This window comes from Mus caroli, unplaced genomic scaffold (assembly GCF_978045245.1).
Source record: "Mus caroli unplaced genomic scaffold, Mus_caroli_1 scaffold_5, whole genome shotgun sequence".
Taxonomy (NCBI): domain Eukaryota; kingdom Metazoa; phylum Chordata; class Mammalia; order Rodentia; family Muridae; genus Mus; species Mus caroli.
The window spans coordinates 44988063-45276420 of NW_028227260.1; positions in this window are offsets into that span (position 1 = coordinate 44988063).

The window sequence follows — 288358 nt, forward strand, 5'->3', positions numbered from 1 at the left end:
AAAGATTTATTTATTTATTATATGTAAGTACACTGTAGCTGTCTTCAGACACTCCAGAAGAGGGCGCCAGATCTCGTTACGGATGGTTGTGAGCCACCATGTGGTTGCTGGGATTTGAACTCTGGACCTTTGGAAGAGCAGTCGGGTGCTCTTACCCACTGAGCCATCTCTCCAGCCCCCCCTTTTTTTAAGATTTATTTATTTATTATATGTAAGTACACTGCAGCTGTCTTCAGACACTCCAGACGAGGGCGCCAGATGGTTGTGAGCCACCATGTGGTTGCTGGGATTTGAACTCTGGACCATCTGAAGAGCAGTCGGGTGCTCTTACCCACTGAGCCATCTCACCAGCCCCCTTCTGGTTTTGTTAATTTCAGTACTGTCACTGTGTCCTCTAGTTAGTCTGACTAAGGGTTTATCTATTTTGTTGATTTTCTCTAAGAACCAGCTCCTGGTTTGGTTGATTCTTTCTATAGTTCTTTTTGTTTCCACTTGGTTGATTTCAGTGCTGAGTTAGATTATTGCCTGTTTACTCCTCTTGGGTGAATTTGCTTCTTTTCCTTCTAGAGTTTTCAGGAGTGCTGTGAAGCTCCTGCTCTATGCTCTCTCCAGTTCTTTTGGGGGGCACTCAGGGTTATGATTTTTATTCTCAGGACTACTTTCATTGGGTCCCATAAGTTTGGATATGTTGTGGCTTCATTTTCATTAAATTATAAAAAGCCTTTCTTTCTTTATTTCTTCCTTGACCAAGTTATCATTGTGTAGAGTGTTTTCAGCTTCCACATGTATGTGGGTTTTCTATTATTTTTGTTGTTATTTAAGATCGGCCTTCGTCCTTGGTGATCTGATAGGATGCATGGGATTATTTCAATCTTCTTGTATATGCTGAGGCCTGTTTTGTGACCAATTATATGGTCAATTTTGGAGAAGGTACTATGAGGCACTGAGAAGAAGGTATACCATTTTGTTTTAGGATAAGTGCTCTATAGGTATTTGTTAAATCCATTTGTTCCATAACTTCTGTTAGTTTCACTGTGTCTCTGTTTAGTTTCTGTTTCCATGATCTGTGCATTGATGAGAGTGGAGTGTTAAATTTCCACACTATTTTTGTGTGCTGTGCAATGTGTGCTTTGAGCTTTAGTAAGGTTTCTTTTATGATTGTGGATACACTTGCACTTGGAGCATAGATATTCATAATTGAGAGTTCATCTTGGAAGATTTTACCTTTGATGAGTATGAAGTGTCCCTCCTTGTCTTTTTTTTTTATTTAATAACTTTAGATTGAAAGTTGATTCTATTCTATATTAGAATCGCTATACCATATTCTCTCTTAGAACCATTTGCTTGGAAAATTATTTTCAAGTCTTTTACTCTGAGGTGGAGTCTGTCTTGGTCACTGAGGTTGATTTCCTGTATGCAGCAAAATTGTGGATCCTGTTTATGTAACCAGTGTGTTAGTAGTCTATGCCTGTTTATTGGGGAATTGAGTCCATTGATATTAAACGAAATTAAGGAAAATTAATTGTTGCTTCCTGCTTTTTTGTTGTTAGATTTGGGATTCTGTTTATGTGGCTATCTTTGTTTTGATTTGTATAAGGATTACTTTCTTGCTTTTTCTAGAGCATAGTTTCCCTCCTTTAATTAGAGTTTTCCCTTTAATTCCCTTTGAAGGGTTGAATATTGTGGAAAGATATTTTGTATATTTGTTTTGTCATGGAATATCTTGATTCCTCCATCTACGGTAATTGAGTTTTACCTGGTATAGTAGCCTGGGCTGGCATTTGTGTTCTATTAGGGTTTGTGAAACATCTGTCCAGGATCTTCTGGCTTTCATAGTCTCTGGTGAGGAGTCTGGTGTAATTCGAATAGGTCTGCCTTTATATGTCACTTGACATTTTTCCCTTAATGCTGTTAATATTCTTTGTTTTGTTCATTTGGTGTTTTGATTATTATGTGACAGGTGTTTATTTCCTTTCTGATCCAGTCTATTTGGAGTTCTGTAGGCTTCGTGTATGTTCATAGGCATCTCTTTCTATAGGTTAGGGAAGTTTTCTTCTATAATTTTGTTGAGTATATTTACTGGCCCTTTAATTTGGAAAATTTATTTCTTATCTATACCTATTACCTTTAGATTAATCTTCTCATTGTGTCCTGGATATCTTCTATGTTTTGGGTTAGGATTTTTTTTTTTTTTTGCATTTTCTTTCATTGTTTTGTCAATGTTTTTTTATGGAGTTTTCTGCACCTGAGATTCTCTCTTCTATCTCCTGTATTCCTGATGATGCTTACATCTATGTCTCCTGACCTCTTCCCTAGGTTTTCTATCTCCAGAGTTGTTTCCCTTTGTGATTTCTTTATTATTTTCACTTCCATTTTTAGATTCTCAATTTTTTTCAATTTCTTTACCTGTTTGGTTTTGTTTATCTGTAATTCTTTAATGGGATTTTGTGTTTTTCTTTATTTAAAGACTTCTACCTGTTTACCTGTTTTCTCCCGTAATTCTGTAAAGTATTTTTGTGTTTCCTCTTTAAGGGCTTCTACCTGTTTAGCTGACTTCTCCTGTATTTCTTTAAGGGAGTTATTTATGAATTTCTTAAAATCCTCTACCAGCATCATGAGATATTATTTTAAATCTGAATTTAGCTTTTCCGGTGTGTTGGGGTATCCAGGACTTGCTGTTGTTGGAGTACTGGGTTCTGATGATACCATGTACCCTTGTTTTCTGTTGGTAATTTTCTTGTGCTTGCCTCTCATCATCTGATTATCTCTGCTGTTAGTTGTTCTTGCTGTCTCTGGTTTCAGATTGCCCCTACTTTGGGCCTGTAAGCTTGGGTCAGCACTCCTAGGAGACCAGCTCTCCCCTGGCAAGACCAATGAACAGAGGGCTGTGGAACAGCCCCATATCCCAGGTGCAGATGTAGGCGTATAGTACCATGTCCCAGCTGCTCTGCTGCTTCTGTGGCCTCTGTGCTCCTGAGTGATCCCAACTTAGAGAGTCACCTGAGAGAAAATGGCAATTTCACCTGAATCAGAGCACTTCCTGGAGGCAAGCTCTCCCTTGGCAGGGAAGGTGCTCAGAGGGCTGCTGAACAGCCACACCATCTGGGTACAGATGTTGGCTCATAGGACCCTGTCCCAGCTGCTCTGACTTCTGTGGCCTGTGTGCTTCTGAGTGGACTACCTTAGAGTGTCACCGGAGAGAAAATCTTTATATTTCAAATGTTATACTCTTTCCCACTTCCACACCTCCCCCTCGAAAGCTCCATATTCCATCCCCCTCACCCTGCTTCTATGGGGGTGTTCCCCTACTCACTCATCCACTCTTACCTCCACACCGTCGAATTTCCTTATATGGGGGCATTGAGCCTTCACAGGACCAAGGGCCCCTCTTACATTGATGCCTAACAAGGGCATACTTTGCTGCATATGTAGCTGGAGCCATGGGTCCCTTTGTTTGTACTCTTTGGTTGGTGGTTTAGTCCCTAGGAACTCTAGGGTATCTGGTTGGTTGATATTATTTTTCTTCCTATGGGGTTGCAAATCTCTTCATCTCCTTCAGTCCTTTCTCTAACTTATCCATTGGGGACTGTGTGCTCAATCACTTCTGAATTCTTTCCAGATTCTTGCTGCAAACATCCTCATCTGTATTTGTCAGGGCTCTGGCAGAGCATCTCAGGAGACAGCTATATCAGGCTCCTGTCAGCAAGCACATCTTGGCATTTGCAATAGTGTCTGTGTTTGTTGACTGTATATGGGATGGATCCCCAGGTGGGGCGGTCTTTGTATAGCCTTTCTTTCAGTCTTTTCTCCACTCTTTGTCTCCATATATCCTCTCATGAATATTTTGTTACTCTTTCTAAGGAGGAGGCAATCATCCACACATTTGTCTTCCTTCTTCTTGAGCTTCCTGTGGTCTGTGAATTGTATCTTGGGTATTCCAAGCCTTGGGGCTAAAATCCACTTATCAGTGAGTGCATAAAATGTGTGTGTGTGTGTGTGTGTGTGTGTGTGTGTGTGTGTGCATGTGATTGGGTTACTTCACTCAGGAAAGTATTTTCTAGTTCCATCCATTTGTCTTAATTTCATGAATGTATTGTTTTCAATAGCTGATTAGTATTCCATTGTGTAAATGTACCACATTTTCTGCATCAATACCTCTACTGAAGAATATCTGGATTCTTTCCAGCTTCTGACTATTAAAGCTCCTTACTCAGGTGACTGTAATTTCTGTTATGTTGACATTAAAATAAACCTGTACATCTCAGAATTCCTTTGTACTATTAATCTCCAGGTTCCATGACTATGGCACTAACTGGAACTATGTATTTTAATATTTTATATAATTCCCATTGTATGTGTAATTTTTTCTCGATATAATTTTACAATAACCTCAGAAAACAAAGTAATTTAAATTTGATCTTTTAAAAGATGTTCTGGGAAACATCTATGCTAATTTACTTAAAGGTATTCTACCCAGTACAACATGATATGTTGTTGGATTTGAAAATTTTAAAATATCAAAATTGTCAAAGTGACAATATTACTCAGGGTTCAGTAGATTAACACAATTTATGGAAGGTCTCCATAAATTAAGGGAATTTGTTGGAATGACTTGCAATCTGTAGTCCAACTAGTCCCAAAATAAGCTGCTGTGAATGGGAAGTTTAACAATTTAGTAGTTCCTCAAGACCATGAGAATGGGAATTTCAGTTGGTAATTTGTATAAGCTATAACCATAAAGAAATTGACTCCAATGGATGAGCTCCCAAGTAAGTGAAAGTAGGTAAAGAAGAAAAAGGTGAAGGAGAAGGAAAGGGAGAAGAAGACTTCCTTTTTCCATTGTCCTTATGTAAGCCTCCAGAGCAGACGTTATGGCCAGATGAAAGATGTGTACCATCACATTTGGACTAAGTGTTCTTTATTTGGAACTTGCTCTATCCCAGGATGTCCTAGTCCTCAAAAATATGCTTGCCTCAGTCTCCAGGGATTAAAGGTTTGTGCCACCTTGCCTGTGCTTTTTCATGGCCACTATGCCTCAGATCTGAATCAAAAGTCTATGTCTTCCAGCCTCAACATCTGAATCACAAGTTTGTCTTCCATTTTTGGATTGTAGTTCATTCTATATATATAGTCAAGTTCACAACTGGGAATAGCCATCACAAAGACATAACTGAGGAGCAATAGGTATTGTCTATTGTTATTGTGGAGTTCTGATATATTCACCTACTCAGCAAATTAAATGATTGCATATAACATATTTCAATAGAAAGTGAAAACTGAATAAGTTATTTTTAACTGTAGAGAACTTAAAATTATTTGGAAAGATAAATGTGTGAACAACTTAATACAGTAAATTAACACTTGCAATTTGTATATTTGAACAACAGTAAATATTCTGATGCATGGGTTTCTGGGGATCATATAGAAAATTTCTGATAGCCCTCACATTTTTATTACAGAGATTTGTTGTTTTGTATTCTGTTGCTTTAAAAATGGGTCAAACTTTGATACATAATCCAGTTATAAGAAGAATGTTCTGTCCAAAGGGAACATTCTGATGAAAGGCAGAGAAACTAAGGCAAGATATATATTTGCAGTAAGATATGAGATTTATTATGATAAATACAGTTAAACTAACTAACTAAGCAATTAGTTAACTAATTAATTAACTAAGTAATTTATTTATTTACTAAGTAAGTAAATAAATAAATAGTGAACCCCTGTCTGACCAGAGGCATGGGTTTCTTCTGGTCTGAGCCTGCACCTAGAGCAGACCTGTGGTGATGGCTTGGCACTCACTGTTAAAACACCCAGAGGGAGTCCTACTGCCAGGTACTCTGAATGCCCAGGATCACAGGGCCACAGGATCACAGAATCACAGAGGAATCTTGATTTCCAGAATATCAGACACACACAGGAGCACTGGAGCTCTGACACACTGAAGAACATAGCTGAGGCCACACATATTGCCCAACACTCAGAATAACTGGAACCCAAGAGGAACCAGGGAAACAAAAACCCATGCCCAGCCAAAGGCACAGATTCCTTCCAGCTTGCATCTTTGCCCAGAGAAAACTCAGGGCTCTGGCTCGACACCCATCCCAGCAATACTCAGAGAAAGTTTGACTCCCAGGAGCTCTGACACAACAGGATCTCCAGAGACTGGCATACCAGGATTTCAGGATCCCAAAGATAGCTTGACTCCCCCAAAACTCTAACACACCCATGATCTTGGGATCACAGGACCCCAGAATTGCAGGATAACAGAGATAGCTGGACTCTGGGGAGATCTGACACAACCAGGACCACAGGAGGGACAAACTCCAGTCAGAGACAGCAAGAGCAGGTAGCACTAGAGATAACCATATGGCTAGAGGCAAGCACATGATCATAAGCACCAGAAATCAAAGCAACATGGCATCATCAGAACCCAGTTTTCCCACTACCCACTACTCTATATTCCCACTATGGCCAGAAAAACAAGATTTGGATTTAAAAATCACATCTCATGATAATGAGAGAGGGCTTTAAGAATGACATAAATAATTCCCTTAGAAAAATTACTGAAGAACACTGGTAAACAGGTAGAAGCCCTTAAAGAGGAAACACAAAAATCCCTTAAAGAATTACAGGAGAACACAACAAAACAGTGAAGGAATTGAACAAAACTATCCAGGATCTAAAAATGGAAATAGAAACAATAAAGAAGTCACAAAGGGACACAACCCTGGAGAAATAAATCAGGAGTCATAGATGCAAGCATCACCAACAGAATACAAGAGATAGAAGAAAGAATTTCAGGTGCAGAAAATACCATAGAAAACTTTGACACAACAGTCAAAGGAAATGCAAAATGCAAAACGCTCCTAAACCCATCTTCTCAGAAATCCAGGACACTATGAGAAGACCAAACCTATGGATAATAGGTATAGAAGACAGCAAAGATTCCCAACTTTCTTCAACAAAATTATAGAAGAAAACTTCCCTAACATAAAGATAGAGATTTCATGAACATATAAGTAGCCTATAGAACTCCAAGTAGAGTAGACCAGAAAAGAAAGTTCTCCTGTCACATAATAAACAAAACACCAAATGCACAAAACCAAGACAGAATATTAAATGTTGTCAGGGAAAAAGATCAACTAACATACAAAGGCAGACCTATCAGAATTACACCAGACTTCTTACCCAGAGACTGTAAAAGCCAGAAGATCCTGGGCAAATGTCATACAGACCCAAATAGAACAGAAATGCCCATCCAGGCTACTATACCAAGCAAAACTCTTAATTATCATAGATGGCCAAATGAAGATATTCCATGACAAAACAAATTTACATAGTATCTTTCCACAAATCCAGCCCTACAAAGAATAATAGATGGAAAGCACCAACACAAGAAGGGAAACTATGCCCTAGTAAATGCAAAAAAGTATTCTTCTTTCAACAAACTCAAAGAAAGATAGCCAAACAAACATAATTCTACCTCTAACAACAAAAATAATAGGAAACATCAATCACTTTTCCTTAATATCTCATAACAATTTCCCAACTAAAAGACTTAAACTAAAACTGGATATGTGAACAGGAACCAGCATTTTGCTGCATACAGAAAACACACTTTAGTGACAAATAGAGATACTACCTCACAGTAAAAAGGCTGGAAAAAATTTCCAAGCAAATGGTCCCCCCCAAAAAAAGCTGGAGTAGTCAGCCATTCTAATATCAAATAAAACCAACTTTTACCCAAAAGTTATCAAAAAAAAAAAAAAAAAGATAAGGAAGAACATTTCATACTATTCAAAGGGAAAATCTACCAAGATGAGCTCTCAACTTTTCTATGCTCCAAATCAAGGACACCCAAATTCATAAAAGAAACTTTACTAAAGCTCAAAGCACACATTGCACCTCACACAATAATAGTGTGAGACTTTAACATGCCACTCTCACCAATGGACAGATCAGGGAAACAGAAACTAAACAGAGACATAGTAAAACTAACAGAAATAATGAACCAAATTGATTTAAAAAAAAAAGTGGAGAAATCCTACACTAGCAACTTATCAGGATACCTGAAAGCCCTAGAACAAAAAGAACCTAACACGTCCAAGAGGAAGAGATGGCAGAAAATAGTCAAGCTCAGGGCCAAAATCAACCAAATAGAAAAAAAGAAAACAATACAAAGAATCAATGCATCCAAAAGATGGTTCATTGAGAAAATCAACGAGATGATAAACCCCTATCCATACTAAGTAAAGGGCACATAGATAGCATCCAATAACAAAATCAAAAATAAAAGGGAGACATAACAAAACAGAAACAGATGAAATTAAAAACAAAACAAAACATCAGATCCTACTACAAAAGCCTGTATTCTCCAAAACTGGAAATCCTAGATGTTATAGATGATTTTCTAGACAAGTAGACTATAAAAGATAAAAGTAATTAATAAAATGGATAAAACATAATAACAGGAATAGAAGAAATCTGGAAATCTCCAGATCAAAGGCCCTCAAAACATCTTCAATGAAGACATAGAAGAAATTTTCCCTAAACTAAAGATTCCCTTATAATCATCCAAGAAGCTTTCAAAACATCCAACAGTTTGGACCAGAAAACAAATGTATCCCACCACATAATATCAAAACACTAACTGTAAAGAACAGTGCAAGAATATTAAAATATGCAAGAGAAAAAGTCAAGTAATATATTCAGTTAAACTTATCATAATTACACCCCTCTTCTAAACAGAGACTCTAAACACTAGAAGGGTCCATGCAGATGTCTTACACACCCTAGCAGACCAGATATGTCAGCCAAAGTTACTAAACCCTGCTAAATTTACAATCTCTTTTACTGGAAAAAACTAAATATTCTATGACAAAAACAAATTTTAATAATATCTTTCAATAACCCAGTATCAATGACTTTAAGATGTACTTAGCACAATAGCAATAAAAACTACGTGTATTGGTATAGAAACAGACATGTGGATCACTGGAATTGAATTTGAAGACCTAGAACTAAACCCACATGTTCAGCAACACTGAATTTTTGATGAGGAAGCCAAAACCATACAGTGGAAAAGGGAGAATATCTTAAACAAATAGTGTTAGTCTAACTAGATGTCTTCATGTAGAAGAATAGAAATGGATCCATATTTATCACACTGCACAAAACTCAAGGCCAAGTGGATCACAGGTTTCAACATACAGCTTGATAGACTAATTTTAATAAAACAAAAATTAACCATTAATAAATGGGATCTCAGAAAACTGAAAAGGTTTTATAAGACAAATGACAGCATCAGTAGGATAAAATGACCATAGATTGGAAAAAGATCTCATCAATTTTATATCTGATGAAATTTTCATATCCAAAATATATAAAGAATGCAAGGAGGTAAGCATCAACAAACCAAATAACCCTATTAAAAATTGCGGTACAGAATTGTTATTAGAGTAATCTCAAATGGTAGTGGAGCACTAAAAAAAAAAAATTTAAACATCCTTGGTCTTAAGAAAATGGAAATCCTCCAGTAGTACTATGTCCAATTTTCTGAGGAATTGCCCGACTGATGTCCAGAGTGGTTGTACAAGCTTGCAATCCCACCAACAATGGAGGAGTGTTCCTCTTTCTCCACATCCTCGCCAGCATCCGCTGTCACCTGAATTTTTGATCTTAGCCATTCTGACTGGTGTGAGGTGAAATCTCAGGGTTGTTTTGCTTTGCATTTCCTGATGATTAAGGATGCTGAACATTTTTTCAGGTGCTTCTCAGCCATTCGGTATTCCTCAGGTGAGAATTCTGTGTTTAGCTCTGAGCCCCATTTTAATGGGGTTATTTGATTTTCTGGAGTCCACCTTCTTGAGTTCTTTATATATATTGGATATTAGTCCCCTATTTGATTTAGGATAGGTAAAGATCCTTTCCCAATCTGTTGGTGGTTTTTTGTCTTATTGAATGTGTCTTTTGCCTTAAAGAAGCTTTGCAATTTTTGCATACTCTAGAAAGATTTTGCTGAAAGGATCCTGATATAGCTGTCTCTTGTGAGGCTATTCTTGGGCCTAGCAAACACAGAAGTGGATGCTCACAGTCAGCTATTGGATGGAACACAGGGCCCCCAACGGAGGAGATAGAGAAAGTGCTCAAGGAGCTAAAGGGATCTGCAACCCTATAGGTAGAAAAACAATATGAACTACCCAGTACCCCCACCCACCCAAGCTCATGTCTCTAGCTGCATATGTATCAGAAGATGGCCTAATCGGCCATCAGTGGAAAGAGAGGCCAATTGGTCTTGCAAACTTTATATGCCTAAGTACAGGGGAACGCCAGGATCAAGAGTGGGGGGGCATGGGGGACTTTTGGGATAGCATTGGAAATGTAAATGAAGAAAATACCTAATTAAAAAGAAAGAAAGAAAGAAAGAAAGAAAGAAAGAAAGAAAGAAAGAAAGAAAGAAAGAAAATGGAAATCAAACTGACTCTGAAACTCTACTTTATACCCATAAGAATAGCTAAGATCAAAAACTCACTGGACAGCATATAGTGGCAAGAGCATGGAACAAGGAAAACATTTCTCCATTGCTTGTGGTAGTGCAAATTTATACAACCACTCTGGAAATCAATTTGGCACTTTTAAAGAAAATTGGAAATAGGTCTACATGAAGACTCAGCTATACTACTCCGGAGCATAAACCCAAACAATGCTCCATTACACCACAAGTAAATTTCCTCAGCTATGTTCATAGCAGACTTATTGATAATCCAGAAACTAGTAACCTAGATTTCCTTCAACTGAAGCATGAATAAGTAGAAATGTGATTCATTCACACAGGGGAATACTACTCAGGTATTAAAAACTGACATTATGATTTTTTCAAGCAAATGAGTGTAACTAGAAAATATCTTAAGTAAGGTAACACAGATCCCAAAAGAAAAGCATGGTGTGCACTCACAGATAAATGGATATTAGACATAAAGTTGAGGTAAACCACACTATAATCAACAGAAGCAAAGAAGTCAACTAACAAAGAAGGGATCTAGGGCTAGGCATGGTGGTGCACGCCTTTAGTCCCAGCACTCTGGAGGCAGAGGCAGGTGATTTCTGAATTCCAGGCCAGCCTCGTCTACAAAGTGAGTTCCAGGACATCCAGGGATATATAGATAAACCCTGTCTCGAAAAACAAACAAACAAACAAACAACAAACAAACAAACAAAAAAACAAAAAAAAAGGTAGAGGGGATGGGGAAGAGAGCAGGATTTGGTGGTGGGGCAAATCACATGTAGAGAGAATAGGGGAGAGAGAATGGAAATCCACCGTAGGTGATCAGCAAGCACCAAAACTTTCCAGAGACCTAGGATGGAGGAAGTCTCTTGGGAGCCTATGAAAGTGACTCTATCAGTGACTCCTAGCAGTGGGACATATGGATCTAGAAGTGGTCAATCCCTATATTCAGGAATGTATCCTAGTGGAGGGACAAGGACAGGAGCCAACCAATAAACCCTTAGACCCAAAATGTATCCTACCTACAAGATGTAAAGTAACAACGATAGAGCAGTGATACAGAGCATACCAAACTAATGATTGCTCAAATTGAGACCCAACACATGGGCAAAAACCAATCCATGAAACCATTAATGATACTCAGTTATATTTACAGACAAGAACCTAGGATAACCATTTTTTGAGAGGCTCCACCCAGCAGCCAGTGAAAAGAGATGCACAGATCCACAGCCAAACATTAGATAGACTTTGTGGAACCTGATGGAATTATTGAGGGAAGGATTTAGATACCCAAGGAGGACAAGGACTCCACAGGAATACACAGAGTCAACTAACCTGGACCCTTGAGAGCCACCATTTATGGAACTATCAATCAAAGAGGAAGCAAGGGCTGTCCCTAGGCCCTTTGCACATATGTAACAGATGTGCAGCTTGATCTTAATAGTGTTCCCCAAACAACTGGCATGGAGGCTATCCCTGAAGATGTCTGCTTGCCTGCCTGCCTGCCTGTGGATCCTGTTCCCTTAACTGGACCACCTTGTCTGGGTTCATTGGGAGAAGATTTGCCTAGTACTGCATTTACTTAATGTATCATGGAGAGGCATAAGTTGAGGTATAGTGTATGAGGGGTTGAAAAGGATGCAATTATGGGACATCTGTGTGATGGGGTACTGGGAGGAGAGGTGGGACTGATAGTGTTTTGTAAAGTAAATAAAGTAATGAATCAGAATAAATAAAGGAATATTTGAATTGGGTCTGGCTTACAGTTTCACAAGTTCAGTCCATTATCATCATAGTGAGAAGCAGGGCAATATTCAGACAGATATGGTGCTGGAGAAGGATCTGAGATTGCTAGATCTGGATCTTTAGGCAGCACAATTGTAGGTACCACATTGGTTGCAGCTTGAGCATAGGAGACTCAGTCTGCTTCCACAGTGAAGTACTTCTTCCACAAAGGCCACCCACACTCTATTAAGACCATACCTTGTAATAGTGACACTCCCTATGGGCAAAACATTCAGCATGTGAGTCTATGGGGGATACACTTACTCAATTTTCACCACCACAATTGTTATCTTTCCAATCTTACATACAAATGCTATAGCATCATTAGCTATATATTATGCATAATATAATTTGTAAAATTTTTGGTCTGAAATATTCTGAAATTTCTTCTTATAATTCTTACCAATCTCATGAAGTTATTACAAACCTACTGAACTTTGAAATCCATGTAGACATAAATAGTTAAAATAGAAATAATTCAAAAGAATATAATCTGTTAATGTTAAATTATGAAACATTCGGTAGAACTTAAGGAAAAATACATAATATAAGGAACTGATCCAGGTAAATAGTTAAATTCAGTCTCACAATCTGTGAGTGGTAAGCAAGGTATTGAATCCTTCAGAAACCATATGAAAACATTATTTTGAACATTATTCTTTTAGTGATATTGAAGGAGATTGAGACCTAGCTCACTATTACACATATGATACCATAAATCGCACTAGTGTGCTATATTCTATTCTACTTTACAGGCTGTTAATTAAATAATATGCTAGATATTGCTATAATTGAGCACTATTAAGATTGGTTATAACTGAATAGAATTCAATGGCAGGGCCATTTTTGGCTCCAGACAACCGGCCACCTTCCTGGTCAGAGCACAGGTGTCCGCCCAGCCTGAGAGGCTTCTGCCTCAGGTTCCGCAGGAGCCAGCTTGGTTCTGGGACTCCTCGGAGGGCAGTCTGCACAGGTGAGAGTGTGGAATACAGAGGCCAGCAGTTTCTGGGTCAGGCAAGAGCCACAGAGCCTCTGAGGCGGCACCATTTTCGGCTCCAGACAACCGGCCACCTTTCTGGTCAGAGCACAGGTGTCCTCCCGGCCCGAGAGGCTTCTGCCTCAGGTTCCCCAGAAGCCATCTTGGTTCTGGGACTCCACGGAAAGTTGTCTACACAGGAGAGAGTGTGGACTACTGAAACAAATGCTTCTGTGACAGACAAAAGCAACACAGCTTCTGGGAAAGATCCTATTTTGGGCCTTCATCTTCAGCCAGGAGGGGTCCAAACACCAGATAACTGTGCACCTTCCCTGAAAGAGGAGACCTTGCCTGCAGAGACTGCACTGACCACTGAAACTCAGAGGACAGAGCTAGTCTCCCAGGTCTGCTCATAGAGGGTAACAAAATCACCACAAAAACAATCTCTAAACAGAGACAACTATAACAACTAACTCCAGAGATTACCAGATGGTGAAAGGTAAACATAAGAATCTTACTAACAGAAACCAGGACCACTCACCATCATCAGAACCCAGCACTCCCACTTCACCCAGTCCACGCACCCCAACACACCTGAAAAACTAGACCTGGATTTAAAAGCATATCTCATGATGATAGTAGAGGACATCAAGAAGGACTTAAATAACTCACTTAAAGAAATACAGGAGAACACTGCTAAATAAGTAGAAGACATTAAAGAGGAAACACAAAAATCGTTAAAGAATTGCAGGAAAACATAACCAAACAGGTAGAAGACATTAAAGAGGAAACACAAAAATCCCTTAAAGAATTGCAGAAAACACAACCAAACAGGTGATGGAATTGAATAAAACCATCCAAGACCTAAAAAGGGAAGTAGACACAATAAAGAAAACCCAAAGTGAGGCAACGCTGGAGATAGAAACCCTAGGAAAGAAATCTGGAACCATAGATGCGAGCATCAGCAACAGAATACAAGAGATGGAAGAGAGAATCTCAGGTGCAGAAGATTCCATAGAGTACATCGACACAACAATCAAAGAAAATGGAAAATGCAAAAAGATCCTAACTCAAAACATCCAGAAAATCCAGGACACAATGAGAAGACCAAACCTATGGATAATAGGAGTGGACGAAAATGAAGATTTTCAACTCAAAGTACCAGCAAACATCTTCAACAAAATTATTGAAGAAAACTTCCCAAATCTAAAGAAAGAGATGCCCATGAACATACAAGAAGCCTACAGAACTCCAAATAGACTGGACCAGAAAAGAAATTCCTCCTGACACATAATAATCAGAACAACAAATGCACTAAATAAAGATAGAATACTAAAAGCAATAAGGGAAAAATGTCAAGTAACATATAAAGGCAAGCCTATCAGAATTACACCAGATTTTTCACCAGAGACTATGAAAGCCAGAAGAGCCTGGACAGATGTTATACAGACACTAAGAGAACACAAATTCCAGCCCAGGTTACTATACCCAGCTAAACCCTCAATTACCATAGATGGAGAAACCAAAGTATTCCACGACAAAACCAAATTCACACATTATCTCTCCACAAATCCAGCCCTTCAAAGGATAATAACAGGAAAAAAAAAAAAAAAAAAACAATACAAGGACCGGAACCATACCCTAGAAAAAACAAGAAGGTAATCCCTCAACAAACCTAAAAGAAGACAGCAACAAGAACAGAATGCCAAATTTAACAACAAAAATAACAGGAACCAACAATAACTTTTCTTTAATATCTCTTAATATCAATGGATTCAACTCCCCAATAAAAAGACATAGACTAACAAACTCCCTACACAAACAAAACCCAACATTGTGCTGCTTACAGGAAACTCATCTCAGGGAAAAATATAGACACTACTTCAGAATGAAAGGCAGGAAAAAATTTTCCAAGCAAATGGTATGAAGAAACAAGCTGGAGTATCCATTTTAATATCTAACAAATCGACTTCCAACCCAAAATAATCAAAAAAGACAAGGAGGGGCATTTCATATTCATCAAAGTTAAAATCCTCCAAGAGGAACTCTCAATTCTGAATATATATGCACCAAATTCAAGGACAGCCACATTCATTAAAGAAACATTAGTAAAGCTCAAAGCACACATTGCACCTCACACAATAATAGCGGGAGACTTCAACACACCACTTTCACCAATGCACATATCATGGAAACAGAAACTAAACAGGGACACAGTGAAACTAACAGAAGTGATGAAACAAATGGACTTAACAGATATCTACAGAACAATTTATCATAAAACAAAAGGATATACCTTCTTCTCAGCACCCCATGGTACCTTCTCCAAAACTGAACACATAATTGATCACAAAACAAGCCTCAACATATACAAAAATATTGAAATTGTCCCATGCATCCTATCAGAACACCATGGACTAAGGCTGATCTTCAATTACAAAAAACCAATAGAAAGCCAACATTCACGTGGAAACTTCACAACACTCTTCTCAATCATAACTTGCTCAAGGAAGGAATAAAGAAAGAAATTAAGTACTTTTTGCAGTTCAATGAAAATGAAGCCACAACATACCCAAACATATGGGACATAATGAAAGCATTCCTAAGAGGAAAACACATAGCTCTAATTGCATCCAAAAAGAAATTAGAGAGAGAGCACACATTAGCAGCTTGACAACACACCTAAAAGCTCTAGAACAAAAGGAAGAAAATTCACCCAAGAGGAATAGAAGGCAGGAAATAATCAAGCTCAGGGGTGAAATCAACCAAGTAGAAACAAGAAGAACTATTCAAAGAATCAACCAATCAAGGAGCTGGTTCTTTCAGAAAATCAACAAGATAGATAAACCCTTAGCCAGACTCAATAGAGGGCACAAGGAAAGCATCCTAATTAACAAAATCAGAAATGAAAAGGGAAACATAACAACAGATCCTGAAGAAATCCAAAACACCATCAGATTTTTCTTCAAAAGGCTATACTCAACAAAACTGGAAAACCTAGATGAAATGGACAAGTTTCTAGACAGATACAGGGTACCAAAGCTAAATCAAGATCAGGTTAATTATCTAAACAGTCCTATATCCCCTAAAGAAATAGAAGCAGTCATTAATAGTCTCCCAACCAAAAAAAGCCCAGGACCAGATGGGTTTAGTGTAGAGTTCTATCAGACCTTCAAAGAAGACCTAAATCCAGTTCTTTACAAATTATTCCAGAAAATAGAAACGGAAGGTACTCTACCCAACCCATTCTATGAAGCCACAATTACTCTGATACCTAAACCACAAAAAGACCCAACAAAGATAGAGAATTTCAGACCAATTTCCCTTATGAATATCAATGCAAAAATCCTCAATAAAGTTCTTACTAACCAAATCCAAGAACACATCAAAACAATCATCCATCCTGACCAAGTAGGTTTCATCCCAGGGATGCAAGGATGGTTCAATATACAGAAATCCATCAATGTAATCCAGTATATAAACAAACTCAAAGACAAAAACCACATGATCATCTCATTAGATGCTGAGAAAGCATTTGACAAAATCCAACACCCATTCATGATAAAAGTCTTGGAAAGATCAGGAATTCAAGGCCCAAACCTAAACAAGATAAAAGCAATCTACAGCAAACCAGTAGCCAACATCAAAGTAAATGGTGAGAAGCTGGAAGTAATTCCCCTAAAATCAGGGACTAGACAAGGCTGTCTACTCTCACCCTACCTATTCAACATTGTACTTGAAGTCCTAGCCAGAGCAATTAGACAACAAAGGGAGGTCAAGTGGATACAAATTGGAAAGGAAGAAGTCAAAATATCACTTTTTGCAGATGATATGATAGTATATATAAGTGACCCTAAAAATTCCACCAGAGAATTCCTACACCTGATAAACAGCTTCGGTGAAGTAGCTGGATATAAGATTAAGTCAAACAAATCAATGGCCTTTCTCTACACAAACAATAAACAGGCTGAGAAAGTAATTAGGGAAACAACACCCTTCTCAATAGTCACAAATAATATAACATACCTTGGCATGACTCTAACTAAGAAAGTGAAACATCTGTATGATAAGAACTTCAAGTCTCTGAAGAAAGAAATTAAAGAAGATCTCAGAAGATGGAAAGATCTCCCATGCTCATGGATTGGCAGGATCAACATTGTAAAAATGACTATCTTGCTAAAAGCAATCTACAGATTCAATGCAATCCCCATCAAAATTCCAACTCAATTCTTCAACGAATTAGAAAGGGCAGTCAGCAGATTCATCTGCAATAACAAAAAACCTAGGTAGCAAAAAATCTTCTCAAGGATAAAAGAACCTCTGCCTGAACTAAAGCTGTACTACAGAGCAATTGTGAGAAAAACTGCATGGTATTGGTATAGTGACAGACAAGTAGACCAATAGAACAAAATTGAAGACCCAGAGATGAACCCACACACCTATGGTCACTTGATCTTTGACAAGGGAGCTAAAACCATCCAGAGGAAAAAAGACAGCATTTTCAACAAATGGTGCTGGCACAACTGGCAGTTATCATGTAGAAAAATGTGAATTGATCCATTTCTATCTCCTTGTACTAAGGTCAAATCTAAGTGGATTAAGGAACTCCACAAAAAACCAGAAACACTGAAACTTATAGAGGAGAAAGTAGGGAAAAGCCTCGAAGATATGGGTACAGCGGAAAAATTCCTGAATAGAACAGCAATGGCTTTTGCTGTAAGATCGTGAATCGATAAATGGGACCTCATAAAATTGCAAAGCTTCTGCAAGGCAAAAGACACCGTCAATAAGACAAAAAGACCACCAACAGATTGGGAAAGGATCTTTACCTATCCCAAATTGAATAGGGGTCTAATATCCAATATATATAAAGAACTCAAGAAGGTGGACTACAGAATATCAAATAACCCCATTAAAAAATGGGGCTCAGAGCTGAACAAAGAATTCTCACCTGAGGAATACGGAATGGCTGAGAAGCACCTGAAAAAATGTTCAACATCCTTAATCATCTGAGAAATGCAAATCAAAACAACCATGAGATTCCACTTCACTCCAGTCAGAATGGCTAAGATCAAAAATTCAGGTGACAGCAGATGCTGGCGAGGATGTGGAGAAAGAGGAACACTCCTCCATTGTTGGTGGGATTGCAAGCTTGTACAACCACTCTGAAAATCAGTCTGGCGGTTCCTCAGAAAATTGGACATATTACAACAGGAGGATCCCACAATACCTCTCCTTGGCACATATCCAGAAGATTTCCCAACCAGTAAGAAGGACACATGCTCCACTATGTTCATAGCAGCCTTATTTATAATAGCCAGAAGCTGGAAAGAACCCAGATGCCCCTCAACAGAGGAATGAATACAGAAAATGTGGTACATTTACACAATGGAGTACTACTCAGCTATTAAAAAAACAATGAATTTATGAAATTCCTAGGCAAATGGATGGACCTGGAGGGCATCACCCTGAGTGAGGTAACCCAATCACAAAGGAACTCGCTCAAGATGTACTCACTGATAAGTGGATATTAGCCCAGAAACTTAGGATACCCAAGATATAAGATACAATTTGCTAAACGCATGAAATTCAAGAACAAAGACCAAAGTGTGGACACTTTGCCTCTTCTTAGAAATGGGAACAAAACACCCATGGATGGAGTTACAGAGACAAAATTTGGAGCTGTGACAAAAGGATGGACCATCTAGTGATTGCCATATGCAGGGATCCGTCCCATAATCATCTTCCAAACGATGACACCATTGCATACACTAGCAAAATTTTGCTGAAAGGACCCAGATATAGCTGTCCCTTGTGAGACTATACTGGGGCCTAGCAAAAACAGAAGTGGATGATCACAGTCAGCTATTGGATGGATCACATGGCCCCCAATGGAGGAGCTAGAGAAATTACCCAAGGAGCTAAAGGGAACTGCAACCCTATAGGTGGAACTACAATATGAACTAACCAGTACCCCGAAGCTCTTGTCTCTAGCTGCATATGTATCAAAAGATGGCCTAGTCGGCCATCACTGCAAAGAGAGGCCCAATGGACTTGCAAACTTTATATGCCCCATTACAGGGGAACCTCAGGGCCAAAAAGGGGGAGTGGGTGGTTAGGGGATTGGGGGGGTGGGTATGGGGGACTTTTGGGTTATCATTGAAAATGTAAACGAGGAAAATACCTAATAAAAATAAATTAAAAAAAAACGAAAAGAAAAAAAAAGAATTCAATGATAGTAGTAAAATCATATTAAGACAGGATAAGAATGTAAATCTAAAGTAACTTGGACAGGTGTTTTGGTTTTTTTTTGTTTGGTTGATTGGTTGGTTTTGTTTGTTTGTTTGTTTGTTTTTAGAGAAAAGTACATTGTTGTATTAGCAAAGACACATTTGGCTAAGACCAGAATAAGGAAGCTGGCAGCAGTGACATAAGATAGTGGTGACTGAAAATGAGTTTGTTCAGGCAATTTAAGGCCTGTGACACAAACTGAGCACACAGGCTGTAAGAGCAGGCCAGGGATGTGAGAACATGTGGGCCTTTTTCCTTTTACCAGACTGCTGGCAATATGTGTTAAGATCCCTGAAATATACATTTAAGGACATTACAGCACCCATTGGGGTGTTATCAAATTGTTCGTACCGGCATCCCAAGAGTAATTAAATAACCAAAAATTCCACCCAGGCTAGAGGCCCAAGTCATCACTAGGTCTTCCTAGAGGCTGCACAGTAAATTCCAGACTTACTAGAAAGCATCCTTACCCTAGGCCTAGGAATTTCTTAAATGGCTGCAAGAGCCCAGAGTGGAAGGAGTGTAAGAGCAGCTTTCAAGGGGTATGGTCACCCAATGTCCTATCTTGTATGTCAGCTGGAAGGTTTGGCATAAGGACTGTGGCTGTGAAATGCCAACTCCTTAGCCCTGTGTGTATGTGTGTGTGTGGGGGGGGATGCTTATCTGGCCTTATCTGGGAAGTTAGAGTCCTCCCTGCTAACTGGAGAAACTCCTTATCAGTCAATATGTCAGAGTGTGTTTGTGAGCTTCCACAGTCTGGTAGCAGGAACTGTGGAACTGAGTGGTTGGTTTGGGCCCATTTGACTGTGTCAAATCTAACTGAAGGTGGTGCCTCTGCCAGGATGCAAGGGGAGGGGACCCACTTTTCAGGCTGAGAACTGAGAGCAGAGCTAAGGAGCAGGGGGGAAGGGCAGCAAGTTAAAAGAAAAAGACAATTAGACAAACATTATAACAGGACTCTAGCCAGTTCTGAGGCTGAAGTGGCTTTAATTTTTCCAGCCAGCTTTTATACAATTGTAGGTACTAGCAGAGAATGGGGTCAGTTCTTAGGTCAAAGACAATGTGATTAAACAAGGCAATTGACAAAGAGGTAAACCAGGTAGTAAACAAAGCAATAAATTTCCCAAGTCACTCTGTTTGGCTGCTTATCAGGATTACTAATACAAAAGGGAAGTCTCAAATTCCTTGGCTGTGTTCACCTTGATCCTTGAAGTCAAATGTGAATATTCTTATTAGAGCCTACTTTCTTGAGCCCAGTGACAAGTACTTGTCAAATTTCTATAAGTGGTACCAAAAGTTCTCCACAAATGCAGGGGTTGAGAAAGGCAGCACGTAGGGTCTAAGGCAGGGTGCATAGCCAAACTTGCTTCTCAGACAATCTGGCTGAACCAGCAGGCTGCAAATGAGAGAGGGGGAAAGGGAAAAACTGACTCCAGGGAGAGACATATGGAACCTAAATCTAATGCTCAGAGCTCGGGCTGTTGAGCCAGAGAGCAGTTGTCCAGAATTCTCAGCTGTGAGAATAAAAAAAAAAAAAAAGTGTCCAAGGAGAGGGAAATCTCATCCAAAGGAAAGAGTCCTAAAATGAGGATCAGGGCAGGACAGGGTTAGCTCTGAGCTAAAGAAACCTTCACTGGGACCATGTAAATGGTCACTCTGACCAGTGGGAATGGGGGCTTACCAGATCTGGCCTAGCAAACATGGATCTCTTGTTGTGGCTGAGATGGGATGCAAACCTGCAGAGTTTCTAGATCTGAGTCACAGGGCACCAACATTGTGATTATAAAAGGAAAAAGAGGTATTAAAGTATGTTCTATAGGGGTGTGGTGAAGTATGGGGCAAGGAGTTTCCTTGATGGGCCCATGCCAAGGCATCCCTTTCCCTTGAGGGACCAGTCACATGACAGTATAGTATAGAACAGAGTTTATTTAGAGGACAGAGAGGGAATTTAAGAAAGTAAAAGAGAAAGGTAAAGAGAAGGAAAGAGTAGAGAAGTAGAGGCAAGCCATGGCCATGTGGAGAGAGGGAGGAAGGGAATGGGGAGAGTGAGGTAGCAAGAAAGCAAGAGACAAGAAAGAAAGGCAGAGTAAGGAAGAGAGGAGGAGGTAAGCAGCCCCTTTTATAGTGGGCCAGGCCTACCTGGCTGTTGACAGGTAATTGCTCGGGTGAAGTCCAGATGGAATGCCAACACAAACATGTGGGAGGACCAGCAGTCTCAATTAATCTGTACCCCTAAGATCTCTCAGACACTGGATCACCAGCCAGGTTGCATACATCAGCTGATATGAGGCCCCCAAAACATATACTGCAGAGGACTGCTGGGTCTGTGTTCAGTCAGAAACCTAACCCTCAAGAGACTGGAGGTCCCAGGGAGTTTAGAGGTCTGGTGGAGTGGGGTGGGGATATCCTCATGGAGACAGAGTGGTGGGAAGGAGGCATGGGATGTGGAACAATCTGAGGGTGGACCTAGAGGGTAATAAAATTTAGAGTGATAAATAAATAAATATTAAAAAAAAAAGAAGGTACAGCCCTGTTGGAATAGGTGTGTGTCTTAGTCAGGGTTTCTATTCCTGCACAAACATCATGACCAAGAAGCAAGTTGGGGAGGAAAGGGTTTATTTGGCTTACACTTCCATGCTGCTGTTTATCACCAAAGGAAGACAGGACTGGAACTCAAGCAGGTCAGAAAGCAGGAGCTGATGCAGAGGCCATGGACAGATGTTCTTTACTGGCTTGCCTCCCCTGGCTTGCTCAGCCTGCTCTCTTATAGAACCCAAGACTACCAGCCCAGAGATAGTTCCACCCACAAGGGGCCTTTTCCCCCTTGATCACTGAGAAAATGCCTTACAGTTGGATCTCATGGAGGTATTTCCTCAACTGAAGCTCCTTTCTCTGGGATAATTCCAGCTGTGTCAAGTTGACACAAAACTAACCAGTACAATTGACCCCTTGTCAACTTGACACACAAACACATCACTAGTAAGCCTCAATCCTTTTCATCCCCAAGATCTAAATAACTTTAAAAGTCCCACAGTCTTTACATTTTCTTAAAATTTCAATCTCTTTAAAATATCCATCTCTTTTAAAATTCAAAGTCTTTTTACAATTAAAAGTCTCATAACTGTGGACTCCACTAAAATAGTTTCTTCCTTCAAGAGGGAAAATATCAGGGCACAGTCACAATCAAAAGCAAAAATCGATCTCCAACCTTCCAATGTCTGGGATCCAACTCACGATCTTCTGGGCTCCTCCAAGGGCTTGGGTCACTTCTCCAGCCAGGACCTTTGTAGCACACACATCGTCCTCTAGGCTCCAGATGCCTGTACTCCACTGCTGCTGCTGCTCTTGGTGGTCATCTCATGGTACTGGCATCTCCAAAACACTGTGTGACCCCTTCAGTCCTGGGCCTTCATTTGCAGCTGAGGCTGAACCTTCACCAATGGCCTTCCATGGCCTTTTACAGTGCTGAGCCTCAGCTGCTCTGCATGACCGCTTTATGCCTTCAAAACCAGTACCACCTGGGTGACCCTTACATATTACCAAGTCCCGCTGCAGCAGGAGTACAACCTTGGCTATCTCTGGAACACAGCCTCTTTGTGCTTTCAGAAAACACTTCCCAGAAGATATCACCTAAATGATGCTGGTCTCTTCTTAATCACCGCTAATTTCTTAGCTCCAGCTAACCAGCATCAATAGTCCCAGTAATGCAAAGTTTTTGCTTTAGTAGTTCTGGTATCTTGTTAATCACAGCTGATTCTTCAGCCCCAGCCAACCAGAACTACAGAATCTTCACAATCAAAACAGCAATGCCCTGAAAAGTGTTTTTAATTTTCCCTCTGAAATCTCACAAACCAGGCCTCCATCATATGCACTGTTCTCAACATTATCTTCCAAGCTCCTACAAAACATCTGACAGAGCTCTTAACAATGAATGAATATTCAAGCCCAACGTTCCAAATTCCTTCCACAGTCCTCCCCAAAACATGGTCAGGTTGTCACAGGAATACCCCACTCTGCTGGTACCAATTTGTCTTAGTCAGGGTTTCTATTCCTGCACAAACATCATGACCAAGAAGCAAGTTGGGGAGGAAAGGGTTTATTTGGCTTACACTTCCATGCTGCTGTTCATCACCAAAGGAAGTCAGGACTGGAACTCAAGCAGGTCAGAAAGCAGGAGCTGATGCAGAGGCCATGGACGGATGTTCTTTACTGGCTTGCCTCACCTGGCTTGCTCAGCCTGCTCTCTTATAGAACCTAAGACTACCAGCCCAGAGATGGTCCCACCCATAAGGGGCCTTTTCCCCCTTGATCACTAATGGAGAAAATGCCTTACAGTTGGATCTCATGGAGGAATTTCCTTAACTGAAGGTCCTTTCTCTGTGATAACTCCAGCTGTGTTAAGTTGACACAAAACTAACCAGTACAGTGTGTCACTGTAAGTGTGGGTTATAAGACCCTCAGCCTAGTAGCCTGGAAGTCTTCAAATAGCAGACTTCAGATGAATATGTAGACTCTCAGCTTCTCCTGAACCATGCCTACCTGGATGCTGCCATGTCCCCACTTTGATGATACTGAACTGAACCTCTGAACACGTAGGCTGAAAATATTGTGTCTCAGTTGAAACCCCACTACATAGTCACATACTGAATCTTCATTATGTTATAAAAAATAAATATATAAAACCTAAAATCAGCAGAAGATGTTAGATGGCCAAAAGATTGATCTATAAATACATTTTCAGTTTTGAATGAGGAAGTTTATTAACTATATAGGAAACCTACAAAGGTAAATAAATAAATAAATAAATAATAAGAAAGAATAGCAAAACACCATTAAATTGGTTGCTTGGAATACCTGGCACATATCAAATTAAAAGCCCCTTTAAGATAGTTAACTGGAGTTCCTAATAGAGACTTAAACAGAGCAACTTACATAATAAAGGGGTTATTTGGGCTTATGGTAACAAGGAGATGTATTTGACTTCATAGGAAGACATGGCTAGACGTAGGTATGAACACTGGAGCAAAAGGTTTAAAATAACTTCCTCAAATCCAAGGAGGAAACAAAGAGAACAAACTTGAAATAGTTCAATGCTATGTACTCTCAAAGACAGCAAAATTCAGATGGATTTTCATTCTTGCAGCCTTGTATTAGAAAATATTTCTCATGTAATCCTATATAGAAACATACTAAAATACCCTTATTTAATCTGCATTAGTTTTAAAAAGTCACACACACACACACTGAAATTCACCAGCCATAAAGACTATTAAAAAATGAACTTTGATACATTAGAAATTAGAAGGAATAGTCATTACTCTAATGGCCTGGGAAGATGGCTCAGTGGGTAAGAGCCCTGGCTGAACTTCAAGAGGTCCTGAATTAAATTGTCAGAACTCATTTGGTAGCTTGCAACTATCCATAAAATGATTTGACATCTTCTTCTGGAATGAAGGTATATATACAGCAGAGAACTCATATACATAAAATAAATAACATAAAAGAGTAGTCATTAGAATTATAAGTTATGAAGCTTCACAGTGGAAACTAGAGTTTCACCATCAAATATATTTTATACACCGATGTACTTCTGTCTTAGTTAGGGTTTTACTGCTGTGAACAGACACCATGACCAAGGCAAGTCTTGTAAATCAACATTTAATTGGGGCTGGCTTATAGGTTCAGAGGTTAAGTCCATTATCATCAAGGTGGGAGCATGGCAGTATTCATTCAGGCCTGGTGCAGGCAGAGATGAGAGTCCTACATCTTCATCCAAAGGCTGCTGGTGGAAGACTGACTTCCAGGCAACTAGGGTGAGGATCTTAATCCCACGCCCACAGTGACACACCTATTCCAACAAGGCTACACCTCCAAATGGTGCCACTCCCTGGCCCAAGAATATACAAACCATCACATTCCACTTCCTGGCCCCCATAGACTTGTTCAAACACATGAGCCTACGGGGGACCATACTTAAACATAGCATAGTGCAGAATGTATTTAGTCCAACTTTTAAAGTCCTTATAGTCTATAGCAGTCTCAACAATGTTAAAAATCCAAAGTTCAAGATTTCTTCTGAGAGTCATCCAATCTCTTAACTGTAATCCCCAAAGCAAGACAGGAAACCAGCTGGGCAAACTCCAAACTTTGTATCTTCATGGCTGATGTCAAAGCAGTCTTCAGATCTCCACTCCTTTTTCATCTTTGTTGACTGCAACAAACTGCTTTCTTCTCGACTGGTTCCACTCCCTGTTAAGCAGCTTTCCTCAGCATGTATCCCATGGCTCTGCCATATTTAACATCTTTGAGTCTCCAAAGCAATTTCAATGGTAACAGCTTCTTGTTTCAGTGTCTGGGATTCCACTTGATCTCCAGCTCTGCGCTCTGTAGCACTCTAAGCTCAAGTTGATCTACTCCACTACGGCTGCTGTTCTTGGTGATCATTCCATGGTATTGACATCTCCAATACACTGGGGTGTTCCACTCCAACTAGGCTTCACCAATAACCTCTCATAGGCTCTCTTCACAGTGCCAAGCCTCAAATTCTTTGCATGACCCCCTTAGTCCTGGGCCATCAACTACAACTGAGGGTGCACCTTCACCAATGACTTTCCACAGCCTCTCACAGTGTCAAGCCTCAGCTGCTCTTCATAACCCCTTCATGCTTTCAAAACCAGTACCACCTGGGTGACTCTTTCCCATTACCAAGTACAGCTGCAGTGGGAGGTCCAACCTTGTCAGCTTTATGTGCTCACAGAAAACACTTCACAGATTTCATCTCAGTGAAGCTGGTCTCTTCTAATCACTCCTAATTTCTTAGCTCCAGCTAACCAGCATCAATTGTCCCAATAGTTCCTTCCATTCTTAACACTAGAGCCAGAGCCACACGGCTAAAGCTGCTCAGTTCTGCTGCTTGCAGGAACTAGAGCATGACGCCCTTTTACTATTACATTATCACTGGCTTTATGTTTTCAAAAATCCTTCATTGCCTAAGCTTGGCTATCCTGGTTCTTGCTCTGGATATTGACCTTGAACGCAGAGATCAGCATGCCTGTCTTTTGGGATTAAAGATGTGTACCACCATCTCTGGATCTAAATTTAGCTGGGTAGGATCTTGCCCCAAAGTCCCACTCCCTTTATCTGTTATCTCCTAGAACACAGGATTTTGCTCCATTTCACTTCCTGGTACCCCTTTAATACTTGAACCATATATTTTATTTCTGAGCTTGCTATGCTTGTTCAAACTTCTCTTCATAAGACTTAACCAGAGAACAAAGTCTCTGTTGGGCTTTTTTGAAACTTCCTTTGACAATGCAATTAATCTGAGTCTCTTCACCTTAACCTCAGGCAGACTTTTCAGACAAGGGCAAAAAGTAGCCACATTCGTCACCAAAATACCACAAAAACAATCTTTATGCCACATTCTGAAATTCTTCTCCTTTGAAATCCCCTGGGACAGGTCAGTACAGTTCAAATCACTCCCAGCAACCCATTAAGCCCCATTTAAAGCATTCCACTGCTTCCCAAATCAAAGTCCCAAAATCCACATTCTTTCAAATAAAAGCATGGTCAGGCCTATCACAGCAATACCCCACTCCCTGGTACTAATCTCTGTCTTAATTAGGGTTTTACTGCTGTGAACAGACACCATAGCCAAGACAAGTCTTATAAAAACAACATTTAATTGGGGCTGGCTTACAGGTTCAGAGGTTAAGTCCATTATCATCAACGTGGGAGCATGGCAGTATCCATTCAGGCATGGCTCGGGCAGAGATGAGAGTTCTACATCTTCATCCAAAGGCTGCTAGTGGAAGACTGACTTCCAGGCAACTAGGGTGAGGATCTTAATCCCACGCCCACAGTGATACACCTATTCCAACAAGGCCACACCTCCAAATGATGCCACTCCCTGGCCCAAGAATATACAAACCATCACAACAACTAAGATTATATTTTTTGTTGTTTGTTTATTTGGTTTAGTGTTTTTATTACAGGGTCTTACATGTCTCTGTGCTGGCCCACAAACTATCATTGCATCAAGTTTGACCCTGAATTTCTCATCCCCCTGTCTGACGCTACAGCATACTAGGACCGAAGGCATGTGTCACCATGCTAGACATATACAATGTTGGAAATTAATCCAGCATTGCATGAACTGTGGTACCTTCTCTCCTTCCCTTACCTGGTTTCCTTAGACTTATTTTTCTAACTGGATTATATATATGATGAAATTTCTTTAGGCGTTCTCTCTCTCTCTCTCTCTCTCTCTCTCTCTCTCTCTCTCTCTCTCTCTCTCTCACACACCCACACACACACACACACACACTCTCATAAAATGTTATCGAGAGGATTTTAGTTTATTGTAACTTCAAGGTCAATTGAAATAACAATGACAATTTCTTTGCTACTGTAAAGAAAGAATTCTCATGGGATCACAGAATAGTAAAGCAAGCAGCTAGGAGTTATAATTAACAAAAAAGCAAGAATATATACTTCATAGAAAGAGCAGGGGAGCAACAATGGCTATGATTCTAACATAAATGTGGTTTATTTTTCTTCCAGTATTACTCTCCTGTGTCTCTTCATAAGTTGGATTCTTCTAAGAGTGCATTCTTTCAGAAGCACACACTTTATGTGAATTTCCACTATATAGGAAAGCTATATAGGATACATGAATGTCTATATGTGTTGAAGTGCCCGTGAAGATTTAATGTTCACCAGATGGATAGTAACAGTACTCTGTGTAGGCTGTTTAGACAAGAAGCCATCAGGTGTTCATGTATGCCATCCCAAGCTGAAAAGAACACTACTACTAGTCTTTATGCTCTGATTTTTGAGGTTATGGGTATTTTTTATCCCTTGTAAAACTAAACTCAAACGCAAAAAGAATATTACAATGAAACAATGCTTTTAAGTTTAACCCCATTGCATTAAAATAACTTCCTTGGACTAAAATAAAATAAGTGTTTAAATAGTTCAATTGGCATAAGATTGAAAATAGTATGAAATAGAGAGGGAACATAAAGTTGAATGAGTAGGGCGTGGGAAGGGAGGAAGGAAGAGTCTGGGAGGAGCTGGAGGAGGGGAAATAATATGTCCAAGATTTAGTTTATGAAACATATAATCAATTTCACAATAATATAATATTTGAAAGGGAGGCTATTCCGCTACGTGTTCTTAAAATATTAGGCTTATGTTTGAAGAAGAGTAGGGAGGATTAATATCAGAGGGTTTGCAGTTAGTAAAGGGCAGAGAGAAATGTTGTGATTATATTATGAACTCAAAAAGTACTAAGGTTTTTTTAAGTACACATTACACTAACAAATTGAGTATAAATCAATAGGGGAGCTAAACTCAAATTTTCAATAGTGAAATTATACCATAAAATTCACTAAGTTGGGAAATGACTCCACGAAGTTTCACCATTCAGTAATAAATCATGTCATTCCTTCTTTTCAACATTGCTTTCATTTATTGGTAATTGCATTGAACTATGATTTCAATTCCAAACCTTTCTAAGAGAAGTGTTATTCCATGAAACAACCACAATTTTCTTTGTGTTGATTAAATGTCTGCCTCTGATATCTAGGCTTTTCAATTTTGAAAAGCCCATATTTGGTACAATTTGAGAAATATATATTCTAGTGTCTAAGGAACAAAATTTGATCAATAAAAATTGTCTTAATTTCTAAAAACTAAACACTTCATAAAGAAAGTGTTTTTCATGATTTGAATCCAAAGGATCCTAGTGTAGATTAGGAATTTCATTCACTCATTGAACTAGTAACAAATCAAATATTGTTGTCACACCACAGTTCAAATACAGAGACTAATAGCAGGGAAAAATAAAAACAGGTTACTTTTTTCTTGAAGTTTTTAGTTTTATAAGTGATAGTAAGAGATACTGAAGAATTTATTTCACAAGTGATAATTGTAATTTTTTTCCCTAAGGCACAGAATACTAAAATACACAGAGAAGAATATCTAATCTAGGTCACAGATAGTTGTCAGAAAATGTTTCTTTGCAAAAATTAACATCTAAATTAACATGTGAGAGGTGAATAGTGGTAGTATTTAACTAGTTTAAAAAAATGGTGAGTAAGTAGAATTGTTCGTAAAGGATCATATATTAACCTGCATTCAGATGAGATAAATATATAATAGAATTTATTCAAAGATTCTTCTCACATTAATCCAGGACTAAAAAACTACAAAGCAAGAAATGTATTATTTCACATGATTTTGTTGAAAAGATATTAAACAAATAAAAAAATTTCAATGTCAAAATTGAAATATATAAGTCATGAAGTAGTATAATTTTTTTAATTTTTTCATAAAATATTTTATTTTATTTATTTATTTATTTATTTATTTAATTAGGTAATTTCCTCAATTACATTTCCAATGCTATCCAAAAAGTCCCCAATACACTCCCCCCCCAGTCCCGCACCCACCCACCCCCACCCCTTGCCCCTGGCATTCCCCTGTACTGGGGCATATAAAGTTGGCAAGTCCAATGGGCCTCTCTTTCCAGTGATGGCCGACTAGGCCATCTTTTGATACAAATGCAGCTAGAGACAAGAGCTCTGGGGTACTGGTTAGTTCATAATAATGATCCACCTATGGGGTTGCAGTTCCCTTTAGCTCCTTGGGTACTTTCTCTAGCTCATCCATTGGGGGCCCTGTGATCCATCCAATAGCTGACTGTGAGCATCCACTTCTGTGTTTGCTAGGCCCCGGCATTGACTCACAAGAGACAGCTATATCTGGGTCCTTTCAGCAAAATCTTGCTAGTGTATGCAATGGTGTCAGCGTTTGGAAGCTGATTATGGGATGGATCCCTGGATATGGCAGTCTTTAGATGGTCCATCCTTTCTTCACAGCTCCAAACTTTATCTCTGTAACTCTTTCCATGGGTGTTTTGTTCCCAATTCCAAGAAGGGGCACAGTGTCCACACTTTGGTCTTCATTCTTCTTAAGTTTCATGCGTTTAACAAATTGGATCTTATATCTTGGGTATCCTAAGTTTTTGGGCTAATATCCACTTATCAGTGAGTACATATTGTGTGAGTTCCTTTGTGAATATTTACCTCACTCAGAATGATGCCCTCCAGATCCATCCATTTGCCTAGGAATTTCATTAATTCATTCCTTTTAATAGCTGAGTAGTACTCCATTGTTTAAATGCACCACATTTTCTGTATCCATTCTTCTGTTGAGGGGCATCTAGGTTCTTTCCAGCTTCTGGCTATTATAAATAAGGCTTCTATGAACATAGTGGAGCATGTGTCCTCCTTACCGGTTGGAACATCTTCTGGATATATGCCCAGGAGAGGTATTGCTGGATCCTCTGGTAGTATTATGTCCAATTTTCTGAGGAACCGCCAAACTGATTTCCAGAGTGGTTGTACCAGCTTGCAATCCCACCAACAATGAAGGAGTGTTCCTCTTTCTCCACATCCTCGCCAGCATCTGCTGTCACCTGAATTTTTTATCTTAGCCATTCTGACTGGTGTGAGGTGGAATCTCAGGGTTGTTTTGATTTGCATTTCCCTGATGATTAAGGATGTTGAACATTTTTTCAGGTGCTCTCTGCCATTCGGTATTCCTCAGGTGAGAATTCTTTGTTCAGTTCTGAGCCCCACTTTTTAACGGGGTTATTTGATTTTCTGGAGTCCACCTTCTTCAATTACTTATATATATTGGATATTAGTCCCCTATCTGATTTAGGATAGGTAAAGATCCTTTCCCAATCTGTTGGTGGTCTTTTTGTGTTATTGACGGTGTCTTTTGCCTTGCAGAAGCTTTGCAACTTTATGAGGTCCCATTTATCAATTATCGATCTTACAGCACAAGCCTTTGCTGTTCTATTCAGGAATTTTCCCCCTGTACCTATATCTTCGAGGCTTTTCCCTACTTTCTCCTCTATAAGTTTCAGTGTCTCTGGTTTTATGTGGAGTTTCTCAATCCATTTAGATTTGACCTTGGTACAAGGAGATAGGAATGGATCAAAAAGCATTCTTCTACATGATAACCGCCAGTTGTGCCAGCACCATTTGTTGAAAATGCTGTCTTTTTTCCACTGGAAGGTTTTTGCTCCCTTGTCAAGATCAAGTGACCATAGGTATGTGGGTTGATCTCATGGTCTTCAATTCGGTTCCATTGGTCTACTTGTCTGTCCTTATACCAGTACCATGCAGTTTTTAATCACAATTGCTGTGTAGTACAGCTTTAGGTCAGGCATGGTGATTCCTCCAGAGGTTCTTTTATCCTTGAGAAGAGTTTTGGGTATCCTAGGTTTTTTGTTGTTCCAGATGAATTTGCAGATTGCCCTTTCCAATTCGTTGAATAATTGAGTTGGAATTTTGATGGAGATTGCATTGAATCTGTAGATTGCTTTTGGCAAGATAGCCATTTTTACAATGTTGATCCTGCCAATCCATGAGCATGGGAGGTTTTTCCATCTTCTGAGATCTTCTATAATTTCTTTCTTCAGGGACTTGAAGTTCTTGTCATACAGATCTTTCATTTTCTTAGTTAGAGTCACGCCAAGGTATTTTATATTGTTTGTGACTATTGAGAATGGTGTTGTTTCCCTAATTTCCTTCTCTGCTTGTTTATCCTTTGTGTACAGAAAGGCCATTTACTTGCTTGAGTTAATTTTATATCCAGCTACTTCACCGAAGCTATTTATCAAGCTTAGGAGTTCTCTGGTGGAATTTTTAGGGTCACGTATGTATACTATCATATCATCTGCAAAATGCGATATTTTGACATCTTCTTTTCCGATGTGTATCCCCTTGATCTCCTTTTGTTGTCTAATTGCTCTGGCTAGGACTTCAAGTACAATGTTGAATAGGTAGGGAGAGAGTGGGCAGCCTTGTCTAGTCCCTGATTTTAGTGGGATTGCTTCCAGCTTCTCAACATTTACTTTGATGTTGGCCACTAGTTTGCTGTATATTGCTTTTATCATGGTTAGCTATGGGCCTTGAATTCCTGATCTTTCCAAGACTTTTATCATGAATGGGTGTTGGATTTTGTCAAATGCTTTTTCAGCATCTAATGAGATGATCATGTGGTTTTTGTCTTTGAGTTTGTTTATATAATGGATTGCATTGATGGATTTTCATATATTGAACCATCCTTGCATCCCTGGGATGAATCCTACTTGGTAAGGATGGATGATTGTTTTGATGTGTTCTTGTATTCGGTTAGCGAGAATTTTATTGAGGATTTTTGCATCAATATTCATAAGGGAAATTGGTCTGAAGTTCTCTAATTTGTTGGGTCTTTATGTGGTTTAGGTATCAGAGTAATTGTGGCTTCATAGAATGAGTTAGGTAGAGTACCTTCTGATTCTATTTTGTGGAATAGTTTGTGAAGAACTGGGATTAGTTCTTCCTTGAAGGTTTGATAGAACTCTGCACTAAACCCATCTGGTCCTGGGCTTTTCTTGGTTGGGAGACTATTAATGACTGCTTCTATTTCTTTAGGGGATATGGGACTGTTTAGATCATTAACCTGATCTTGATTTAACTTTGGTACCTGGTATCTGTCTAGAAACTTGTCCATTTCATCCAGGATCTCCAGTTTTGTTGAGTATAGCCTTTTGTAGAAGGATCTGATGGTGTTGTGGATTTCTTCAGGGTCTGTTGTTATTTCTCCCTTTTCATTTCTGATTTTGTTAATTAGAGTACTTTCCCTATGCCCTCTAGTGAGTCTGGCTAAGGGTTTATCTATCTTGTTGATTTTCTCAAAGAACCAGCTCCTTGATTGGTTGATTCTTTGAATTGTTCTTCTTGTTTCCACTTGGTTGATTTCACCCCTGAGTTTGATTATTTCTTGCCATCTACTCCTCTTGGGTGAATTTGCTTCCCTTTGTTCTAGAGCTTTTAGGTGTGTTGTCAAGCTGCTAATGTGTGCTCTCTCTAGTTTCTTCTTGGAGGCACTCAGAGCTATGAGTTTTCCTCTTAGAAATGCTTTCAGTGTGTCCCATAAGTTTGGGTATGTTGTGGCTTCATTTTCATTAAACTCCAGTAATCCTTAATTTCTTTCTTTATTCCTACCTTGACCAAGGTATCATTGAGAAGAGTGTTGTTTAGTTTCCACGTGTGTGTTGGCTTTCTATTATTTATTTTGTTATTGAAGATCAGCCTTAGTCCATGGTGATCTGATAGGGTGCATGGGATAATTTCAATTATTTTGTATATATTGAGGCTTGTTTTGTGACCAATTATGTGGTCAATTTTGAAGAAGGTACCGTGAGGTGCTGAGAAGAAGGTATATCCTTTCGTTTTAGGATAAAATGTTCTATAGATATCTGTCAGATCCATTTGTTTCATAACCTCTGTTAGTTTCACTGTGTCCCTGTTTAGTTTCTGTTTCCATGATCTGTCCACTGGTGAAAGTGGTGTGTTGAAGTCTCCCACTATTATTGTGTGAGGTGCAATGTGTGCTTTGAGCTTTACTAAAGTATCTTTAATGAATGAGGCTGCCCTTGTATTTGGCGCATAGATATTCAGAATTGATAGTTGCTGATGCTCGTATCTATGGTTCCAGATTTCTTTCCTAGTGTTTCTATCTCCAGTGTTGCCTCAATTTGGGTTTTCTTCATTGTTTCTACTTCCCTTTTTAGGTCTTGGATCGTTTTATTCAATTCCATCACCTGTTTGGTCTGGTTTTCCTGCAATTCTTTAATGGGATTTTGTGCTTCCTCTTTAATGTCTTCTACCTGTTTAGCAGTGTTCTCCTGCAATTCTTTAAGGGATTTTTGTGCTTCCTCTTTAATGTCTTCTACCTGTTTAGCAGTGTTCTCCAGCAATTCTTTAAGGGATTTTTGTACTTCCTCTTTAATGTCTTCCACCTGTTTAGCAGTGTTCTCCTGCAATTCTTTAAGGGATTTTTGTGCTTCCTCTTTAATGTCTTCTACCTGTTTACCAGTGTTCTTTTGTATTTCTTTAAGTGTGTTATTAAAGTCCTTCTTGATGTCCTCTACCATCATCGTGAGATATGCTTTTAGAACCGGGTCTAGCTTTTCCGGTGTGTTGGTGTGCCCTGGACTGGGCGAAGTGGGAGTGCTGGGATCTGATGATGGTGAGTGGTATTGGCTTCTGTTAGTAAGATTCTTACGTTTACCTTTCGCCATCTGGTAATCTCTGGGATTAGTTGTTATTGTTGTCACTGTTTAAACATTGGAGCAGACTCTGTGTTCCACTCACCAGAAGTCTCAAAATCCTGTGGCGGGTGTCATGGGTAGCTGGCAGGTGTTAGCAGACCCTGCTCTCTAGCTACCCCGGTGCTGTTCATACCAGAAGAGGCTTGTGGCCCTACTCAGGCCAGATTTCTGCCTCCCCAACCAAAGCAGTCTCAGGTCCCGTGCAATTGGACTGGAGCAGAAGCTGTGTTCCACTCACCAGAAGTCTCAAAATCCTGTGGTGGGTGTAGTGGGTAACTGGCAGGTGTCAGCCGACCCTGCTCTCTAGCTACCCAGGTGCTGGTCAGACCAGAAGAGCCTGTGGCCCTACTCAGGCCAGTTTTCTGTTTCCCTAACTAATGCAGTCTCAGGTCCCGCTTGCAATTGGATTGGAGCAGAAGCTGTGTTCCACTCACCAGAAGTCTCAAAATCCTGTGGTGGGTGTAGTGGGTAACTGGCAGGTGTCAGCCGACCCTGCGCCCTAGCTACCCCGATGCTGGTCTGACTGGAAGAGACAGTATAATTCTTAGTATTAGGAAAATTAAACTGAAAATGTGGTTTACTAAGTTGATAAAAAATACATCATTACATACTATTCAACACTTCTATATGAAAAAAATAGAATTGAATTTAGAATGTATAGCCCTTCTACTAACTTCTGGAAATAGATGACTCATTTAGCATTAGGCTCTAATAAGTTGTTTAGCAACAAAAGTTGGCAAGGTTTCATGTTGGAGAACACGTGAAGTGACTGGGTGTTGGGACCCAGAAGACTCTGGAATCTCAGTCTATTGTCCCTAGGCCATCTTCTAACACTCTTTTGCTTCTTCCACCATCTTGCTTCTGTTCCCTAATTGACTCAGGACATTTTTCAATGAGGGCATTTCTTTCTGTACTTTTTACAATGGGGTCATTCCTTTGCTGTTAATGTGTTGCCTAGCACCTGTTTGGCCTATGTGCCAGTAAACAAGGCTTGACCAGGAATTTTGCCTTGCATCTTTCATTCAAGTCTTCTAATCCCAAAATTTGTCATTGTAGCTCCCTTCCCTCGAGAACCCTGTTGTTTAAGTCCTGCATGTTGGGGCAGCTGGCGACCAAGGTGAGGCTCAAGAAGGGACCAGTGAAGATCACCTCAGTGTTTTTGGTCAGCTGACACATTTTGTATGGAAGAAGTCTTCTGCAGGAACCTGCTGCCTAGACTAGGGATCCAGTAAGTTTGCAGTGACCATTGGGACAGACTTGAATAGCCATGAATTATCTGTAGAAAGGTTGAAAATGCCTTTAAAGGCTCGAGGGATAAAGGTTAAAATACATTATTTGTTTGCATTTTTTGATTTTTGTAAGTAAGATTTGTTCATGGTCCCCTTTAGAAGGTATAATTGCTCTTAAAAGATAGGAATGCATGGGCAGCACTTTCCAAAATTATTACAGAGTTGGGCCAGTGTTTAAGAAACCTTGTAGAAGAGCAAGGTAATGGTAAAATGTGTTTTGTGTGTGTGTGTGTTTAGAGCTATGCTAAAATCTAGAGACCATGGCTAGAGATAATTTATACCTGAGACCAGAGAGAATGGGTTTGAGAAAAGCAGTCCTCTCCAGCTATCTGGGGGTGCTTTGGAAAAAAGAGAAAGAAAATGAATTAAGCTGTTCCAGAGCTCTCCTAGGGAGAGGAGGAGGTCAGGAGACATCATGCCTCCTCTCTGGCTCCTACTGGAGGAATGTTTGGTTCTTGGTCCCTTTGGAAAATCTAGTTTTCTTCCCTCTCTGTCTATTGTCTGTCTTTCATGTGCCAATCTGTCCATATCTGTCAAAACTGACTGTTTTATGTTAAGTCCCTATTTTCCTTTTTTATTCTGATTGTTTGCTATTCTGTTTTTCATGTACAAAAACAAAAAACAAAAAACAGTTAAAACTTTATCTGCTGGTTGTTCAGCCCTTTATTTAGTTTTTACTTATTTGAGAGAGAGAGAGAGAGAGAGAGAGAGAGAGAGAGAGAGAGAGAGAGAGAGAGAAACCCAGTCTCAATTGTCCTTTAGAGTCCTGCACCTGTAGTTAGGAGTCTAGTGCAGCTGGAAAAGCCCTTCCATGAGCTAATTATCTATTGAGTTCATCAGGTGACAAGGTGCTCCTTTCTTGAAATTACAGCTAGAAAAATTAAGAATTATTTTCTGGTTTAAATAGGTAAAAATATGCAGCTACTTCATTTTTGTTTCTGACTGGTTTTTAAAGTATAAATATGTGCTGCATATCTTGGTTATAAATTATTGGTTTATAAATTATTAGGTATGATTAAAAATTTGTAACATTGGTAACAGAAGGTTGGCTTAAAACTGATAACTCTGGGTTGGAGTAATTCAGAACTAAAACATGTAGCATGAGCCAACCAAAGAAAACATGTTTCTAAAGATATATCTAAATTGTTTAACATTCTATGTAATTCTTGTCCTAGAAACCAGACTTATAAAAGATAGGATTTAGGGTAGTATCTCTTTGAGGTATTGGAGGCTGCACCATCTTGCATTTTTGTGCAGGAATGGGCAACCAAACTTTGTATCATGGGGGTGATTCACTTGGTGTTTTTGGAGAGACTGGATTGTTAGACATTGAGTTTTGCTTTCGAAAGTTCTGGTGTGCTCTGGGCCACCATCTCAGAATGGACCAGGCTTGCTAACTGCAGTTCAAAAGTAGGGAAACACTTAAATTTGTAACATGAAAGTAATGCTTTTGGTGTGGATTTTAAAAAGAATAGATTGTTTAGTAAAGGAAAATGAAATTTTGTAACTTGTGATTCATATAAAAGAGTTGTCTATGAGCCCGCGGCCTGGGGCTGAGAACAAAGCAGAACAGGCAGGGCTGTTGTTAAGACATTCCTAAGAACAGCTTGACTGTAAAGATGAAAAAGAATTCAAGGACACAAGCAGGGTTATCTTGTCTGAGTCAACACCACTTGGCCGGAACCTCTCCTCTATCTACTGCCCCTTGATGCCAGGTAAAGTCATACATCAACTGGTTGCTATGTGAACAAAGATAAGCCCCCAGCCCACAGGAACAAAGTCCTGATGCCCTTTTGCTGACATGTAATCTTTCTGTTAATGTTTGAATAAGCCAATAGTGTGTCGCTATGCTGAATTCCATACCCCTAAGCCCCTTACCCCATAAAATCCCCTAGCTTCCAAGCCTCCTGATTGAATCCACTGTCTCCTGTTCGAACCGGAGAGTTGCCATTACACTACCTCGTGTTTTTACATCAAGGCTTGTGTTCTGTTCGTGATTCTTGGGTGCACACTGAATCGGTAGCTGAGTGGGGGTTTCCCTACTAGGTTCTTTCATTCATTGTTAAAATTGGGTTTTGCTTCCCAAAATTGTGGTTGTACTCTGATGTTACATCAGAAACTTAATAGTTATAGTTAAACTGCCAGTTTTCCATTGGCTGCATTTTGCAGTTCGATCACACGCTCGTATTTTTTAGACTGAAAAGGTCAGCTGAGGAACTTTGGGAAGGTCATGAAACACTTGCCCCTTTGGAAGGGAGAGGCTAAATAACATTCCTCAGACTACATGGCGGGAACCAACCTGCAGGTGGGAACATATTCCTGCAGGACAAACCATTGCCCACCTTCAGGCAAGGGAAGTCCTTGTCACCCCTAGGCAGCTAAAAGCAGCCAGAAGAATTTTGGTGACCCTCAAGCAGGAATTCCTTTTGTTACATAATTGTCTTAATGAGAATGCTAATATTCCATTAGGCCTTTTGGCCATACAAAGCAAAGACAGACTTATCTGGATACATTAGTCTTTTTGCAGAAATTGGACACTCATACAATCAGGATCTGGGTAGGGCTAGAGTATTACAGTACAGGCAATGCTTTCGCAGCACCAAGGTGAAAAGGAATGCTTTAAGTATGAGGGCATACATATTTTTAGGAAAGACAGTCCAAAAAATTAGAGGCATAGATAGTAGAATCACTCCCCTGGAATTTGTCCTCACTGCAAGAGGGATAGTCATCAGGCCAGGCCTCAAGAAATAGACTCAGATTAAGAAATATTTACATTTTAGTTAATGCAAAGTTCAGAGAAGCCTCAACAAGGTTTGTGTGGCACTGCTTTTGTTTTGCAAACCCAACTGAGGAAATTTCAGGCCTAAACAGCATTATTACAGATCTATCCAGGTGTTGTTCAAACTTAAGATTTAAAAAGGATTAATGAGGCTATGAAACTTGTACAGGCATTAAAATCTGGCCTGCCTACTCCATATAGAATTATTATGGATTTGGAAGATTGTTTCTAAGATTATTTTGGAAGATTTGTTACTTTGCATCCTGTTAATTGTAAAGGTTTTGCTTCTAGTGAGCTAATTTTAAAGAACCAGTGGAGTGATATCCTTGGAAAGTTTTGCCTCAAGGAATGGCTAATAGCCTTATATTGTGTAAAAAAAATATTTTTTTGTCACTGTTTCAATACAAGAAGGTAAGACTTTGAATTTTTCAGTGTATGCTATTCATGGAGTTTTATTACAGGCCTTTGCGCTTATACAACAGACTTTAAAATTTTGGAGTAGTGGTTACTCCAGGAAATATTCAAAGGCAATATCTTTTTTCAATATTTGGGACCTCAGTTATATGCCAGACAAATTGTGGCACAGAAAATTCAAGAAAGAATTTGCTTACTTCAAATTATTTTCAAAAGCTTCCAGGAGATGTTTTTTGACTAAGACTTCACCTTAAGCTCACCACAGGAGGACTTAATCCTTTGTTGGATGTTATCAACAGAGATGCAAATTAATTGGTGGGAGACAAAAACCTTTGCAGAAAGTAGAGGAAGCTTCTGTAATCAATTGTTTTTGATTATAATCAATTGTAATCAAATGTTAGTTATTGTTACTCAATGTGCCCACAGCAATTCTTTTGCAAAAGAGAGGATTAATGTGGATTCATCTTTCCTCATCTCCAAGTAAAGTTTCAACATCCTTTTATGAAGCTATTATGATGTTAATTAAAAAAAATTGTAGCATAGAATCATGAAAGTATTTTAGGAAAAAATTTCTTAAAAATCTGATGACACATCTATTCCTTGTTTCAAACAGTAAGTAAATTGGTTATTAAAGAATACTGATATTTGACATATTACATAGTAATCTTTTTAGGCAAGATTGATAATCATTATCCAAAGATAAGTTGTTAAACTTTGCTTTTATGCATGATTTTGTATTTCCTGTAAATTTATGCATGCAGTGATCAGGCCTGCTCAGTCAATCACTGGGTTCTCCAATGCAAGAGTGAGGATTCAAGAGAGGAGGGACATTTGGATAGCATTATAGCATGACTCCAGTCAATTCTGGGACTGAGAGTGGGTTTGATTTTCCCTGTCTGCCTTTTGTGCCATTTTGATTTGGATGCCAGTGTTGAGCAAAAGCAGTACAATAAGGAACTAGCAAGGCAGTAGGTAAGGTCCTGTAATTGCTCCCTTGACAGTTGTTTAAAAGGGCTTGTCATAATGACCAAGATGCTTGGGCCCACTTCCTTGTCTAGGCCCAGGATCTTGCCTGAAGTGTGCTTCTTTTGTTCCACCCTGGGATTGAAGTTCCTGCCTTGGCTTGCTTTCCTATTATATAGCCTAAGGATTGAAGCTTATTTCCATGTCCTTGGCCAAAGTCAGATTCCTGCCAAGATCCCATAGGGCTCTCCACAATGCATCCCATAAAGAAGACATCTACTGTATTTATAAACAGCTCTTTTACAGGAGAAGTATATGTGATTGGATAACATTTATTCTTTTGAGTTTCCTCCTGCTTCACCACAGATAATTGAACCATGTGTTATGGCCACTATTTTTGAAATGTTAATACAAAAATAAAGCTTTAATTTGTATATTGAGAGCCAATTTATATATATATATATATATATATATATATATATATATATATATATATATATGTGTGTGTGTGTGTGTGTGTGTGTGTGTGTGTGTGTGTGTGTGTGTGTGTATGGGCTTACAATTGCTTGAAATTGTTCCTTTTTAAGATACTACTAATTTTCAAATTTTGCAAATTGTTTATGCATATACAACTCAAGTTAAGAGAAAATACTGCTTCTTTAAAGGACTATCTTTGGACATTTAAAAACTCATCCTGGCCTACCCAGAGAAGACTCCTTAAGGCAGTTCTACAGCAGACTTGAACCTCAGGCAGATAATAGGCCTTACACAAGTTCAATTGGCCATATAATCTCATTCTTTAAATCATCAAAATAGTAATGGCTTGAGACAGTGATTTGGTATTTCTAGAAAATGTGCAAGTCAAATTGTAAAAACTTGTTCTCAGTGTCCTCAGTTTCTACCTGTACCACATAATGGTGTTAATCCTCGAAGATTTATATTTGATCAATTATTGCAAAAGGATACTCATATTTCTGATTTTAGAAAATTATATGCACATGTGACTATTGACACCTTTTCAGGCTTTCTAGTTGCAACTGCTTTAATAGAAGAAGCAAACGAAAATATAATTAGTCATTGTTTTTCTTTGCTGGTTGTTCAAAAATCAGATTAAAATAGATAATGGAACTGGCTATTATAGTCAAGCATTTGAGATATTTTGTCAACAATTTAACATTACCCATATTACTGGGATTCCTTATAATCCTCAAGGTCAAGCAAGGTATTAGGAAACAGGTATTGTAGAACTTTAAAGCAATATCTTATAAAATAAAAAAGGGGGAGTTATATTCCTGTATATCACAAATCTATTTATATCATGTTCTTTTTATTTAAACATTTTAAAATTTGGTTGCCAAGGAATTCTCTGAGTGTCTATGGCATGCTACATCCAGGCATATCCAGGCATACTTATGCCTAGGTGAAATGGAAGGATTCACATACTCGCATATGGCATGGTCCTGATCAGGTATTTAATATGGGGAAGAGGGCATATTTGCATTTTTCCCCAGGATGCTGAAGGAGGATGCTAGCTTCCAGAGTGATTGGTGAAACATGCTGATGCTGGGACAAAGAATGATGCTGACCATTGGCTTTCACAGTGCCTTGACAACGATGACTGGGAAGCTGTTTTGATATATGTTCCTGACCCACCTTTGCTTGCCTATATCCCAGATTGAACATAGTACCTTGCTTCAAGCTTTTAGACCTTGTGGGACAGAGGACATGGAGACTATAGAAACTGCCTTCAAAAACTTGATCAAAAAGAGAAGTTATGATGACTTTTCTCTTTCTTTTAATGTGATCAGTTATTTTGAATCAATCATGGACTGATCTAAAAATCAGTCCAATATTGGAAATAACAGTCTTCATTTGTAAGGCTGGTTCTGGGCATTTTTAGACACGTTTGAAAGTTAGATGTAGTTCTCTTTGATATGTTAGCAATAGATAAAATTGGGACAGGATCTAGATTTCAAAAATTGTTAGTGCATGTGTTAAGGCTCAAAATCCATTATTGATTGGTCATGCTAAAATCACTTTTTCTTCTTGTATTTAAGTTGTATTGATTGTATTCTTTACAATTGTGTTAGTGTATTGAAACCTGGCATGTCTATTAAGGTGGTCTATCAACCAGGTTTTGTTTTATTGCCTGTGAGTATTACAGGACCTTTGTATTCTGAAAGAAGCTTGCAGGTTGAAGAAGATGTCAGGAATACCATGTGGAGTGCCTGGAATGGAATTCTGCCCTACCTTTCCCCCTTCCTTGACCCAGTTCTTGGCTTCTTCTACTTATTCTACTATCGCTAGGACCTTTTCTTTTTAATGGAATATGGCCTTTATTAAGGGACAAATAGAAGCAATTATGGCCCAACACTTGCAGATTCATTACCACCAGCTGGCAATGTCAGATTTAGGAGATGGGTTTGATGACATTCTTACAAATGGCCCTTAAAATAACCCAGCTCATGCTTGGTCCTTCACCTTTCCAGTGTGATGGACTGGCTAGCCAGTGAGAGACAACTGAGAGGAGGAAATCTCCCTTAGTATGAATGGCAACCTAAGACAGGGAACCCTGCTAAGTTGCTGGGGTACCCCCCTAAGGCAGGTAAGTCCATTTTAGGCATGGCTGTCCTTGCAAACCTCTCTGACCTAAGACAGGTTACAGTCCCCTTGGAGTATCTAGGGTCAAGCCAATTTAGACAATGCCTTGTTTCTATATACAAAAAATAGGGGAACCTCTTGGGGGCTGGAAGCCCCTGGGATCTCGGCCTCTTGTAAATGGACCATCATCTAACACTCTTTTGCTTCTTCCACTATCTTGCTTCTGTTCTGTAATTGACTCTAGACAATGAGGGCACTCCTTTGCAGACTTTTTACAATGGGGACATTCCTTTGATGTTAATGTGTTACCTAGCACCGGTTTGGCCTATGTACCTGAGCAAATACCATCTGTTGTTTTCAGCTTTATAAACCCTCCATTTCCCAAGAGTAAATGAGGCTTAAACAGGAATTTTGCCTTGCCTCCTTCCTTTGAGTCTTCTGACCCCAAAATTTGTAGTTGTAACTCTCTTCCCTCCAGGACCCTGTTGTTTAAGTCCTTTGGTCGGGGTAACTGGGAATTTGGGACTTCCAAAGAATTCACAGAATATTTTTGCCCTGCCACTATCCTTTGTTTATGCATAATTTCCCTCTGATTATTTAGGGTAAACAGTAATTATATGCAGATTATTCCCGAATGCATGTGAGTTACATTGTTTGAAACAATAAGTGTGAAGAGTGAAGTTTTAAAACCACAAATAATTCATGAATTACATTATAATACATATAGCTTGTAGTTAAACTGAAAAAATTATTGGTGTTAAAAATGTTTTATTTGAATGTGTTTTACAGAAGTATTCATCAATAGCATTTTCCTAGAATTTTAAACAAAAATAACATGTTGCTGAAATAAAACTAATAAAAATATGTTCTTCCCATGTTCACAAATAAGAAAACACCCAATATTTTGATGTCCATATTATAAAAATTACAAATTCAATGTTACATCTACCAAAATTGGAATATGATATGAAAGAGAAAATTATCCCAAAATTCATATCGAATCCTTAGAGTGTGTGAACCTCAAAATGTTATTAGAAAAGACAGTAAATTCACACTATTTTATTTCAAAAGTTTCTATAAGACAAATATACCCAATGAATATAAGGATCATGAAACTGAAGGAAAATATCTATTACTTAAGAAACCATATACTTTGAACATAAGGCTTACACAATTTGATCTGGAATTGATCATAGAGTCTTTCTCCTAATGAATACAATTACAACACAACTCCTGCACTCATGGCTCAGGTACCATCACAGAAGAGGGAACAGGAAGATTTTAATAATCACTGGACCATAATGTAGACTGTGAAGTTGTGCATCCTTGCTGTCTTAGAGAAGCTAAACCCATAAAAATCTTACGAATATGTTTGCCTAAAGCTTAACAATTCAAACCGGAGTTTCTTCCCCATGTAGAGGCTAGTTATCTAACACAACCCTACTCAAAGGCTTGATATAATAAATTAACTGCTGAGAAAAAAAAATTAGTATCCCCAAGGATAAGTAGCATGAATGGTCATAGAAAACCATGTGCTCATTCTTAGAAATATATACATGCAGGTATGTTAAATGGATGCAGCTGGTTGTATTTATATCTTAATCATTTAAATTTATATATAACAACAATGGTTAGAGAAGAGGAAGCCATACATATAGAATGAGGGTTCAAAAATGGGAGTTGGCTGCAAGAAAGTTAGAGGAGGAATAATAAAATTATATTGTATTTAAGTTTTTACTTTTAAATAATGAAATAAATACTGACAATACCACCAGTAAAGATCCCACACCACAGACCTGTAATTTCAGTATTTGGTAGGCTAAGACAATGAAATTACCTGTCTATAAATAGCCTAGGTAAAATAGTGAGACGTCACATTAAAAAAAAAAAAATCAAGGAAGATTAGGCATGCCCATCTTCCCATAGTATAGGAACCTGACACAGAATTGTAGAAATTTCCAGGCCAAACTATACCACAGAGTTAGCCTCTGTCTCAATAATAAAAAATAAAATAAAAATATGAAAATAAGTAAATATTACACATATTTTAAAAATGTTTTTCAAAAAAGGAGTATTGGCCATGTAGTGGAGAACAGCATTTGTTGTTGTTTTTTATAACCTGTGTGAGAAAAAACAAAACAAAACAAAACAAGACATTGGAATATCCTTGAAAAATTATAAAGGGATTTTGCTTATGTCATATGTAAACCTTAGCTAAAACTGGACTAAGCCCTAAATCGAATACACAAAGAGACTTTATGTACTTTTCTCAAAAAATATGCATCTATAAACAATAAAACTCATTTAAAGATGAAAAAAGAGTTTGAATAAGTATTAATTATTTGTGCAACTTTCTTGTACAAGCATGCAAATTAAGAAGTATTGTATATCACTAATCATTGGGAAAATGTGGAGAAAAACCACAGTGTCTTATTAAATTTCAAAATCACTATAGAAGAGAGGTGAGAAAAAAAGAAAATGTTAGGGAGGAAGTCCAAAAATAAAAGTAATTCTACTTTGCTAGGGGGAGTACATGTAATGAAGCCATTATTGAAAGCAGTGTGGTAACTGATTAAGTTAAATACTATTATACAATCAACTAATTTGGGGGTATGTATCTAAGAATATTGGTACCATGGTCTTGAACAGGTATTTGTACACCTATGCTCATAAAAGAATTATTTAAATTAGAAAATAAATGTGGTATTAACTCATATTTCCATTGAGAAATAGAGTAATTTTGTAATTAGATGGACTGCAGACCCAGTAGACAAATCTACAAACAAGTTCATCATCTAAGGCTCTGCATTCTGCATGTTCTCTTAGTTTTTTTATGTTACCTATAATTTCTAAGTTATTCCACTCTGCATTCTCCTTCTAATTTTGTTCTCTCCTCCTGGTCTGATATGACAATAATGTTCTTATTCTCAATGCCTTTTCTCCCAATGTTGTCTTTACTTCTAAGTTCTATTTTTTTTTTTAGTTCAGTTCTGTCTAAAAAGGTCTCCTCAGCTTAGTTTTGACTCTTCTCTGTCCTCAGCGATTATACATCTTTCAGAATACATGATCACATGTTGAAAGGTTTACCACAAGTTCACACATAAAATTAAGTCATAAATTGAATAAGACATTTGCAACAGTGAATGTTTACATGCATATTTATTACAAGTATTTATCTGGCCAAATATTTATCATCTGTCACAGATCTACAGGTCCATCAAAAGTTAAAAAAACATAATTAAGTTATTAGTGAAGTGTTGTATAATAAACTCAGTCAATATTTATCTTCTGTCCTAGGACCTATCTTTAGTTTCATTTTTATGACCTTTGGTTAATGATTTTTGTGTTTAGTTTTTAATTTTTTCCCATTTTCCCTTTTATTGTATATTTTCTTTGTTTACATTTCAAATGTTATCCCCTTTCTAGTTTACCCCTCTGGAAACTCCCTATCCTATCTATCCCCCCTCTCCCTGACTCTATGAAGATGCTCTCCCCACTAACTCCTGCCTTCCTGACCTGGCATTCTTTGGTTGGTGGTCCAGTCCCCAGGATCTGGGGGCGAGGTCTGGTCTGTTGACACTGTTGTTCTCCCCATGGGGCTACAAACCCCCTCAGCTCCTTCAGTCCTTTCTCCAACTTCTCCATAGGGGAGCCCCACCTGGGGATCCATCCCATATACAGTCCCTAAACCCAGATGCTATTGCAGATGCTGGGAAGTGATTGCTGACAGGAGCCTGATAAATCTGTCTCCTGAGAGGCTCTGCCAGAGTCTGCCAAGTAAAGAGGCAGATGCTTACAGCCAATAATTGGACTGGGGGAGGGGTACTTAATCTTAACATTCCCATTAATGGTGGGACATTCCATATTCTAGTCAGAAAAAATTTTATTTCATTTTAAGCTTCATTATTTAACATTGAACAAAGAATCAAGTGCTTATTATTTGTTTTTATTAAATTTAATTGAATTAATATTGAGATCTTTGTGGTCATTTTTAATTTTACCAATAGGATTTCATTGCTTTATTTGATTAAAATAATTCCTCTGGAATATTCTCACTTTAAAGAAAATAGACACTGTCCATTTCGATATTGTAGGTCCACTACTCTGTATACAGATTTCTGCTAATTTATTATGATGTGGCTTGACCTTATAAAAATCTCCAAAGTAACATATCCTGTCAATATATAACTCACCCATATAATACAGTTCACCTAAGGGAAAGATATGGGAGATTTACAGTCTTCACATCTTGAGCTCTCTATCTTATTTCTGGGGTGGAATTTTACTGATTCAATTGCTGTCATTGGGAAACACAGAGAAGAAAAACTTTCAAAATAACACATCTAATCTAAAAAAAAGAAAGAAAAAGACAGTTCCCTTAGTTTTTTGTCAATAAAAGTAATCTTTCTAAATTGTAATAGATAGGTCACTAGAATAAGATTTGATAGACAATTCTAGCTGAAATTCCAGCTGGTTTTATGTGTAGTATCTATTGTAAGTGTTCCATGTTGCCTGTCACAAAGGCAAAAAGCAAGAATTTAGTCTATTAACTGTTCTATTCAGACAGACAGGAACCCGAGGAGATGGTGGATTACCATAGTAAATATCTCCCTTCCATCTCAACTTTATAGACAGAAGGGAGATAAAGGCAGTCAGTATTTTAAGTTTAATCTAGCCCTTCTGATCTTTGATATTTATAGTGTTGTCCTAGTATTTTTGTAGTATTTCTTTATTGTATTGAAAGACTCCAAAACTCCCAAAGGGAGGCACTTACTCAAGCCTCGGGTCAGCCGCGCACCCAAGAAGACACTGAGACCGAACTTAAGATGTATAGAGAGTAAGATTTAATATAGCAACGACAAGAAAGCAGACAGAAAGCACATATACCAGATATCTGGGGTCGGATCTCATGCAGCCTGCAAGGTGCAGAGGAGATTCGGCAATTAGCCCAAACTTTTCACAAGCTTTTATAGGAAATAGCCAGGTAAAAAGTACAAGTTTTACGTCACCAAGGTGTTCTGCCAAGGGGCTTTACATAACCAAGGGGTCGTGTCCTATATTTTGGCAATGTACTCGATCTATTGGAACATTCTGGGACAGTACCAGGAGGCCCCTATCTCAAAAATGTTCTTGGCATAGTCTTCAGTTGGGAGGGGTAGGACTAGGTTTTTTCCAGGAGACCCCTTATCTAAAAAATGTTCCTGGAGCAGTTTCCAATTGGGAGGGGGTACCTTGGGGTAAAAAGTTCAGGAGTGCTCCGGGAACTATCTCTGGATGGGAGGGGTAAGAGAACTCTGAGCTGAAGAGTTCATGGAGAGTTCAGGTGTCCAGTAATTAACTCTTTCATTCCCCCCTTCTTTTAGGGACAAGCTCTAATCTTAGAGCTGGGTACCGGCTTCCTGAAGGACCCGATATTGTTGCCTTAATACCATAACTTGCACTGTATTTATTCTTTCTCTGACAAAAGCCACTAACTTATTAAGAATGCAGGGGCCGAGAGTGAGCAAAAGCATAAGTATAATTAAGGGTCCTGCTATGGAGGAGAGGAGAGTGGTAAGCCAAGGGGACTTATTAAACCAGCTTTCGAACCATCCTTGTTGGCTTTCTCTCTCTCTTTTACGCATATCTAGGCGTTCTCTAAGTCTGGCCATAGAGTCTTTGATTACTCCTGAATGATCAACATAAAAACAACATTCTTCTTTTAGGGCAGCACAAAGTCCTCCTTCTTTAAGGAACAATAAGTCTAATCCCCTCCTATTTTGCAGCACTACTTCAGACAGGGAAGTTAAAGATTCTTCTAATTTAGTTATAGACTGTTCTATAGTTCTAATATCAATGTCCATAGCTGTACGTAATTCTTCATAGTATTGGGGGGTCTGAATTAAGGCAGCGGTCCCTGTACCTACTCCTGCTGCTACTCCCAATCCCAAAAGTACTGCCAGGGTTAAGGTAATGGGCTCTCTTCTCCAACGGACCCGATGATCAAACTTATCTAAAAAGGAGCTATCATCATGATACAGGAGTCTAGGAATAAGCTGAACTAAAATGCAGAAGTCTTTGGAACTATTAAAAACAGATAGAGATACACAAGGAGTGAGACCGGTATTGCAAGCCCATACTGTGTCTATGGGAGGCACCAGATACTGACCACTTTTGCCAGGCTGAATGTTCTGGGTCTGATTACAAAGGTGCCGTTTATCCTGAGGTGCCTGGCCTAAACAGAGTCCACTTCCTGAAACTGCTTCCAGAGTCAGCTTTCTGTTTTCTCGCCAAAGGCATTGAGAATGATCTGAAGTAGTATTATAAGTCCTGATCTGAGCAATTCCTTCATAATAAGGGGGCCTAGAGTCATAGCATAACCAACATGATTGAGTCATATTAGAATTAGTCCTATTCAACGCCAAAAAAGCTCCTTGAACTAGACTGACCAGACGGCTTTTTGTATCTAGGGGCGGTGGGGAAACTAAGGTCGATAGGGAAGGTCTCACTGTTCTGGGCTGTGGAGTTGGTGGAGCTGGTACAGCCGGGACTTGTGGGGGAGCTGGTACTATTGGGGGACCCTGTTCTGTCACAGTCAGCCTGATTGTAAAAATGAACCCAGGGTCTCTCGGTGGACTGGATACACGCCAACCCCACTTATTTCCTTTAAGCCAACTTAAACGATTTTGTTTTCCTTTTTCAGTGAATTTTATAAGTAGGGGGTTGCAGTATTTACCTTTGCATGGTCCTGGGGGGCTGTTTTCAGTAGCACACCCATAAGCTCCTATGGCGGCCTCATCTGGATGGAGGTCGCCATAGTTTGGATATTTATGGGGATCTCTTTCTCCTTGATATGGCTTATCATAACCACTACCTCGTTTTACCGTGATTAGATCCCAGTCAGAGGAAGGCTTCCAGTAGGCATCCCCTGTCGTTTCACATGTCCATTTGCCACAGAAGTAATCTGATGCCCCCCCACATTTTTGTTGAAGCTCTTTGTTTTGACCCTGACCAGGGCAAACATAAAACTGTGCAGCTCTAAGATTAGCCCGGTAGAACTGCCCTGAACACCCATACATGTTCCCTATTCCACCTGAAACACACCGCTGTTCAGGGGGTGGGTTACTAAGATCAGTATGGTCAGGGAGGTCCCAATTGGGAGATCCTGCTACTAACTTACAAATGTCAGGTGTGAGATCAGGCCACCAAGTCCAAGGGGGATGTGCTGCAGTGATTGCCCATACAATGTTTCCCTCCCCATTAAGCACTTCCCATGACTGTTGAATCGGGGCAAGAGGGTTGTCGTTCCCTAGGCTTAGGGTGGCCCCCACGACACAAGCGAAGTTTAAGAGGATTGTCAGTAGTTGCCACCGTCCAGTTGTCTTCATGGTTGCCTCTACCCTGGCTAGGAGCCTTCTTGACGTGGGAGGCGTGGAGTTGTTAACAGTATCAGATATGGTCCTTTCCACCGAGGCTCAAGAGTGCCGGTGCGATGTCATCTGACAAGGACCGAACTGCTGTAGTCTCAGGTGCATGAGCTTCTTTGATCTGGTCCCAGATCTGTGTTCTGACAACCTCCAAGGCCTTTAAATGGGTAAACAGAGCAGAGGGTGAGAAAGAGTCAACACAGGGATCCAATATCCTGCTAGACTCAGTCAAAGAAGTAAAACGTCCAGGTGTGTTTCGGACTCTGAGAAGCACAAAGGGAAGGAGGGTCACCCAGTCTTTACCGCCAGTCTCAATAACTAATTTAGTTAGGGTCTGGGCATGACGCAGGTGCACGTAGATCAGATCTCTGGCTGGAACTGGTGAGATGTCCTTGGGATATCCAGCTCGTTCACTGTAACCAGTTGTGACCAGACTTTTTTTTTCTGTACCACCTGCAAGCCCTTTTAACTTAGCATACAGAGCATTATTAACAACATAGGTTTAAACACATCATTTGAGACTATGATGGGCATAGGAGTTTCATAAAGGATCTTAAACAGAGTAAAACTGAATCAAGAGATAGGACATAGGGAAGGAACACCAAGTCCATGCCAGTCTCCACGATTAATTTTGTCAAGGTCCGTCTTAGAGTTTTAAACTAATTTTTATCTATCCTGAGCTCTGAGGTCTATACACACAATGTAATTTTTATTTGACCTCTAAATGCTTGGCCACACCCTGCCTTACCTGGGCAACTATTGCTTTTGGCACTCTGAACCTTGGAAAAAAAATTTTCTTTAATAGTCTTCTTGATGACTATGTGAGCAGTATCATTTATCCATATTGAGAACGTCTTTTTCTGCAGATGTCAACAGCTTTCTTTGTCTGCATATTGTTCCATACAGTGGCAAAAGCATACCCGCTGTCAGTGTCATTTATAAAGCTTGTATCAAAACCACAAGTTCAGCTTTTTGGGCTGAAGTCTCTTTAGGGAGGCTGCTGGCCTAGATCACCTGCTTTTTGTCCACTGCTGCACTGCTGTCCCCGCCTTCCGCTTACCTTTAACCATGAGGCTACTGCCATCCGTGTAGGGTAAAAGGCTTAGTCAGATCTGGCAAAGCCAGAGCGGGGGCTGCAAGCAAGGCTGCCTTTATGCTGTCAAAGGCTTTTTGGTGTTCCTCAGTCCAGGTGAATGGGACTTTTTCTTTAGTCCAGAATCTGCAAAAGCCCACCGTTCCCAGAAACTCACGTGGCGCGGGGTGGTGGGGGTTGGGATCAGCATCACAGCCTTTTCCTTGGCTTCGGTGAGCCACCGCTTTCCGTCGTCGGCACCTCGGTACGACATAGCTGAGCTTTCTTAGCCGATACCCGATATCCCAACTCACCCAGTTCATTCAGGAGCTTCTAGGAGGGCCAGAATTTTTTCTTTGTCTTTGATGTCTCTGCCTTCAGCCAACCGCAGGGCTTGGGTTAGCGCCAGGAGTTCAGCCTTCTGAGCCAAAGTTCCTTCGATGAGTAGGTGAAGACTCAGCAGGTTAGCAGGGGAAGCAAAAGTCACTTGTTCTGTCAAAAAAGCTCTAATAATGTGTCCATCAGCCAGGGAAACAATTGAATCATGTGTCCCTGACCAGAAGCCACTATATGCAGACAAGCAGGCCATCCCTCAGTCACCAGGTCTAATTTTTCAAGTGCCACTGGTCTTTTAGGGTCCCAATTTCTGAGTAAGAACCTCTTTGGCAATACTTTTGTTCTCAGTCACATTTAGGAGTCCCAAAGTTGGGGACAACATTAGGGCAGTCTCAATAGCATCCAAGGCCATCCAAGGTTGTTCTTTATTTCTTATACGAAGGGCTGTTCATCTTTTTAATTCAGCAAAACCTGGAATCCACAGTCTGCAAAGGCCTGCAGTGTCCAGGAACCTTTTAAACTTGCTTTGCATTGGTTAGTGGAGGAATATGAAAACACAGTCTCTTTTAAGGACTCAGCTTCTGTGTTAGCACCCCTTCTGCTATCTCTTTACTTTCAGCCACAAACAGGTGAAGGGTTTTGTCTTGAGGGGGGGCTCTTCTTCTTTTTGTTAGGACAGTAAACACTTTGATCTTTAGCCAAAGGCTTGCTTTTGTTGCCAGGTACTAAGTTTTCTAGTCTCCCTGACTTTTGTGACCAGCAGTTCATTTCTCTTATCTTTTTTGAAAATTTTCTGGCTCCCTATTTCTTTTGAGTCTGCTGAAGCTTTGCTCTCAATTCTTCTTTGCAGACCTCTATCTTTCTCTTAACTTTTGTAACTTTTCATAACCTAGGTCAGATTAATGGGACATTTTCTAGTCCCACAGACATGAGACCCTCAACAGAGCCTGGCAGTCAGGTGCTCCTTACCTTGTATGTCTCCCTCACCGGAGCTTAGAACAAACTCACACAGCTCAGGGCAGTGCCTGAGAAGAGAAAACACATGGGGCAGAGAAGGGAGTGCAGTTTTCACATCAGACCACTGATATTTCAAAATGAACACAATTTTTTCTGTTTACAAGAGACAGGATACAGGGGGCAGGAGAATGAGCCCTTCTCCCACCCAAGAGGCAGGCAAAGGCTGAAAACAAACCCTTTGATGCGGAGAGCCCAGAGCGGAGTCTCCGCTGCGCGCCGGAATGCGGTGTAAACTCCTGGGAGTGGCAAACAAACGCTGGCAGGCAGGCAGAGGCAGCAATTTAACTATTTAACTACCTGATAGACGCCCTGTGCTCTCTGCACTGTCTTTGGGGAGAGAGCACGCAGTCAGGCAGGCACAAGGGAGTGCGGGTAGACTCTGGGGGGGCCAAAGGAGGGACGGCGGCTGTAGTCGGCCCCTCCCCAGCTGGGGCAGGCTTCACGGCCACTCCGGGACCGGCAGGCGGCCGCACTCACCACCAGCATAACTGCGCCGCCAAAGCCGGCTCTGCATCTAGGTTCTCTTTTGAACAGCCTGGGGCTCCCCAGCCGAGTGCGGACCGTGTGCTGCCCCTGTCGGCCGGTGGCAGCTGGTCTTGCCCCACGATGGCCCCGCAGCCAGGCTGGCCGGCGCTGCCCGCCCGCTGCGAGCCGCTGGCACTGCCTCGCCGAGAGCGCGGTGGGCAAGACCGGCCTGATGGTTCTTTTTCTCTCTTTTTTTTTTTTTCCTTTTTTTAAAACCATTGCTGACAAATTTTGTCCTGACGTCAGTCCAAGTCTACAGTCGACAAAGGGTTAACACACACACACAGTCTTGTCATGTGGCCACAAACAAGCACACTCGTCCACGCCTGGACTTACACAACCAGCCAAACACTTTTTTCTGACGGGGTCGGATTCTACATTGACTCTTTTTCCTGACAGGGGTGGGATTCTACATCCACTCCCGTTCTGGCAGAGAGAACACTCTCTCTCTTTCACTCTGCCAGGCAACAGCCAGGTCTTTTTGACTGTTCTGTACCCTGGGCACTCCTTCCAGGGTCTCCCTTGGAACATCTCTTTTGGGGTGCCGACCGTGAGGCCATAGACAGTCGTCCTCTCACAGCCACTGCCAGAATAAACCCACAATCTCAGAATACACAAATGCAGCAGTTCCACACCTACACACCCAGCAGATTGTCCCATTTCTAGATTAATAGCAGACACAACAAGAGTGGACACGACAAAAGCAGACACGAGACTGAGACAAAAAGAAAAAACCAAAGCACGAGGTGGGACTCGAACCCACGATCTCGCACAGAGGGGTCCACTAAGCGTCCTTAGTCCTCCCCTATCTCACCTGGGACGTCTCCCAGGGGCAGATCGGACGGTGGGCACCTGGGCACGTCTGCTCCTTACCCACTTCGCATTCCCTCCCGGAGTGCGATCTCTGATGCTCCTACTGAGCACAGAGCGTCACGCAAAACCAGAACAGCGATCGCTCATACAGAATGGCCTTCCTGGCCTCTCAGAAATTAACAGAACACAGACACCAGACCAAAGCAGAACAGTAAATCTTACTTCTGAGCGGGTCCAGGACTTCTGGGTAAACGCGCTGATTCCCGGCCAATGCACCAAATGAAAGACTCCAAAACTCCCAAAGGGAGGCACTTACTCAAGCCTCGGGTCAGCCGCGCACCCAAGAAGACACTGAGACCGAACTTAAGATGTATAGAGAGTAAGATTTAATATAGCAACGACAAGAAAGCAGACAGAAAGCACATATACCAGATATCTGGGGTCGGATCTCATGCAGCCTGCAAGGTGCAGAGGAGATTCGGCAATTAGCCCAAACTTTTCACAAGCTTTTATAGGAAATAGCCAGGTAAAAAGTACAAGTTTTACGTCACCAAGGTGTTCTGCCAAGGGGCTTTACATAACCAAGGGGTCGTGTCCTATATTTTGGCAATGTACTCGATCTATTGGAACATTCTGGGACAGTACCAGGAGGCCCCTATCTCAAAAATGTTCTTGGCATAGTCTTCAGTTGGGAGGGGTAGGACTAGGTTTTTTCCAGGAGACCCCTTATCTAAAAAATGTTCCTGGAGCAGTTTCCAATTGGGAGGGGGTACCTTGGGGTAAAAAGTTCAGGAGTGCTCCGGGAACTATCTCTGGATGGGAGGGGTAAGAGAACTCTGAGCTGAAGAGTTCATGGAGAGTTCAGGTGTCCAGTAATTAACTCTTTCAGTATTATATATAATACACAATCATATATTTCTAGTATTTCTAGTATTATATTTCTAAATTTTATAGTATTTCTAGTAATTTTGTATATTTATAATATTTTTTTAGTTACCTCTTTCTCCTCCATAGCGGGTTGAAAGTCCACAAACATGTCTTTTACTGTTCCTGATCCAGTTGTTTATGACATCTATATTGAAGAGTAACTCAGAGTAAAACAAAATTTTAACAGTGGGTGCCTGTGGTGTCCTTGAGCCCTCCAGCTTCTACAATTTTAACTGACACTCTTTCACACAATTCCTTCAACTCTGCCTGATGTTTGGCTGTAGGTTTCTGCATCTGCCTCTATCAGGAGGTAGCCACTCAGGAGATAGTGCTGGACCCTAGGAGCCCAAGTATTGAGAACTCCACCCCAAGAAACACAACTTGAGGATAGATCACTGTAATGACAAGAGGTTTATTGTTCCAACACATGATGGGGTTGCTCAGCCTTGCAGGGAGAGTCAAACCTGATTTTCAAAAGCACAGCTTTTTTATATTCCTTTTGAAGGGGGGGGTTTACATAGCTATATTATTATTGGCTACCAAATCAGCAGTATATTTTTAATTTTAGTGGTCAGCTATTGATGTGACAGAAAACTCTGTCAGCAAGGTCATGGCAGTTTGTGGTTTATCTCAGAATTCAAACTGAGGTAAGGTTCCCAAGAACTGTTATTTTTGTTATGACTAATTTTTGAGAACAGCTAATCTTGTCCTGGAAACTGTGGTCATCATGACCCCTAGGTAGTCCCTTCAGATGGGGAAGGGGCTGGTGGTCTTGAGTTTGTTTACATTGGCAGGAAAAGGGAAATTTTTTCAAGCCGCATGAGGGAAGGGAGAAGCTCTGCAAACAGCTTTAATACACACTACTCAAGCTAAAAAGACTATATTTCTTCAGTAGTTGTTATAGGTTCCTGTCTACAAACATAACTGTATCATTAATAGTGTCTGGGCTTGGCTCTCTCACATTGAATGGGTCTCAAGTTAGGGTAGTCATTGGTTGACTGTTCCTTCTGTCTCTTCTCTGCCTTTATCCCTGCACATCTTGTGTCCAAGACAAATTTGAGGTTGGAGGTGTTATGAGTAGATTGATATCTCTCTACTTCCTCTGTAAGTCCTGCCTGGATACAGGAGGCAGCCACTTCCATCTCTATATCCCTCTGTGGTAAGAATTTCATATACAATCATCCCCATAGACTCTGTTTATCCTCTTACATCTGCCTCTAGCTAGTCCCAGAGATGGTCCTCAAGGACTTCCATTCTCACTCCAGCCCTCTCCTGTTTCACCTTCCCCAATGATGTTCACAATTCAAATACCCATTCTCACTCCCTCTCCAACCCAGTTCCCTCTCTCTATCCATCTCCAATGACTATTTAGTTTCCCTTTCTGAGTGAAATTCACATATCTTCCCTTAATGCCATCTTATTACCCAGTTTCTTTGGGCCTGTGGATTGGAGCTTGGACTTGATCTACACCCTCTACATATTTGTAGTGAATATCAAGCTTGATCTTCATGTGGGAGCTCTAGCAAGTGAAGCAAGTGTTGCTAGGTCTCTGTTCTCTGCAATTGGATCCCCTCCCTCTACCTAGACTATCTGGTTGGGGTTCAGAGGAAGAGAATATACACAGTACTGTTGGCACTAGATGTTCCAGGGTGGGGTGGTACCCAAGAAGGTGTTCCCTATTATCTGAGGAGAAGGGGTGGGGTGCAATGTGGGGAAGGATTTACAAGTGTGGAATTTGGAGGATAGAAAGGAGGGGGTCTGTGATCCGGAAGTAAAGTGAATAAAAATAAATAAATAAATGGGTGCCTGTAGATTCCTTCCTACAAAGGGAAGTAAAAATAAAGACTAAAATGTGCATCTGTCGCTGTGTACGCGTCTTGCATGAATAGATAAAATGGCCCAAATTCTCTAGGAAATGTTTTAACTGAATTGGCCTAAAGGAGAAACTTTTTTTTTTTAAATGTGGAGGGAGATTAATGAGGAAGAAATCCAACATTAACCTTGGGCCCCCTACTCATATATTTCACAGGCACATATAAAAACATGCACACAAGGATAAGAAAAGTAGTACAATGACAATTGAATCATCTGTAGGTGGCATTTTCTCTCTATATTGATGAGTAGCATAATTCTTTTATGCTCATTGAAAATCTTCAACTTTTATATGGGACGATATACAATCTTCTGGTGACAGATAGATTTTTTTCCATAATAGCTTTATTAATTAATTAATTAATTAATTTTAATTAGGTATTTATTTCACTTACATTTCCAATGCTATCCCAAAAGTCCTCCACATGCTCCCCCACCCACTCCCACTTCTTGGCCCTGGCGTTCCCCTGTACTGATTAATTCCCCTGTACTGTTAAATGTCTAACATCATATCCCACTAAAAAAAAGCTGAAATTTTAGAACAAGACAAAGTGAGATATTTTACAATCTTATAGATGCAGTTCTGAAAAGATTACCTTCTTTAAATCAATAAAACAAAAGGTAAGAGAATGTTTCTGAAAATTGTGTTAAACTCTGTCTTCAATAATTACTTCAAGCTACTGAAGTTTCCTGGTTTTAGAATGGTTAGGATTCATCACTCAAATGGATAAGGCCTGGATCCAGGTTTTTTTGTGAGATCTCCAGTATTGATGTCTCAAATTTCCTTTTGTGCCATAACAACAGGGATCAAATTTGGTATTGTTTCACTTGCAAACTGTAGAATTTTCCTCAGAAATCTTTATTCAAGCACAGCTCAGAATTTTTTTCCTAAATATCAAAGAAAATCTTTTGAGAATAAGTCAGTATGAAGCAATGTTTGAGTTTATTTAAAAAAAAAAAAGACAATACGTTCTTATAAGCACAATCTAGTGTAGCCAAGAGGAGATTCAAAACAAAGTTTCTATGCAGTAGCTATTTCCATGTGTCTTGGTGGCTTTTGAAGTTACAAAGTTAAAAGGATATAATCAGCATCTCAGTTTAAATATATAAGTATATGCATATAAAGATTTTTTTCTTGTGTATATGAGACACAATATAATGCCCCTGCATGATATAAGAAGTTTGTTTATGAGGTACACAACACAGGTGTCACATGTGAAAAGAAGAATGAAAATTATATTTACTGAAAAAAAAAAAAAAACAAAACCTGTCTGTAGTTGTGATATGGCTCCACCTCAGGTCATGCCTTAAATCCCTCTGGCTGGTATACAAACAAGCACTTAGTACACACTTTTAATCACAAGGAATGTAGGTAAAACAAATTGTAAAACTAAGCACCTATATTTGAAAGTGATGTCTAATTGAATGGCAAAGTGACAAAACAGAGAATGATTTGACAGAATAGGATATACCAAACTTTTATTAGAGGAGAGAGGGAAAGGAAGCTATTTCAGAGAGCACAGAGAGAGCAAAGAGAGAAAGAAGAAGGCAGTTTTACTGGAACAGTTGTACAAGAGATGGAGAGAGAGACACAGAGAGAGAGACAGAGACAGACAGAGAGAGACAGACAGAGAGACAGAGAGAAACAGAGACAGAGACACACAGAGAGACAGAGACACAGAGAGACAGTGAGAGACAGAGAATACAAGCTAGACACAAGTGAAGGCAGAACAAGCCAGAGGATGAGAAGGAGCCAGAAGATTAAAACATATTGCCAAAGTTTGGTTCTATTTCTGTGAACAGATACCATGACCAAGGCAACTCTTATAAGGACAACGTTTAATTGGGGATGGTTTACAGGTTCACTGGTCCACTCCGTAATCATCAAGGTGGGAAAGTGGCAGCATCCAGTAAGGTATGGTTCAGGAGGAGCTGAGAGTTCTACATATTCATCTGAATGCTGCTAGCACAATGCTGTCTTCCAGGCAGCTAGGATGAGGATCTTAAAGCCCACATCAACAGTGACACACCTACACCAATGGGGCCACATCTTCCAATAGTGGCACTCCAAGGACTAAACATATACAAACCATCACAGTTAATATGAACAATTCAGGAGAAACTAAGGGAAGCCAGTTTGAATTGATCAGCTTGGAGAGGAGTTTGAGCCAGAACAGCTGAACTGAATCAGTAAGGGGTGAGGTTATTCAGCAGTCTTAGAGGCTGAAAACATGCTAGGCCAAACCCTCCAAGGCAGTGACTTGAATTTGGTTGAAACTCAGCCAGTTGTTTAAAGAAGGCTTCAGTTATATTTTCTGTTGGAGAGAAGACTCTCTTCCAGGGCACTTTAGAAACCATTAGACTGTCTAGGAAAATCTGAGACCAATCAAATTTATTAGTGAGCTCATTGTTTGTCCATTACTGTATTCTGAGATTTTAGATGTTGGTTAATATAACAGTTCATTTTTTCATTTGCCAATTTAACAAGAAGTGCTAGGTACCACCAAACAAGATCATTAAGTTTCTTAATTTTTTCACAAATTGTCAAAAGATTTACATACAACCACCATTTGTCAACTCATAATTGGTGAATGAGGAAAATCAAATTTATTTGCCTCCTTAAGTTGGTAAAGTAGTTTATACCATGGGTTTTCAGTACTCTCTTAACTTCTAGGCAAGGTTTCCATAATTGGCAAGGTTTAGTCACTATAGATCTAGACAAATTAGAAAGTCTATTCTAGATAAAATGGCTGTCTATCAGTGGACAGTACAAGAATCTAGTTGCTGTTCCGTCCATAATGCTTGATATCTGAGCTGGTCTTTAGTAGATATACTGTAAACCCATTAAAGTACATTCTAATGCCAGCAGAGATATGGACTTGTTAGTGAGAGGAAACAGGTAAAGAGGGAAAGTTTACATCTTTTCTGTCCTTTATATAGTATACCAGCAGAAGCTGTGACCCAGAAGAGTAGATTTCCATCCTTCAAAATGTTCGGATTAAAGGTGTATCTCCTCACCTTGAAAGATCTGGATTAGAAGTGGCACTTCCTACTGAAATGATTTAATTTAAAAAAAATTAGGGTTGTACCCATCCATTTGGGTTTTAGATAATTTCAGATATAGTCAAGTTGATAATAAAAATTAGACACCAGGATGCAAAAAGAGGCTTTAGAAACTTCTTTTTTTATATAGTTTTAGAGAAAATTAACAGGGTATTCAGCTATCAGAAAAATGGAGAGAGATAAGGGAAAGAGAGAGAACAATTATCCAGAAAGTCAGATAGATTCAGTAATCCAAATAACCAAAAAGCTTTATGGAGAGAATAGAATATGTGTGATTGTCTAGAAAGTGAAGAAAATATTTCTTAGGAAGCTAACACTTTTAATGTAGAACTCAGAAAACTAGTGGCTTTAGCCACAAATATCTGTATTGAGCAGAATTAAGGGGATCATGGCTGGTATATATAATTACCTTTATGGGGGGCTGGATTCATCATTCACTGACCACTCAGACACTGATCTAAGATATGATTAAAAATAAATGCTTGATTCAAGCTTATCAATTAGGATCACAGAAAGGACTAGGGAGCCAAACTGTAGTACCAACTGTACTTAAAGGAGACATTTTTTTTTTTATAGGAAAAAACAAGTTTGGAAGTTCAAAAGGCAAGGAAGGGAGCAGTATAACATTTTGGCTTACGATACAATAGTATTATCAGCTAATTTTAAAGATAACTGGTCCTAATTTAGGAAAGAGAATTGAGCTAACAGCATAAAAAAATACAGCAGTTTTTTTTTTAAAAAAATCTATTAGTAGCATTTTTTGGTGGTTTACTGTGATAATACATAAAAAGTTGATGAACTTTGGTGGTTTACTGTGATAACTCCTAAAAAGTGGATTTCAACTTATGAGCAACATGGAGGATGAATGTGCTTGAATGGGAATTGACACTATTAAAAGTTGTGGCCTACTGGAGGTGTAGCCTTGTCAGAGGAGATATGTCATCATGGATGTTGGGTTTTAAGTTCTCATATATATGCTTAAGTCTGGCTAGTGTGATACACAGTCTTCTGACTGGATTTGGATGAAGATGTAGATTCTCAGCTCTTTCTGCAGCAATATGTCTGCCTGGACATTGCCATGCTTCTTACCTTGATGATAATGGACAGAATCTCTGATCCTGTGGGCCAGACCCAATTAAAAATGCCTTATAAGAATTGCCTTGGTCATGGTGTCTCTTCTTTTTTTTTTTTTTTTTTTTTTTTTTTTTTTTTAATGTCACCAAATTATTATTTTTTTTTATTTTTTTTTTTTTAAGTTTTAAAGGTTTTTTTTTTTAATAATATTTTTATTACATATTTTCCTCAATTACATTTCCAATACTATCCCAAAAGTCCCCCATAGCGCCCCCCACTTCCCTACCCACCCATTCCCATTCTTTTGGCCCTGGCATTCCCCTATATTGGGGCATATAAAGTTTGCAAGTCCAATGGGCCTCTCTTTCCATTGATGGCTGACTAGGCCATCTTTCGATACATATGCAGCTAGAGACAAGAGCTCCAGGGTTCTGGTTAGTACATCCTGTTGTTCCAACAATAGGGTTGCAGATCCCTTTAGCTCCTTGGGTACTTTCTCTAGCTTCTCCATTGGGAGCCCTGTGATACATCCAATAGCTGACTGTAAACATCCACTCCTGTGTTTGCTAGGCCCCGGCATCGTCTCACAAGAGACAGCTATATTTGGGTCCTTTCAGCAAGATCTTACTAGTGTATGCAATGGTGTCAGCGTTTAGAAGCTGATTATGGGACGGATCCCTGGATACAGCAGTCTCTAAATGGTCCATCCTTTCATCACAGCTACGAACTTTGTCTCTGTAACTCCTTCCCTGGGTGTTTTGTTCCCAATTCTAAGAAGGTGCACAATGTCCACACTTTGGTCTTCATTCTTCTTGAGTTTCATGCGTTTATCAAATTGTATCTTATATCTTGGGTATCCTAAGTTTTGGGCTAATATCCACTTATCAATGAATACATATTGTGTGAGATCTTTTGTGATTGTGTTACTTCACTCAAGATGATGCCCTCCAGGTCCATCCATTTGGCTAGGAATTTCATAAATTCATTCTTTTTAATAGCTGAGTAGTACTCCATTGTGTAAATGTACCATAATTTCTGTATCCATTCCTCTGTTGAGGGACATCTGGGTTCTTTCCAGCTTCTGGCTATTATAAATAGGGCTGCTATGAACATAGTGGAGCATGTGTCCTTTTTACCGGTTGGGACATCTTCTGGATATATGCCCAGGAGAGGTATTGCTGGATCCTCCGGTAGTACTATGTCCACTTTTCTGAGGAACCGCCAGACTGATTTCCAGAGTGGTTGTACAAGCTTGCAATCCCACCAACAATGGAGGAGTGTTCCTCTTTCTCCACATCCTCGCCAGCATCTGCTGTCACCTGAATTTTTGATCTTAGCCATTCTGACTGGTGTGAGGTGGAATCTCAGGGTTGTTTTGATTTGCATTTCCCTGATGATTAAGGATGTTGAACATTTTTTCAGGTGCTTCTCTGCCATTCGGTATTCCTCAGGTGAGAATTCTTTGTTCAGTTCTGAGCCCCATTTTTTAATGGGGTTATTTGACTTTCTGGAGTCCACCTTCTTGAGTTCTTTATATATATTGGATATTAGTCCCTTATCTGATTTAGGATAGGTGAAGATCCTTTCCCAATCTGTTGGTGGTTTTTTTGTCTTATTGATGGTGTCTTTAGCCTTGCAGAAGCTTTGTAGTTTCATGAGGTCCCACTTGTCAATTCTCGATCTTACAGCACAAGCCATTACTGTTCGATTCAGGAATTTTTCCCCTGTGCCCATATCTTCAAGGCTTTTCCCCACTTTCTCCTCTATAAGTTTCAGTGTCTCTGGTTTTATGTGAAGTTCCTTGATCCACTTAGACTTGACCTTAGTACAAGGAGATAGGAATGGATCGATTCGCATTCTTCTACATGTTAACAACCAGTTGTGCCAGCACCATTTGTTGAAAATGCTGTCTTTCTTCCACTGGATGTTTTTAGCTCCCTTGTCGAAGATCAAGTGACCATAGGTGTGTGGATTCATTTCTGGGTCTTCAATTCTATTCCATTGGTCTATTTGTCTGTCACTATACCAGTACCATGCAGTTTTTATCACAATTGCTCTGTAGTAGAGCTTTAGGTCCGGCATGGTGATTCCACCAGAGGTTCTTTTATCCTTGAGGAGGGTTTTTGCTATCCTAGGTTTTTTGTTATTCCAGATGAATTTGCAGATTGCACCTTCTAATTCGTTGAAGAATTGATTTGGAATTTTGATGGGGATTGCATTGAATCTGTAGATTGCTTTAGGCAAGATAGCCATTTTTACAATGTTGATCCTGCCAATCCATGAGCATGGGAGATCTTTCCATCTTCTGAGATCTTCTATAATTTCTTTCTTCAGAGACTTGAAGTTTTTATTATACAGATCTTTCACTTCCTTAGTTAGAGTCACGCCAAGATATTTTATATTATTTGTGACTATTGAGAAGGGTGTTGTTTCCCTAATTTCTTTCTCAGCCTGTTTATTCTTTGTGTAGAGAAAGGCCATTGATTTGTTTGAGTTAATTTTATATCCAGCTACTTCACCGAAGCTGTTTATCAGGCTTAGGAGTTCTCTGGTGGAATTTTTAGGGTCACTTATATATACTATCATATCATCTGCAAAAAGTGATATTTTGACTTCATCTTTTCCAATTTGTATCCCTTTGATCTCCTTTTGTTGTCGAATTGCTCTGGCTAGGACTTCAAGTACAATGTTGAATAGGTATGGAGAAAGTGGACAGCCTTGTCTAGTCCCTGATTTTAGAGGGATTGCTTCAAGCTTCTCACCATTTACTTTGATGTTGGCTACTGGTTTGCTGTAGATTGCTTTTATCATGTTTAGGTATGGGCCTTGAATTCCTGATCTTTCCAAGACTTTTATCATGAATGGGTGTTGGATCTTGTCAAATGCTTTTTCCGCATCTAACGAGATGACCATGTGGTTTTTGTCTTTGAGTTTGTTTATATACTGGATTACGTTGATGGATTTCCGTATATTGAACCATCCCTGCATCCCTGGGATGAAACCTACTTGGTCAGGATGGATGATTGTTTTGATGTGTTCTTGGATTCGGTTAGCAAGAACTTTATTGAGGATTTTTGCATCAATATTCATAAGGGATATTGGTCTGAAGTTTTCTATCTTTGTTGGGTCTTTTTGTGGTTTAGGTATCAGAGTAATTGTGGCTTCATAGAATGAGTTGGGTAGAGTACCTTCTGTTTCTATTTTGTGGAATAGTTTGTGAAGAACTGGGATTAGATCTTCTTTGAAGGTCTGATAGAACTCTGCACTAAACCCATCTGGTCCTGGGCTTTTTTTAGTTGGGAGACTATTAATGACTGCTTCTATTTCTTTGGGGGATATAGGGCTGTTTAGATCATTAACCTGATCTTGATTCAGCTTTGGTACCTGGTATCTGTCTAGGAACTTGTCCATTTCATCCAGGTTCTCCAGTTTTGTTGAGTATAGCCTTTGGTAGAAGGATCTGATGGTGTTTTGGATGTCTTCAGGATCTGTTGTTATGTCTCCTTTTTCATTTCTGATTTTGTTAATTAGGATGCTTTCCCTGTGCCCTCTAGTGAGTCTGGCTAAGGGTTTATCTATCTTGTTGATTTTCTCAAAGAACCAGCTCCTTGATTGGTTGATTCTTTGAATAGTTTTTCTTGTTTCCACTTGGTTGATTTCACCCCTGAGTTTGATTATTTCCTGCCGTCTACTCCTCTTGGGTGAATTTGCTTCCTTTTGTTCTAGTGCTTTTAGGTGTGTTGTCAAGCTGCTAATGTGTGCTCTCTCTAGTTTCCTTTTGGAGGCACTCAGAGCTATGAGTTTTCCTCTTAAAAATGCTTTCATTGCGTCCCATAAGTTTGGGTATGTTGTGGCTTCATTTTCATTGAACTCTAAAAAGTCCTTAATTTCTTTCTTTATTCCTTCCTTGACCAAGGTATCATTGAGAAGAGTGTTGTTCAGTTTCCACGTGAAGGTTGGCTTTCTATTATTTATTTTGTTATTGAAGATCAGCCTTAGTCCATGGTGATCTGATAGGATGCATGGGACAATTTCAATATTATTGTATCTGTTGAGGCCTGTTTTGTGACCAATTATGTGGTCAATTTTGGAGAAGGTACCATGAGGTGCTGAGAAGAAGGTATATCCTTTTGTTTTAGGATAGAATGTTCTGTAGATATCTGCCAGATCCATTTGATTCATAATTTCTGTTAGTTTCACTGTGTCCCTGTTTAGTTTCTGTTTCCATGATCTGTCCATTGTTGAAAGTGGTGTGTTGAAGTCTCCCACTATTATTGTATGAGGTGCAATGTGTGCTTTGAGCTTTACTAAAGTTTCTTTAATGAATGTGGCTGCCTTTGTATTTGGGGCATAGATATTCAGGATTGATAGTTCCTCTTGGAGGATTTTACCTTTGATGAGTATGAAGTGTCCCTCCCTGTCTTTTTTAATGACTTTGGGTTGGAAGTCAATCTTATCAGATATTAGAATGGCTACTCCAGCTTGTTTCTTCATGCCATTTGCTTGGAAAATTGTTTTCCAGCCTTTCATTCTGAGGTAGTGTCTATCCTTTTCTCTGAGATGAGTTTCCTGTAAGCAGCAAAATGTTGGGTCTTGTTTGTGTAGCCAGTTTGTTAGTCTATGTCTTTTTATCAGGGAGTTGAGTCCATTGATATTAAGAGATATTAAGGAAAAGTAATTGTTGTTTCCTGTTATTTTTGATGTTAAAGTTGGCATTTTGTTCTTGTGGCTGTCTTCTTTTAGGTTTGTTGAGGGATTACCTTCTTGTTGTTTCTAGGGCGTGGTTCCTGTCCTTGTATTGGTTTTTTTCTGTTATTATCCTTTGAAGGGCTGGATTCGTGGAGAGATAATGTGTGAATTTGGTTTTGTCGTGGAATACTTTGGTTTCTCCATCTATGTTAATTGAGAGTTTGGCTGGGTATAGTAGCCTGGGCTGGAATTTGTGTTCTTTTAGTGTCTGTATAACATCCGTCCAGGATCTTCTGGCTTTCATAGTCTCTGGTGAAAAGTCTGGTGTAATTCTGATAGGCTTGCCTTTATATGTTACTTGGCCTTTTTCTCTTACTGCTTTTAGTATTCTATCTTTATTTAGAGCATTTGTTGCTCTGATTATTATGTGTCGGGAGGTATTTCTTTTCTGGTCCAGTCTATTTGGAGTTCTGTAGGCTTCTTGTATGTTCATGGGCATCTCTTTCTTTAGATTTGGGAAGTTTTCTTCTATAATTTTGTTGAAGATGTTTACTGGTCCTTTGAGTTGAAAATCTTCATTCTCATCCACTCCTATTATCCGTAGGTTTGGTCTTCTCATTATGTCCTGTATTTCTTGGATGTTTTGAGTTAGGATCTTTTTGCATTTTACATTTTCCTTGATTGTTGTGCCGATGTTCTCTATGGAATCTTCTGCACCTGAGATTCTCTCTTCCATCTCTTGTATTCTGTTGCTGATGCTCGTATCTATGGTTCCAGATTTCTTTCCTAGGGTTTCTATCTCCAGTGTTGCCTCATTTTGGGTTTTCTTTATTGTGTCTACTTCCCTTTTTAGGTCTAGTATGGTTTTGTTCATTTCCATCATCTGTTTGGATGTGTTTTCCTGTTTTTCTGTAAGGACTTCTACCTGTTTGATTATGTTATCATGTTTTTCTTTAAGGATTTGTAACTCTTTAGCAGTGTTCTCCTGCAATTCTTTAAGGGATTTTTGTGCTTCCTCTTTATTGTCTTCTGCCTTTTTATCAGTGTTCTCCTGCATTTCTTTAAGTGTGTTATTAAAGTCCTTCTTGAAGTCCTCTATCATCATCAGGAGATATGCTTTTAAATCCGTGTCTAGCTTTTCCGGTGTGTTGGGGTGCCCTGGACTGGGCGAAGTGGGGGTGCTGGGTTCTGATGATGGTGAGTGGTCTTGGTTCCTGTTAGTAAGATTATTACGTTTACCTTTCGCCATCTGGTAATCTCTGGGGTTAGTTGTTATCGTTGTCACTATTTAAAGATTGGAGCAGAAGCTGTGTTCCACTCACCAGCAGTCTCTAAATCCTGCGGCCGGGGTCGTGGGTAGCTGACGGTACCCCGGTGCTGGTCCAGCCGGAAGAGGCCTGTGGTCCTACTCAGGCCGTTTTTCTGCTTCCCTAACTAATGCAGTCTCTGGTCCCGAGTGCAATTGGATTGGAGCAGAAGCTGTGTTCCACTCTCCAGAAGTCTTAAGATCCTGTGGTGGGTGTTGTGGGTAGCTGGTGAGTGTCAGCTGACCCTGCGCCCCAGCTGCACAGGTGCTTTTCTGACCGGAAGAGGGTTGTGGCCCTATGTAGGCCGGATTTCTCTCTCCCCAACCAGAGCAGTCTCAGGTCCCGCGTGATTGGATTGGAGCAGAAGCTGTGTTCCACTCACCAGCAGTCCCAAAATCCTGCGGCGGGGGTCGTGGGTAGCTGGCGGGTGTCAGGCAACCCTGTGCTCCCGCTACCCTGGCGCTGATCCGGCCGGGTGAGGCCTGTGGCCCTACTCAGGCCGGTTTCTGCTTCCCTAACTAATGCAGTCTCAGGTCCCGCGTGATTGGACTGGAGCAGAAGCTGTGTTCCACTCACCAGCAGTCCCAAAATCCTGCGGCGGGGGTCGTGGGTAGCTGGCGGGTGTCAGGCAACCCTGTGCTCCCGCTACCCTGGTGCTGATCCGGCCGGGTGAGGCCTGTGGCCCTACTCAGGCCGGTTTCTGCTTCCCTCATGGTGTCTCTTCTTAACAGCAATAAAAATCAAACTAAGACAGAAGTTGGTACTAGAGACTGGGGTATTGCTGTGAAAGTCTTGGCCATGCTTTTGTTTGGAGGATTGTGGATGTGGGGATTTTAGATTTGGAAAGCAGTGGGATATTTTCAGTCAGGATTAATGGCCCATCCTAATAAGAATATGGAAGATAGTACTACTGAGTGTGATTTGAACTGTGTGGGCCTGGGTCAAGTGGTTTCAGAGAATAATGGTATTATGTTACCTAGAGACTCTTTTTGTGATACTTTGGTGAAGAATGTGGCTACTATTTGCACTTGTCTGAAGAATTTGCTTAAAGCTAAAGCTAGAGAGTAGAGGATTAGATTAATTGTATTGATAAGGAAAGTCTCAGAAAAGGCCAGAATAGACTTTGTCCCCTGGTTTACTCTCATGAAAAACATTTTGGTCAAACATAGCAAGCACAGAAAGGAAAAATTCAAAATTTACGAATTTTTCAAGTGATAAAGGGGCACCAGGGAGCAAAATGAAGCTGAATCCTATGTTCAAGAAGATTTCAGAAAATGAATTTTATTGTTTGATTTTGAAGTTGAACAAAGAATAGTTGTGTTAGGTGTTACTACCTGGTTATTGTTTTCATTTCGATATTTAATCTGGAATGAGAGAGATACAATGTAGAAATGAAGAGCATACTTGTGAACCAGATATTGAGGCTGAAAGACAAAAGCTTTTGAACCAGATTTTGAAGAATAATCGCCATGAAAGGCTTAGGGCCAGAAATGGTGGTAAACACTTTTAATCCCAGTAGAATAAGGCAAACAGATCTCTGAGTTCAAGGACAGCTTGGGACACAGCAAGTTCTATCTCAAGAAAAGCTTAAGTCCAGGTATACTACATTAATTTCAACATTCAGGAGACTGATCCATGCAGATCTCTGATTTCAAGGTCAATCCAATGGGCAAGTTTCAGGAAGGAGTTAGAAAACACAAAGCTGGTAATAATGTAATAGAACAAGGTGGGGTAGGTTCTAGTTCCATCAAGCAACAGAACTCAGCATTGTGGTCATGTGGCTCTGGCTTTAGAGACAAGAATGGATGGGCCTACTGGAAAAATTGATGCTGGTTAGCTAGAGCTAAGTCATTAGCTGTTGTGATCATTAAAAAGAGAAAGTGGTATAAGAATATGTTCTGGCAGGGCATGGTGGAAGGGTGTGCTTTGGCAGGCCCATGCCAAGGCATTCCTTCACCTGGAGGGACCAGCCACGTGACAATATATTATAGAATAGAGTTTATTCAGGGCATGGGAAGGGGAGTTAAGAGAATAGTAGGGGCAGAGAAGGCAGAGAGGAGAGAAGTAGAAACCAGCCATGGCCACATGGAGATGGGGGGAAGAGAATGGGGAGAGAGGGGGAGCAAGGGGGCAAGAGGCAAAAGAGAGGCATGAGTGCAAGAAGAGAAGGAGGAGGAGGACGAGGAGTCAAGCAGCCCCTTTTATAGTGATCCCAAGAAAAGCAGAAAGGAGCCAATCCAATGTAATCACAGCGGGGCCCTTTTATTTGATCTAGCTCAGATTCTGCAGTGCATCATCATGATGGAGGATGGTTTTGTGGTGAGGAGCCCCAGATATCTATCAGGCAAGGCATTATAGAACGCTACAAGCAGAGGTGTACAAGGGGAGGGCTGTGTTTATACATCTAATTGGAGAGCTACCATGGCCTTTAACATAATTGGCTAGTGCTAGGAGTAGTATAAACTCAATTTTTTTCTTGCCTCTGCATTGATGATCATTAGACAGGGGGCTGGCTCGTAACCTGGGGCTATAGATATTTTGGGGTAATAACCTGAAGATGCTGCTCTTGTTGGGGAGTAACATAGAGATGCAGGTCTTGTTGGGGGGTGAGCCTAGAGAATGAAGCTAGGTTTTGGTTTTGTTGTTGTTGTTGCATGTGTGGGGGTGTAACTTGGAAACTAATGCTAAGTATCAGCCTGTTAGTTTACCTGAGTTCAAATTTAGGTCAGGTTCCTGAAATGGAGTCTGAATTTAAAGAATCTGGCCTCCCAGAAGGGAAGTGTGTTAGCCACATGGAGTTTCAAGATGGACTCATCTGCTGAGCTAACCAAGGCATATTAAAATACAAAGGCAGCACATGTGTTTTTTCTGTCTGAGGTCTAGAGCATCTGGGCTTCCAGTGTGAAGTGAAGTCTATAACCACTTGCTGGGAGCTCAAATGGAGAGCAGCTGAGGCTTGGTACTGTGAGAGTACAGGGAAGGACATTGCTAAAGGCACAACCTCTGTTGCAGTTGATGGCCCAGTACTGAAGGGGTCATGCAAAGAAGATGAGGCTTTGTATCATAAAGAGGGCCTATGAGAGAGTACTGGTGAACCTTAGCTGCAGCAGAAGACTTCAATGAATTGAACATGTCCATATCATGGAATAATCACCAAGAACAACAGCAGCAGCAGCAGTGGAGTGGATTCAACTAGAGCCTAGAGTGCTACAGATGGCAAAGCTGGAGTAGTGACTCAATCTTTTGGAGGAGCCCAGAAGATCACTTGTAAATTCCAGAAATGTTAACGAGAACCTACGTAGTTTCAGTTACCTTGGATACCCAAGATATTAGAGATGTCAGAGGCATGGGATACGTGATGAGGAAAGCTGCTACAAGGGAGTGGAATCAGACCAAATATATGGTGTTTGTTGCTGCTGAATGTCAGATCAGTTAACGGAAGTCAACAAGAATGAAAAGATTTAAATATATAAGGAGCACTTTGACATTGGACATGGAGATCTAGAGTTTGGAGTTTGTCTGGTTGTTTTCTGGTCTTCCATTGGTCCAGTATTTCCCTGCTCTGATATTTTGGGATGGTTATGTATATCCTGTTAAGTTGGAAGTATTTGATCTGCTTTTTTAATTTCATAGCGAATTAAAGTTAAGAGATTGCACAAATTTCAGAAGAGACTTTGAACTTTGGATTTTTAACATTACCGAGATTGTTATAGACTATGGGACTTCTGAAGTTTCATGCTATGGCTAGGAATGGTCCTCATAGACTCATGTAGCTGAAAAAGCTTGTGGAGACCCGGGAGTAGAATGTGGTAGATTATACTTGGCCCAAGGAGTGGCACTATTAGGAGATGTGGTCTTGTTGCACTAGGTATGGCCTTGTTAGAGGAAGTATGTCACTTTGTAGGTATGCTTAAAGACCCTTCAGCTATGTACTTGCAAGTGAGTCTTCTGAACCTGAATACATTTGGATCAAAATTTAGAACTCTCATCTCTTCCAGTATCATGTCTGCCTGGATTATGCCAAGTTCCCATCATGATGATCACTGTCTGAACATCTGAAACCATAAGAAGGCCCCAAATTAAATGTTGTCCTTTATAAAACTTGCCTTGGGCATGATTTCTCTTTACAGTAATAATACCCTAAGATACCATTTTTTTTTTGTCTTTGAGGTATATTTTTTGAAGGTAGCAAATATATGAACTCTAATCTTTAAATAAATATGCTAGTCTGTTTTTAAATAATTCACAATATCATAAAACTTTATATAGTTATTGTTGAAAAGTATTTATTTTTTCATCTATTTTATTTTGTCCTGCTGGATAGTTTGAAACCATTTGTCTTACTAATAATGTTCTGGCTTTTTTTTTTTAATTCCGAAGAATATTTTCTGGTGTCTTCTATAATTGGATTAGTGATCACAAAATTTTTCGCTTGTTTTTATGGATTTTTTTCCTCTCAATTCTTTCCTAGATATGGTAGTCAAAATTGACATTTTTTTCTTTTAGTACTTTAAATGTATCATGTCTGTCCTCTGAATTATAGTGGGGTTTTTGTTGTTGTTTTGTTTTTCTTGTGTGTTTTTTTATTTAGCTGTTATTCTCATGATGCTAACTTTATATGTGACTTGTTCCTCTTGTGAATTCCAATACTGTCATTGTTTTGTACTTGTAGTACTTTAGGTATACTATAACATAAAATTGTTCTTATCTGGTCCTGTTTTCTTATCTATATGCCTTTTTTTTTAATTTTAATGATCCTTTCATTTTCTAGATTTGGAAATGTTCAGTAATGGTTTTAGGTGCAAATATTTTCTTCATTCGTTAAGTTTATTTTTTGAATATTTCATACATGTATATAAAGAAGTTTTATTAATTTCATGCCCATTCATTTGTGTTGCCCATGCAAATGTCTAGTGAAGATTAGCACATCTGGGTATGAGATTATGGTTGGAATGGCTACATAGTTTCCAGAAGAAAGCATTTCAGACCAGTCTTCCTGATTCTATGGTTTTTACATTAATTTTTCACCCTCTTCTAAAATGGTCCCTGTGGCTTGAGGGTGGGAGTTAATAAAGATAACACATTCACAGCTAAGAATTTACAGTCCCCCATTTCCACTCTTTGACCAGTTATGGTTATGTGCATTGAAAACTGCATATTTCTGAAAGTGATTTATTTGACAACACTTATGAGAACCAAGGTTTATGGGTATAAATACAAATATACAGAAGGTAATTTGAGAATATGAACATTTAGCAAAACAATAATAGATTCCTTTTGAGGTTCAATGACCCTCACAAATATGTGCCTTTGAGCAGCTTTCAAGTAATATATATGTTGTGCATACTTCAAGTAATATATATGTTGTGCAAGTCCAATAAGAATATGACTTATTACCATTTACAATCATCATGAAATTATTTAAACATCACCTGGTAAAACCAATGATGGTTTTTCTTCAGAATCATCGGATATAGCATCTTTTGGTCCTATGAATGCTATTCATCAGCAATTTTTTTGTTTAGTTTGAGATTGATTTTTCTATATCCTGAATAAATTTTCAACAATAAAATTTCATCATCTATTTCTGGTTGGAAATTGTAATTGCAAATCCTGGTTGTGAACTTTTGTGGACCTGTAATCAATTAAAATTCAAACCACTGGATAATCCTATGGGCAGGGAATTTTCTTGATCAGATTATTTTAAACAGAAAGTACCTAGCCTAAATGTCAGTGACACTTTTGGGTGGCAACCCAGATAAAAGAGTCTTGGAAGAAAGAAAGTTTAGGTTTTTTTTTTCTCCTTGATTTCACCACTGCTGACAAGTTCATCTGTTATATGAGCATAAATCCTCTCTTCCAACATAATATATTGAAAGCAGTAGATCTGGGCAGACATCAATCATCTAAATTATTTTGTCTACTTCCCTATCAATAACTGATATTGCATTACATGTTCTGCCTGGGCAACTCTTTTCTCCAACTAGCCAGAACTCATGACCATATCTTCATGATTCATTTACCTCAAGGGGTCTTCTCCTCTCTTCATCTGTCTGTTCTCCTCATGGTCTGTGCTGCAGACCCCAAACTGGGCAACCAAAGCCCTGCCTACCCCTCTTCTGCCTAGATATAGGCTGTAGACATCTTAATTTAACCAATATTTTTAAATTAAGGAGCAAAATTGCATAGTGTCATTTGCTGTAGGTGAGGATTTCCTCATCTCTGAGGCAACCAGATCTTAGGTGCCAGTATTACACCTAGCATTACAATACATAGCAACAGACAAAAACTCAAAGTTCATCTATCCTATGGTTACTTGAATCCTTTGGTAATATCAGAATTAATATGCCCAAGCTTACAATGTAGATTAAAAACTACCAGGTCTACATGGATTTTTTAGGCCTTCAGCATAAGATTGTTATTTAAGAGGTATCTTGCCTTGTAAGATGAAAACCTGCCTCTACAGTTGCTTTATAGAACACACATATGTATACATAAAAAGATACATACATATATACATGCATACCTTACTAATACAGAAGTTGGCACAAGTAGAATTGAGATGTTTCTTTGTAAATTGAGCATGTAACTTTCTAGTGAAATAGGGAACAATTGAAATTTTGTGCTTGCAAAGCATTTGAATGTTTTAAGAACAATTAATGGACAAGTACAATGTGAACATGAAAGTCATCATTGCTGAGATTAAAGTAGAAAATAATGGAATGCCTCATGAACTTTCAACATGGAGTAAGAACTCTACTATAAACTGGGCTAGAGATCATTTTTGTCGTATGTTGGCAAGGAATGTAACTATATTCTGTTCAGGTTCTGAGAAATTACCTCAGGTCAAGTTTACAAAATACTACATTATTTTTTTGTATAAAAGAAATTACAAAACAGCATAACATTAAATTTGAGGAAAGATTATTCCTGATTATTTTTATGCAAATCTACAATGAAAAGAATCAACAACCAAGGCAAAAAGATATTATACATCTATTAGATAATTTTCTACTGCTGTGACTAAATACCATGACTAAGGCAATTTATAAAAGAACACATTCAATTGGGTATATGGTTTCAAAAGTTAACAGTCACTAAAGTTAACAGGACACTAGAAGTGGCATAAATCTTTTGGAATCTCTAGTGTCCTAGTGACATACCCCTTCAACAAGGCCACATCTCCTAATACTTCACAAAGAAATCCACCAAATAGAGATCAAATATCGAAATATATGAGCCTATGTGGTTTTTCTTATTCAAATGACTACACTCAATTCCCTTGCCACTATAGTCCTGTGGTCATATCATTATGAAAGATACATTCAGTCCAACTTTAAAAGTCCCATAATATTTCAATGTGAACCGCATTTAAAAGTCTAACACTTAAAAATCTCTTTGAGTATCAAGGCAATCTCTTAATTATAACCCTCTGTTAAATCATACAACAAATTACCACTTTGGGCCTAAAATGATGCAAAATACAAATTACAATTACAAAAGGGAAGAACTGGGGCATAGTGAGGAAATACTGGACCTGAGATAGAAATTTACCAGGAAAATTTCAAATCCCTTATTTCCATGCCTTATATCCAAGGGCTTAGATTCCTGTATACTTCCAGAATAGCTGCATACATGATACATCCCTCTCTTGGGCTGGTACTACTGCCTAGATGCAACTTTCCTTGATACCTCCTTCACATATCTGCTGGAAAGTAGATTATCTTGGTGTCTTCAATGTGATCCAAACTTCAGTTTCAAAGCTTTATAAAATTACCTCTCTGTCTCCCCCTTCAGAGTCAATGCCCTGCCACAAACCTAGCTTCATCAGCTATTCTTAACCACAGAGGAAAATTCTACAGCGCATTTATTCATACATCCTCCAAAGCTTAAAACACAGAACTACATGGGTAGTGCTGTTAAATTTGGTTGTCCACTCCTACCTGCTCCATTTGACTCAAATTTGCAGAAGTGTTTTGTGTTTTTTAGAATAAGAACATTCCTTGAGTCTTTTTCTTTCACACTTTGAAGTGTTAGCTCTGTGGAGATTCACCCTCAGGAGTGACCCAACCATTATCCCAGTTTAGATCTTGCTGCTCTTTAATCACTGTGTCTCTTTTAACACAATCCTTGGCCCTAAGACTTTTTTTTTATTATCTTTATTTTATTTTATTTATTTTATTTTAGTTTAGTTTAGTTTAGTTTATTACGTATTTTCCTCAATTACATTTCCAATACTAGCCCAAAAGTCCACCATGCCCTCCCCCCCACTCCCCTACCCACACATTCCCACTTTTTGGCCCTGACATTCCCCTGTACTGGGGCATATAAAGTTTGCAAGTCCAATGGGCCTCTCTTTCCAGTGATGGCCAACTAGGCCATCTTTTGATACATATGCAGCTAGAGTCAAGAGCTCCAGGGTACTGGTTAGTTCATAATGTTGTTCCACCTATAGGGTTGTGAGCTTTCATGTGGTTGTTGGGAATCGAGGTTTTGACTTCTGCTCAGCTCATTCTGCTCACTCTGGTAGGCACCTCTTACTCTGATCAGTCCTGGTTGCTCCGTCCCAAAGATTTATTTATTATTATAAATAAGTACACTGTCTTCAGATACACCAGAGGAGGGTGTCATATCTCAATACAGGTGGTTGTGAGCCTCCATGTAGTTGCCCTTACCTGCTCTTACCAGATGAGCATTATTGCCAGCCCTGTAAAGATTCTTTTATGAATGTGTAATACCTTGCATTTGGAGCATAGATGTTCAGAATTGAGACTTTCTCTTGGTAGATTTTTCCCTTTGGTGAATATGAAGTGTCTTTCCTCATCTCACTTAATAACTTTTGGTTGTAAATCTATTTTTGGGGATATTAGGATGGCAAATCCAGCTTCTTTCCTGGGACAATTTGCTTGATAGACCTTTTTCCAGACTTTTAATCTGAGGTAGTGACTGACTTTGTTATTGAGGTGTGTTTCTTGTATGCAGCAAAATGCTGGGTCCTGTTTTCATTTCCAGTCTGTTAGCTTATGTCTTTTTATAGGTGAGTTGAGTTCATTAATATTGAGAGATATTAAAGACAGATTACTGTTACTTTTGTGTGTGTGTGTGTGTTTTTTTGTTTGTTTGTTTGTTTTTTGTAGGTAGTTTCTTGTGCGTGTGGTTCTTCCCTTTTGGCTTTGTGGTGAGATTATTAATATCTTGTCTGTTCTTTGGTGTAGATATCCTCCTTGTGTTCCAGTTTTCTTTCTAGAATCCTCTGAAGGGATGGATTTGTAGATAGATACTGTTTGAAGTTTGTTTTGTCCTGGAATATTTTTGGTTTCTTCATCTACGTTGATGGAGTTTTACTAGGTATAGTAATCTGGGCTGACATTTGTGTTTTCTTTGAGTCCACAAGACTTCTGACCTGGCTTTTCTGGCTTTTAATGTCTCTGTTGAGAAGTCTTGTGAAATTCTGATAGGTTTATCTTTGTATGTTACTTGGTCCTTTTCCCTTGCAGCTTTTAATATTCTTTTATCGTTATTGTTGTTGTTGTTGTTTTGTTTTGTTTTTGTTACATGTGTTTAGTGTTTTGATTATTATGTAATGAAAGGATTTTCATTTCTGGTCCTATTTATATGATATTCTATATCCTTCATGTACATTTATGACCATCTTTTTCTTTAGGTTGGGGAAATTTTCTTCTATGATTTTTTGAAGATATTTTCAGATCTTTTGACCTAGGAATCTTTGTTCTTCTCTATTCCAGTTATTCTTAGATTTGGTCTTTTCAATGCAATGTGTCATTAATTTTCTGGAAGTTTTGGTTTAGGAGTTTTTTTATGTTTTGTATTTTCTTTGAAAGTTGTGTGAATCTCTTCTACAGTATCTTCCACACCTCTCTCTTCTATCTCTTGTGTTCTCTTGGTGATGCTTACATCTGTAATTCCTGACCACTTTCCTAGATTTTTCATTTCCAGGTTTACCTCCATTCATGTTTTCTTTATTGTTTCTACTTCTACTTTTAGGTATTGGACCAATTCATTCAATTCCTTCAACTGTTTGATTGTGTTTTCCTGTATTTCTTTAAGTGATTTATTTTTTTTCCTCTTTAAAGATTTATCTGCATTTTCCTATATTTCTTTTAGTGAGTTATTTATATCTGCCTTAAAGGACTCTATTATCTTCATGAGATAGAATTATATGTCAACTTTCTGATTTTCAGGTGTGTTGGTGTATTCAGGGCTAGCTGTGATGGGAGAACTGGCTTCTGTTGCTTATGTTCTTGTGCTTGCCTCTTACAATCTGGTTATCATTGGTCTTTGGTGGTCTGATTGACTCTGTTTGGAAACTACATGTGTTGTCCCTGAGTTGCTTCAGGTCTCCTTGTAGGCCTATGGCCCTTACTATAGCAGACTTCCTGTGGGGCCTTCCAACTGTGGGGTCTTCAGAGAGGGAGAGAAGCTGCTGATAGATCTTCTGGGATGCCTTCAGACTGTTTTTCTTTAAATGATTTATTTTTTTTTCCTCTTTAAAGATTTATCTGCATTTTCTTCAGAATTATTAGTCTTCAGAGGACTAATCATTCTGTTGTCTTGTGTAAAGCTGTTATGGGGGGGGGGTGTCTACAAACTGTGGTTTATTTCCCTGTGTGCAGCAGAACTCAAGGGAGGCTTTCAGTCTGTTGGGTCAGTTGCCCTGCATGTGGAGCACTTGGGAGGTCTTCAGACTGTGAAGTCAGTTTTCCAGTTTCTCTATGTGCAGTAAATCTCCTGGGATACCTTTAGGCTGTGTCAGGTACCCTGTATGCATTGGATCTCCTGGGATGTCTCAGACTGTGGTGTCAATTGCCCTGAGTGCAGTGGATCTTTTGGGATGCCTCAAGCTGTTGTGTCAGCTGCCTTGACTATAGCAGATCTCCCAGGACAGTTCAGGATGTGGTGTGTTAGACTAGCTAGAAGTCTGTCCCAGCCAAATGGACTGACCGGAAGGTCATGAATAATAATTGTTAATTAATATAATTATATTTACAGTTACATCTCAGCAATTTTGGGATAGGCAAAAATCATAGCATGTGGTAAACTAATAGACATGAAATGCCACCAATACCCAAGGAGCTATTAGAATTTAATTCCTGGTTTTCCATCTTTTATCAGCTTTCTTTATTAGTCTTATACCAGGTTCATTTACCATACTCCTAGGCAGGTGCCACACCAGAGATTAAGAAGACAACAAACACAACAACATATTCAGTGTGTTTAGGGCAAAAATGAAGAAAACTCCAAGTTATGTGAGTAAAGGACTAAAAGTAGAGTAGGTGAATCTGGGAGGAGTTTAGGGAAGGGGGAAAACATGGTCATACTACATTGTATGAAATATTCAAATAATTAATAGCAATACTATCAAAACATATCTACATTAAGTAATTTAATTAGTAAACATGTCAAGGATATACTTTATTTATCCATATTGAAATTGACTGCATTTATCTTTTTTTTCTATTTGTACCATTAAATTGTTGGTAAATTTAGCCTAAAGATTAGTGACACAGACAATGTCAACCAGTCAGGAACTGCTACTTGGAAGAAATGCTTACTTGGGACCAATAGGACTTGTTGGAATGTATAAAGGGCTCCCCACCAAGGATTAAAAATGAGCTTGCAGCAATGTTTGCATGAGCTTGATGCAACTCACCTGCTCCCTGAATCTGGGTTATTGATTCTGCACCACCTCATCCCCAACCTCCAAGGGCAAGTGAGTATGATCAGACATTGTGCAGTCCAGGGCACAAGCAGCAGGGCACAAAGATAAAGCATTTCAAATACTCAGGTGTAATTGATTATGATGTGTCATAATCAATTGTTATGTTTCATTTTTGCTTATATTTTTGTTTTAGAATTTATTCTTGTTTCTTTATTCATTGAGTCCCTTAGGCTTTAAAACTGAAGATATTTCTATTAGGATACACATATTTCAAATGATTGATTTTTTTATTTATTTAAAGCACTATTTTTAGTAGAAATTCATGCTAAACCTGTAAAGTGAATTAGAAATAAGGTAAAAAGAAATAAGAGCAATTGAACAAAACTTGCTGCTATCATCTGATAGATTTGAGTTCAGATACCCAGCTTATGAAGACAAAGCATACATACACGGGTAGTTTGTTTCCTGTTCTAGAGCAGTACACTTCATGGTCCTGTTTTATTTACATGAAAATGAAGTTGAAATGTATTAGTATGCCTATCCTTATGTTACGTGTTTTATTAATTTATCTACTTCAATTGGTGTTGAGATAGAAGTTAGCAGTTTAAGTTCTTTTGAGATAACCACATATTTTATTCAATTGGGCAAGGGTAATATAATTTAGTATAAATAGATTCTCAGCAAATATTCAGATTAATTACTGTACCAAAAATCCAGGAGCTAGTGAGATAACTGAGTGGGTGAAGTCTTTGATACTCAAGCATGAAAATCTGAATTCAGATCCCACTTCCCACATAAAAAAGTGGGCATGGGAAACCAGGAAAGGGGATAAGTCTTGAAATGTATATAAAGAAAATATCTAATAAATCTAAAAAAAAAAAAAAACATGGGCATGGGAATTAACATTAATAATCCTAGTGCTGGAAGGAGGTGTTTGAGACAGATTCCTGGTATCTCTAAATTACAGGTTCACCAAGAAGACCTTAATTCAGAAATAACTTATCAGCAGCAGAAAAAGATACCTAAGTCAGTGTCTGAACCCCACATGTAAAGATTTATAAACTAAATAAAGCTATATATATATATATGCATGTAAGGAAACACCCACTTAACTAAGAATAAAATATGGAAATTTGTATGCATTATTCTTTTCTGCCTTTCAATCCTGTAAATTTACTTTGACATCCTCTAAATTTGATGGCTATTCATGATCTCTAAAACCATTCTAGAAAATAATAGTTATTGCTGTAAATAACATACAAATCTTTAATGGTGCTTGCTGCTCCCTAAATTGTAACTTTAATAAATGACTCTATAGCTGGCTTTGCTATGCTATACATGATTTCTGTGCACCTCCAGAGAATACTGCTTACTCTGCAACACTTCTGTGAACATTACAGTATAAGATTCTGTGATGTTCACTGAGTTTTAAAATGGTATTCTTTTCAGCTTATATCACAAGTCCCAGATGTCTTGACTTAATTCAATTTCACAGCTACCTTTTTAAGAGAGTATATTAAAGCCAAAGAATCCTTCAATATAATCAGTGAGCAATGAAGTTCACAAATAGAACCATACCACTTTAGTTGCCAATTATATTTCCTCATGAATGAGTTTTTTCAGTTACAGCTAAATTTGAAATTAAAAAGATCTTGACCCACATGACTTTCATTAGAAGCCTCAGAGTTCCTTTTTTCATAAAGAGGAGATAACAGCTATCTATACATACATGTATTACACATCTTTATGTAATGTTCTAATAAGGGCATTAGTTAATATATAACATGAAGCCATTTTACAGACTTTTAACAGCTTTTATTTATTTCTGAAAGTTCATTGCATTTTTCTTATTGAAATAAATACTCTTTGAAACTCGGAGTTGAACCTTAATGCAGAATTGCTGTAGTATCATTTTTGCAGTGTTGCTGGTATTTCTGCTTCTGATTAAAATTCATACTTTCCTTAAATAGCATGAAATATACGTCTCTGGACCTCTTTGGCCTTGGTCAGGAATGAACCACTAAGAGATTTTCAGTCAGGAGACCGGGTAATTAGGCACAGCTTGAAGAGCCAATCAAACTCAGTGCACTATTGCTCCTGAGGAGAGCCTGGTGATTGTCATTGCACTGAAGGAATATCACATGTGGCTCTGTGGAGACTGCTCAGGTCTCATTAAAATCAAACAAAAAATAGTTAGTATGTAGAGCTCATGGATTTAATTTGCAAAATCCTGTGAGCAGGAACCATATTCTCCTCTAAATGATGAAGGTAGTATCCTGGTGATAAAATATAACAGCCTAGAATTCTAACACAATCAGTACAAGATGTCAGATTACTGGAGTTTTCTCTACTACTTAATAGTAGGTGTATTTTCCTTTTATTTCCTCTTCTGCTTTCTTCTTTCAAGATTCTTTTTATTCTTCAGAGTATCCACTTAACTTTATTACATGCATTTCAATTACCATCTTTTTACGTTTTCTTCAAATTCATTATTTTTTAAATGAAAAGGAATTCCATATTAAATTTTACTAAACCATTTATTTTCGTTACATGCATAATGCATATTAATATATTCTATATATACACTGCTATGAATGATTTTGTCACTGTAGATTATAAGCTTTATAAATAGCTGAAATTTTAAGATAATATCCATGTTGGTACAAGCAGTTAAAACATAAACATTAAAATATTAAAGTGTTGTTGAATTTTCTCTGAATAATTTCTAACAATTGCAATTCATAAGTTATCTAGTCATCTTTTCCTACTGATTGAAACCACCTTAATTTCATATTTATTTCTTGAATACATGGTTAGTGAGAGATAATCACAAAATATGAATAACTGTTGTATAAACTATAATCAATTCTACATTAAATATGTGGTATTAAAATTAATTAGAGGGATAATATACAGTTAGGCTAATAAAAATTTCAAATATTTTAATGTGCTTAAAATGAATTTTAAATGATAAAATGTTAATCACCATGTAGACCTAGAAAGTACAATTTAATATTAAGGAAATGTCTTAAGAGATTAAAGCACAATGAATGATCCATAATATCATTTAACATGTTTGGTAAGAAATGCATTGTTAAAAGCATATTATGCAACATTTTGTAATATTTGTTTACTACAGTTAGAAGTATAAACATATTGTAAGGGATGTGGCAAATATTATTCAGTTATGACAGACAAATATTTTCCAAGTACATTTTTTCAGGGAGAACTATTTCAAATTTTCTGAGGAACAGCCAGACTGATTTCCAGTGTGGTTGCAATCCCACCAAAAATGGAGGAGTGTTCCTCTTTCTCCACATCCTTGGTAACATCTGCTGTCACCTGCATTTTTGATTTTAGTTATTCTGATTGTTGTGAGTTGGAATCTCAGGGTCATTTTGATTTGCATTTCCTGGATGACTAAGGATGTTGAACATTTCTTTAAGTGCTTCTCAGCCATTTGATATCCCTCAGTTGAGAAGTCTTTGCTAAGTCTTTGCTGCATTCTTAATAGGATGATTTGGCTTTTTGGAGTCTAACTTCTTGAGTTCTTTGTATATATTGGATATTAGCTCTCTATAAGATGGGGGGGGCGGGGTTAAAGAGCTTTTCCCAATCTATGAATTGCCATTTTGTCCTATTTAAAGTGTTCTTTTCCTTTCAGAAACTTTTCAGTTTTAAGAGGTCACATTTATTGATTGCTGATCTTAGAGCATAAGCCATTGGTGTTCTGTTTATGAAAATTTCCTCTGTGCCTATGTATTTGAGGCTCTTCACCTCTTTCTTTTCAATTAGATTCAGCTTATCTGGTTTTATGTTGAGGACCCAGCTATACCATTACTGGGTGTATACCCAGAAGATGTTCCAACTTGTAATAAGGACACATGCTCTACCAAGTTTATAGCAGTGTTATTTTTAATATCCAGAAGCTAGAAACAACCCAGATATTCCTCAACAGAAGAATAGATAGATACAGGTAATGTGGTAGATTTACACAATGTAGTACTACTCATCTATTAAAATCATTGATTTCATGACATTCACAGGCAAATGGTTAGAACTAGAAACTATCATCCTGAGTGAGGTAACCCAGACACAAATGAACACATATGGTATGTATGTATTACTCACTTAACAGTGCATATTTACCCAAAAGGTCAGAATACCCATGGTACAAGCCACAAAACATACGGAGCTTTAAAAAAAGGAAGACCAAGATGTGGATACTTCAATCCTACATAGATGAAGCAACAAAATAATCACAAGAGGTAAAGGGAGGTAGGGAACTGAGAGGGTGAAGAGAGGAGGAAAAGGGAAAAGGGCACACAGGATCAGGTATTGCAAAGAACAGGAGAGAAGTGCTGAGGGTCAGAAAATCAAAGAGAAATATGTAGCAGTGGGGGGTAGAACTGGAGGTAGCTACTAGAAGGTCCAAATTCCAGGAAAGGGAGAGGCTCCCAGAACCCAAGAGGGATGACTATAGCCAAAGTGTGCAACAAAGGGGTGATAGAACCTGTAGAAGCTACCTCCTGTAGATAGCCATGGCATCCAGTTGAGGGGTTGGGTTACCCACCCGTATAAAAAAATTTAAACCAGAAATATTCTTGTCCAAAGAAAAGATAGGAACAATAAATAGAAGAAAGACTGAAGGATAGGGCATCCAGAGACCACCCCACCTAGCAATCCATCCCATCTACAGACACTATTGCTGATATCAGGAAGCACTTTCTGACAGGAGCCTGGTATAGCTGTTCCCTGAGAGGTTCTACCAGCACCTGACCAACACAAATACAGATACTCACAGCAAACCATCAGACTGAGCCCAGGGACCTCATCAGAAGAGCTAGCAAAGGACTGAAGTGGATGAAGGAGATTGCAACACCATAATAAGAATAATATAAACTAACTAGAACATGTGGCACTCCTAGAGACTAAACCAGCAACCAAAGAGTATACATGGAGGGATCTTTGGCTCCAGATATATGTATAGCAGAGGATGCCCTTATCTGACATAAATGGGAGGGGAGATCTTTGGTCCTGTGGAGGTTTGATGACCCAGAGTAGGGAGATGCTAGAGTGGTGAGGGGAGTGGGTGAGTGGATAAAGGACTACCGTCATAGAAGCAAAGGAGAGCAAGAAAGAGGTTGGGATGGGAGGGGGGTTGTGGAGGGATAACCAGAAGGGTGATATCATTTGAAATGTAAACAAATACAATTAATAAAAATCAAAGTGTACATTATGCCAACTAATTAATACGTAGAAGGTAAATTTGACTGAATTTACTTTTAAGTGTAGTTTCTGCTGTTAAAAAAAAATTTTTTTTTCAGTAACCCTGAAGATGATTAGGATGACATGTGAAAGACTGATTGTAATGGAACTGGAAGGAGGAACCTATGCTTGAAAAAAATCCTAAGGTGATAGAAAGTATAGATCTTAAAAGTTAGCTATAGAAAATGCAAAAGAATGGTTTTGAGGTTTTAAGTTAGACTTAATAGGAAAATAGTGGACCTGAAACAAAATCTGTTATAGTGGACTCTTTTGAGTGATATTTTAAGGGAGTAACTGAATAATTTCTGGTTTCAACAAGGAGTATACTTACATATATTTTATTTCTGCCATTAAAACTAAAGCTGAGAACAAGTAACCAGATGAAGAATATATTTAGCCAGGCCTGGTGACAGAGAAACAATAAAATTTCAATTCTTGGTTACGTTTTAAAGGAGTTTATGATCATCCTGTGAAAATTACCAAGATCATGTCTCTAAATAACTTAATAAAACCAAACAAAACCAAAACAAACTAGACAAACTGGGAATTTAGCTCAGTGATAACTTGCTTGTCTCACATGTGTGACAGCCTGGGTTTAAACCACTGAATGGAAAATGTAAAACAATAAAAAAGATTAACACACTAAAGGATGAGAAAAAAGTCCCATACACAATAGCATAGGTTACTGAAAATATGGTAGACTATAGCCTCATTTTTGCTGATAAAATGAATTGAATTATAGAAAACGTTCTCTATTAAAACTGAATGCTGAATTCCAGGAAAAACACTATTCTTTGACAAAGCTGATTTTAATGGCATGCCTGGATAGATTTATATTTAACTGTATGTAATGAAATTCTTAAGGATTCATTATCTGACAGAATGATGATTCACATTAGGAAGTCACATACAGTTAGAAGACAGAAAATGCAATCAGGACAATGCACTTAAAGGAGCAGCATATACAGACTACTCTTAGCTTTAACTTCTAGCATCCCCTTTATGATATGTGATGTTGTAAAGCTTTTATTCAACCTTCCTGAATCTCAGCTTATTCATTTGTACAATGAGAATAACATTCATAGCTACTTCATGTGAGATGTAACAAGTATAGTCAATTAAAAGAACATGTATACAAAGCAGTAAGATTATGAATACAAGTGCTATGCATATCACATTCTGTACAGATCTTAACTTCTGAAATTAGTCAACTAGATGAATCATTTTTCCACAGTTAAGCAATATACAGAAAATCTTAGTCAACACAATCCTCACTGAAACATCATGTACTACTGAATTCTCCAACCTGCGATAAAATTGTCCATGCCTCTATGTAAATGGACAGCAGTATCATTTACTGAACATAGAATACATGTCAACAACTATTTTAATAAATTTGTATTTTAAGTCAATGTCATAACAATCTTGCCAGTTAAAGTTGGTATAACAGATGAGTAAGCAGAAGCATGAGGTGATTAATATGTTTTACTAAAATTTGAGCTTGAAATTTAACTGAAGCACTTTGACTCAAGAGCAAATACTTTTAATTACCATGCTCACAAGCATCTTCAGAAAGGATATGTGAAAGCCATTCAGAAAACTAAAATAGGATATGTCTAACCATTTAAAAACAGCAATTGATTTAAGATATTCAGCAAAACCGGAGCTTGAAGCCAGATGGTATTTATTACATATGCCTTATCTATTCATCACACCAAGGTCTTTATAAATACTTACTTAAATCATACTAACTTGAAAGCACAGTGAAAATTCATGCATAAAATGACTGTTTATCTGAAACTCCAGTTTACTAAGCTGCTTTCCTTTGCAAGCCTAATAATTCAAAACTTCTTGAAATTTTAATTTAAATGCGAGATATATTTACCTTGAAGAAGACCTAAGAAGATCTTATTAAATTCCCCACACAAAGGATCTTTGTTTAGATAACTTGAAGGAATGAAGTTTTTGCAGTGTTGTACATGTTTTTGCAACAGCTTAGATTCAGTCTCAAGCGATTTCATTTTCTGTGCATGCACTATAATAATCAGATTTCTTTAAAAACCCAAAGAGGCCCAGACCAACAATTACTCAGAATTAGGGTTTTATTGAAATGTGAAATCTTTGAATCTGCATCAAAAATACCTGAGAATAGAATTAAGAAAATGAAAAAAAGGGTGAGCTCAGCTTGCTATTATCAAGGGAAATTTTTCTTGGCTTTTGTCATACATCTTGTAAGATTGTGTATGTAAGTTCATTTAGAACTAGAGATTATTATCAAATTTCTTTTTATCAAATATGCTCAAGAATTAAAAAATAATAATCTAGGCTACATACATAATACTACCTTCCCTTACTTGTGCTTCCAGCCTGACTTGGTTTGCAACTTCAAGGGAGAAAAACAAAGGCATTATAAGATAACTTGGTGACTTTTAATATTTATCATTTATTATCATTTGCGTAGTCTGTCAATAAGGTAGGGTAATTGAGTATACTAGATTGCTAAACCATGTCTTAAAAACAGTAATGTTTAGATGTGTAAATTGAGAAGAGATAGTTGTTATTAGTAAAACTGAACACTGGATGGCAGTCCTCTCTAACACTAAAAGGCTATTGATAAAATAATAAGGGATGTCTCCAAATAATACCCTAGGCAGCCTAAGTATCTTGCCAAGTTTAATAGCTAAAAAGTCAGCAAAGAACTTTGAACAAAGCTAGTGAGAGAATTAGAATGTTAAAATTAGTGAGCTTGCCTGGTATTACAATGAATATGTGAAATTTGCTTTTCAGTTGACATGACAATGTTGTACACTGGAATCAGTTTCAGAAATTTTATTCCTAATTGTTCAGATTTAAAGCCAAATTATATGTGCCTTATTTACTCCCATGTGAACGTCAGTCTTAGCTGAAGATTCATCTAACATAATTATAAACCAGTAGTTCTCAAACTCCCTAATGCTGCTGCCCTTTAATACAGCTCCTCACGTTGTGGTAACCCCCTAACTACAAAGTTATTTTTGAAATTACTCCATAATTATAATTTTGCTAGTGTCATGAATCATAATGTAAATGTATGTGTTTTCTGTTGGTCCTAAAAGACTCATGTGAAAGCATAATTCAATCCCTAAAAAGGGGTTGCAATCCTTAGGTTACAGATGAAGGTACATTTTCCTTAATGAGAAAACTATAATTCATACTACATAGGATTTTACATAAAATTTGTATATTTTATTTTCTGTCAGTTTTAAGACAAGATCTTATTAGGAAATCTAGGCTGGCTACTACAGATCCTCCTCTTCCTCAAAAGTAATGAGATTACAGATGTGGCAACCACACCTGGCCTTGTACAAATTTTATATGTAAAAGTAAAATAAAGTCTCTGTGATTCATTTGATACTTTGATATATATATGTATATTTTCTGTAGTACAGTCAGCTTTAATATAACTACCTCTTATACCATATATAAAAGTATTCAAGAGTCTTCTAGATGTTTTTTTTGCAATGTCAAGCTATGTTTTTTTTTTATTACATATTTTCCTCAATTACATTTCCAATGCTATCCCAAAAGTCCCCATACCCCCCCACTTCCCTACCCACCCATTCCCATTCTTTTGGCCCTGGCATTCCCCTATATTGGGGCATATAAAGTTTGCAAGTCCAATGGGCCTCTCTTTCCAGTGATGGCCGACTAGGCCATCTTTCCATACATATGCAGCTAGAGACAAGAGCTCCTGGGTACTGGTTAGTTCATCATGTTGTTCCAACTATAGGGTTGCAGATCCCTTTAGCTCCTTAGGTACTTTCTCTAGCTTCTCCATTGGGAGCCCTGTGATACATCCAATAGCTGACTGTGAGCATCCACTTCTGTGTTTGCTAGGCCCCGGCATAGTCTCACAAGAGACAGCTATATTTGGGTCCTTTCAGCAAAATCTTGCAGGTCTATGCAATGGTGTCAGCATTTGGAAGGTGATTATGGGATGGATCCCTGGATATGGCAGTCTCTAGATGGTCCATTCTTTCAACACAGCTCCAAACTTTGTCTATGTAACTCCTTCAATGGTTGTTTTGTTCCCAATTCTAAGAAGGGGCATAGTGTCCACACTTTGGTCTTCATTCTTCTTGAGTTTCATGCGTTTAGAAAATTGTATCTTATATCTTGGGTATCCTAAGTTGTGGGCTAATATCCACTTATCAGTGAATACATGTTGTGTGAGTTCCTTTGTGATTGTGTTACCTCACTAAAGATGATGCCCTCCAGGTCCATCCATTTGGCTAGGAATTTCATAAATTCATTCTTTTTAATAGCTGAGTAGTACTCCATTCTGTAAATGTACCATAATTTCTGTATCCATTCCTCAGTTAAGGGGCATCTGGGTTCTTTCCAGCTTCTGGCTATTATAAATAAGGCTGCTATGAACATAGTGGAGCATGTGTCCTTCTTACCGGTTGGGACATCTTCTGGATATATGCCCAGGAGAGGTATTGCTGGATCCTACAGTAGTACTATGTCCAATTTTCTGAGGAACCGCCAGACTGATTTCCAGAGTGGTTGTACAAGCTTGCAATCCCACCAACAATGGAGAAGTGTTCCTCTTTCTCCACATCCTCGACAGCATCTGCTGTCACCTGAATTTTTGATCTTAGCCATTCTGACTGGTGTGAGGTGGAATCTCAGGGTTGTTTTGATTTGCATTTCCCTGATGATTAAGGATGTTGAACATTTTTTCAGTTGCTTCTCTACCATTCCATATTCCTCAGGTGAGAATTCTTTGTTCAGTTCTGAGCCCCATTTTTTCATGGGGTTATTTGATTTTCTGGAGTCCACCTTCTTGAGTTCGTTATATATATTGGATATTAGTCCCTTATCTGATTTAGGATAGGTAAAGATTCTTTCCCAATCTGTTGGTGGTTTTTTTTGTCTTATTGATAGTGTCTTTTGCCTTGCAGAAACTTTGCAGTTTCATGAGGTCCCACTTGTCAATTCTCGATCTTACCACACAAGCCATTGCTGTTCTATTCAAGAATTTTTCCCCTGTGCCCATATCTTCAAGGCTTTTCCCCACTTTCTCCTCTATAAGTTTCAGTGTCTCTGGTTTTATGTGAAGTTCCTGGATCCACTTAGACTTGACCTTAGTACAAGGATATAGGAATGGATCGATTCGCATTCTTCTACATGATATAAACCAGTAGTGCCAGCACCATTTGTTGAAAATGCTGTCTTTCTTCCACTGGATGCTTTTAGCTCCCTTGTCGAAGATCAAGTGACCATAGGTGTGTGGGTTCATTTCTGGGTCTTCAATTCTCTTCCATTGGTCTACTTGTCTGTTACTATACCAGTATCATGCAGTTTTTATCACAATTGCTCTGTAGTAAAGCTTTAGGTCAGGCATGGTGATTCCACCAGAGGTTCTTTTATCCTTGAGAAGAGTTTTTGCTATCCTAGGTTTTTTGTTATTCCAGATGAATTTGCTGACTGCACTTTCTAATTCTTGAAGAATTGAGTTGGAATTTTGATGGGGATTGCATTGAATCTGTAGATTGCTTTTGGCAAGATAGCCATTTCTACAATGTTGATCCTGCCATTCCATGAGCATGGGAGATCTTTCCATCTTCTGAGATCTTCTATAATTTCTTTCTTCAGAGACTTGAAGTTTTTATTATACAGATCTTTCACTTCCTTAGTTAGAGTCATGCCAAGATATTTTATATTATTTGTGACTATTGAGAAGGGTGTTGTTTCCCTAATTTCTTTCTCAGCCTGTTTATTTTTTGTGTAGAGAAAGGCCATTGATTTGTTTGAGTTAATTTTATTTCCAGCTAATTCACCAAAGCTGTTTATCAGGTTTAGGAGTTTCTGGTGGAATTTTTAGGGTCACTTATATATACTATCATATCATCTGCAAAAAGTGATATTTTGACTTCATCTTTTCCAATTTGTATCCCTTTGATCTCCTTTTGTTGTCGAATTGCTCTGGCTAGGACTTCAAGTACAATGTTGAATAGGTATGGAGAAAGTGGACAGCCTTGTGTAGTCCCTGATTTTAGAGGGATTGCTTCAAGCTTCTCACCATTTACTTTGATTTTGGCTACTGGTTTGCTGTAGAATGTTTTTATCATGTTTAGGTATGGGCCTTGAATTCCTGATCTTTCCAAGACTTTTATCATCAATGGGTGTTGGATCTTGTCAAATGCTTTTTCCACATCTAACGAGATGATCATGTGGTTTTTGTCTTTGAGTTTGTTTATATACTGGATTACGTTGGTGGATTTTTGTATATTGAACCATCCCTGCATCCCTGGGATGAAACCTACTTGGTCAGGATGGATGATTGTTTTGATGTGTTCTTGGATTCGGTAGCAAGAACTTTATTTAGGATTTTTGCATCAATATTCATAAGGGATATTCGTCTGAAGTTTTCTATCTTTGTTGGGTCTTTTTGTGGTTTAGTTATCAAAGTAATTGTGGCTTCATAGAATGAGTTGGGTAGAGTACCTTCTGTTTCTATTTTGTGGAATAGTTTGTGAAGAACTGGGATTAGATCTTCTTTGAAGGTCTGATAGAACTCTGCACTAAACCCATCTGGTCCTGGGCTTTTTTTGGTTGGCAAACTATTAATGACTGCTTCTATTTCTTTGGGGGATATAGGGCTGTTTAGATCATTAACCTGATCTTGATTCAACTTTGGTACCTGGTATCTGTCTAGAAACTTCTCCATTTCATCCAGGTTCTCCAGTTTTGTTGAGTATAGCCGTTTGTAGAAGGATCTGATGGTGTTTTGGATGTGTTCAAGATCTTTTGTTGTCTCCTTTTTCATTTCTGATTTTGTTAATTAGGATGCTTTCCCTGTGCCCTCCATTGAGTCTGGCTAAGGGTTTATCTATCTTGTTGATTTTCTCAAAGAACCAGCTCCTTGATTGGTTGATTCTTTGAATAGTTCTTCTTGTTTCCACTTGGTTGATTTCACCCCTGAGTTTGATTATTTCCTGCTGTCTACTCCTCTAGGGTGAATTTGCTTCCTTTTGTTCTAGTGCTTTTAGGACTATTGTCAAACTGCTAATGTGTCCTCTCTCTAGTTTCTTTTTGAAGGCACTCAGAGCTATGAGTTTTCCTCTTAGAAATGCTTTCATTGCGTCCCATAAGTTTGGGGATGTTGTGGCTTCATTTTCATTGAACTCTAAAAAGTACTTAATTTCTTTCTTTATTCCTTCCTTGACCAAGGTATCATTGAGAAGTTGGTGTTCAGTTTCCACGTGAATGTTGGCTTTCTATTATTCATTTTGTTATTGAAGATCAGCCTTAGTCCATGGTGATCTGATAGGATGCATGGGACAATTTCAATATTTTTGTATCTGTTGAGGCCTGTTTTTTGACCAATTGTGTGGTCAATTTTGGAGAAGGTACCATGAGGTGCTGAGAAGAAGGTATATCCTTTTGTTGTAGGATAGAATGTTCTGTAGATATCTGCCAGATCCATTTGATTCATAACTTCTGTTAGTTTCACTGTGTCCCTGTTTAGTTTCTGTTTCCATGATCTGTCCATTGGTGAAAGTGGTGTGTTGAAGTCTCCCACTATTATTGTATGAGGTGCATTGTGTGCTTTGAGATTTACTAAAGTTTCTTTAATGAATGTGTCTGCCTTTGTATTTGGAGCATAGATATTCAGAATTGATAGTTCCTCTTTGAGGATTTTACCTTTGATGAGTATGAAGTTCCCCTCCCTGTCTTTTTTGATGACTTTGTGTTGGAAGTCAGTCTTATCAGATATTAGAATGGCTACTCCAGCTTGTTTCTTCATACCATTTGCTTGGAAAATTGTTTTCCAGCTTTTCATTCTGAGGTAGTGTCTATCTTTTTCTCTGAGATGAGTTTCCTGTAAGCAGCAAAATGTTGGGTCTTGTTTGTGTAGCCAGTTTGTTAGTCTATGTCTTTTTATTGGGGAGTTGATTCCATTGATATTAAGAGATATTAAGGAAAAGTAATTGTTGCTTCCTGTTATTTTTGTTGTTAAAGTTGGCATTCTGTTCTTGTGGCTGTCTTCTTTTAGGTTTGTTAAGGGATTACCTTCTTGTTTTTTCTAGGGCTTGGTTCCCATCCTTGTATTTGTTTTGTTTTGTTTTGTTTTGTTTTGTTTTGTTTTCTGTTATTATCCTTTGAAGGGCTGGATTCATGGAAAGATAATATGTGAATTTGGTTTTGTAGTGGAATACTTTGGTTTCTCCATCTATGTTAATTGAGATTTTGGCTGGGTATAGTAGCCTGGGCTGGAATTTGTGTTCTTTTAGTGTCTGTATAACATCTGTCCAGGATCTTCTGGCTTTCATAGTCTCTGGTGAAAAATCTGGTATAATTCTGATAGCTTGCCTTTATATGTTACTTGGCCTTTTTCTCTTACTGCTTTTAGTATTCTATCTTTATTTAGTGCATTTGTTGTTCTGATGTCGGGAGGTATTTCTTTTCTGGTCCAGTCTATTTGGAGTTCTGTAGGCTTCTTGTATGTTCATGGGCCTCTCTTTCTTTAGATTTGGGAAGTTTTCTTCTATAATTTTGTTGAAGATGTTTGCTGGTCCTTTGAGTTGAAAATCTTCATTCTCATTCACTCCTATTATCCGTAGGTTTGGTCTTCTCATTGTGTCCTGGATTTCCTGGATGTTTTGAGTTAGGATCTTTTTGCATTTTCCATTTTCTTTGATTGTTGTGCCATTGTTCTCTGTGGAATCTTCTGCACCTGAGATTCTCTCTTCCATCTCTTGTATTCTGTTGCTGATGCTCACACATATGGTTCCAGATTTCTTTCCTAGGGTTTCTATCTCCAGCGTTGCCTCACTTTGGGTTTTCTTTATTGTGTCTACTTCCCTTTTTAGGTCTTGGATGTTTTTATTCAATTCCATCACCTGTTTGGTTGTGTTTTCCTGCAATTCTTTAAGGGATTTTTGTGTTTCCTCTTTCATGTCTTCTACCTCTTTGGTTATATTTTCCTGCAATTATTTAAGGGATTTTTGTGCTTCCTCTTTAATGTCTTCTACTTGTTTTGCAGTGTTCTCCTGTATTTCTTTAAGTGAGTTATTAAAGTCCTTCTTGATGTCCTCTACCATCTTCATGAGATATGCTTTTAAATCCAGGTCTAGCTTTTCAGGTGTGTTGGGGTGCCCTGGATTGGGCGAAGTGGGAGTGCTGGTTTCTGATGATAGTGAGATTGGTGAGAACTCCACAGAAACCAAGAAATTCGTTGGTTTCTGTTAGTAAGATTCTTACGTTTACCTTTCGCCATCTGGTAATCTCTGGAGTTGTTATAGTTGTCTCTGTTTAGAGATTGTTCTTCTGGTGATTCTGATTACCGTCTATCAGTAGACCTGGGAGACAGGCTCTCTCCTCTGAGTTTCAGTGGTTAGAGCACTCTCTGCTCACAAGTTCTCCTCTTACAGGGAAGGTGCACAGATATCTGGTGTTTGGACCTCCTCTTGGCCGAAGAAGAAGGCCCAAAACAGGACCTTTCCCAGATGCTGTGTTGCTTTGTCAGGTCACAGAAGCTGTCAGCTTCTGTGGTGCACACTCTCACCTGTGCAGACTAAGTTCCTAAATTCGGCGGAGTCCCGGAACCAAGATGGTGCTCCCTTCTCCTGAGGCAGATGGCTCCCATGCAGGGCGGGACCACTGTCCTCTGCCTGGGAGGGTGTCAGATGTCTGCGGCCCCAAATGGGTGCTGCCTCAGTGGCTCTGTGGCTCCCACCTGTCCCAGAAGCTGTCTGCCTCTGTGGTGCACACTCTCACCAGTGCAGACTAAGTTCCCATGTTATTGTTTTAAGACATAGTGATTGATATTAAACTGCTATATTTTAGAAGTTCAGCAGAATGAAACTTAGTAGCTTTATGAATCCTAATTGACATAGAATTTTACACATGAACTACTTTGGTTAGTTGGTGTCACAAATGTTATGGAACTAGGCAACCTGCTTTTGATTAGATTTAAGATACATTGAATAACATGAAACCCATATCTGCCAGCCAAAACCTAAGACTAAGGTCATGATCTTAGGGGGAAACCGATCATAGTTATTCTGTTTTTTAAACTTATTGTTTTCTCATACATCATATTCTTAATGCATGTTCCCAACCCTCTTCTCTTCCCATTCCATCCCTGTTAACTACCCCTACCCCATATCCATACCTCTTTTTCTGTTTCCCAGCCAGCAATAAAATCGGAGTCTTCCCCAGATCCTTTGTTCACCAGGTCTCCATATGTAAACTCAGGAACAGTGAATTGTGACCAATCCCCTTTGTTGGATTCCTTTCCCCTACTCTTCCTAAATTCCCTGAGGCCTGAAGTAATGTTATTTGCATATGATATCATAATACACATAAATGACCCTAAAATTCTACCAGAGAAATAATAAAACCTTTTAACAATGTGGGTAGATATAAAATTTACTAATAACAAAAAACAAACAAACAAACAAACACAAAAATAAACAAAAATAGCAAAAAAAAAAAAAAAAACAGTAGCCCTCCTTTTTCTAAAGAATAAACTTCTTAAGAAAAAATGAGGGAAATAAAACCGTTTACAACAATCACATATAATATAAAATATTGTATAACTCTAACCAAAAATATATAAGATATGTACAACATGAACTTTAGGTCTCTGATTGAAAATAAGAAGTTATAAGAAGATGAAAAAAATATATCCTATGCTCATGGAAAAGTAGGATTAACATAGTGAAAACAGTCACCTTACCAATCAATGTACAAATTCAATGCAAGTCCCATTTAAATACCTATATAATTCTTTACAGACCTTGAAAGAGAAACTCTCATCTTCATATAGAAAAAACAAAATCCAGGATAGCTAAAGTAATTCTGTATGACAAAAGAATTTCTGGGTTATTTCCATCTCTGAACACAAGCTATACTACAGTGCAATAATAATAAAAACTATATAATATTGGTATAGAATCAGACAAAGTGATCAATGAAATTGAATCAAAGACCCCAAAATAAATTCCCTCTTTTATGGATAATTGATTTATGGCAAAGAATGCAAAACTATACACTGGAAAAAGAAAGCATCTTTTAACAATCTGTAGTTGTCTAACTGAATGTCTGCATGTAGAAGAATATAAATAGATCCATACATATTACCTTACATAAAATTCCATATCTATTGAATCAAAGACCTCAACATAAAACCAGATACACTAAATCTAATAGAAGAATAAGTGAGGAATAGCCTTGAATTCATTGGAGAAACATAATCATGTCCATTATCAGAAGAGAACTTCCTGAACAGAAGACTGATAATTGCTCATGCTCCAAGATTAACAATATATAAATGGGACCTCATAAAACTGAAATTCTTTTTAAAGGCTAATGACACCATGCAAAGGAACAAATGGAAGCCTACAGAAAGGGAAAGATTTTCACCAACCCTACATCTGATAGAGGGCTGATAGCCAAAATATATAAAGAACTGAAATTATTAGATACCACAAAAAGCCCAATTAAAAATGGAGCTAGAGTGGGTGGGTTGTTGAGCAAGGGGAGTGGGGAGGGAATAGGGGGTTTGCGTAGAGAAAACCAGGAAAGGGGATAACATTTGAAATGTAAATAAAGAAAATATAGGGAAAAATGGATTAGAGAGTTTAACTAAGAATTCCTGATAGGGGAATCTCTAATGGCTAAGAAGCACCTAATTAAACATTCAGCATCCATAATAATCAGGAAATTATAAATCAAAATCACTCTGAAATTTCATTTTACTCTTACTAGAAAGGCTAAGATCAAAAACTCAAGAGACAGCTTATGCTGGAAAGGATGTGGAGCACGGCGGTTACTCCTCCATTGCTGTAGGCAGTGCAAACTTGGACAACCACTTGGAAATTATTTTTGAGGTTTCTCAGAAACTTTGAATAGTTCTATCTCAAGACTCAGGTATTTCACTCCTTGGCACATACTCTAAAGGTACTCCAACATACCACAAGTATACTTGCTCAAATATGCCCATAGCAGTTTTACTCCTAATAACAGGAAACTTGAAATAAGCCAGGTGTCCCACAACTGAGGGAGGGATAAAGAAAATACCATGCATATGTACAAAGAAATACTATTCAGCTATTAAAAATACCATGATTTTTTTTTTTAGGAGAATGGATGGACTTGAGATTATCATCCTGAAAGAGGTAACCTAGAGGCAGAAAGACAGATAAGATAGAAAGCTAGCTTTACTTTCTCCTTAGAATCTTCATCCAGCATCAGATAGGGGTAGATGAAGAGATCCACAGCCAAAAATCAAACAGAGCTTGGGGAGTCTTGGGGAAGTATTTTGGACAAAATTGAGCATGCTGGAGAGTTCAAAGTTACAAGAAGTCCTAAAGAATCCAGTAACCTCTGCTTATGGGTGCTCACAGACACTGAGCCAAAAACAAGGGATCAATCAGGGTCTGAACCTATGTCCTTACACGTTGGTAGTAAATATGCAGCTTGGTCTTCATGTATGTCCCCTAAAAAGCTGAGTTAGATCTGTCTTAGTGTTGCTTCCTTGCCATTGGATTCCATTCTCCTATCTGGACTGCTGGATTGAACCTCAGTTGGAGACAATGTACCTAATTGTGTTTGGAGAATATGCCCAAGGGAGGGGTGGTGCCCATGCGGGGAAGCAGGGTGATGTAGGGGAAGAGATTTATAAGAGTGGGACTCAGAGGAGATAGTGGAAGCTGTAATTGTGATGTAAAGGGAATAAAACATGAATGAATTATTCAAAAAATCAGTAACACTCCTTTATATAAATGACAAATGGCCTGATAAAATAATTAGGGAAATCACACCCCTCATAATAGCCCCAAATATTCCAAAGTATGTTGGTATAACTCTAACCAAACAAAAACATGTATTACAAGAACATCAAGTCTTTGTAGAAAAAAAATTGAAAGTATCTTTTCATAACTTTGGGATATTCATCATTCTTATTATTGTGGGTTTTCTTGGTTATTTTATTTATTTACCTTCCAAATGTTGTCCTCCCTTCCCAGTTTCCCTTCTGTAAACCTTCTATCCCATCTGGCCTCCCCTGCCTCTATGAGGGTTCTCTCCCACTGACTCACCCACTCCTACTTCACTGCCCTAGCAAACCTTTAGGCAGTGGCATCAATCATCCACAGGACCAAGGGCTTCCCCTCCCATTGACAGCAGAGAAGGCCATCCTTTGCTATATATCCAGCTGGAGCCATGGGTCACTCGATGTATACTCTTTGTTTGGTGCTTTTAGAGCTCTGGGGGTTCTGAGAAATCCTGTTAGTTGATATTGTTATTTTTCTTATGGGGTTGCAAACTCCTTCAGCTCCTTCAGTCCTTCCCCAATTCTTCCACTGCTCCCCCAACCCTTGCTCAGTCTGATGTTAAGTCGTGAGCATCTGCATCTGTTTTGGTCAGGTTCTGGCAGAGCCTCTCAGGGGACAACTATGCCAGGCTCCTGTCAGCAAGTGCTTCTGGGCATCAGCAATAGTGTCTGGGTTTGGTGTCTGCTGATGGGATGCATCCCTAGGTGGGGCAGTCTCTTTATGGCTTCTCATTCAGTCTCCACTGCACTCTTTGTCCTTGTATTTCCTTTAGACAGGAACCATTCTGGGTTAAAATTTTTAAGATGGATGGGTAGTCCCATCCCTCAAATTGGAACATGCCTAACTTCTGGGTATAGTCTCTGTGAGCACTATTGTCCTTTTATTGGATATTGCAGCAAATGTCATCCCTGTCATGTCCTGGGAACCTCCTGCTTCCCTAGAATCTTGGATATTCAAGTGGCTACCCTCAACCAGCAATGAAGGAGTGTTTTTCTATTTCACTGTCACCTGAGTCTTTGATCCTAGTCATTCTGACTGGTGTGAGATGGAATCTCAGGAACGTTTTGATTTGCATTTCCCTGATGACTAAGGATGTTGAACATTTCTTTAGGTGCTTCTTGGTCATTCAAGATTCTTCAGTAGAGAACTCTTTGATTAGTCTGTACCCCATTTTTAATAAAGTTGCTTGGTGAACTACCATCCCCTACTGCTACAGACCTCCTTTCTATTTCCTGATTATCTCCTGTCTCCTTCCACACCTGATCTGGCCCCATTTTCCCTTCCCCTCCTCTCTCCCACCTTCTACCTCCCATGGTTATTTTGTTCCTCCTTCTAAGTAGGACTGAAGCATGCACATGTTGGTCTTCCTTCTGCTTGAGCTTCAAATGGTCTGTGAGTTGTACTGTGGGTATTCTGAACTGTTGGGCTAATATCCACTTATCAGTGAGTACATAGGATAAGTGTTCTTTTGTGACTGGGATACCTCACTCAGAATGATATTTTTTAGTTCCATCTATTTGTCTCTGAATTTCATGAAATCCTTGTTTTTAATAGATGAGTAGCACCCCACTATGTAAATGTACCACATTTTCTGAATTCATTTCTCCATTGAGGAACATCCGGATTTTTTCCAGCTTCTGGCTATTATAAATAAGGCTGTTATGAACATAGTGGAGCATGTGTCCTCATTATATGTTGTAGCATCTTTTGGATATATGCCCAAAAGTGGTATAGGTGGGTCCTCAGGGAGACTATTTTCAATTTTCTGAGGAACCAGAAGAATGATTTCCAGAGTGGCTGAACCAGCTTGCAATCCCACCAGCAATGGAGAAATGTTTCTCTATCTCAGCATCTGCTGTCACATGACTCTTTGATTTTAGTCATTCTGACTGGTGTGAGATGGAATCTCAGGAATGTATTGATTTGCATTTCCCTGATGACTAAGGATGTTGAACATTTCTTTAGGTGCTTCTTGGCCATTCAAGATTCCTCAGTTGAGAACTCTTTGATTAGTCTGTACTCCAATTTTAATAAAGTTGTTAGGTTCTCTAGAGTCTAACTTCTCTAGTTCGTTGTATACATTGGATATTAGCCCTCTGTCAGATGTAGAGTTGGTAAAGATGAATGAAAAATATGCTTCAGATGCTCTTGTACTTAAATTTTTTGGACTCCATTTTGAGATTATATAACCTTTTGCAGGTGGAGGTTTGCTGGAAAATTATGTCATTGGGTCAAGCTTGGAGAGTTCATAAACTCATCCTCCTTTCAGTTCAGTATCTCTCTTATACTTTTTTTTTATTAAATGTTTCCTTTATTTACATTTCAAATGTTATCCCCTTCCCTCATATCCCCTTTGAAACCCTTCCTATCCAACCCCCTTCACTCTACTCACTAACATATCCACTCCTGCTTCCCTGTCCTGGCATTCCCCTACACTGGGGCATTGAGCCTTCACAGGACCAAGAGGTTCTCCATTGATGTGCCACAAGGCCATCCTCTGCTACATATGCGACTGGAGCTATGATTCCCTCCATGTGTACTCATTGGTTGGTGGTTTAGTCACTGGGAGCTCTGAGGGGAACTGGTTGGTTCATACTTTTGTTCCTCCTAGGGTGCTTCAAACCCCTTCAGCTCCTTTGTCCTTTCTTTAGCTCCTCCATTGGGGAACCTGTGCTTAGTCCAATGGATGGCTGTGAGCATCCACTTCTGTAATTGTTAGGCACTGGCAAAGCCTCTCAAGAGACAGCTATATCAGGCTCCTGTCAGCAAGCACTTGTTTCCATCCACAATAGTGTCTGGGTTTGTAAACTGTATATGGGATAGATCCATAGGGGGTCAGTCATTGGATGCCCTTTCCTTCAGTTTCTGCTCCACACTTTGTCTTTGTATTTCCTCTCATGGGAATTTTGATCCCCTTTCTAAGAAGGACCAAAGGATCTACACTTTGGTCATCCTTCTTCATGAGCTTCATGTAGTCTGTGAGTTGTATCTTGGGTATTCTGAACATCTGGGCTAATATCCACTTATCAATGAGTGCATACCAGGTGTGTTCTTTTGTGATTGGGATATGATCTCTCAGTTTCATTCTCAGGCAGCCTGCTTCAATTATTCTTTTCTTATGGGTTTTGTCTCAGACTTTGTACATCACAATTAAAATATTCTTTTATAATTTGACTTGGTCATGGTGTTTTGTTATAGATCCTATAGTAACAAATACACATACATGTAATAGGGAAATATTCAACATTTAGAAAGGTTTGAAATAGTACTGGAACATTATCTATAGAGAGATTATCATTTGAATTTTTTATATTTTAAGTGGCTAATCAAACAGCATTTTTTTTTTACTGTGTGCTGTCATAAATGACAAATTAGAGAGGCTATTACAATCTGATTTTGTTACTTACAACACACTAAATTTTAGATGTTCTTCTATCTTCTATATTTTAGAATCAGATTTTGAATAGTTATATAAATTTCTCCTCATATCATTATTTAATATATCGCTAAAAGTGTGTGTTATCCAGTCTTCTGTGATTAAAATTTACATGAAAATTATACATATTTATTTTAATTTTTTTAAATGAATATATACAAGATAATCAATTCTCTCTGTCTCTCATGGAACTGTAGAAAGGGTTAAAACAAATGTAAAATTGTTAGAATTAAATAATAAAATGTTAGTATAAAATAACAAAATAGGAAGAAACATACAAACTATCAACAGAATAGATTTGGTTTTTCAAGATAAGATTGACAAAACTGGTATGAGACTAATAAAGAAAAGATTCATGTTAAATCAGAGTTGAAAAAGGTGTCTTTTCAAACACTGTAAATACAAATGATTATTAGAGGTATCTACGAATAAATATATGTTAAATGCTCTTCATAACCTAAAAATAACTGAGAAATTGCCAGATGTTCACACCTTACCAAAATGATTTCTAATGAATTAGAAATCCTGGAGTCCATGAGGTACTCAGAAGGTGAATACATGTGATTACTTGCCTTTGACCCATGGGACTCATACACTAGAAAGAGAAGATCAATTACCCCAAGCTGTCTTCTGACCTCCAGTTTTTCTCTATGCAGCATACACAGCACAAACCTGTGCATGAGCGTACACACAAAAGCACAATGAGAGAAAAAAATTAATACATAAAATGTTCAAAATAAGTCATCATATCTAAACAATAGTAAATACTTCCCTATTAATGAAAAACCTGAGCTCTGGAATTCTAAATATGTTAAATAATAACCCTAATTGTTATTGTTATTATGAAATATTAAAATGGACTCTTTTTTCTAAACATCATAAATCAAACCCCTTGATGAATATAAACATAAGGATCTTAATCAAAATTTAGCAAAGAAATCTGAGAGCATATTAACAAGATTAGTCATTGTGAGGAAACACCTAAGTAAATAGAGCTCTTGCATAATGTGTTAAGAGGCTGGTTCAGTTTTTATTGGGTGTATAGAAAAAGCAAAAACAAACAAATAACAAAATTCTAGCTCGAATTAATCCCAGAGACACAAGAATGAAACAATGAATACAAATGTACAAAATGCAATGTATCAGGTCGATAAGAACAATCACAAAAAATTTTTAAACATTCAAGGAGACATATGATAATAGTCTAAATTTGTTTTAGATAAAAATGTTGAGCAGTTTAGCAGGAATGGATTTCTATATAATTAAGATAGTATGTAGCAGTTCATTCTGAATTTGATGGTTAATCTTTATTATCAATGTGACATACCAGGGAAGATGGAATCTAGAATTTACCTCCTTCAGAATATTCTGTAGTTACATCTTTGGGAGGCATTTTTTTGCTTAATAATTGAATGTTCGAGGAATCAGCCCAAAGTGGTTGGTAGCAAACTTGGGAAGGTGACTCTGAGTTATATAAGTATACTGGCTGGTTTTGTTGTCAACTTGACACAGCTGGAGTTATCACAGAGAAAGGAGCTTCAGTTTAGGAAATGCCTCTATTGGATCCAACTGTAAGGCATTTTCTCAATTAGTGATCAAGGGGAAAAGGCCCCTTGTGGGTGGGACCATCTCTGGGCTGGTAGTCTTGGTTTTATAAGCGAGCAGGCTGAGCAAGCCAGGGGAAGCAAGCCAGTAAAGAATATCCCTCCATGGCCTCGACATCAGCTCCTGCTCCCTGACCTGCTTGAGTTCCAGTCCTGAACTTCCTTGGTGATGAACAGCAGTATGGAAGTGTAAGCTGAATAAACTCTTTCCTCCCCAACTTGCTTCTTGATCGTGATGTTTATGCAGGAATAGAAAGCCTGACTAAGACAATAAGAAAACAGAAAACATGCTTATTAAACTATGAGAGAAAGCCAGTAAGCAGTTCTACTCCAGGGTCTCTACTTCATATCTTGCCTCCAGGTCATGGGTGTGTGCATGTACCATAGCCAAACCTACAGTACATAACTCACATACATATATTATTCATACCATATGCAAAGAAAACAATTAATAGGAAAGCCTAAATTGTTCCCTCTTACTTTAACAATATAATACACACATATACTGTGACAGCCTTTGTGTCTTATACACACAATAACACATCAAATAAAAATTTTAATATAGTTATAGTGGCTTCTAAATATTGACTCTGGTAGAATTGCATGCTTCTTATGCATATATATATATATATATATGTGTGTGTTCATATATATGCATTTAGAAAGTTATAATAACCTAGTTAGAGCAGTCTCACTAATAATATAATTTTAGACAGGGCAGTTCTGGTTTAATTTTAGTTGATAATCAGGAATGTATATGAGTTTTTCTGCCACTCACAAACACATCAAAACTCTTTGTATGTTTCTCTCTCTCTCTCTCCTCACTCTTTTTTTCTCTCTGTCTTTCTGTGTTATATGTACATAATTTACAACCCACTTTTTTACTTCATTTCTACCACATTCAGGAGAAAAAGGAAAAGCAAGATGGGAGGTATCATGTATTCTTTAGAATTTTTTTTTTCAAATTGGAGGGCTCAGACCTTTTACAAAACAAAACAAAACAAAACAAAACAAAACAAAACAAAACAAAACAAAAAAACAGGTTATAGCAATTTCTTTACTACATAAGCAAAATGGAAAAGAAAAACTTAATTGATTTATTCAAGTTACTTTGAACTGAATGTTCAGATACAACATTCAAAATCTTGTATGATCATTTTGTAAAAGGAATAGTCTTAATGAAATACAATTGCACAGGATATGTGAAAATGCTTAACTTTAATAATAATCATATGATAGATTTCTAGTACTTTTCATTTGCCATGCTGTTAAGAATCTTCCTCTGTATTGCATTCTACTTAACTTTAGCTTCTGAAGTATAATTGGAATGTTGTTATATATATATTTTTATATTGAGATTTCCCCAGGTAACTCTATAATTAGTAGACCAACAAGGTCAGCTGTGAACATTGCTGAATACCAAGAAACCATTTATGATTGTTTATTCATAGTTACTTGAGTTTCCATTAAACTCTAATTGGAAACAAACATTTTGACTGAATAGAAGAGGAATAAAATTTTGTTAACTATTATAAGAAAATTCAAATCTAATTTCTCTTATCTTTTATTTCATATTGCTAATTTGTATATATACATAAATGTAGAAATAAATAGAAATATATATGCTACATATATTTCTATATGAAGGTTTTATAAAATAATTATAATCAAGAGAATACATGCATTACTTTCTCCTTAATTTTAAAGTAAGAGTATTTTAATTTTATAATTTTATCCACAATAGGCATTGTACCATTCAATGGATTTAAAAAATTACTTCCATCTAAGTGAAACTTAATCTTTTGAAAAAGACCTTTTTCACTCCCCACTTATCTTTGCTACCCAACATTTAATTCTGATTCTATGAGCTTAATCTTTAAAGGTATTTATAATTATTAGATAATTGCTCTGTATACTTACAGTTCAATGCACATTTATGTGAATTTCTTGTTGTTGTTTTACTGTTTAATCCTTTTTTATAGTCCAGATTTTATCTCCCTTCTGATTATTCCACATTCCACTCCTCCCTCCCCCACTCCTGTTCTTCCCCTCCCTGTTTCCAAGAGGATGTTCCCATCCCCCATCCACATCAGATCTCTCCACTCCCTTGGGCTCCAAGTCTCTGGACAGTAAGGTGCATCTTCTCTGGCTGAGTACAGACCCGGCAGTCCTCTGGCTACTGAAGTAGCAGTGGATCCTTGTGAACTTGGGAATATAAATATAATTAAAATACATTGCATACAAATTATCAAGGAATTAATAATATTATTAAGAAGAAAAATAGCATGCTTAAAACTAGCCAGGACCACAAATGATAAATTGCATATAGGTAATGTCTACATATGTTTGACTCTGAAGCCAGCATTTCGAACCACATTATACTTTCTTTCTTTCTTTTTTATTTATTGGGTGTTTTCTTTAGTTACATTTCAAATGTTATCCCTTTTCCCATGGTTTCCCCTCTGAAAAACACCCTCCCCCTATTCCCTCCCCCCACCCCGTGCTCACCAAAACACCCAATCCTGCTTCCTGGTCCTGGCATTCCCCCACACAGGGACATAGAGCCTTCATAGGAAAAAGGGCCTCTCCCTCCATTGGTGTTCGACTACACCATTCTCTGCTGCATATGAAACTGGAGACATGAGTCCCACCATGTGTGCTTTTAGTTGGTGATTTAGTCCCTGGGAGCTCTGGGGTACTGGCTAGTTCATATTGTTGTTCTTCTTATGGGGCTACAAACCCCTTCACTCCTTAGGTGCTTTCTCTAACTCATTCATTGAGGACCCTATGCTCAGTCCAGTGGACCACTGGGAGCATCCACTTCTGTATTTGTCAGGCACTGGCAGAGCCTCCCAGGAGAGAGCAATATCAGGCTCCTGTCAGCAAGCACTTGTTGGTATCCACAATAGTGTCTGGGTTTGGTGACTGTATATAGCATGGATCCCTAGGTGGGACAATGTCTTTATGGTCATTCTTTCAGTCTCTATTCCACACTTTGTCTCTGTAACTCCTTCCATGGGTGTTTTGTTCCTCCCCTTCTAAGATGGATCAAAATATCCACACTATGGACTTCCTTCTTCTTGAATTTTGTGTGGTTTGTGAATTGTATCTTGTGTATACTGAGCTCCTGGGCATCTGGGCTAATATCCACTTATCAGTGAGTGCATATTATGTGTGTTCTTTTGTGATTGGGTTACCTCACTCAGGATGATATCCTCCAGATCCACCCATTTCCCTACAGATTTTATAAATTCATTGTTTTAATAACTAAGTAGTAATCCATTGTGTGCTTGTAACACATTTCCTGTATCAATTCCACTGCTGAGGGACATCTGGGTTCTTTCCAGGTTCTGGCTATTGTAAATAAGGCTGCTATGAACATACTGGAGCATGTGTCCTGATTACATGTTAGAGCATCTTCTGGGTATATGGCCAGGAGTGGTATTGGTTGGTCCTCAGGCAGCACTATGTCCAATTTTCTGAGGAATGGACAAACTGGTTTCCAGAGTAATTGTACCAGCTTGCAATTCCACAGCATCTGCTGTCAACTGAATTTTTTATCTTAGTCATTCTGAGTGGTATGAGGTAGAATCTCAGGGTTGTTTTGATTTGTATTTCCCTGATGCCTAAGGATGTTGAACATTTTTTTTTTTTAGACATGTTTTCTCTGTGTAGCCTGGCTGTCCTGGAACTCACTTTGTAGACCAGGCTGGCCTCAAACTCAAAAATCCTCTGCCCCTGCCTCCCAAGTGCTGGGATTAAAGGGGTACACCACCATGCCGGGCTTGAACATTTCTTTAGGTGCTCTCAGCCATTCAGTGTTCCTCAGTTGAGAATTCTTCTTTTAGTTCTGTACCACATTTTTTAATAGGGTTATTTGATTTTCTGGAGTCCAGCTTATTGAGTTCTTTTTATATATTGGATATTAGTCCCTATCAGATTTAGGATTGGTAAAGATCCTTTTCCAATCTGTTGGTGGATTTTTCACTTATTGACAGTGTCTTTTGCCTTACAGAAGCTTTGCAATTTTATGAGGTCCCATTTGTAGATTCTGGATCTTACATCACAAACCATTGGTGCTCTGTTCAGGAATTTTTTCCCTGTGTCCATATATTTTAGACTCTTCCCCACTTTCTCTTCTGTAAGTTTCAGTGTATCTGGTTTTATGTGAAGGTCCTTGATCCACTTGGACTTGAGCTTTGTACAAAGAGATAAGAACAGATCGATTCGCCTTCTACATGCTAACTGCCAGTAGAGCCAGCATCATTTGTTGAAAATGCTGTCTTTTCATCACTGGATGTTTTTAGATCCTTTGTTAAAGATCAAGTAACCATAGGTGTGTGGTATCATTTCTGGGTCTTCTGTTCTATCCCATTGATCTACCTGCCTGTCACTGTACCAATACCATGCAGTTTTTAATTACAATTGCTCTGTAGTATAGCTTGAGGTATGGAATGGTGATTCCCCCAGAAGTTCTTTTATTGTTGAGAAAAGTTTTTGCTATCTTATGATTTTTTGTTATTCTAGATGAATTTGCAAATGGATCTTACTAACTCTGTGAAGAATTGAGTTGTAGTTTTGATGGGGAATGCACTGAATCTATAGATTGCTTTCAGCAAGATAACCATTTTAACTATATTAATCCTGCCAATCCATGAGCATGGGAGATTCTTTCATCTTCTGAGATCTCCTTTGATTTCTCTCTCCCAAGATTTCGTGTTCTAATCATACACATCATTCACTTCCTTAGTTAGAGTCACATCAAGGTATTTTATATTATTTGTGACTATTGAGAAGGGTGTTGTTTCCCTAATTTCTTTCTCAGCCTGTTTATCCTTTGTGTAGAGGAAGGCCTCTGATTTGTTTGAATTAACTTTATATACAGCCACTTTGCTGAAGTTATTTATTAGCTTTAGGAGTTCTTTGGTAGAATTTTTGGGATCACGAAGTATACTATCTGATCATCTGCAAATAGTGATATTTTGACTTCTTCCTTCCCAATTTGTATCCCTTTGATCTCTTTTTGTTGTCTAATTGCTCTGGCTACGACTTCAAGCACTATATTGAATAGTCTGTGTGCCTCAGAAACCATTGCACCATTCCCTCATCCTAACTTGCCAAAAATAACCAGCAGAAATATTGCAACTTGACACCGAAAGTCTTCTGATCATATCACATCTGTCTCTGTCTTTAGTTAATCCAGTGGGGGAAAGAGTGAACTACTGTGACAAATTCAGATTATATAGTGATATTCTGAGAGACTGAAAAGAAAAAATCAATAGGCAATCATGTAGAAAAAAAGTGATTTCTCTTAGTGATGATGAAGAAATATAATTTATATAAAAAGAAAACCTACACTGTGAATTTAAGAAGGAAAAGTATAAGAGAAATAAAGTAATCCCAGTAAATTCAGTGAAGAAATTTAGTGAAATTCTCTCCTGTTGAGGGCTACAGATGTATTGTTCTATTTACAAATGATAATGAAAGTAATCAGATTATTTCAGCCACAGGACACAAAGGAACTAAAGGAGTAGAAAATTAGAACTGGAGATGGAGATCTGAGGAGTTTACTGAGGAGAGGGCTGCTGATACAATAGACTCAACCATGCTTTCTCACTTTGTTAACTTACATTTTGTTAACACTTGTTCAAAGTGACTTTTAAAAAATCTTATGGATGTATTACACTATTTGGTATAATTTTATGATATTTGTTGCCAAAGAATATAGCAACTTTGTGAAACGTGGGGGACAAATTGTTTTGATGTTTATGATAATGCAGCAGGTATTGTATGTAAACATCTGAGTCCATGGATCTGCCTATCTAGGTGCTAAATTGAAACTTTGATTAAAATTTCCTTATTGCATGTTTACTATTAGAATGACATCAATCTAAAGATAGACAGCTTTCTCATATTTATTCTTAAAGTTTTTAAATAACTCTAATTGTACTTTATCATGAGTTTATTCAACTGTGCAGAAATTGTTGAAGTTTGAAGTTACTTAAACTATCAAAGAATAAACTCATGCCTTGACCTATAGAATTGACTCTTCTGTTGCTCAGCTGGATGCCCATATTGTTGGCACATGGACCTTTTAATCACCACCTCCACCATGTGAGAATGCAACTTGTGAAAAAAAGATGTTGCTTTCAACCAGTAATGAATATTGGAATTGTCACAGTGGGAGCTTTCTTTTGCTTAGTATTTTATTCACAGCCCTTGTCTTATTCTCTTCATTAATTAGCAACATTTAACATTCTACCAACATCTGTGGCAATACTAACTGTTCTTGAAATCACTTTATTTGGAATATAGGAAAACATTTGTAGTTTGAAATGAGTCTTACTAGCTCTTTCATGTAAGTGATGGTTTGTATATTCTTGGACCAGGGAGTGGCACCATTTGGAGGTGTGGCCTTGTTGGAATAGGTGTGTCACTGTGGGTGTGGGCATAAGATCCTCACCTAGTTGCCTGGAAGTCAGTCTTCCACTAGCAGCCTTTGGATAAAGATGTAAAATTCTCAGCTCTGCCTGCACCATGCCTGCCTGGATTCTGCCATACTCCCATCTTTATGATAATGGACTGAACCTCTGAACCTGTAAGCCAGCCCCAATTAAATGTTGTTTTTATAAGACTTGCCTTGGTCATGGTGTCTGTTCACAGCAATAAAACCCTAACTAAGACAATGTACTAGACAGAAGTGACAAACATGAGTCATTTGTATAAATAACTAATGAACAAAGCATTTACCAGTTTGAAACATTTAATAGTAGTATTCATTATTAGCGATAGCATTAATTATTCTTTCAATAACTCAGATAGCATCATTAAAGTTAATTTCTTAATTTTGAAGTGAAAATATGATAATGGTTGACATGTCTCAGGCAACTTGGAGTTTCCATGACATCATTTTCATAGCTAATTGAGAATTCCCATTTCTTATCCATTTACGTGATCATAACTTGAAATGAAAAACAGAATCCTAATGTCACCTTCTTCATTCTACATAATCATGATGTCATATTCTATCTCAACACACAGAAAAGAAAGTTTACCTGTATTTTATCTAAAGACTAGGCTTTTTACTATAGTTGTAGTTGTAAAAAAATCAATGCTTGATATGTGTATATGAATGTACAAAATGAAAGGAATGGTATAGTAATTAGAATGGTCTTTGAAAGACCATCAGGAGTTGATTGGTAGGCTACCAAAAGCAGACCAGCAACAGGTATAAAAATGATGGTACATACAGATTTTCTATGTATTGGGAAGTCAATTGACAATAAAAAGAAATACATTTATTACTACATTTTGTTTTTTTGTATTTTGTTTGATTATTTTTTTTTATGTATATAAAAAGTACATAGTACATAGTAGCTGTCTTCAGACACACAAGAAGTGGGCATTAGATTATATTACAGATGGTTTGAGTTACCATGTGGTTGCTGGGAATTGAACTCTAGTTTGCTTTTTCTTACACATTAACAACTACTGACAGTTACAGATTTCAAAACCCTCATATAAAAACTTGAAATCAACAACTTAAGGTAGGAAAAGCATATTTTGGCGCACGTGGTATTGTTTATACCAGTTCAATTGTTTTTGGAGATTGTTTAAAGAGAATGAAGTGGCATGAGGAAAAACACTGCTCATTTATTGATAACCAGGAAGTGAGAGAACTTTTATTTTCCACAGCATGTCTCAAAGACCCACTAGACCACACTACTCATTAATAGGATTATACTGTGAATTATAGAGGAAATAATCAAGTGATTATGTCAGAACCATTTGAATTTAATTATTTAATCAAACTTAGCAAATGAACCCCTAAAAATTGAGGCCTCTAAAACAAAATTCTAGATCAATTACATAGTCCATAGTGCCACTACAGAATTGAACATAAAGAGAGTATTTTCTGTTTAGTTTTGTTGTTATTGTTGTTGCTTAACATTATTAAAATAAAAATGTTTGCTTACTTCTGAACCTCCCAAGGAACAGCCATACCAGGTTCCTTTCAGCAAGCATCTCTTGGCAACAGCAACAGTTTCTCCAAAATAAATAAATAAATAAATAAATAAATAAATAAATAAATAAGAAGCAATCAGTTGAAGAAGCAGTCTAAAAGTGGGAAAACATCTTAGATAACTATATAAACATGAGGAGTAATATCTAGAATATGCAAAACCCAAATTTAAAATATAATCCCAAGATGTTTTCCTGATCAATAGCTGAGTAAATGAGCATAGTTCTTAAAAGAAGAAAATCTAATGACCAATAAACATTTGAAAAGTATCCTATGTCCTTAGCCATCAGGAAAGTGCCATGAAAAACTGCTTTGAAGTTATGTTTTAGGATCTTTTGAAAAGAAATGTTGAGTGTTGTCTAGGATATGTGTCAAAAGTACCCTTTAAGACTGTTGATACTTAAAAAAATCATTTTGGCATTCAGTATAGGATATTTTTTAAAAAGATAAAAAATGGAGCAACTCTACATGGAAATTTCTGTGTATACACACAAAGACACTTGTTCATTCATGTCTTTTGCTTCACTATTTACAATGGCTAATAAACCTAACAATAAGCCTGTCAACAAATGAAAAGATAAAACATTGGATATAAATGTACAATGTAATCTTATTAGTCTATAAAGTAAAGTAAAAATGTTACAAGCAGAGCCCTTTTTTTTGAGCAGGGAGGGGACCAGAAAAAGAGAAACAAAGGATGTTAGAAGGGATTCAATATGAAAGTTGATAAACAAAATAATATATATCCACATTTGCAGATAAGTATAATCTTATTTCCTTAGCAAGGATACATTGTTTTGCAGTAGCTCTAAACTGTTACAGGAAACGATAAGCAATCAAACTGCAGTTATGGCACCTAGTCTGAAATGATTCATTCACAACATAACTCCTGTACCTAAGGCTCAAGGCTCAAAGCAGAATGGGGGTTGAAAAATTGTAAGAGACAAAGAAACAGAGAATAAATTGAGAGACTGTGTCTCACAAGAATATTAGAAGCTACAACCATAAAATCTGCTAAGACGAAAGGATGGACTATCCAGAGAATACCCCACCCAGGGATCCATCCCATAATCAGCCACCAAACCCAGACACTATTGCATATGCCAGAAAGATTTTGCTGAAGGGACCCTGTTATAGCTGTCTCGTATGAGGCTATGCCAGTGCCTGGTAAATACAGAAGTGGATGCTCACAGTCATCTATAAGATAGAACACAGAGCCCCCAATTGAGAAGGTAGAGAAAGCACACAAGGAGCTGAAGGGGTCTGCAACCCTATAGGTGGAATAACAATATGAACTAACCAATACTCCAAGAGATCATATCTCTAGCTGCATATGTAGCAGAAGATGCCCTAGTCGCCCATCACTGGGAAGAGAGGCCCCTTGGTATTGAAAACTTTATATGCAGCAGTACAGGGGAATACCAGGGCAAAGAAGCGGGAGTGGGTGGGTAGGGGAACAGGGCAGAGGGAGGGAGGGAACTTTCAGGATAGCATTTGAAATGTATTTAAAGAAAATATCTGGCACCTGGGAGAGCCATCTTAGTTCCCGGATCCCACCAAGACTAGTCTGTGCAGGTGAGAGTGTGGACTACATGAAGCTAACAGCTTCTGGGACAGGCAGAAGTGCCACAGCTTCTGAGGCAGACCCCATTTTGGGCTCCACACATCCACTGACCTTCCCGCTAGACGAAAGGTGTCCTCTCCACCCAGGAGGGCTTTGCTGGAACACCTGGGGGAGCCATCTTGGTTCCTGGATCCCTCCAAGACTAATCTGCACAGGTAAGAGTGTGGACTGCAGAAGCTAACAGCTTCTGGGACATGCCTAAGCTATGGGGCTTCTGGAACAGGGCCTCTTTTGGGCCTTCATCTTCTGCCAGGAGGCAAGTCTGAATGCCAGATATCTGTCCACCTTCTCTGCAAGAGGAGAGCTTGCCTGCAGAGAGTACTTTGACCACTGAAACTCAGGAGAGAGCTAGTCTCCCAGGTCTGCAGATAGAGCTCTAGCCAGAGACAACTATAACAATGAACTCCAGAGATTACCAGGTGGCGAAAGGCAAACATAAGAATCTTACAAACAGAAACCAAGACCACTCTCCATCATCAGAAACCAGCACTCCCACCTCAGCCAGTCTTGGAAACCCCAACACACCCAAAAGCTAGACCCAGATTTAAAAGCATATCTCATGATGATGGTAGAGGAAATCAAGAAGGACTTTAATAACTCACTTAAAGAAATGCAGGAGAACACTGCTGAAAAGTTAAAAGTCCTTAAAGAAAAACAGGAAAACACAACCAAATAGGTGAAAAAATGAACAAAACCATACTAGACCTAAAAAGGGAAGGAGACACAATAATAAAAACCCAAAGTGAAGCAATGCTAGAGATAGAAACCTAGGAAAGAAATCTGGAATCATAGATGCGAGCATCAGCAACAGAATACAAGAGATGGGAGAGAGAATCTCAGGTGCAGAAGATTCCATAGAGAACATGGGCACAGCAATCAATGAAAATGCAAAATGTAAAAAGATCCTAACTCAAAACATCCAGGAAATCCGGGACAAAATGAGAAGACCAAACCTACAGATAATAGAAGTAGATGAAAATGAAGATTTTTCAACTTAAAGGGCCAGTAAATATCTTCAACAAAATTATGGAAGAAAACATCCCAAACCTAAAGTAAGAGATGCCCATGAACATACAAGAAGCCTACAGAACTCCAAATAGACTGGACCAGAAAAAAAATTCCTCCCGACACATAATAATCGGAACAACAAATGCACTAAATAAAGATGGAATATTGAAAGCAATAATTGAAAAAGGTCAAGTAACATATAAAGGCAGGCAGGCCTATCAGAATTATAACAGACTTTTCACCAGAGACTATGAAAGTCAGAAGATCCTGGACAGATGTTATACAGACACGAAGAGAACACAAATGTCAACCCAGGCTACTATACACAGCCAAACTTCCAATTACCATAGATGGAGAAACCAAAGTATTCCAAGACAAAACCAAATTCACACATTATCTTTCCACCAATCCAGCCCTTCAAAGTTTAATAACAGAAAAAAACAAAACAAAACAAAACAATACTAGGATGGAAACCACACCCTAGAAAAAGCTAGAAAGTAATCCTTCAACAAACCAAAAAGAAGACAGCCACAAGAAAAGAATGCCAACTCTAACAACAAAAATATTAGGAAGCAACAATTACTTTTCCTTAATATCTCTTAATATCAATGGACTCAATTCCCCCCAAAAAAGAGATAGACTAACAGACTGGCTACACAAGAGGACCTAACCTTTTGCTGCTTACAGAAAACTCATCTCAGGGAAAAAGACAGACACTACTTCAGCATGAAAGACTGGAAAACAATTTTCCAAGCAAATGGTCTGAAGAAACAAGCTGGAGTAACCATTCTAATATCGAATATAACCAACTTCCAACCCAAAGATATCAAAAAAGACAAGGAGAGTACTTCATACTCATCAAAGGTAAAATCTTACAAGAGGAATATCTATGCAACAAATGCAAGGGCAGCCACATTCATTAAAGAAACTTTCGTAAGGCTCAAAGCAAACATTGCACCTCACACAATAATAGTGGACGACTTCAACACACCACTTTCATAAATGGACAGATCATGGAAACAGAAACTAAGCAGGGACACAGTGAAACTAACAGTAGTTATGAAACAAATGGATTTAACAGATATCTACCGAACATTTTTTCCTAAAACAAAAGGATATAACTTCTTCTCAGCACCTCATGGTACCTTCTCCAAAACTGACCATACAATTGTTCACAAAACAGGCCTCAACAGATAGAAAAATATTGAAATTGTCCCATGCATACTATCAGATCACCAAGGACTAAGGATGATCTTCAATAACAACATAAATAATAGAAAGCCAGCATTCATGTGAAAACTGAACAACACTCTTCTCAATGATACCTTATTCAAGGAAGGAATAAAGAAAGAAATTAAAGACTTTTTAGAGTTTAATGAAAATGAAGCCACAATGTACCCAATCTTATGGAACACAATGAAAGAATTTCTGAGAAAAAAAACATAGTTCTGAGTGCCTCCAAAAAGAAAGTAGAGAGACCACACACTATCAGCTTGACAACACACCTAAAAGCTGTTGAGCAAAAGGAAGCAAATTCACCCAAGAAGAGTAGATTTCAGGAAATAATCAAATTCAGGGACAAAATCAACCAAGTGAAAATAAAATGACCTATTCAGAGAATCAACCAAAGGAGGAGCTGGTTTTTAAGAAAATCAACAAGATAGATAAACCCTTAGCCAGACTCACTAGAGGGCACAGGGAGAGCATCCTAATTAACAAAATCAGAAATGAAAACGGAGACATAACAACAGATCCTGAAGAAATCCAAAACACCATCAGATCCTTCAACAAAACTGGAAAACATGGATGAAATTGACAAATTTCTAGACAGATACCAGGTACCAAAGTAAAATCAAGAACAGATTCATGATCTAAACAGTCTTGTATCCCCTAGAAAAATAGAAGCAGTCATTAATAGTCACCCCCCCCCAAAAAAAAAGCCTGCGACCAAATGGGTTTAGTGCAGATTTCTATCAGACCTTCAAAGATCTAATTCCAGTTCTTAATAAACTATTCCACAAAGTAGAAGCAGAAGGTGCTCTACCCAATTCATTCTATGAAGCCACAATTATTCTGATACCTAAACCACAGAAAGACCCAACAAAGATAGAGAACTTCAGACCAAGTTCCCTTATGAATATCAATTCAAAAATACTCAATAAAATCCTTGCTAACCAAATCCAAAAACACATCAAAACAATCATCTATCCTGACAAAGTAGGTTTCCTTCCAAGGATGCAGGGAGGGTTTAATATACAGATATCCATCAACATAATCCATTATATAAACAAACTCAAAGACAAAAACCACATGATCATCTCATCAGATGCAGAGAAAGCATTTGACAAAATCCAACACCCATTTATGATAAAAGTCTTGGAAAATCAGGAATTTGAAGCCCATAACTAAACATGATAAAAGCAACCTAGAGAAAACCAGTAGCCAACATCAAAGTAAATGGTGAGAATCTGGAAGCAATCCCACTAAAATTAGGGACTAAACAAGGTTGCCCAGTTTTCCCATATCTATTCAACATAGTACATGAAGTCCTAACCAGAGCAATTCGACAACAAAAGGAGATCAAGGGGATACAAATTGGAAAGGAAGAAGTCAAAACACCACTTTTTGCAGATGATAGTACATATGTATATATATGTATGTATATATACTTATATATTTATACTTATATAAGTGACCCTTAAAATTGCACCAGAGAACTCCTAAACCTGATGAACAGCTTCGGTGAAATACTTGGATATAAAATAAACTCAAAAAACTCAATGGTCTTTCTCTACACAAAGAATAAACAAGCTGAGAAAGAAATTAGGAAAACAACACCCTTCACAATAGTCACAAATAATATAAAATACTTTGGCGTGACTCTATCTAAGAAAGTGAAAGACCTGTAAGATAGTAACTTCAAGTCTCTGAAGACAGGAATTAAAGAAGATCTCAAAGGATGGAAAGATCACCCATGCTCATGGATTGGCAGGATCAACATAGTAAAAATGACTATCTTGCCAAAAGCAATCTACAGACTCAGTGCAATCCCCATCAAAATACAAGCTCAATTCTTCAACGAATTAGAAAGGGCAATTTGCAATTCATCTGGAACAACAAAAAACCTAAAATAGCAAAAAACTCTTCTCAAGGATAAAAGAACCTCTGGTGGGATCACCATGCCTGACCTAAAGCTGCACTACAGAGCAATTGTGATAAAAACTGCATGGTACTGGTATAGTGACAGACAAGTAGACCAATAGAATAGAATTGAAGACCCAGAAATGAACCCACACACCTATGGTCATTTGATTTTTGACAAGGGAGCTAAAACCATCCAGTGGAAAAAAGACAGCATTTTCAAGAAATGGTGTTGGAACAAGTGGCGGTTATCATGTAGAAGAATGCAAATTGATCCATTCCTATCTCCTTGTACTAAGGTCAAATCTAAGTGGATCAAAAAACTCCAAATAAAACCAGAGACAGTGAAACTCATAGAGGAGGAAGTGGAGAAGAGCCTCAATGATATGGGCACAGGGGAAACGTTCCTGAATAGAACAGCAATGGCTTGAATCAACAAATGGGACTTCATAAAATTGTAAAGCTGTAAGGCAAAAGACACCGTCAATAAAACAAAAAGACCACCAACAGATTGGCAAAGGATCTTTACCTATCCTAAATCAGATAGGGGAAAAATATCCAATATATATAAAGTACTCAAGAAGCTGGACTCTAGAAAACCAAATAACCCCATTAAAATAATGGGGCTCAGAGCTGAACAAAGAATTCTCATCTGAGAAATACTGAATGTCTGAGAAGCACCTGAAAAAAATGTTCAGCATACTTAATCATCAGGTAATTTGCAAATCAAAACAACCCTCAGATTTCACCTCACACCAGTCAGAATGGCTAAGATCAAAAATTCAGGTGACAGCAGATGCTGACAAGGATGTGGAGAAAGAGGAACTCTCCTCCATTGTTGGTGGGATTGCAAGCTTGTACAACCACTCTGGAAATCAGTCTGGCAGTTCTTCAGAAAACTGGACATATTACTACTAGAGGATCCCACAATACCTCTCCTGGGCATATGTCCAAAAGATGTTCCAACTGGTAAGAAGGAAACATGCTCCACTATGTTCATAGCAGCCTTATTTTTAATAACAAGAATCTGGAAAGAACCCAGGTGTCCCTCAAGAGAGGAATGGATACAGAAAATGTGGTACATTTACACAATGGGGTACTACTCAGCTATTAAAAAGAATCAATTTATGAAATTCCTAGGTAAATGGATGGACCTGGAGGGCATCATCCTGAGTGAGGTAACCCATTCAAAAAACAACTCATTAGATATGTGCTCACTGATAAGTGGATATTAGCCCAGAAACTTAGAATACCCAAGATACACTATAAAATTTGCAAAACACATGAAACTCGAGAAGAATGAAGACCAAAGTGTGAACACTTTGCCCCTTCTTAGAATTGGGAACAAAACACCCGTGGAAGGAGTTACAGAGACAAAGTTTGGAGATGAGACGAAAGGATGGACCATCTAGAGACTGCCATACCTGGGGATCCATCCCATAATCAGCATCCAAATGCTGACACCATTGCATACACTAGCAAGATTTTGCTGAAAGGACCCTGATATAGCTGTGTCTTGTGAGGCTATGCCGGGGCCTAGCAAACACAGAAGTAGATGCTCACAGTCAGTTATTGGATGAATCACAGGGCCCCCAATGTAGGAGCTAGAGAAAGTACCCAAGGATCTAAAGGGGTCTGCAACCCTATAGGTGGAACAACAATATGAACTAACCAGTATCCCCTGGAGCTCATATCTCTAGCTGCATATGTATCAGAAGATGGCCTAGTTGGCCATCCCTGGAAAGAGAGGCCCATTGGTCATGCAAACTTTATATGCCTCAGTACAGGGGAACGCCAGGGCCAAGAATTGGGAGTGGGTGGGTAGGGGATTGGGGGGGGGGTTATGGGGGACTTTTGGGATAGCATTGGAAATGTAAATGAAGAAAATATCTAAGAAATAAAAAAAAGAAAATATCTAAGAAAAAAATTTCTCTCCAGCTTGACTGCCTAAACATGAGATGAAAAAGACCATGATTCTATCCATGTTAACATGATAGGGAAAAATTTAGTATACACATTTCTGCTCAGAAAACTGCACACAACAAAGGAACGCAAAGAAAGTTGGCATACTTTTTAAACTGTCTTTATTAAGATGATTACAAGTGAATAGCTTTAAAACAACTCCTAATAATTTACTGTGATAACCATAGTCTGAGAATCTCTCAATACTCCTCAGAAAAGATTATCCTTATAGTAATGTCAATTAACAGAGACCTTCAAACTTTCAGCCTGCATAGAATAAGAAACTATGTATGTAAAGCCTTCAATGTGACATACATATCACAACTTTCTCCTCAAAGCTCATTTTTTTCCACTGAAGAGAGGAAGAAAAGATTGTTAACAGCAGAGGTGGTATATAACATCAAGAAAACAGTATTTTTCAGTCACAGCCGGAAAGATACATGTATGTACTCAAACAATTGAGAGAGTATGCATAAGACCTGGCAGGTTTCTGAGAGGCAACAGGATTGTAGCAAAGAGGGGAGACAAAGAGCATGAAACCCCATCACTATCTGAGGAGCTATTAGCATTTGAAAGCTAAGGGAAGAAAGAGAATCAGTTTTCTTTAGTGATATGTTCCCTGATATATTGAACACACAGCAGGACAGACCCTCTCCCTGGTGTAGTTGTATATCATATATAGGACTCAATGTGCTTCAAAATAAAAATAGAGATGAGGTTGATTGGATAGGGAAGGCATGATAGAGAAATGTGATCTAGTGTGAGCAGTGTTAGGAAGAGTGAATATCTTCAAAGATTATTGTATAACATTCTCAAGAATTAATAAATAAAATGCCATAATAAAAAGATCATTATAAGGAAGGAAGTATAATTTGTCTTAATACTGACCTGGGGTGAGAATCCATATATGTTTTCCCAGACTGGATATGCATATACTCTTTCTCATATGAAAGAGCCTGTCCTTTGGATCTGAGTTTTCCATGGTATGATAAACACTTGGGTTTGTAATTACACATATATTTAAGTCTTGTCATCTGGTCATATGATGGCCTCAAATTTTTCGATAAAACCAATATAATGAATCCTTATTTATTTAATCATTTTTTGCTGATCCTTGTGTTTATATTAGTAAATCACTAGCAAAATATTTTAATTTAATAGACACATTCTGTTTAATAAACAAAAAATAAAAAGTATATGTGAATGTTTAGAAATAGAACAGTATGAGTAGGTGAAGTATATTTCTTTTCTTTTTTTCAAATATTTTATTATATATTTTCTTCATTTACATTTCAAATGCTATCCTGAAATTCCCCTATACCCTCCTGCCACATTACTCCCCAACCCACCCACTCCCGCTTTCCTGACACTAGCATTCCCCTATACTGGGGCATATAATCTTCCCATGATCAAGGGTCTCTCCTCCCATTAATGACCAACTAGGCCATCCTCTGCTACATATGCAACTAAGGACACAAGCTCTGGGGGGCACTGGTTAGATCATATTGTTGTTCCTCCTATAGGGTTGCAGACCGCTTTAGCAACTAGGGTAATTTCTCTCACTCTTTCATTGGGGGCTCTGTGTTCCATACAATAGAGATGACTGTGAGCATCCACTTCTGTATTTGTCAGGCACTGGCAGAGCCTCACAAGAGATAGCTATATCAGGGTCCTATAAGCAAAACCTTGCTGGCATATGCAATAGTGTCTGGTTTTGTTGGTTGTTTATAGGATGGATGACCAGTTAGGGCAGTCTCTGGATGGTCCTACCTTACCTCTCAGCACTGTACTTTGTCTCTGTAACTCCTTCCATGGGTATTTTGTTCTCCATTCTAAGAAGGAACGAAGTATCTACACTTTGTTTTTTCTCCTTCTTGAGTTTCTTGTGTTTTGCAAATTATATCTTGGATATTGTAAGTATCTGGGCTAATATCCACTTATTAGTCAGTATATATCATGTTTGTTCTTTTGTCATTGGGTTACCTCACTCAGGATGATATCCTCCAGATCCATCCATTTGCCTAAGAATTTCATGAATTCATTGTTTTTTTATAGCTGAGTAGTACTCTATTGTGTAAATGTACCACATTTTCTGTATCCATTCTTATGTTGAGGGACATCAGGGTTCTTTCCAGCTTCTCATTATTAAAAATAAGGCTGCTATGAACATAGTGGAACATATGTCCTTATTATAAGTTGGAATATCTTCTGGGTATATGACAGGAGAGGTATTGCTGGATCTTCAGGTAATACTATGTCCAATTCTCTGAGGAACTGCTAGACTGATATCTAAACTGGTTGTACCAGCTTGCAATCCCACCAACAGTGAAGAAGTGTTTCTCTTTCTCCACATCCTCGCCAGCATCTGCTGTCACCTGAATTTTTGAACTTAGTCATTCTGACTGGTGTGAGGTGGAATCTCAGGGTTGTTTTGAGTTGCATTTCCCTGATGATTAAGAATGTTGAACATTTTTTCAGGTGCTTCTCAGCCATTTGGTATTCCTCAGTTGAGAATTCTTTGTTTAGCTCTGTACCCCAATTTTTAATAGGGTTATTTGATTTTCTGGAGTCCAGCTTCTTGAGTTTTTTGTATATATTGTATATTAGTTTCCTATTAGATTAAGGATTGGTAAAGATCCTTTCCAAATCAGTTGGTGGTATTTTTGTCTTAGTGACAGTGTCTTTTGCCTAGAGAAGTATTGCAGTTTACTGAGGTCCCCTGATATAGCTGTCTTTTGTGAAACTACGCCGGAGCCTAATAAACACATAAGTGGAGGCTCACAGTCAGCTATTAGATGGATCACAGGGCCCCCAATGGAGGAGCTAGAGAAAGTACCCAAGGAGCTAAAGGGATCTGCAACCCTATAGGTGGAACAACATTATGAACTAACCAGTACCCCGGAGCTCTTGACCCTAGCTGCATATGTATCAAAAGATGGCCTAGTCGGCCATCACTGGAAAGAGAGGCCCATTGGACATGCAAACTTTATATGCCCCAGTACAGGGGAATGCCAGGGCCAAAAAAGTGGGAATGGGTGGGTAGGGAAGTGGGGGGGGTATGGGGGACTTTTGGGATAGCATTAGAAATGTACTTGAGGAAAAGATGTAATAAAAAATATATATTAAAAAAAAAAGATGGCCTTGTCAGCCATCACTAGAAAGAGAGGCCCACTGGACTTGCAAACTTTATATGCCCCAGTACAGGGTAACGCCAGGGCCAAAAAGTGGGAGTGGGTGGGTAGGGGAGTTGGGGGGAGGGTATGGGGGACTTTTGGGATAGCATTGGAAATGTAAATGAGGAAAACACCTAATAAAAAAATAAAAGTAAAATAAAATCGATTCTCAATCTTACAGCACAAGCCATTGCTATTGTGTTCCCCCTATGCCCATATCTTTAAGGCTTTACCAACTTTATCCTCTATAAGTTTCAGAGTCTTTAGTTTTATGTATAGGTCTTTGATTCACTTAGACTTAAACTTTGTACAAGGAGATAAGAATGGATCAATTTGCATTTTTGTACATAACTTCCAGTTGTGCCAGCATCATTTGTTGAAAATGCTGTATTATTTTCCAAGAATTGTTTAAGCTCCCTTGTCAATGATCAAGTAACCATAGGTGTGTGGGATCATTTCTGGGTCTTCAGTTATATTCTATTTGTCTACCTGTCTATCGCTGTACCAGTACCATGCACTTTTTATCACAATTGCTCTGTAGTACAGCTTGAGGTCAGGCATGGTGATTCCACCAGAGATTCTTTTATTGTTGAACTTAGTTTTAGCGATTCTTGGGTTTTTGTTATTCCAGATAAAATTTCAAATTGCTTTGTCTAACTCAATGAAGAATTGAGTTGGTATTTTGATGGGAATTGCATCGAATCTGTAGATTGCTTTCATCAAGATAGCCATTTTTACTATATTAATCATGCCAATCCATGAGCATGGGAGATCTTTCTATCTTCTGAGATCTTCGTTGATTTCTTTCTTCAGAGAATTGAAGTTCTTATCATACAGTTCTTTCACTTCCCTAGTTAGAGTCACACCTATGTATTTTATATTTTATTGTTATTATTGTGAAGGGTGTTGTTTTCCTAAGTTCTTTCTCAACCTGTTTATTCTTTGTAGAGAAAGGCCAGTGATTTTTATTTTCAGTTAATATTTTATACAGCTACTTCACTGAAGTGGTTTACCAGGTTTAGGAGTTCTCTGGTGGAATTTTTGGGGTCACTTATATATACTATCATATCATCTGCAAATAGTGATATTTTGATTTTTCCTTCCCAATTTTTATCCCTTTGACCTCCTTTTGTTGGCTAATTGCTCTTGATACGACTTCAAGCACCATATTGAATAGGTATGGCAAGAATGGGCAGCCTTTTATAGTTTCTGATTTTAGTGGGATTGCTGCATACTTCTCTCCATTGAGTGTGACGTTGGCTACTGGTATAGTATTTACTGTTTTCCTTATGTTTAGGTATGGGCCTTGAAATCCTGATCTTTCTAAAAATTTTATCATGAGTGGGTGTTGGATTTTGTCAAATGCTTTCTCAGCATCTAATGAGATGATCATATCATTTTTGTCTTTGAGTTTGTTTATATATTAGATTAGTTTGATGGATTTCCATATATTAAACCATCCCTGCATCCATGGGATAAATCCAACTTATCATGATGGATGATCATTTGATGTGTTCTTGGATTTGTTTACAAGAATATTATTGAGTATTTTTACCATGATAATCATAAGCGAATTGGTCTGAAGTTCTTTTTCTTTCTTTTTGTTTTAATGTTCATTTTTTAATTGGGTATTTATTTCATTTACATTTTCAATGCTATCCCAAAAGTCCCCACATGCTCACACACTGACTCCCCAACCCACCCACTCCCACTTCTTGGCCCTGTTGTTCCCCTGTACTGAGGCATATAAAGTTTGCATGACCAATGGGCCTCTCTTTCCATTGATGGCAGACTAGGCCATCTTCTGATTCATATGCAGCTAGAGACACAAGCTCCGGGGGGGGGGGGGTACTGGTTAGTCCATATTGTTGTTCCACCTATAGGGTTGCAGATCCCTTTAGCTCCTTGGGTACTTTCTCTAGCTCCTCCATTGGGGGCCATGTGATCCATCCAATAGCTGACTATGAGCATCCACTTCTGTGTTTGCTAGGCCCTGGTATAGCCTCACAAGACACAGCTATATCTGGGTCCTTTCAGCAAAATCTTGCTAGTGTATGCAGTGGTGTCAGCGTTTAGAAGCTGATTATGGGATGGATCCCCAGATATGGCAGTCTCTAGATGGTCCATCCTTTCGTCACAGCTCCAAACTGTGTCTCTGTAACTCCTTCCACGGGTGTTTTGTTCCCAATTCTAAGAAGGGGCAAAGTGTCCACACTTTGGTCTTCATTCTTCTTGAGTTTCATGCATTTAGCAAATTGTATCTTATATCTTGGGTATCCTAAGTTTCTGGGCTAATATCCACTTATCAATGAGTACATATTGTGTGAGTTCCTTTGTGATTGGGTTACCTCACTCAGGATGATGCCCTCCAGGTCCATCCATTAGCCTAGGAATTTCATAAATTCATTCTTTTTAATAGCTGAGTAGTACCCCCTTGTGTAAATTCTTTGAATAGTTCTTTTTGTTTTCACTTGGTTGATTTCAGCCCTGAGTTTTATTATTTCCTGCCATCTACTTCTCTTGGATGAATTTGCTTCCTTTAGTTCTAGAGCTTCTAGGTGTGCTGTCAGGCTGCTAGTGTATGCTCTCTCTAGTTTCTTTTTCAAGTCACTCAGGGCTATGAGTTTTCCTCTTAGGACTGACTTCATTGTGTCCCATAAGTTTGAGTATGTTGTGGCTTCCTTTTCATTAAACTCTAAAAAGTCTTTAATTTCTTTATTTCATCCTTGACCTAGGAATCATTGAGTAGAGTGTTGTTCAGTTTCCATGTGAATGTTGGCTTTCCATTATTTATGTTGTTGTTGAAGGTCAGCCTTTGTCCATGGTGATCAGATGGGATGCATGGGATAATTTCAATATTTTTATATCTGTTGAGTCCTGTTTTGTGACCAATTATATGGTAAGTTTTGGAGGAGGTACCATGTGTCGCTGAGAAGAAGGTATATCCTTTTGTTTTAGGATAAAATATTCTGTAGATATCAATTAAGTCCATTTGTTTTTTATAACTTCTGTTAGTATCCATGTGTCTCTGTTTAGTTTTTGTTTCCATAGGTGAGAGTGGGGTATTGAAGTACAATGTGTTTTGAGCTTTACTAAAGTTTCTTTAATAAATGTGGCTGCCCTTGTATTTGGAGCATAAATATTCAGAATTGACAGTTTATCTTGGTAGATTTTATCTTTGTTGAGTATGAAGTGCCCCTCCTTGTCTTTTTTGATAAATTTGGGTTGGAAGTCAATTTTATTCGGTATAAGAATGGCTACTCCAGCTTGTTTCTTCAGACCATTTGCTTGGAAAATTGTTTTCCAGCCTTTCACTCTGAGGTAGTGTCTGTCCTTTTCCCTGAGGTGGGTTTCTTTTAAGCAACAAAAGGTTGGGTCCTGTTTGTGTAGCCTATTGTATTAGTCTATGTCTTTTTATTGGGGAATTGAGCCCATTGATATTAAGAGAAATTAAAGAAAAGTAATTGTTGTTTCCTGTTATTTTTTTTTAATTTTATTTATTTATTTATTTTTGTTAAAATTGGGATTCTGTTCTTGTAGCTGTCTTCTTTTAGGTTTGTTGAAGGATTACTTTCTTGCTTTTTCTTGGGTGTAGTTTCCATCCTTGTCATGGTGGTTTCCTTTTATTATACTTTGAAGGGCTGGATTCATGGAAAGATTGTGTGAATTTGGTTTTATCATGAAATACTTTGGTTTCTCCATTACGGTAATTGAAAGTTTTGTTGCATATAGTAGCCTGGGCTGGCATTTGTGTTCTCTTAGGGTCTGCATAATATCTGTCCAGTATATTCTGGCTTTCATAGTCTCTGGTGAGAAGTTTGCTGTAATTTTAATAGGCCTGGCTGCCTTTATATGTTACTTGACCTTTTTCCCTTACTGCTTTTAATATTCTATTTTTATTTAGTGTATTTGTTGTTCTGATTATTATGTGTTGAGAGGAATTTTTTCTCTGGTCCAGTCTATTTGGAGTTCTGTAGGCTTCCTGTATGTTCATGGGCATCTCTTTCTTTAGGTTTGGGAAGTTATTTGCTGGCCCTTTAAGTTGAAAATCTTCATTCTCAACAACTCCTATTATCCGTAGGTTTGGTCTTCTCTTTGTGTCCTGGATATTCTGGATGTTTTGAGTTAGGATCTTTTTGCATTTTGCATTTTCTTTGATTTTTGTATCCATGTTCTCTATGGAATCTTCTGCACCTGAGATTCTCTCTTCCATCTCTTGTATTCTGTTGCTGATGCTTGCATCTATGATTCCAGATTTCTTTCCTAGGGTTTCTATCTCCAGAGTTGTCTCACTTTGAGTTTTCTTTATTGTGTCTACTTCCCTTTTAAGGTCTTGTATGTTTTGTTTTTTTTTTCAATTCCATCACCTGTTTGGTTGTGTTTTCCTGTATTTCTTTAAGGACTTCTACCTCTTTAGCACTGTTCTCCTGTATTTCTTTAAGTGAGTTATTAAAGTCCTTCTTGATGTCCTCTACCAGCATCAAGAGATATGATTTTAAATCTGAGTCTTGCATTTTGGGTGTGTTGGGGTATCCAGGACTGGTGAGGTGGGGGTGCTGGGTTCTGATGATGGTGACTGGTCTTGGTTTCTGTTAGGAAGATTCTTATGTTTGTCTTTCAACATCTGGTAATCTCTGGAGTTAGTTGCTATGGTTGTCTCTGGATGGAGCTTGTTCCTCCTGTGATTCTGTTAGCTTCTGTCAGCATACCTGGGAGTGAGTTTCAGTGATAAGAGTACTTTCTGCAGACAAGCTCTCCTCTTGCAGGGAAGGTGCACAGATATCTGGTGTTTGGACATGTCTCCTGGCTGAAAATGAAGGCCCAAAACAAGGCCTGACCCAGAAGCTGTGTAGCTGTGTAGCTTCTGTAGTCCACACTCTCTCCTACACTGACTAGTCTCTGAGGGATCCAGTACCCAAGATGGCTCCCCCCAGGTGCTCTGTCAGAGCTCTCCCTGGCAGAAACCTCTCCTCTGGCAGAGAATGTGCCTGGATGTCTGGAGCCCAAAACAGGGTCCGTCCCAGAAGCTGAATAACTTCTGGCTAAGATAAAAAATTCAGGTGACAGCAGATGCTGGTGAAGATGTGAAGAAAGAGGAACACTCCTCCACTGCTGATGGGACTGCAAGCTTGTAAAACCACTGCAGAAGTCAGTCTGGTTGTTCCCCAGAAAATTGGACATAATACTACTGGAAGATCCAGCAATACCTCTCCTGGGCATATGGCCAGAAGTTCCAACTGGTAATAACACATTCTCCACTATGTTCATAGCAGCGTTATTAATAATAGCCAGAAGCTGGAAGGAACAGAGTTGTCCGTATAACAGAAGAATGGATACAGAAAATGTGGTACATTTACACAATGGAGTACTACTCAACTATTTAAAACAATGGATTTATGAAATTCTTGGACAAATTTATGTAACTGGAGGATATCATCTTATCGAGGTAACCCTAACACAAAAGTAGTCATTAGATATGCACTCACTGATAAGTGGATATTAGCCCAGAAATTTAGAATACCCAAGATACAATTTGCAAAACACAAGAAAATAAAGAACAGGGAAGACCAACATGTGGATACTTCATTCCTCATTAGGATAGGGAACAAAATACCTATGAAAGGAGTTACAGAGACAATGTTTGGAGCTAAGATGAAATGATGGACTATCCAGAGACTACCCCACCTGGGGAGCCATCCCATAATCAGCCACCAAACCCAGACACTATTGCATATGCCAGAAAAGTTTTGCTGAAGAGACCCTGTTATATCTGCCTTGTATGAGGCTATGCCAGTGACTGGCAAATACAGAAGTAGAAGCTCACATTCATCTATAAGATGGAACACATGGTGCCCAATGGAGAAGCTAGAGAAAGCACCCAAGGAGCTGAAGGGGTCTGCAACCCTATAAGTGGAACAACAATATGAACTAACCAGTACCCCCAAAGCTCATATCTCTAGCTGCATATGTAGCAGAAGATGGTTTAGTCGGCCACCACTGGGAAGAGAAGCCCCTGGGTATTGAAAAGTTTATATGCCCCAGTAAAAGGGAATGCTAGGGTTACGAAACAGGAGTGGGTGGATAGGGGAGCAGGGTGGATGGAAGGCATGTGAAAATTTTGGATAGCATTTGAAATGTATATAAAGAAAATATCTAATAATTAATTGATTAATTAATTAATTAAAATATCTAATAAAAATCTTTAAAAAATAAGAAAATCAGAATATAATATTTATGACTGTAAATCAATGTGAGTCAAAGGAATATAGAAAACATAGAAAATATATAATCTTGCCTTTCACAAATAGTCTTCAAACAGTTTCCTTCTTTAAAATACTGTCCTTTAAACATGAAAATAAATGTTTAAGAGAAGTCATGTAAAGGATTAAATGAGAAAAAATAATGAACAGTGATGTATTTGGACAGGAATACACCATTGTCTCTCTTCTCTCATATACAAATTCTATGTTTAAAAAGATGAACCTACTTTTTACTCATGGCTTGAAAACAGTGAGGAACCAAGAAACGCAAAAAAGAAATATTACATGAAGGGATGGGATAAAAGAAGTAATGGAGAAAGAAAGAAAAAATATCATGTATTCTCTAACATGAAAACAATGTTTTACTTGTGTGTACATACATATGTAAATGAAACTAAATCTGAAGCTTCTTTGTTTAATTGAATAATATTACAAGTACTGAAACTCTATGTTCATAAGAAATTTTCAATGGCAAAAAGCTGTATTATCTGCTAGTTCAAAAGTTTTTATTGACTCCCATGTATATCTTAGCCAGTATATTTGTATCAAATTGTGTTCTTGAAGGTAATGTAAGAGTGCCTCTTGGAGAAAAAGATATTAAAATTAGTACTTCACCTTCATAATAATAAATTTTATTTTTATAAAGTAGCAGATAAAGCCTATCCTACATGTTTTTCTTCTGAATTGAATTGATACTTGTCTTTAAGATAAATGTCCTTTCACTTTTTCAGTATAACATCCATTTAGTTTTAGCATAAAGAAGAGACTCCAGAGACTATCCAGTTAACCACAAAGTAGTTTTATAGTGTGTTATTAAATTAGACTCTTATTCTTATAGACCTCTATTTTATTTACTTTAGTTATTTTATACTTTCTCTTTGGAAGGTAAATGATAAAAATAGTGACTTGCATACACATAGTGTTTGACTTTATTGAAATTCTTTCTTAACTTTGTCCTGTGGACTAATCCATGTTTCTTTTAATAAGACATTGCATGGCAAGTAAGCAGTTATAGTGTAACTACTTAAAGCATTTTTGCTATTACTTTGCATTTCACAATGTCATAATAGATAACACATAAATACATCTCTTTTTCTTGGAATATATGTAAATATTTATTGAAATATTAATGAACCAAAGACAGTCAACTCATTGCTAACAAGTTATGGAGAGGAACCACATCATTTTTTTTTATCACACAGTAAAGATCTTCTTGTATTTTCCTTTTAATATCTAGTTTTGGTATAAAGTCACAGATGGGTTAATATAATTCTGAGAGTACTGCTTCAATGTAATATATGTAATATTGTCACACAATTCATGTCTTAAAATTACTTTTTTCAGATTAGTTGAAAATTTAATGGAATAATGACAGTACACGAAGGAAGTCTGGAGGGACTGTAGCCAACTCCAGCATAGCAAATATGGCTCTGGCTGGCCTTGTCCTTCTTCCCCATTCCCTCTGCTCTGCTAAAAAACATTAAATTACAATCATAAAGCTAGTCTCCAAGGTTTTATTCTTTTATTTGGCTATTTATTCCTTCTGATGACTAAGAAGGTCCAGCTATTGAAATATTAAAATTCAGGAATAAAAAAGCCCATTTGGCTTACCTAATTTATGAGCCAAATTAAAATAAAACACCCTCTAATATGGGGTTTCCCCTTTTAACTTTATAAACCACCATTTGCCTATGGCATAAGACAGAAAAAGTCCTCTATTTCCCTAAGACATATGTACCTTCCCCCACTCTACCTTTTTCCCTCCCCTCTGCTTCAATCTTTATCTCCTATATTTATGTCTTATTTCCTGACCTTTATCCCTCATGAACAAGTCAATCTTTTTAGTGTTGAAAACGTGGTCTTGGGGGGTTTGAACCAATACTAGCCCCTGTCAAAGACACTATCGGCTCACAAAAAAATCATATCCAATAGAGGAACCTTGTTTCCTTAGTTTGGCTATCAAATTGTCTTCTTTGACTGTTTTATTATTTTTAATATTTTGTATTATGTATTTTCCTCAATTAAATTTCCAATGCTATCCCAAAAGTGCCCCATACCCTTTCCCCTCCACTCCCCTACTCACCCATTCCCACTTTTTGGCCCTGGCGTTCCCCTGTACTGGGGCATATGAAGTTTGCAAGTCCAATGTTTTAACGAAGCTTTGATAATCTTTGTAACTTCTGCTCTTTACATCTCCATCCATAGGAATTCAGTTTGAATTATTGCTGCTTCTGCTCACAATTTTGTTTATGTGTTTAATTTATCTTGTTGGAATCTTTGATCATCTGGGAGAGATAAATTTTGAAATCCTGTAATCATTTGGCTTTACTACAACTCTCTAAGTCATGTTATCTCATCCACATTGTAGAGATGTGTGCTTGAAAAGAGGAATGTAAAATAGCTGTAGGGCAAATGCCTATATACCTTCACTCTTTGGCAGGTAGGCATCTGTAAATTATTTTCTTTCATAGTATTTTAGTTGATAATATAAAATACCCTGTGCTGTGTTCCAAAAGGTGTGTTCACAGAAACCTGAATGGGCATAGCAAAGAATGAAGAAAGAACACATAGATATAGTTGTAGTCAGAAAACTTGTAGTCATATGGGTTGTGTAAGCTCTGATGGAGCCCCACCTATAGCACAACAATCTGGAAATACAGCACTTTTTTTTTTTTTTTTTTTTTTTTTTTTTTTTTTTTTTTTTTTTGTACAGCACAGTGGGAGGAGCTAGCTAGTTTTGGTAGGGCTCTCTAGTAAACAGTCTCCAGCAATAAACATCCTGGAGGCTGAAGCTGCTGATGGTAGTTTTTGCATATGCTGGTCATAAACATTCTTATAGTTACAAACAAGTGATCCATATTTGTATGACAAGCAGAGGTAGGCTTTTCTTATTCTGACTCTGACCAATATGGGAAAAGCTATATTATCTCCATTTGTCTGAGACACTGGGTTTTTGTTATAGCTGTGTCCATGTCAAAAAATACACATTCACTAAGAACTCCATCTACTCTATACATTCACTCAAACTTCCTTCACTCTCTTACACCTTAACAAAAGCAACTTGAATAATATGGTTTCTATTGGCACATAATTCAATTATACAGACCATCCTAAGAGGAAAATCTTGAGACAACTGATCATATCACTATTAGAGACCACTTTAGCTCCAGAGGCCATGTCTTGTATATATATAGTCTTGTACCAGGATGAATTTTAAGAATCAGCTGAATTCCTAGAAACAGCTTCTGGTCCCAGTTATCCCATATGGACTTAGACTATAATATCTTACCTTTGCTTTGTTGTTTAGTACATAGTCAGAACTGAAACCCAGCAGTTGCTAAGGATGCTCTGATTGGCTAGTCTTAATCTACAAAGAGTTATCTCAAAAGCCATCTGAAGTGTTTGACAGGTAGTAACTCACTTAAAGAAGACAGGTGTGAAATAGAGGTCTGGAGACTGCCATACCCGGGGATCCATCCCATAATCAGCCTCCAAATGCTGACACCATTGCACACACTAGCAAGATTTTGCTAAAAAGGACCCTGATATAGCTGTCTCTTGTGAGACTATGCTGGGGCCTAGCAAACACAGAAGTGGATGCTCACAGTCAGCTATTGGATGGATCACAGGGCCCCCAATGGAGGAGCTAGAGAAAGTACCCAAGGAGCTAAAGGGATCTGCAACCCTATAGGTGGAACAACAATATGAACTAACCAGTACCCCCCAGGAGCTCGTGTCTCTAGCTGTGTATGTATCCGAAGATGGCCTAGTCGGCCATCAGTGGAAAGAGAAGCCCATTGGTCTTGCAAACTTTATATGTCTCAGTACAGGGGAATACCAGGGCCAAGAAGTGGGAGTGGGTGGGTAGGGGAGTGGGGGTGGGGGATGGCATGGGGAACTTTTGGGATAGCATTGGAAATGTAAATGAAGAAAATACCTAATTAAAATTAAAAAAAGAAGAAGAAGAAGAAAGTGGTCTGACTGAAATTTCAGTTATCCAAGGAAGTAGGCAAGATTTCTCTGAAAAAATCACAGAAAATGGACCATTAATCAGAGTGGTCTGACATCTAGCTGAGAGAGATAGCCAGTTCAAGGACTGAGGCAGTTCCTGGGGTTTATGTAAGGCCTGACCTAAAATGGTAAGACTAATATAACAACAAATTATAAATGTAGTAATGTAACTGCAGCATGCCTAATGTAACTGCTGTTTACCTAGCCAATAATGGTAGAGATGATCTAGCCATTGCTAAAATTTCCCTAGTTGTGCTTAAAAGGAGCCTGTGAGCTAATCTGATTGTTGCCATTTTGTATGAATGGCTGACCCCTGCATGCTGGTTGTTTTGTAGAATGATGTTCTTTTGCTTTTGCATACTATTTGAGTCTGGGGTCTTCCTTCATTGATTCTCAGTTCTTTCCAAAAGATGGTTGGAAAAGTACAACATATTGTACTCAATTGGATACCCCTACTTTGGCCCTTTTCCCTCCAAATCTGTGGGTTTTTTTTCTTTGTTTGAACTTGTTGGTTTTTTTTTTACTTTGTTTTGCTTTTGTTTTGTTTTGTTTTGTTTTGGTTTGGTTTGGTTTGGTTTGGTTTTGCTTTAAAAGGGTTGCTTTATCTTGCCCCTTCATTGACACAGTTTAGATCCCAAACCCAGTCATATATCCCTGATATATAATATTTTTGAATAAAGAACATTGGTTTTCAAATTGGATTATTCCCAAACCCTCAGACCTGAATATTATAACACAGAGATAGTAGAAAAATTGTGTATTCAGCCCTAAACATTATGTAGCACTCCTCCATATCTTCTGGGTTTTTTTGTTTTTTTCTTGTCTCCAGATATCTATCTTGATTTCTTGTACTGATTTCCCTTCATGATTAATGTTGATCAGGAAATGCAAGCTTAAATAAACCTCATGTTGCTTTTTTGTCATTGCCTTTATCAAAGCAATAAAAAGCTAACTAAGACAGAATTTAGTTACTGGGTTAAATAGGTGCTGCATTATCAAAGCTGACACTTGCTTTTTTTGTTTGTTTTGTTTTGTTTTTCTGGGAGAATTATAAAAGATTTTGCAAGATTGGGCTGGAAGTGGCATTCAGTTTTTGTAGCAAATTCAAAAATAATGGAAAAAGCAGTGGAGATGATACAAGCATGGAGACTTTACTGAGTGTTATTTATATGAGATATTGAAGATGAACAAGGAATAAAATTTTATGGTTTAAAATGATGTGTGTGTGTGTTAAGTGAAAAGCAGTCAGTTGTGCTTGTGATATTTGTCAATTTGATACAATTGTGGAGATAACTATAAAAGGGGAATTAAGAAAATTTCTTTTTAGTAGTAGTCTGTAGGCAATTTTGTAGGACATTTTGAACTAAAATTTTATGTTGGAAATACCATCCCACTGGCAACGTTCCAGTTAGGAAAGTGTTTCTTGTGTGTATAGGAAAACCAATTGAGTAAGGTAAAGAGAAACAAGCCAGTACACAGCATTATCACATAGTCTCTGCTTTAGTTCCTGCCTCTAAGTTCCTGCATTGTATTCCTGCCCTGAATTTCCTTCAGGCTGGATTGTTATAAGAACAGTTGAGCTGAAATAAATCCTTTCCTCAATTTGTTTTTGGTTATGCTCTTTCTCACAACAATGGCGACCTTATTTGGACTCTAGGTACATCATCTGTATTCTAGGACAGGCTCTATTCTAAAGAATAATAAGGCAACACAAATTAGATTGCATACTTTTTTTTTCTTAAGAGAAAGAAATGATATAAAGTTGGAAAGATAGGGACTTTGGGGAAGAACTGGACTGGAGAAGTTGACCAGGGGAAAGAAGATTATTAAAATATACATGTGAAATTATTAAAAATAAATTAGGGCAAAATGAATATAAAAATAGAAAATAGGTATAAATCTTTAAAAAGTAACTTGAAAGTTATTTTTCAAAGTTACGTTAAACATTGAATAACAAAGATTGCTAATATTCCTTTTAATTTGGACTTAATATGCAACAGCATTACTTGATCCTTTCATACATACATTTTTGTGACATATGGGAATATTCTAGATTTATAATTATTCTGTATATATTCTTAGTATGTAAGATTCTCATTAAGTCATTCTCCTATGGTAATATAGAAATCATGACATTCCCTTTTGAGAACAGAGGACTAAAACTATTCATTTAATGATACTTTAATATCAGCAGAAATGCATATACTTTATTATATTTTATAAGTATATAAAGTTCCTTTCATGATTAGTTATTAAAACTCTCAGGGCATATTATAAATTTAAGGATGAATTGTGACTTCACCTTAGAGATGAAAAGTGATTAAACTAATATTGAGACCTATATTCTGATACAAATTTTACAAGAGCTTAGAATATATGGAATCATACTCAGTATTATGTTTTCTTTGCCTTAGAAGTTAATTAGCGTAAATTAGTGGTGGAAGATTTTCATACATGTGATAATATGTCCACAAGGAACAAATAAAGAAATGTTTAGGTTTTGTTTTCTTCATTTGTTGTTTAGTTTTGATTAAATCCATTTGGGGCCAGCAGTGATGCCAACCTTCATGGCAGGAACTACTTCATGGAGGGCATGAATAAAAGAGCAGTAGAAAGCAGAACCTAAGACAACAGGTAACCAAACAAAGCATGCTCTTGGCAGTCTTCTTCTAAAAAAGGTCTCAGTTACTAATGTTTGCATTATTCACACTATCAAATTATAAACACATCAAAAATCATATATTGATAATATCAGAATTCTTATGACTTCATCAGTATTTAAAACTTTCTTCTGTAAGCACAATAGAATTGAGGAACAAGTTTTAAACACATGAGCTTTTGTGAAAAAAAAAAGTCTCATCCAAATTGTGATAGTAATATATTACAGATTTGTACAATATTTATCAAAACCTGATCAATTTTATTTATACTTAACTACTTGAGAATACAACCTACTTGAACATGGTGGATGATGTGGATGATGTTTTTGATGTTTTTAAGATTTTGTTTGCAAGTTATTTATTGAGAAATTTTGCACCTATGTTCCTAATAGAATCTGTCCTGTTTTAGGTTTAGGTATCAGGGTAACTGTGATCTTATAAAAAGAATTGATCAATGCTCCTGTTTCTGTTTCGTGGAATAAATTGAGGAAAATTTGCATTAACTAGTCTCTGACAGTCTGGTGGAATTCTGGGCTAAAAGTCTCTGGCCTTTGGATTCTTTTGTTTAGGAGACTTAATTACTGCTTCTATTTCAGTGGGACATTTACATTGCTCATCTGATTTTATTTTCCTCTGGTAGGCAGTATATAGTGAGGAGATTACTGATGTATTTTAGATTCTCCCGTTTGGCAGGTTGCATGTTTTTAAAGTTTGTCCTTAAGATTTTCTCATTCAGTAGTGAGTTGATCAGTTTCCCTGAGTGTGTATGCTTCTACTGTTACTGTTTTAAATTTAATTTAATTTATCTTTTTTAATTATGCACATGCCATGCCACATACTTCCCCCTCTCCTGGTTATCAACTCACAAAATCCTCCTCCTATCCTTTCTCTTCTTCTCTTCTGAGCTTGTGGGCACTCCCCTACCCCAGGTATCACACCAGCTTGCATGCTAGTACTTCAATTCTTTGTTAGGCTAGATGCTTCCTTTCCCACTAGAGCCAGACAAAGCAGCGTGTATAGAAGAACATATTCCACTTACAGGCAACAATTTTTGGAATAGCCTCCTTTTTAGTTCTTTGGGACACACATGAAGACCAAGTTACACATCTGCTACATATGTGCAGGGGGGGGGGCTAGATCCAGCTCAGGTGTGTTTTTTCTTTGGTGGTTCAGACTCTAAGAACCCCAATGGTCCAGGTTTATTGACTCTGTTGTTCTCCCTGTGGAATTTATATCCCTTATGGGATCTGTAGTTTTCTCTCCTATTGTTCCATAAAAGTCCCCAAGCTCCATCCACTGTTTGTCTGTGGGTTTCTGTATCAGTCTAAGTCAGCTGCTGGGTGGAGCCTCTAAGAGGACAGCATGCTCTTGTCTGCAAGCATAACAGAGTATCATTAATAGTGTCAAGGATGGGTGCTTGGTCATGGTATGGGTCTCAAGTTGGACCAATTATTGCCTGGCCAATCCCTAAGTCTGCTTCATTCCTCATGTCTACATTTCTTATAGACAGGATAAATTTTGACTTCAAAGTTTTGTGGAAGGGTGGTATTTATATTGCTCCACTGGGGTTGCTTCTGGATCCAGGGGGTGGCCAATTCAAGTTCCATATCCTCAATGTTGTGAGTAACAGCTAAGGACACCTTCATTGAGTCTTGGGTGCCTCCCATATGCCTAGTCTCTATAGCAGCTTTATTCATAGTAGTAAAAAAAAAAAAAACTGGAAATAACCTAGATGTTCCTCAACTGAAGAATTGATAATGAACATGTGATAGATCTACAGAACAGAATACTAGTCAAATATTAAAAACAAAGAAATCAAGAATATTGTGGGCAAATAGATGGAACTTTAAAGTATCATCTTGAGTGAGGTAACCCACTCCCCAAAATCCATGCATGGTATGATTCTCACTAATAAGTGAATATTAGCCATAAAATACAAGATTCCCATACTATATTCCACAGACACAGAGAAACTAAACAAGAAGGCACAAGAGCCAATGCTTGAATCTCACTTAGAATGGGGGATAAAATAGTCATGAGGCAGATCAGGGGAGGGAACTTAGACGGAAGAGGATGGGGATGGGAATGGGAATGGAAGGTTCAGGATCATGTGTGGGGAAGGACAAGAGAGATGGCTAGATGGCTATGAAAATGAAGGAAAATCTGCAATGGATGGGGATGAGGAGGTAATGGGCAACTCTAGGAAGAGACAAAAGCCTGGGATAAGGGAGGAGCCCAGGAATCAATGGGGGTGACCATAGTTGTTTCTGCTGTTGATATTTAGGTTTAATTCATGATAGTCAGTTTGGCTGTTGTATGCTATTTCTTGTATCAGTGCACACTTATATTTTACTACAATATGTAATTAGTTTTGTACGAAGTTCCATGAGGCACTGAGGAAAAGGTATATTCTTTACTATTTGAATCCAGCATTTTATAAATTTCTGTTACATTTATTTTGTTTATGACAAAAGTTAGCTCCAGAATTTCTCTATTTAATTAATCTGGATGATCTGCCTATTAGTGAGTGGAATGTTGAAGTACCCATTATCACTCATTATCGTTTCAGGGTAAATATCTTATCTTAAGTTGTAGTAGTGTTCCTTTGATAAACTTGGGCTCTCTTGTGTCTGTTGTCTAAAAGTTAAAAATTGATATAGGATTTTTCTTTCAATAAGTATTTAGTGTTTGTCTAATATACCTCCTTCTATACATTAATAGGTCTTTGGTCTTTCTCTTTTTGATCTCTACATTTAGTGTTTTGATTTTGATGTACTGTGGGAAATTTCTTTTTCAGTCAAGAATATATAGTGTTTTGATTGTTTCTCAGACATTGATAGAAACCTCTTTCTTTAGATTAGAGAAATCTTATTCTATGATTTCACTAAAGACATTTTCTGTGTCTTTGTCCTAGGTTTTTTTCTCATTCCTTTATTGCTATTATTCTAAGATATGGTCATTTTATAGTGTTACATATTTTCTGGATGTTTTTGCCTGTTTTTTTTGTTTGTTTGTTTGGTTGGTTGGTTGGTTTAGTTTTTTTGTTGTTGTTGATATTTTTTTTTTGAGATTTAACATTTTCTTTGGCTGAGTTATCCATTTCTTCTATCTTATCTTAAATGCCTGAGATTCTTTTATCTTGTTACTCTCTGGTGAGACTTTCTTTAAACAGAATATATTGTATATTGTGTGGACCTGTCAATAAAGATTATGTCCTATAGATGATTCAGGAACTAGAAGGTTGAATATCCAGGAAAAGAAAGAATTCTGGGATAAAGTCAAGTACAGGATGATCTGTCTAAAAATATATGAGGAGACAGAAGCATGGTAGCTGAATAGAGGTAACTAGTCATATGGAGAATGTAGGTTAAAATAATTAGGTTATCTAACAATATCTAGTCAGAGAAAAGCCTAGCTATATGGCCAAAGTATTTATAAATATATTTTGAGTCTTGGAAGAAGAACCAGTACTGATGTTTACAGTTTATCTCTGAGGTTTTGTTTGGATTATTACATTTTTAATATCTGTTTCCCTTCAGTTTTGATTTTCTTTAATTATGGTATTTCCACTTCATGTCTTGACATTTTTTTCAATGATTCTGCTGTTTATGTTTACATAGATGTCAATAATGGATTTATTCATATCCTATTAAAGGTTTTTGAGTATATTCAAACTAGTTATTTTGAAGTCATTGTCTTATGTTTCAGCTGTGTTGCTTTTTCTCAGAGCCTTGTGTCTTAGGGTTGCTGGGATCTAGTGGAAACAATGTCCTGTCTGTAGTTGAAGTGGTGTTACACTGACGTCTAGGTATTTGCCTTGGAAATGATTGCAATTCTAGGTACTGATATCTAGTCTTATTTTTGTTAGTTTTTTTTACATTAGCTGGTCTCTCTTTCCTTCTCTGGTTCTTAGGAGAGGGTGATAGCTGTTACTTACTTAGTAGGGAATGCTTCTAAGCATTCAGGTGAGTTTACTAGATTTCTAGGTAGAATGAACTCCTAAGTATTGGGGATGACAGTTGGTAATCAGCATGGGCTAGAAGGGGATAGGGATCTCCAAAAGATGAGGTAAAAGTGGAGATGCCACTAGGTTCGGAATAGTCAAATGGGAATGTGGGGAGAAAGGGAGGGGTTGGCACAACAGTTTGTTTTCTACACAGCTGGGGATAGGACTGGAGACCTGAGGGAAGGGAGAATTTACATTGCCTACCTGCCTACCTGTTTGACATGTCAGCTGGTATGCACAGGGAATTATAGTACAACTTAAGTTCCAGTGATATAAAGTATCTTTTTATTTTCATAGGTACCTTTCTCTAATTTCTTAAAAAAATATATATTTTATGTATGTGAGTATAGTTGCTGTCTTCTGACACACCAGAAGAGGGCATAAGATTCAATTTCATATGGTTATGACCTGCCATGTGGTTGCTGGGAATTCCAGTACTGCTGAAAGAGCAGTCAGTGCTCTCTAGTCCTGCTCTAATTGTTATACATAAGTGTGTGTGTGTGTGTGTGTGTGTGTGTGTGTGTGTGTGTGTGTGTGTGTGAAAGCTGTTCAGCCTAATACTTTTATGTATATATCATTTCATGGCTAACTAATTGTCATTGGAAAATTTATCATTTTTTCAACTCTCAACATAGCATAGTTGCCTGTTATTCTTCATTTAGGGATATAATCTCATGAAAAAGTTTCCTTTCATATTATCATGTCTATTGCTGTTACACTATTTTAGTTCCTTTCTTAGACACCCTTATTATTGAGATAGTTTCTCTGACATTTCTAGAAGACACAATCTCACAGCAATCTTCCTGTTCCTCTTGCTTTTATGATCTCTCTGTTCCTAATTCTATGATGTTTAGAGCTGTATATGCTGAAATTATGTTTGAGATTTGTCTACTGGGTACATGTAACCTTTATCTGCATTTTGATTAATGGTTCTGTTTCATTACTTGTACCTTTGTGTTACAGAAGCATTTCTTTGAGGAAGAGTGAGTATTAGATATATTTTACAAGTATAAGGATAAATGTTTAGAATGTAGTTAGCAATTATTTTTGGTTAACTACATGGTTATGTTATGTTCTCTTCCAAGATCCTTGAACTCAGTAGCCATGGATAGTTGGCTATGTTTTCAGCACCAGGCATGATTTCTTATTGAGAAGGCCTTTAATCCTATTTGAAAGCACTTGTTTACCATGTAGATATGAGTTTCACTCTTTCATTCATAGGACAAATATGCCACACTGATCATTGTTCTAATTCATAGGTATTATATCTATATAGGGCTATTATTTGCTTTTCTTCTTTAGTAGGTGCTTAGAAACTTCTGGTACTATGAAAACTAGTCTGGAAGAAGGAGGATTTAAGCTCAGAAATGCATGTTGTCTCATATTCTGGGAGACAAAGAAAGACATCAGCCATGGTCTATATTGTTTTGATAGTCTTTTGGATTCTCCTTACTAACAAGTAAAAAGGAAGCTTCTCATAACTGAAACTGGGACTTTTGTTACATATTCTTTGGCTCCTGGGGGAAAGCAGTGTCTGTTCACATGACAAAACTTCATTTAAATTATAAGTGTATATATATTCATACACATATGCACGCACAACACACATGTGTGTTGTGTGCATATATATATATATATATATATATATATATGTATGTGTGTGTATGTGTGTATACATGTATATATCTATTTATGTAATTTTATCTAAATAGATTATTTATGGCTTTTTGAAGCATCCTTAGTGCTATTTCCCCCTCCTTCCTATTTATAGTGATATCCTTCACTTGAGGAGCTTCCCTTTTTCCCACTTTCCCCTTTATATAACTTGTATCCTACTGTTCACCTCTAGCAGTCCTCTATCTCTCATGCACCCATTTTATTTTCTGGTTTATCCAGTTACTACTGTTCACATATTCACATCTGGAGATTTAGAGCTAGAAATCACAAATGAGAGGATGGTATGTCTTTTCTATATCCTGAAATTTTGTCTTTCATATTATTTTCCTACATATACATATACATATACATATACATATACATATACATATACATATACATATACATATACATATACATATACATATACATATACATATACATATACATATATATACACATATATATTGTAAATAACTCCCTCATATTACATATATAAGCATATTTTTAAAATTACTTTTATGACTGAGTATATAGAAATAAACTTTAAATTTCCTATCTCTTATTTTATATATCTATGGAGGTTTGAATAGGAGTGGATACCATAGTCTCATATATTTGAGTGCTTACTCTGCATTTGGTGGACTTGCTTAGAAAGAATGAGGAGATGTTAACTTGTTGGAGAAGGTATATCACTGGGTTGGACTGAGAATTAAAAGTCTTTGCCATTGCAGTTTGCGCTCACTACCTTGTGCTTGTGAATAAGTGGTTATTAGCAAAAAAAAAAAAAAAAAATACAGAATACCCAAGATACAGTCCACAGAACTCTAAAAGGTCAACAAACTGAAGGGCCCAAGTGAGAGGATGCTTCAGTCTCACTTGGGAGGGAGAAGAAAGCAATCACAAGTTGGAAGGGAGGGAGGAGCCTGGGAGGAAATGTGGACAGTGGTGGTTGGATGGGGAACATTATCTGGTATTGGTTGAGGGAAAAGGACTGACACCCTGAAGGCCAGGAGAAAGAATGGAAACAGGCAACCTTAGAAGGTAGGAGGTTGGACGGACCCTCCAAAATGCACCAGAGACCATGGAGGTGAGAGACTTTCAGGACTCAAAGAGAGGGACCTTAGATGAAGTGACTGACAGTAGGGAGAGGAAACTTATAGAGCCCACTTCGAGCAGGGCATGAAATGAGGGAGAGGCTTGCCATCCCACAGTCACAACTATGACCCATACTTGTTCCTATCTGAAAGAATTACAGGGATGGAAATGGAGAGAATCCTGAGAAAAAGGTTCGCCAACAGGCCCAAAGTGGAACACAGATCAAGGGAAAGCCCCAAAACTTGACACAATTACTGAGGCTATGGAGTACTTAACAAATGGGACCTAGCATAACTCTACTCTGGAAGACCCAACAAGCAGCTAAAAGAGCCAGACTCAGATATTTGCACCCTACCAATGGACAGAAGCCGTTGACCCCTGTGGTTGAATTAGGGAAGGCTGAAAGAAACTGAGGAGAAGGGTAATATGTAGGAGGACAAGCAGTCTCTGAGATCTTTCAAACACTGGACCACCAAACAGGCAGCATACACCAGCTGATATGAGGCCCTCAAAACATATAGAGCAGAGGACTACTGAGTGTGTGTTCAATAAGAAATGATACACCTATCCTTCAAGAGACTGGAGACCCCAGTCAGTTTAGAGGTCAGATGGGGTGGGAATATCCTCATGAAGAAAGCTGGAGAGGGAGGAAACATGTGATATGGAACAGTCAGAGGGTAGACTGGGGGAGAGGAGGAATAAAATCTGGAGTGTAAATAAATAAATAAATAAATTCCAATTGGAAAAAAAAAAGACGTAAGATCTTGCTAGGCATGGTGGCAAACACCTTTAATCTCAGCATTCAAGGGGCAGAAGAAGGTTGATGTCTAAGTTTGAGGCAGCCTGACATTCAGAGCTATTTCCAGGATAGCCAAGACTACACAGAGAAAACCTGTGGGGAAAAAAAGAGTATGTTCTGAGCTATTACTCCAGCATCATGTTTACTTACCTGCTGTCATCCTGTCACTATGATAGCCATGGATTCTAACTAACCCTTAGAAATTTTTAATAAATTTGTCCATGATGGTTTTTCACAGTAATAAAATGTATCTAAGAGAACAAGCTTTATACAATCACAAAATTCCCAATTTGCCAACTCAATTAAAATATAGTGATAAATTGATAAGAACCCTACATTTTTAATGCAGTTTAAACAATATCATGGAAGACATGAATTTATACTTTTTTGTTGTCATATTTCTATTCACAGTGCCATTACATGTGAATATGTTAGACCAAATATGCACGTACATTCAATGAGCCACAAGATTAGAATTATTAGATTGGGATTAGTTCCCCCACAAAAGTAAGTATGCCAAAATCCAATAGATGTTCTTTATTTAAAATATTTTTAATTTTTGATAAATAGTGAATATCTTACAACATAACATATATAGTGGGCTAAAATGGAAATTTTTTTCTGTCTGCCATTTAACTCAAATGTCTGTTAGTTAAGCTGAGGTAATTTCATTTCTAATCTGTTACAAGCTTGTATTACATATGCTCTTGATTTAACCTTTACTACACAACATGGCTCCTGCCATTTCCTGTGACTTAACAATACTTTAAATATTATGATAATAATGGAGCCATTTAGGTTGGTAATATTGGTAATATGGCTAATTATATTATAGCACAGCGAATAAATTTTGCTGAATTCATAGCACAAATTCATTTGTGAATCATTTGGAAATGTAACTTCATAAATCATTGATTTAAGAATTCTATTCCTTCCAGATGAAGCCTATGCTTTGTAGGTAAATTTCTACTAGTAGATATAAAATTGCTCTGACTCATTGATTTTTAGTAACATAATATTATTTGAGAAATGAACAATTTTGTTTCATCTATATTACTTAAACTTATTCCAAAAGCTTAGTTTCTTTATATTTAACATTCCATGTAAGATGAGTCAATCAAGCATTTCATAAGCTTAAATTTATGTTACATATGGAACAGATAAATGAGGTATAAAACAAAAACTTTCTGTCACAAAAATACTTTGTTTCTTTATGGAATCAAACTAAAAGTATTATAGTAACTTTAATGTGATAGAACATATATATAAATATATATATGAAATTATATATATTAACACAATTATGAAAATAGCAACCTTAATATTAATAGTACCACTGAGGTTACAGTAAGAGCCTACAAATGTCACATTTATAAATATTAGAACATTCATACAGCTAAGCATGCTTATTTTTAAATGTATGTGTAAAACACACACACACACACACACACACATTTTTCTCTTCAAAGAAAAAACAACTGTGTTACAAAATCAGAAGTATGTAGGATTTTGTTGCAAGTGTTAAGTCCTCAAGAATGCTTTATTGGCAACTACTCTGATTAAAATGTCAAGTGTTAAATGGGTGTAATCAGTCTTGATTTTTTTTTCCTTTCTTATACTTGATTTGTATTTGGCTAAAGGCAATCAATGTGTATTTGTATGCTTTTGCCTCCACCATTCTTTTTTGGGGGGCTAGAAAAGAATGAGCTTTCAATTCCCAAACTATCCAAATGTCACCAAATGAACAAAGAAACTCGCAAATACAAAAGTTAAGTGTGTTTTTCCATGTTGCAGGCAATTATTCTTGGAATAAATCTTCTAATCAGTCATGCTTTACAGGTCTTCTGAATAGCATTTGTTTTAAATTCAAAATGCTAAGAACAACTCCTTGTCCTGATTCCTGATTCAGTTTATCTGAAGCAAGTTCTATGTGAATTCTTTTCTAAGATACTCAGTTGATTCTGATGCAAGTGAATTAGACTAGAGATTCCTTGTATGATTACATAATTATGGCCAGGGAAAAGACATAAAGTCAAGTTGGCCATCAGTTTAACAGTTATCTAGCCCCTTTGCTGGTTATTCATGACAGGTTGACAAGTAAAACAAGGTTTTCAGAAATCTGATATGCATCAAATTAAATAAGTTAACCTCTGTCAGTAATAATGGTTTATATTCTCTGAATGTTCTCTGAATATCCTGAACAATATAGTTTTTGTTTTTCAAGTTAAACCTATCAAGGTTTTGAAAAAAAAATTCCTTTATGTTAAAGCAATAGAACCCTTCTCTACTTGATATTATTGCTTTATAAATATATATATATATATAAGCTGGGTATGGTGGCGCACACCTTTAATCCCAGCACTCGGGAGGCAGAGGCAGGCGGATTTCTGAGTTTGAGGCCAGCCTGGTCTACAAAGTGAGCTCCAGGATAACCAGGGTTATACAGAGAAACCCTATCTCAAAACCAAAACAAAACAAAACTAATATATTTGTGACTATTTCAATTGTTTCTGAATGAGCACAAACCAAAAATTATATATGCTTTCATAAGTAGAGAAAAGGGATGTACATTTAAAATGATGCTGAGATAAATACATTAAAAAATCTAGTACACATATAGCTGCATAAACTGGATGAAACTTTGATCTTGTTTATTTTTATGTTTTAATCCTCTGTAAGCATACCATTCTTATTAAAATACCATAGATATGTGGTAAAACCATGAAAAAATTAAATGCATTCAGCTCTTCGTGGGCTGCATACTATGCAACATCCTTGGTACTGATAAGGTATAGAAAATAAAATATTTACTCCACATAAAACAGTCATATAAAATAGATTATAATTCATAGTATTTATATTTTTCTTATTGTGATTCAAACCACTTCATCTATATAAGACTGCTTCTATTCAGAAACTTATTTTTTGTTAAATAATATAAGTCCAACTCAACAAATGTTTAGTAAATGTCAGTATTTATTATAAGAAGTTATAGTAGATATGAGAAACAAGAACTTTTCCTCAGAATTTACAATAACACTTAAGTTACTAATGAAATGTATATGCCTGAATTGATAGTTGGACAATAGGACTAGATTAAATCAACCGAAAGAAACATGGGGTGCTATTTTTCATAAACATAAATGAAGATACATTAGTAAGAAGGAGGAAGGAAGGAATAAAGGAAAAAAGAAGAAGAAGAAGAAGAAGAAGAAGAAGAAGAAGAAGAAGAAGAAGAAGAAGAAAACTACAATGATCCATCCCACAGCTCAATTATAATTCATGATGCTTCTTTCTAAGTTAAATTCAGAAAATAAATTTTGTTACTGGTAGCATAATTTATTGAAGATTTTATATATGACAGGTTGGGTTGTAAATACTTCACATGTATTAATGAAGTCATTTTTAAATGACAACTGTATTAGCTAGGCAATACTTAGATTTGTATGGAGGGAACTAATCACTGTGGATATTCGAATTATCACTTTAACCTCAGCAATCTGGTGCTAATGATCATGCCCCTAATTACTGCACAGGCTTATGGCATAATATTTTTTTTATTCTTCAATTGATAATATTATGACTTACATATAGTATGCACTCAATGGATATCTGTTTAATTATGAAGAAAAAATGAGTAATAGATGCTCCAGGGACTAAAGACAGAAATTGTGAATCACTAAGAAAGAAACATCTACATATGAAAAATAGAAATATTTAAAAACTTTATCTATCTATCTATCTATCTATCTATCTATCCATTTATCTGTCTGTCTGTCTGTCTATCATTCATTTGACTTATATCAGTTACTTACTCAATACTTAAAATGTATACCATTGAGTTGAAAATATCATAAAGCAAAATGCAATTGATGCACATTATCTACAGAATGTCATATTGCTTAGCAACACAACAGGGTATATTATAATTGGTTGTTTCTCCTATTTCATTTAGGTAGATGATGAGAAACTGCAGCTAAATGCTTCAGAACAGCACCATATCACCCTCCTGTATGCATAATTTGGTATAAATAAATGTTGAAATGCTAACTAGTAATAAATCACATTGTTTATGTTTTATTTTATTAATTTTAATTTTATTTTTTATTAGAAATTTTCTTTATTTACATTTCAAATATTATCCCCTTTCCTGGTTTCCCTTCTGAAAATCCCTTTTACCCTCCACCCTACCCGTGAACAACAACCCACCCACTCCTGCTTCCTGGCCCTGCCATTCCCCTATACTGGGGCATAGAACCTTCACAGGACCAAGGACCTCTCCTCCCATTGATGACTGACTCGGCCATCCTCTTCTACATATGCAGCTAGAGCCATGAGTCCCATCATGTGTGTTCTTGGCTTGGTAGTTTAGTCCCAGGGAGCTCTGGGGTTACCGGTTAATTCATATTGTTGTTGCTCTTATGGGGCTGCAAATCCCTTCATCTCCTTGGGTCCTTTTTCTAGCTCCTTCATTGGGGACACTGTGCTCAGTCTAATGGATGGCTGTGAGCATCCACTTCTGTATTTGTCAGGCATTGGCAGAGACTCTCAGGAGACAGCTATATTAGGCTCCTGTCAGCAAGTTCTTGTTGGCATCCACAGTAGTGCCTGCTTTAGGTGGTTGTTTATGGGATGGATCCCCAGGTGGGGCAGTCTCTGTGTGGTCATTCCTACAGTCTCTGCACTGAACTTTGACTCTGTAACTCCTCCCATGGTTATGTTGTTCCCCATTCTAAGAAGGATCGAAGTATCTACATTGAGGTCTTCATTCATTGTGAGTTTCATGTGAACAAACCACATTGTGATTGGAGATCATCTTTGTAAATCTAAAGTGAGAAAGAAAACTATATATTTACAAACTTTATGCATTGTAACAAAAAGTTAATGAGAAAATACAAAACAAAATACAAATACTATTCTACCTCAAGTAAATCACACCAAAACTATTTGAATACCTCAAAGCAGTAATAAGTTATACTCACTAGTTTTACCTGAATTTCTTTCTGGAATACAGAACTAGGCAAAATTCTAAGATTGCAAATTTTATGAGACATATTACATTGAGTTATAATGTAATACATTAGTTAATATTTTACTTTTTCTAGTTCTTAAAAGTTAGTATTTTATACATTTCTATTAATTCTAATAATAACATTCACTCACTGCATATTTACCTTAAAACAATTATTTTAAATCTACTACTAAGAGGTTCTGTGTAGATTTGGCTAAATCATATAAATATCAAACCTACAAATTAGAAAAATATTTAACTTGCATATCTTCTGCCTATTTATATTAGAACCATGTTATCATAACACTTTGGATTTTTAAATTTGCTTTCATCCATACATCAGCTACTATATTTTTTCAAGCAAGTTTACTACTCTTTATTATGAAGCATTAAAAAGGGAAATATGATTCCTTTCCCTTTCTCACCTTTAGAGTAGACACATGCACACACACACAGACACATATACACAGACACACATACACACACATACATTTGGGACAATCTCTAGAAATAATATGTAGTTAATGCTATCTATCCTACCAATCTTATAGAGGACATATGTATCTCTACCCTTTCCCATTTTCTTAGCATAGTATGCTTTCTTTGTTCATTGATACTACAAGTAGTCATTCTGTGATGTTTATTAATTCATTCAGTTACTAATGCATATGTATTGAGTGTTTACCAATTTTCAACTATCTGTAATATAGTAGAGAACAAATTTGTGAGTCAAATGACTTCATGAATCTTAGATTTTCTTATAAAAAAAGCAAATGATGTGTATACAACATGTAAACTTGTGGTGAATGCTAAAGAGAGTGCTGGTTAAATGAGAAAGTAGAATCACTTTGAACATAACAGAGCACTTGCTCCTGTGGCATGGTGGGCCATCTTTTGGTAATATACACACTGGTGCTATAGTTGGGTCTTTCCAATTTTCTGAGGAAATTCCAGATTGCTTTCCAGAGTGGTTGTGCCAATTTGCAATACTATCACAAGCAGAGGAGTGTTCTTCCACTTGATCTCCTTTCATTGTGTTATTGCTTTAGCTGGAACTTCAACTTCTATATTGAATAGATGTGGAGAGAGTTGGAAACCTTGTTTTGTCCCTTAATTTAGTGGGATTCCTTCAAGTATCCCTCCATTTAATTTTATATTGGCTGTTAGTTTGACATATATTGTTTTTTAATGTTTAGGTATGGGCCTTGAATTTCTGAATCTCTCCAATATTTTTTAACATAAAGTGGTGTTGTATTTAGTCAAATGCCTTTTCAGCATCTAATAAGATAATGTGATTTTCTTTTCTTTGAGTTTGTTTATATAATGGATAATGTGAATAGGTTTCTATATATTAAAACAACCTTGTATTCCTGGGATGATGCCTACTTGATTGTGGGGAATGATGGTTTTAATGCATTTTTGGATTCCGTTTTCTATAATTTTGTTCAGTATATTTGCATCAATATTCATGAGTGAAATTGGTCTGAAGTTCTCTTTCTTTGTGGGGACTTTGTGTTGCTTAGGTATAAGAGTAATTGTGGCTTCATGGAATGAATTAGGTAGTGTTCCTTCTGTTTCTATCTTGTGGAATAGTTTGAGGAGTATTAATATTAGGTCTTCTTTGAAGATTTGATAGAACTCTGTACTAAACCCATCTGGTCGTGGGCTTTTTTTGATTGGGAGGTTTTTAATGTATTTTTCTATTTACTTAGAAGATATGGGCTTGTTTAGATAGTTTACCTGATCTTGATTTAACTTTATTATGTGGTATCTGTCTAGAAAATCATCAATTTCATATAGATTTCCAGTTTTACTGAGTTTAGGCATTCATTTTAGGATCTGATGATTTTTGGAATTTCCTCACTTTTTGTTATATCTCCCTTTTCATTTCTGAATTCGTTTGTGTTTCTGTGCCTTTTAGTTAGTTTGGGTAGGGCTTTATCTGCTGCAGACCCTTTTTTGGTCCCTGTCTGCATAGAATGGGTCTCTATTTGCAGGTGGGCAAGGAGTTGGCGAATGACAAACAAAAGAAACAGAAGAGAGTGTGTAGAATCTTAGTGTAATTTGTCAAATTGAGCATCAAACTTTTTATACAGAAGAAAATAGGGAAGTTAGGTGACACATTGGCAAGGTAAAAATGAGGTTACTGGATGCTTAATGACTCTTACACAAAACAGAGGAATGTAAACACAAAGTCTTTACAGGACTTTGGCAGGAGCTGGGCAATAAAACAACTGACACAAAGTCAGCCCTATCTAAGGTCAGCTATAGTCTTAGAAGCCAGGTGTGAGGTCTTTACACTCCTAGGGCAAGGGCTTTCACACCCAAGTCATGGTTCTAATTAGGGAGTTCCGCTCTAGCTAACCGTCTCATGAATAATGCAATACTCTAAAACCACAGCTGTATCTACTTCCTAAACCATTGTAAATTCCTGTATATGGGAGAGACTTGGCTTTTATTCTGAGTGGGCAGACTTTTCTACTAATAAGTAATGTTTTCTACCATACATAATTATAATAAGAATTCTAAACTTACTTTGCTAAGCTTGCTCTGAGATTTTTAACTCTATGTAGTATATAGTAAAGCCTGATTTCTTTCACTATCTCTCTTACAATACTAGAGGAAATTCTGAATGTCATTGAATAGGCAACATTCTTACTGAATTCCAAGCCCAGGGTTGGCTCAAGGACTACCTAGGGCATTGGTGAAGGCCAGGAAGCAAAGTTTGATTTTGCTTAGGTATTTAGCAAGTCATTGATTGGAGGCACCTATAACAAAACAATACTGAAAGGAAGCACACAGATCCATTCGAAAGGAAAAAATTGGAGCATATGTGCCATGGAACGCCACAGTTCCAAGAGACTAAGTTTCTGTGAAACTCTTCACCTCAGGACTGCATTCAGGCTTTTGGCCTTTCATTCATGTCACTACTGGAGTGGATGTAGCATTTTTCTACCTTGTTGATTTTCTCAAAGAACCAGCTTTTGGTTTTGTTGATTCTTTGTACCATTCTCCTTGTTTCAATTTGCTTGTTTCCAACCCTGAGTTTAAATATTTCCTGTAGTCTACTCTTCTTGCATGTGTTTATTCTTTTTGTTCTAGGACTTTCTGGTGTGTTATTAAGTTGCTAGTGTAGAATATATTTGATTGCCTTAGGAGGGTAATTAGTGCTATGAATTTTCTTCTTAGCACTGCTTTTATTGTGTGTCATAAGTTTGGGTATGCTGTATCATCCTTTTTTTATTATTTAGATTTCAAATGTTTCCCCTTTCCAGGTATCCTCTTCAGAACCCCCATATCTAATCTTCCCTCCCCTGCTTCTATGAGGGTGCTCCCCCACCCAGCCACTCCTATTCTACCGCTCTGGCATTCCACTACACTGAGACATCGAACATATTCAGGCCCAAGGGCCTCTCCTCCCACTGGTATCGAACAAGGCCATTCTCTGCCACAAATGTGGCCAATGTCATGTGTCACTCCATGTGTTTGCTTTGGTTGTTGGTCCATAACCCGGAAACTCTGGAGGGTCTGGCCTGTTAACACTGCTCCTCTCTCCACGAACCTGCAAATCCCCCTCAGCTCCTTCAGTCCATTCAACAACTCCTCCATCATCCCCGCTCCCCATGTCAGTCCAATGGAATGGATACAGAAAATCTGGTATATTTACACAATGGAATACCACTCAGGTATTAAAAACTACATCTTCATGAAATTCACAGGCAAATGGATGGAATTTGAGAATATCATCCTGAGTAAGTTGACTTAGTCACTAAGGAACAAACATGTTATATACTCACTGATAAGTGGATATTAGTCCAAAAGCTCAGAATACCCAAGATTCAATTCACAGACCATATGAAGCCCTAGAAGAAGAAAGGCTAAAATGTGAATGCTTCAGTGTTTTATAAAAGGGTGAACAAATTATTCACAGGAAGAAATATGGAGACACAGTGTGGAGCAGAGACTTAAGAAAAGGCCATCCAGAGACTGCCCCACTTGGGGATCCATCCCATATACAAACACCAAACCCAGACATTATTTTGGAGGCTGGGGAGTGCTTGCTGATGGAAGCCTTGTAAGACTGTCTTCAGAGGCTATGCCAGAGCTGTGTCATCATTTTCACTGAGTGCCAGGAAGTCTTTAATTTCTTCCCTGACAAAGTTATCATAGAGTAGAAAGTTGTTCATTTTCCATGGGTATATAGATTTTCTGTTGTTTTAGTTGTTATTAAAGTATAGCCTTAATTGTTGATGATCTGATAGTATGCATGAGATTATTTCAATCATTTTGTATCTGTTGAGGCTTGTTTTGTGACCAATTATATGGTCAATTGTAGATAAGGTACCATGTAGTTCACAGAATACAGTGTATTCTTTTATTGCCTTGTACTGTTTTATTATCTTGTACTGTAGTGTACTGTGCTGTATTGTATTGTGTTGTGTTGTCTTTCTTGTATGGAGCAAATTCCTGGATCCTGCTTGCATATCCAGTCTGTTAGCTTCTTTCTTTTTATTAGAGAATTGTGTCCATGGATAATGAGAGAGATTAAAGATAGATGATTGTTAATTTCTGTTATATTTGTTTTTGTAGTTGCCATTATTTATATGTGATGTTCTCCTTTTGGTTTTGTTTTGAAATGATTAATTTCTTGTTTTTGTCTTTGATGTAGATACCCTCTATATGTTGGAGATTTCCTTCTAGACTCCTCTCCAGGGCTGTATTTATAGGAAAATTTTGTTTAAATTGGGTTTTATCATGGCATATTTTGTTTTCTTGAACTATGGTTATTGAGAGGTTTGAAGGGTATAGTAACTGGATTGGAATTTGTTCTCCTAGGGTCTGTATGAACTCTCACCAGGTTCTTCTGGGTGTTAGGGTCTCTGTGGAGAAGTCTGGTGTAATTCTGATAGGTCTGCCTTTATACATGTCTTAGTTAGGATTTTACTACTGTGAACACACCGCATGACCAAGGTAACTCTTTTAAGGGTTCTACCTAATTGTGGCTGGCTTACAGGATCAGAGATTCAATCCCTTATCATAAAGGCAGAAACAGGGTGGCATCTAGGCAGACATGCTGCAGTAGAAGCAGAAAGTTCTATGTATTCATTTGAAGGTTGCTAGCAGAATACTGGCTTCCATGCAGTTAGGACTAGAATATTAAAGATATTAAAGTCCATGCCCACAGTGACACACCTTCTTCAACAAGGCTATACCTACTCCAAGAAGGACACATCTCCTAATAGTGCCACTCCCTGGGCTAAGCATATAAAAACCATCACAATAAGTTACATGACCTTTTTCTCTTAAAGCTTATAATACACTTTCTTTTTTTTTTTCTGTGCATTTAGTATTTTGATTATTATGTGAGGGGAGGATTTTATTTTCTGTTCCTATTTGGTGTTCTATAGGCTTCTTATACATTAATGGCAATCCTTTCTTTTTTTTTTTTTTGGTTGGGGAAGTTTGCTTTAGTGATTTGATTGAAGACATTCTTTGGTCCTTTAAGCTGGGAATCTTTGTTCTTTTCTTTTCCCATTATTTTTAGGTTTTGGTGTTTTAATTGTATCCTGGATTTCCTGGGTGTTCTAGGCTAGCATTTTTTTTTTTTTATGTTTTGAAATTTCTTTAACTTTTGTGCCAGTATCTTCTAGGGTATCTTCTATGACTGAGATTCTCTCTTCTAACTCTTGTATTGTGTTGTTGATGCTTGCATCTGTAGCTCCTGACCTCCTTCCTAGGCTTTCCATTTCTAGAATTGCCTCTATTTGTGTTTTCATTATTGTTTCTATTTTCATATTTAGGTATTGGACCACCTTGTTGAATTCCTTCACCTGGTTCCTTATGTTTTCCCATATTTTTAAGGAATTTCTTTGTTTCTTCTTCAAGGGCTTCTACCTCTTTAGCCTGTTTTTCTGTATTTATTTTACAGAGTTATTTATATCCTCCTTATATGACTATTAATTTCATAAGATAGGATTTTAGGTCATCATCCTGGTTTTCAGGTATGTTGGGGTATCCAGGGCTTCCTGTGGTGGGAGAACTGGGTTCTGATGGTGCCAAAGTATAGTGGCTTCTGTTGCTTATGTTCTTGTGATTTCTTATTGCCATCTGGTTACATCTGGTTTTAACTGCCCTGGGTGTCTCTATCTTGGGCATCCTGTGTCCTTGGTTTGCCTCTGGTCCACTTGGAGACCTGTGACTCTGGCTGTAGCAGATCACTTGGAAGGTTCATAGTATGGTTCATAGCCATCTGTAACACTTGTCCTGTAGTATAGAATAACTTTGTTGACCTCTTAGGGACAAAGAATACAAGTGGTTCACACAATCATCATACAGGTAAAACAAGGAAATCCAAGTTGTATAAGTAGAAGTGGTTGATTTTTTTAAAATAATATAAAGACTGAGACATAAAAAAAATATTAGTTTGAAGATAACCAAGGCTACCTAGCAAGACTTTGCCTTATCCAAGCAAGCAGGTAATCAAACAAACAAAACAGACAAACATTTAAACAGGAAATTCACACTTGGTCAAGATGTAGAGAATAAGTGACTGTAGTGTAACCAACTTAAATGAGAATTCTACAATACAATTTCTATATCTACAACTTAGGGAGTGTTGTAGAAGAGGAAGCACAGAAATTGTACAAGCCAGGGAACTATTATACCTCCTGATATCATGTGTGTCTTAGACATGACAGGCAAGTGGCATCACATGAAATCACAATATGATTGAGTCAACAAGACCAGAATGAGAACACCAATTGATTTGTCTACAAGAATGGAAAATTTCACATATCTCACCTTTAGATGAAGAGCTACAGGTTATCAATGGCTTCTCTGAGAGGAAAAACTAGTTTTCTTTAGGGAAAAACACTCTAATAGGTTATCAATTTCTCAAGTGTTCATCCATAAATATACACATAAGCAAGGATAAATAAGTTTTGAGAAAAAAATGTATGTAATGTGTGTGTGTATGTGTGTGTGTATGTGTGTGTGTGTGTGTGTGTATAACAATTATATGTTCATGACCTCATTTCACAGGAGGAGCATGGAAAAAGTTTAAAAAAGAGGAGAGAAAATAATGTAAATATAGAACTATATTTGATAACATGTAAAAATGTCTGAGATTAAAACAAACAACAACAACAACAAATAGTATTGTGTGGTAAAGCAGCTCAGACATAAGAAATTAGAATTTTTTCCTAGAAAAAAAGCATACAAAAAAGATAAAAAGAAAATGTATAATTTGTCCTGTCTTTTTATTGGGAGATTTTACCATTGATTATGACCCAAAACATTTGTTTAGTCTAGTTCCTTGCCATAAAGCACAAAGATTCTAAATCTCTTTTGAGTCAAAAGATTTAAAAATATTGACAAAACTTCGTACAAAATACCAGTCTACTTTTCTCTTTTGATATCCAGGTGATCTTCCATAGAATAATTTGGAATGATTATCGAAGTATGAAAAATGTATTATACATACTAGACTTTCTGTTATTGTAACCAACAAAATCATCATCATCAAGAATATGAAAAAGAGGAAGAAATAAAAGTTAGTATACATGCATAAATAATTACTTAAAAGCATATGGAAAGAGTTAGTTTAGGAACTTAAAGGAAAACTAATTCCTTAAAAGAACAAAGCCAGAAAACTTGAAAGATTTAGGGAGAAGCAATTGCTTGTTTTTCTTTTCTTTATACTTTTTTTCTAAAATTACTTCAGTTAAAACCATTACCAGAAGTATATTTTTCAGGATGAGTGCAGTCATATATTTGATGCATTAACAACTATCCTTAATTTCTTGAACATTTTGGATGTATTACCTTAACATGTCATAAGGATCTCCTATGCATCTTTGTGGCATATTTTTTGTAAAAATATAGATATGTGATTGTCGAACGTATCTACCATGAACATTCTAGAACTTAACTGGCTGACAGCTATGTGAACCTACCAACAAGAAACCTAAAGGAGACAGGAACAGAACAACATTTTTGTAGGAGGTAAAGCAGTGCTTGAAATGTCCCTGGGGGAATGTGTCAGGGGATTTGAGTAGCTCATTATTTGTGTAAGTTCACAGTCTTCTTTGAAAAAAAAAATGGCATATGGGCAAAAAATATTTATAACTGATTGTTTTCCTTTGACTACATTTAATAACTTCACAAATTTTGAAAAGATAGTAAATAATTCCCAGTAAAATTTTTCCCATGTTAGAGAACAAGGACCGAGATTATACTACATTTTGTTTTTGAAATAAAACAACACTTTTTCCATATGTGTCAATGAAATTGGTAAGCTTATATGTTTGTATCTAATTGTACATTTGCACACTTTTACTCAGGATATATGCTAAGCCTTAGGAGAAATATGTATGTACTTTCACAGGGAAGGTTTATTGTACTGAATCATTAACTACGTTTTTCATTTATAGCATTATCAACCCCAAGTGAATAGCTCTTATATATATTTTGCTGTGTTTTTTTCTTTATTATATACAAAGAAAAAATTATGCAGGTGAGTGATTCAATGTGTTCTATAAGGGATTTTTGTTGATTTACACATAAAGAGCAAATTTGAGAAACGTAGAGAAACTGCTTGAGAATAACTCCAGTATGGAAACCTTAGATTTGAGAAGGGTTGAAGCAGCAGGTATGGATGATGGCTCTCTTCCTTACTATACATTCATAGAGATTTGATATAGCTAATACAAACCACTAGTTCTACACAATAGAAAGTATATGTAATCCAATCAATATCAAACTGGGAAACGCAGAAATCTCAAATTTTGAATAGGATAATGTGGGACTGTGAAAGGCAGCCTGTTATGGTTGAGTGAGGGTTGCTCCGGAGACCCAGTAGAAAACTCTATAAGGGATAGAACAGTGAGCCACATTCCCAGAGACAGGTGTCTTACACCACAGACTCCCCAACTCCATAATTCTGTGACTATCAGTCATAGAGACCAAGCCCCAAGCTCCTGGAATTCTAGCTATACTCCACCCTCACAGTTACCTGCCATTAGCCAGGTATGTTCCTCTCCGCAGCTACCCTGCAATTTCAAGATATCCCATCACACTATAAAAGGGGCTGCTTAGCCCCTCCTCTCTCTCTTAAGCTCTTACCTTTTTACTCTTATCGCTAGCTCTCCTTAACCCCTCCCTTATCCCCTTCTCTCCATGTGGCCATGGCCAGCCCTTCTCTTTTCTTTTACCTTCTCTCTTTCTCTCTGCCTTTCTATAATAAAGCTCTAAAACCATAGACTGTCTCTTATGAACAAGGCCAGCCGTGCTTGAATGATAGAATAGGCTTCACCTAATGAGCAGCATCTAACCTCCCAGGAGAAGGCCTTCCTACACTCCAGCCACAGATCTGACCGAGGACTCTCGCTCCACCCAGTGTCCCTTTTCCCCCTGCCCTCTCCTTTTGGTCCCAGGCCTGACCAAGCCACCTCTGGGGTCCCCACTTTGTTCTCTGATCTTCTGCAGTGTCAAGAGGCATCTGTGATATCTGAGACTGAGAACCTGTTGTCTCTGGCCTCCATGAGGCCCAGAGACCTCAGACTGCCCCCTGTTCACACCCCACAGACTGGGTCCATAGCTTCACAAAGCCAGACACCTACCCGGGGCCACGTGGAGAGCACATAGCTGTCCTCCCCATCTGCCCGCCCAGAGAGCTGGAACTCTGTTGGGACACGGATTCTCTCCTATCCCCTTTATTCCCCCATGCATGTTGCCCCACATGATAAGAAATCATAAAGCCAGAAACACCTACTTGCTGTTAATAAGTTGCATATTTGGGTCAGAAATAAAATATGTTCAAATATTTAAAGTGCAATGATGAGTATTGAGAAGCTGCCATTATTTTGAAACATCTCACGAGTGAAAAACACACTGAAAGTGGGTTAGTTTGGTTTGGTTGGGTTTTGTCTAAATTTATCTTGCCAAGTCATCATCCTGAAATCATTCCTAAAAGGAAATCTCAGTGCTTTGCTCAGATCCAAGACATAAAGAGTTCAGCCTGGATCCCTGCTGAGGCTAGCAAATTATTTACTCTTCCCTGTGGGGAAAGGGCTATGCATAGACAGCCTGGTATCCAGTTGAGCTTAGGTCTTGAACCCCAGTGGGACACAGTGAGTGGTAATTTCTACCTACACAGGACAGAAGGCATTCGATTATGTCTCCTGCACCCCTGGCTCCCATAGAAGTTACTGCCCCCACAGCCCACACAGGAGGCATGTGGCTATCAGTTACTTAGGAGCAGCACTAAGCCTTCCCACATGCAAATAAGGTCTCCCCCAAACTCTCAGTCAAAGCCAAATGAGAGGTGACTGCTCTCTAACCCTGAATCATCCCCAGAATTGTATATAAACTCATCCAGGTAATTAAAGGTGTTCGAGAACTACTCCTTCATCTGAGTCTTCTATTCCAAGAGCTGTATGGAACACTTGGGAAGAGATCCTCTTTCCTGAAGAACCACCTGAGGTCACACCACACTCCTCACTGGATAGTGGGCTTCTTGTGGGCCCAGCCCGATCTGACTCAGTTCAGAGGTCTGGGAGTTACTGAGAGACCTGGAAAGCATGGCAGACACTTTGTCTCCCTGCCTGCACTGGCTTCCCTTTGCTGGAACCCTCACACCAGGCCCGGACAGAGATCTCCATGGAAAATCTCTGGTACCCAGGCCCATACTTCCTTGCACTACCTTTCAGTCTGATTCTATCATAAAACTGTATTACTAAACAGGTTCTAGGAATAGCAACAAAAGTAACAGGCCTCCTGTACTTTCTCTTTGCATCATTTAATAACATCACCTCCTCCTCATGAAATTTCTTCAGGAAACTATAAAAATCACACCAAGAAATAAATCTATGTCAGCCTGAAGACAGTGCTGTTGTTTCTTGAACATGTACTATTAAATGGGAATAGAGATTTTTTTTACATAATACATCTTTAAAATACTGTTTTCTCATTCTAATCTACAACTTTTAGTAAAATGAATTTGTATTTGAAAAGTAGTTTGCAATTGGTATAATGGGTATATAAGTACTACCCCTAGCCAGTTTATAAATAAGAAAATAAATATCACCTCTGAAAATACATTAGCTATGAAAATATATGACACTTCTTACCAATTTTAGTGGTTAGTGAAATGTTACACAATCTAATTAATGTATTATGCATTTTTGTATATCTTTAGGCTATAGAAGTTTTCAGTATTCTATTTTATTTTCACTAAAATATAGTACAAAATATATGCTAGTTGTGTTTAAAATGTGACTATCAGTAAAGACTTGCTCATAGATACAACAAATGTAATATAACTTTACTGAAATATTGACACCATTTATTTTCTTTCACTGCTTCATCTAGCAGTCTTGTGGGTAAATTACATTACCCATTATGCACTATTTAGCATTTTCACAGAGAAAAGAGAATTACCACTAATTAGAGTTTCAGGGTAGAATTGAATAATGTCCTCAATAATACCTTATTTTACATACTGCCAAAATCAATAAAAAGGGTTTTGGATAGAGACTTGAATACTTATAAGTACCATAGGTGGCTGAGATTTAAAAAATATCATATATATAATTAATTTTTAAAGGCTCAGTTTGAATCTTTATATTAAGAAATTTACTGTAAAAATGTGTTCATGATCCGAAGTCTATGCTCTTAAGTCATTGTGATGGTGCAGGCCTGTAACTCCACTACTTGGAAGGCTTTACAATTAAGGATGGTGATAAAGTCAGAATCAGACATATATTAAGAACTGACCTCAACTGAAGAATGCATTAAGAAAATGTGGTGCATATACACAATGGGATACTATTCAGCTATTAAAATCAAAGACATACATTTGCCTTCATTTGATCTTGAGAATATCATTCTGAGTTAGATAGCCCAGACTCAAAAGTACATGTATGGCATATGCTCACAGATGCTACACTCCACTGACACAAAGATGCTAAACAAGAAAAAAGACACAAGCAAGAAAGGTGCTTGAATCTCACCTAGAGGGGGGAATAAAATGTTCATAAGAGGTAGATCGAGGAAGGGAACTGGGCAGGAGAGGAGATAGGGAGTAGAATGGGATATTTCAGGATCAGGTTTTGGGAAGGACAGGAGAAATGGCCAGATGAACATGAGAATGAACAGAAATCTGCAACTGACAGGGGAGGGGAGGTATGTGACACCTCCAGAAAGAAACAGAGACCTGGGATGATGGAGGCACCCAAGAATCAATGGGGTATCCTTAGCTGTGACGTATAGCATTGAGTATATGGAAACTGAAGTGGCCACCTCCTATGACTGGCAATATCCTGAATGTAGCAACAAGGACACCAAACCACCCATAAAATTTTCTACCCATAATTTATCCTGTCTACAAAAAATATAAGGATAGAATGGAGGGAACTGAGGGAACTGGCAACCATAAACCAGCTCAAATTGTTTGTGCTTGGAGAGAGTCTAGCATAGCTGTACTCTGAGTGGCTCCAGCCAGCAGCTGATTCATTCAGATGTAGACATCCAAAGGCAAACAGTGTATGGAGCTTCGGGACACTTATGGAAGAATAGGAGGAAGGATTTGGGCCACTAAAGTGTTAGGAGCTCTACAGGAAAACAAAGAGATTCAACTAACCTGAATCCTCAGGGCTGTCAGTAACTGAACCACTAACCAAACAACATACAGTGGCTGGACATAGGCCTCTCCTCACATATGTAGCAAGTGTATAGCTTGGGTTTCATGTTGGTCCTGAACAATTAGAGTGGGGGTCTATCTTAAAAGCCATTGCCTATTCATAGGGTATATTCTTCTAGCAGGCCTGCCTTGTCTGGCCTTAGTGGGAGAGGATGCCTAACCGAGAGTTGATGTGCCAGGGTAGAGGAATATCCAGGAGTCCCCCACCCACTCAGAAGAGAAATAGAAGGAGATGGAAGAAGGATTGTCAGAAGGTGTGACTCAGAAGGTGAGTGGGATGTAACATAAACTAATAATAAATATATAAATATTAAAATAAAAAAGAAACGAATTCAAAATTAATAAATAAAATAAATCACAAAAAGAAAGAACAAAACTTCAATATATTAGTCTGCGCAGGAGAGTGCACGAGCTAGAGAAGCAACATAGCTTCTGGGACAGGATCCCTTTCCAGCCTTCATCTTCATCCAGGAGGCAAAGCTGAGCTCCAGACCTCTGCACACTTTCCCCTCCAGAGGAGAGCTGACCTCCAGGAAGGGCTCTGACCGCAGGACCAGGTGAGAATGCCATCTTGTATCCTGGGTCCCTCAGAGACCAGTCTGCGCAGGAGAGTGGGCAGCAGAAGGGTCCCTTTTGGGCCTTCATCTTCAGCCAGAAGGCAGAGCTGAGCTCCAGACCTCTGTGCACCATCCCTGCAAGAAGAGAGCTTGCCTTCAGAGAGTACTCTGACCACTGAAACTCAGGAGAGAGTTGGACTCCCAGGAGAGCTGACAGAGGTTAACAGAATCACAGGAGGAACAAGCTCTAGACAGAGACAGCTGTAGTAAATGACATTGTTTCTCTGATTTTTCCTCTGTGCATCTCATTTGTATATCATTGTATATAATTTATAATCTCCTATGTTGTTGAATATGATTATCAAATGCAAAAGTTTTCTTGTGGGATATTTACAGTCTTTTATATAAGCAATGTTATCATTTGCAAATAACAATACTTTGATTTCTTCCTTACCTATTTGTATCTCCTCTTCTTCATTTGTCATATTGCTCTAGCCAGAACTTCAAGTACCATATTGAACAAGAGAGTGGAGGTTAAACTTTCTTGACATGTCCATGATTTTAGTGGGTATCTTTTGAGTTTTTCTCTGTTCAGCAAATTGTTGGCTATGGGCTTGATATTTATTGTCATTATTAAGTAAAGAAATGCCCCCTAGATTCCTAGATTGGCTAGGGCTTTTACCATGATACGGTACTAGATTTTTGCCAAAGGCTCTTTTTTTTTTCTTTTTTTTTTCCCTGCATCTAATACGATAAGCGTGTGGTTTCTGTCTTTGAATCCATTTGAATGGTAGATTTATATTGGTTTACAAATGCTAAATCTCTCCATCTATTGGGATGAAGACAACTTAATCTTGGTGTATGGTCTGGTTTATGTGTCCTTCAATCTATATTGCAAGTATTTTATAAAGAAATGTTTGTGTCCATATTCCTTAGTGATACTGTCCCTTGCAAAAAGGGAGACATCCTAAGTTAACATTGTCTTTCAATCTGACTATGAGACAATTGAAAGAAAGGACATCAAACATGGAATTTGTGAAAAGTACAAGTTAGATGGGAAATTTATATCCTGGAAAGACATTTCACACCATTCTACCAATTTGTCAGTCCAACTTACAGGCTGAGACTGAAGCCCAGACAATAATGTGTTTAGGATAAGTGGGACCACACATTGATCTGAATGCTTAGATGTGCATTTCTTTGCCTTGCCATTTAAGCTTTTATTTCACTTCAGGAACTCTTTTTTAATGCAAACACATGAATAAATCTTGTTCTGGTTTACAAATTTTAATTTGGGTCTTTTAATTCCCTTATTGAGGATTGGAAGGTATATACAACTTAAGGTGACCATGAAGATTGTTAAAAATATTGGCATATAATTTTGTTTTGTTTTGTTTTAAATTTGTATTGAGTCATTTTTTGTAATAGTGCAATAGTGAATTGGTAAAACAAAATTTGCAAATGACCCTTTATTTCCATGTTTGTGAAATAATTTGAGTAGTTTTGGAACTTACTCTTCTTTGAACATCTGTTACAAATCTGTTGAATCCATCTGGCTCTGGAATTTTTCTAATTGGGATATTTTTAGTACTGATTTTATTACATTGGATGACATACATTGGCTTAATTGGGATTTCTATTGCTTCAAGAAAACACTATGACCATAAAACAAGTTGGGGGAAAAGTGTTTATTAAGCTTCCACTTCCATATTTCTGCTCATAATCAAAGGATGTCAAGATAGGATCTCTCACAGGGCACAAATCTGGAGGTGAGAGCTGATGCAGAGTTCTTGACAAGTGCTGCTTACTGGCCTGTTTTCCCTGGATTTCTCAGCCTGCTTCCCCTAGAACCCAGGTCCACCAGCCCAGTAGCAGGGTCTTCCTTAATCTGTGGCTAATTGAAAAAATATCTTACAACTGGATTTCATGGAGGCATTTTCTCAATTGAGGCTCCTTCCTTTATGAAGACTATAGCTTATCTCATATCGACAGGAAACAAGGTGGTAATGGTGATCTCTTGTCGACCTGACACACAATATATCAATATTAAGATCTTAGCCCCAATATCTCATATTAAAAACATAAACCCAGATGCCCCTAAACAGATGAATGGATACAAAAAAAATGTGGTACATTTACACAATGGAGTACTACTCAGCTATTAAAAAGAATGAATTTATGAAATTCCTAGACAAATGGTTGGAACTGGAGGGCATTATCCTGAGTGAGGTAACCCAATCACAAAAGAACTCAAATGATATGTACTCACTGATAAGTGAATAAAGCCCAGAAACTTAGAATACCCAAGATATAAGTTCCAATTTGCAAAACACATGAAACTCAAGAAGAACGAAGACAAGAGTGTGGATCTTTGCCCCTTCTTAGAATTGGGAACAAAACACCAATGGAAGGAGTTACAGAGACAAAGTTTGGAGCTGAGACAAAAGGATGGGCCATGTAGAGACTGCCATATCCAGGGATCCATCCCATAATCAGCCTCCAAACGCTGACACCATTGCATACACTAGCAAGATTGTGCTGATAGGACACTGATATAGCAGTCTCTAGTGAGACTATGCCAGGGCCTAACAAACACAGAAGTGGATGCTCACAGTCAGCTATTGGATGGATCACAGGTCCCCCAATGTAGGAGCTAGAGAATGTACCCAGGGAGCTAAAGGGATCTGCAACCCTATAGGTGAAACAACATTATGAACTATCATGTACCCCGGAGCTCTTGACTCTAGCTGCATATGTATAAAAAGATGGTCTAGTCGGCCATCACTGGAAAGAGAGGCCCATTGGACTTGCAAACTTTATATGCCCCAGTACAGGGGAACACCAGGGCCAAAAAGTGGGAATGGGTGGGTAGGGTAGTGGGGAGGGAGGGTATGGGGGACTTTTGGGATAGCATTGGAAATGTAAATGAGGAAAATACCTAATTAAAAAAAAAAGTAAAAAAAAAAAAAAGAAAAAACAAACAAACATAATAACTTAAAAAGTTCCACAGTCTTTACAAATATAAACCCAATACAATTTCAGTCATTTTAAAATAGTCAATATTTTTTTAAAATTTAGTCTCTCCACTGTGGGAGACAGAAAATTACTTTTTTTTTTTAATTCAAGAAGGACAATAAGGTCTCAGTCAAAAATCAAAGCAAAATCAAACTCGAATTATTCAATGTCTATAATTCACTCACAGTCTTTTGAACTTCTCCTAAGGGCTTGGTATAGTTCTCCAGTGCTTTCCTATGATAAACACACAAACACACACACACACACACACACACACACACACACACACACAAAAACAACTTGTGTCTTAGGCTCTGGTTGCCTCCACTTCACTGCTGCTGGTGTTCTTAGTAGTTATCTGTTAAAGTATGGCCCTGGTTTTTCTGCCCATCCTCATGTTTCAAAAATTAATACTCAAACTCAAAATAGAATTACAAATACCTTTTCCATATATCTAGACTCTTCTCTAACTAGATATAACTTAAAATATCCCTTTTATTATAACCTATATTTTGCCATGTGGCTGATTTCCTGTGCTCAGGTACCATGTGTCCAGTTTGTCACACCATGCTGGTGAATATCCCAACTTTCTTCTCTCCTACAATTCTTTCTTTTCCCTTGTCCCATCATTTTTTTCATGCCTAAATCATAGGCCATAAGTTTTTAATTTACAGGTGATATATTTATTCAATATATAAGATGTTCTTTCTACAGTTCCCTTTTTAGGCCAATAAAAATCTCTTTTCCTTCAAATATAGATTGAATACAAGTATAATAAAAGTGAAATAATTATAAAAACTATAAAGTATGGTATATATTTTAAAAGTCCTCTCTGTTCATAATTGCTGACTCAGGAGAAAATATTCTACTATCTATCCTTCCTGCTGAGTTCAGAGTTTTGAATCTAAATAAATTTTCATCCTAACTTGCATGTATAATTAAACTAAAAACATGTTAGACTTAGAACATTTTTTAAAACTTAAACAACTTAAGTTTAGTAGTAAGACTATGGTTATCTACTAGAGACCTGAAAAGTAATAACTATTATTTGAGTATGCAAGATATACACGAACACAGCTTCCAATAATTAAGGAAATTACAAAAACAGGTGATTTCCTGGAGAGTTCCCTGTATTCTTTATATCATTGGAGAATCTATCTTTAGCCTTCTAGCCCAGAATATCTGACAGCCCTTAAGTGAAGCAGGAATTATGAAAGACTAGCTTATGCTGCCTTGGCAGAACTTAGAAATAATGACTATCTTTCATCTGTTTGTCCTTTTTGGACAGCATTTTATCTGCAGATGAAGTTGAGGCATTTATTGCCCAGTGTCTATCTTGCTATAATTAAAAGCAATTCAATTCTATATGGAGATTATTGATGCTGTCAGCAGCAGATCTGTCTTATAGTCAAAAGGTCTATTAATAGTGAAATAATTTAAAATGCCATTTTCTATGAATCTCTGAGGACTCTGAAGACTATCTATAGCATGTCTTAATAATCAAACATTGTTTATTCTAGCTGCTTACTACATGTAAAAACCAGGATGTATATTTTGTGATAATCCAGACTAATATCTATCCTGACTATGAGTTTGATTAATTGACTATTTACTTGCATTATTTAATCATAGTAAATAGTTTGTAATATCAGCTATTAAAAGGACAGCGTCTAAACTTTGTATGTTTAAATGAGTGGCATAGTCATAATGTATATCTAAGAATTGAAACATTTTTACATTGTAACAAAATAAATTTTAAATTTTATATCAATATACAATAATTTATACCAATGAAAACCTTAATTCTATATCAATATACAAAAATTCTATATCAATATACAAAATTATTTACTAACACAAGGAAATATTACCTTAATTTTGAATCAATGTACAAAGATATTTACTAACGTAAGATTAAGTCTATAAAGTATATTTTGGTTTAAGAGTAGATTCAATAATCTATCCCTAAATCCTCCTTTACATTTTTAGCCCCTATCCTTTATCTAAGAAATAAAGAACAATAGAGAAGATGAAAGGAAAGATAGAAATTCCTGAGTAGGAGCTCCATATTTTTCTTCCATGTCCAAGATCTAAATTACTAGTAAATCATCCCCCTAAAATGACAACATATCTATTGTTCAAATATAACCAAACTAGGAACTAAGCAAGTCAATAATCTATAAGAACTTGTTGACTTTAGGATGGAAACCTGCAATAATTTTTAAATGGGGATGTGGTTATGTTTATGTATCTACAGGGAATGAAAAAATATGGTTACCATTAACATTTTTAAAAATTAGATCTGACCAGTGAAAACTTTTAGTTGAGACATGAATGTTTCCAAAAAGCAAATAGCTCAGGTGATTCAGTTTCACAGAATAAGTTACTGATTTCTCAAAAAAAATGTATACAAATCAACTTCAAAAAGGGATGGGAAAAATAGTCGATCATATGGATACTGGCCAGACAAGACAGACTAGTCAGACAACACTGAGACTGGATAGAAACAAAGACTGTTAGTGAAAGTAGAGACCACTTGCAAAAAATGATCCCAGCATTTGGCAGATAACTGTACCATGGACAAATGTAGTCTTATATATTTTTTGAAACCTTCTTTAATAAGGGTACTTAAATGTAAGTTGAATTTTTTCAAAGCCTCCTTTTAATTATGGTTCTTAAACACTTTAAGCTCCCTTCTATCCTACCACCTGGCAGAGGCAGTGAAAAAGAAAGTATATGGGGAAGTGGACCTGTTTAGAAATGGTTCTTTGGAGCAATTCCTATCTATATTGTCAGGAAATCAGCAGTTCAGTCCACAGGTTAGTAGTGGCAGCTTGATATGGATATACCAGTTCAGTATAGTTGGTATAGCACCAGTGGTGGCATAACCTAGCAGGAACAGTCAGGACTCAGCCAAATTTGCACAAGTCAGTAGGACAAATTCATACCATGAGGAATGCCAGAAGTTCTCAGCTTTGTCTCTCTCAATGAAGTGAAGAAACAAGACCAACAAGAATTTAGCTATGCAAGCAAGACAAGCTCCTCTCAGTCTGTTGAGTCTAATTTATACACCCTCCAAACATCATGTGTTCTCCAGGGGTCTTGTATCCCATGGGTCTGGTCTAATCAAGATGTTATAACATACCCCCAGAAGTTTTTTGTTGCTTTCCTTTCTATTGAGTCCTGACAAAAGGACCTAAACTATGCAATATAAAGCAGATTAATGCATGCCTGTTAGCAAAGAACCTTCCATCATACATCCTTTCACATGCTTGCTTTAACATAACATCCTTTCACATATAACTGCTTTAGAAAAATATTCCTTCATGAGTCTGCCTTAACCTTTCATCTGTTTCTGCTTGAATGAAATGTTCCTTCATGTGTTTGCCCAAACACCATCCAACACAATTGACTTTCCAAAGTATAATTAAGTTTCCACTTTACTTGCATGCTTTAACATTGCTTCTAGCCCACCACCCACCAGAGCTATGGAAAGGTCCATATACTGGCTTGTTTTTGTTGGCTTGTTCAGCAATTTTTCTCATAGAACTCAGACTACCATCCCAGCAATGGCACTATCCACAATAGTGAGGTCCTCCCACATTGATCACTAATTGAGAACGTGTTTTATAGCTGGATCTTATGAAAACATTTCATCAACCTAGGGTCCTTCTTTCTCTTACAACTCTAGCTTGTGTCAAATTAATTTTAAAAACATCAGCACACCTATCTACTAGTAAGTGTTAGATAATAAAATCATCATGTGTTAGAATCAATTTGTAATTTTAGATCTCACAGTGTTTCTTCCCTCAAGTTGGACCTACTTCAATTTGGTGCTTCTAAGTTTTGGATTTTAAAGCCCTAGGGGTTTATTTTAATGTATATGAAGTGTTCATCCCTATCTCTTGTTCTGTTTGTGTTGGAGTCCTACTTTGTCAGGTGTTAGAATGCTTGTTAGTTATATGATTTGTGCTACCTTTTTCCATACATTTATTCTCAAGTAGTGTCTACTGTTCTGTTGTAACTTCTTCAGAACAGCAAAGGGTGAATCCTACTTTCCAATCAAATCTGTTAGTATGTTCCTTTCATTGGGAAATTGAGACTGTTAGTATTCTAAGTCAGTATTGGAATATATATATATATATTCCACATATATATGTGTGTGTGTGTGTGTGTGTAAATACATATACATATGTGTACACATATATAGCAAGATACACATATATTCCTGTAATTTTACTCATTTTGTGGTGCTTTATGGATTTCTTTTGATTAATTGACCCAGCATTGTTTATTTGTTCTCAGTGATGTCTTATGATTATTTTTCTCTTCTGATTAAAGTATCCTTTCTAGTATCTTTTGTAAAGATGGATTTGTATACAAAAATTTCTTTAATCATATTTTCATACTTATATATAATATATAAATATAATATATATAACATGTATGCTACATATACATATTTATACTTATATAAATAATATATAATAATAATCTAAGTTGACAATTATCATTTTTTAGAATTAGAGATATAGCTTATTCCCCAGGCCCTTCTGATTTTAAAGGTTTCTATAAGGAAATACAGTGCTATCCTAAGCTTGCTTTTATAAATGACTTATCCTTTCTTCAAAACAACTCTTAATAGCCTTTTAAATTTGTGACTTAAATATTTATCTCTAGTAGACTGTAGATAGTTTCTTCTCTGGCATTGTCCGCTTGGTGATCTGAAATTCTCTTTTACCTTGATTGTCTTTTCTTTCTCTAGGTTAGGGGAGTTTTGATCTATAATTTTGTTGAAGATGTTCTCTAAGTCTTTACTATGATAACTTTATATTTTGTATATGATCATATACATAACTGGATGAGTATAAAATAATAACTAAAAGGTTAGTTGTTTATAATTGTGTCACAAAATTTTCCAATGTTCCATTTATTTTTTTCTAAAATATTTCATTGACTTTTATTGAGTAATCCATTTTCTCTGCATTTTTTGTTCATCCTCTACTAAATGTTTTGACATGTTTAATTTTGTACTAAAGCTTTTCATTGATATTTTTATTTGGCTTACTGAGATTTTTCATTTCAATCAGTGTTTCAGTTTAAGATTGATTTAAAAATTTAAATATTATTTTTATGTCTTTTTTTACTTCATTTCTTATCTCTTTATCTTCTTTAAGTTATTTGAACATAGGTTTTTTTCTTTTTTTTCCATTAATTCATTTATTATCCATTTTGGATCTTGATCGTAGTCCCCCCTCTCCCCCCAGCATACCCTTCAATGCACTACACCTTCCTTCATTCTCATTCCCTTTCTACTCTAAGAAGAGGGAGCACCCCCTCTCTGGGTAAAATTCCACCCTGGTACCTATAATTAGTGCATGAATAGCATATCCTCTTTTAGTGAAGACAGACAAAGCAGTCATATTTCATGGAATAGATTCCATAGGAAAGATGAAAATACAGGGACAGCCCTGTTCCAGTCATTGGGGTAACCTATATGAAGACAAATCATTCTGTTAAACATATCTGAGATTTTTTCCAGATTTTTTTCCAAGAGAAGTAAATTTCAATAGATGTCATTAGTATAACATTTGAATTTTTTCAATGGTACATGTTTATAAAAGTAACTTTTTGGGGGGGGGGTCAGGTGTGAATGAGATGGTCTGTGCTAGACAGCTTGTCACCACACTAATGAATAATAAATAAAAGGAGAGGCCTGGAAAATCCACTGTGAGGAGCTACTGAAAGCTCTTGAGTACCAAAGGTGGAAAATTGGGTCAAGTGGGGGTCATGATCAGTTGCAAACAACTGTATGATGACTAGAATGAATGGCAGAAAAAGAGAGACTTTTTCTTCCGACAATGTGTTAAGGCTAGAGGGTACTTGGTGGGTGTACTGGCTATTTTTGTGTCAACTTGACACAGCTGGAGTTATCACAGAGAAAGGAGCTTCAGTTGAGGAAATGCCTCCATGAGATCCAACTGTAAGGCATTTCCTCAATTAGTGATCAAGGGGGAAAGGCCTCTTTTGGGTGGGACCATCCCTGGGCTGGTAGTCTTGGGTTCTATAAGAGAGTAGGCTGAGCAAGCCAGGGGAGGCATGCCAGTAAAGAACATCCGTCCATGGCCTCTGCATCAGCTCCTGCTCCCTGACCTGTTTGAGTTCCAGTCCTGATTTCCTTTGGTGATGAACAGCAGCATGGAAATGTAAGCCTAATAAACCCTTTCCTCCCCAACTTGCTTCTTGGTCATGATGTTTGTGCAGGAATAGAAACCCTGACTAAGACAAATTGGTACCAGCAGAGTGGGGTATTCCTGTGACAACCTGACCATGTTTTGGGGAGGACTTTGGAAGGATTTTGGAACTTTGGGCTTGAAGATCCATTCGTTGTTAAGAGCTCTGTCAGATGTTGTGTAGGAGCTTGGAAGATAATGCTGAGAACAGTGCAGAAGATGGAAGCCTGGTTTGTGAAATTTCAGGGGGAAAATTAAAAACTCTCTTCAGGGCCATTGCTGTTTTTATTGTGAAGATTTTGTAGTTTTGGTTAGCTGGAGCTGAAGAATCAGCTGTGATTAACAAGATACCAGAACTACTAAAGCAAAAACTTTGCATTACTGGGACTATTGATGCTGGTTAGCTGGAGCTAAGAAATTAGCGGTGATTAAGAAGAGACCAGCATCGTTGAGGTGACATCTTCTGGGAGGTGTTTTCTGAAAGCACAAAGAGGCTGTGTTCCAGAGATAGGCAAGGTTGTACTCCTTCTGCAGTGGGACTTGGTAATGTGTAAGGGTCACCCAGGTGGTACTGGTTTTGAAGGCATGAAGGGGTCACACAGCAGCTCAGGCTCGGCACTGTGAGAGGCCATGGAAGGCCATTGGTGAAGGTGCAGCCCCAGTTGTACTTGAAGACCCAGGACTGAAGGGGTCATGCGGTGTTTTGGAGATGCCAGTACCACGTGATGACCACCAAGAGCAGCAGCAGCAGTGGAGTACAGGCATCTGGAGCCCAGAGGACGACGTGTGTGCTACAAGGGGCATGGCTGGAGAAGTGACCCAAGCCCTTGGAGGAGCCCAGAAGATCGTGAGTTGGATCCCAGACGTTGGACGGTTGGAGATTGATTTTTGCTTTGATTGTGACTGTGCCCTGATATTTTCCCTCTTGAAAGAAGAAACTGTTTTAGTGGAGCCCACAGTTAAGAGACTTTTAATTGTAAAAAGAATTTGGATTTTAAAAGAGATGGATATTTTAAAGAGATTGAAAATTTAAGAATATTAAAGACTGTGGGACTTTTAAAGTTATTTAGATCTTGGGGATGAATAAGAATGTAAGGGTTAAGGCTTACTAGTGATGTGTTTGTGTGTCAAGTTGACAAGGGGTCAATTTTACTGGCTATTTTTGTGTCAACTTGACACAGCTGGAGTTATCACAGAGAAAGGAGCTTCAGTTGAGGAAATGCCTCCATGAGATCCAACTGTAAGGCATTTCCTCAATTAGTGATCAAGGGGGAAAGGCCTCTTTTGGGTGGGACCATCCCTGGGCTGGTAGTCTTGGGTTCTATAAGAGAGTAGGCTGAGCAAGCCAGGGGAGGCATGCCAGTAAAGAACATCCCTCCATGGCCTCTGCATCAGCTCCTGCTCCCTGACCTGTTTGAGTTCCAGTCCTGATTTCCTTTGGTGATGAACAGCAGCATGGAAATGTAAGCCGAATAAACCCTTTCCTCCCCAACTTGCTTCTTGGTCATGATGTTTGTGCAGGAATAGAAACCCTGACTAAGACAGTGGGGAATGGTCTAAGATCTTATGAATCCCAAAGGGGGGGGGGGGCTAAAAATAGGTCATGATCCCTCTCAGGTAACCATTGGTCACTAAAACAGGAAATGCTCTGAAAGGAACACATAGCTTATCTGAGTCTCTCAAAGAGTCTGCTACATGTGGGAATCTTCCCACCCTCATGGATCATCAGACAATACAATCTTTTGGGAGCTAAGGGGAGTGTTGGGGAAAGAGGGGGGAGGGAGAGAGCCCACATCTGGCCAGAGTTCCTCCTATGGTCTGGGCAGGCTAATCCAGGGGTGGGGGAGGCTGCCAGATGCTTTCAACTAAGCCCCGGGTGGACATATAAACCACTGACACCACTTCACGGGGGTGGGCAAGGGGCAGCTCTCGAAACCAGGGGCCCCAGACAGACACCCTCGGCCCTGGGGTTATGGGACAGAGGGCTGAGGGAGAGAGGTTCCCATGCAGGTGAGAGTCCTTAGTCCAGGACTTGACTGGAGCACAGGAAGGCCTTCCATTGGGAGATTAGAAATGGCTCCTTTGGAGAAAGCCCATCCCATAGTTCAAGCACAGCGAGCCTTGATGTACAGAGGCAGTCTATGGTTTTAGACTTTATGGTAGAAAGCCCGGGAAAAAGAGAGAAGGTTGAAAAAGAGAAAGAAAGACAGGCCATGGCCAAAAGGAGGGAAGGGGTAAAGAGAGAGAAAGAGGAAAGGCTAGAGAGTGAGAGGGAAAGAGTAAGAGAGTGAGAGGAGAGGATGAGGAGAGAGGAGAGAGTAAGAGGAGAACTAGGAGAGGAGAGTAAGAGAATTAGGTGTGGCTAAGCATCCCCTCTTATGGTGGGCTGTTATCTTTACTGTTGCTAGGTAACTGGGAGGAATTTAGTCTGAAGGTCAGAAGCTTGGGACATTGTCTATGTGACTAAAAGCCATGCTTCTCCTGTGGGGGATGTGGGGGTGGTAACTTTGACAGGAGCCTTGAGTCCAGGAGACATGAGGGAATGCCTACCATGCGATGTAGGTGAATTATCACCACTCCAGGCTTCAGACCTCATCTCTACTGGAGACCAGACTGTCTGTGTATAGCCCAAAACCCCACAACAATCCACAAGGACAAAGAGAGCAGAGACATTGATTGGGGACAGGGGTGGTTCTGAAGCTCTGTGAGTAACACACCAGGACCAACTAGAAAGAGGCAGATCAACTTTACTTAAGGTGAATCAAGTCTTATAAAGTTTTATGGGACTGAGGATAGGAACATGTAAGAAGGGAGCTTAGGGTACCTGGAATTCCTCATTTGCATGGGGACACATTTCAGTAATCTCAGGTACTGGTGGAGTAGGTTATATCAAGAGAAAGAAATTTGACCCTGCAATCTAATTGGCAACATGACATTCCTCAGATAGAGAGCTTAGAATTCCCCAGACAATGCCAGAGAAAGAGATACCCTAGTAATAAAAGTTGTTTCCCATATTAAGCTGAACCCAGAGACTATCTGCTTATAGGTTATAGTGGACTTCGACCTTACTTAGTAGAGTTGTCTCACATATATATGTTTCTGATATTAATTTGCAAACTCAGTAATAAATATTTACTTCTATATGTTCTAATTTTAGCTTTCAAGTTTGTGATTCATTCTTATTTTTAATTTTAGCCATACCATTTGCTTTAATTCCTCAATTTTTGCATATGTTCTGTTGCCAAAACTGACATCTGAGGGTCTTACTGACAAATTTTATTTGAATCACAATTCTGAAGATGGAAGTCTAAGATTCATTTATCCACCTGGTGAGGACATTTACTGGATTAAAATAGTGTAAAAGAAAGAGATGGAAAGTAATAGAGACAAATCATAAATGAAAAAACTCATCACTGACTTTCACAATAGGTAACAATTGCTCTTAGGCACAAATAAAACATGAAATAAACTATCAACTTTCTCTCCACTTTATAGACATACCTGAAGACTCAGATATCCCACTCTTGGGCATATATCCCGAAGATACCCCACCATGCCACATGGCCATGTTTTCCTCTATGTTCACAGCAGCCTTATCAGGGATAGCCAGTAGTTGGAGACAACATAAATGCTCCACAACAGAATAATGGATACAGAAAATGTGGTTTATTTACACAATGGAATACTATACAGCTATTAAAAAACAGGGGTATCATATATTTTAGATATCAGCCCTCTGTTGCATGTGCAGTTGGTAAAACAACAACAACAACAACAACAAAAACATTTCCCTTTCTTGAGGCTACCATTTTGTGTATTTCATTGTGTTCCTTGTTTTACATAAGCTTTTCAGCTTCATGAGTTCCCATTTAATAATTTTTGATTTTGTGCCCGAGCTGTAGGTTTTCTGTTCAGGAAGTTTCCTGTGCAAAGGCAGTCAAGGATACCACTCTCTTTCTCTTTTACAGGGTTTAGAGTTTAGTGTATCTGGTTTTATGTTGAGTTCTTTGATTCACTTAAACTTGAGTTTTGTACAGGATGAAAGGCATGGATTTATTTGCATTCTTCTGCATGCAGACATCAAATTAGACTAGGACCATATATGAAAACCCAGTGAATCAACTAACCTTAGTCTGTAAGAAGCTCATAGAGACTTAAATGCAAACCTGAAAGCCTGAATTGGATGGACCTATGCCCTCTACAAATGTTATAATTGTGTACTTTGGTGTTTATGTGGGACACCTAAGAGTAGGAGAAAGGGCTATCTCTGAATCTGCTGCCTGTCTTTGGGGTCCTGACTCTTATTGCCTTATCTTGTCTAGCCTCAATAGGTGAGGATGCACCAACTCTTTGTACAATTTTATATAACTGTGCTGGTTGATTTGCATGGTAGGATTACCTTTTTCTGAAGAGAAAGAGAGGAAGAGTGCAGAGTAGGGGAAAAGAAGTGGCGGGGGGAAGAACTTGGAAGAAAGAAGAGAAACTGCAGTAATGATATAAAATAAAGGAATAAATAATTAATTAAAAGAAAGGTTTTCTTCCTTCTAAATATGACATGTTTACATGCAGAAGATTTCTTTGTTGTGATAATAGGCATCTTTGTTGCCCAAAGGCTGAGAAATGTTTATCATCATTTTACTTCCTCAATTTTTTACATTTATTTATTTATTTCAAATGAACTGATCAAACATATTTTTAATACAGAGTTAATATGTGTCTTTTGAAAAATGTGTACTTAAAAATTAGGAACTCAGGCTGGGTGGTGGTGGTCCATGCCTTTAATCCCAGCAATTGGGAGGAAGAGGAAGGTAGATTTCTAAATTTGAGGCCAGTCTGGTCTAAAGAGTGAGTTCCAGGACAGCCAGGGCTGTACAGAGAAACCCTGTCTCAACTCCCCCCCACAAAAAAAAAAATTTAGGAACTCAGTCTGTTGCTCCTAGGTACCATAAGAAATCAAGAAAACAAAATTTGAAATATGCTCCACTATGTTCAAATTTTATTTTCTTGATTTATTATGATACCTAGGAATAACAGACTGAGTTCCTAATTTTTTGGGAGGGATTTCGAGACAGGATTTCTCTTCCACTATGTTCATAGCAGGCTTATTTATAATAGCCAGAACCTGGAAAGAACCTAGATTTCCCTCAACAGGGGAATGGATACAGAAAATGTGGTACATTTACACAATGGAGTACTACGCAGCTATTAATAAGAATGAATTATGAAATTCCTAGGCAAATGGATGGACCTGGAGGGCATCATCCTGAGTGAGGTAATCCAATCACAAAAGAACTCACATGATATGTACTCACTGATAAGGGATATTAGCACAGAAACTTAGAATACCCAAGATACAATTTGCAAAACATATGAAACTCAGGAAGAACAAAGACGAAAGTGTGGACACTTTGACCCTTCTTAGAATTAGGAACAAAACACCCATGGAAGGAGTTACAGAGACAAAGTTTGGAGCTGAGATAAAAGGATGGACCATCTAGAGACTGCCATACCCAGGGATTCATCCCATAGTAAGCCTCCAAATGCTGATACTATTGCATACACTAGCAAGATTTTGCTGAAAGGACCCAGATATAGCTGTCTCTTGTGAAGTTATGCCAGGGCCTAGCAAAAACAGAAGTGGATGCTCACAGTCAACTATTGGATGGATCACAGGACCCCCCGTGGAGGAGCTAGAGAAAGTACCCAAGGAGCTAAAGGGGTCTGCAACCTTATAGGTGGAACAACAATTTGAACTAACCAGTACCCCTCAGATCTCATGTCTCTAGCTGCATATATATCAGAAGATGGCCTAATTGGCCATCATTGGAAAGAGAGGTCCATTGGTCTTGCAAGCTTTATATGCCTCAGTACAGGGGAACGCCAGGGCCAAGAAGTGGGAGTGGGTGGGTAGGGGAGTGGGGGGAAAGTGTGGGGGACTTTTGGGATAGCATTGGAAATGTAAATGAAGAAAATACTTAATAAAAGTTAATTAATTAATTAATTTTTAAAAGTGGGAAAAAAAAACAAACAAAATTTAAACCAAACATCAATATATCATTGTTTGTGATGAATCAAGAAGTGTCCTTAATTGCTGAGCCATTTATTCATCCCCAGTGTTCATGTAAAAATAATTTTCCTATGGAAATCCCAAATATTTTGAGATTTCATCTTATATGCACCAAAATGTCTAATATCAATAAACCAAGTGATAGCTCACATTGGCAAGAGTGTAGAGTAGCCCTTTCGGCCTGACCAGCACCGGGGTGGTAGCTAGGGTACAGAGTCAGCTAACACCCTCCAGCTACCCACGACACACGCCACGGGATCTTAGGACTTCTGGTGAGTGGAATACAGCATCTGCTCCATTCCATTCGTGCGGGACCTGAGACTGCATTAGTTAGGGAAGCAGAAAACCAGGCCTGAGTAGGGGCACAAGCCCCTTTCGGTCCGACCAGCACCGGAATAGCTAGGGCACAGAGTCAGCTGACACCCGCCAGCTACTCACAACACCAGCCACGGATCTTAAGTCTTCAGGTGATCCGGCCACCCTCCCAGCCAGAGGACAGGTCTCCGCCCGGCCCAGGAGCCTTTTGCCTCAGGATCAGCGAAAGCCATCTTGGTTCCGGGACTCCGCTGAACTTAGTCTGCACAGGTGAGAGTGTGCACCACAGAGTCTGACAGCTTCTGGGGTAGGCAGGAGCCACAGAGCCTCTGAGGCAGCGCCCTTTTTAGGCTCCAAACATCTGGCCACCCTCCCGGTCAGAGGACAGGTGTCTGCCCAGCCCAGGAGCACTTTGCCTCAGGAGCAGTGGAAGCCATCTTGGTTCCAGGACTCCACTGAACTTAGGAACTTAGTCTGCACAGCTGAGAGTGTGCACCACAAAAGCTGACAGCTTCTGGGACAGGCGGGAGTCACAGAGTCTCTGAGGCAGCACCCTTTTCAGGCTCAAGACATCCAGCCACCCTCCCAGAAGAGGACAGGTGTCTGCCCGGCCTGGGAGCCATTGGCCTCAGGATCTGTGGAAGCCATCTTGGTTCAGGGACTCTGCCGAACTTAGGAACTTAGTCTGCACAGGTGAGAGTGTGCACCACAGAATCTGAAAGCTTCTGGGACAGGTGGGAGCCATAGAGTCTCTGAGGCAGCACCCTTTTTGGGCCCCAGACATCCGGCCACCCTCCCAGCCAGAGGACAGGTATCTGCCTGGCCCGGGAACCCTTTGCCTTAGGATCTGCGGAAGCCATCTTGGTTCCGGAACTCCGCCGAACTTAGGAACTTATTCTGCACAGGTGAGTGTGCACCACAGAACCTGAGAGCTTGTGGGACAGGCAGAAGCCACAGAGTCTTTGAGGCAGCACCCTTTTCGGGCCCTAGACATCCGGCCACCCGCCAGGCCAGAGGACAGGTGTCCATCCCGCCCGGGAACCCTTTGCCTCAGGATCAGAGGGAGCCATCTTGGTAACGGGACTCTGCTGAACTTAGTCTGCACAGGTGAGAGTGTGCAACACAGAAGCTGACAACTTCTGGAACAGGCGAGAGCCACAGAGCTACTGAGGCAGCACCCTTTTCGGGCCCCAGACATCCGGCCACCTTCCTGACCAGAGGATAGGTGTCCACCCGGCCTGGGAGGCTTTTGCCTCTAGATTGGCGGTAGCCATCTTGGTTCCTGGACTCCACCGAACATAGTCTGCACAGGTGAGAGTGTGCAACACACAAGCTGACAGCTTCTGTGACCTGCCAAAGCAACACAGCATCTGGGAAAGGTCCTGTTTTGGTCCTTCTTCTTCAGCCAGGAGGAGGTCCAAACACCAGATATCTGTGCACCTTCCCTGTAAGAGGAGAGCTTGCAAGCAGAGAGTGCTCTAACCACTGAAACTCAGAGAAGAGAGCCTGTCTCCCAAGTCTGCTGATAGAGGCTAACAGAATCACCAGAAGAACAATCTCTAAACAGAGACAACTATAACAACTAACTCCAGAGATTACCAGATGGTGAAAGGTAAATGTAATAATCTTACTCACAGAAACCAAGACCACTCACCATCATCAGAACACAGCACTCCCACTTCGCCCAGTCCAGGGCATCCCAACACACCTGAAAAGCTAGAACTGGATCTAAAAGCATATCTCATGATGATGATAGAGGACATCAAGAAGGACTTTAATAACACACTTAAAGAAATACAGGAGAATACTGCTAAACAGGTAGAAGACATTAAAGAGAAAGCACAAAAATCCCTTAAAGAATTGCAGGAAAACCAGACCAAAAAGGTGATGGAATTGAATAAAACCATCCAAGACCTAAAAAGGGAAGTAGACACAATAAAGAAAACCCAAATTGAGGCAACACTGGAGATAGAAACCCTAGGAAAGAAATCTGGAACCATAGATGTGAGCATCGGCAACAGATTACAAGAGATGGAAGAGAGAATCTCAGGTGCAGAAGATTCCATAGAGAATATCAGCACTACAATCAAAGAAAATACAAAATGCAAAAAGATCCTAACTCAAAACATCCAGGAAGTCCAGTACACAATGAGAAGACCAAAACTGGGGATAATAGGATTAGATACGAATGAAGATTTTCAACTCAAAGGACCTGCAAATATCTTCAACAAATTTATAGAAGAAAACTTCCGAAACCTAAAGAAAGAGCGCCCATAAACATACAAGAAGCCTACAGAACTCTAAATAGACTGGACCAGAAAAGAAATTCCTCCCGACACATAATAATCAGAACAACAAATGCACTAAATAAAGATAGAATACTAAAAGCAGTAAGGGAAAAACGTTAACTAACATATAAAGGCAAGCCTATCAGAATTACACCAGATTTTTCACCAGAGACTATGAATGCCAGAAGGGCCTGCATAAATGTTATACAGAAATTAAGAGAACACAAATTCCAGCCCAGGTTACTATACCCAGGAAAACTCTCAATAACCAAAGTTGGAGAAACCAAAGTATGCCACGACAAAACGAAATTCACACATTATCTTTCCATAAATCCAGGCCTTCAAAGGATAATAACAGAAAAAAACAATACAAGGACAGAAACCATGTCCTAGAAAAAGCAATAAGGTAATCCCTCAACAAACCTAAAAGAAGACAGCCACAAGAACAGAATGCCAACTCTAACAACAAAAATAAAAGGAAGCAACAATTACTTTTCCTTAATATCTCTTAATATCAATGGACTCAACTTCCCAATAAAAAGACATAGATTAACAGACTGGCGAACCAAACAGGACCCAATATTTTGCTACTTACAGGAAACTCATCTCAGAGAAAACGATAGACACTATCTCAGAATGAAAGGCTGGAAAACAATTTTCCAAGCAAATGGTAGTAAGAAATAAGCTGGAGTAGCCATCCTAATATCTAATAAAATCGACTTCCAACCCAAAGTCATCAAAAAAGACAAGGAAGGGGACTTCATACTCATCAAAGATAAAATCCTCCTAGAGGAACTGTCAATTCTGAATATCTATGCTCCAAATACAAGGACAGCCACATTCATTAAAGATACTTTAGTAAAGCTCAAACACACATTGCACCTCAAACAAAAATAGTGGGAGACTTCAACAGACCACTTTCACCAATGGACAAATCATGGAAGCTGAAACTAAACAGGAACACAGTGAAACTAACATAGGTTATGAAACAAATGGATCTGACAGATATCTACAGAACATTTTATCCTAAAACAAAAGAATAAACCTTCTCTTCAGTACCTTCTCCAAAACTGACCACATAATTGGTCACAAAACAGGCCTCAACAGATACAAAAATATTGAAATTATCCCATGCATCCTATCAGATTACCATAGACTAAGGCTGATCTTCAATAACAAAAGAAATAATAGAAGGTCAACACACAAGTGGAAACTAAACATCACTCTTCTCAATGATACCTTGGTCAAGGAAGGAAAAAAAAAGAAATTAAGGACTCTTTGGAGTTTAATGAAAATGAAGTCACAAAATACCCAAACTTATGTGACACAATGAAAGCATTTCTAAGAGGAAAACTCATAGCTCTGAGTGCCTCCAAAATGAAACTAGAGAGAGCACACATTAGCAGCTTGACAACAAAACTAAGAGCTCTAGAAAAAAAAAAAAAAGCAAATTCACCCAAGAGGAGTAGAAGGCAGGAAATAATCAAACTCAGGGGTGAAATCAAGCAAGTGGAAACAAGAAGAACTATTCAAAGAATCAACCAATCAAGGAGCTGGTTCTTTGAGAAAATCAACAAGATCGATAAACCCTTAGCCAGACTCACTAGAGGACACAGAGAAAGTATTCTAACTAACAAAATCAGAAATGAAAAGGGAGACATAACAACAGATTCTGTAGAAATCCAAAACACCATCAGATCCTTCTACAAAAGGCTTTACTCAACAAAACTGGAGAACCTGGATGAAATGGACAAGTTTCTAGACAGATATCAGGTAACAAAGCTAAATCAAGATCAGGTTAATGATCTAAACAGTCCTATATCCCCTAAAGAAATAGAAGCAGTCATTATTAGACTGCCAACCAAAAATAGCCCAGGACCAAATGGGTTTAGTGCAGAGTTCTATCAGACCTTCAAAGAAGATGTAATCCCAGTTCTTCACAAACAATTCCAGAAAATAGAAAGAGAAGGTACTCTACACAACTCATTCTATGAAGCCACAATTACTCTGATAACTAAACCACAAAAAGACCCAACAAAGACAGAGAACTTCAGAACAATTTCCCTTATGAATATCGATGCAAAAATCCTCAATAAAGTTCTTGCTAACCGAATCCAAGAACACATCAAAACAATCATCCATCCTGACCAAGTAGGTTTCATCCCAGGGATGCAAGGATGGTTCAATATACAGAAATCCATCAATGTAATCCAGTATATAAACAAACTCAAAGACAAAAAACACGTGATCATCTTGTTAGATGGTGAAAAATCCTTTGACAACATCCACACCTATTCAGGATAAAAGTCTTGGAAAGATCAGGAATTCAAGGCCCATACATAACCATGATAAAAGAAATCTACAGCAAACCAGTAGCCAACATCAAAGTAAATGATGAGAAGAAGCTGGATGAAATCCGACTAAAATCAGGGACTAGACAAGGCTGTCCACTGGCTTCCTTCCTATTGACCATAGTATTTGAAGTCCTAGCCAGAGCAATTAGACAACAAATGGAGAGCAAGTGGATACAAATTCAAAAAGAAGAAGTCAAATATCACTCTTTGCAGATGATATGATAGTAAAAATAAGTGACCCTAAAAATTCCACCAGAGAACACCTAAGCGTGATAAACAGCTTCAATGAAGTAGCTGGATATAAAATTAACTCAAGCAAGTCAATGGCCTTTCTGTACACAAAGGATAAACAGGCTGAAAAAGAAATTAGTGAAACAACAACCTTCTCAATAGTCACAAACAATATAAAATACCTTGGCGTGACAATAACTAAGGAAGTGAAAGATCTGTATGACAAGATCTGCAAGTCTCTGAAGAAAGGAATTAAAGAAGATCTCAGAAGATGGAAAGATCTCCCATGCTCATGGATTGGCAGGATCAACATTGTAAAAATGGCTATCTTGCCAAAAGCAATCTACAGATTCAATGCAATCTCCATCAAAATTCCAACTCAATTCTTCAACGAATTAGAAAGGGCAATCTGCAAATTAATCTGGAACAATAAAAAACCTAGGATAGAAAAAACACTTCTCTAGGATAAAAGAACCTCTGGTGGAATCACCATCCCTGACCTAAAGCTGTACTACAGAGCAATTGTGATAAAAACTGCATGGTACTGGTATAACAACAGACAAGTAGACCAATGGAACAGAATTGAAGACCCTGAGATGAACCCACACCCCTATGGTCACTTGATCTTTGACAAAGGAGCAAAAAACATCCAGTGGAAAAAAGACAGCATTTTCAACAAATGGTGCTGGAACAACTGGAGGTTATCATGTAGAAGAATGTGAATTAATCCATTCCTATCCCCTTGTACTAAGGTAAAATCCAAGTGGATTAAGGAACTCCACATAAAACCAGAGACACTGAAACTTATAGAGGAGAAAGTAGGGAAAAACCTTGAAGATAAGGTACAGGGAAAAAATTCCTGAATAAAACAGCAATGGCTTGTACTGTAAGATTGAGAATCGATAAATGGGACCTCATAAATTTGCAAAGCCTCTGCAAGTCAAAAGACACCGTCAATAAGACAAAAAGACCACCAACAGATTGGGAAAGGATCTTTACCTATCCTAAATCAGATAGTAGATTAATATTCAATATATATAAAGAACTCAAGAAGGTGGACTCTAGAAAATCAAATAACCCCATTAAAAAAAGGGGCTCAGAACTGAACAAAGAATTCTCACCTGAGGAATACCGAATGGCAGAAAAGCACCAGAAAAAATGTTCAGCATCCTTAATCATCAGTGAAATGCAACTCAAAACAATCCTGAGATTCCACCTCACACCAGCCAGAATGGCTAAAATCAAAAACTCAGGTGACAGCAGATGCTGGCGTGGATATGGAGAAAGAGGAACACTCCTTCATTTTTGTTGGGATTGCAAGCTTGTACAACCACTCTGGAAATCAGTTTGGCGGTTTCTCAGAAAATTGGACATAATACTACCAGAGGATCCAGCAATACCTCTCCTGGGCATATATCCAGAAGATGTCCCAACTTGTAAGAAGGAAACATGCTCCACTATGTTCATAGCAGCCTTATTTATAATAGCCAGAAGCTGGAAAGAACCCAGATGCCCCTCAACAGAGGAATGGATACAGAAAATGTGGTACATTTACACGATGGAGTACTACTACTCAGCTAATAAAAGGAATGAATTTATGAAATTCCTAGGCAAATGGATGGACCTGGAGGGCATCATCCTGAGTGAGGTAACACAATCACAAAGGAACTCACACAATATGTACTCACTGATAAGTGGATATTAGCCCAAAAACTTAGGAAACCTAAGATATTAGATACAATTTGTTAAACGCATGAAACTCAAGAAGAATGAAGACCAAAGTGTGGACACTGTGCCCCTTCTTAGAATTGGGAACAAAACACCCATGGAAAGAGTTACAGAGATAAAATTTGGAGCTGTGATGAAAGGATGGACCATCTAAAGACTGCCATATCCAGGGATCCATCCCATAATCAGCTTCCAAATGCTGACATGATTGCATAAACTAGCAAGATTTTGCTGAAAGGACCCAGATATAGCTGTCTCTTGCGAGACAATGCAGGGGCCTAGCAAACACAGAAGTGGATGCTCACAGTCAGCTATTGGATGGATCACAGTGCCCCCATTCGAGGAGCTAGAGAAAGTACCCAGGGAGCTAAAGGGAACTGCAACCCCATAGGTGGAACAACATTATGAACTAACCAGTACCCCAGAGCTCTTGACTCTAGCTGCATATGTATCAAAGGATGGCCTTGTCGGCCATCACTGGAAAGAGAGGCCCATTGGACTTGCAAACTTTATATGCCCCAGCACAGGGGAACACCAGGGCCAAAAAGTGGTAGTGGGTGGTTAGGGGAGTGGGTGGGGAGTGTATTGGAGACTTTTTGGATAGCATTGGAAATGTAAATGTGGAAAATACCTAATTAAAAAAAACAAAAACAAAAACAAACCAAGAAACAAAAAAAAGAGTGTAGAGTAAGGGAAAGACTCATCCATTGTTGGTGGGCTATGACACCTGTATAGGTACTATGGTAATCAGTGTGGCACTTTCTTAAGAATATAGAAATGCATCTACCTAAAAATCCAGCTAAGCTACACTTGTTAATATATCCAAAAGTTGTTTCTTTCTATCATAGGCACATTTAGTCAACATGTTTGTTGCCGCTTCATGCATAATAGCAACAAACTGGAAATGACTTAGAAGTCCCTCAATGGAATACATAATGAAAATATATATCATTACATAATCACAGGTTACTCATCTCTTTAAACAATGGAATCATGAAATTCTCATGTAAATGATGAATCTGGGGAAAAAAATCCTGAGTGAAATATCCCAGGTGCATAAAAACTAATCTAATATACATTTACTTATACAAGGATATTAGCAGTTAATTCAATGATAACAAATTTAAAATGTATATAACAACAGAGGTTAAGTATGAAGGACTAGTGAGTACAAGTAAATATCATTAGAAAAGGAAAATATACTATGGATGTATAGGGGGCTGGTTGCAATGGGATGATATAATGGAAAGGGTGACTGGGACAGGGAAATGAATACAGGGAGAGACAGCAAAAGTTAAGGGTATTTCGGGATAGTAAAAAAACCTAATGGGCTAGCAGCTTCTTAAATTAAATACAGACATGGGTCTGATCTAAATGAAATTTCAAAAGAATAGAGGAGTCGAAGTCTCAACCAGCTATCTTTAGTCACCAAATGATGATAAACATTCAAATATGGAGATACAGTATAGAGCAGAGACTAAAGGAAAGGCCACCCAAAGACTGTACCACCTGGAGATTCATTCCATATACAGTTACTGAAAGTATACATTAAAAACAAAATTCTAGGCCTTTAGGACCAGTCTTGGGAATGTGACCTCTGTGACTTAATGCTCCAAGGTATGCTAATCATAATACATTCCTCTACCCACCTGCTTCCTGGGTTCAAAGAGTGTTCATTCAAAGAAAGTCACCCTGACCATTGCTGGAACCCACTATGCAAATGTGCCATTGTTAGGGGCTCTTAGAAACTGTCTTGAGAGATAACCAGAACAATTACCAGGTATTCCTTGTGACTCTTGTGACTTTGCACTTCCTTGGGTCTCTTAACTGGTACCTTTGGTATTTTCCAACAACGCCCTCCCTACTTCCTTGAGTTGTGGTTTCTTCCTTTAAATACCCCCTTACCCAGCTACTCGGGGTACCACAGTCCTCTACCCCTGCGTGGTGTATGACCGTGGGCCCGAGTGAGCTCTTGAATAAAAGTCCTCTTGCAGTTTACAGCAAGACTGTTTCTTGTGTGATATGGGGTGTCACCTATCCTGAGTCAGAACGTGGGGGAGTCCTCACATTATGGGTCTTTCATTACCAAACCCATGATATGGCTCTCTCCTGAAAGGCCCTGCCAGCCTTACAAATAGAGAGCCAGATATTAGCAGCAGGCCATTGAATTGAGCATGAGGTCCCTATTTGAGGAGTTAGAGAAGGGACTGAAGGAGTTGAAGGGGTTTGCAAGCCCATAGGAAGAAAAACAATATCAAACAACCAGATACCCCAAAACTTCCAGGGACTAAGCCATTAGCAAAGGAGTACACATGTCTCTAGCTTCATATGTAGCAGAGGATGGCATATCATGCATCAATGGAAGGATAGCTCCTTGGTCCTATGAAGTCTCGATAGATGCCCCAGTGTAGGGGAATCAAGGGCTGGGAGGTTGGAGTAGGTGGGTAGGTAGATGAACACCCTCATAGAAGCAGGGGAGAGAGGATGTGATAGGGTGTTTCCAGGAGGTAAGGAAACTGGGTAAGGGGATAACATTTGAAATGTAAATAAAGAAAATATCCAATAAAAATAAAAAGGCATTCAGTGCTGTACTTTGGTTACATGTATTTGAATTGATGGCCAAAGGAGACCTATGGTAATCTGAAAACAACCCATGCTGTTGTGAACTACAGAGATTGCTCTCCACAAACTGACAGGACAATTCTATTGATAGATGTTACCTCCTTCCAGCCTAGCTAGGCTGGCTGCGTCCATATGCCATTGAGGCAGAGCCTCCTGCTGTGCTGCTTCTCATCCCTCTCCTTTGATGTGTTATACTACCTGCTACCTGCCTGAGGCCAAACCAGTTCTCCAAGATCTTCTGGAGTTAACACCTAACTGTGATTTTCCTTACTGTAAACATTTATCTGCTTCCTGTTAATCCTTTTGAAGTCATTCCTTTGTTTCCTGTCAGGTAACTTCTAAGTATTTTGCCTGCTGTGACTTCCTACCTCTTTTATTTTCTGTATTCTTTGGCTCCAGGCCAGCTGGTTACAGGTGGATGCGGGGCAGGCCCCTTGGACATGTGGCTTTCCCTGGGCGTGGTGACCTGAGAAGCCGCCAAAAAGCGGGGAGCTTTGTATCGAACTCAGGGGAGGGCCTTGCTCTCCTTTGGCCCATATGCCTCCACCTGTCTCCGCTGGGGTAGCCGTCCCCCACCCCCGCCCCCGCTATGGCCCAGGGTGCTCCACCACCCTTGCTTGGGTTTCCTACCCTGAAAGTAAAGCCCAGGTGATGGTGGGAATGGTAGAAGCGACTGTAGCAGGGGGGCTGGCTTCACAGCCAGTGCCAGGGCCACTGAGCTGCTGCGGAGGCGCACTGTCAGCACACTGTCAATGAGGGCGGGTGGGTCAGGCACAGACAGGGCCCTGGTCCTGCTTAGCCCACAAACATCTTTCCTTGGGAGAGGTGACAGCTGCCGAAAGCAAGGCGTCACCAAAAATGGGGTGCACTGCCTCTGCTTCAGAGATGCGGGGCTCAGCAGCTGGTTAAAATCCAGAGTCCTTTTCAGAGTGGTTCCACATGCCATGGTGGCAAGCGGCCAAGATTTGGCTCAGGCCAGGCGAGGAGAACTTAAGGCAAACGGGCCCTCCAAGGTGCCCGGTGGTGCCCAAGACCACTGAGCCTCAACAAGCGGGGTGGATGGGGATGAGGTAGCACTCACCTCAAAGCACAGTTTCATCAACCTATTAAAATTACTGTGGTGCTAATAAAGAATTGTAAGATATATTTGTGTATTTGGGAAAACTTATAACAAAAATTGTGTCTTAGGAACCTGACAAAATGTCTGTTCCTTGTTCCAAACAGCACTTAATTGGTTATTACAGAATATTAATAATTGACCTATTGCATACAATCATTTTAAATAAAATTGACAATCAATATCCCAAAGATAAGTTAAAAATTATTTTATGCATGCTTCTGTATCTTCTATAAATTCATGCATGCATGCATTCCAATTATTGTGTTTAAAAACAACTCCTCTATGGGAAATAAGTAGATGTGAATTAGATCAGACGCTTATTTTTTTGAGCTTCCCCCTGTTTCAGCACAGATAATTAAGTTGCGTGCTGTGGATGGTGTTTTAAAATGCTGAACAATCAAACCTTAATTTGTATATTAATAGTCAATATTATATCTCAGGGCTCACAATTGTTTAAGATTGTTCATCCCTCGGATGCTATTAATTCTCAAATTTGCAATTGCTTATGCATATACAACTCATAAGAAAATTTGCTGTCCTTTTAAGAAGGCTGTTTTTAGACATTTAATAAAATGTTCTGGATTGCCTGGACATCTTAAAGCAATGCCATGCTTGTTTATACCTCAGGCAGTCTATAGGTCCTACATATAAGATAGATTGGATATATAATCTCATTCTTTATATATTCAAAACAGTTATGGTTTAAGGTAATATTTTAATATTCTCGGAAATTGTGCATGTCAATTTCTTTGCTATTAGCGTATTCAGTTACTACTTGTTTCCACATTATAGAGTTAATTCTTGAGGACATATACTTAATAAATTGCTGCAAATAAATGTTCCTATTTCTGTTAAATAAATAAATTATGCACATGTGACTATTAAAAACTTTTCAAGCTTTCTAGTTACAACCGCTTTTCAAGAGAAACAATAGAAAGTGCTAATAGTCACTGCCCATGTTACATGAATAGTGAGTATAACAGAAAAGTATTTGAGATGTTTTGTCAACATATTATTAATTCTCAATGTATTGTGGATCATTAAAACTCTAGATTCTTAAAGACAAAGAAGGGTGAAAATATATCCCCGTGCATATTATTTAGTGCATTCCCATGCACATTATTTAAATCATACTTTTATTATAATTTTGAAATTTAGATGTCAAAGAACTTAATAAATGTCTTATAGTATCTTAAAAGGATCTACTTATTGGCATATGGCTTGATCCTGAATAGCTACCTTTATTAGTGAAGGGAAAAACAGAACGCTGCAGAAGTATGATGGCTAATTCGTGTGACAAGCTGGCAGGTGAGTTGGCTCAGTGCCCTGACTGAAGCTAAATTGGGTACATGTTTTTGACCCATCCTTGCTTGCTGTTTTTCCAGTTTGGACTAGTGAAGCTGCCTTGCCTCAAGCTTTTAACTTTATGGCAAATAGAAGACCAGATTCTGTGTATTCTGACTTAGTAAGATTAGTCATATTATAGAGCCATAATGATTTTTCTCTTTTCTTCATTGTGACCAGGAAATAATCAAACTCAGGGGTGAAATCAACCAAGTGGAAACAAGAAGAACTGTTCAAAGAATTAACCAAATGTGGAGTTGGTTCTTTGAGAAAATCAACAATATAGATAAACACTTAGCTAGACTCACTAGAGGGCACAGGGACAACATCCTAATTAACAATATCAGAAATGAAAAGGGAGACATAACAACAGATCCTGAAGAAATCCAAAACACCATCAGATCCTTCTACAAAAGGCTATACTCAACAAAACTGGAAAACCTGGACGAAATGGACAAATTTCTAGACAGATACCAGGTACCAAAGTTAAATCAGTATCAAGTTAACGATCTAAACAGTCCCATATCCCCTAAAGAAATAGAAGCAGTCATTAATAGTCTCCCAGTCAAAAAAAGCCCAGGACCAGATGGGTTTAGTGCAGAGTTCTATCAGACCTTCAAAGAAGATCTAATTCCAGTTCTGTACAAACTATTCCACAAAATTAAAGTAGAAGGAACTCTACCCAACTCATTCTATGAAGCCACAATTACTCTGGTACCTAAACCACAGAAAGATCCAACAAAGATAGAGAACTTCAGAACAATTTCCCTTATGAATATTGATGCAAAAATACTCAATAAAATTCTCACTAACCGAATCCAAGAACACATTAAAGCAATCTTCCATCCTGACCAAGTAGGTTTTATTCCAGGGATGCAGGGATGGTTTAATATACGGAAATCCATCAACGTAATCCATTATATATACAAACTCAAAGACAAAAACCACATGATCATCTTGTTAGATGCCTAAAAGACATGAGACAAGATCCAACACTCATTCATGATAAAAGTCTTGGAAAGATCAGGAATCCAAGGCCCATACCTAACCATGATAAAAGCAATCTACAACAAACCAGTAGCCAACATCAAAGTAAATGGTGAGAAGCTTAAAGCAATCCCTCTAAAATCAGGGACTAGACAAGACTGTCCACTTTCTCCATACCTATTCAACATTGTAATTGAAGTGCTAGCCAGAGCAATTCGACAACAAAAGGAGATCAAGGGGATACAATTTGGAAAAGATGAAGTCAACATATCACTTTTTGCAGATGATATGATAGTATATTTAAGTGACCCTAAAAATTCCATCAGAGAACTCCTAAACCTGATAAACAGCTTCTGTGAAGTAGCTGGATATAAAATTAACTCAAACAAGTCAATGGCCTTTCTGTACACAAAGAATAAACAGGCTGAGAAAGAAATTAGGGAAACAACACCCTTCTCAATAGTCACAAATAATATAAAATATCTTCGCGTGAATCTAACTAAGGAAGTGAAAGATCTGTATGATAAAACTTCAAGTCTCTGAAGAAAGAAATTAAAGAAGATCTCAGAAGATGGAAAGATCTCCCATGCTCATGGAATGGCAGGATCAACATTGTAGAAATGGCTATCTTGCCAAAAGCAATCTACAGATTCAATGCAATCCCCATCAAAATTCCAAATCAATTCTTCAACGAATTAAAAAGAGCAATCTGCAAATTCATCTGGAATAACAAAAAACCTAGGATAGCAAAAACTCTTCTCAAGGATAAAAGAACCTCTGGTGAAATCACCATGCCTGACCTAAAGCTTTACTACAGAGCAATTGTGATAAAAACAGCATGGTATTGGTACAGTGATAGATAAGTAGACCAATGGAATAGAATTGAAGACCCAGAAATGAACCCACACAGCTACGGTCACTTGATCTTCGACAAGGGAGCTAAAACCATCCAGTGGAAGAAAGACAGCATTTTCAACAAATGATGCTGGCACAACTGGTTGTTATCATATAGAAGAATGTGAATCGATCCATTCCTATATCCTTGTACTAAGGTCAAATCTAAGTGGATCAAGGAACTTCACATAAAACCAGAGACACTGAAACTTATAGAATATAAAGTAGGGAAAAGCCTTGAAGATATGGGCACAGGGGAATAATTCCTGAACAGAACAGCAATGGCTTGCACGGTAAGATCAAGAATTGATAAATGGGACCTCATGAAACTGCAAAACTTCTGCAAGGCAAAAGACACTGTCAATAAGACAAAAAGACCACCAACAGATTGGGAATGGATCTTTACCTATCCTAAATCAGATAGTAGACTAATATCCAATATATATAAAGAACTCAAGAAGGTGGACTCCAGAAAATCAAATAACCCCATTAAAAATGGGGCTCAGAACTGAACAAATAATTCTCACCTGAGGAATACTGAATGGCTGAGAAGCACCTGAAAAAATGTTCAACATCCTTAATCATTAGGGAAATGCAAATCAAAACAACTCTGAGATTCCACCTCACACCAGTCAGAATGGCTAAGATCAAAAATTCAGGTGACAGCAGATGCTGGCGAGGATATAGAGAAAGAGGAGCACTCCTCCATTGTTGGTGGGATTGCAAGCTTGTACAACCAGTCTGGAAATCAGTCTGGCAGTTCCTTAGAAAATTGGACATAGTACTACTGGAGGATCCAGCAATACCTCTCCTGGGCATATATCGAGAAGATGTTCCAACCGGTAAGAAGGACACATGCTCCATTATGTTCATAGCAGCCTTATTTATAATAGCCAGAAGCTGGAAAGAACCCAGATGCCCCTCAACAGAGGAATGGATACAGAAAGTGTGGCACATTTACACAATGGAGTACTACTCAGCTATTAAAAAGAATGGATTTATGAAATTCCTAGGCAAATGGATGGACCTGGAGGGCATCATCCTGAGTGAGGTAACACAATCACAAAGGAACTCACACAATATGTACTCACTGATAAGTGGATATTAGCCCAAAACTTAGGATACCCAAGATATATAATACAATCTGCTAAACACATGAAACTCAAGAAGAATGAAGACCAAAGTGGGGTCACTGTATCCCTTCTTAGAATTGGGAACAAAACATCCATGGAAGGAGTTATAGAAACAAAGATTGGAGATGTGACTGACGAAAGGATGGACCATCTAGAGACTGCCATACCCAGTGATCCATCCCATAATGTTTCCAAACGCTGACACCATTGCATACACTAGCAAGATTTTGCTGAAAGGACCCTGATATAGCTGTCTCTTGTGAGAATATGCTGGGGCCTAGCAAACACAGAAGTGTTTGCTCACAGTCAGCTAGTGGATGGATCACAGGGCTCCCAATGGAGGAGCTGGAGAAAGTACCCAAGGAGCTAAAGTGACCTGCAACCCTATAGGTCGTACAACATTATGAACTAACCAGTACCCCGGAGCTCTTGACTCTAGCTGCATATGTATCAAAAGATGGCCTAGTCGGCCATCACTGGAAAGAGAGGCTCATTGGACTTGCAAACTTTATATGCCCCATTACAGGGGAATGACAGGGCCAAAAAAAAAAAAAAATGGGAATGGGTGGGTAGGGAAATGGGGGAGTGAGGGGAGGGTATGGGGGACTTTTGCGATAGCATTGGAAATGTAATTGAGGAAAATACATAATAAAATATATTAAGAAAAAAAGAATATTGTCTTGGTTCCATTTCTTTCTCTACCCGCCTAGATTCCCTCTTTTCTTTCAGTTCCAAGATGCATCCCAGGCTCAAACACAGATATGAGAGCCGTAGGTCAGCCCCAACAATAGAGACTATCTATCTAACTCAGTGAACATGGTGAAGTCAAGCTGTTGCCTATATACGGTCTTTATCCTTACATTCTAGTGTCTTTGGTACATGATTATGTATTCTGCAAGACAAGCAAGGTCAATGCTAGCACAAAGCTTATGGGAGTAACCAACTGCTTGGGTGACCAAAAACCTATAACTAGAAAAACACCAAAACTTAATAGTACTGTGTTGTTAAAATAATAAATATAACAATAAAATGATTCCTAATGGTATCCTACTATGTTCATAGATAGTGTCTTGCTCAGCCAACATCAGAGAAGCTTCCTGTTGCCGCATATAGGAACAAATACAAAAATGCGGAAGGTGAGTGAGACATTATGTAAAGAATGAGAGACCTTGGAACATCCATCCTTAAATATTATTTCTAAATGTGGGGCTCAGGTAGCCCTACAGAAAAGGGGGTAGAGGGAGAGCAAGAGTCATAAGGACACCAAGAAAACAATGCCCTCAAAATCAACATAACCAAATCTCATCTGAACAGATAGAAACTCAGTCAGAATGTACAGGACATGTATAGCCCTGCATCAGGTTCCCTGTGTATATATTATAACATTCAGTTTAGTGTTTTATTTAACTCCAGAGTGTGAGGGTGATTGAGTGTCTTTAATTCTGCTTTCTCTTAGGGCTCTTTTACTTCTGGTTCTGTGTCTTGTTGCACACCAATGTGATAATTTTGCCCTATTATATTTTATATTTTTATGGTTTTATTATTAAAACAATAATTGTTTTTCATCACCCCATGTTTGCATCACTTTATATTGAAATAATGAGAGCTTATATATAAGGGGTAAAGAAAATAACAGAAGTCCCAAAATTTGTTCTCTATAACTAGAAGAATTCTTAATATTACCATAATTTATCCATAAAAGTATTTCATTTTATTGTTGTAAAACCATAACATAAAATGTACCTCATTAACAAATACTTATATATGTAATGTAGTTTGTATGCAGGGTATGATACTGAAGATTTCTTTCATATTACATTACTTTTCATGTCCATGCCCATTGAGTATAAATTCCCCATTTCTCTATAGACCTTTTGCAACAATAACTGTCCTTCTGGAGCTGAAACTTTTCCATATTTTTTTCTCTAACTGGATAGTTTTTGTCTTTATTTTTATTGTAAGAGAAGTTAAACTGTTTGATGAATATGTTTTAAGCAAATACACTTCCCATTACCTTCCTTCCGATTCCTGTGCTATTTGTCTTTTCTTTCAAAACATCATGTGTTCTCAAACAACAGCAAAATCAACAACAATTACAAGAAGTATAACAAAAACAACAAATACTTGTTGACTTTTCCATCTGTTGTGAGCAGAAGTTTCCTTGATTAGGGTTCGTAGATTTCAGCACCAAAAGGTCCTATTCAAGTTTCCACTGGGGATGGTGTGGAAGGAAGCAATAGTCCCATACAACAGTAAAATTCAAGATCCATAATAGCAACCTGCATTGTATGATAACCCTAATAGTACAATATTTACAGTATCGCTTAACTAAACCAGCATAATTTCTAACTTATTTATAGGATTTTAAAAATAGTTCTTTTATTGAATATATTCTTTATTTACATCTCAAACACTATCCCCTTTTCCAGTTTTCCCCCTCCCAGAAATCCTGTATCCCATGCCCACCTCCCACTTCTATGAGGGTGTTCTTCCATGCACCCACCCACTCCTGGTTCCCCACACTCAATTCTCCTACAGTGAAGCATCTATCAGGTCTTCATAGAATTAAGAACCTCTCCTCCCATTGATGCCAGACAAGGCCATCCTCTGCTATATATGATGCTGGAACCATGTGAACTCCTTGGTTGATGGCTTAGTCCCTTGAAACTCTGAGAGGTCTGTTTGGTGTATATAGTTGTTCTTCCTATGAGTTGCAAACCCCATCAGCTCCTCCAGTCCTTTCTCTAACTTCTCCATTGGGGACCCCATGCTCAGTCCAATGGTTGGCTGCAAGCCTCTGCTTATATTTGTAAGGTTCTCTGGTAAGGCCTCTCAGGAGCCAGCTATATCAGGTTCCTTTCAATAAGCATGTCTTGGCATCCACAGAAGTGTTTGGGTTTGGTGACTCTATATGGGATGATCCTCAGGTGGGACATTCCCTGTGTGGACTTTCCTTCAGTTTCTGTTCTACACTATGTCTCCAATTTGCCCCCATGACTATTTTGTTCCCCTTTCGAAGATGGACCTAAGGACCAAAACTTTGGTGTTCCTTCTTCTTGAGCTTTATATGGTCTGTGAATTGTATCTTGGTTATTCAGAGTTTTGGGCTAATAACTACTTATCAGTGAGTAATTCATACCATGTGTGTTCTTTTGTGATTGGGTTATGTCACTCAGGATGATATTTTTTAGTTCCATCCATTTGCCTAAATATTTCATAAATTCATTTTTTAATTTTGTTTTGTTTTTTTGTTGTTGTTGTTTTTATTTATATTTCAAATGTTATTCCCCTTTTCTGGTTTCCCTCCCTCCTGGAAACACCCTATCACATTCTATCTTCTCCTGCTTCTATGAATTTGTTTCTCCACACACTCATCCACTCCCTCCTCCCTCAATTTCCCTACAATGGGGCATCTATCAAGCCTTCATAAGACCAAGGAGCTATCCTTCCACTGATGCATGACAAGGCCATCCTCCTCTACATATAACGGTGGAGCCATGTGAACTCCTTTGCTGATAGCTTAGTCCCTGGGAGTTCTGTGATGTCTGGTTAGTTGATATTGTTGTTCTTCCTATGGGGTGGCAAAACCCCCTTAAGTCCTTCAGTCCTGTTTCTACCTCCTCTATTAGGGACACTGTGCTCAGTACAATGGTTGGCTGCTAACATCCACCTCTTATTTGTAGTGCTCTGACTCAAAGGATAGTCAAAACAGGCTTCTTTCAGTATGAACTTTTGGCATCTATAACAATGTCTGGGTTTGGTAACTGTATATGGGATGAATATCCAGGTGGGACAGTCTCTGGGTGGCCTTTCCTTTAGTCTCTGCTCTACAATTTATCTCCATATTTTCTCCTGTGAGTGTTTTGTTATCCATAGAAGGACCGAAGTACCCACATTTTGGTCTTCCTTCTTATTGAGCTTCCTGTGGTCTGTAAATTGTATCCTGGTTATTTGGAGTTTTTGGACTAGTATCCACTTATTCCATGAGTGTATAATATGCGTTTTCTTTTGTGATTTTGTTACCTCACTCAGGATGATATTGTCTAGTTCTATCCATCTGCCTAAGAATTTCATGAATTCATAGTTTCTAATAGCTGAGTAGTATTCTATTGTATAAATGTACCACATTCTCTATATCCATTCATCTATTGAAGGACATCTGGGTTCTTTCCAATGTCTAGCTATTATAATAATATAATAAATAAATAAGGATACTATGAACATAGTGGTACATGTGTCCTTACTACATGTTGGAGCATCTTCTGAGTATATGCTCAGGAGTGTTATAGCTGTGTCTTCAGGTAATACAATGTCCGATTTTCTAATGAACTACCAAATTGATTTGCAGAAGAGTTGTAGCAGCTTGTATTCTCACCAGCAATGGAGGAGTGTTTCTTTTTCTCTACAACCTTGCCAGGATATGCTGTCACCTGAGTTTATGATTTAAGCCATTCTTAGTGGTGTGCAATGAAACCTCATTTCTTTTGATTTGCATTTCCCTGATGGCTAAGGATGCTGGACATTTCTTCTCATGTTTACCACCAGTTGAACAAACACCATTTGTTAAAAGTGCTGTCTTTTTTCCACTGCATGGTTTTAGTCCCTTTGTCAAAGATCAAGTGAAAATATATGGCTGGGTTCATTTCTGGGTCTTCAATTCTACTCAATTGAGCTAACTGCCTGTCTCTATACAAGTACCATGCAGTTTTTATCACTATTGTTCTGTAACACTGTTGAAGTCAGGTATGGTGATTCCCCCTAGAAGTTCTTTTATTGTTGAGAAAAGTTTTTTGCTATTCTGGGTTTTTTATTATTCCAAATGAATTTGCTAATTGCTTTTTCAAAGTCTATGATGAATTGAGTTGGAATTTTGATGGGGATTGCATTGAATCTTTAGATTATTTTTGGCAAGATGACCATTTATATTATATTTATTGTGCCAATCCATGAGCATGGGAGATCTTTTCATCTTCTCAGATCTTTAACTTCTTTCTTCAGAGACTTGAAGTTCTTGTCATATATATCTTTCACTTGCTTGGTTAGAGACACACCTAGGCATAGAATATTATTTGTGGCTATTGTGAAAAGTGCCATTTCCCTAATTACTTTCCCAGCCTGTTTATCCTTTGAGTATAGGAAGGCTACTGATTTCTTTGAGTTAATTTTATATATAGCCACTTTGCTGAAGTAGTTTATCATCTTTAGGAGTTCTCTGATAGAATTTTTGGGGTCACTTAAGTATACCATCTTATCATCTGCAAATAGTGACATTTGACTTCTTTCATTCCAATTTGTATCCGTTTGACCTCCTTTTGTTGTCTTCCTAGCTAGAAATTCAATTAATATATTGAATAGGGAGGGAGAGAGTAGGCAGCCTTGTCTAGTGCATGATTTTAGTGGAATTCCTTCCATTTTCTCTCCATTCATTTTAATGTTTGCTACTGGTTTGCTATACATTGATTTTTCTTTGCTTAGGTATGGTCCTTGAATTCCTGAACTTTCCAAGACTTTTAAAATGAAGGGATGCTGATTTTGTCAATTGCTTTCTCAACATCTATTGAAATAATCATGTTTATTTTTTTTCCCTTAGAGTTTGTTTATATAGTGGATCACATTGAGGATTTCTATATTCTTAACTATCCCTGCATTCCTGGAATGAAGCCTACTTAATCATGATGGGTGGTCTTTTTGATGTGTTCCTGGATTCAGTTTGTAAGAATTTTATTGAGTATTTTTGCATTGATGTTCATAAGGGAAATTGGTATCAAGATCTCTTTCTTTCTTGTGTTAAGGATAAAATGTTCTATAGATATCTGTTAAGTCCATTTGTTTCATAACTTCTGTCAGCTTCATTGTCTCTCTGTTTAGTTTCTGTTTCCAGGATCTGTCCATTGATGAGAGAGGGGTATTGAAGTCTCCCACTATTATTGTGTGCAGTGCAATGTGTGCTTTGAACATTACAATAGTTCCTTTTATGAAAGTGGATGCCCTTGAACTTGGAGCACTGATAGTCAAAATTGAGAGTTCATCTTGATAGATTTTACCTTTAATGGGTATGAAGTGCCCCTCCTTGTCTTTTTGATAAATTTAGGTTGAAAATCGATTTTATTTGATATTAGAATGGCTACTCCAGCTTGTTTCTTCAGACCATTGTCTTGGAAAGTTGTTTTCCAGTCTTTTACTATGATGTACTGTCTGTCTTTCCCTGAGGTGGGTTTTTTATGCAGCAAAATGTTGGTTCCTGTTTATGTAGCCAGTCTGTTAGGCTATGTCTTTTTATTGGGGAATTGAGTCCATTGATATTAAGAGATATTAAGGAAAAGTAATTGTTGCTTCAGCTATTTTTGTTGTTAAAGTTGTGATTCTATTCTTGAGGCTATCTTCCTTTAGGTTGATAGGTTGTCATATATATCAAATTTTTAGGGTGTCATTTCCCTCCGTGTATTGGGGTTCTCCCTTTATTATCCTTTGAAGGGCTGGATTCATGGAATGATATTGTGTGATTTTGGTTTTCTCGTGGAATACTTTGGATTCACCACCTATGGTAATTGAGAGTTTGGCTGGGTATAGTAGCCTGGGCTGGCATTTGTGTTCTCTTAGGGTCTGTATAATATCTGTCCAAGATCTTCTGTCTTTCATAGTCTCTGGTGAGAAGTCTGGTGTAATTCTAATAGGTCTGCCTTTATATGTTACTTGACTTTTTCCCTTACTTCTTTTAATATTCTATCTTTATTTAGTGCATTTGTTCTGATTATTATGTGTTAGGAGGAATTTCTTTTCGGGTCCTGTCTATTCAGAGTTTTGTAGGTTTCTTGTATGTTCGTAGGCATCAATTTCTTTAGGTTAGGGAAGTTTTCTTCTTTAATTTTCTTGAAGATATTTCCTGGTCCTTTATGTTGAAAATATTCATTCCCATCTATAGCTATTATCCTTCAGTTTGGTCTTTTCATTGTGTCCTGGATTTCCTGGATGTTTTGTGTTAGGATCTTTTTACATTTTGCATTTTTTAGACTGTTGTGTCTATGTTTTCTATGGAATCTTTTGCACCTGAGATTTTCTCTTCCATCTCTTGTATTCTGTTGGTTATTCTCAAGTCTATGGTTCCTGATTTCTTTCCTAAGAGTTCTATCTACAAAGTTGTCTCCCTTTGAGTTTTCTTTATTGTTTCTACTTCCAATTTTAGATCTTGGATGGTTTTGTTCAATTCCATCACCTGTTTGGTTGTGTTTTCCTCTAATTCATTCAGGGATTTTTGTGTTTCCTCTTTAAGGACTTCCACCTGTTTAGCAGTGTTTTTGTTTTTGTTTTATATTATTTTTTATTTTTTGTAATTCATTAATGGACTTTTTGTTTCCTCTTTAAGGACATTTGCCTGTTTAGAAGTATTCTCCTGTATTTCTTTAAGTGTGTTATCAATATCCTTCTTAAAATCTTCTACCTGCATCGTGAGATATGATTTTAAATCTGAATCTTGCTTTTCTGGTCTGTTGGGGTATCCAGGGCTCACTATGTTGGGAGTACTGGTTCTTATGTTTGTCTTTCACCATCTGGTAATCTTTTGTGTTAGATGTTCTAGCTATCTCTGGATGGAGCTTGTTCCTCCTGTGATTTTGTTACACTCTGTCAGCAATCCTGGGCATTTAACTCTCTCCTGAGTTCCAGGGATCAGAGCACTCGCTCTAATCAAACTCTCCTCTGTCTGGGAAGGTACAAAGTGGTCTGAGGGTCAGCTCTGCTTCCTGGCTGAGGATGAAGGCCTGATGGGACCATGACCAAGGAGCTCTGATGCTTATGAGTCCCATATGCTCTCCGGCAAAGACTGGTCTCTGAGTGACCTGGGATAGAATATTCTGATCTCACCTGAGTCTCAGTGTCATAGCCCTCCTTGGATACCAACTCTCCTCTGGCAGGGAAGGTGTACAGAGGTCTGAGGATCAGCTCTGCCACCTGGCTGAGGATGAAGACCTAAATGGACCCTGACCCGGAAACTCTGTTTCTTCCGAGGCCCACATGGTCTCGTGTATGGACTGGTCTCTCCTTTTGTGATTTCTTTTTTGTTCATCCTTCTAGCTTTAGATCCTGGATTTTTTTTCAATTCCTCCATGTTTTGGGCTGTGTTTTCCTATAATTCTTTAAGGGATTTTTGTTTTTCCTCTTATTCTACCTGTTCTTCTAACTATTTCCCTCTGTTTTTCTGTATTTCTTTAAGGGAATTATTTATGTCCTTCTTAAAGTCCTCTATCAGCATCATAGGATGTGATTTTAAATCCAAGTCTTGCTTTTCTGTTGTGTTGGGTTATCCAGGACTTGTTATTGTGGGGGAACTGGTTTCTTTTCTTTTTTCTTTCTTTTTTTTTCCTTTTTTCTTTTTTTTTTTCCTTTTTCCCTTTTTTTTTTCTTTTTGACAGGGTTTCTCTGTATAGTCTTGGCTGTCCTGGAACTTACTCTGTATTCCAGGCTGGCCTAGAACTCAGAAATCCAACTGTCTCTGTCTCCCAAGTGCTGGGATTAAAGGCATGCACCACCACTGTCCAGCTGAGAACTCTGGTTTCTTATGATGCCATGTAGCTTTAGTTTGTGTTGGTAAGGTTCTTGTGCTTGTCTTTTGCCATTTGGTTATCTCTGGTGTTAGTTATCTTGCTGAATCTTGCTTGAGCTTTTCCCCCCTGTCGGCCTGTAAGCCTGTTTCAACTCTCCTGGGAGATCAGCTCTCCCCAGCAGGATCAGTGCACAATTCCAGCCCTTGGTTGCAGATGGAGGCTGGAAGGACCTTTTCCCAGATGCTTCTGTGGCCTGTGTACACCTGGATGGTTCCACCTCAGACAGTCACCAGAGAGAAAATGGTGATCTCACAGTTGAGTCCAGGGGTCAGAGCACTCCCTGAAAACAAGCTCTCCTGCAGCAGGAACCATGCACAGAGGGTTGTGGAACATCCCAAGCTCCTGGGGGGGTAGATGGAGGCAGGAAGCAAGTCACTGTTTTGAATAGCTGAGTAGTACTCCATTTTGTAAATGTACCACATTTTCTTTATCGAATCCTCTGTTGAAGGACATCTGGGTTTTTTCTAGCTTCTGGCTATTATGAATAAGGCTGCTAATATCATAGTGGAGCATCTTTTAGGTACATGCCCAATAGTGGTATAGCTGGCTCCACAGGTAATACTATGTCCAATTTTCTGAGGAACCTCCAGACTGATCTCCACAGTGGTTGTACCAGCTTGCGATCCTACCAATGATGGAGTAGTTTTCCTCTTTCTCCACATGTACCCAGCATCTGCTATCACGTAAGATTTTGATCTTAGCCATTCTTACTTGTGTGAAGTGGAATCTCATTGACTTGAGCTTTGTACAAGGAGAATGGATCAATTTTTGAGAATTTTGTGCTCCCACATATCCCATGATCATAGTCATTGAGTGTATTTGATGAAGCATTAAGAAATCAATAACTTAATACTCAACTGGAATTATACCATAATAAATTAATATGCAACCTACATTGAAGATTATCTTTTATATGAGAAAAATTTCTATTTAAAAATAAATTACTGATTAACCAGATACATTAATCTTAACATAGGTTGCCAGAACAGGAAATACAAGAAAAAGAAAATAACCCATAGCCTCATCAATACCATAGCAACTGTTAATAGTCCTCAAAGTAAAGGACATTAATAAAAGTCTTGATAATTAAAAATATGTATTAACAAATAATAAAATTTAACCATGAGCTGCCACAAGATACAACCTTAAGTTCAATCTAAGATTTACAATCTAAGTTAATAAGAAGCATAGACTAAAATACCCACTAAAAAAAGAGACAAGATTTCCATTCCATAAAATAATATCAGTAACCTAAATTTAGATGCCTAGTTCTTTTTGGTAAAATACAACATGGGTTACTTGAATAATAAAGACAACAGGAGACTACCCCAAATCAATATTCCAATACTGATGGTCACAATTTAACCTAAATTAGATGATGTATATGACAATGGCTTTAAATAGCACTTATAAATTCAATTAAGGGGTCCATAGTTGATATGAATAAGCATTATAATGATGACCACAAACCAACATAGTTGATTGAAATAATGGGGATAATTTAAGTCATAAACATGGAATTTAATAAAGAGATAGAATGTTTGCAAAGAAGACAAAAAGAAATGAATATTAAAAAAAGTCCAGGAGGAAGCTTCAACAATAGCTTAAATCACATTGTAGACAGATTATATCAAAAAATTGACATCACTCTCCATGCTTTTCATAACTAGAAATTCTTTGCTTGGTCAAGAAAGACATTAGTGCACTGAATAGGGAGCATTAAGAACGAAAAAGATTTTTACAAAGTATATGCAAGTTGAAGCATTATTACATAAATTACAAAATAATCTTTTGTAATTCATTAAAATTAGCTAACTTTAAAATGAGCAAAGTGGGCATGATGACACATATGTGTTATAATGTACTTAGGGGGCAAAGCAACATAATAATTACTTCAAAATTATCCAGGACTATACAGAGAGACCCTGTCTCACAAAAGAAATAACAGACTATACAGAAAAGCAGTCCACTAATACCAATGTTCAGCTACTCTTTGATTCAACAAATCTTTATTTGCATGTCATATAAATATGACTCAAGTTGTTTTATGAGTGTCACTCTGAGACAAGCTAAGTAAATGGTAGATTAAAAACCATTAAGGAGTGTATGACATTATCTTGAAAAGACATAAGTGGTTGCTCACAGCCATCCATTGGATGGAGCACAGGGTCCCTAATGAAGGAACGAGAGAAAGTATTCAAGGAGCTGAAGTGGTTTGCATCCCCATAGGAGGAACAACAATATGAACTAACCAGTATCTCCAGAGCTCTCTGGGACTACACCATAACCAAAGAAAACATGGGTGGGACTCCTAGCTCTAGCTGCATATATAGCAGAAGATGGTGCTATTGGTCATCAATGGAAGGAGAGGTCCATTTATGCCTCAGTGAAGGTTATATGCCCCAGTATAGGGGACTGCCAAGGCCAGGAAGCAGGAGTGGATGGGTTGGTGAGCAGGGGCAGGGTAAAAGGGATAGGGTATTTTTGTTTGTTTGTTTGTTTTGTTTTGTTTTGTTTTGGAGTAGAAACAAGAAAATGTAATAAAAGAAAATATCTAATAAAAAAGAAAAGATAATTCAAATAAATTGTGAAAGATAATTGTTTTAACTGCTTTTTCTTTGCCACATGTGTTGTTTTCTGACTTTTGAATATCAAGTTTAAAATAAAACATATGATTTGCAAAATAACAAACTGTGTGAACTTAGGCTAGGATGGAATTATATTAATTTTATTAAGAAATAAATAAATCAATGAGATCTACAGAGAGGAATTCAATTATATAATAGAAGCATAGTTTTCTACTGATCCACACAGTGTTTATCCCTAGACTGGATAACCGTTTTAAACGATTGTTTTAATTTACTTGCTTAGTTGTTTTAATTTACTTAATATTTTTGTGGTAAAACATTCTGACCAAAAGTAACCTGAAGAGGAAAGAGATTATTTGATTTACATGCCTGGATTATAATTCATCTTTAAGGAAAGCTAACATAGGGACTCCAGACCAGCCAAGAACCTGAAGGCAGGCTCTGAAGCAGAAACCATGAAAGAATGCAGCTTACTGGCTTGCTCTCTAGGCTTTCTCAGACTTTTTCCCTTTTGTATTAAATTATATATTAGTTAATTTGTTTCCCTAGTTATATGTGTATTCATGTTTTATGTACATGTGTGTGGAGGATATCGTGGAGGTCAAAAGAAGAGCTAGCCCATTCTGGCAACTGGACCTGCGTCTTGCAGGACTAGTAAGTGCTATTAACTTTTAAGCATCTGTCCAATCACATGACTGATTTCTTATACAAGCAACAAATACTTGCTCAGGGATAACACTTTCAACAGTGTGCTGAGCCTTATCACACTAATCACTAATCAGGAAAGTGCCACATAGACTTGCCTACAGGTTAATATATTGGAAGCATTTTCCCAACTGTGGTTTCCTCTTCCCACATAAATTTAACTTGTGTCAAGTTGACAGACATCTAACCAAACCAGAATTCTAGGCTGTTTTTGAATAGACTGAAGTAATTAAGTCTAACATTCAATAAATAATATTTAACAATTGAATTAATGTTTTTGTCAGCTTAAGTAGTCAATAAGTAGAAATTTTTAAATAAATAACATTTGTATTATAAAATGAAAACACCGGTTGCTGTTTAATAAGGAATAACTCCATTCCTTGCTCTCTTTCTTCAACTTCTATCTGAGCTTATCATGTTCCCTTACCAATTTCATCCTTTCTTCTTCTTCTTGTTCTTGTTGTTGTTGTTGTTGTTGTTGTTGTTGTTGTTGTTGTTGTTGTTCTTCTTCTTCTTCTTCTTCTTCTTCTTCTTCTTCTTCTTCTTCTTCTTCTTCTTCTTCTTCTTCTTCTTCTTCTTCTTCTTCTTCTTTTTCTTTCTCCTCCTGATCCTCCTCCTCCTTCTCTTTAGATATCTATTTGCTTTCTAATTAGAAAGGTTGTGAATTTAGATACATAAAAGTGTGGAAAGGATCTGAGAATATTTGGGGATGGATAACCAAAATATATTGCTGTGAAAAATCTATTTTCTAGTAAAAATTAGAAAAAATATAAATAAACACAATTCAAGCAAATACTTTTTTCTCCTTACTAGCTGAAGTATAATAAACTACGCAGATGTTTGATTAAATAAAATGTATGTGCACCTCAATTTTATTCACAGAAACAACTTATAATAAGATAGATTAATATATTACCCTTATCATCTTGTACAATATTTCTTTAAATTAACATTGTCCATATAGGAATACTTGCTAATATCTATATACATTTTGCTTATGGTGATATGAGCTCTCTCTCTCTCTCTCTCTCTCTCTCTCTCTCTCTCTCTGTGTGTGTGTGTGTGTGTGTGTGTGTGTGTGTATGTGTGTGTGTGTGAAAAATCTGTTCATTTGTGGTAATGGTGACACATATGCATATCTGTATAGGCCAGGAGCAGTTTCAAGTATCCTGCTCTATCACAATTTACATTATACCTCAGACAGGACCTTTGACTGAACCTGGAGCTGTGTTCATGACCAGAATATGACACTGCTGTTCTTGCTTCTGCTTTCAGGTATCCATTGTTGTGGTGAGCATTTTATGTATGGTAAAAGGATTTAAATTTAAGTCTTCACATTTGCACAGTAAGTACTTTTAGCCCATTCCCAATGAGTTGTCTCTATAGCCTTATGAAAACTTTATGACTTTGAAAAGCAGCTTACTATGGTAGCTTATATCTATAATTAAAATGCTCAAGTAGTTACAGCATACAGATCTTGAATTTGAAGCTACTTTAAGCCAGGTATTTGAACAAGAAATATAGGAATGTGTGTGGAATATGTGTGGAAGAGAGGTGGTATAATTAATGGTACAGTGAATCTTTATTACATTTTAATTTAAACAAATTTGCAATGAATTTATTTGTTTGTAAGTAATTATTATCTTGTTTAATTTATGGAATTAAGAATTAGAACAAATTTAAGCTTGTGATAAATTGTATTTTCTCTAGATCTTAAAGTTTTAAGTCTTTCTACAATTACCTTATTCATCATGAATGAAAATATATAAAAATGGTTACTATTGATTTGTGTTATCAAGTTGCCAGTTGCAGAGACATCACATTGACCTATGGCAACAAGTCCTTTGGCTGCAATTTATGGACAGTTACACTTTGTTTTCCCTATTACTTCATTTATTTATTCACTTTATATCTGGATCACAACCACACTCTCTCATCCCATTTCCCCTTAAAGTAGCCCCTCCTCCATCTCCACCCTTTACCTCTGAGAAGTGAGAGGTCCCTTCTGTGTACCACCCTACCATGGCACCTCAAGTCACTGTAAGACTAGGCATATCCTCTCCCACTGAGGCCAGAAAAGGCAGCCCAGTTAGAAGAAAAGTGTCCACAGGCAGGCAGCAGAGGCAGGATAAGTCCCTGATCTAGTAGTCATTGTGGGACTCACATGAAGACAAAGCCAATATCCTCTACATATATGTGGGAGGCCTAAATCCAGTCCTTGTTTTGTCATTAGTTGGTGCATCAATCTCTAGAAGATCCCAAAAGTCCAGGTTAGTGGATTCTGTTGTTCTTCTTACAGAGCACCCTCTGTGTTGCTCAGTCTTTCACAAACTCTTCCACAAGACTTCCCAAGCTCATTCTAATGTTTGCCTATATGTCTCTGCATCTGTTTAGGTTGTCTTCTGGGTGAAGCCTCTCAGATGACAGTTATGCTAGGCTTCTGGCCATGAATCCATATAGACAGAAACAAACATAATCTGAGGCTTGAAGGTAGTTGAAGGATTTAGACTGGCCTGCAATGTTTTGATATTAATCCTCTGAGGATAGCTTGGCACATTTCTCACTAAATTTGCAGGAGTTGTGACTGCATTTATTTGTGTATATCTCACATGGCCTGTGTTTCCAGGCCAGCAGTGACAAATACATTTATCAACAGTTCTTTCAGATGTTGTACCATTGTGATAAGGCTTTTATCAACTAAGAGGCATCAAAGTCTCACAGGGTGTTATTTTGAATCTGCAACCCTTGCAGTTGCTATAATATTTGTTCTTCCATTCACACATAGATCACATGACTTACTGGTACATCATCAATGTTAAGTTCATAGTGGCCTCCAAGAAATCTAGGTACATAGTCGCAGATATAAGACCCCAAAGCATCCTGACATGTGGCACCATGTAAATGGGGCTGGGATCCAACTCACAGTTAACACCAGAATACCTTTGAGGACAAACACTGATGTATCTTCCTATCTCATTGAGGCATACAGCCTCATTCATTCAAGGATCAGAAACACATTCATCTACTTCCATGTCACAATGCCTACCTTGGTATCCAGGAATACAGAAGCAGGTGAAGCTGTGGATTCTATCTTGGCCCACAGACACATTGTGGTAGGGGTCTTGAAATACATTCATTATGATCTGTCTCACAGAACCTTTCAGCATATCCAGCAGGAAAGATAAAGACAGGGTGTTCAAGGTCTTTATGGCAAGTACCTCCACGTTGGTAGGCATTCCCTCCACAGGAATTAGTGACAGTTTCACAGGTCAACCCTCTGTAGGCAGGAGGACATTGGCATAGGAAGCCTCTTTCTCCTGAGGTATGAAAACAAGTGGAAATTCCTGAACGTGGACAGGATAATCAAGGGTCTTTTAGATCTTCATAGTCTTTGTAAACATTATTGGTTATGTCTAAGAAACAATTGTTATCTTCTGGGAAACCTTTGTCTGCAGATTTGTTTTAGCAAGAATTTAACAGACACCTCCTGTTGGTTTTATTGCAAAATGAATCCTTTAACAGCAAGTCACTGCAGGACTAGGTACTAAGGCCAGTTGAAATAGCCCTGTTTGGATGGCAACAGTCAGAGAAAACTTCAGTTGATAGAGGACCCTCATGAAGATGCAGATCTTCTACATATATGTTTGGGGCCCATGTATGCTCTTTGGATGGAGCCTCAGTCTCTGAGAACTCCGAGGGGGTCCAGGTTAGTTGACTCTGTTGGTCTTTCTGTGGAGTTCCTATTCCCATCCAGGACTCTTTATCCTTCCCCCAGTTCTTCCCAATCTGTCTAATTCACTTTGGGTCTCTTCATCTACTTCAGTCAGCTATGGGATGAAGCCACTCAGAGGACAGTTATGCTAGGCTCTTGTTTGTAAGCATAACAGAATATCATTAATTGTGTCAGGGATTGGTTCTTACCCTCAGGCTGAATCTCAAATTCACTGAGATCCGTGCTCAAACTGAAGCCACTGAACTCTCCTTTCAGAGACAACTACAGAATATGGACGTTTCAAACTTCTGGAGTTGTATGTCATAGTAATATTCTTAAATTATTGTGTATATAGAAAAGAGGGTCAGAATTTCTTTTCTATCAAAATGTGCACATATTAGGCCTGAATTTGTATCTTAACCTAATTAAAATTGATGAAATCAGGAACATCTCTTTTTCACTCTCTTTCACTGCCTTCTGTGTATTTTGGGACAGGGTCTCACATTATATCTTCTTTGACATGATACATTTTATATAGACTGGGTTGGCCTCAAATTTATAGATACCTTCTACCTTCCTCAGCCTCCCAAGTGCTGGAATTTAAAGACCTGTGCTACCAGGCCCAACTGAAAACTTTTTCTAAGATTCAATCACTGGTTTATACCTCCAGGGGACATACAAATTATAAGTTTCTCATCTCTCTTCCCACTCTCCCATGCTGCTTCTCTTAGTCATCCACACATTTATAAGAGAAATGTTCCTACTTTTAACACTTAATCATAGCTTCAAGTAGTGTTTCATTGTTAACACAAAAATATAAATTGCCTTAAGAATACATGAGTCTGCTAATTAAGTATCTACTTGTTAATAAATTCAAAGAAAGTGGTTGAAAAGTTGTCAAAAGTATAATCTACCTGAAATGTATCTGAAGCTCAAATGAAACTTTACTAACATTGTGATTATGACACTACCTTTTTAACATTTTCGTTAGACAGAATCAAAATACTTATCAATAAATTTACTTTGTAACAAAATTTAGAATTTGAAAGGGTATCAAGATAAGGATATATCCTGAGTCATCCATATGTGCTTTAAAAAATTTAAATACATTTTGTAATTCCATTTATATAAGAAGCAATATCCATTTTCCACCCTATGTTAACTCTAAGAAATATAAAAGCATTTTTCATCACTATCTTATTGTTTCAAAAACCTTTCCCCAGAGTTTTCCAAGAAAAGGAATGTTATCACAGCAATTGGATAGTCTGTGACAATGTTGTAATTTCTTTATTAATTATGATTTCTAATGTAATAAAAAAACAAAATCTCCATGTGTTGGAATTCAGTTGCTTTCCAAAGTTAATTACTCCTCAAGAGATGCCAACCTTGGGATGTGCTGGGAGTGTGAAAAAAACAACTGCTGACTTTAGTATCTTGTTTTCCAGTGAGTTAACATTTTTCATGTAATTAGCCCCAGTGTTCCTTTTAGATTAACAGATCAACAAATAATATGTTATGGTTTAAAAGCAAACAACAGGAAAGTGGGAATGTAACAAGAAGCACATTTAAAGGGCATGGACTCATTAGAACAAAAATAATTAAAAAATAATTTTAGCTTAACCTTTAAAAATGTATATTTACCTTTGAATTTATTTTACAAAATGCATACAGCAACAAGGGTAATATACTGTAGCTTGATATTTCTTTAAAGTAACTTAGTGACATATTAATAAATGAAAATTTTGGATAATTTTTAGGAATTGATTTTACACATAAGGCACTTTATGATAAAATTATTTTTTTAGATAATTGGTATACTGCTTGTACATCTTATAGTAAATATTATACTAAGATATACTCTAAAATATAGTACAGGGGATTTCCAAAACATTTATTCCTGTAACCTGAGCTATAGATATACAACCCTACTCATTATAAGAGGGGAAAAGTCATTATAATACATTTACACTTTGATTTGTGTTTAGAGCTTGTCAGTGAATCCCATATAAGTAGAAAAACTAGGCACATGTCTTCCCTAGTTAGGAGGTTTGACTGCCTTCCTGGGCACTTTTCAGTTTATCTTATGGTTGAAAAATTATAACAACTGACTACATGACTAAGCTTACAACTCTGACCTGGGGAAGGAAATCATGAACCCCAGGAGGTTGTGGAGTTAGGGTTGGGGACTAGAGGGTAGAAACTGCACAGATTGTACTTACCTTAACAAATTAAAAAAAAAATGAGCTATCAAAATTTGGGGCAGAGAAATGTAACTAGGAATATAAAACCACTGCATTCTACCAAGTTGGTGTGCCAGACAATTTTTATTTTCCCAGACTAAAGACAATCTTCTGTAAAGCTGAAAATAAATTTGGCTCACTTTCACTACTCAGAGATTCTGGTAATTTTATTATGAATTAAGAGAATATGAGAATACCAAACTTAATAATAATAAAAATAAGAAGATTCCCAGCACAACCCTTCCCTGAAAATATTTTCAACAAAATCATAGAAAAAAATCTCTAACAAATTAAAAGATATCTATAAACGTACAAGAAGTTTTATAGAACACCAAATTAGACAAGAAAAGAAAATCCTCTGACCACACAATAATTAAAACAATAAATGTTCAGAACAAAGAACACTAAAAATAGGATGGGAAAAATTCCAAGTAAGATAAAAGGACAGAAATAACAATATTACAACTTACTTTACAACAGAGACTCAGAAAACCAGAAGGGAATAGGGAGATTTCTTGAAGACCCTAAGAGACCACAGACATAAGCCCAGATGATTGTACCCAGAAAAATCTTTTTTTAAATTTTTAATGTTTTTATTACATATTTTTCTCAATTACATTTCCAATGCTATCCCAAAAGTCCCCCATAACCCCCCCACTTCCCTACCCACCAATTCCCATTCTTTTGGCCCTGGAATTCCCCTGTATTGGGGCATATAAAGTTTACAAGTCCAATGGGCCTCTCTTTCCAGTGATGGCCGACTAGGCTATCATTCAGTACATATGCAGCTAGAGACAAGAGCTCCGGGGTACTGGTTAGTTCATCATGTTGTTCCAACTATAGGGTTGCAGATCCCTTTAGCTCCTTGGGTACTTTCTCTAGCTTCTCCATTGGGGGCCCTGTGATCCATCCAATAGCTGACTGTGAGCATCCACTTTTGTGTTTGCTAGGCCCAGCATAGTCTCAATAGAGACAGCTATATCTGGGTCCTTTCAGCAAAATCTTGCTAGTGTATGCAATGGTGTCAGCGTTTAGAAGCTGATTATGGGATGGGTCCCTGGATATGGCAGTCTCTAGATGGTCCATCCTTTCATCATAGCTCCAAATTTTGTCTCTGTAACTCATTCCATGGGTATTTTGTTCCCAATTCTAAAAAGGAGCACAGTGTCCACACTTTGGTCTTCGTTCTTCTTGAGTTTCATGCGTTTAACAAATTGTATCTTATATCTTGGGTATCCTAAGTTTTTGGGCTAATATCCACTTATCAGTGAGTACATATTGTGTGAGTTCCTTTGTGAATATGTTACCTCACTCAGGATGATGCCCTCCAGATCCATCCATTTGCCTAGGAATTTCATAAATTCATTCTTTTTAATAGCTGAGTAGTCCTCCATTGTGTAAATGTACCATAATTTCTGTATCCATTCCTCTGTTGAGAGGCATCTGGGTTCTTTCCAACTTCTGGCTATTATAAATAAGGCTGCTATGAACATAGTGGAGCATGTGTCCTTCTTACAGGTTGGGACATCGTCTGGATATAAGCCCAGGAGAGGTATTGCTGGATCCTCCTGTAGTACTATGTCCAATTTTCTGAAACCGCGAGACTGATTTCCAGAGTGGTTGTACAAGCTTGCAATCCCACCAACAATGGAGGAGTGTTCCTCTTTCTCCACATTTTCGCCAGCATCTGCTGTCACCTGAATTTTTGATCTTAGCCATTCTGACTGGTGTGAGGTGGAATCTCAAGGTTGTTTTGATTTGAATTTCCCTGATGATTAAGGATGTTGAATATTTTTTCAGGTGCTTCTCTGCCATTCGGTATTCCTCAGGTGAGAATTCTTTGTTCAGTTCTGAGCCCGATTTTTTCATGGGGTTATTTGATTTTCTGGAATCCACCTTCTTGAGTTCTTTATATATATTGGATATTAGTCCCTTATCTGATTTAGGATAGGTAAAGATCCTTTCCCAATCTGTTGGTGGTCTTTTTGTCTTATTGATGGTGTCTTTTGCCTTGCAGAAGCTTTGCAGTTTCATGAGGTCCCACTTGTCAATTCTCGATCTTACAGCACAAGCCATTGCTATTCTATTCAAGAATTTTTCTCCTGTGCCCATATCTTCAAGGCTTTGCCCCACTTTCTCCTCTATAAGTTTCAGTGTCTCTGGTTTTATGTGAAGTTCCTTGATCCACTTAGACTTGACCTTAGTACAAGGAGATAGGAATGGATCGATTCGCATTCTTCTACATGTAAACAACCAGTTGTGCCAACACCATTTGTTGAAAATGCTGTCTTTCTTCCACTGGATGGTTTTAGCTCCCTTGTCGAAGATCAAGTGAACATAGGTGTGTGGGTTCATTTCTGGGTCTTCAATTCTATTCCATTGGTCTGCTTCTCTGTCACTATACCAGTACCACACAGTTTTTATCACAATTGTTCTGTAGTAAAGCTTTAGGTCTGGCATGGTGATTGCACCAGAGGTTCTTTTATCCTTGAGAAGAGTTTTTGCTATCCTAGGTTTTTTGTTATTCCAGATGAATTTGCAGATTGCACTTTTTAATTCGTTGAAGAATTGAGTTGGAATTTTGATGGGGATTGCATTGAATCTGTAAATTGCTTTTGGCAAGATAGCCACTTTTATAATGTTGATCCTGCCAATCCATGAGCATGGGAGATCTTTCTATCTTCTGAGATCTATAATTTCTTTCTTCAGAGACTTGAAGTTTTTATTATACAGATCTTTCACTTCCTTAGTTAGAGTCACACCAAGATATTTTATATTATTTGTGACTATTGAGAAGGGTGTTGTTTCCCTAATTTCTTTCTCAGCCTGTTTATTCTTTGTGTAGAGAAAGGCCATTGACTTGTTTGAGTTAATTTTATATCAGGCTACTTCATCGAAGCTGTTTATCAGGTTTAGTAGTTCTCTGGTAGAATTTTTAAGGTCATTAATATATACTATCATATCATCTGCAAAAAGTGATATTTTGACTTCATCTTTTCCAATTTGTATCCCTTTGATCTCCTTTTGTTGTCGAATTGTTCTGGCTAGGACTTCAAGTACAATGTTGAATAGGTATGGAGAAAGTGGACAGCCCTGTCTAGTCCCTGATTTTAGAGGGATTGCTTCAAGCTTCTCACCATTTACTTTGATGTTGGCTACTGGTTTGCTGTAGATTGTTTTAATCATGTTTAGGTATGGGCCTTGAATTCCTGATCTTTCCAAGACTTTTATCATGAATGGGTGTTGGATCTTGTCAAATGATTTTTCCACATGTAACGAGATGATCATGTGGTTTTTGTCTTTGAGTTTGTTTATATACTGGATTACGGTGATGGATTTACGTATATTGAACCATTCCTGCATCCCTGGGATGAAACCTACTTTGTCAGGATGGATGATTGTTTTGATGTTTTCTTGGATTCGGTTAGCAGGAACTTTATTGAGGATTTTTGCATCAATATTCATAAGGGATATTGGTCTGAAGTTTTCTATCTTTGTTGTGTCTTTTTGTGTTTTAGGTATCAGAGTAATTGTGGCTTCATAGAATGAGTTGGGTAGAGTACCTTCTGTTTCTATTTTGTGGAATTGTGAATAACTGGGATTAGATCTTCTTTGAAGGTCTGATAGAACTCTGCACTAAACCCATCTGGACCTGGGCTTTTTTTGGTTGGGAAACTATTAATGACTGCTTCTATTTCTTTGGGGGATATAGGGCTGTTTAGATCATTAACCTGATCTTGATTCAACTTTGGTACCTGGTATCTGTCTAGGAACTTCTCCATTTCACCCAGGTTCTCCAGTTTTGTTGAGTATAGCCTTTTGTAGAAGGATCTGATGGAGTTTTGGATGTCTTCAGGATCTGTCGTTATGTCTCCTTTTTCATTTCTGATTTTGTTAATTAGAATGCTTTCCCTGTGCCCTCTAGTGAGTCTGGCTAAGGGTTTATCTATCTTGTTGATTTTCTCAAAGAACCAGCTCCTTGATTGGTTGATTCTTTGAATAGTTCTTTTTGTTTCCACTTGGTTGATTTCGCCCCTGAGTTTGATTATTTCCTGCCGTCTACTCCTCTTGGGTGAATTTGCTTCCTTTTGTTCTAGTGCTTTTAGGTGTGTTGTCAAGCTGCTAATTTGTGCTCTCTCTAGTTTCTTTTGGGAGGCACTCAGATCTATGAGTTTTCCTCTTAGAAATGCTTTCATTGCATCCCATAAGTTTGGGTATGTTGTGGCTTCATTCTCATTGAACTCTAAAAAGTCCATAATTTCTTTCTTTATTCCTTCCTTGACCAAGATATCATTGAGTAGAGTGTTGTTCAGTTTCCACTTGAATGTTGGCTTTCTATTATTTATTTTGTTATTGAAGATCAGCCTTAGTCCATGGTGATCTGATAGGATGCATGGGACAATTTCAATATTTTTGTATCTGTTGAGGCCTGTTTTGTGACCAATTATGTGGTCAGTTTTGGAGAAGGAACCATGAGGTGCTGAGAAGAAGGTATATCCTTTTGTTTTAGGATAAAGTGTTCTGTAGATATCTGCCAGATCCATTTGATTCATAACTTCTGTTAGTTTCACTGTGTCCCTGTTTAGTTTCAGCTTCCATGATCTGTCCATTGGTGAAAGTGGTGTGTTGAAGTCTCCCACTATTATTGTATGAGGTGCAATGTGTTCTTTGAGCTTTACTAAAGTTTCTTTAATGAATGTGGCTGCCTTTGAATTTGGAGCATAGATATTCAGAATTGATAGTTCCTCTTGGAGGATTTTACCTTTGATGAGTATGAAGTGCCCCTCCCTGTCATTTTTGATGACTTTGGGTTGGAAGTCAATCTTATCAGATATTAGAATGGCTACTCCACCTTGTTTCTTCCTACCATTTGCTTGGAAAATTGTTTTCCAGCCTTCCATTCTGAGGTAGTGTCTATCTTTTTCTCTGAGGTGAGTTTCCTGTAAGCAGCAAAATGTTGGGTCTTGTTTGTGTAGCCAGTTTGTTAGTCTATGTCTTTTTATTGGGAGGTTGAGTCATTGATATTAAGAGATATTAAGGAAAAGTAATTGTTGCTTCCTGCTATTTTTGTTGTTAAAGTTGGCATTCTGTTTTTGTGGCTGTATTCTTTTAGGTTTGTTGAGGGATTACCTACTTGTTTTTTCTAGGGCTTGGTTCCCGTCCTTGTATTGGTTTTTTTCTGTTATTATCCTTTGAAGGGCTGGATTCGTGGAGAGATAATGTGTGAATTTGGTTGTATCGTGGAATACTTTGGTTTCTCCTTCTATGTTAATTGAGAATTTGGCTGGGTATAGTAGCCTGGGCTGGAATTTGTGTTCTTTTAGTGTCTGTATAACATCTGTCCAGGATCTTCTGGCTTTCATAGTCTCTGGGGAAAAATCTGGTGTAATTCTGATAGGCTTGCCTTTATATGTTCCTTGGCCTTTTTCTCTTACTGCTTTTAGTATTCTATCTTTATTTAGTGCATTTGTTGTTCTGATTATTATGTGTCAGGAGGTATTTCTTTTCTGGTCCAGTCTATTTGGAGTTCTGTAGGCTTCTTGTATGTTCATGGGCATCTCTTTCTTTAGATTTGGGAAGTTTTCTTCTATAATTTTGTTGAAGATGTTTGCTGGTCCTTTGAGTTGAAAATCTTCATTCTAATCCACTCCTATTATCCGTAGGTTTGGTCTTCTCATTGTGTCCTGGATTTCCTGGATGTTTTGAGTTAGGATCTTTTTGCATTTTCCATTTTCTTTGATTTTTGTGCTGATCTTCTCTATGGAATCTTCTGCACCTAAGATTCTCTCTTCCATCTCTTGTATACTGTTGCTGATGCTCGAATCTATGATTCCTGATTTCTTTCCTAGGGTTTCTATCTCCAGTGTTGCCTCACTTTGGGTTTTCTTTATTGTGTCTACTTCCCTTTTTAGGTCTTGGATGGTTTTATTCAATTCCATCACCTGTTTGGTTGTGTTTTCCTGCAATTCTTTAAGGGATTTTTGTGCTTCCTCTTTAATGTCTTCTACTTGTTTAGCAGTGTTCTCCTGTATTTCTTTAAGTGAGTTATTAAAGTCCTTCTTGATGTCCTCTACCATCATCATGAGATATGCTTTTAAATTCAGGTCTAGCTTTTCTGGTGTGTTGGGGTGCCCTGGACTGGGCGAAGTGGGAGTGCTGGGTTCTGATGATGGTGTGTGGTCTTGGTTTCTGTTAGTAAGATTCTTATGTTTACCTTTCGCCATCTGGTAATCTCTGGAGTTGTTATAGTTGTCTCTGTTTAGAGATTGTTCTTCTGGTGATTCTGATTACCGTCTATCAGCAGACCTGGGGACAGGCTCTCTGCTCTGAGTTTCAGTGGTTAGAGCACTCTCTGCTGACAAGTTCTCCTCTTACAGGGAAGGTGCACAGATATCTGGTGTTTGGACCTCCTCCTGGCTGAAGAAGAAGGCCCAAAACAGGACCTTTCCCAGATGCTGTGTTGCTTTGGCAGGTCCCAGAAGCTTTCAGCTTCTGTGTTGCACACTCTCACCTGTGCAGACTAAGTTCCTAAGTTCTGCAGAGTCCTGGATCCAAGATGGTGCTCCCTGCTTCTGAGGCAGAGGGCTCCAGTGCAGGGCAGACCACTGTCCTCCAGCTGGGAGGGTGCCGGATGTCTGTGGCACCAAAAGGGTGCTGCCTCAGTGGCTCTGTGGCTCCTGCCTGTCCCAGAAGCTGTCTGCCTCTGTGGTGCACACTCTCACCTGTGCAGACTAAGTTCCTAAGTTCGGCGGAGTCCAGAAAAATCTTAAAATAAATAATTTCACACCAGTAAAATCGAGAGAAGAGAAACACACAGATACACATACACACACACACACACACACACACACAAACACTGTACCAACACCACCATTAATATACCAGCAATTAAAAATTGGTGGTCATTAATACTTCTCAACATCGATGGAATTAGTTTCTCAGTAAAAAGCCACAAACAGAACAGATGCTTAAACAGAATCAATCATTCTGCAGCATACAAAAAATATACCTCAGCTACAAAGACATTACTTCAGAACAAAGAGCTAGAAAAAATTTCCAAGCAAGAGGTTCAAAGAAGTAAACTGGAATTATCCTTCTAATATCTAATATATCAGACTTTCAAGAAAATTAATAAAAAATTGATGTGAAAGATAATTCATACTCATCAAAGGAAAGTTTCACTAGGATGGCATATCAATTCTGAATATATATGCCTCATAAATGCAAGAGCAACCACATTCAAAAAAGAAACTTTACTGAAACACAAATCACAGATCAAATAGCACACATTAAGAGTGAAACACTTCAACACCTCACTTTTACCAATTGACAGGCCATAAAGAAAGAAACTAAACAGAGAAACAATTAATTCAGTGAAATTCAATGGAATTGAATATAGTTCAATTAAAATGAAGGTGCAAATACCCAAACTTATAGGATACTGTGAAAAAGTACTCAAGAGGAAAAATCATAGCAAAAGTGCCTTCATTAAGGAACTGGAGAGATTTCATACTATCAAGTGAACAACACAACTGAAAGCTCTACAACAAAAAGAAGCAAATGCATTCAAGAGGAGTAAAAAGAATGAAATAATCAAGCTCAGAGCTGAAATAAGTACATTTGAAATAAAGAGAAAAATTCAAAGAATTAATTAAATGAAGAGCTGGCTCTTTGGGAAAATCAATAACATACACAAACCATTAGCTGAATTAAATAAATGGCATAAAGAAAATGACCAAGTTAACAAAATCAGAAATGAAAGGGAAAATATAACAACAGACACTGAGGTAATCTAAGGAATCCTTATGCATTACTTCAAATGCCTGTTCTCAACAAAATTGGAAAAACCAAGTGAAATGTATGAATTTATTGATAGATTCCACTCACCAATGCTAAATCAAGTTCAGAGAGACAAAGAAAGAATCCTAAAACACCAAAGTAAATAGAAAGAGGCATTAAAATTCTCCCAACCCCAAAAAGCCAGGGCTCAGATGGTTTTAGCACAAAACTCTCCCAGATATTCAAAGAAAACCAAATACCAATACTTCTGAAATTATTCCACCAAATAGATACAGAAGGTTCATTTCCAAAATCAGTCTATGGGGCCATAGTAATCCTGATAACTAAACCACTCCAAGATTCAACAAATAAAGAGAATTTCAGAGCAATTTTTCTTATGAACATTGATGCAAAAATTATAAAATTAAATACTCACAAACAGAATCATAGAACACATCCAAAACATCATCTAACATGATAAAGTGGGCTTCATACCACTGATGCAGGGGTGGTTCAATATATAAAAACCCATCAATGTAATTTACCATATAAAAACTGAAAGAAAGATACCAGAGGATCATCACATTAGGTGCTGAAAATGCCTTTAACAAAATCCAACACAACTTCATTATAAAGTCTTGCAGAGATCAGGAATAAAAGTCACATACCTAAACACATTAAGCCAATACTCAGCAAGCCAATGACCTATATCAAATTAAATGGAGAAAATCTCAAAGCAATCCCAGTGTAATCATGAACAAAAAAGTCTGTCCACTTTCTCTTCAACTTTTTAAAATGGATGTTGCAGTTCTAGCCAAAACAATAAAACAACTACAGAAAATGTGGTTCATTTACACAATGGAATACTACTCAGCTATTAAGAACAAGGACATCCTGAATTGTGCAGGCAAATAGATGGAACTAGAAAGTATCATTCTGAGTGAGGTAACTCAGCCCCAAAATGTCATGCATGGTATGTACTCACTAATTAGTGGATATTAGACAAAAATTGTGCCAAATACCCAAGAACAGCCTACAGAACTCAAAATGGTCAACGAGTTGAAGTGCCCAAGTGAAGATGTCTCAGTCCCACTTGGGAGAGAGAAAAAGGTAATCACAAGTGGGGAAGAAGGGAGGGACCTGGGAGGGAAATTGGATGGGGTGGGTGGGAGTGGGGTGAGAGGGGACCCTGATCTGGCATTGGGTGAGGGAAAAGGACTGAAACTCTGAGGGACAGCAGAAAGAATGGAAACAGGCAACCTCAGAAAATAGGACATTGGAGAGATCCTCCAGAATGCACCAGAGACCTAGGAGATAAGAGACAGTCAGGAGTCAAAGGGAGGGACCTTAGATGAAATGACCAACAGTAGGGAGAGAGAGCTTATAGAGCCCACCTCCAGTAGGAAGACGGCATCAGATGAGGGATAGGGTTGCTATTTAACAGTCATACCTCTGACCCATAATTGTTCCTGCTTGATAGAATTACAGGGATAGAAATGGAGAAGAGCCTGAGGAAAAGAAGATATAGCTCAATGGGAGGTCCCAAGGCCTGACACTATTACTGAGGCTATGGAGCACTCACAGAAAGGGTCCCAGCATGACTGTCCTCTGAAAGACCCAGCAAGCAGCTGAAAGCGCCAGATGCAGATATTTGCACACAACCACTGGACAGCAGCAGATGACCCCTGTTGTTGAATTAGGGAAGGCTGAAGGAAGCTGAGGAGAAGGACAATCCTGTACAAGTACCAGCCACCTCAAGTAATCTGGACCACTGAGATCTCTCAAACCCTTCACCACCAGACATCATCTGATATGAGGCCCCCAACACACATACAGCTTAAAAGACTATTATCTTCATGAGATAGGTATTTAGGAAAGATTCCTGACTTTCAGTTGTAATGTTCAGGGCACTTCTTACCAACTGCTCTGAGTACAGTGGGTCCTCTAGGATGTTTGGGGATATACAGTCTTCACAGGAGCTGACCAACTAGGAGTCTGCCACAGCAACAAGGACCAGGCAGACAGTTCCTTAGAATGTGTTTTCCTGCATTTCTTTCAGTGAGTTATTTATATTTTCCTTAAAGGACTCTATTATCTTCATAAGATAGGATTTTACATTAGGTTCCTGGTTTTCAGGTGTGTTGGTGTATCCAGGGCTTGTTGTGGTGGAAGAACTGGGTTCTGATGGTGTTAGAGTATATTGGCTTCTGTTACTTATGGTTTTGCATTTGCCTGCAGACATATGATTAATTCTGGTGTTAACTGGTCTAGATGTTTCTGTCTGGAGCCTGCTTCCTTTGTCCTTGTGTTACTACAGTTCTCTTGGGAGACCTGTGTCCATGGCTATAACAGATCTCCTGGGAGGAATTCAGAGAGTAGGTTTTATAGCTTTGGGAAAAGCAGTTCTCATAGGAGGCCTTCAGACTGTGGGCTCTTCAGAGTGTCAGACACACTATTGATCTACCCTGTCTCTCTGGATTCACCAGATCTCCTGGGAGGCATTCACACTGTGTGTTCTGATGCGCTGGGTGGAGCAGATCTCATGTGAAGCCTTTAGATTGTGGGGCCTTCAGAGGGACAGACAAACTGATGATCTGTTCCACTGAGTGTAGCAGATCTCTTAGGAGGTCTTTTTACTGTGGGATCTTCAGAGGGACAGACAAGCTGCTTATCTGTTTGAAGGTGCAGGAGATAAAAGAGGTAGAGTTCAAGTGGAGGGGATGGTTCCTGATTCTGCTGTGCTCATGATGTTTCCCAGCTGCTGCAGTTATTTAGGAAGGACACTTACTTGTTGCTCTGAGTGTAGCAAACCTCCTATGAGGCCCTCAGACTGTTGTGTCTTCAGAGGAGCAGACAAGTCCCTGTTCTGCATAGAGTAATTTAGAGCAACATTGGCTACTAATACTACAAATAAATTCACATGATATAGAACTGACTATATCTACAGTTTTTGTTACAAATAAGCTAGGGTTGTTAGACGTGTGCTTACTGAAAAATTTAAAATGATGCTACCATTGGTGACAAGTTGATCCAGAAAAAGGATATTTAAATAAACATTAGGCTAATGATTCCTGTAAATTTTTCTTCATAGGTTTAGCTCCATCTGCTTTTTTCATAATAGGCAATAGCAGGGATTAATGGTATACAGTTAAAAGTATTTTTAGAGAATTGGGGGCAATTTGTGAGGCATTGAAGGCAATTCTTATGCATTATTAATTATATTATAATTAAAAAACCATTCATAAAATTTGCATAGTTCTTCACCAATGAAAAACATAAGCAATAAAGTCAGAGAATTGGATTGGTAACTGATGTTCTTTTATAAAGTTGGCATTTGAAGCATTTGTGTTTTGCCCCTCATTAATTATATACTGTTATAACCAGTGAAATATGAAGCTCAGAACTGTAGCAATTGTTTATCTTAGAGTTTTTATAATGAGACTACTGAAGGAATGTTTTGCAGTTAAATTATTTCTAATCATAACTCCTGGAATAATGTAGTGTTTAAGATAAATTATTATAAAATGAAAAAAATAAAATTCATAAAATACAGGAAGGTAAATAAAATGTGCCTTTACTGTGATCTTACTAGGCAGCAGAAAAATTAGCAACATCCTACCTTAGGACTTCTTTCTTCTTTTGATAGCAATGTTTTCCCTTCTTCCTTCAAAATTCTGACAATTAATACATCCACCACATACACACACACATACTTGAATAGATGTGTGCACAATATGTACAACAACATCTAAACTTCAAAAGGGTGAACTATTAGAGTATATGTGGCTGGCAAGTAGAATAACATAGTTCATTCACTGTATTCAATGCTATTAGTCAATGTTACTAAGTCATCAGAAAATAACATTTTCAGTTAGTCATGAAATCATGTGTCTTAATGTATATGACAGACTTGTTAGCATGCACAGCAGAAAAGAGAAAAAAAATCTCATTCAAGACTAACAAATCTTACTAATAATGGCCTTTGAAAATTTGCAAACCAAAATTGCTCTTATTTTCTTTAACTTAAAATTAGTTGATTATTTTATTTATTTATATTCCAAATGCTGTCCCCCTTCCCAGTATCCACTTCACAAACTTAAATCCCATTCCTCCTCCCTTTTGTCTCCCTGTGTGATCTCTGTCCTACCTACTCCTGCCTCACACCTCTAGCATCACCCTATGCTATGGTAACAAGCCTTCAAAGGACCAGATAAGACTATGAATTGTGGGACTGTGAAAGGCATCCTGTTTTCTGGTTGATCTAGGTTTAAACCCTCTAGACCCAGCAGATTAATCTGCAAGGGACTGAAGACCTGTTTGCCATGTTCCTAGACACTAGACTCCTGACACAAGGCCCCAGCTCCATAATTCTGTATCCAGCAGTCATGTAGGCTGTCTGGACTCAAGCCCCCACAGTTACCTGGCAATAGCCAGGATGACACAGTCCACTATAAAAGAAACTGCTTGCCCCTCCTTGCTCTCTTACTCTCTTGCTCCCTCTCTTACCCTTTTGCTCTTACTCTCGCCTCTCTCCATCCTTCTTCCTCTTTCTTACCCCATTTCTCCATGTGGCCATGGCCACCCTCTGCTACTTCCCTGATCTCTCCCTCTCTCTATCTTTCTACAATAAATACCTTAAAACTGTGAACCATCTCTGCTTATCAGGACCTGCTGTGTTGGAATGATGGAGCAGGTTTCACTCTAAAGAGCTGCACATCTAACCTCCCACTGGGAGGCCTCCCTGCACTCCAGCTATGGCCAACACCAACCAAATCCACCTACTGAGCAAGCTTATTGAGCTAGCCATACTCTCCTCCCTGTGGTAACCTGCCAGAGCTCTCCTTCTACCATTTTCCCTTTGGCTCCTGGGCCAGAGTCCACCTGAGGGTCCCCATTCTGTTCTCAGCAACATACAGCAGCATCTGGGATGTCCAAGGAAGCACGAACCTGTCGTCCCAGGCCTTCATGTAGCCCAGGGACCCAAGAACCTGATCTTCCTTGGTGTCCAGGGGTGTGTGGTGCCCGAGAGTCAGAGCCCGATTCTGACAGTTCCACAGGGACCACAGACTGAAACTTTTCCCACCCAGGAGCGGGATCTTGCAGTTTCCCACAGTCCAATGCCTACCCTGCAGTTCTGTGGGGTCCACAAGCACAGTCAGACTTCCTGCGTCCTGCCTTGCCCAATATCCCTAGCCCTAAGTGGACAAGGGGCTCCATTTTTTGTCCCTCAATATATATATGGAATAACACGAATGTTATCAGTCACCATATAATTATCACAGTTTCACTTAGCAAACTAAATAGTGGATTTTGATATATCATTTTCATATAATTTAACATTATTCTTTGTTAAAAATTCCACTAACAATATAGAAATGTCATAATGCAAGGATATTCTTTATCATTTTCATTTATTATGTTCTCTACTATACTTGCTGTATTCATAGCATGGAGAATGTGTGGAGAATATTTTAAAATATGTTTATTCACTATTGAATTAATGATTGAAAACACTTTATCCATTACTATATATACCACTTATACTTACATGCTTTCTATATTAAGCCAGGTAGGAAGGAATTAGTATCTACTTGTCCTATTCTTTATTTTAAGATGATATAGGTAAAGGAGGTCTAAAACTGACAGAACAGATACTTCTGGAATCAGTGTCCACAATTGACAAAACATCTGTTTTCTTACTATATTCTACAGAATGATTCTCCATCCGTATTAATTAAAGTCCATGCAGCTGAGTAAACTTGGTGACCATTTTTCTTAAATATTTTGATGTGCAAAGATCCAGTGTAAATCTGGATCTTTTGAGGTGTGAAGTTGCACATTTAATCCAAATATTTTAGATGTGAAGAGTGCCGTTTTCTATTTGTAGAAAAATGTAATTTCAGGAACATGACTGCCCTGTCAAGAGATTGCATCCAAAGACCTTCTAGATCTATGTGATCCAGCTTGAATTGAGAGACACCAATTAGTCTACACCTTTTATTTCAAACAATGAAAGTAAAGTTAGTTTGTAGAAGGAAGTAGCCATGTTTGAAACTGACATTTAACTTATGGGCAGACAAAGTGATGAATCAGAGAAAGATTTGATAGAATGAATCAGTGATAAGATATACCCAACACTCAAATAAACAGAATGGAAAGAGAGGTGACTTAAAAGAGCAGTGCAGAGAGAGAGAGAGAGAGAGAGAGAGAGAGAGAGAGAGAGAGAGAGAGAGAGAGAGAGAGAGAGAGAGGCAATTTTACCAAGAACGGTTTAGTTTTACAGAAACATGTTGCAGGTAAAGACAAAAAAAAAAGCCAGAGATTACGAAGTCAGAAGAAAAACCAGAGTAATTCAGTGAGAAACTGAGATAATGTGGATTGATTCAACCATCTTGAAGAGGAGTTTGAACAATAATAGCAGGGTTGTACCAGTCAGCTAGAATTCAGAAAGAGCTACAAAGGATGAGCTTGTTCTGCAGTAATACTCTAAGATAACAATTAACATCTTGAAAATAAAAGCTACTTTTACATCTGGCATCAAGTGTGATTGAAGTGTGAAAAAGCCCACCAACATTGCAGAAATTAGAGAACATAGAAGACATTGGACAGAAATGCTACTGAGGGTATGAGATATTTGACAGAAAGTTTCAGAGAAAACATTTACAGTGTATCATCTCCAGCAAAAGCTTAAGTTCTTCAAGTTTAGCTGGATTTCCATAGAGACTCAGGAGTCTGTGACCTGGCAGGATCTTCAAGTACAGAGCAACGAAAATTGCAGGAGCCTTTGAGACAATGAATCACAGTAAGTCACCTCAAAAGACTATTTTAATCATCTATACAAACTTTTCTTGCATTAAAATGAGAAACTCCATTTCAGATACCTTAAAAACAAGTGAAGAGGTGGAGGGGTTCCCTACTTTCACTTGTAATCTTTATATTTTTCCCACAAATGGGCCAAAAATAGCTGTACATCAAGACAAATTAGATTTAATAATACAAATGCTTGAGGATCAATGGGCAGAAGGGGTAAGAAAACAGTAAATGCTTAATTGTGAACCTGTGGTATCAAATGAAATTGAGGATCAAGATAGGCATACCATTTACAATGACAAGCCTGGCTTGCTCTCATGGGCCAGGCATGAAATGTGAGTACCTAAGTGTCCAGTTTATATTGGATAACTCAGGGAAGGTAGCAGAAATAGATGTAGAGATGCAGGAAGACAGCAATGTAGATGGTGCTTAAAACTGACCCCTGTATGGGAACATCTCAACAATCTGTTAAAAAAGGACAGATTGTTCATCAGACTGGAAGACTAAAAACACCTTGATACTGAAATGCACATTTACTGAAGGACAGATGATCAAGACTTGAATTATGAAGGATCAATGGATCTTCATAAAGACATCCAGACTGTTAACTTTATGGAATTGATCATTGTTTCTATTGTAATAGTTAAACTGTGTGCTATTTTAAGCTAATTCAGAAAAGGGAATGTTATAGAGGACTTTAATCCAGCAAAATGTATGCTCTGGAAATGGATCAAATCCAAAGGCCTTCTAAGCTTTTGTTATCTGGCTAGAATATAGACATGCCATAAAAACTTAATCACTCTGGCTGAAATACAAATATGCTCTTAGTACATACCTTTAGTCTCTAACTATGAAGGTAAAATTAGTTTGTAGAAGGAAGAAGGCATTTTTGAAGATGATCTCTAATTGAGGGGCAGACAAACTGATAAATAAGAGAAAGATTTAATAAAATGATTCAGAAGCAGGGTTCACCCAAAACTTACTAGAATAGCACAAAAAAAGAGAGATTACTAAAATAAACACCAAAGGAAAGAGATGAGTTAAGAGGCACACACACACACACACACACACACACACACACACACACACACACTGTGGATTTGGCTTAATGATTGCATTATGTTATTTGGGTTTCCAAAATTGCACGACAATCTTGCTGAGGGTCTCTGGCCCCAGCTGGTTCTGATTCATAAATAAAGTTGCCAGCAGTCAATGGCTGGGTAGGGAGATGACTTTAGGATTTGTGGGCAAGGGTACTGAGGAAGAAGCAGAATTGTTATGCCAGGGAAAGAATAAGATCTAGGCTTGAGAGCTGCAGAAAGGAAAGCATATAATTATGTAAGAGCCGGGGAAGAGTAGCCCCAGTGTGTCCCCCACTATTGGGTCTAGGGTAACAAAGATAGAATGTAGATTTTAATAAGTAATAATTCAGGAGTATTATAGGGGAGCAATTGAGAGTGGCACAGTCATTGAGCAGATTAAGGCATATTATATAGTTCTCTCTCTCTCTCTCTCTCTCTCTCTCTCTCTCTCTCTCTCTCTCTCTCTCTCTGAGTGTGTGTGTGTATGCTTCATTCAAGAATCCAGAGCATTGGAACAGTGAACAAGGAACTCACACCACAACTCCCTGAGGAGATTAGAGCAGATTATTCAACTACAGCAACAGATGGTGTCAAACCTGCAGGCTCAAACTCAGTATTAAAAAGTAATTGGAAATTCTCAAATGGAAAGCACACCATGAAGTGTGATTAGGAGGTGGGAAGAATTGGTTTCTTAGCAGAGCTGTGCGATTTACCTAAGACACGTGGTTCCTCCCCAAGCTATGTGGGTTTGGAACTAGGACAAAATGTGTACAGACTTGGCACACACAGTTCTGGGGTTTGTGGCTTGAGACTAGGACATTTCCAGGCCAATCCATGGAAGTAGGCACAGTGCCAAGGACTTAGCCACACCTGCTCTTGTGATCTGGCTGGGCTGCTATAGAGGGTTTGACCTCAGAGGTGCTGGAAGCCTCTAGTGTGCAAAGAGACAGGCTGCTTTTAAGGCAGGGAGACACATCATAGAGGCTACTTGCCTCCTAAAATCAGATAAATACAAAACAAAAATAAATGGGTAACAAGGACAAGATATAGCTACTAACTTCTTCCAAATTAGATGGAAAATTTGCCAAGATTTGCAACTGGAGGATTTAGATTTAATATGACTGGCAAGATTAGAATTCTCAATGTTGCCCACAGAGATTGAGTTACCATTGTTTCTGGACTAAGTTTGTGTGGTGTTTTCCTTCACAAGGTGATTCAACTGGGTTCCAGAGAGAAAGGTACTGCAGCAAAGCATGGGTTTCCCAGATGTGTACCACAAAGGCTGTGGGTGTTTTGAAGCAGAGGGCTGTCATTGTAGCAACCTGTCAGTGGGAACTTAGCAATCTGGGTGGAAAGATTTTGGAGCTCTGAGTCAGAGAGTCTCCACAAGAAAATAACAGGAAAGCCAGCCCACCAGGGCAGAGAGGAGCTGGGTGAAGTACAGGAAATTGGTGCTTAATTTTTAGTCCCTGACTTCAAGCTACATTACAGAGCAATAGTGATAAAAACTGTATGGTATTGATACAAAGAAAAGCAGGTAGATCAATGGAACAGAATTGAAGACCCCAAAATTAACCCACACACTTATGGTTACTTGATCTTTGACAAAGAAGCTAAAACTATCCAGTGGAAAAAAGAATGCATTTTCAGCAAATGGTGCTGGTTCAACTGGCAGGCAGCATGTAGAATAATGCACATCGATCCATTCTTATCTCCTTGTAGAAAGCTCAAGTCCAAGTGGATCAAGGACCTCCACATAAAAACAGATACAGCAAAACTAATAGAAGAGAAAGCAGGGAAGATCATTTAACATATGGGCACAGGGGAAATTTTCCTGAACAGAACATTGATGGCTTATGCTTTAAGATCAAGAATAGACTAATGGGATCTCGCAAAATTGCAAAGGTTCTGAAGGGAAAGGACACTGACAATAAGATAAAACTGGCAGACAATAGATTGGTAAAAGATCTTTAACATCACTAAATCTGAGAGAGGGCTAATATCCAATATATACAAAGAACTCAAGATGTTAGACTACAGAGAACCAAATAACCCTATTTAAAATAGGGCTCAGAGCTAAACAAAGAATTCTCATTTGTGGTATACCAAATGACTAAGTAACACCTACAGCAATGTCCAACATGTTTAGTCATCAGGTAAATGCAAATCAAAACAACCCTGAGATTCCACCTCACACCAGTCAGAATGGCCAACATCAAAAACTCAGGTGACAGCAGATGCTGACTAGGATGTGGAGAAAGAGGAACACTGCCGCAGTCCCTCTGGGCCCCTGTGTCTGCGTAAAACGAGTCTCTCAAGCAGATGGACAAAGAGTCGGATGGAGTGATAAACAGACATACACAGGAGAGGTTGTGCAGAATCTGAATGTAATTTTCTGTTCGAGCCTCAGACTTTTTATAATACAGAGAATTATCAGGAGCTACAAATCACAAATAAGACAAGGTACACTGAAATTTACCAGATACAACAGAAACGAATTTACAGGAACTAATTAAATGTTTACATTAGGGATAACAAGCCCTGCCTAAGATCAGCCTAATGCCAGGCAAAAATTTCACACTTTAGTGTTAATAGCACCAGGGGGGTTTAACTCTTGACAGGCCTCAAGAATAATGTGGTATCAGGGAGCTCTAAATTCTTAGGTCTTGTAAAACTTTATCTTGTTTGGAGAATTCCCCATTTATCAGGATAGTATATTAACTCGCTCTTGGCATGGAATGTGGTCTGTAATAAAAATCTTTATCTCAGTGAGAATTTTAGTCTCTTTCTGCAGACAACTGAGTAAATGGCTCTGATTTATTGTAGTGCTTAATTAGTTACTGAATAGGTTAAGCTCCTTGCTGCTATCTGGGATCTTGGAACACTGGGAGAGGCTTTAGCTAATTCAGAATACAATCTTAAAAGGCATTTACAATAAGGTAATACTAAATAGAGAGCACGTGGATCCATACACTAGACTAAAGCGGGAGTGGAAAATTAATTTTATGGGTTAGGGGAAACGCCAAACTCCATGAGGGAATTTCTGTGGAACTCTTTTCCTCGTGGGCAGCTTCTAAGCTTTCGCTTGTCAAGCTGACCCAACTGGAGAGCTGGCTTTTGTCAGACTCCAGGAGGAGAGCTTCCTTGAAACTCTTTTCCTCATGAGCAGCTTTTAGGCATTTCTGCCTGACAGGCTGACTCCACCGGAGTGCCGTGGCAGAACACTACCCCATTGTTGATGAAATTGAAAGCTGGTACAACCACTGTGGAAATCAGTCTAGTGGATCCTCTGATAGCTTTAGAGCGTAAAACCTGAGGACCCAGCCATGACACTCCTGGGCATATACCCTAAAAATTCTCCAACATATAACAAGGACACTTGCTCCATTATGTTCATAGCAGCCTTATTTATAATAGACAGAAGCTGGAAAGAACCCAGATGTCCTTCAAGAGAGGAATAGATATGGAAAATGTGGCTCATTTATGCAATGGAATACTACTCAGCTATTAAAAACAATGGCTTCATGAAATTCACAGGCAAATGGATGGAACTAGAAAATATTATCCTGAGTGAGGTGACCCATTCACAAAAGAACATACCCGGTAAGCACTCACTGACAAGTGGATATTAGCCCAGAAACTCAGAATACCCAAGACACAATTCACAGACCACATGAAGCTCAAGAAGAAGGAAGACCAATGTGTAAATGCTTCAGTCTTTCTTAGAAAGGGGAACAAAATACCCATGGTGGAGATACAGAGACAAAGTATGGAGCAGAGACTGAAGCAAGGGCCATCCAGAGACTGCCACACCTGGGGATCCATCCCACATACAGATACCAAACGCCTACACTATTGTGAATGTTAGATGTGCTTGCTGACAGTGATATAGCTGTCTCCTGAGAGGCTCTGCCAGATCCTGTCAAATACAGAAGCAGATGAGTGCATCCAACCATTGTGTTGAGCACAGGATTGCCAATGGAGGAGTTAGAGAAAGGACTGAAGGAGCTGAAGGGGTTTGAAGGCCCATAGAAGGACCAACAGTATCAACAAACCAGACTCCCCACAGTTCTAAGGGCTAAACCTCCAGCCAGAATATACATGGAGGGACCCATGGCTCCAGCTGCATATGCTGCAGAGGATATCCTTGTGGGACATCAATGGGAGGAAAGGCCCTTGGTCCTGTGAAAGCTTGATAGTGTAGTGGAATGCCAGGCTAGGGAAGTGAGAAAGGGTGGGTGGGTGGGGACCCCCCCATAGAAGCAGGGACAGAGGGAGAGGATAGAGCTTTTCAGGGGGAACCAGGAAAAGGGAGAACAATTGAAATGTAAATAAAGAAAATATCTAATAAAAATTCAAAAATAGATGAAGTGATAAAGAAAGCATAATATATATATATATATTTAAAGAAATGATTTAATTATTTTTAAGAATAGGAGGAAGATATAGTGGCAATTGACTCAGTGTTTTTAAGTATATATGGAATAAAGATATCAAAGCCTTTAATCTCAAATGTGGGACACAAAGGCACTGAGATATAGAAAAACCCTATCTCAACAAATAATAATGAGATATTTATCTCCATAAAAAAGAGAATAAATGAAAACTGATATAATCGTTTCAAGGATAGAAAGGAGAGAAATACTTGAAAGGAAAATTGAAAAGGTCTATGCCAGGTAAGGTAGCTGGATACTTTGAATGTGGGTTATATGGGAAATGTGGGATTGCTTAGCCTGGTATGACAAATTAATAGCCTAGAAATAGGCTTATACAATGAGTATAATGGAATTTAATTGAAGTTAAATACATAAGAAAGGATGTTAATTCAAATTATATAAAGAGAAAAGGAATTTATACACCCATAGAAAAATTATCTACATAGATGGGAGAATTTAATTATGCATGGATGAATAAATAAATTTAGGCCTTAATCTCACTATTAAAAATTAATTGTGTAAGAACAAGGCAGGAGATAGTGAAGGAGAACTGTCTCAATGGATTTTAATGAACTTTTTGGTTGATTTAATTGTTTTGAATTGTTTTAATTATCAAAATATATACGGTTATAAGTTTGGTGGTTATGATATTAAAAATTCTATGTCAGGGAGGTCAAACTAGAGCAGTCCTGAAGAAAAAGCACAATGCTAAATTACATTTGAATCAGTCTATACCTTTAATGATTTCGGGTTACTGGCCCAAGAACATGCTATTTTGGAAGAGAGGCTCTGTATTTGTGTTAATAGAAGTGAAAAAACATTGAATCCCTTCTGAGTGATATAGATAAGATATAACAGGAGAAGAACCCCTGATGTTCTTGGCTACAGAAAAGGAAAATTCAAGAATAACAAACAGGACTGGTAATTTGACTTGCTGATTCTTCTACAAGGCAACATCTCTGTAACTGGCTTAGACATAGACAATAAATATTGTTAGTTATAGAATCCGTAAGATTCATCATGCCAACCTTCACAAATTAACTCATAAAATGACAATTGTCTATCACATACTCAAACGAGGAAAAAAATCCATCCTTAACTGATCTGGGTACCTTGCATAATCCAGATGGATATCTTAATAATACTAAAATTTGGGTTGTAAGATTCATATATTGCAGAATATGCAGCTCTGACAAGATTCATCCACAGGGACTCTGAAATGACCTGCTGTTTTAGCTCCCTGCCTCCTGATGGTGTCCGGAGACTTGCTTCCAGAATTGTTTTCAGCAATAACTGCTGAGTTGTGATTGATTTGGTTCTTCCAGGCTTTCAGACAGATCCAGTCAAAACTTCAGTCAAGCCTTAAGGCTTCAAAATATACAGAGAATAGATAATGGATGATAAATCCAGCTTTCTTGAATGTAATCAGTTTTTCAAAATTTCATACCCCTTCCCACCCCTTAAAAAAAATTCATCACCCCAATTCAGTAGGAAGAAGCCATGGAGAATTGTCATCCTAATTCTTTGGATTTGGGTGTCTGGTTAAGGTTATTTATAAATTTATAAATTTAAGGGAGAAATTTTAAATGGTCATAATTTTGAACAGGAGGAAATATATATAATGGATTACTAAATTTATTTCTAGACAAAGCATTTTATAACCATAATCTTACATTGGTAAAAATCTTTATAATTAATGCAAAATTAAAGTTATTATTTCTTATATTAGTACAGAATTTGTTTTCATTTGTATAAGTTTTTTATGTTGATACAAAATTTGATATTAATATTGTTACTCTTAGATAGGCATTGTCTATGAAACTCATTTAGCAAAACAAGGCTTAGACCCAGTCTTTCTAATAGCTTCTATTACAAGCTGTATAGGATGATTAATTAATGCAAGTTAAGGGCCAGATATTAAAGTCATGGTTGTATTAGATTCTGAATTAATTATAATAAGCTGGAAGTGCTTTCAATATTATTTAAATAGAAATAGCTAAGGTTTAATGGTTCAGATATACTTTATATAGATAGTCATCAAAAGCATCGAAAATCCACAGAATATGACATTTAATTCATTTCATTATTAATAGAACATTTGACTAGGACACATGTCTGCTCCTAACAGTATCTTCTTCAAGGTTCAAAGAATATATGGAGCATCATAACATGGAGTGGTTTCAGTTGTGGCAAGGTAGCCACTAGGCCATGGTCCAAATTTGTCTAGAGACAAAAATACTCTCCAAAAGAGGCCACACAATGTGGGATATTTCACAGGTAAGCTCTGCTAAGACAGGATAAGTTAACCCTTCATATTTTCCTGCTTCACTTAAGGTCTGTCAGATGGTTCTGGGCTCCAAGGCTGAAGACCGATGTTGTAACATTTTGAGCAATAGAGACTCTCCCAGTAGTCTGCTGTCTTTGCAGTTTGTTTAAGTTTTGGAAGCTATGTTTTTTGTGCATCCTATATATACATGGGATATTTAGTTTATTCTCGGATCTGTGATGGGGTTAAAGAATAGTTATACTTTCATAATCAAACATAAGTTGTTTAGTATTGAGGAAGATGATGTAAATTCGAAAGGATGATTTTCAGATGGTGATGCAGGTTAAAATCAAAACGTAATTCGGGTACAAGTTGACCATCTAGATTAGACAAGTTATCCTAATGATTCTATACCTATATGATATGATAGCTACCTGTGGCTATTTAAAGCCACATGAAATATGGATCATCTTCCCTCCTTCCATCTGTGTCTCCTACATCTCCCTCTCTCAACTCTTAGCTCCATCTCCATTTTTCCTGTCCAATCACAGGCTTCTTGTTGATATAATACTTAAATTAATTGGACAGGGAAAATCCTTCTACACAGAATTGTAAACTCTTTAAGTCTGGAAAGATGTTAGAGTAGTGTACTTAAATTGACAAAATTGATGGACTAGATGTTATTAGCATATATTAGACATTATAGTTTATATAACTGTGATAACTGTGTTTATTGAATATTTGAGAGAAAAAGGCATTTTTAATGGACATAAAGAGGGAAATGTGAGTTTGGTTTAATGCTATCATTATGGTATTAGGGTTTCCAAAGCTGCATGAGAATCATGCATGTTCACTGATGGTCCATGTCCTCATTTTTTTTTTCTGACTGGTAAATAAACTTGACAGTGCCTCTCTAACAGCTGGTCAGGGAAACAGTGGTGAGAATCTAGGATTCATGGGCAAGGGTAATGAGGAAGAAGCAGAATTGCTATGTCAGGAAAGGAATATAATCCAGGCTTGACAGCTGCAGAAGTGAAAGCATACAACCATGTAAGAGCAGAGAAAGAGTGGCCTCAGCTCCCTCACCCCCTGATTGGGTCTAGGTTAGAAAAGACGGAATATAGATTTTAGTAAGTAATAATTCAGGAGTATCAGAGGGGAGGTGTTAATAAAGTGGGGATTTGGGAGTGACTCAACCATTGTAAAGATTTTAACAGATATCCAGAGTTGTTTGAAGCAAAGCAGAACAGTTCAATCAAAAACTGAGAGAAACTAGACTGAATCTGTCCTCTTAGAAGACTAGATTATACAGAGGCTAGAAGTTTCCAGGCCTTGCCCCAGGGATAGAACAGAGAAGGAAGTGCTCTGGGCTCAGCTCAAGCTATGTGTTTGCATGAACTGGGTATTTCTCCCATCTCATCCTTTCATTTGAAGAAATAAAAAAGAAATTTACTTCTGGAATTCACAATGGTTTCTTTAGTAATAGTTAAAGAGTGCACAAGTTTTAGCGTAAAAAGAAAGCAGGAAGATACAGAGGAATTTTAAACCAGTAATGTGGATTCTCTGACAAGGGATCACATCCAGAGTCCTTCTAGGTCTTTTATTCAGCTAGAGTGCAGACTCTCTGAATTACAGTATGACCTTACTAGAGACATGCCCTTTGTACACACGTTTAGTCCCATATATTAAGGTTAGTTTTTAGGAGGAAGCAGCCATGTTTGAAAGTGATATCTAATGGAGAAATAGACAAGTTGATGAATCAGAGAAAGATTTGAAAGATTGAGTCAGAGATAGAATATGACCAACTCTTAAGAGAACAGACAGGAAATAGAGTCAATTTAAGAAGGCAATGGAGACAGCACCACCGGGTCACCTTGGGTTTAGAATCAGCATACAACCCCACAGTCCCCAGAGGAGTCTCCATATTATCTTAGGATCACTGGTGAGTGGAACACATCAGTTACAATCCAATCGTGAGGGACCTGAGACAGCACTAGGGAAGCAGAAAACTGGCCTGACCGGGGGCACAATTCACTTCCAGTTGGCAACAGCATTGGGTCACCTTGGGTTCAGAAATGGCAGACACCCCACAGTCCCTAAAGGACTCTCCACACAATCTTAGGATCACTGGTGAGTGGAACACAACATCATTTCCAATCCAATTGTGACGGGCCTGTGACATTGGAGCCCTTCCTGACCAGAGGTTTGGGTTCCTTTTGTTTTTTTCCTCTCTTTTTTTAAAGTATTTATTTCATTTACATTTCCAATGCTATCCCAAAAGTCCCCCACCCGCTCCCCCACCCACTCCCCCACCCACCCACTCACACTTCTTGGCCCTGGCGTTCCCCTGTACTGAGGCAGATAAAGTTTGCACGACCAATGGGACTCTCTTTGCACTGATGGCCACCTAGGCCATCTTCTGATACATATGCAGCTAGAAACATGAGCTCTGGGGGGTACTGGGTAGTTCATATTGTTGTTCCACATATAGGGTTGCAGATCCCTTTAGCTCCTTGATTACTTCTTTTAGATCCTCCATTGGGGGTCCTGTGATCCATCCAATAGGTAAGTGTGAGCATCCACTTCTGTGTTTGCAAGGCCCCAGCATAGTCTCACAAGAGACAACTATATCTGGGTCCATTCAGCAAAATCGTGCTAGTGTATGCAATGAAGTCAGCATTTGGAAGCTGATTATAGGATGGATCCCCGGATATGGCAGTCTCTAGATGGTCCATCTTTTTGTCTCAGCTCCAAACTGTGTCTCTGTAACTCCTTCCATGGGTGTTTGTTCCCAATTCTAAGAGGGGCAAAGTGTCCACACTTTGGTCTTTGTTCTTCTTCAGTTTCATGTGTTTAGCAAATTTTATCTTATATCTTGGGTATTCTAAGGTTCTGGGCTAATATCAACTTATCAGTGAGTACACATGGTGTGAGATCTTTTGTGATTGGGTTGCCTCACTCAGGATGATGCCCTCCAGGTCCATCCATTTGGCTAGGAATTTCATAAATTCATTTTTCTTAATAGCTGAGTATTACTCCACTGTGTAAATATACCACATTTTTCTGTATCCATTCCTCTGTTGAGGGGCAACTGGGTTTTTTCCAGCTTCTAGCTAGTATAAATAAGGTTGCTATGAACATAGTGGAGCATGTGTCCTTCTTCCTTCTTACCGGTAGGGACATCTTCTGGATATATGCCCAGAAGTGGTATTGTGGGATCCATCAGTAGTACTATGCCCAATTTTCTGAGGAACTGCCAGACTGATTTCCAGAGTGGTTGTACAAGCTTGCAATCCCACTAAAAATGGAGAAGTGTTCCTCTTTCTCCACATCCTCGCCAGCATCTGCTGTCACCTGAATTTTTGATCTTAGCCATTCTGTCTGGTGTGAGGAGGAATCTCAGGGTTGTTTTAATTCGCATTTCCCTGATGATTAAGGATGTTGAACATTTTTTTCAGGTGTTTCTCAGCCATTCGGTATTCCTCAGGTGAAAATTCTTTGTTTAGCTCTGAGCCCCATTTTTAATGGGGTTATTTGATTTTCTGGAGTCCACCTTCTTGAGTTCTTTATATATATTGGATATTAGTCCCCTATCTGATTTAGGATAGGTAAAGATCTTTCCCAATCTGTTGGTGGCTTTTTTGTCTTATTGACGGTGTCTTTTGACTTGCAGAAGCTTTGCAATTTTATGAGGTCCCATTTGTCAATTCTTGATCTTACAACACAAGCCATTGCTGTTCTATACAGGAATTTTTCCCCTGTACCCATATCTTCAAGGCTTTCCCCTACTTTATCCTCTATAAGTTTCAGTGTCTCTGGTTTTTGTAGAGTTCCTTAATCCACTTGGATTTGACCTTAGTACAAGGAGATAGGTATGGATCAATTTGCATTCTTCTGCATGATAACCACCTGTTGTGCCAGCACCAGTTGTTGAAAATGCTGTCTTTTTTCCACCAGATGGTTTTAGCTCCCTTGTCAAACATCAAGTGATCATAGGTACATGGGTTCATTTCTGGATCGTCAATCAATTCCATTGTTCTACTTGTCTGTCACTATACTAGTACCATGCAGATTCATCACAATTGCTCTGTAGTACACCTTTAGGTAAGGCATGGTGTTTCCACCAGAGGTTCTTTTATCCTTGAGAAGAGTTTTTGATATCCTAGGTTTTTTGTTATTCCAGATGAATTTGCAGATTGCACTTTCTAATTCGTTGAAGAATTGAGTTGGTATTTTGATGGGTATTGCAATGAATCTGTAGATTGCTTATGGCAAGATGGCCATTTTTACTATATTGATCCTGCCAATACATGAGCTTGGGAGATCTTTCCATCTTCTGAGATCTTCTTTAATTTCTTTCTTCAGAGACTTGAAGTTCTTATCATACAGATCTTTCACTTCCTTAGTTAGAGTCATGCCAAGGTATATTATATTACTTGTGTCTATTGAGGAGGGTGTTGTTTCCCTAATTTCTTTATCAGCATGTTTATCCTTTGTGTACAGAAAGGCCATTGATTTAATTGAGTTAATTTTATATCCAGCTACTTCATTGAAGCTGTTTATCAGGCCTGGGAGTTTTCTGGTGGAATTTTTAGGGCCACTTATATATACAATCGTATCATCTGCAAAAGGTGATATTTTGACTTCTTCATTTCCAATTTGTATCCCCTTGATCTCCTTTTGTTGTTGAATTGCTCTGGCTAGGACTTCAATTACAATGTTGAATAGGTAGGGAGAAAGAGGGCAGCCTTGTCTAGTCCCTGATTTTAGTGGGATTGCTTCCAGCTTCTCACCATTTACTTTGATGTTGGCTACTGGTTTGCTGTAGATTACTTTGATCATGTTTAAGTATTGACCTTGAATTCCTGATTTTTCCAAGACTTTTTTAATGAATGGGGGTTGGATTTTGTCAAATGATTTCTCAGCATCAAACGAGATGATCATGTGGTTTTTGTCTTAGAGTTTGTTTATATACTGGATTACGTTGATGAATTTCCATATATTGAACCATCCCTGTATCCCTGGGATGAAACGTACTGGTCAGGTTGGATGCTTGTTTTGAAGTGTTCTTGTCTTCAGTTAGTGAGAATGTTATTGAGGTTTTATTTGCATTGATATCCATAAGGGAAATTTTTCTGAATTTATCTATCTTTGTTGAGTCTTTTTGTGGTTTAGGTATCAGTGTAATTGTGACTTCATAAAATGAGTTGGGTATAGTACCTTCTGCTTTTATTTTGTGGAATAGTTTGTGAAGAACTGGGATTAGATCTTCTTTGAAGGTCTGATAGATCTCTGCACTAAACCCATCTGGTTCTGGGCTTTTTATGGTTGGGAGATTATTAATGACTGCTTATATTTCTTTAGGGGATATAGGACTGTTTAGATCATTAACCTCATCTTTATTTAACTTTGGTACCTGGTTGGTATCTGTCTAGAAACTTGTATATTTAATCCAGGCTCTCCAGTTTTGTTGAGTATAGCATTCTGTAGATGGATCTGATGGTGTTTTGAATTTCTTCAGGATCTGTTGTTATGTCTCCCTTTTCATTTCTGATTCTGTTAATTGGGATGCTTTCCCTGTGCCCTCTAGTGAGTCTGGCTAAGGGTTTATCTATCTTGTTGATTTTCTCAAAGAACCAGCTCCTTGTTTGTTTGATTTTTGAATAGTTCTTCCTGTTTCCACCTGATTTCACCCCTGAGTTTGATTATTTCCTGCTGTCCACTCTTTTTGGGTTAAATTGCTTCCTTTTGTTCTAGAGCTTCTAGGTGTGTTGTCAAGCTGCTAGTGTCTGCTCTCTGTAGTTTCTTTTAGGAGGCACTCAGAGCTATGAGTTTTCCTCTTAGAAATGTTTTCATTGTGTCCCATAAGTTTGGGTATGTTGTGGCTTCATTTTCATTAAACTCCAAAAAGTCCTTAATTTCTTTCTATATTCCTTCCTTGACCAAGGTATCATTGAGAAGAGTGTTGTTCAGTTTTGACATGAATGTTGGCTTTCTATTATTGATTTTGTTATTGAAGATCAGCCTCAATCCATTGTGATCTGATAGGATGCATGAGACAATTTCAATATTTTTGTATCTGTTGAGGCCTGTTTTGTGCCCAATTATGTGTTCAATTTTGGAGAAGGTACCTTGAGGTGGTGAGAAGAAGGTATATCCTTTTGTTTTAGGATAAAATGTTCTGTAGATATCTGTTAGGTCCATTTGTTTCATAACTTCTGTTAGTTTCACTGTGTCCCTGTTTATTTTCTGTTTCCATGATAAGTCCTTTGGTGAAAGTGGTGTGTTGAAGTATCCCACTATTATTGTGTGAGGTGCAATGTGTGCTTTTAACTTTAATAAAGTTTCTTTAATTAATGTGGCTCACTTTGTATTTGGAGCATAGATATTCAGAATTGAGAGTTCCTCTTGGAAGATTTTACCTTTAATGAGTATGAAGTGCACCTCCTTGTCTTTTTTGAATATTTTAAGTTGGAAGTAGATTTTATTAGATATTAGAATGGCTACTCCAGCTTGTTTCTTCAGACCATTTACTTGGAAAATTGTTTTCCAACCTTTCTTTGTGAGGTAGTCTCTGTCTTTTCCCCTGAGATGGGTTTCCTGTAAGTAGCAGAATGTTGGGTCCTATTTGTTTAGCCAGTCTGTTAATCTATGTCTTTTTTTTGGGGGGGGGGAGGTGAGTCCATTGATATTAAGAGATATTAAGGAAAAGTAATTGTTGCTTCCTATTATTTTTGTTGTTAATGTAGGCCTTCTGTTCTTGTTGCTGTCTTCTATTTCTAGGATGTCGTTTGCGTTCTTGAATTTGTTTTTTTCTGTTATTATCCTTTGAAGGGCTGGATTCGTGGAGAGATAATGTGTGAATTTGGTTCGGTCATGGAATAGTTTGGTTTCTTAATCTACAGTAATTGAAAGTCTGGCTGGGTATAGTAGCCTGGGCTGGCATTTGTGTTCTCTTAGTGTCTTTATAACATCTGTCCAGGCTCTTCTGGCTTTCATAGTCTCTTGTGAAAAATCTTGTGTAATTCTGATAGACTTGCCTTTATATGTTACTTGACCTTTTCCCTTACTGCTTTTAATATTCCATCTCTACTTAGTGCATTTGTTGTTCTGGTTATTTTGTGTCAGGAGGAATTTCTTTTCTGGTTCAGTCTATTTGGACTTCTGTAGGCTTCTTGTATGTTTATGGGCATCTGTTTCTTTAGGTTTGGGAAGTTTTCTTCTATAATTTTGTTGGAGATATTTGCTGGCCCTTTAAGTTGAAAATCTTCATTCTCATCTACTCCTATTATCTGTCGGTTTAGTCTTCTCATTGTGTCCTGGATTTCCTGGATGTTTTTAGTTAGGATCTTTTTGCATTTTCTATTTTCTTTGATTGTTGTTCCGATGTTCCCTATGGAATCTTCTGCACCTGAGATTCTTTCTATCATCTCTTGTATTCCGTTGCTGATGCTTGCATCTATGGTTCCAGATTTCTTTCCTAGGATTTCTGTCTCCAGAGTTGCCTCACTTTGGGTTTTCTTTATTGTGTTTACTTCCCTTTTTAGGTCTAGTATGGTTTTGATTATTTCCATCATCTGTTTGGATGTTTTTTCCCGTTTTTCTATAAGGACTTGCAACTCTTTAGCAGTGTTCTCCTGTATTTCTTTGAGTGAATTATTAAAGACCTTCTTGATATCTTCTACTATCATCATGAGATATGCCTTTAAGTCTGGGTCTAGGTTTTTGGGTATGTTGGGGTGCCCTGGACTGGCTGAGGTGGGAATACTGGGTTCTGATGATGGTGAGTGGTCTTGGTTTTTGTTAGTAAGATTCTTAAATCTGCCTTTTGCCATCTGGTAAACTCTGGAGTCAGTTGTTATAGTTGTCTCTGGTTAGAGCTTGTTCCTCTAGTGATTCTGTTATTCTCTAACAGCAGACTGGGGAGACTAGCTCTCTCCTGAGTTTCAGTGGTCAGAGCACTCTCTGCAGGCAGGCTCTCCTCTTGAAAGGAAGGTGCACAGATATCTGGCATTCAGACTTGCCTCCTGGCAGAAGATGAAGGCCCGAAACAGGACCTGTCCTAGAAGCTGTTAGCTTCTGTAGTCCACACTCTCACCTGTGCAGACTAGTCTTTGTGGAGTCTGCCATCCAAGATGTCTCCCGCAGATGCTCAGGTAAAGCCCAACGGAGCCCGGCAGACACCTATCCTCTGTGCAGAGTAGTCTCGGTGGAGTCCGGGATCCAATGAGGATTGGGTTCCTTTTGATCAGTTCTGGTTTACCTTGGTTTCGAACAGACCAGGCAGCTCCAAGGACCTCAAAGGAGACATCACTTCCAGGCACTATGATCCACCCAGGATCTTAGGATAACAGGATCCCAGGATTATAGGAGCTGGGTCACACCAGTATTTCAGGGTCTCAGAGGAGCTTGAATGCCAAGAACTCTGACACACCCAGAATCGCAGGTTCAAGGAGCCCACAATCAAAGGATCACAGAGAAATCTGGACTCTGAGCAGTCCTGAATCAACTGGAATTATAGGAAGGACAGGCTCCAATAAGATATATTCAGGGCAGCAAGCACTTGAGATAATCTGATGGCAGGAAGCAAGCTTAAGAACAGAAGCAACAGAAACCAAGATAACTTGGCATCATCAGAACCAAACTCTCCCTCCATACCAAGTCCTGGATTCACCATCTCACCAGAAAAGCAAGACATGGATCTGAAGTCACTACTCATGATGATGATGGAGGACATTAAGAAGGAAATACAGGAAAACACAGATAAAGAGCTAAAACCCCTTAAAGAGGAAACACAAAAATCCCTTAGAGAGTTACAGGAAAACATTACCAAACCGGTGATGGAATTGGACAAAACCATTCAGGATCTAAAAATGGAAGTAGAAACAATGAAGAAAACCCAAAGGGAGACAACTCTGGAGATAGAAACCACAGGAAAGAAATCAGGAACCATAGATGTGAGCATCAGCAACAGAATACCAGAAATGGAAGAGAAAATCTCAGGTGCAGAAGATTCCATAGAGAACATTGGCACAAAAATCAAAGAAAATGGAAAATGCAAAAAGATCCTAATTCAGAACACCAGGAAATCCAGGACACAATGAGAAGACCAAACCTACGGATAATGAGAATAGATGAGAATGAAGATTTTCAACTTAAAGGGCCAGCAAATATCTTCAACAATATTATAGACGAAAACTTCCCATACCTGAAGAAAGAGATGCCCATGAACATATAAGAAGCCTACGGAATTCCAAACAGACTGGACCAGAAAAGAAATTCCTCCTGACACATAATAATCAGAACAACATATGCACTAAATAAAAACAGAATATTACAATCAGTAAGGGAAAAAAGTGAAGTAACATATAGAGGCTGGCCTATTAGAATTACTCCAGACTTCTCCCAAGAGACTATAAAAGCCAGAAGATCCTGAACAGATGTTATACAGATACTAAGAGAACACAAATGCCATCCCAGGCTACTATACCCAGCCAAACTTTCAATTAGATGGAGAAACCAAAGTATTCCATGACAAAATCAAATTCACACAATAGCTTTCCACAAATCCAGACCATCAAAGCATAATAACTGGAAAACACCAATACAAGGAAGGAAACTATGCCCTAGGAAAGGCAAGAAAGTAATCCCTCAATAAACCTAAAAGAAGTAAGCCACAAGAACAGAATCCCAACTCTAACAACAAAAATAACAGGAAGCCACAATTACTTTTCCTTAATATCAATGGACTCAATTCCCCAATAAAAAGACATAGATTAACACACTGGGTACACAAACAGGATCCAACATTTTTCTGCTTACAGGAAACCCATTTTTAGGGGAAAAGACAGACTTACTCAGAGTGAAAGGCAGGAAAACAATTTTCCAAGCAAACAATCTGAACAACCTGGAGTAGAGATTCTAATAAAATTGACTTCCAACCCAAATTTATTCAAAAAAGACAAGGAGGGGTACTTCATACTCATCAAAGGTAAAATCTTCCAAGATGAACTCTCAATTCTGAATATCTATGCTCCAAATGCAAGGCCAGGCACATTCATTAAAAAAAACTTTAGTAAAGTACAAAGCACATATTGCACCTCACACAATAAAAGTGGGAGACTTCAACACCCCACTCTCATCAATGTAAAGATCCTGGAAATAAAACTAAACAGAGACACAGTAGAACTAACAGATGTTATGAAACAAATGGATTTAACAAATATCTACAGAACATTTTATCCTAAAACAAAAGGATATACCTTCTTCTCAGCATCTCATGGAACCTTCTCCAAAATTGACCACATAATTGATCACAAAACAGGCCTCAACAGATACAAAAAAATTGAAATTGTCCCATGCATCCTATCAGATCACCATGGACAAAGGCTGATCTTCAATAACAACATAAATAAAACAAAGCCTACATTCAAGTGGAAGCCGAACAACACTCTTCTCAATGATACCTTGGTCAAGAAAGAAATAAAGTAAGAAATAAAAAAATTGTAGAGTTTAATGAAAACGAAGCCACAACATACCTATACTCATGGGAACAATGAAAGCAGTCCTAAGAGGAAAATTCATAGCTCTGAGTGCCTCAAAAAGAATCTAGAGAGCGCATACACTAGCAGCTTAAAGGCACACCTAAAAGCTCTAGAACAAAATGAAGCAAATTCACCAAAGAAGAGTAAACAACAGGAAATAAACTCAATCTAGTGGAAACAAAAAGAGCTATTCAAAGAATAAACCAAACCAGGTGCTGGTTCTTTGAGAAAATCAAAGAGATAGATAAACCCTTAGCAAGACTCAGTAGAGGGCACAGGGACAGCATCCTAATTAATAAAATCTGAAATGAAAAGGAAGACATAACAACAGATCCCTAGGAAATCAAAAACATCATCAGATCCTTCTACAAAAGGCTATACTCAGCAAAACTGGAAAACCTGGATGAAATTGACAAATTTCTAGACAGGTAACTGGTACCAAAGTTAAATCAGGATCAGATTAATGACCTAAACAGTCCTATAACCCCAAGAGATATAGAAGCAGTCATTAATAGTCTCCCAACCAAAAAATGCTCAGGACCAGATGGGTTTAGTGCAGAGTTCCATCGAACATTCAAAGAAGACCTAATTCCAGTTCTTCTCAAACTATTTCACAAAATAGAAACAGAACCTACTCTACCCAATTTATTCTATGAAGCACCAATTACTCTGATAACTAAACCACATAAAGACCCAACAAAGAAAAAGAACTTCAGACCAATTTCCCTTAGGAATATTGGTGCAAAAATACTCAATAAAATTCTCGCTAACCGAAACCAAAACACATCAAAAAAATCATCCATCATGACTAAGTAGGCTTCATTTCAGGGATGCATGGATGGCTTAATATATGGAAATTCATCAATGTAATCTACCATATAAACAAACTCAAAGACAAAAACCACATGATCATCTCGTTATATGCTGAGAAATCATTTGACAAAATCCAACATCCATTCATGATAAAAGTCTTGGAAAGATCAGGAATTCAAGGCCCATACCTAAACAGAATAAAAGCAATCTACAGAAAACCAGTAGCCAACATCAAACTAAATAGAGAGAAGCTGGAAGCAATCCCACTAAAATCAGGAACTAGAAAAGGCTGCCCACTTTCTCTCTACCTATTCAATTTAGTACTCGAAGTCCTAGCCAGAGAAATCAGACAACAAAAGGAGATCATGGGGATACATATTGGAAAGGAAAAAGTCAAAATATCACTTTTGCAGATGATATGATGGTATATATCCAGAGACTTCTACACCCTGGGATCCATCCCATAATCAGCCACCAAACATACTTAGACACTATTGCATATGCCAGCAAGATTTTGCTGAAAGGACCCTGATATAGCTGTCTTTTGTGAAGCTATGCCAGTGTCTGGCAAATACAGAAGTGGATGATCACAGTCAGCTATTGGGTGGAGCACATGGCCCCCAATGGAGGATCTAGAGAAAGCACCCAAGGAGCTAAAGGGATCTGCAACCCTATAGGTGGAACAACAATACGAACTAACCAGTACCACCAGAGCTCATGTCTCTAGCTACATATGTAGCAGAAGATGGCCTAGTTGGGCATCATTAGGAAGAGAGGTCCCTTGGTCTTTTAAACTTTATTTCAGTTCAGTGAATACCAGGGCCAAGAATTGTGAGTGGGTTGGTAGGGGAGCAGGGTTGGTGGAGGGTATAGAGGACTTTCAGGATAGCATTTGAAATGTAAATGAAGAAAATACCTAATAAAATTGATAAAAGAAAAAAAATAGAAGGCAATGGAGAGAGAAAGAGAGATAGAGAGAGACAGGGAGTGACAGAGAGAGACAGAGACAGACACAGAGAGAGAGACAGAGAGGTAGATAACAGTGTTACTGGGAAATTTTTTACAGAGAAAGTTTGCAGGTGAAAATTAATAAAAAAGAAACAGAAGATTAGACAAAATTGCTAGTTAGGTTGAGGACAATCAGAGAAATTCAGTGAGAAGCCAGATTGATTCTGTCATCTTGGAAAGATGTTTGAGACAGAAGAGCTGAGTTGAACCAACTAGCTACAATTCAGAAAGAGCTAGAAATAGGGAGCTTATTCAGCAATTAGCCTCTAAAATTAGATTTACACCTAACATATAAACGTTGCTTTTAAGATATTTTCAAGTTCCATCCATTTGCCTGTGAGTTTCATGAAGTCATTGTTTTTAACAACTGAGTAGAACTCCATTGTGTAAATGTACCACATTTTCTGTATCCATTCCTCTCTTGAGGGAAAAATTGCCTTTACATCTATTCATCTAACATCTATCTATCTATCTATCTATCTATCTATCTATCTATCTATCTATCTATCTATCATGTATCATTGATCTATCAATCTGCCTGTCCTTGAGTATGCATATCTATAGATAAATTATAGATAGATAGATAGATAGATAGATAGATAGATACATACATACATACGTACATACATACATAGATACATAGATACATAGATAGATACATAGATAGATACATAGATACATAGATAGATAGATAGATAGATAGATAGATAGATAGATAGATAGATAGATTTGTTATTAAAATTCTGTTCTTCTACGGAACTGGACACTTGCATGTGTTAAATGCTTACAGAGAACCAAGCATATAGTACAAATATTAAAGTAAATAATTTGTGGAATGGAAATTTCTCTCTTTAAAAATTAAGGTTAAGATTAAATTTAATGGATTATTTCCTCACATATATGTAAACAGCTAACATAATCTGAAACAATTTTCTTTCATCTCATTTATCTATGTAGTTTTTTAAAACAATGAAAAAATTAACATTATTGAAGTAAAGAATGATTCTTTTTAAATACTACATCTGAATATAATGATTCAATATAGGTGGCTTTTTAATTTTATAGTCATACAACACAGAACATTTATTTTCACAGGACAAAAAAACCAGAAACTGAAATTTGGGACTATAAAATACATTTGACAACACTTACAAGGTAGGTACTGTTGTATATCTATAATATCAGAACCAATGTAGTGGTCATGGGCTCCCCAATGGAGGAGTTAGAAAAAGGACTGAAGGAGCTGAAAGAGTTTGCAACCCCATAGGAGGAACAAAGATATCAACCAACCAGACTCCCCACCTCCAACCCCAGAGCTCCCAGGCACTAGACCACTTTCCAAAGAGTTCACATGGAGTCACCCATGGCTCCAGTCCTATATGTAGCAGAGGATGGCCTTGTAGGACATCAAAGGGAGGAAAGACCCTTGTTCCTATGAAGGCTCGATGCCTCAGTGCAGGGGAATGCCAGGACTGGGAAGTGGGAGTGTGTGTGTGTGTGTGTGTGTGTGAGAGGAACACCATTATAGAAGCATGGGGAGGGAGAGGGGATATCTGTTTATCAGAGGGGAAATCAGGAAAGGTGATAACATTTGTAAGTAAATAAAGAAAATATCCAAAAAAATAAATCAGAACTGTTAAATCAGTGTCAGGATGATAGTAAATTTAAATACAGACTAGGATATATGGTGATTTTCTCTCCAAAAGAAAATGCTCATCTTCTTGTATGTACATTTTTCTTTATCTATGCATAATTCTCTGCACCATTTAATGTTCTGAAGTAATTAATTTTCGGCTTCAACCAGCCAGAATAAAGTTGCTTCCTTGTAACTACATATTATGTGGCATATATGCATATTTTAAAACCCATTTAATCCAAACTATTTAAAATCCAGGAGTAGCACATTATAACATAATATTATAACACAGGTATGAAATGCTCTTTTTTATTATTTTTCTGTTAACACTGACATGGAATTATTAGTTCCTCATGAAAATATAAACTGAAAGCAAAATCTTGTTGGGAATTTTAAGTTTTTTTTTTTTTAACTTAAGCTACTGTTTATAAATGAAGTATCATAGTTAATCATTCCTATTTATAAGCACCATTAGAAATCCCTGAAATAAAGACAAAATCTAATTTAATGACACCAAAATATTCTGTGCTTTATTAATAATCATAACCAAAATCCTCCTTTCATATTAAAAAGTAATCATTTGACTGTCAGTTCCTGAATGTACAGGGAATAACTATTTCCTTCATCAATTAAACTGTAACACTATAAGTCATGTCTTTAACAGGCCAGCCCAAAAGCTTTAAAAGGTAACTGCTTACTCTCTTTTAATACTAAAATACTCTTAATTTCATGTACTTGAAATCAGTTAGTAAATAATTCTAATTTCTAAAATATTCTGAAATCTTATGACAGTAACATGTTGTCAAAGGCAATTTCATTTCAAAAGCAACTATTTCGATTCAAATACTTGAAAAACTAAGGTAATAATAATGTTAGTGATAATGGTTTTACTGTAAACCTTATAGAAAAGCAAATAAAAGAAAACAAATACAGAGATCATAATTCTAGGCTTCATTACTCTGATTGAGATATTAATCTAATAATCTTGACATGGGTTCTGGGTTAGTTATGGCTTTTCTCAATAAGCAAGTAAAAAAATATTTGTTCATTTCACTAATCCATTCTCACATAGGTGGCTAATTAATATTTAATATTTTAAAATTTAATATATACAGAAAGTACAAAATAATTGCATCTAAATACGGGTCATAAGCAGGATATATTCTGTAGGTAACAACTCAAAAATGACCATCAAAGCAAGCATGCAGGCACATTTCTATAGTCCCAGTACGGCAAGACTTAGGGAAGAAGACCACAGATTTGATGGTTGCAAACAAAGTATTAAATCTCTGCATCAAAACCAAACAAACAACATCTCTCTTGTGTCAGAAAGATGTTTTCCTGGAATCACCAACAGTTTGTGTTCTTATAATCTTTCTCTTCTATGTACATCCCTGAGTCTTGAAGGGAGGGAACATCCCCCCATTAGTGGAAAGATCCCATTTAGGGTTGAGTACTCAAAGTTTCTTATTGTCTATACAATGTCCTGTTATTGATTTCTGTGTTAACTATCCTCTACTCCAAGTGGAAGTGTCTCTGATGAAGGTTGAGTGATATAATAATTCATGGGTAAGAAAAATATTTTTATTTTTTATTTTTTGGTCTTTATTTTTTCTTGTTTATTTTCTATATTTATATTTCAAATTGTTTCCCCTTTCCAGGTCTCCCCTTCAGAATCCCCCTATCCCACCCACTCCCCCTGGATCTATGAGGGTGTGTCTCATCCCACCCATTCCCATCCTCCTGTCCTGGCATTATCCTACACTGGAGCATCGAACACCCTCAGGCCCGAGGGTCTCTCCTCTCACTGATGTCCAACAAGGTCATTATCTGCCATATATGTGGCCAGTGCCATTGGTCGCTCTTGAGTGAGGCAACTCAGTCATAAAGAAACAAACATGGTATGTACTCACTGATAAGCGATATTAGTCCAAAAGTTCAGATTACACAAGATTCAATTCACATACCATATGAAGCCTAAAAAGAAGGAAGACAAAAATGTGGATTGTAAGGAGCCATAATGGGTCAAGCTAATAACTAGCAGGTGATCATCCTAAAGTGGCCTGCTTTGGATTATTATATAATCTGCAACAGGTGAGCCCTCATTAAGCAAGGCTGTGAGGGACTCATTTTAGGAAAGATTCCTGATATTAATATGCTTTTCCTGTTATTATTGAACATATATAGCAATTACTAAGTAATAGTACAGTCGTTTGGAGCAGATCTCTGCAGATAAACGAAGATGTATTAATTTGTAGTGATGCTATATAGACAAATAGATGACTTAAATCTTAATGATGATCCTATAAGAATTCCTAAGATTTTGTCAGTGATTATTAAGCTCTTTTATAGTGGGAATGCTATTAGGTCCTTTTCTGATAATCAAGGCTGCAATGGGAACTCTGCCAGTCTCCCAAGTGTTACCAGTTAATTGCTCTTAGATGGTAACCAGACTTTCTCCTACTCAGAGCACATTCCAATAGGTTGTAAAACAATTAACCAAAGGCCATAAAAAGGAACTAACAATTTATTATAGGTGCTTGGACAGAAGATAAAATATCGACTGGATTTATCTTTACAAAACTTCATTAATATCTTAGATATGGTTTTCAACCTTTAGTGAACCTATGGAGCTGAGATAGGTGGTGGATGTTTAGCTTGATATTTACTCCTAATGGATATGAATGTAAACATTTACTGTTGTAAATGTCTGTTTCAATTTATGATTTGATTTTTGTGTGAATTTGTGATGACCTTTGTAACATGTAATCATGTATTCTAAAATATGTAAAAGCACTGAAGACAAAGAGATGAGAGAGACCAATAGAGTAGACTTTTTTGCCTTTCCCTACTTAGCGTAGAACTCTTCCCTTTCCCCACTTAGAGAAATTTTCCCTTTCCCTACTTAGGATCTTTCTGCTTTTTCCCTTAGATAGCTTTCATCAGCCTGTGACTTCCCAGAAAATCAACAAATGTAGTGTGTAATAACTTCATATATATGATAATGACCTATTATCTATAAAACTAGTAAATAATACCAACAAAAAGAATAAAATGAATGATTGAAAATTATTTCTAAAGCCGGGCGTGGTGGCGCACGCCTTTAATCCCAGCACTCGGGAGGCAGAGGCAGGCGGATTTCTGAGTTCGAGGCCAGCCTGGTCTACAAAGTGAGTTCCAGGACAGCCAGGGCTATACAGAGAAACCCTGTCTCAAAAAAAAAAAAAAAAAAAAAAACAAAAATCAAACAAACAAAAAAAACAAAAACAAAAAAAAAAAGAAAAGAAAATTATTTCTAAATACTAGTACTAGGAATTGTTTCAGCATAGCATTATTGATGGATTGTATTTGTTTTATTTAGTGAAAAAATCTGTTAGGAGAAGTATACACTAAATATCTACCTATGAAATATTAATAACTTTATTATAAAGGACAGAAATTTTATCAATCTTTTAAAAAATGACAGATAAAGCAGTATATGTGATAAAGCAGTATGCTAAAGACTCAATAGTGGTTTGCTATATCTAAAAACAAATGTCAATGACTACTCACCTGAGTCTAAAGACTATTCCTTATTAATGGCTTCAGTGTAATAGATATGGATATAAGTTGCGCTTCTATGACCCCTGAACTTAAAAAATGCTTGTAGTTGTATATTTTTACTTGATTTATTGTATTTCATTGAACATTCCCCAGGAAGCCTCAGTTGACATGCATCAGCTATAGACTCTGTAGTACCAAAAATGTTTCAGTGATAGCATGTGTAAAATGCTTAATTTTCCTTTGATAGTTATGTTGACATTTGAGGAAAGAATCATAAAATATACAGATCCCTGTTGAGATAAACACATGCTGTCTTCTGGAGTGTTAAACTGTTGGCAAGGATAACTTCAACTAAATAACCACAGCATTTGGGCATAGTATCAAACATATGTGCATGTCCTTCTTCAACCCTCTCCATTGATGATTGTTTTTCAATTGGTAAGTTTAGGTTTTTTTCATCTATTTCTCCTTCCCAGTGTAATTTGTTTACAAGTTTATGAAGTACTATAAGTATCTATCCTAAAATTTAACAGTTTCTTTTGTTTCATATTATTACTCAGTAGTTTGAAATAGTTACTTATTATGGCACTACCCAATGTAGATAGAAAATATTCATAATTATTATTGTTTAAACAATATTTTGCACTTATGTTTAGGTAGGCATGAGATTATTAAGACAAAGAATTCTGTCCTCTTTCTAAAATCAGTTCTAGGAAACAGTAGAAATAATTCCTATGATCTAGACGTAAACACAGAAAAATTACTTTAAACCTAGATGATATATATGTACACAGTATATTTCAAATGAGTCACTATTGTTGTTGACAGGGATCATGGATGTGTAATCTGCTTGATTTCTCTCTCTGCTAGTAGCATAAACAGAACTTTCTGCCACTATATAACAGCAAGCCCTAAGGATTAAATTTCAAGATTGGTTATAACTTTATTTATTCATATTCTATTACTCAAGTATGTGGTTTCTTCAGAAAGGGTTGTACTATTAAGTTTTGGACTATAACCAAGAGTAATGTCACTTAACTGTAATATTTTAAATAAGCTTCCTAAATTGTGGCCTTCTGTAAGGGAATAACGTATATAATCCTATTCTCATGCTTACCTAAACTTGTAACCTCTAATGTTTCCTCCTCCTATTATGTTGCATGTGTTCTGTCATTCCCTCCTTCTATAAAGGCTTCTTCCTTTCTTCCATACCATGTGCCACTTTGGGGTTCCTTATCTCCACAGATACTCCAAGTTAAACATAAAATCTAAAAGTTGAAGCTAGACTAAATGTGATTACAGACATGTAGCATTTCTCTTTATAGGCCTGAGTTAACTCACTTACTATATAATATTTTCAAGTTTCATATACTCTCTAGCAAATTTAGTTACAGCTGGTTGCATCTCCTAGTTATTTTGAAAACAAAAGCGACAAAAATGAATGAGCAAGTATCACTAGATAACCATGCTATCTTTTCTACACTCAAGTGTGATATAGGTGAGTCACCAGTTAGTTCTACTTTTAGATATTTTTAGAAAATTCCACACTGATTTTATCCTGGATGTACCAACTTAAACACCCACCAGCAGTAGAGCTGTACTTTATTCCCACATCTCTAATGCTTTTTTTTTTTCCTGATTGTACTCATTCTTCAAAGGATGAGCTAGAACTAAGTTTGGAGAAAAAGAGAGCACCAGAAAATTTTTTGTGGGAGCCATAGTTAGTGTTGAGAAATATAAGGAGTAATGTAATAAAGGGAGTAGTTTCCTCGAGGTGAGAATCCACCAAGCTAATCCTGCAACTTGTGCAAAGAAATGTCCGAAGGATTTATCTGTTTATAGCAGAAAAACAACATACCAAATTCATGAAAAAGTATTCAAGGAAGCAGGCAGGTTCTATCTTAAGCAGGCAAAAGAAGTTGGCAACATCCAACATGTAGTTCTTTCGTCAGATTAATGAAGGATACAGAAGTAAAGGAGCCATGGAGTCTTCCTTCTTCCTTATGTAAAGCCACTGAGGGGATCCAGGTTGCAGCAAAGTCCCTGAATAGATGCCTAGAGAGGCTATTTGTGAAGGTATGAAAGTGAAGCCTATATTGTGATATAGCACCCAGGATGTAGAAAGGTCCACAGCTGTGGGATATCTCTCAAAGAAAGCTATACACAAAGAATGGAACCAGCTGAAGACAGAGAAATATATTGTAGTTGTTAAAGCTGGATAGGAAGAGCTATTTAAGCCATAATGTACAGAAATTTAGGATTTGGGGTGTGTCTAGCTAGATTTGATCTTGATTTGTTCTAGTATTTCCTGTTTATGTTTCTTTTCCTCTTATTTTGAATAATAATGTATATTCATGTCAGTGTACTTTGGAAGTAAACAATGCTTTGGCTTTGACTTTACAGGGTGTTACATTTAAGAGATTGTAATCTATTCTAAAAGATAAAATATGATTGTAGTTGTATATGGGATTCTTATCTCATGTTAAGCATGAATATGCCCTGGAAATTTATATACTTTATTTGCAGTTGTATATTGGGTACTATTCTAGGCATAACTATGATCTTGCTAGTGCTTTCTTTGGAAATTAACATAATATAAGGAGATATGATTGTATGTCTTATTGACATGAGGTAGACTTATGATGGCTAGTCTTGGTTGTAACCCTGATTATATTAGGAATTCACTAAAACTCTGGGAATTTGGGGGCACCTGTGAGGAATTTTTTTTTCTGATTTGATTATGTGAGATAGGAAGACCAACCCCAAATGTAGATCATTTGTTCTGTTATAGAAATAACTCTACAATATAAATTTCATTGATGCTAGTTTTTTAATAAAATTATTTAAGCCTAGAAAATTTCTGTACTTTTAAAATATATTGTGTAGCCAGGACTAAATTCTAGAAGTTTCAATCAAGATCATTTTTATGATCTTACATTGTTTCTGTCTTTTATTACAGTGTTTCCTGAGCAGTGAGGGGGAGATTTGATGGTGAACTCCATTGTAGGACCGAATGTTAAGAGGTCCCTCAGGCTTTGAATATTATCTGGCTGCAAGTCACTGTATTTGTTTCCATCTGCTGCATGAGCATACTTCTCTGATGATGAATGAGCAAGATACAGATCTATGAGCATAGCAAAATGTCAACAGGAGTCATTTAATTGTTATAGTCCTTTAGTAGAATAGTAGTATTTGGTTTTTCTCTATGTCCCTGGCATTTCTAGTCTCAGGTTCTTGGCCATTCAAGCATTGTTGAATATGGATTCCACTTAACAACATCTATGATTGTTTGTATATGCTTAGCCCAGGGAATGGCACTATTAGGAGATGCGGTCTTGGAGTAGGTGTGTCACTATAGGTGCGGGCTTAACACATTCATCCTATCTATGAGGGAGTCAGTCTTCTACTAGCAGCCTTACAGATGAAGATGTAGAACTCTCAGCTGTGCCAAGTCCATGCCTGCCTGGATGCTGCCATGTCCCACCTTGATGATAATGGACTGAGCATCTGAACCTATGAGCTCTCTCCAACTAAATGTTGTCCTTTATAAGATTTGCCTTGGTCACGGTGCCTGTTCACAGCAGTAAAACCCTAAGACAGCATCTTTAGAGCCTCTTTGTCTAGAAAGTTAAGTCTGGGTATTTTGTTTGTTTGCTTTCCTATCATACAGGTTCTTTGTGTACATTATGGTTTCTGGTTTGGGGTTTTGATTAGATAGAGTATGTGAATGTGTGTTTCTGTATCTATATGTGTTTGTGTGTGTGTGTGTGTGTGTGTGTGTGTGTGTGTGTGTGTGTGCATTTGTTCATTTTCTTTGTTTATTTTGTCCTATTCAGTTAGTTTGGTTTATTTCATTAGTATTCCTTAGATACCTATTTTTTTCCTAAGAAGTGACAGAGACAGTGGGAATCTGGATTGGAGGAGAAGTGGGAAGGAACCTGAAGGAGTAACTGTTAGGGGAAACTGTAATCAGAAAATACATCCCAAGTATAGCTTCCCCTCCCTCCTCTTCTCACAGTCCTTCCCAGGAGCTCACCTTCCCCACATCCATTCCTCTTCCCTTTCTCTTCAGAAAATGAGAGACCTCCCATGGATATAAAACTGCCTTATCATATCAAATTACAGACTAGGATCATCCTCTCCTATTAAAGCTAGAAGAGGCAGCTCAATCAGGTGAAAATGTCTCAAAGGCAGGCAACAGAGACAGGGAGAGACTGTTCTCACATTGTTAAGGGTTCCACATGAATCCCAAGCTACATAAATTTTACATATGTGCCAAGGGCCAAGGTCAGTCTAATGAATGCTACCTTGTTGGCTCAGTGTCTGTGTCGCCCCAAGAACACAGGTAAGTTGATTCTGTGGATTTTCTTGTGGTTTCCTTGCCCTCCTCGACTCCAACAAACCTTCCTTTTTCACAGATTCCCTAAAGTCAAATGAACTTTTGGCTGTGATTCTTGCATATGCCTCCATCAATTGCTAGTTGAAGTCTTTCTCTTGACAGTTATGCTAGACTCCTATTTGCCAGTATATCAGAATACTGTTAACAGTATCAAGGGTGGGCTCTATTTCTTGGCATAGGTCTCAAGCTGGACCAGTCATTGGTTGGCCATTCCTTCAATATTTGCTCTAATTTTACCCCTGCACATCTTCTAGGCAGGAGAAATTGGAGGTTGAAGTTTTTATAGTAGGACTGGTGTCCCATTCCCTCCATTGAAAATCTTGCCTGGCTACAGGAGATGGACATTTCAGCCTTCATATTACCCCTTGCAAAGAGGTTTAGTTACTGTTACCCTCAATTCACTGTCTTAGATTCTGAGGAATTTCTATTTCTGTAGGTTTCTAGCTCATTCCAGAGATAAATTTCCCCAATCCAGTTGTCTCTTCCAGTACTCTCTGCCTCAATTCTTTCCCCAACATGATCCTTCCGATTTGTATCCAAACCCACATTCTTGTCCAGTAATATTCTCATGTCCAATGAAAATGCCTATTTTATATTCCAATCTCAGTGAGATATCATTTTTGGCATCTTTGGATTACAACATGGTCATCCTTTAAAACCAGTACCCACTTATATGTGAGTATGTACAATGTTTGCCTATGTGGGTCTAGGTTACCTCACTCATGGTGATATTTTCTTGCCCCATCTATTTTTTGTACAAATTTCAAATTGTCTTTGTTTTTAATAGCTGTGAAGTATTCTATTGTGTAAGTGTACCACATTTTCTTTATTCTTTATTTGATTGAGGCATATCTAGGTTGTTTCCAGTTTCTGGTTATTATGAATAATGTCTCTATGAACATAATTGAGTAAGTACTCTTATGATGGTAGGATGGAGTTTCCTTTTGTTATATACCTAAGAGTGTTATAGCTGGGTCTTTTGATACAACTACTCCCAATTTTCTAAGAAGCCACCAAATCTATTTCCAAAGTTGTTGTACAAGTTTACATTCAAACCAGCAATGAAGGAGTCTTCCATTTCTTCCACAACCTCAACATAATGTGCTGTCTATCCTTGACTTTTTGGATAACTTTGGGTTGGAAGTCGATTTTATTTGATATTAGAATGGCTACCCAGCTTCTTTCTTCAGACCATTTGCTTGGAAAATTGTTTCCCAGCCTTTTACTCTGAGGTGGTGTCTGTCTTTGTCCCTGAGGCAGAATGTGCTGTCACTTAAGTCTTTGATGTTAGCCATTCTGATGTTTGTAAGGTAAAATCTCAGAGTCATATCATTTTGCATTTACCTTATACTAAGGATGATGAACATTTCTTTAAGTGCTTCTCAGCAATTAGATTCCTCTATCAAGAATTCTTTGCTTAGCACTGTTCACCATTTTTAATGTGTTATTTGCTTTGTTGATGTTTACTTTGTTGAGTTCTTTATATATTTTGGATATCAACATTCTGTCAGATATAGGGTTGGTTAAGCCATTCTATAAGCTGACATGTTGTTCTATTGAAAGTGCCCCATGCCTTACAAAATGTTTTCAGTTTAATGAGGTTCAATGTATTAGTTGTTGATCTTAGTGGCTGAACTTTTGGAGTTCTGTTTAGGAAGTTATCTCCTGGGCCAATGATTTCAAGGTTATTCTCCACTTCCTCTTTTATCAGATTTAGTATATCAGGGTTTCTTGATGAAATCTTTGATCCATTTGGACTTGACTTTGTCCAAATGGACAGGGTAATAGATATGGATCTACTTATAGTCTTCTACAAGCAGATATCCACTAATACCAGCATCATTTGTTGAAAATGTTTCATCTATTCCATTGTATAGTTTTGGAGTCTTGTTAAAATCAAGTGTTCATAGGTATGGATTCACTTCTGTGTCTTCACATCAATTTATTGATCAACCTGTCTATATTTATGCCAATACCATGCAGTCTTTATCACTTCTGCTCTGTAGTACAGCTTGAAATTAGGGATAAGGAACTGGGGGAAGCCAACAGAAAGTTCCAGATTCCAGGAAACAAGAGGCTCACAGGACCCTACAGGGTTGACATTAGGTGAAATCCCCAACAAAGGGGAGAGAGAACCTGTAGAAACCATATCCAGAGGTTACGAATTGGGTCTGGTTGAGAGATGGGTCCGCTAACATTCTCAAAAATTTTGACCCAGAATTGTTCATGTTGAAAGGAAATACAGGGACAAAGAGTGGTGCAGAGACTGAAGGAAAAACCATCCAGAGACTGCCCCACCTGGGGATATATCCCATATGCAGCCACCAAGCCCAGGCACTAATGCTGATGCCAACAAATGCTTGCTGAGAGGAGCCTGATATAGATGTTTCCTGAGAGGCTTTGCCAAATCCTTACTGATACAGATGTGGATGCTTGCAGTCAACCATCAGAAAAAGCATAGGGACCCCAATGTAGTTAGGGGAAGAACTGAAGGAGTTGAAGAGGTTTGCAATCTCATAGGAAGAACAACAATATCAACCAACCAGACACCTCAGAGCTCCCAGGAACTAAAGCTCCAACCAAAGAAAACACATGGAGGGACCCATGGCTCCAGTTGCACATGTAGCAGAGGATGGCCTTATCTGGCATCAATAGGAAAGGAGAGTCTTGGTCCTGTGAAGATTTGATGCCACAGCATGAGGTAATGCTAGGGTGGTGAGGCAGGAGTGGGTGGGTGGGTGGGTGGAGAAGCACACTCTTAGAAGCAGTGCTGGGAGTTACATTGAGGTTGCAGAGGGAAAACTGGGAAGGAGGATGACATTTGAAATGTAAATAAATAAAATGACCAATGAAAAACTTTTACAAAATGGTAAGTCCCTTTATTGTTCTTGATTGTCTTTGTCATCTGGGATTTTGTTGTTCATATGTAGTTCAGTATTGTTTTTTCAGGGTCTGTAAATAATTGTGTTGGAAGTTTGAGGAGAATTGCATTGAATGGAGATTTCTGTGGTAAGAGGGCCATTTTAGTATGTTAATACTGATCCATGCACTTGGAGATCTTTCCACCTTCTGATATCTTCTCCATTTTCTTTCTTTAAAGACATGAAGTTCTTGTCATATAGGTCTTTCACTTGCTTGAGTTACAATAAGATATTTTATATTATTTGTGACTATTGTGGAGAATGCTTCCCTTATTTCTTTCTCTACTGTAAATCCTTTGTATATAGGAAATCTACTGTTTATTTTCAGTTAATTTTGCATCATGTAACTTATGTATACTACTGTATCTGAATAGCAATAGTTTGACTTTTTCCTTTTCAATTTGTATACCTTGATCTCCTTCCTTTCCTTGTTGTTGTTGCTAAAACTTAATGTGCTATACAGAATAGATACAGAGAATGTATACTTTTACCATATTGTTGCTTTTAGGGAATATTTTTTCTCTCCATTTAATTTGATATTGGATGTCAGCTTTCAATGTATTGGCTTTATTATGTTCAAGCATGTGACATGTATCTTTCATCTTTAAGAATTTATCATCAAGGAGTGTTGGATTTTGTTGGAGTCTTCTTCAACATTGAATATGATAATCTTGTGGTATTTTTTCCTTTCAGTTTACTTATATGGTATATTACAGTGAAAGAGTTTTGTATGTTGATCCATCCCTGCATATGTAAAATGAACTCAACTTCATCATTGTAGGTGATATTTTTTATTTATCTTTGAATTCTGTTTACAAATATTTTATTTAGTATTTTTTAAATCAATGTTTATAAGGGCAATTGGTCCAAAATTCTCTTTCTTTGTTGAGTCTTTTTGTGACGTAAGTATCACATTGACTGTAGACTCATAAAGTAAATTTTGTCAACTTTCCTTCTGTTTTTATCTGGTGAAATAATTTGTGTATCAATGTGATGGTTTGTATATCCTTGGATCAGGGAGTGGCACCATCTGAAGGTGTGGCCTTGTTGGAATAGGTGTGACCTGGTTGGAATGGGTGTGTCACTGTGAGTGTGGGTATAAGATCCTCAACCTAGTTGCCTGGAAGTCAGTCTTCCACTAGCAGCCTTTGGATGAAGACATAGAACTCTCAGCTCCTCCTGTGCCATGCCTGCCTGGATACTGCCAAGCTTCCACCTTGATGATAATGGACTGAACCTCTGAACCTGTAAGCCAGCCCCAATTAAATGTTGTTTTTTATAAGACTTGCCTTGGTCATGGTGTCTGTTCACAGCAATAAAACCCTAACTAAGACAATCAGTATTAGCACCTTTTTGAAAGTGTGGTATAATCCTCCTCTAAAACCATCTCATCTTGTCTGTTTTTGTTTGGGAGATATTAAATGACAGGTTATATTTCCTTTGGCTATAGGACAATTCAGATTGATCTTGATTCAGCTTTAGCAAATTCTATCTATTGAGAAAATTGTCCTTTTTATTTTTTCTATTTTGGTTTTCCATGTTTCTGGAGTACAGGTTTTTGAAGTGAAACCTAATGATCTCTGTGTCTGTTGTTATGTCTTCCTCTTCATTTCTATGTTAATTTGTATGTTTTCTCTCTCTTTCTTTTAGTTTAGAAAAAAGGTTTGTCCATCCTGATGATTTTCTCAAACAACCAAATATTTGTTGCCAGATTCTTTGTCTTGTTCTCTTTGATTTTTTTTTTTATTGATTTTAGTTTTGAGTTTGATTATTTCCTGCTGTCTATTTATCTTGGTGGCTCTGCTTCTATTTGAACTAGAGCTTTCAGACATGCTGTTAATTGGTGAGTATGAGATCTCTACAATTTCTTATGAAGACACTCATAACTATGAACCTTCATCTTAGCTCTGTTTTCATTGTGCCCATTTACTTGCAATTTTGTGCAATCTTTTTCATTGAATTCTAGAAAATCTTTAATTCCTATTTCCTTTTTAAATTTCCTTCTAACTGTCCTGGTGGTTGAAAGCTGATGGCTTCAGGAAGCTTAAAATCTTCTGGCTCATTTTGTGGTTAAATTTGCCCACCTCTGGTGATTAATACCTGTGGTTTAACAGTGGAGTATTGAGTTAGGACACAGTGCCTTCCCTGCTCAGTGTTAAAATTTCTTTAACCTTGTGTAGCCAGAGAAATTCACATTCACAAAAAAAAAAGTACTCACTTCAAAAAGAAGCTTTAGACTTTATTTCTAGGAGAGAGAGAAAAGAGGGAACCTATTTCCTGTTGTATTCAATTCTTACACTTTCTCAGGATAAATGATCATATGGTATTCCAAGCTTCTATTTTATAAAATGTACTAGCAAGTTCACAACATTAATACAAGTCAATAAATCAAATAAGGAATGTCAAGAAGAATGTTTACCTGCAAATCCATTCTGATTGGTTATCTAATTATATATTCATTAGCTGCTAGTAACTCCATAAGTTCACACAAGTTTAAAATAAATTTTATGTCAAGAGGTCAATCATCTGCCTAATGTCTCATTCATTTTGAAGTTTTGTATAGATAAATCTAGTCAATATTTTATCTTTTGTCTTTGAACCTCTTAGAAATTGTCCATTCTCAGTTTATGAAAATACTTATCAGATAATGCCTTAACGTCTATCATAGAAGGAATAGTTTTTCTGATTATAAGTTTGTTCTAAGCCTGCATTTTATCCTAATGCAATTAGTCTGTGACACAAGAAGGCCTACAGAACTTCAACTGTAGCTTTTCAATTGAGGGCTCAAAATTACTTATGTACATTTAGTAATTCTATAAAATCATATAAAGTAATAAGAAATCATTAATTCATTTACATAGCATTACTACAAGAGAGTACATGTTTGTTGATCTGCATCCAATAGGGCTATATGCCGGGGAAAATTATACTCTCGAATAATTAGAAGAAAGATCAAATACTCAAATGAAATGTATGAAGGCCTTGCAATTCAGAGATCCATCACATCTGTCCAAAATGATGGACTATCTTCAGAAAGTCACTCATTAATTTTTCTCTCTCCTAGCTATCTTTTTTCATTCTTTATTGTTTCTATTTCCACTTTCAGGTCTTAAGCAGTTTATTCAATTACTTCACCTGTTTCATTGTGCATGCCTCTATTTCTTTAAGGGATTTATTCAGTTCTTCTTTAAAGACGTCTACCTTCTCCATAAAATTGGATTTAAGGTCATTTTCTTGTGCTTCACCTGTGATGGAACAGCCAGAGTGTTCTACAGTAAGGTATCTGGGGCTAAGTGCTGCCAGGTTTCCCAAATTGTTGTTGAGTGTGTTCTTAGAATGTCCTCTAGCCAGCTGAATTTTGAGATTATTATAGGTATAGATACTGATTTCTACATATGTAATTGTCAGATGCATGGGTTTTTGTTTTGTTTTGTTGATATTTTTATTCCCTTGGTTTCTGTTTCCTCCAGGTTTTCTGGTCTTAATGCCTTGGGGTTCTGGTGACCAGGCAGTCTTCAGGTCCAGAAGGGTGTCTTTGCTGAGAGTTTTGTGACTTCTCTGTCTTCTGAGGTTTGGGTATCAACATTACCTCTGGGTTCCCTAGATGCAGCCTGCAAGGAAAGCAGAGATTTTCGTCTTAAGTTGTGAGAATATAGAGCTCAGGGCATGGGTTGCACTTTATAGTTGTTCAAAATACTAGAAAGGGAGTTGGTGAGCCTAGAGTGGAATGTTACCTGGGGTGCCTGAAGTTGGTCTAGACTTTTTGATTTTTTTATAATTTCAGCAAACATCCATGTTAATCAAACGGTGTGTAGAAATTATTGTGTAAAAAAAGCCACAGAACTTGTAAAATACGTGATGAGAACTTATAACTTTGTCTTGTTACTTTATGAATCTCCTAGTCTTATTTCTATTACTACAATAAAATGCTCTATACAAACCACCTTAGGGAGAAAGGCTTGATTTGGCTTGTAATTAGAAGTTACAATCCGTCATCAAATGAAAGATGCCTAGGCAGATGATCACATGCCTGCATTCAGAAGGATTGAGAAATGAGTATATACTTATATGTTCTTGCGACTTAGCTACTTCTTTCATTCACAGAAGAGTCCACGGCCCAAATAAAAAATTGTGTCAACTATATTCAGGGTGGGTGTTCCTGCATCAACTAATAATCAAGACAGTTCCTCACAAATGTATGTCAGCCTTTTGTTTGTTTGTCTGTTTTGTTTTTCGAGACAAGGTTTCTCTGTATAGCCCTGGCTGTCCTGGAACTCCTTTTGTAGACCAGGTTGGCCTCAAACTCAGAAATCTGCCTTCCTCTGCCTCCCAAATGCTGGGATTAAAGGTGTGCACCACCACGCCTGGCCCATATGTCAGCCTTATCCACACAATTTTGATTGCATTATCAAGTGATTCTAGTTTGTGTCAAGATGGCAATTAAAACTAAACACCACAACCGACAATAAAGAAACACATTAAAAGATGATCTGAAAGTCTTCCGGTCAGAAAAGCACCTGGGTAGCTAGGGCACAGGGTTGGCTGACACTCGCCAGCTACCCACAACACCCGCCACAGGATTTTGAGACTGCTGGTGAGTGGAACACAGCTTCTGCTCCAGTCCAATCACGCGGGACCTGAGACTGCTTTGGTTGGGGAGGCAGAAATCCGGCCTACATAGGGCCACAAGCCTCTTCCGGTCAGAAAAGCACCAGGGTAGCTAGGGCGCAGGGTCGGCTGACACTCGCCAGCTACCCACAACACCCGCCACAGGATCTTAAGACTTCTGGAGAGTAGAACACAGCTTCTGCTCCAATCCAATTGCACGCGGGACCTGAGACTGCATTAGTTAGGGAAGCAGAAAAACGGCCTGAGTAGGACCACAGGCCTCTTCCGGCTGGACCAGCACCAGGGTACTGCCAGCTACCCACGACCCCCGCCACAGGATTTTGAAACTGCTGGTGAGTGGAACACAGCTTCTGCTCCAATCTTTAAACAGTGACAACGACAACAACTAACCCCAGAGATTACCAGATGGCGAAAGGTAAACGTAATAATCTTACTAACAGAAACCAAGACCACTCACCATCATCAGAACCCAGCACTCCCACTTCGCCCAGGCCAGGGCACCCCAACACACCGGAAAAGCTAGACACGGATCTAAAAGCTTATCTCCTGATGATGGTAGAGGACTTCAAGAAGGACTTTAATAACACATTTAAAGAAATACAAAGGAACACTGGTAAACAGGTAGAAGACAATAAAGAGGAAGCACAAAAATCCCTTAAAGAATTGCAGGAGAACACTGCCAAAGAGTTACAAATCCTTAAAGAAAAACAGGATAACCTAATCAAACAGGTAGAAGTCCTTAATGAAAAACAGGAAAACACATCCAAACAGATGAGGGAAATGAACAAAACCATACTAGACCTAAAAAGGGAAGTAGACACAATAAAGAAAACCCAAAATGAGGCAACACTGGAGATAGAAACCCTAGGAAAGAAATCTGGAACCATAGATACCAGCATCAGCAACAGAATACAAGAGATGGAAGAGAGAATCTCAGGTGCAGAAGATTCCATAGAGAACATCGGCACAACAATCAAGGAAAATGTAAAATGCAAAGAGATCCTAAGTCAAAATATCCAAGAAATACAGGACACAATGAAAAGACCAAACCTACGCATAATAGGAGTGGATGAGAATGAAGATTTTCAACTCAAAGGACCAGCAAACATCTTCAACAAAATTATAGAAGAAAACTTCCCAAATCTAAAGAAAGAGAGGCCCATGAACATACAAGAAGCCTACAGAACTCCAAATAGACTGGACCAGAAAAGAAATACCTCCCGACACATAATAATCAGAACAACAAATGCACTAAATAAAGATAGAATACTAAAAGCAGTAAGAGAAAAAGGCCAAGTAACATATAAAGGCAAGCCTATCAGAATTACACCAGATTTTTCACCAGAGACTATGAAAGCCAGAAGATCATGGACGGATGTTATACAGACACTAAAAGAACACAAATTCCAGCCCAGGCTACTATACCCAGCCAAACTCTCAATTAACATAGATGGAGAAACCAAAGTATTCCACGACAAAAACAAATTCACACATTATCTCTCCACGAATCCAGCCCTTCAAAAGTTAATAACAGAAAAAAACCAATACAAGGACAGGAACCACGCCCTAGAAACAACAAGAAGGTAATCCCTCAACAAACCTAAAAGAAGACAGCCACAAGAACAGAATGCCAACGTTAACAACAAAAATAACAGGAAACAACAATTACTTTTCCTTAATATCTCTTAATATCAATGGACTCAACTCCCCGATAAAAAGACATAGACTAACAAACTGGCTACACAAACAAGACCCAACATTTTGCTGCTTACAGGAAACTCATCTCAGAGAAAAAGATAGACACTACCTCAGAATGAAAGGCTGGAAAACAATTCTCCAAGCAAATGGTATGAAGAAACAAGCTGGAGTAGCCATTCTAATATCTGATAAGATTGACTTCCAACCCAAAGTACTACTGGAGTACTACTCAGCTATTAAAAAGAATGAATTTATGAAATTCCTAGCCAAATGGATGGACCTGGAGGGCATCATCTTGAGTGAAGTAACACAATCACAAAAGAACTCACACAATATGTATTCACTGATAAGTGGATATTAGCCCAAATCTTAGGATACCCAAGATATAAGATACAATTTGCTAAACGCATGAAACTCAAGAAGAATGAAGACCAAAGTGTGGACACTGTGCACCTTCTTAGAATTGGGAACAAAACACCCAGGGAAATAGTTACAGAGACAAAATTCGTAGCTGTGATGAAAGGATGGACCATTTAGAGACTGCCGTATCCAGGGATCCATCCCATAATCAGCTTCTAAACGCTGACACCGTTGCATACACTAGCAAGATTTTGCTGAAAGGACCCAAATATAGCTGTCTCTTGTGAGACGATGCCGGGGCCTAGCAAACACAGGAGTGGATGTTCACAGTCAGCTATTGGATGTATCACAGGGCTCCCAATGGAGAAGCTAGAGAAAGTACCCAAGGAGCTAAAGGGATCTGCAACCCTATTGTTGGAACAACATGATGTACTAACCAGAACCCCGGAGCTCTTGTCTCTAGCTGCTTATGTATCGAAAGATGACCTAGTCGGCAATCAATGGAAAGAGAGGCCCATTGGACTTGCAAACTTTATATGCCCCAATATAGGGGAATGCCAGGGCCAAAAGAATGGGAATGGGTGGGTAGGGAAGTGGGGGGTGCTATGGGGGACTTTTGGGATAGCATTGGAAATGTAATTGAGGAGAATATGTAATAAAAATATTAAAAATTAAAAAAAAAAGATGATCTGAAAAACAAAATAAGTATGCTTTGGGGGCTTCTTTGGATGGGAATGGCCTCAATTGGCTTAAATATTTGAGTATTTGATCCCATGTTAGTGTAAATTTTTAGGAATGATTAGTTGATATGACCTTGTTGAAGAATTTGTGTCACTGGGGGTGGGATTTGAGATGTAAAAACTTTTACCATTCCTGGTTAGATTACTCTGTCTGCCTTCAAATTGTTATCCCAATACCACGTGGGTCTACTTGCTGCTATGCTTTCCATTATGATGACCATGGATTCCAAGCCACTGAAACCAAGAATAAACCCCTAATAAACTCTTTATTCGTAAGTTATATTTGCCACAGTGTCTTATTATGACAACAGAAAAGTAACTAAAACACTCTAATTCACCTCTTTTGTACTTTATGAAATATGTCTTCTATAGTACTATGAGTTTCATGGATCAATAGGTTAAATTGTACTACAACTTTATTAATTTTTCAATGGCAGGGATTCTTGGCTGTTTTCTGTATTAATATGCATTTAAGAGCATCCAGCATACATAGGCAGAGTTCTGTAATATTTGTAAAATTTGTATTACCTTTCTTTTATTAAGGTGTATGTCACAAATACGTGTTATACATGTTTTATATGTATAAATAATAGTGAACTGATTACAACTACTGAAGTATCATCCATTGCTTGATACAGTTATGGTATTTTATAATGAGTTTAAAGAATATTGACAATTAACTCACTGTATATATGATAATATTAAATATAACAAGTACAAAATTCGTTAGTTCTCCAGAACTTATTTTTTATTATATTCAGTGTAACAATATTTTTATGTATAAATCATAGTGGCATGTTCCTGTTACCTGCCCCAATGATTTGCACTCCCTTATAAAAGGAACACACAGAAATTTTATATTTTGTTATGCTTTAAACAGTGTGACAATTGGGCCACTTTCTAGCCTCTATGTGGTTAATCAACCTCCCACTGATAATCCAGGTTATTACTTACTAACTTCTATATGTTACCTTTGTTGCCTTGGAACCAGAGAGCTGACAAACTGGGTCACACTCTTCTAGCACCTTCAAATGCTGGCTTTGACTCCTGCCCTCCACTCTTCTCAGGTATGGCATTTGACCTCTTCTTCTCCCAGCTTGATGGATCTCCTTTTTACTCCTTCCTCTCTGTTTTAAGCTCTGGAACCTTAAAAGTCCTACCTCTGTCTTCCCTGGCCAGCCATTGCCTGGTTGAATCTTTATTTACAAATCAAAACCAACTCAGAGCAGAGTCCCTCAGTGTCGTACATGCAGAAAATTATAATATAAGCAGCATTAGGTCAAACCCACTACAATTCAGTTTATAATTTTTATAAAGGCCACTGACTTCATTAATCTAAAATTTGCTATAAGTACAGTGACTGACTTTTTTTTTGCCAAAAAAGGAACCAAATTATTTACCTAATATCAAGTCGCCATCTGTGAATTCACATGAAAGAACAAAGTAATAAGAAAGATGAATAGAAAATAAACAACTGAGCCAAGAAGACAAAACTGAATCCAAATTCGATGGTGAGGAAAGTCTAGAGCCAATCCAGCCAGTTTTGCAAAACTTTAAAGATTCAGAAATTGGCTACAACAAATGCTTCTGGAAAGGGAATAGCAAAAATAAAAATAAATAAAAGAGATAGGTGGAAATTTTTCTTCAGAAAGTAGAATCTAAATTCAAATATTTCATCTCACCAATGAAATGATGATTAATACTTGGAGAGTTTTAGAATTCATTCTAATTGGAGAATACAGGGATACTTGGTAATTTTTATTTCCTTTCTACATACAATATAGAAGTATTATATCTATATTAGGCTTAGAGTCAGGAAAGCTTGGGAAACAATGTAGATACTTAATATTCATCTCTAGAAGTCAGCCAGGTAAAGAACAAAGTCAAAATAACACAAATGGCAAATCTAAGAAAAGCAACACTGTAAATTCAGCATGTGCTCAGAAATACAAATATGATTTTTTAAAAATCCACCCTTTATTATGATCAATGAATATAATTACCAGAATTTAACCTTTAAGAAAATCACATGAATAATACAAGTTAGAAGGAAACTGAACACCTCAAGCATAACAAAATTCATTATATATATTTATACACACACACACACACACAAACATGTAGTCTGAGCCAGAAATGCAATCTCTTACTGTTTGAATCAGTTACAAAGATATTTTTGTCACATAGATTCTCTCTTAAAGAAGAGAAAAATTCATTATATCATTTACCATTTCTCTGGATGCTACAACCTGAATCTATCTTGAGATGTGTGTTTTTTTTTTTTTTCCTTAGAGATTGAGCTACAGTGCAGATTCAAAAATCATAGGAATTGTAATTCTGAGTCACTGGAGTAATCTTATGCAAAAAGTTTAAGTAAAATAATCTATAACTTAGAAGAGTGAACGTGTCACAAACTTTGTAGAAAATTTAAGTGTGGACTATGGAAGACATGGTGGTTGGTAATTCTATTCTCAGGGGTAGAAATGATACTACTAGATAGCAGTTTATTGCTATGGAGCCTCTGTCTGTGCAGCACTGAAGTCTCTCTAGTATCAGTAATTTGGGGGTTACAACATTCTTCTCTCCTTTTGGCTAGAGGCCAATCTTGGACTCTTAATAGGCCTAAATTGTCTGTGCTAACTGGTTTGTACTGGGACCTCATCACCATCAGTTGAATAGTCCCTAATCTCTACTTTATATACTGCAAAAGCTTATTGATTATGCATGGCCCAAATGTGAGCAGCAACAGAAAAATTATCAGGGGCCCTATAATTGTGGAAATGACAGTAGTTAACCATGGGGAATTATCAAATAAGGAATGATGCCAGCTTTTGGAGTTTTCTTGTTCTCTTTGGCACCTCTCTATGTTTTCTCTAACCTTAGCTCGTGATTCTTTGATGATTCCAGAGTGATTTACATAAAAGAAACATTCTTCGAATACATCAACACACAAGCCTCCCTGGTGCAGGAACACAAAGTCTAACCCTTGTTTGTTCTGCATAACTACATCAGCCAGGGAATATACATTTCACTCTAGGTGTGCAATGGAGTTTTCTAAGTATTGGCTGTCTTGATCTGTATCTAATTTAAGGATGTTATAGTTCTTCTCTTGCAATGTTAGGGTTGCTATCCCAGTGCCTGCACCAGGTAGCCCTGCTCCCAGAATTATAGCCAACATTAGGGAAATAGGTTCTCTCTTCTGTCTTTTGAGGTCTCCCCCAACATGCCTTATTAGGTTCTTCAGCACTATTTCTTCTGAATAATAGGTTATGCGTGGCACCAACTGGACTAGAATAGAGAACTCCTTTGCAGTAGGGGAATTAAGAACCTCTCCATACACACACAGAGTCAACCTGTTGAACAGGCCCACCATGCCTGTTGGGGGCGGGAGAGGAAATAACCCATTTGGAATGAACCATGGGGGTATTTTGGTTACAAAGATGCTGATTTGACAAGGGAACTTTTCCCAGGGAGGTCCCCTGTCTTGATATGGTCTACAGGGTTAAGGCTCGGCCTTCTTGGGACCATCTGCATGCATTGTCTCTCTCGGACTCATTATATTTAGATATAAATTCAGCACCTTCATAAAAAGGGGTTCTGGCATAATAACACAGCCAGCAGGGGATGGTTAGCTCTGGTTGGGAGCTTATCAAAAACTGAAAGGTTTTTAGCATCATTGACCAGAGCAGATCTACGGGGGCGGAGGGGGGCTGCTGGGGAAGGACTGGGAGGTCAACAAACACTGATCTGAGGATGGACTTTGGCGTAGGTTTTTCAGGGCAAGACCTCTTGGTATAGGTTTAAGGTTTGCCAGAATTCGGTTTGGTCCTACAGTCACAGTCACGGGGGGGGGGGGGGGGCGGGGGGGGGGAGGAGTTACTATTGGTTTTATCAGGAACCTAATTGTGAAAATGAGTTTGAGGTTTTTTCCCCCAATAATATAAAGTCGGAGGCCTCAAGATTTCCCAGTTTCCCAGCCCTTTTCTTGCTTTCCTAGGCTGGTGAACTTAAGTTGAACTTCAGATTCCCTCCCCTGTCAGGCGACTGTGATAAGATCCTCCTTTGATACCTTCCATCCCCCATTTCCTGCAACCGATGTTTCACAACCCCAAGAAGCATAATAGAATTGTTCTGGTGCCCCATATACCACAGTTCTCTTTCCCCAGACATATAAAAAGTCTTCCTAAGTGTACTTAGGGTATGAATGCTGTAAAGTCTGTTGGGTGTCAGGCCATGAGTTATCAGCTAGCTGGCACAGATCAAACGTTAAATATGGAAACCACGGCATCCCAAGTGGCTTTTCTGTATTAGCCAGTTGGGCCCAGTAACCCATTTCAGGATTCTCAATTGCCCAAGTCAAGTCATAAGGCTGCTGCGGGTTTTTGATCTCTGAATTGAGACATGGCCTGGGAACAGCAGCACATGCAGTCAGTAAAAACAGCAATCTTAGGACCTAGTTAATTTTAACATGAAGGGATGAATAGAACTCCAGCTCTTTTAATATTATGAAAAGAGATCATTTCAGAAAACAAGGATGAACCAGTTCTGTTCTGTGATACCTCAGTTCTAGGATTGTCATAGACTTAATAAAAAATGAAAATTTAGAACCAAATATGTGGAAACTAAAGGGGGCAAGGGAAGAAGAGGTAGGGAGGATAGCCCACGTCTGGCCAGAGTTCCTCCTATGCTCTAGGCAGGCAGACTTGGGAGGGCTGCTAGACGCTTTCCACTTGGCCCACGGTGGGCATCTAAGCCACTGACCCCACTCGGTGGGGGGGGGTGGACAAAGGGCAGCCTCCAATCGCCCCCCCCCATGACATCCTTTAGCCCCGGGGTTATGGGAGAGAGGGCTAAGGGAGAGAGGTTCCCACACAGGCTAGAGTAAGCACAGTGGGCTTTGTCTGGAGTACAGGATGTCCTTCCATCAGGAGATTAGAAATGACTCATTAGAGGAAAGCCTATTCCATCATCCAAGCACAGCGGGCCTTGATGAACAGAGACAGTCTATGGTTTTAGAGCTTTATTATAGAAAGGCAGGGAGAAAGAGAAAGAGTGGAAAGACAGAGAGAAACCAGCCATGGCCAAGAGGAGAGAAGGGGGAAAATGAGAGAGAGAAGAAAAGCTAGATAGTAAGAAAAAGAGAGAGGAAGAGAGTGAGAGGAGAAAGGAGGGGAGAGTAAAGGGAGTAGGAACAAGAGACCAAGAGAGTGATGAGGGTCTAAACAGCCCTTTTTATGGTATGCTGTCATCTTTACCGTTGCTAGGTAACTGGGGAGGAGTCTAGCTAGAAGGTCAGAAGCTTGGGACATTGCCTACATGACTACTAACCATGGTTCTCTTTTGGGGGCTGAGGGAGCGGTAACTTCGACAGGAGCCAGGGTTTCAGGAGCTATGAGAGAACTCCTTATGTCCCAAGTAGGTGAATTATCACCACCTGGTCCTGGGGTTCAACTTCTAGCCTCAACTGGAAACCAGGCTGTCTATGCATAGCCCAATGCACCACACATGTAGGCATTGTTTGTGTAGGGAGGGATAATAATTCTCATTTAGTAGTGGAACATTATATACAATGTTTAAAAATTATAAAACAGAAATTGAGTCAATGTGTAATGCCCTTAGCTTTAGGAGGCTGGTCACATGATCTTGAATCATTGAACCTATATAAAGGTGGGAGAAGAAAAGAGACTACACAAAGATTGTCCTCCATTCTTCACATAAATAAAATTTCTAACAGAAATCAAAACTTTGAACTTAGGTGATGGAGATATTTCTGTCAATAAAATGCTTACTGCATAAACATGAAGGCTTGAGTGTTATCCCCAGAACCCTATCAAAAACTGTGCATAATGAAATGCTCTTGGAATTCCAGAGCTGACAAGGCATAAATATGTGAATCCTTGGAGTTTGGTAATCAACCAACATACGGCTACCCATATGGCTATTTCCAGGCTACTGACTCTTACAATCATACCAAGCCTCCCCACTCCCTGGGGCCTCAAGTCTCCTAAGGGTTAGGTGCATCTTCTCCTACTGCTCGCTGACTTGTTGGTTGCTCAATGTCTTAGAGATCTCAGGGTTCCAGGTTAGTAGAGACTGCTGATCTCCTTAAGGGGTAACCCTCCCCCTCAGCTTCTTCCAGCATTTCCTAATTCAACCATAGGTGTCCCTGACTTCAGTCCATTGGTTATGTGACAGTATCTGCATCTGTCTCATACAGCTGCATGTTGGGCCTCCCAGAGGACTACCATGTTAGGCTCCAGTTGGTAGCATCAGTAATAGTGTCAGGCCTTGGAGTCTGCCCTTGAGATGGATCCCAAGTTGGGCTGGTCACTGGATCTCCTTTCTCTCAATATCCTCTCCATTTTTGTCCTTGCAGTTCTTTTAGACAAGATCAATTCTGGGTCAGAGGTTTTGACTGAGGGATGGCAACCCCATCCCTCCACTTGATGCCTTGTCTTTCTACTGAAGTTGGATTCACTTTCCCCACTGTTGGGCATTTCATCTAAGGTCCTTCCCTTTAAGTCCTGAGAGTCTCTCACCTCCCAGATCTCTGGTACTTTCTAGAGGGTCCCCCACCCTCTAGAAATGTTTCATATTTCCATTCATTCTGCTGACCCTCAGGGCTTCTCTCCTGCCTTCCCATACCTGAATGTGTTCCTTTTTTGTTCTCCCCCTCCCATCTCCCACCTAGGTTCCCCCCCCTGCCTCATGTGATTTCTTTCTTCTCCCTTGCAAGTGTGATTGAAGCATTCTCACTTGGGCCCTTCTTTTTGTTAAGTTTCTTGAGTTCTGTGGATTGTATCCTAGGTAATCTGTACTTCTTTGGCTAATATCCTCTTATTATAGTTCATTTTACTTTGAGATTTTATTTGTATTCTAAACAAGAACAGTGTTACATTTGTGGTAAAGATGATAAAAAGTTGAATAAATTAACAAAAAGAAATTTTAGTAATTTACTGTTTGTTTACTATTACCTGGACCTTTTAATCATTATCACAGAGTATAAAATAAAATGTGAATGTGAGAAAGAAATGTAGAGAAAGAATTGGGGGTAAAGATGTCATAATTTAGGTTTTGTTGTTAGAAAGAGACACTATGACCACAGTAATTCCTATAAAGCAAAGCACTTAGCTGGGGCTGACTTACAGTTTCAGAGGTTTATTCCATTATTGTCTTGCCAAGGAGTATGGTAGTGTTCATGAAGATCTTGTGTTAGAGCTGGAGATGAAGCCACGAGCTCTAAATCTTCATCCGCAGGCAGCAAAAAGAGGCTGTCTACTCACTGGCCAGATATGAGCATATATGATCTCAAAGCCTGCCTCTAGTGACAGTCTTCCTTGACTCAGCAGCAGAGTAGAGCTGGCCCTAGATTTGGGACTTTCTGATCAGCTGCCTGGAGGGCATGGGCATAAGAAACCTGGTCCTGCCTCTTGTTTGCTGTGCAGTGGTTTGGACAAAGGAGAGACCCCTTCCCTCCCTTTTGCCCTCACCACTCTTGGTAGGAGAGCTGTCCCTGATGGGGTCATGCTGTTCAATCACCTCTTGCAGCACTTGTGAGGGTAGGCCATGCACCTCACCTGAGCAGTAGGGAGGGAGCTGGCCGTAGTTTTGGGGGTTACTGGTGAGCATACTCAGAGGGAGTGGGAGCTAGAGACCTGGCTGCATCCCTTGATTATTGTGTAACCGTTTTAAGTAGGACTGAAGCATCCACTCTTTGGTCTTACTTCCTCTTGAAGTTCATGTAGTTCATGAGTTGTATCGTGGGTATTCCACACTCTTTGCCTAATGCTAGAGTGGTGAGGCAGGAGTGGGTAAGTGGTTGGGGAAGCACCCTCATAGAATCAGGGTAAGGGGGGATAGGATATGGGGGTTGTAGATGGAAAACCTGGAAAGGAGATAACATTTGAAATGCAAATAAGTAAAGTGTCCAATTTTTTTAAAAAAGTATTTAGTAACAGTGTGAATAAGGATGCCCCCCCATAAGGTTCATATATTTGAATAAATACTGAGTAACATTATTTGAAAGAGTTAGCAGGTATGGCCTTGTTGGGATAAGTATGACCTTGTTGAAATAGGTATAACGTCTTTGGAAGTATTGACACTGGGCATTATTTTGATATTTCAAAATGGCCATTACAAGACCAGAGTTTCTCTCTTCTTTCTACCTGAAGATTCTCTCGCTACTGCTCAATTAACATGTCTGCCTACATGCTACCACACTTCCACCATAGTAAGAATGAACTAAATCTCTGAAACTGAAAGCAAGTCATGATTAAATGGTTTCATTTTATAATATTTTCCTGGTGATGTTATCTTGTCGTATTAATAGAACACTTATTAAGCCATAGGATCCCACTACATAGCTCAAATTTCCTTGGAAAGTATGATTTTTCTGCATTAGCCTACTGAATACTACAAATAAAAATTATGTCTCACCAATACCAGTTATTTTCCCCATTTGGAACAGACTAGCGTAAAGGTCTAGAGTAGGAAATTATTTTTTTCACAAAAATTTCATTTTTTAATAACTTCACTAACCATTATTATCTCTCATTTTAAATTCCATCTTAAAAATAATTTTGTGAATTAATTAGTAATGTAAAAACTATCTTCCATTCACTTTCCAATTTTGTTTATTTTTTTATTCTGTGTAATGCTTAAGACAAATATTCATGCATATTCGGATATGGTATAATTCAACATGTGAGGCATTAACTAAAGGGGAAAATGGCCCATGATCAAGCACTTACTTTTGCCAAGCCCCTAATCATTAATAGGTCCTTATGATATCTTGTTGAAATTCATAGCTATCATAAAGCTCTAAAACTAGAAGATTTTAATTATTTGTCTGAGTTCACAGAAGAGTATCTAAAGAGATGTCTTAGTAGTTAACTGAGATTGTTATTGAATCACAAGGGCAGAGTTTGAATTTACAGCATCCATATTGTCCATACAGCAACAATTTGGGCACAGGGTATAGAGATATGACTCAAATTTAGAAGAGGATATTAGCAAGACTATCGTTAGAGTTTGCTGGCTTCAAATATAGCCAAATCCTGGGATGTATGACTCCAGAGGAGACACCCCACCCAACCCCCTCCTGGAATGCTTGATTCATAACGCTTTCTTTTCGCACCCTCACAAAGTTCAAATGCACTCACAGAAAGACACACGCATACAATGCATACATACATACATATAATATACCCTATTTTGGACAATAAAGGACACAAGTTAAGGGCTTCTCAATGATCTCTTAAAATAAATAGTTCACTGCTAAAACATTTTATCACATAAGATATCTTATGGATATCTTCATTGTGGGAATAATCATATGTTATATTTTACATTAATTTTAAATGCATCAATTCACACAATATAATCAGACTTCTTCTTCTTCTTCTTCTTCTTCTTCTTCTTCTTCTTCTTCTTCTTCTTCTTCTTCTTCTTCTTCTTCTTCTTCTCCTTCTTCTTCTTCTTCTCCTTCTTCTTCTTCTTCGTCTTCTTTCTTCTCCTTCTTCTCCTTCTTCTCCTTCTTCTCCTTCTTCTTCTTCTCCTTCTTCTTCTTCTTCTTCTCCTTCTCCTCCTCCTCCTCCTCCTCTTTCTTCTTCGTCTTCGTCTTCTTTCTTCTCCTTCTTCTCCTTCTTCTCCTTCTTCTCCTTCTTCTCCTTCTTCTTCTCCTTCTCCTCCTCCTCCTCCTCCTCCTCCTCCTCCTCCTCCTCCTCCTTCTTCTTCTTCTTCTTCTTCTTCTTCTTCTTCTTCTTCTTCTTCTTCTTCTTCTTCTTCTCCTTCTCCTCCTCCTCCTCCTCCTCCACCTCCTCCTCCTCCTCCTCCTCCTCCTCCTCCTCCTCCTCCTCCTCCTCCTCCTTCTTCTTCTTCTTCTTCTTCTTCTTCTTCTTCTTCTTCTTCTCCTTCTTCTCCTTCTTCTCCTCCTTCTCCTCCTTCTTCTCCTTCCTCCTCCTCCTCCTCCTCTTCTTCTTCTTCTTCTTCTTCTTCTTCTTCTTCTTCTTCTTCTTCTTCTTCTTCTTCTTCTTCTTCTTCTTCTTCTTCTCCTTCTTCTCCTTCTTCTTCTCCTTCTTCTCCTTCCTCCTCCTCCTCCTCCTCCTCCTCCTCCTCCTCCTCCTCCTCCTCCTCTTCTTCTTCTTCTTCTTCTTCTTCTTCTTCTTCTTCTTCTTCTTCTTCTTCTTCTTCTTCTTCTTCTTCTTCTTCTTCTTCTTCTCCTTCTTCTCCTTCTCCTTCTCCTCCTCCTCCTCCTCCTCCTCCTCCTCCTTCTTCTTCTTCTTCTTCTTCTTCTTCTTCTTTTTTTCTTTGGTTTTGTGAGACAGAGTTTCTCTGTATAGCCCTGGCTTTCCTGAAACTCACTTTGTAGACCAGGCTGGTCTAAAACTCAGAAATCCACCCACCTCTGCCTCCCGAGTGCTGTGATTAAAGGCACGCACAGCCACACCCGGCATAACATCAGACTATTTATTTAGTCTTCAATGACCTGCATGAAAAAATGGAATGAAAAATAGTTATTAATGTTGTTTAGTGACAATTAGCATTTTAAATTAATCTAGTATTTTAAGGTATACATGGAAACATATTCTCAGACATTTAACATCATGTTACAAAAGAATTTTATCTATAATTTCCAATTTAAGAACATCTAAAAAAGACATCTTATCTTAAAGAAATACTATTCTTGAACTGGAGAGATTACTCAGTGGTTAGGAGTGATAGCCAGTACTCTTCCAGAGAAAACATTTAATTTTCTACACATTCTTTGTAAGTTGAAATCATCCATGCTTCCAGTTTCAGGGGGTCTGATCCAGGTACCAGGCATGTAATCTGGGGGTGGGGAGCTCTTAGGAACTCTAGAAAGTCCCAGAGAACTTGGATGTGAGAGGATCCCAGAACTCGGCGGTGATCTTAGCCGAAATGCCCAACAGTGGGGAGATGGAACTTGGAAAGACAACATCCAGTAGATAGACAGGGCCCCTAGTGTCTCTAACAACAACTGACTGAGACAGATGCAGATAACTACAGCTAATCATTGGATGCATTTGTAAGAGTTAGGGAAAAGTTTGAAGGAAATGAAGAAGATGACAACCCCATAGGATTACCACGAGTGTCAATTAACCCAAACTCCCTGGAAGATCTGAGAGATGAAGCCACCAGCCAAAGAGCATACTTGGGCTAGTCCATGGCCCCTGGCACATATGTAGCAGAGTACTGACTTTCCAGCCCAGTGGGAAAGGATAGACCGAATCCTGGAGAGACTTGATGCATCAGGGAATAGGGATGTTGGTGTGGGGTATGTTGAGGTGAGATGGGGTGGGTGGCTGGTGGAACACCCTCTCAGAGGAAATGGGGAAGAAGAATGGGTTGAAGAACTGTAGGAGGTGGGATCAGGAGGTGGGATATTTGGAATGTAAATAAATTAAAATAAAATACAAACTTACTGCAACATCAATAGCTAGTCAAGTCATTGCTTTCCTCATACTTGTCAGCATTGATGATGTTATGAAAAATTTTAGAAAGAATATGATTTCATCAAATGCATCTGTGTCTCAAAGGAAGACATGCCAATTTTGGCAAACTATTAATAACTCCAAAGGTAAGCTAACGTTTTAGTGTGTGCTTTAAACTGCTATCATTGCCACATGCTTTCAATTAGTATTTTACTAATAAATATTTCACTAAGTTTTGAAATTACACTTTTATTTACCAAATGCTGTCTTTTTTAATGTTTTGGGTGACTTTGAATCTTATGTTGACTTCTATCCCATTGTCACTATCTTTTCTACAGTTTCATGCAACACTAAACAAATGAGAAATTAAAATTTTCACATCCCCACTTTTAAAAAGGGTTTTGTTTCATAGCTCTTTTGACCTTAAAGTTGAAGCTTTGATGGCTTTCTCTATATTAGTTTCTGGTTTTGCCAATAAAGCATATTAATTAGGTTTACTTACCTAATAATTAACTTAATTTTAATTAGTCTTTTCGTATTTATCTTCTAGCCATTCTAATCCAAATTTGTTGTTAATCCAATCAAGACATGTTCATGCTTGCATCTCATGCAAATAAATATTATTTTTAACTTCCAGGTACAATATTTATAGTCAAGTGTTGGGACTGACCCTGTGTGAAGTTAACTGCCTTGTCAACCATAAAGTCCTTACTTACAAAGTTTTAGCCTTAGTGGAAAAGTACTATCTTAGTTGAGATTTCTGTGGGAAAAGTTGAGGCCTCTGTAGGAAAGTACTAGCTCCAGTTAAGAACAAATAGCTATAGATCTTGTGGACAGGTACTTAGCAACCCACTCTGTTCTGTTCTTCCTGCTGAACTTTTCTTTACCTAGCCAATATCCTGCTTTGGAGAACACGTGCATTCCCCCAGAAACCAAGTGATTCTGCATCATTTTCCCTCCCCATTTCCTGTTTCTATGGGTATAAAATCTGCCTGGGAAAAATAAAATTTGTCAGTTTGATCAGGTTTTGTTTTTTTGTTTTTTTTTGTTTTGTTTTGTTTTTTGGTTTTTGGTTTTTGGGGTTTTTTTGTTTTTATTGTTTTTTGGTTTTTGGGTTTTTTTGTCTTGCTGTCCATTCTTTGTGTTTCTTGTCCCCCATTCTCTCCACAGGTGGTTTCTCAGACCCTGTTCAATTGTTCCGTGGGTCAGGACAGCCGAGATTCAAGAATGCTCATGGTAAAAGGAAATTTTAGATGTTACTGAAGGACTCACCCATCTCTAAGCTCAAAGAAAAAAATAACCTGAATTCCTTCCAGGGTTGTGTCTAATGAACATTAAGATTTTTTCTAAAAGATGCAGAATATGAAAATTCCTTCAACATATTAAAAACATTGTAGGTATTTGGTGAGTATATTGATGACTTTTTATTCTTACACATCATTGTCATTCACAAAGAACAATTTAACAAAGTAAGAATCTGTTGAGTAATGCCTTGCTATGTAGTGTAAGAGGTAGCATAAAATTTTAAAAATAGTGATTCAAAAAGCTTTAGTGTAGTAACCAATGGATTTAAGTATTAATATTATAAAAACACAATCAGTATAAAAATCAAATCCAGTTTCCTTATAGTCATGTACCACCTCTAATTATTATTTCAGGCACTGAAATTCAGCATGTCATCTAATCCTAGATGCAAAAAATAAAGACTATAATATCTTAAAATAGTATTGATGAATATGAGACACAGAATCTATATTAAGTAAAATTGTTACTTCACTTATGCTTACTTTTATTAAGGCAATATTTTCTAATAGCAATCATACTTATTTTAACACTTTAGTAATTTTAATAAACAGTTATTCAATTTTAAAATTAGTAATGTCAGTTTTTAATTGATTTACAAAATCAGTTGAATTGTGAATGTTTACCAATATTGGAAGATACCTAAATGTTTTCATTATTATATTAATTATCTCATAGTTGGAATGAACACATATCTGTAAAGAGATGGTCTCTTAGAAAAGACAGATGTTATAACACTAACATGACAAATTTGTTCTTATTCTTAAGTGGGGAAAACTTATTTATTAAGTTTCATAAAAATATGGTTTCCTCTTCATTGTCTTCCAGACAAAATGGTGTTGAACATAAGAATTCACAAGACTGTGGCAGCACAAATGAAAACTGTACAAGTTCAAGATAGATGAGATCCCAACACTTAGATGGGGAAATGGGCATAGACTCTGTTCTCAGTTGAGACCCTCAGGCAAATGAAAGAACATTTTTTTTTCTGATGGAATATTGCTGGGCATGTCAACCACATTCCAGAGTTGACTATATGCCTACAGAGAGTTGGCCAACACATGTTATTTTTGTGGACTTCTTTGATGTTGTTTGTTTTGGCTCTCTCTCTCTCTCTCTCTCTCTCTCTCTCTCTCTCTCTCTCTCACTCACTCTCTCTCTTTGTGATTTTCTGAGGCTTTTTGATTTCAGGATTTTTTGTTGTTGTTGTAGATTCAGGCTTTTTGACTTTTTCATTTAGAGAGAGAAAGAAAAAGAGAGAGAAAGAACATTAAATTGGGTGGGTATGATGGTTGGAAAAAGTCTGGGAGGTATTCAGGGATGGGACACATGCTCAAAATATATTGTATGAAAAATTGTTAATAATAGAAATTACTTTATCCTAATCTCTCTCTCTCTCTCACACACACACACTCACACACAATACACATGCAGTTATGTATACCTTTTTAAATGCCCACAAATCATCATTGCAAAAAAACCTCTTAAGTTCTTAGAGCAACAACAATAAGTGCAGTCATGATAGGCCCCATTTTGTGAGCACTCCATAGCCTCAGTAGTAGTGTAAGGCCTTGCGGCCTTCCCCCAAGCTGGGTCCCACCTTGATCCTGTCACTGGACCTCATTTCCATCAGACTCTTCTCTGTTTTTGTTCCTGCAGTTCTGTTTGACAGGAATAGTTCTGGGTCAGAGTTTTTGACGTGGGATGGCAACCCCATCACTCACTTGATAACTTCCTTATCTTTCTACTGGATGTTTATTCAACAAGTTCCTACTCCACATCTACAAGTTCTTACTCCCCACTGTAGGGCGTTTCATCTAAGGTATCTCCATTTGAGTCCTGAGAGTCTCACAGCTCCCAGGGCTCTGGAACATTCTGGAGGGTCCCCCAACGTCATACCTCCGTAGGTTGCCTGTTTTCATTCTTTCTGATGGCCCTTGGGGCTTCAGTTTTTTTTTTTTCTCTCTACCCAATACCTGATCATGTTCCTCTCTAGTACTCCTGGTCCCCTTCCCCACTTGAGAACCTCCCTCCACCCCCCTACCCTGTTATTTCTTTCTTCTCCCTTCCAAGTGGGATTGAGTTGTCCTCATTTGGGCCTTGAGGCTTGATAACCTTTTTAAATTCTGTGGAATGTATACTGGGTATTCTGCACTTTTTTTGGCTAATATCCACTTATTAATGAGTATACACCATGCATGTCCTTTTGGTTCTGAGTTACCTTACTCAGGATGATATTTCTGAGTTACATCCATTTGCCTGAAAAACTCAGGATGTCTTTGTTTCTTAATAGCTGAGTAATATTTCATTGTGTAATTGAACCACATTTTCTGTATCCATTCTTCTGTTGTGGGACATCTGGGTTGTTTCCAGCTTCTAGCTATCATAAACAAGGCTGCTATGAACATAGAAAAACATGTTCCTTGGGGCATGGTGGGACATCTTTTTGGTATATGCCCAAGAGTGGTATAGCTGGGTCTTCAAGTAGACCTATTTCCAATGTTCTGAGGAATCTCCACACTGATTTCCAGAGAAGTTGTACTTGCTCTCCATCCCACCAGCAGTGGAGGGGTGTTCCTCTTTCTCCACATTTTCACCAACATGTGCTGTCATCTGAGGTTTTGATCTTAGCCATTTTGATTGTTGTAAAGTACAATCTCAGGGTTGTTTTAATTTGCATTTCCCTGAGCACTAAGGACTTTAAACATATCTTTAAGTGCTCCTTAGCCATTTTAGACTCGTTTATTTTGACATCTCTATTTAGATATATACCCCATATTTAATTGGTTTATTTGGTTTCTTGAGTGCTTTATATATTTTGGATATTAGCCCTTTATCGGATGTGAGGTTAGTTAAGATTTTTTTCCCCAGTCTGTAGGTTGATGATTAGTCCTATTGCCTATATCCTTTGCTTACAGAAGCTTTCCAGTTTCTTGAGGTCACATTTATGAATTGTTGATCTTAGAGCATGAGCCATTGCAGTTGTTTTTAGGACATTTCCCTCTCTGTATCAATGAGTTTATCTTCTATTAGATTCAGTGTATCTTGTTTTATGTTGAGAATCTTGTTCAACTTGAAACTGAGCTTTGTGCAAGGTGATAAGCATGGATTTATTTCTATTTTTCAACATACAGACTGCAAATTAGAACAGCACCATTTATTGAAAATCCTTTCTTTTTTTCATCATATATTTTTTGCTTCTTTGTCAAATATCAAGTGTCCATAAATGTGTGGTTTTCTTTCTGGTTCTTCAGTTCTAGTCCACTGATCCAGCTGTCTGTCTCTGTATCATTACCATGTAGTTTTTTATCACTACTGCTCTATAGTAGAGTTTGAGGTCGAGGATTTCCCTGAGCCTCCTGCCCCTGGGACATGATAGCAGTGGAGTCACAGAGTTGGACCCTAGCAATGGCTTCAAAATCTAAGTGTCTTAGGGCTTTCTAGCTCTCTAATTGTACTGAAATGCTGATGATAACTTCAAAAAAGTACTTTGTCTTTCTGAGGGTAGGCTGGCTTAGGTGATTAACACCTGTAGCCTAACAGAGGAGGATTAAGCAATGCAGCCTTTGTTCTAGCTCAGCAGGAATTGCTGGGCTCTAACTTTGAGCCTACTAGTCAGATGTCACTGGAAAAGAAGGAATTTAGAGAAGTGATTATAGAAGTTATTACTAAGGTATAAAAAAAAAAATCCTATGAAAGTTATATAAGGGGAAAAGCAGAAAGATCCTAAGTGGGGAAAGGGAAAAATTCTTCTAAGTGTGGAAAAGGGAAAAAAAATTAGTCTAAGTGGAGAAAGGCAAAAAAAAAAAAAAATTCTTCTCTCTCGATTTTCCTTATCTCTTTGTCCTCAGCACTTATACATATTTCAGAATACATGACCACATGTAACAAAGTTCATCAACTGTCTCAGATCAACAGGTTTACTGAAGGTATCAAACCATAACTAAGATATTAGTGAAGTTTTGTATAGGTAAACCCAATTAATATTTTATCTTCTACCCTAGAACCTATAATAAATCATTAGTTCCCTTCTGATGACCTTTGGTTAATTGTTATACAACCTCTTGGAATGTGCTCTGAGTAGGAGAAAGCCTAGTTACTATCTAAGAGCAATTAGCCAGTGACACTTGGAAAACTGGCAGTTCTCATTGCAGTTTTGACTATCAGAAAAGGAACTAATAGCCCTTTTAGGTTGGGGAGAATTTTATTGAGTATGATTGCATTGATATTCATAAGGGAAATTGGTCTGAAGTTGTCTTTATCTGGAATCAATTCACCAATAAAAACACATAGACCAAAAGACTGGCTATATAAACAATACACAACATTTTGCTGCATAAAAGAAACCCAACTCAGGGGGAAAAAACAGATACTACCTCAGAGTAAAAGGCTGGAAAACAATTTTCCAATCAAATGGTCTGAAGAAATAAGCTGGAGTAGCTATTCGAATATAAAATAAAATCAACGTCCAACCCAAAGTTATCAAAAAGGACAAGAAGGGACACTTAACGCTCATCAAAGGTAAAATCTTCCAAGATGAACTCTGAATTCTGAATATCTATGCTCCAAATGCAAAGGCATCCACATTCATTAAAGAAACTTTAGTAAAGCTCAAATCACTAATTGCACTGCACACCATAATAGTGGGAGACTTCAAAAACCCACTTTTTAAAAAAATATTTTATTAGGTATTTTCCTCATTTACATTCACAATGCTATCCAAAAAGTGCCCCATACCCTCCACTCTCTCCCAACTCCCCTACAAGTCACTCACACTTTTTGGCCCTGGCTTTCCCCTGTACTGGGGCATATAAAGTTTGCAAGTCCAATGGGCCTCTCTTTCCAGTGATGGCCGACTAGGCAATCTTTTGATACATATGCAGCTAGAGTCAAGAGCTCCAGGGTACTGGTTAGTTCATAATGTTGTTCCACCTATAGGATTGCAGAACCCTTTAGCTCCTTGGGTACTTTCTCTAGCTCCTCCATTGGGGGCCCTGTGATTCATTCCATAGCTGACTGTGAGCATCCACTTCTGTATTTGCTAGGCCCTGGCATAGTCTCACAAGAGAGAGCTATATCTGGGTCCTTTCAGCAAAATCTTGCTAGTATTTGCAAGGGTGTCAGCATTTGGAGCTGATTATGGGATGGATCCCTAGATATGGCAGTCCATAGATGGTACATCCTTTCGTCACACCTCCAAACTTTGTGTCTGTAACTCCTTCCATGGGTGTTTTGTTCCCAATTCTAAGAGAGGGCAAAGTGTCCACACTTTGGTCTTTGTTCTTATTGAGTTTCATGTGTTTAGCAAATTGTATCTTATATCTTGGGCATTCTAAGTTTCTGGGCTAATATCCACTTATCAGTGAGTACATATTGTGTGAGTTCCTTTGTGATCGGGTTACCTCACTCAGGATGATGCGCTCCAGATCCATCCATTTGCCCAGGAATTTCATAAATTCATTCTTTTTAATAGCTGAGTAGTACTCCCTTCTGTAAATGTACCATATTTTCTGTATCCATTCCTCTATTGAGGGGCATCTAGGTGCTTTCTAGCTTCTGGCTATTATAAATAAGACTGCTATGAACATAGTGGAGCATGTGTCCTTCTTATCGGTTGGAACATGTTCTGGATATATGCCCAGGAGAGGTATTGCAGGATCCTCCGGTAGTACTATGTACAATTTTCTGAGGAACCGACAGACTGATTTCCAGAGTGGTTTGTACAAGCTTGCAATCCCACCAACAATGGAGGAGTGTTCCTCTTTCTCCAAATCCTCACCAGCATCTGCTGTCACCTGAATTTTTGATCTTAGCCATTCTGACTGGTGTGAGGTGGAATTTCAGGGTGGCTTTGATTTTCATGTCCCTGATAATTAAGGATGTTGAATATTTTTATCAGGTGCTTCTCTGCCATTCGGTATTCCTCAGGTGATAATTCTTTGTTCATCTTTGAGCCCCATTTTTTAAGGGGTTATTTGATTTGTCTGAAATCCACGTTCTTGAGTTCTTTATATATATTGGATATTAGTCCCCTATCTGATTTATGATAGGTAAAGATCCTTTCCCAATCTGTTGGTGGACTTTTTGTCTTATTGACAGTGTCTTTGGCCTTGCAGAAGCTTTGAAACTTTATGAGGTCCTATTTATCGATTCTCGATCTTAAAACACAAACCATTGCTGTTCTATTCAGGAAAATTTTCCCCTGTACCCTTATCTTCTAGACTTTTCCCTACTTTCTCCTCTATAAGTTTCACTGTCTCTGGTTTTATGTGAAGTTCCTTAATCCACTTAGATTTGACCTTAGTACAAGGAGATAGGAATGGATCAATTCGCATTTTTCTACAAGGTAACTGCCAGTTGAGCCAGCACCATTTGTTGAAAATGCTGGCTTTTTTTCCAATGGATGGTTTTAGATCCCTTGTCAAAGATCAAGTGACCATAGGTATGTGGTTTCATCTCTGGGTCTTCAATTCTATTCCATTGGTCTACTTGTCTGTCTCTATACCAGTACCATGCAGTTTTTATCACAATTGCTCTGTAGTAAAGCTTTAGGTCAGGCATGGTGATTCCACCAGAGGTTCTTTTATCCTTGAGAAGAGTTTTTGTTACCCTAGGTTTTTTGTTATTCCAGATGAATTTTCAGATTGCCCTTTCTAATTCATTGAAGAATTGAGTTGGAATTTTGATGGGGATTACATTGAATCTGTACATTGCTTTTGGCAAGATAACCATTTTTACTATATTGATCCTCCCAATCCATGAGCATGGGAGATCTATCCATCTTCTGAGATCTTCTTTAATTTCTTTCTTCAGAGACTTGAATTTCTTATCATACAGATCTTTCACTTCCTTAGTTAGAATCACGCCAATGTATATTATATTGTTTGTGACTATTGAGAAGGGTGTTGTTTCCCTAATTTCTTTCTCAGTCTGTTTATGCTTTGTGTACAGAGGCTACTGACTTGTTAAAGTTAATTTTATACCCACATACTTCATTGAAGCTATTTATCAGGCTTAAGAGTTCTCTGGTGAAATTTTTAGGGTCATTTATATATATTAACGTATCATCTGCAAAAAGTGATATTTTGACTTCTTCCTTTCCAATTTGTATCACCTTGATCTCCTTTTGTTGCTGAATTGCTCTGGTAAGGACTTCAAGTACTATGTTGAAAAGGTAGGGAGAGAGTGGACAGCCTTTTCTAGTCCCTGATTTTAGTGGGATTGCTTCCAGCTTCTCACCATTTACTTTGATGTTGGCTACTGGTTTGCTTCAGATTGCTTTTATCATGTTTAGGTATGGGCCTTGAATTCCTGATTTTCCAAGACTTTTATCATGAATGGATGTTGGATATTGTCAAATGCTTTCTCCGCATCTAACGAGATGATCATGTGGTTTTTGTCTTTGAGTTTGTTTATATACTGGATTACGTTGATGGATTTCCATATATTAAACTATCCCTGCATCCCTGGGATGAAACCTACTTGGTCAGGATGGATGATTGTTTTGATGTGTTCTTGGATTCGGTTAGGGAGAACTTTATTGATGATTTTTGCATCGATATTCCTAAGGGTAATTGGACTGAAGTACTCAATCTTTGTTGGGTCTTTTTGTGGTTTAGGTATCAGAAGAACTGTGGCTTCATAGAATGAGTTGGGTAGAGTACCTTCTGTTTCTATTTTGTGGAGTAATTTGTGAAGAACTGGGATTAGATCTTCTTTGAAGGTCTGATAAAACTCTGCACTATACGCATCTGGTCCTGGGCTTTTTTTGGTTGCACGACTATTAATGACTTCTTCTACTACTTTAGGGGATATAGGACTCTTTAGATCATTAACCTGATCTTTATTAACTTTGGTACATGGTATCTGTCTAGAAACTTATCCATTTCATCCAGATTCTCCAGTTTGGTTGAGTATAGCCTTTTGTAGAAGGATCTGATTGTGTTTTGGATTTCTTCAGGATCTGTTGTTATGTTTCTCTTTTCATTTCTGATTTTGTTAATTAGGATGCTTTCCCTATGCTGTCTATTAAGTCTGGCTAATGATTTGTGTATCTTGTTGAAATTTTCAAAGAACCAGCTTCTCATTTGGTTGATTCTTTGAATAGTTCTTCTTGTTTCCACTTGGTTGCTTTCGCCCTTGAGTTTGATTATTTCCTGCTGTCTACTCCTCTTGGGTGAATTTGCTTCCTTTTGTTCTGGAGCTTTTATGTGTGTTGTCAAGCTGCTAATGTGTGCTCTCTCTAGTTTCTTTCTGGAGGCACTCAGAGCTATGAGTTTTCCTCTTAAATATGCTTCCATTGTGTCAAATAAGTTTGGGTATGTTCTGGCTTCATTTTCATTAAACTCCAAAATGTCCTTAATTTCTTTCTTTATTCCTTCCTTGACCAAGGTATCACTGAGAAGAGTGTTGTTCAGTTTCAACATGAATGTTGGCTTTCTATTATTGATTTTCTTATTTAAGATCAGCCTTAGTCCATGGTGATCTGATAGGATGCATGGGACAATATCAATATTTTTGTATTTGTTGAGGCCTGTTTTGTGACCAATTATGTGGTCAATTTTGGAGAAGGTACCATGAGGTGTTGAGAAGAAGGTATATCCTTTTGTTTTAGGATAAAATGTTCTGTAGATATCTGTTAGATCCATTTGATTCATAACTTCTGTTAGTTTCACTGTGTCCCTCTTAGGTTTCTGTTTCCATGATCTGTCCATTGGTGAAAGTGATGTGTTGAAGTCTCTCACTATTATTGTGTGAGGTGCATTTTGTGCTTTGAGCTTTACTAAAGTTTCTTTAATGAGTGTGGCTGCCCTTGTATTTGGAGCATAGATATTCAGAATTGATAGTTCCTCTTGGAGGATTTTAACTTTGATGAGTATGAAGTGCCCCTCCTTGTCTTTTTTGATGACTTTGGGTTGGAAGTTGATTTTATTAGATATTAGAATGGCTACTCCAGCTTGTTTCTTCCTACCATTTGCTTAGAAAATTGTTTTCCAGCCTTTCATTCTGAGGTAGTGTCTATCTTTTTCTCTGAGATGAGTTTCCTGTAAGCAGCAAAATATTGGGTCCTGTTTGTGTAGCCAGTGTGTTAGTCTTTGGCTTTTTATTGGGGAATTGTGTCCATTGATGTGAAGAGATATTAAAGAAAAGTAATTGTTGCTTCCTATTATTTTTGTTGTTAAAGTTTGCATTCTGTTCTTGTGGCTGTCTTCTTTTAGGTTTGTTGAGGGATTACCTTCTTGCTTTTACTAAGATGTGGTTCCATCCTTGTATTTTTTTTTTTTCTGTTATTATCCTTTGAAGGTCTGGATTCGTGGAAAGATAATGTGTGAATTTGGTTTTGTCGTGGAATACTTTGGTTTCTCCATCTATGGTAATTGAGAGTTTGGATAGGTATAGTAGCCTGGGCTAGAATTTGTGTTCTCTTAGTGTATGTATAATATCTGTCCAGGCTCTTCTGACTTTCATAGTCTCTGGGGAAAAATCTGATGTAATTCAAATAGGCTTACCTTTATTTGTTACTTGACCTTTTTCCCTTACTGCTTTTAATATTCTATCTTTATTTAGTGCATTTGTTGTTCTGATTATTATGTGTTAGGAGGAATTTCTTTTCTGGTCCAGTCTGTTTGGAGTTCTGTAGGCTTCTTGTATGTGCATGGGCATCTGTTTCTTTAGGTTTGGGAAGTTTTCTTCTATAATTTTGTTGAAGATATTTGCCGGTCCTTTGAGTTGAAAATCTTCATTCTCATCTACTCCTATTATCCATAGGGTTGGTCTTCTCATTGTGTCCTGGATTTCCTGGATGTTTTGAGTTAGGATCTTTTTGCATTTTCCATTTTCTTTGATTGTTGTGCCAATGTTCTCTATGGAATCTTCTGCACCTGAGATTCTCTCTTCCATCTCTTGTATTCTGTTGCTTATGCTCACGTCTATGGTTCCAGATTTCTTTCCTAGGGTTTCTATCTCCAGCGTTGTCTCACTTTGGGTTTTCTTTATTGTGTCTACTTCCTTTTTTAGGTCTTGGATGGTTTTTTTCAATTCCATCACCTGTTTGGTTGTGTTTTCCTGCAATTCTTTAAGGGATTTTTGTGCTTCCTCTTTAATGTCTTCTACCTGTTTAGCAGTGTTCTCCTGTATTTCTTTAAGTGAGTTATTAAAGTCCTTCTTGATGGCCTCTACCCTCATCATTAGATATGCTTTTAAATTAGGTTGTAGCTTTTCAGGTGTTTTGTGATGCACTGGACTTGGTGAAGTGGTATTGCTGGGTTCTGATGATGGTGAGTGGTCTTGGTTTCTGTTAGTAAGATTCTTACATTTACCTTTTGTCATCTGGTAATCTCTGGAGTTAGTTGTTGTAGTTGTCTCTGTTTAGAGATTTTTACTCTGGTGATTCTATTACCCTGTATCAGCAGACCTGGGAGACTATCTCTCTTCTCTGAGTTTCAGTGGTCAGAGCATTCTCTGCAGGCAAGCTCTCCTCTTAAAGGGAAGGTGCACAGATATCTGGCATTTGGACATCCTCCTGGCCGAAGATGAAGGCCCAAAACAGGACCTTTCTCAGAAGCTGTGTTGCTTTGGACTGTCACAGAAGCTGTTATCTCTGTAGTTCACACTCTCACTTGTGCAGACTACTTTCGATGGAGTCCCGGAACCAAGATGGCTTTCGCCGTTCCTGAGGCAAAAGCCTCTCAGGCTGGGCAGTCACCTGTCCTCTGGCCGGGAAGGTGGCCTGATATCTGGAGCCCGAAAAGGGCGCTGCCTCAGAAGCTCTGTGGTTCCCCCATGTCCCAGAAGCTGTTAGCTTCTGTAGTGCACTCTCTCACCTGTGTAGACTCCTTTCGGTGTAGTCCCGGAACCAACAACCCACTCTTATCAATAGAAAGATCCTGGAAATAGAAACTAAACAGAGATATATTGAAGCTAATAGAAGTTATGAAACAAATGGATTTAACAGATATCTACAGAACATTTTACCCTAAAACATAAGGATATAACTTCTTCTCAGCACCTGATGGTACCTTCTCCAAAATAGACCATATAATCAGTCACAAAACAGGACTCAACATAAATATTGAACGTATCCCATATACCATATCACATCACCATGGACGAAGGCTGATCTTTAATAACAACATAAATAATAGAAAGCCAACATTCACGTTAAAGCTGAACAACACTCTACTCAATGATAACTTGGTCAAGGAAAAAATAAAAAAGAAATTAAACACTTTTTAGAGTTTAATGAAAATGAAGGGACAATATACCCAATCTTATGGGACACGGTGAATGTAGTCCCACAAAGAAAACCAATAGCTCTGAGTGCCACCAAATAGAAACTAGAGAGAGCACACACTAAGAGCTTGACAGCACACCTAAAAGCTCTAGAACAAAAGGAGGCAAATTTACAAGGAGGAGTAGATAGCAGGAAATAATCAAATTCAGGGCTGGAATCAAACAAAAAGAACTATTCAAAGTACGACCCAAAACCAGGAGCCTGTTCTTTGAAAATATTAACAAGATAGATAAACACTTAGCCAGACGAACTAGTGGGCACAGGGACAGTATCCTAATTAACAAAATCAGAAATGAAAAGGGAGACTTAAGACCAGAACCTGAGGAAATCCTAAGCATCATCAGCTCCTACTACAAAAGGCTATACTAAACAAAACTGAAAAACGTGGACAAAATGGACAATTTTCTAGGCAGAAATCCGGTACCAAAGTTAAATCCAGATCAGACTAACGATCTAAACAGCCCCATATCCCCTAAAGAAATAGAAGCAGTCACTAATAGTCTCCCAACTAAAAAAATCCCCAGGACAAGCCACATGTGTTTAGTGCAGAGTTCTATCAGGCCTTCAAAAAAAAAAAAAAACTTATTCCAACTCTCCTCAAACTATTTCACAAAATAGAAACAGAAGGTACTCTATTCAATTCATTCTATAGAAGCCATAATTACTCTGATAACAAAACCACATAAAGACCCAACAAAATAGGGGAATTCAGACCAATTTCCCTTATGAATATCGGTGCAAAAAATACTCAATAAAGTCCTTGCAAACCAAATCCAAGAACATATCACAAAGGTCATCAATAATGTTCAAGTAGGCTTCATCCCAGGGATGCAGGGATTAATATAAGAAAACACATCAATGTATTCCACTATATAAGCAAACTCAAAAACAAAAACCACATGATCATCTCCGTAGATGCTGAGAAGTCATTTAACAAAATCCAACACCCATTCATGATAAAAGTCATGGAAAGATCAGGAATTCAACTCCCATACTCAAACATAATAAAAGCAATATATAGGAAACCAGTAGTCAACATCAAACTAAATGGAGAGAAATTAAAACCAATCCCACTAAAATCACAGACTAGAAAAGGCTGCCCACTTTCTTCCTATCTATTCAACATAGCACTTGAAATCCTAGCCAGAGCAATTGGACAACAGAAGAAGATCAAGGAGATATAAATTAGAAAGTAAGAAGTCAAAACATCACTATTTGCAGATGATCATATATATAAGTGACCCTAAATATTCTACCAAAGAACTTCTAAATGTGATAAACAGTTTTATGCAGTAGCTGGATATAATATTAAATCAAAAAAAAATCAGTGGCCTTTCTCTACACAAAAATAAACAGGCTGAGAATAAATTAGGGAGACAGCACCCTTCACAGTAGTCCTAAATAATATAAAATATCTGGGTGTGAATATAACTAAGGAAGGGAAAGATCTGTATGATACAAACTTCAAGTCTCTGAAGAAAGAAATTGAAGAAGATTTCAGAAGAAAGATCTCCCATGCTCATGGATTGGCAGAATTAATATAGAAAAAAATTGCTATCCTGATGAAAGCAATCTACAGCTTCAATGCAATCCCCATAAAAATTCCAATTCAATTGTCCACTGAGTTAGAAATGTCAGTTTGCAAATTCATCTGGAATAACAAAAAACCTAGGATAGCAAAAACTATTCTCAACAATAAAAGAACATATGGTGGAATCACCATGCCTGACCTCAAGCTGTACTATAGAGCAATTGTGATAAAAACTGCATGGTACTGGTACAGTGACAGATAAAGGAATAGAAATAAGATCCAGAAAGGAATCCACACATCTATGGTCACTTGATCTTTGACAAAGGAACTAAACCATCCACTGGAAATCAGACAGCATTTTCAACAAATGGTGCTGGCACAACTGGCAGTTATCATACAGAAGAATGCGAATTGATCCATTTTTATTTCCTTGTAAAAAGCTCAATTCTAAGTGGATCAATGAATTCCACATAAAACCAAAGACACTGAAACTTATAAGGGATACAGTGGGGAAAAGCCTTGAAGATATGGGCACCAGGGAAAAAAAATCCTGA